General features: G+C 35.7%; 26 protein-coding genes, 4 long non-coding RNA genes, 2 other non-coding genes and 8 pseudogenes across 48 annotated transcripts; 17 read left to right on the forward strand and 23 right to left on the reverse strand.

The window, feature by feature from the left end:
- Positions 1-1,929: 1,929 nt before the first annotated feature.
- LOC104757228 (sodium/calcium exchanger NCL2-like) lies at positions 1,930-4,751 on the reverse strand. Its single transcript, XM_087497113.1, has 8 exons — positions 4,154-4,751; positions 3,898-4,070; positions 3,756-3,813; positions 3,292-3,473; positions 3,070-3,209; positions 2,706-2,964; positions 2,338-2,631; positions 1,930-2,252 (listed from the first exon to the last, which is right to left on the reverse strand). The coding sequence occupies exons 1-8, from the start codon at positions 4,539-4,541 to the stop codon at positions 2,013-2,015; spliced, it is 1,734 nt and encodes a 577-aa protein (XP_087353239.1). The 5' UTR covers positions 4,542-4,751; the 3' UTR covers positions 1,930-2,012.
- An 834-nt stretch (positions 4,752-5,585) lies between these two features.
- On the reverse strand, positions 5,586-8,214 carry LOC104757229 (sodium/calcium exchanger NCL-like; annotated as a pseudogene). Its single transcript, XR_015587538.1, has 8 exons — positions 7,778-8,214; positions 7,501-7,682; positions 7,354-7,411; positions 7,075-7,256; positions 6,869-7,008; positions 6,515-6,770; positions 6,136-6,426; positions 5,586-6,028 (listed from the first exon to the last, which is right to left on the reverse strand). The product of XR_015587538.1 is annotated as a sodium/calcium exchanger NCL-like (transcript).
- An 11,699-nt stretch (positions 8,215-19,913) lies between these two features.
- Positions 19,914-23,263, forward strand: LOC104759488 (uncharacterized; annotated as a pseudogene).
- A 3,041-nt stretch (positions 23,264-26,304) lies between these two features.
- On the reverse strand, positions 26,305-31,513 carry LOC104757231 (apoptosis inhibitor 5-like protein API5). Of its 2 annotated transcripts, none has more exons than XR_015587775.1 (17): positions 31,325-31,471; positions 31,053-31,167; positions 30,676-30,837; positions 30,292-30,391; positions 30,137-30,202; positions 29,754-29,845; positions 29,273-29,347; positions 29,026-29,175; positions 28,340-28,405; positions 28,174-28,239; positions 27,780-27,883; positions 27,531-27,620; positions 27,345-27,451; positions 27,142-27,256; positions 26,994-27,059; positions 26,780-26,877; positions 26,305-26,663 (listed from the first exon to the last, which is right to left on the reverse strand). XR_015587775.1 is itself a non-coding variant. In XM_087497339.1 (17 exons), exons 2-17 carry the CDS (start codon positions 31,140-31,142, stop codon positions 26,471-26,473), a joined length of 1,647 nt encoding a protein of 548 aa, XP_087353465.1. In that variant the 5' UTR covers positions 31,143-31,167; positions 31,325-31,513; the 3' UTR covers positions 26,305-26,470. The 2 variants fall into 2 exon arrangements, 1 of the variants encoding a protein (XP_087353465.1); XM_087497339.1 differs by having other exon boundaries at positions 27,780-27,890; positions 31,325-31,513.
- Positions 31,514-31,613: 100 nt separating this feature from the next.
- LOC104757232 (uncharacterized) lies at positions 31,614-32,901 on the forward strand. The gene is made up of 4 exons (XM_010479958.3): positions 31,614-31,888; positions 31,985-32,061; positions 32,154-32,265; positions 32,605-32,901. The coding sequence occupies exons 1-4, from the start codon at positions 31,614-31,616 to the stop codon at positions 32,732-32,734; spliced, it is 594 nt and encodes a 197-aa protein (XP_010478260.1). The 3' UTR covers positions 32,735-32,901.
- Positions 32,902-33,066: 165 nt separating this feature from the next.
- Positions 33,067-33,720, forward strand: LOC104757233 (uncharacterized). Its single transcript, XM_010479961.3, has one exon. The coding sequence runs from the start codon at positions 33,067-33,069 to the stop codon at positions 33,568-33,570; it is 504 nt and encodes a 167-aa protein (XP_010478263.1). The 3' UTR covers positions 33,571-33,720.
- Positions 33,691-37,258, reverse strand: LOC104759489 (protein trichome birefringence-like 38). The gene is made up of 5 exons (XM_010482408.3): positions 36,617-37,258; positions 35,988-36,159; positions 34,647-34,825; positions 34,386-34,544; positions 33,691-34,279 (listed from the first exon to the last, which is right to left on the reverse strand). Exons 1-5 carry the CDS (start codon positions 36,970-36,972, stop codon positions 33,991-33,993), a joined length of 1,155 nt encoding a protein of 384 aa, XP_010480710.2. The 5' UTR covers positions 36,973-37,258; the 3' UTR covers positions 33,691-33,990.
- An 11,005-nt stretch (positions 37,259-48,263) lies between these two features.
- On the reverse strand, positions 48,264-51,254 carry LOC104757234 (factor of DNA methylation 2-like). Its single transcript, XM_019238919.2, has 10 exons — positions 51,167-51,254; positions 50,931-51,015; positions 50,679-50,808; positions 50,465-50,575; positions 50,133-50,305; positions 49,962-50,051; positions 49,669-49,869; positions 49,425-49,553; positions 48,889-49,098; positions 48,264-48,652 (listed from the first exon to the last, which is right to left on the reverse strand). The coding sequence occupies exons 2-10, from the start codon at positions 50,979-50,981 to the stop codon at positions 48,407-48,409; spliced, it is 1,341 nt and encodes a 446-aa protein (XP_019094464.2). The 5' UTR covers positions 50,982-51,015; positions 51,167-51,254; the 3' UTR covers positions 48,264-48,406.
- Positions 51,255-51,430: 176 nt separating this feature from the next.
- Positions 51,431-53,526, forward strand: LOC104757235 (bet1-like protein At4g14600). The gene is made up of 4 exons (XM_010479963.3): positions 51,431-51,794; positions 51,972-52,095; positions 52,532-52,588; positions 53,177-53,526. The coding sequence occupies exons 1-4, from the start codon at positions 51,724-51,726 to the stop codon at positions 53,336-53,338; spliced, it is 414 nt and encodes a 137-aa protein (XP_010478265.1). The 5' UTR covers positions 51,431-51,723; the 3' UTR covers positions 53,339-53,526.
- Positions 53,503-55,332, forward strand: LOC104757236 (large ribosomal subunit protein bL34c). Its single transcript, XM_010479964.2, has 2 exons — positions 53,503-54,028; positions 54,903-55,332. Exons 1-2 carry the CDS (start codon positions 53,815-53,817, stop codon positions 55,160-55,162), a joined length of 474 nt encoding a protein of 157 aa, XP_010478266.1. The 5' UTR covers positions 53,503-53,814; the 3' UTR covers positions 55,163-55,332.
- Positions 55,333-55,780: 448 nt separating this feature from the next.
- Positions 55,781-55,885, reverse strand: LOC147924007 (small nucleolar RNA Z279/snoR105/snoR108). The gene has a single exon (XR_015587961.1). It is a non-coding gene; the product is annotated as a small nucleolar RNA Z279/snoR105/snoR108 (small nucleolar RNA).
- Positions 55,886-59,077: 3,192 nt separating this feature from the next.
- On the reverse strand, positions 59,078-60,591 carry LOC104757237 (senescence-specific cysteine protease SAG39-like). Its single transcript, XM_010479965.2, has 2 exons — positions 60,005-60,591; positions 59,078-59,798 (listed from the first exon to the last, which is right to left on the reverse strand). Exons 1-2 carry the CDS (start codon positions 60,453-60,455, stop codon positions 59,218-59,220), a joined length of 1,032 nt encoding a protein of 343 aa, XP_010478267.2. The 5' UTR covers positions 60,456-60,591; the 3' UTR covers positions 59,078-59,217.
- Positions 60,592-61,330: 739 nt separating this feature from the next.
- Positions 61,331-62,386, reverse strand: LOC147924008 (uncharacterized). 2 transcript variants are annotated; one of them, XR_015587777.1, is made up of 4 exons: positions 62,214-62,386; positions 61,963-62,117; positions 61,789-61,864; positions 61,331-61,564 (listed from the first exon to the last, which is right to left on the reverse strand). It is a non-coding gene; the product is annotated as an uncharacterized LOC147924008 (long non-coding RNA). The 2 variants fall into 2 exon arrangements; XR_015587776.1 differs by having other exon boundaries at positions 61,963-62,130.
- A 5,417-nt stretch (positions 62,387-67,803) lies between these two features.
- On the reverse strand, positions 67,804-68,872 carry LOC147924009 (uncharacterized). Its single transcript, XR_015587778.1, has 4 exons — positions 68,680-68,872; positions 68,429-68,583; positions 68,254-68,329; positions 67,804-68,036 (listed from the first exon to the last, which is right to left on the reverse strand). It is a non-coding gene; the product is annotated as an uncharacterized LOC147924009 (long non-coding RNA).
- A 22,981-nt stretch (positions 68,873-91,853) lies between these two features.
- Positions 91,854-108,776, reverse strand: LOC104759490 (senescence-specific cysteine protease SAG39-like; annotated as a pseudogene).
- Positions 108,777-110,853: 2,077 nt separating this feature from the next.
- On the reverse strand, positions 110,854-111,504 carry LOC147924010 (pectinesterase inhibitor 1-like). The gene has a single exon (XM_087493606.1). The coding sequence runs from the start codon at positions 111,476-111,478 to the stop codon at positions 110,894-110,896; it is 585 nt and encodes a 194-aa protein (XP_087349732.1). The 5' UTR covers positions 111,479-111,504; the 3' UTR covers positions 110,854-110,893.
- Positions 111,505-112,074: 570 nt separating this feature from the next.
- LOC104757238 (senescence-specific cysteine protease SAG39-like) lies at positions 112,075-113,694 on the reverse strand. The gene is made up of 2 exons (XM_010479966.2): positions 113,148-113,694; positions 112,075-112,915 (listed from the first exon to the last, which is right to left on the reverse strand). Exons 1-2 carry the CDS (start codon positions 113,596-113,598, stop codon positions 112,332-112,334), a joined length of 1,035 nt encoding a protein of 344 aa, XP_010478268.1. The 5' UTR covers positions 113,599-113,694; the 3' UTR covers positions 112,075-112,331.
- Positions 113,695-120,087: 6,393 nt separating this feature from the next.
- On the forward strand, positions 120,088-121,113 carry LOC147924011 (uncharacterized). The gene has a single exon (XM_087496590.1). The coding sequence runs from the start codon at positions 120,088-120,090 to the stop codon at positions 121,111-121,113; it is 1,026 nt and encodes a 341-aa protein (XP_087352716.1).
- A 114-nt stretch (positions 121,114-121,227) lies between these two features.
- LOC104759491 (uncharacterized) lies at positions 121,228-121,803 on the forward strand. Its single transcript, XM_010482410.2, has one exon. The coding sequence runs from the start codon at positions 121,228-121,230 to the stop codon at positions 121,801-121,803; it is 576 nt and encodes a 191-aa protein (XP_010480712.2).
- Positions 121,804-130,346: 8,543 nt separating this feature from the next.
- LOC147924012 (heavy metal-associated isoprenylated plant protein 29-like) lies at positions 130,347-131,209 on the forward strand. Its single transcript, XM_087494073.1, has 3 exons — positions 130,347-130,454; positions 130,529-130,604; positions 130,697-131,209. The coding sequence occupies exons 1-3, from the start codon at positions 130,446-130,448 to the stop codon at positions 131,053-131,055; spliced, it is 444 nt and encodes a 147-aa protein (XP_087350199.1). The 5' UTR covers positions 130,347-130,445; the 3' UTR covers positions 131,056-131,209.
- Positions 131,210-132,726: 1,517 nt separating this feature from the next.
- LOC104759492 (senescence-specific cysteine protease SAG39-like) lies at positions 132,727-134,283 on the forward strand (annotated as a pseudogene).
- Positions 134,284-134,525: 242 nt separating this feature from the next.
- LOC104757241 (putative lipase C4A8.10) lies at positions 134,526-138,466 on the forward strand. Of its 4 annotated transcripts, XM_019238750.2 has the most exons (12): positions 134,526-135,024; positions 135,234-135,387; positions 135,515-135,582; positions 135,939-136,009; positions 136,132-136,371; positions 136,639-136,802; positions 136,885-136,940; positions 137,039-137,091; positions 137,673-137,841; positions 137,931-138,028; positions 138,108-138,216; positions 138,301-138,466. In XM_019238750.2, exons 1-11 carry the CDS (start codon positions 134,841-134,843, stop codon positions 138,210-138,212), a joined length of 1,362 nt encoding a protein of 453 aa, XP_019094295.1. In that variant the 5' UTR covers positions 134,526-134,840; the 3' UTR covers positions 138,213-138,216; positions 138,301-138,466. The 4 variants fall into 4 exon arrangements, 3 of the variants coding, with proteins under 3 accessions (XP_019094295.1, XP_010478271.1, XP_010478272.1); XR_015587252.1 differs by having other exon boundaries at positions 136,628-136,802; positions 138,108-138,466; XM_010479969.3 differs by having other exon boundaries at positions 138,108-138,466.
- Positions 138,467-138,989: 523 nt separating this feature from the next.
- On the forward strand, positions 138,990-140,253 carry LOC104757242 (pollen-specific protein-like At4g18596). The gene is made up of 2 exons (XM_010479971.2): positions 138,990-139,291; positions 139,650-140,253. The coding sequence occupies exons 1-2, from the start codon at positions 139,123-139,125 to the stop codon at positions 139,994-139,996; spliced, it is 516 nt and encodes a 171-aa protein (XP_010478273.1). The 5' UTR covers positions 138,990-139,122; the 3' UTR covers positions 139,997-140,253.
- A 504-nt stretch (positions 140,254-140,757) lies between these two features.
- Positions 140,758-143,069, forward strand: LOC104757243 (26S proteasome non-ATPase regulatory subunit 11 homolog). Of its 2 annotated transcripts, XM_087495240.1 has the most exons (3): positions 140,929-141,025; positions 141,185-141,257; positions 141,570-143,069. In XM_087495240.1, the coding sequence occupies exon 3, from the start codon at positions 141,601-141,603 to the stop codon at positions 142,858-142,860; it is 1,260 nt and encodes a 419-aa protein (XP_087351366.1). In that variant the 5' UTR covers positions 140,929-141,025; positions 141,185-141,257; positions 141,570-141,600; the 3' UTR covers positions 142,861-143,069. The 2 variants fall into 2 exon arrangements, with proteins under 2 accessions (XP_010478275.1, XP_087351366.1); XM_010479973.2 differs by lacking the exon at positions 141,185-141,257 and having other exon boundaries at positions 140,758-141,025.
- Positions 143,070-143,831: 762 nt separating this feature from the next.
- Positions 143,832-144,992, reverse strand: LOC104757244 (dof zinc finger protein DOF1.5). Its single transcript, XM_010479975.3, has one exon. It carries the CDS (start codon positions 144,669-144,671, stop codon positions 144,144-144,146), a length of 528 nt encoding a protein of 175 aa, XP_010478277.1. The 5' UTR covers positions 144,672-144,992; the 3' UTR covers positions 143,832-144,143.
- A 1,396-nt stretch (positions 144,993-146,388) lies between these two features.
- LOC147924013 (uncharacterized) lies at positions 146,389-147,443 on the reverse strand. The gene is made up of 2 exons (XR_015586046.1): positions 146,850-147,443; positions 146,389-146,555 (listed from the first exon to the last, which is right to left on the reverse strand). It is a non-coding gene; the product is annotated as an uncharacterized LOC147924013 (long non-coding RNA).
- A 3,744-nt stretch (positions 147,444-151,187) lies between these two features.
- On the reverse strand, positions 151,188-156,290 carry LOC104757245 (protein SCAR3-like). The gene is made up of 9 exons (XM_010479976.3): positions 155,845-156,290; positions 155,108-155,271; positions 154,597-154,720; positions 154,371-154,500; positions 154,214-154,278; positions 152,012-154,133; positions 151,828-151,920; positions 151,609-151,725; positions 151,188-151,478 (listed from the first exon to the last, which is right to left on the reverse strand). Exons 1-9 carry the CDS (start codon positions 155,985-155,987, stop codon positions 151,428-151,430), a joined length of 3,009 nt encoding a protein of 1,002 aa, XP_010478278.2. The 5' UTR covers positions 155,988-156,290; the 3' UTR covers positions 151,188-151,427.
- A 12,849-nt stretch (positions 156,291-169,139) lies between these two features.
- On the forward strand, positions 169,140-170,725 carry LOC104759493 (uncharacterized; annotated as a pseudogene). The gene is made up of 3 exons (XR_015587638.1): positions 169,140-169,235; positions 169,496-170,223; positions 170,324-170,725. The product of XR_015587638.1 is annotated as an uncharacterized LOC104759493 (transcript).
- Positions 170,726-171,105: 380 nt separating this feature from the next.
- Positions 171,106-172,847, reverse strand: LOC104757246 (uncharacterized). Its single transcript, XM_019238920.2, has 3 exons — positions 172,665-172,847; positions 171,810-172,537; positions 171,106-171,705 (listed from the first exon to the last, which is right to left on the reverse strand). The coding sequence occupies exons 1-3, from the start codon at positions 172,716-172,718 to the stop codon at positions 171,384-171,386; spliced, it is 1,104 nt and encodes a 367-aa protein (XP_019094465.1). The 5' UTR covers positions 172,719-172,847; the 3' UTR covers positions 171,106-171,383.
- Positions 172,848-180,223: 7,376 nt separating this feature from the next.
- Positions 180,224-181,274, reverse strand: LOC104757247 (uncharacterized). The gene has a single exon (XM_010479977.3). The coding sequence runs from the start codon at positions 180,915-180,917 to the stop codon at positions 180,363-180,365; it is 555 nt and encodes a 184-aa protein (XP_010478279.1). The 5' UTR covers positions 180,918-181,274; the 3' UTR covers positions 180,224-180,362.
- Positions 181,275-183,923: 2,649 nt separating this feature from the next.
- On the reverse strand, positions 183,924-185,181 carry LOC104757249 (peroxisomal targeting signal type 2 receptor). The gene has a single exon (XM_010479978.3). The coding sequence runs from the start codon at positions 185,179-185,181 to the stop codon at positions 184,228-184,230; it is 954 nt and encodes a 317-aa protein (XP_010478280.1). The 3' UTR covers positions 183,924-184,227.
- Positions 185,182-185,519: 338 nt separating this feature from the next.
- LOC104757250 (uncharacterized protein At2g34160-like) lies at positions 185,520-186,900 on the forward strand. Its single transcript, XM_010479979.3, has 5 exons — positions 185,520-185,661; positions 185,919-185,967; positions 186,213-186,275; positions 186,382-186,446; positions 186,577-186,900. Exons 1-5 carry the CDS (start codon positions 185,542-185,544, stop codon positions 186,664-186,666), a joined length of 387 nt encoding a protein of 128 aa, XP_010478281.1. The 5' UTR covers positions 185,520-185,541; the 3' UTR covers positions 186,667-186,900.
- Positions 186,901-187,692: 792 nt separating this feature from the next.
- On the reverse strand, positions 187,693-189,335 carry LOC104757251 (uncharacterized). Its single transcript, XR_762391.2, has 3 exons — positions 188,839-189,335; positions 188,255-188,356; positions 187,693-188,144 (listed from the first exon to the last, which is right to left on the reverse strand). It is a non-coding gene; the product is annotated as an uncharacterized LOC104757251 (long non-coding RNA).
- A 953-nt stretch (positions 189,336-190,288) lies between these two features.
- Positions 190,289-193,369, forward strand: LOC104757253 (uncharacterized). 6 transcript variants are annotated; one of them, XM_087493995.1, is made up of 5 exons: positions 190,318-190,603; positions 191,087-191,258; positions 191,349-192,131; positions 192,220-192,960; positions 193,033-193,369. In XM_087493995.1, exons 2-5 carry the CDS (start codon positions 191,184-191,186, stop codon positions 193,075-193,077), a joined length of 1,644 nt encoding a protein of 547 aa, XP_087350121.1. In that variant the 5' UTR covers positions 190,318-190,603; positions 191,087-191,183; the 3' UTR covers positions 193,078-193,369. The 6 variants fall into 6 exon arrangements, with proteins under 6 accessions (XP_010478285.2, XP_087350121.1, XP_010478283.2 ...); XM_087493996.1 differs by having other exon boundaries at positions 190,323-190,432; XM_087493994.1 differs by having other exon boundaries at positions 190,389-190,638.
- Positions 193,370-193,433: 64 nt separating this feature from the next.
- Positions 193,434-195,530, reverse strand: LOC104757252 (CBL-interacting serine/threonine-protein kinase 18 pseudogene; annotated as a pseudogene). Its single transcript, XR_015585876.1, has one exon. The product of XR_015585876.1 is annotated as a CBL-interacting serine/threonine-protein kinase 18 pseudogene (transcript).
- Positions 195,531-200,486: 4,956 nt separating this feature from the next.
- LOC147924014 (protein TIC 214-like) lies at positions 200,487-202,047 on the reverse strand (annotated as a pseudogene). Its single transcript, XR_015585877.1, has 3 exons — positions 201,950-202,047; positions 200,683-201,625; positions 200,487-200,630 (listed from the first exon to the last, which is right to left on the reverse strand). The product of XR_015585877.1 is annotated as a protein TIC 214-like (transcript).
- A 129-nt stretch (positions 202,048-202,176) lies between these two features.
- On the reverse strand, positions 202,177-204,066 carry LOC147924015 (protein TIC 214 pseudogene; annotated as a pseudogene). The gene is made up of 2 exons (XR_015587484.1): positions 204,053-204,066; positions 202,177-203,236 (listed from the first exon to the last, which is right to left on the reverse strand). The product of XR_015587484.1 is annotated as a protein TIC 214 pseudogene (transcript).
- A 1,636-nt stretch (positions 204,067-205,702) lies between these two features.
- LOC104757255 (uncharacterized) lies at positions 205,703-207,862 on the forward strand. Its single transcript, XM_010479986.3, has 6 exons — positions 205,703-206,283; positions 206,499-206,700; positions 206,994-207,125; positions 207,215-207,309; positions 207,408-207,505; positions 207,636-207,862. The coding sequence occupies exons 1-6, from the start codon at positions 205,867-205,869 to the stop codon at positions 207,700-207,702; spliced, it is 1,011 nt and encodes a 336-aa protein (XP_010478288.2). The 5' UTR covers positions 205,703-205,866; the 3' UTR covers positions 207,703-207,862.
- On the reverse strand, positions 207,760-210,670 carry LOC104757254 (O-fucosyltransferase 8). Its single transcript, XM_010479985.3, has 9 exons — positions 210,059-210,670; positions 209,876-209,953; positions 209,630-209,797; positions 209,452-209,540; positions 209,246-209,363; positions 209,014-209,157; positions 208,600-208,925; positions 208,279-208,519; positions 207,760-208,192 (listed from the first exon to the last, which is right to left on the reverse strand). The coding sequence occupies exons 1-9, from the start codon at positions 210,428-210,430 to the stop codon at positions 207,887-207,889; spliced, it is 1,842 nt and encodes a 613-aa protein (XP_010478287.2). The 5' UTR covers positions 210,431-210,670; the 3' UTR covers positions 207,760-207,886.
- A 431-nt stretch (positions 210,671-211,101) lies between these two features.
- Positions 211,102-211,174, forward strand: TRNAE-CUC (transfer RNA glutamic acid (anticodon CUC)). The gene has a single exon. It is a non-coding gene; the product is annotated as a tRNA-Glu (tRNA).
- The last annotated feature ends 8,480 nt before the right edge of the window (positions 211,175-219,654 follow it).

The raw sequence follows: 219,654 nt of genomic DNA on the forward strand, positions 1-219,654 counted from the left end.
GATGCATTTTGAATATAGCGATCATTTTTCTCTTTGCAAAAACTGGAAAAAAAATCTATTATTTAGAGATGTGTTTTGTTGTAGTATCCAATATCTAACAGTAATTAAAGAACTATATTTTTATTCACTTTTTCTATTTTAATCTTATATTCTTCTTCAGGTAAAATATAATATTATTTTGTAATTTTTACAAACTACTTCAAATAGTTCTGCATTTTTTGTGCAAACTCATCACGCTTAAGGTAAATTTGATTTTTGATTTTGGTTTGTTTCGCTTTAATATCTAAAGACATAAGTCATCTTCGAGCTGTCATTACGAGCAAACAAATTTCTCCCGATACATATATTTTCCTAATCAAACCAAATTACTATACTTAATAATCAAAACACACTATATAATGTTTAATAACAAATTAATATGGTAAGTTAGCTATGTTGATTTTAATTGGTTATTCATTTCTGAAAATTAATAATATAATTTCGGTTTTATAATTTAATTAAATTGCATAAATCCATATTTGACATTTTTACCCTCAACGTATATTATTATTTTTTAAAAACCTATTTTTCTAGTGGCATTTTAAAACAATTTATTACCCTTTAATTACTAAGATTGTTTTTATATTGTACTTCCAAATTAATAAAGATGAGATTTAAAAAAACAGGAAAGGTATACTCTCTAATTATTATTAGCATGTTATTATTATATAGGTTTATGATCATAATGTAAAGACCCTCGAGGTTTTTGAACATATAGTATAAAATAATAATAATAATTCAATAAATAAATAAATAATAATAATAATAATAAAGATTGACAATCCAAAGACAGTATAAGTGAGACATACTTAACTTCAAAAAATCAAAATTTAGTTTACAATCTTCAAGTGTTAGGGAACGATTATAATAATTTATTATTGAAGAAAAGATTGGTCGGAGCTTAGAAGATTGAAGATTGGGAGGTTTGAAGATTGAAGAAAAAAAGATATAGCAAAGGATTGAGAGCTTTGAAGATTGAAGAAAAGAAGATATAGTAAAGAAGATATTGGGTCTGGTTTTTTAGTTTTTGTTTCTTTTTAAGCCTTTTTGTATCAAAATCTTTTTGGTGTCACTGTATTCACAAGGTTTTCTGAGGACGCTGTAGAGTTTGGTTTTTAATACAACTAAAGTGAATTAATAATATTGTAGTTTACAATGCTATTGTTAGGGATGTCAAAATGGTTAACTCAACTCATTATCTAATGAGTTAAAAGTTAAATGAGTTTATGAGTTGACTCAACTCATTTAACAATTGAGATATATCAACCCATGAATCCATTTAGTTAAATGAGTTAGATGAATAATCGGGTTGACCCACTACAATATAAATTAATTAATATTTAATATAAAATTATAAGATGATGATGATGACATCATGCTGTTGACTGTGATATATATGTTGATATGATGATGGTGATGTTAATATGATTATGAAAGTATGATAATGATGATGATAGTATGACAATGTTGATGATGATGATAGTTACATGATGGTAGTATGATGATGATGATAATGTGATGATGTTGATATGATGATGGTAGGATGATGATGATGATAGTATAATGATGTTGGTATTATGATGATAATAGTATGATGATGTTGATATGATGATGGTAGAATGATGATGATGATGATAGTATGATGATGTTGGTATTATGATGATGATGTTGATAATATTAGTATTAGGTTGATAATGAAGAATGATGAGTTAGTGATTAACTCATAAACTCATTATAACCAAACTCATTTAACTCATGAACTCATTTAATCATCAACTTATTTAACCCATCAACTCACTAGTGAGTCAAAAATTTAAATTCATTAGAGTTCATGAGTTGAGTTGAGCAGAGTTGGCTCGTTAATCTTGACCTATTTTGACACCCCTAATAATAATAAATTGACTTAGCACATGAACAAGTATCTAAAATTATAAGAGATTAGGGACATGCTTCTTTGTGTTACAAATTCTTGTCTAGAGACTTGAGAAATGAAGATAGATCAAGAGAAGAGAGACAAAGTAAAGAGCAAAGGCCATTAAACATATCCAAAACGGGTAAGTCCTTCTCACGTAAGCCGGTATGCCTATTAGAAATCCAACGATCACAATAATGAGAACTTCAGTAGAATAATCCCAAGTCAATTCTCTCGTGTATACAATCGCCAGTATACATGAAATTCCAAGAAGATTGTTCATTGTAACATCACTATATATCTACAAGGAAAATAAAAGGTGGAGAAAACTCATTAACTGTTAAGTTTTAAGTTTCATTAATTAATGAAGTTTGAACAAAACTAACCTCAGAGAATGTATCTGATGTAATTCTGGCCTTGTCTTTCTTGCGACAGAAGTGAGCAGACAAAGCATTCTTTAGGTTTCTAACCAATGGGATCACAGCAAAGACGACATAGAAGGAAGGAACTCCAGCTGATACCGACAAAATCTCAATGTTCATCATGAAAGGTCTTGCAAGGAACATGACAATCATGATTCCTACAATGACTTCTGTGGAAGCTTTTAATGTTCTCTTTGAGAAAAACTTAGCAAAAAAGCTTTCTTTTGCTTGTTTCACCTTCAAGACCCCAATCTCCTCCTGCAATTGATTACACTAATTAGAAGAAAACCTAAATGGAATCATTCAGACGGAAGATGTTAGTTATTACTTACTGAAGGGTTCTCATCACTTTGACACGCGGGGTTGTCAAAGGTGAATTTGTAATGTTTCAACCAGTTAGCAATTCCTAGTTCGAATTCACTCTCGTCTATTTCACCGTCTTTGTCTCTATCGAAATACTCAAGCAATGTAGTAGCAAGCTCATTTGCGTTACACTTCATTCCCCCCAATTTCTCAAACTCAACCCTCATGTTTTTTAACTCAAGAATCTGTATCTTTCCATCTTTGTTTACATCAAGTTTATCGAACAATCTACAACAAGCGGAATAAATGTTAGGATTTCACATCGGAAGTTAGAAGAGACCTAGAGCTCATAAAACTCAGCAGTAAAAATGAAATTAACAGTTGTTGCTGAACCTTTTCAAGCTCTCTTTACTTAGTTGTCCATTTCTTAAAAGGGTTTTAGGTGAAAAGCTCTGCAAATGCTTATGAACTTCTGACATGAGCTCAAACCTCGCGTGATCTAAGCTCTTCTCTTGGTCCACTTTATCAAAATACTGCGGAAGTTCGACAAACAAGACTAAAAGACTAGGCAAAAATGAATAGGTCAATTTTGGTAGCTCATAATTAAGATCATACCGAATAAGTAAAGTAGACAACAGTAGCAGAAGCAGAGATTATGAGAGTGATCAATCCGATAAGGTCCTTCCAAGACTGTGAATCAAACATCTCTGAAAGTGTTACGATTATGAAGGGCAGTATTGTCAAGAGCATAATCCCTGCTGCTTTTGCGTTCTTTGGATCTGCTTCTACGCTAGCTCCTGTAGACAACAAACCCCATAATTATAAATGGTTAATTTGCTCATCTAAAAGTTTTGTAGTATAAAATTTGTAGGAAAACAAAAAATTTATAGAAAATCTATCCCAAAGGATTTAAGAAAGACAAACAAAGATGACCAAATGTTGTGAGAACTTTTAACAAAAAAAATGTTGTGAAACCAAAACGATATAAATGGTTTGTGTAATTGTTATTGCTTATGGCTAATTATATTCATCAAGGTTCAGTTTTAATTAGCAAAATGGTGTAAGCAATTATAATATACCAAAAAGGCTTTTCCAAATCTTCTTTCTGGAATGTCTTCGACTTGGAGACCTTAGAGTCTGTAAGAAATTGAAAGTCATTAGCGTTTACTAAACGATCGCATGCTTCTACGAAACTAACAAGGAGAAATTAAAAGATCTTACAGGAGTCGTTGGCTCCTCGACTTGTTCATTTTTTCGATCAGAACCAGACAAACCAAAAACAACACAAGCTCCCCATTGAATCGTCAGAGCAAACACAGTATATCCAACTGTAACTCCAAGGGTATTACCAACCATCGAGTTTGCCATTTCTTGTGTTCCCATCAATCCAGTCGCTGAGATCATCATCACAACCTTGTCTAAGAATCATACATTATTGTAGTCAAAATATCCAAAAAAAGATGAGATGATTTCTTACAGAGAATAAGCGCGATTCTCGGGAACATTCTAAGAAGAGGGAAGATGATTCCGCCATAGAAACCGACCTCGAAGATGAGAAAGAGCTTAGACCTTCCTTCAGACAAGAAGTATTCACCGATCATCAAGAGACAACCAAAGGAGAAAACTTGAAATACATATCCTCCAACATTGTCTGCACATGGAAGAAACCCGTAGACATGAATGCACGCATTCTTGGAAACGCGGTTCGGGGGATCAAGACTGAGAAACTCGTAGCTTGATCCGTCTTGGACTCCATCGGAGACCAAGGTTAAGTTTTTCTCAGAGGAAGAACTCAGAACACGACAATTCACACCAGAAGTTAAAGTTAAAGAGAGAAAGGTTAGAAACAGAGCAAGACGTGCCATGGAAGTAAACTTGAAACAGAGTTTCTAATGAGCAGTTTTGTTGTATACGTCTCTTCTTACTTGAACACATATATACACACACACAGAAACTAAACGAAAACTAATCATACTATAACAATTTCTTACTGTTTAGTTTTTAGTTTTTACATAATAGAATAAAGAACGACTCTCTTGGGTTGATCAAGATGACACGATTAACTCTTGCTAATTAAAGAAAGACTTTGTTTTTCAGTAATTAGTTTTAAACTTCAGAACGTGAGTTACACTACACCTTCCAATTATGTTGGCATGGGTATATTATATATAGATTTGCTTAGCACTTTTGACTTTGGGATTTGGTTTAAGTAACTAAGTAGTGCGCTTAGTTTAAGGTGTAAAAGCTCCATTACATCACCTTAATCCCATATATGAGAGAGGAACCATTGTCATTTTTTGGTGCTACTATATTTTAAAGGCGACGCCAACTGGCCAAAGTTATCCAGTTAATTTCCTAAACGGAATAAAATTTGATCATTCACAACCAATATAGGAGTATGTTTTTGACACATACAAATAATTCGATTTAGAAAATACAAAACATTCTAATTTCAAAAAAAAATATGTCAAAATATAACAGAGATATCCCTTCAATTTATGTAGTAGAGCCAATATTTGAAATTGCTTGAACGCCATTTAACATTACCGTTGAAATTTATAAATCAAACATGAAACTAGGGTTTTAAGCTACTATTTGTAATACAGTAATAGTATATATTTGATAAAATGCGAATACAAATCATGGAAAAATACAACAGTACTTGTTTAGAAGTTCACAAGGACAATATCTAAGTTACTTGCGTAGAAAGAAAAGTTTTTGAAACCTTCTCCTTCCTTTGAGCTCTAAGTCTTTTTTCTCTCTCATGCTGTTTGTTTTCTCTTTAGTCCAATTCATAGTCTAAACTCCTCTTTTCTAGGTACACATCCAAAATATCAAAGGAACAAGAATGCATGCAACACTTCTTAGGAAATGTCTAGATGCAATGCTAAAATGATGAAATCAAAGAGTGAAGGAAACAAACTTGAAAAAGCATTCCATATAAACACTTTATATATCTCTCAATTAACGCCAAACAGCTTGTAAACATACAACGCAGACAAAACAGCATGAGAGAGAAAAAAGACTGTGAAATGGGAAAACTATGAAATCGTGAGAGAAGAACTCTTGGAAAGGTTCACTGCTCATTCATTGAAGGTGAAAGTTTCGTTCTTGTCTAGAGATTTGAATGGAGATAGATAAGGACAAGGGAGAAGAAATAGAGAGCAAAAGCCAAGACACATATCCAAAATGGATAAGTTGATCTCACATAAGCTGGTACCCCTATAAGGAGGCCAACAATCACAATAATGAGAACTTCTGTTGAGTAATCCCAAGTCAATCCTCTCAAGTACACAATCGCCAAAATAATTGTAATCCCCAGCAGATTGTTTAATGTAACATCTCTGTATATCTACAAAAGAAAAACACAAAACTCATTTACTATTGAGCTTTGATATCAAAAACCATGCAGATAATATTTGATAAGAGTTAATTAATGTGAGTTTCAATAAAACTAACCTCAGAGAATATATCGGATGTGATTCTCGCTTGGTCTTTCTTGCGACAGAAGTGAGCAGACAAAGCGTTCTTTAGGTTTCTTGCCAAAGGGATCACTGCAAAGACAACATAGAAGGAAGGAACTCCAGCTGATACCGACAAAAGTTCGATATTCATCATGAAAGGCATTGCTAGAAAGCTGACAATTAGAATCCCTATAATGACTTCAATGACAGCTTTGAATGTTCTCTTTGTCAGTAACTTAGTAAAAAGACATTCATTTGTTTGTACCATCTTCAATACCGCCTCATCCTCCAGCAATTAAACACTTTCTCGATTTCTTAATCTGATCATCAAGCAGGTAAAATTGAATCGAGAAGAATCATTTTAGTGTAATTACAGCTTGGTACTCTTTTTGTGAATCGGTGCTATCGACTGTAAATTTGTACTGTCTCAGCCATTTTTCGATCCCTTTCTCGAATTCAGTCTCATCTATCTCACCATCTTTATCACTGTCGAAATCAGCAAGCAATGTAGTGGCAAGCTCATGTATGTCACACTTCATTCTCCCCAACACCCCAAACTCCACCGTCAGATCTTTTAGCTCTGAAACTTGAATCTTTCCGTCTTTGTTGACATCGATTTTTTCAAACAAACTGCACAACACTAACTAGTAAGAATACATAAACATAACAAAAACAAACATTTTGTTGCGTTAAATAGCAATAACAATGGATATAATATATTAATATACCTTTTCAAGCTCTCTTTACTTAGTTGTTTATCTTTTATAAGGCTTTGAGGAGCAAAATTCTGTAAGTGCTTATGAACTTCTGACATGAGCTCAAACCTCGCGTGATCTAAGCTCTTCACTTGGTCCGCTTTATCAAAATACTGTCCGAAAAAAAAGGGTTAAAAAAAAAAAAAGAATCTTAGATCATTTTTGGAGAAGCCTCATACCAAATAAACAAAGAAAAGAACAGTTGCAGAACCAGAGAACAAGAGAGTGATCAAAACGATAGAGTCATCCCAAGATTTTGAGTCAAATGTCTCTGAAAAGGTGACCAAGACGAAGGGAAATAAAGTCAAAAGCATAATCCCAGCCGCTTTCTTGTTCTTAGGATCTGCCCTTACGCTAGCTCCTGCATAGAATAAACCACACAAAAGATCACAAAATATGTAAGATTCTTGAAAAAGAAAGAATGAGAAATTAAATCTGTAAGAGATTTTTAAACTCACCAACAAGTTTCTTAATAAGATTGTTCCTGATACCATTTCGTCTTGGACTCTTTGTGCCCTGTATCAAATTATACAAATCACTTCATGAGATTCTATACACTCAAAAGAGACGATGAAGAAGAAGAAGAGGAAGATTGATGGTCTTACAGAAGCTATACTCTGGACTTCTCCATTTCCTATGGACTGATCTGAGCTCAAACCAGGTAAGCCAAAGACAACACAAGCTCCCCACTGTACTGTCAAAGCAAAGACAGAGTATCCCACAGTAACTGCAACGTTATTACCCACCATCGAGTTTGCCATTTCGCGGCTTCCCATTAGTCCAGTCGCTGTAACCAAAACCCCAAATAAGACATGATGATGGTAAGAACTTTCGTAGTACTCTCAAATATGTCTCCAGAATAGAAGAAGAGAGATGACTTACAGAGTATAAGGGCGATTCTTGGGAACATTACAAGGAGAGGGAAGATGATACCACCAAAGAAACCGACTTCGAAGATGACAAAGAGCTTAGACCTTCCTTTAGAAAAAAAGTATTCACCGATGATCAGTAGACAACCAAAGGAGAAAACTTGGAAGACATAGCCTTCAATATTGTCTGCACAAGGCAGAAACCCGTAGACATGAACACAAGCATTCTCGGAAGTGAGATTTGGTGGATCAAGACTGAGGAACTCGTTGCTGGATCCGTCTTGGATTCCATCGGAGACCAAGATCGAGTTATTATCCTCAGACGTAGAACTTAGAACACGACAGTTCACTCCAGAGATCAAAGCTAATAGAGGGAGAAAAGACAGAAACAGAGCAAGACGTGCCATGGAAGTAAACTTGAAACAGAGTTTTTAATGAGTCGTTTGGTTCGGATCCTTCTCTTCTTACGCGCATATAAATATTTACACACACATGGAACTAAGCGATGAGTAGCTTCGAGACGTTTTTTTTTGTCGTAATACAATAAACAAAGGTTTTAATAAACATATCTTTAAAAATTATTGAGTCAGATTTTCAAAGAACGTGAAATGAATTATTAGCATGTGATTCTTATTTCAGTTTAGTATAATGTAAAGAGCCTCGAGGTTTTCGGAACAATATGATACAAATATAGAATACCGAAAGACTTTTTTTTTCAAGATCTAAGGAAAGACCTTTTTTTAAGATTGAAAATATTGATGAAGCTGAGCTTAATAGTTAATATTTAAAAACTTGACTTCCTAAATTATTTCTAATTAAAGAAACGGGAATGGTACACCTCTCTAACTATTATTAGCATGTTATTATAATTATATAGGCTTTATTATCACAAATGTAAAGACCATTGAGTTGTTTGAGCATATAATAGAAATATAGAATAATATAGACATTTGCTGTAAAAAAAGAATAACAAAGACATTTTATGCCCATGCCTAGTTGACTATTGATGACACTAAGGTTAATAATTGAAAATTTGATTCATCAAAAACTTGAAAAAAACAAAAATAATAATGGACTCAGCAATTATTAAGTCTGATTTAAATATTTATTATTAGGAGGAGGTAACTAATTATATGGGCTTATGATCATAATATAAAGACCCTCAAGTGTTTTTGTAACATATTAATTGAATAAAGAAAGACTTCTAGTGGTGTTATTAAATTGATGAAAGTAGGACTTGACATTCAGGTAACCTATACATAGTGGTGTTATAACAGCTGGAAATATTAGATATAGACTAATAAAGAAATATAACATAATGTTTTGTCTAAATGTTTTAGTTGTTTCGAATGTAGTTTAAGCATTATCTAGTGAAGATAAATACACAAACATTTAGACAATCAATTAGCGCCTAGATTTCTTCTTATCAATGGAAAGGACTTTAAACAAAGACATCATGCATGCTCGACATGAAATTTGAAGAACGACAAATAATAAAGGGTACAAATGGTAGCACTAAATTAATAAAAGAAAAGAATTTTTCTAATTAAGGTATTATTTAAATATATATATATATATATAGTAGTTGGAATTCAGAGACAGAGTCAGTATTGATTCGAACTAATAGTGCACAAATTATAGAACATATATAATTTGATGATTCGTTCGAAAACAAATTATCGTGAAAAGGAAAAAACATATAAATAACCGTATAAAAAACCTTATAAAAATCATTTGCATTCATTTTGTCTTCTTTAAATTTCATGTCGAGCATGCATGATGTTTTTATTTAAAGTTTTTCTGTTGATAAGAAAAAAATCTATGTGCTAATTGATTGTCTAAATTTCTGTGTATTTATCTTCACTAGATAATGCTTAAACTATACATTCGAAACAACTAAAATATTTAGACTATTCCAATATTAGTTTATATCTAATATTTCCTGCAGTTATAATATTTTATAATATGGAACTGTAGCAAGTAAATATATATATAAAGTTGTATGAATTTATCTATTCATGTGGAGAAGTTTACCTTAGGAGATTGGTTTTAGGGGAATGGAAAAATATGGCTAGAAAATGAATGATGTTTAGCAAGGAGTGATATGTAGCTAAGATCAGACTTTTTTAAATATGTAATTAAATTACATATTAATACAGCTAGGAGTGATATTAGAATTGTTTTTTTTAATAGCTTATTAGAGAATAACTTTTTAGAATATTATTGAAATTTAAAATCCCTACAATAGAGTATAATTAGCTTTTAAATTTGGATTAGAAGTTACGTTAAAAAAAAATCAAACTTTCCAATAATTACAACAAATTTCTGTTAACTTAAAAACAAGTCAAATATTAAAAATATGGTCAAGCTCGTGTATCGGGGAACTTGGTCTGCGCGTATCCGATCCGTAGAACAAGTCCGTGCTTTTTATATTGAAAAGATGGTCCTGAGTCCTGACTCAATCCAAGCGTATTAACTTTCAGATTTTATATATACGTAAAAAAGAAAAACAATCCAAGCCTCAGTTCCAGATAATTAAATGAAGTGTTAATTATAGTACAGATATAGTACTATAGTTATAGTACAGATACGTAAATGAAGTGTTAATTATAGTACAGATATAGTACTATAATTATAGTACAGATACGTAAATGAAGTGTTAATTATAGTACAGATACGTAAATGAAGTGTTAATTATAGTACAGATACGTAAATGAAGTGTTAATTATAGTACAGATACGTAAATGAAGTGTTAGTTAAGAAGTGTTAATTATAGTACAGATACGTAAATGAAGTGTTAATTATAGTACGAATCGCGTTTCCAAGAACGCGTGCATTAATCTCTACGGGTTTCTTCCATGTGCAGATAACGTTGGAGGATATATGTCTTCCAAGTTTTCTCCTTTGGTTGTCGCTTGATGATCGGTGAATACTTCTTGTCTGAAGGAAGGTCTAAGATTAGTTTTCGTTAAGTTTCTGTGTGTGTGTATATATGTATTCAAGTAAGAAGAGACACATACAACAAAACTGCTCATTAAAAGCTCTGTTTTAAGTTTACTTCTATGGCACGTATTGCTCTGTTTCTGTCTTCTTTTCTCTCTTTAGCTTAGGCCTCTGGTGTGAATTGTCGTGTTATGAGTGCTTCCTCAGAGAAAAAACTTTAACCTTGGTCTCCGATGGAGTCCAAGACGGATCAAGTTACGACTTACGAGTCTCTCAGTCTTGATCCGCCGAATCGCGTTTCCAAGAACGCGTGCACTAATGTCTACGGGTTTCTTCCATGTGCAGATAACGTTGGAGGATATATGTCTTCCAAGTTTTCTCCTTTGGTTGTCGCTTGATGATCGGTGAATACTTCTTGTCTGAAGGAAGGTCTAAGCTCTTTCTCATCTTCGAGGTCGGTTTCTATGGCGCTTATTTGACTGCAATAATGTATGATTCTAAGACAAGGTTGTGATGATGATCTCAGCGACGTGGAGTTACAGTTGGATATAGTGTGTTTGCTCTGACGATACAATGGGGAGCTTGTGTTGTTTTTGGTTTGTCTGGTTCTGATCGAAAAGTTGATCAGGTCGAGGAGCCAACGACTCCTGTAAGATCTTTAATTTCTCCTTGTTAGTTTCGTAGAAGCATGAGATCGTTCAGTAAAACTCTATTCACTTCAATTTCGTGCAGACTCTAAAAGGTTTCCAAGTGGAAGACATTCCAGAAAGAAGATTTTGAAAAGCCATATTTGGTATATTATAATTTCTTACACCATTTACTTATTTAAACTGAACCTTGAGAGGAATATAATTAGCCATATTTAAGCAATAACAATTACAAAAACCAATTTATATCGTTTTTTGGTTTCAAAACATTTGGTCAACTTTGTCTTTTTATTTCTTAAATCCTTTGGGATAAAATTTTCTACAATATTGAGACATATATAGAAAAATCATCAAAAGTTGACCAATATGAAATCAAAAGAGGTTGGCTTCAAGCCTTGCACCAATAGACATTTCAAACACTTGCGGCCTTTGAAAATGTTAGAAACTTATAAGGACTGAATCACAAACTTGTTGGACTTAAAATATGAATGGAGCCTGCTATGATAACATTGAACGATTTGGTTACACAAGAACGTAAAGATGGAAGTAAGACTAAGATATTAACCTCGTGTAATTGACAATTGGTGTATTATTGTATAAAGTCATTCATACGAAGATTGATAGATCAATATATCTATTTACTGTTATATATCCCATATATGTTAATAGAGAATCTCCCTATATATTAATAGAGAATCACTAGTGTCGTTGCTAGAGCGATTTAAAAATTTAATTGCAGTTAAACTTCTCAAGAAAAACATATTTACAAAAACAAGTCTTTTGATTTATTGAATGTGCCACTAAAATATATAAGTAAATTTATTATTATTTACATAAATATGTCATTATTCACAAACTATTAAAAAATTATTTATCCATTGAACTCTTTGAAATGCAAAACTTATTCTATGATTTACAAAAATCTAATAACAATTCAAGTATATTTAAAAAAATTAATTATCATAATAATTTTAAAATAAATAACATTTCGTAAAAAAAAAAAATAAATTTATACACCAATTTAAATTTTTGAAAACAAAATTATTTGAATAGTGGTAGTTATTTTTGGATAAAATTTTAAATATATTTGAATAGTCATTGAAATTATTAAATAGGAGACAGATTTTTGTTCTTCAAAAATTAAATGCAAATTTGAACAAAACAAAAAAAAAAATTGACTAAACTTATTATTTTGACACCTTAAACCCCAAATAATAATTTTAATTGTATATTATTTAGATGTCGTTTACTTCTAAACATTATCAAATTCCAAAGCGTTTAAAGTAATACCCGAACCTGAATGCCCACCCGAATTAAATGTAAAATTATGCATCTTAGGGGATTTGAACCCATAACCTTGAGCATTTAAAGGTGCATCTTTAATCATTTTGCCATCTTAATTTCTCTGTTCTAAGATGAAATGTTAAATATTTATATATATACAAGTTTTCTAAAATTTATAAAAAAATAAAAATTAGTTTTTTTTTCATGGTTTGATTGAGTTCGGGTATAACCAAATTACCTGAACCCGACCCGAAAGTATAAAAAAACCCAAACAGGTTCTATATGTCTAAACCCGAAAACCTGAAAATCCGATTTGGGAACCCAAATGCCCAAAGCTAATTTAAACCCACCACATGGAAAACATATATATAGTTCAACCAAAGAAGTAGAAAGGCCCATGAATATTTTTTTATATTTTATTTTTAAAAGATTGATTTTCCACATAAGAAGGATGCAAAATTCCCACCACATTGGCTCTTTCCTTTGTTGACCACAAAAAAAAAAAAAAGGTTGCATAATACAATTTCCGTGCATAATAAATATTAATATATTATTAAGGCTATTTCAAACGGTTTCGTCCAAAAAATATGTATATATTCAAACGGCTATATTCTTATCAAACGGCTATATTATTATCAAACGGCTATATTATTATCAAACGGCTACTGTAGAAACGGCTATTTTTTTATTACCCTATTATCGAATCCCTAATTCTAATTCACTAGAAAAAAATCAAATCCCTAATTCTCTCACAATTCTCTCACAATTCTCTCTCAATCCTCTCTCAATCCTCTCTCAATTCTCTCTCAATCCTCTCTCAATTCTCTCTTAATCCTCTCTCAATCCTCTCTCAACACCATGTCGAATCTGCCGAAGAAGAGTGAAAGAGCTTCTTCTTCATCACCGGAGTCTCCTTCGCTGACTTCGTCATCTTCTTCTTCGGCAGATTCGACATGGTGTTGAGAGAGGATTGAGAGAGGATTGAGAGAGAATTGAGAGAGGATTGAGAGAGAATTGAGAGAGGATTGAGAGAGGATTGAGAGAGAATTGTGAGAGAATTGTGAGAGAATTAGGAATTTGATTTTTTCTGGTGAATTAGAATTAGGGATTCGATAATAGGGTAATAAAAAAATAGCCGTTTCTACAGTAGCCGTTTGAGAGAAGATGACGAAGTCAGCGAAGGAGACTCCGGTGATGAAGAAGAAGCTCTTTCACTCTTCTTCGGCAGATTCGACATGGTGTTGAGAGAGGATTGAGAGAGGATTGAGAGAGAATTGAGAGAGGATTGAGAGAGAATTGTGAGAAAATTGTGAGAGAATTAGGGATTTGATTTTTTTCTAGTGAATTAGAATTAGGGATTCGATAATAGGGTAATAAAAAAATAGCTGTTTCTACAGTAGCCGTTTGATAATAATATAGCCGTTTGATAAGAATATAGCCGTTTGAATATATATATTTTTTGGACGAAGCTGTTTGAAATAGCCTTAATAATATATTAATATTTATTATGCACGGAAATTGTATTATGCAACCTTTTTTTTTTTTTGTGGTCAACAAAGGAAAGAGCTAATGTGGTGGGAATTTTGCATCCTTTTTATGTGGAAAATCAATCTTTTAAAAATAAAATATAAAAAAAATATTCATGGGCCTTTCTACTTCTTTGGTTGAACTATATATATGTTTTCCATGTGGTGGGTTTAAATTAGCTCTGGGCATTTGGGTTCCCAAATCGGATTTTCAGGTTTTCGTGTTTAGACATATAGAACCTGTTTGGGTTTTTTATACTTTCGGGTCGGGTTCAGGTAATTCGGTTATACCCGAACTCAATCAAACCATGAAAAAAAAAACTAATTTTTATTTTTTTTATAAATTTTAGAAAACTTGTATATATATAAATATTTAACATTTCATCTTAGAACAGAGAAATTAAGATGGCAAAATGATTAAAGATGCACCTTTAAATGCTCAAGGTTATGGGTTCAAATCCCCTAAGATGCATAATTTTACATTTAATTCGGGTGGGCATTCAGGTTCGGGTATTACTTTAAACGCTTTGGAATTTGATAATGTTTAGAAGTAAACGACATCTAAATAATATACAATTAAAATTATTATTTGGGGTTTAAGGTGTCAAAATAATAAGTTTAGTCAATTTTTTTTTGTTTTGTTCAAATTTGCATTTAATTTTTGAAGAACAAAAATCTGTCTCCTATTTAATAATTTCAATGACTATTCAAATATATTTAAAATTTTATCCAAAAATAATTACCACTATTCAAATAATTTTGTTTTCAAAATTTTAAATTGGTGTATAAATTTAATTTTTTTTTTTACGAAATGTTATTTATTTTAAAATTATTATGATAATTAATTTTTTTTAAATATACTTGAATTGTTATTAGATTTTTGTAAATCATAGAATAAGTTTTGCATTTCAAAGAGTTCAATGGATAAATAATTTTTTAATAGTTTGTGAATAATGACATATTTATGTAAATAATAATGAATTTACTTATATATTTTAGTGGCACATTCAATAAATCAAAAGACTTGTTTTTGTGAATATGTTTTTCTTGAGAAGTTTAACTGCAATTAAATTTTTAAATCGCTCTAGCAACGACACTAGTGATTCTCTATTAATATATATGGGATATATAACAGTAAATAGATATATTGATCTATCAATCTTCGTATGAATGACTTTATACAATAATACACCAATTGTCAATTACACGAGGTTAATATCTTAGTCTTACTTCCATCTTTACGTTCTTGTATAACCAAATCGTTCAATGTTATCATAGCAGGCTCCATTCATATCTTAAGTCCAACAAGTTTGTGATTCAGTCCTTATAAGTTTCTAACATTTTCAAAGGCCGCAAGTGTTTGAAATGTCTATTGGTGCAAGGCTTGAAGCCAACCTCTTTTGATTTCATATTGGTCAACTTTTGATGATTTTTCTATATATGTCTCAATATTGTAGAAAATTTTAGAAAATTTTGCATTCTAACACACTTTTCTATAAAAAAATTGCATTCTAACACACTTTTGAACCACCACACACTTTTTTTATAGTGTTTTACTTTTTTACCCTCTAACTCTCTCTCCAAACCAATTACTTCCCAACACACATCTTTTTATATTTTATATTTTTTATTCTATTTACTTTCATTTATCTTTCTTTCTCACCCTCTCTAACTCTCTCTCCATTTTCAAATATATATATATATTTTTTATCTTACTCCCTTTCTTTGATATATGAGTTTGAATAATCTTGAGTGGTAGATAACAATATATATATATATATATATATATTCCGTAGCCACATTTATATATTTTTTTTTTTAATTTTGCAATTTGATATATTTATCATTTACAAAATCAAATCCAGATGCTTATATGTTTATGATTATTTAGTTTTATGTTCAATATATATAATATCATCCATCAAATCTTTTTCATATGTTATTGACCATCAGTTTTATGTTTTCTAGTAAAAAATCTTCAGATTTTGCTATATTTGCTATGAAATTAAATTTATGGTTATGGTTTATGATAAAAAATTTAGGATTTAGGGTTTAGGTTTTAGAGTTTTAGGGGTTTAGGGCTTAGAGGTTTAGGGTTTAGAGTTTAGTATATGATATAATGAATGGTTTCATGCTTAGGTTTTTAGGGGATATGATGAGGTTAAAATTATTTGGTAGTTAACAATGATTACTTCACCAAAACACAAGTAGTTTTTAGTGGACATGTATAACTTAGCGTCCATGTGGACTTGATTTTATGGACATGAAATATTAAAATCTTTGATAGTTAACCATGACTACTTTACTAAACCACAAGTTTTTTAATTAATTAGGTATTCATATGTTTTTTTCTGGTCATCCAAAAATAATTATCCATCTATGCATGTTAACCATCCACATAATAGCAAACAACATTAATGAATCTGGAAATTTATAAAGAATGTAATGCAAAAAGTCAAAAATTTGGCATAATTCAAGGTTCAAGGTTTACAGGTTGGGGCATGTCAGTTTCATGTTTTATAGTAAAAGATCGTCATATTTGGCTACACTTATTAAAATTTATGATTATGGTTTATTGTCTAAGGTTAAGGTCTAAAGTTTAGGATTTAGGGTTTAGGGTTTAGGGTTTAGGGTTTAGGGTTTAGGGTTTAGGGTTTAGGGTTTAGAGTTTAGGGTATAGGGTATAGGGTTTAGGGTTTAGGGTTTAGGGTTTAGGCTTTAGGCTTTAAGATAAGATATAATGAACGGACTCATGCTTAGTTTTTTATGGGATTTGATGAGGTTAAAATTGTTTGATAGTTAACAACGATTGTTTCACCAAAACACAAGTAGTTTTTATTGGACGTGTATAACTCATCATCCATGTGGATTTGATTTTAGAATAAGTATCCACATAAGTATCCACAAATAAGACATTAGTATCCACAAATACGTATCCACAAATACGTATCCACAAATACGTATCAACAAATACATATCCACAAATACGTATCCACATAATAAGACATTTTTAGCATCCACATAACAATTAACAAATATTCAACTATAATTGGATAATTAGGTATTCATATATTTTTCTCTGATCATCCAAAAGTAAGTATTCATCTAGATATGTTAATCATCCACATAGTAGTGAACAATTATTCAAATATAAATATATAATGTATAATTAATCAGTATCCATAGCACCTCATCCACATGATCCAGAAGTATCCATCTACCTAGTTTGAGTATCCACATAGTATTGAACAAATATTCAGTGATAAATGGATAATGTGTGGTATAATTATTCATCCTAAATATAGTAAAATGGATTTTAAACTGTAGAAAAAATATAATTATAATGCATTATATTAAAAAAGTTGACAATATATGTCTAAATAAGTAAATAAATTGATTACAAAATTAAAAAGAGTTAGGAGAAAAAGAGAGAGAGAATTGAGTAAAGAGAATTGGGGAGAGAGAAAAAGGAGATAAGAGATATGAAATGTTATAGAGGGTAAAGTGGTCTAAAAAATAGAAAATTAAGGTGAAAAGTGTGCTATGGTCAAGAAGTGTGTCAATTGAACAAAGTTTTATAAAAAATGTGTCTTGATGTAAGATTCCCAAAATTTTATCCCAAAGGATTTAAGAAATAAAAAGACAAAGTTGACCAAATGTTTTGAAACCAAAAAACGATATAAATTGGTTTTTGTAATTGTTATTGCTTAAATATGGCTAATTATATTCCTCTCAAGGTTCAGTTTAAATAAGTAAATGGTGTAAGAAATTATAATATACCAAATATGGCTTTTCAAAATCTTCTTTCTGGAATGTCTTCGACTTGGAAACCTTTTAGAGTCTGCACGAAATTGAAGTGAATAGAGTTTTACTGAACGATCTCATGCTTCTACGAAACTAACAAGGAGAAATTAAAGATCTTACAGGAGTCGTTGGCTCCTCGACCTGATCAACTTTTCGATCAGAACCAGACAAACCAAAAACAACACAAGCTCCCCATTGTATCGTCAGAGCAAACACACTATATCCAACTGTAACTCCACGTCGCTGAGATCATCATCACAACCTTGTCTTAGAATCATACATTATTGCAGTCAAATAAGCGCCATAGAAACCGACCTCGAAGATGAGAAAGAGCTTAGACCTTCCTTCAGACAAGAAGTATTCACCGATCATCAAGCGACAACCAAAGGAGAAAACTTGGAAGACATATATCCTCCAACGTTATCTGCACATGGAAGAAACCCGTAGACATTAGTGCACGCGTTCTTGGAAACGCGATTCGGCGGATCAAGACTGAGAGACTCGTAAGTCGTAACTTGATCCGTCTTGGACTCCATCGGAGACCAAGGTTAAAGTTTTTTCTCTGAGGAAGCACTCATAACACGACAATTCACACCAGAGGCCTAAGCTAAAGAGAGAAAAGAAGACAGAAACAGAGCAATACGTGCCATAGAAGTAAACTTAAAACAGAGCTTTTAATGAGCAGTTTTGTTGTATGTGTCTCTTCTTACTTGAATACATATATACACACACACAGAAACTAACGAAAACTAATCTTACTATAAAATTTCTTACTGTTTAGTTTTCAGTTTTTACATAATAGAATAAAGAACGACTCTCTTGAGTTGATCAAGTGATCACGATGACATGATTAGCTCTTGCTAATTCAAAGAAATACTTTGTTTTCCGTAATTAGTTTTAAACTTCTGAACGTGAGTTACACCTTCCAATTATGTTAAAGTGGGTAGATAAGATTATATATAGATTTGCTTAAGGACTATCTGACTTTTGATTTTGGTTTAAGTAACTAAGTAGAGCGCTTAGTTTAAGGTGTAAAATCTCCATTGCATCACCTTAATCCTAAATATGATAGAGGAACCACTGTCATTTTTTGGTTCGACTATATTATTAAGACGAGGCCAACTGGCCAAACTTACCTAGGTTAGGTTGATTACACGGAATAAATTTTTTGAACATTCTGACCCATCATTAACTCGATTTAGAAAATACAAACATTATTCTAACTTCAAAAAAAAATTATGTCAAAATATAACAGAGATATTCAATTTAGGTAGTAGAGCCAACATCTGAAATTGCTTGAACGCCATATATTTAACATTACCGTTGAGATTTTTATATCAAACATAAAGTTAGGGGTTTTAGATACTATTTGTAATACAGTAATAGTAGTATATATTGTATTTTTGTTCAGGAAACTTAAATTTCATTTGATCAATTGCGAGTACAATTTTGGGAAAAATACAACAGTACTTGTTTAGAAGAACAAGGACAGTATCAGAGTTACTTGCGTAGAAAGAAAAGTTTTTAAAACCTTCTCCCTCCTCTGAGATTTAAGTATTTTTTTTTTCTCTCTCTCATGCTGTTTGTCGTCTCTTTAGTCCAATTCATACTCTAAACTCCTCTTTTTTAGGTACACCTCCAAAATATCAATGGAACAAGAATGCACGCTGATAGAATAGGAATACTGTAATATTCCAATTATGTCCTTATGTAACCCTAATACACTTGTATATATATTAAGGAATGAATACAATAGAGGACAAGGGAGTTTTACCAAATTACATGGTATCAGAGCTACCCTAAAAAAAAAAACCCTATTTTTCAAACTTGCCGCCTCCCTGTTCTTCCTCTATTCTTCCTCTGTTTCTGCGGTCTCTTTCTTCTTCTTTTTTCTTCTCCAAGTCTCGTCTCGTCGGTCTTCTTGTGTTCCCTTTCCACGATTTCAATGGCTCAACCGGCAGAGAAAGCTTTTGGTGTGACCCATATCAAGTCTTACATTCCTTTGGTCCTTGATATGCAGAAGATGAACTATGATGCGTGGCGTGAACTTTTCGAGATTCACTGTCTCAGCTTCAGCGTCGCGGGTCATCTCGATGGAACCTCGATTCCTGCAAATCCTCAAGACACTGCGTGGAAGGAGCGTGATGGTCTTGTCAAAATGTGGATCTATGGAACGATCTCTCCTTCCCTCCTCGACACGGTTCTGAAATCGCGTTGCACTGCTCGTGAGCTGTGGATTACTATTGAGAATCTGTTTCGTGATAACAAGGAGGCCAGAGCAATTCAACTGGAGAATAAGTTGAGGTCCTTCACGATTGGTGATCTGTCGGTTCATGACTATTGTCAAAAACTCAAGACTATCTCTGATCTGTTGGCTAATGTCGATTCTCCAGTCACTAAGCGATCGTTGGTGATACATCTGTTGAATGGCCTTTCTGAGAAATTTGACAATATTCACAATGTCATCAAACACAAGACCCCGTTCCCTTCGTTTGATGCTGCTCGGTCTATGTTGATTCTGGAGGAGGATCGTCTCAACAAACCCTCCAAACATGTCGCATCTTCACCGCTTGGAACCTCTACACCTCATCTGCTCTACACCGACGCAGGACCATCCACACCTCCTTCATATCCTGCGACTAACACATGCAGTTCCTCTCAGCCACACTTCTCTCCTCAACCCACTCATGAACATCAAAACAGAGGACGAGGTCATGGTCGTCACAACGGGTATCGTGGTCGTGGCCGAAACAAATCTCACCATAACATCAACAATTCATGGATGCCACAACAACCATCATATTGGCCTGCTCCGCCTCAACAACAACAATAGAATCAACAGCAATGGCGTCCATCCCCCATGGCGTATCATGTCTCCACTACTCTGCCACCAAATACTGGCATTCTCGGGGCATATCCTCCAGCCGTGCAAAGTGGACCTCCGATGCCTACGGTTCTACCACCAAACATTGCTCAGGCTTTTGGCACCATGACCCTGCAGAACCCTGCAGATTCGAATTGGTATATGGATACCGCTGCCACAGCACATATCACGTCGGACTCAGGTAACCTACGTTCTGTTTTTAATTCGAGCACCATTCCGTCTATCACTGTTGGTAATGGATCCTCTCTTCCCACCACTTCCATAGGCTATCGTTTTCTTCCTTCTAAGTCTAGACCTCTCCACCTTAACAATGTCCTTGTTTGCCCTTCCATCATTAAAAATCTTTTGTCTGTTCGTCAGTTTACCACAGATAATTGGATTTCCATTGAATTTGATCGCTTTGGTTTTCTTGTTAAGGATTTGAACACACGGACACCTCTTCTCCGCTATGACAGCTTGGGCTTCCTCTACTCCATCAACAACTTGTCTTCCCCGCAAGCTTTTCTTTCTACTTCCGTTAGCTCCACCGTGTGGCACCGTCGTCTTGGCCACCCGGGAAACTCTATTATGAATTCTCTCATCTCTACTGGTTCAATAAATTGTTCAAAACTAGACTCTTCTCTTTGTAATGCTTGTCAACTTGGGAAACACGTTAGACTTCCTTTTGATGATTCTGTTTCAATTATTTCTGAACCTTTTCAAATAATACATTCCGATGTATGGACCTCTCCGGTTTCCAGCATCAGTGGGATCAAATATTATGTCATTTTTCTTGATCATTTTAGTCATTTTGTTTGGGTATATCCTCTTCGAAAAAATCTGAAGTGTTTTCTTCTTTCTTACACCTCTCGGCCTATGTTAAAAATCAGTTTGATAGAACAATCAAATCACTGCAATGTGATAATGGTGGGAAATAAAACAACAGAGAATTTTTGACTTACCTTGCCTCTCATGGCATCACATCTCGTTTTTCTTGTCCCCACACATCCCAACAAAATGGGAAAGCTGAACGCACTCTAAGAACCTTGAATAACTTCGTTCGTTCTCTTCTCTTCCAAGCAAATCTGCCAACATCATATTGGGTAGAAGCTTTGAACATGGCCACTCATCTCTTCAATATTCTTCCTTCTCAAGATATTCAAAACCAAACACCATTCACCAAACTCTACAACCAACCAGTCTCGTATCACCACCTTCGTGTCTTCGGCTGCCTGTGCTACCCAAACCTTTTCGCCACCACCTCACACAAACTTGCGGCACGTTCCACCGCTTGTGCTTCATAGGTTTAAAAAAGAGATAAGGGTATTTAAGAAAGAAATAATGTTCTGGCATTTAATCTGGCACCTGCAAATTCCCTTGTCTGTTGTCAAAGAAAGTTTTTTGGTCCAAGAACATTGTCTGTTGGAGATGGCTTTGTGATTGTCTATCGGAATTATAATGTCTATCAGCATTAGATTTTTAATCAGAATTCAAATGTCTATCGGCATTATAATGTATATGGACAAGTCTCATTTTAGAGATGACAATGCAGTAGACAAAAAAAAAACTGCATTAGTATTACATTTATATTAAAGATAGACAAAAACAACAAGAATACATGTCCATCGACTAGGATAGAGATAGAAGAAAAGAAAAGGTAGACAAAAACTTTTGCATTCCATGTGGTTGTTCACACACAAACATGATGCCGAGGGGAATCTCACTCGCTACAAGGCTCGATTGATGGTAAGTCTCAAGAGGTCGGTATTGACTGCGATGAAATGTTTAGTCCGGTTGTGAAACCAGCCACGATCAGAATGGTGCTCGACCTTGCTCTCTCGCGCCAATGGTCCATACATCAGCTTGACGTCAAAAATGCCTTCCTCAATGGTGACCTTGAAGAAACCGTGTACATGCACCAACCACCGGGGTTTCGTGATGCATCGAAACCGGACCACGTTTGTCTCCTCCACAAGTCTATTTATGGGCTCAAGCAGGCACCGAGAATGTGGAATCAACGGTTTGCGTCCTATGCACATCGTGTTGGTTTTAAACAGAGCAAATGTGACTCTTCTCTGTTCACATACAACACATCTCAAGGCCGGGCGTATCTCCTTTTATACGTTGACGATATCTTGCTTACTGCATCCTCGACGACTCTCCGTGATTCCATCATTGCTTCCCTTCACCGTGAGTTCTCCATGACAGACCTTGGACCGGCGAAGTACTTTCTAGGCATCTCGATCAAGCGCAACTCCGCAGGTCTCTTCCTCGACCAACGGCAATATGCAACTGAAATCATTCTTCAGGCAAATATGGAGAACTGCAACCCTTGCACAACACCGGCGGATCCTCGCTCAAAGCTTTCGGCTGATGATAGTCCCGCGTTTTCAGATCCTACACTATATCGAAGCTTAGCAGGAGCTCTTTAATACTTAACCTTCACTCGCCCAGACATTGCCTATGCAGTCCAGCAAGTTTGTTTGTATATGCATGATCCTCGCGAATCACACTACATTGCCCTCAAACGCATCATATGTTATGTTCAGGGAACGCTTCAGCAGGGCTTACAGCTCACGGCAACGAAAACATCCACATTAACAGCGTACACTAATGCAGACTGGGCGGGTTGTCCCTCGACACGGCGCTCCACATCCAGCTAGTGCATTTTCCATGGTGACAACCTCATCGCCTGGTCGTCCAAGCGCCAACACACGGTCTTAAGATCAAGTGCCGAGGCCGAATACAGGGGAGTGGCAAATGTGGTTGCTGAAACAATATGGCTCCGCAACTTACTCCTCGAACTACATTGCCCACTCACAACCGCCACTCTGGTATACTGCGACAATGTAAGTGCTGTGTATCTCTTTTCCAACCCGGTCCAACATCAACGTACGAAGCATGTGGAAATTGATATCCATTTTGTCCGTGAACGGATTGCTCTTGGTCACATTCGTGTACTACATATCTTCTCTTCAAGCCAATATGCAGACATATTCACTAAAGGTCTTCACACACCACTCTTCTTGGAATTCAAGTCCAGTCTTGGCGTCATGACAAATCCGGCTTCGACTGCGAGGGAGTGATAGAATAGGAATACTGTAATATTCCAATTATGTCCTTATGTAACCCTAATACACTTGTATATATATTGAGGAATGAATACAATAGAGGACAAGGGAGTTTTACCAAGTTACACACGCAACATTTCTTAGGAAATATCTAGATGCAATGCTAAAATGATGAAATTAAAGAGTGAAGGAAACAAACTTGAAATGGCATTGCATATAAACACTTTATATATCTCTCACTTAGCGCCAAACAGCTTGTAAACATACAACGCAGACAAAACATTTGAAATACATAGTGGATCATCTGGATCGAAATATGAAAAATATGAAATCGTGAGAGAAGAATTCTTGGAACACCGCTCATATTCATTAAAGGTGAAAGTTTCGTTCTTGTCTAGAGAGTTTAATGGAGATAGATAAGGAGGACAAGGGAGAAGAAATAGAGAACAAAAGCCAAGACACATATCCAAAATGGATAAGTTGATCTCGCATAAGCTGGTACCCCTATTATGAGGCCAACAATCACAATAATGAGAACTTCTGTTGAGTAATCACAATAATTAGAGAGATTTTTCTCGTAATAGAATAAACAAAGGTTTTTAAAACTTATCTTTAAAAATTATTGAGTCTGATTTTCAAAGAGCGTGAAATGAATTATTAGCATGTGATTCTTATTTCAGCTTAGTATAATGTAAAGAGCCTCGAGGTTTTTTAAACAATATGATACAAATATAGAATACAGAAAGACTTTTTTAATAATCATACTCAGAACGTTTACTTGCATGGAAAGTAACATATGTGTACTATAATTAACACTTCATTTAATTATCTGGAACTGAGGCTTGGATTGTTTTTTTTTTTTTTACCTATACTAGGTTTTAAACCCACGTGTAGCGTGGGTTTATTAGATATATTTCGACAAAAATTATATATAATTGATTACGGTAATAAAATATTATTTATAAAAAAAAATAGTATTATCATTTTCATTGTCAAAATTTGTGGTAATTTTCATTGTTACTTTTATCGTCTGGTTTTTCGTTATACTTTTTTTCTTCTTCTTACTCGTCAACTTCTTCACATTTTTTCACTGAAAAATTTAGACTTCCACACAACTTGTTAACCCATCAAACTCCAAGAATAAAATTATTTCTTTTCTCATAAAATTTGTGAAATTCATGCATCCAATTATTGATAACACATGTTAACACATGAAACCAATTATAGATAACTTTATCTATATACTTATTTTGTTTAATATCCACACGTTTAGAATCTCTTCCAACCAAAATCCTTACTTGGTTTATAATATTTTAAAAACATAATAAAATATATTAATAATAATTTATTTAATATGAATCATATGATATATAGAAATATGAGTACTCTATAAGAATATATTAGATAATTTATATTTTACATCAATATTTATAGTATTTTAAACTTTTAAAATGTTTCGAAATATAAAATTTGAACCTTTTAAAAAGTTTCAATATTTATAATATTTTAAAATTTTCAAAATTTAAAATTATAATATTTAAAAACTTTTTAAAAGCTAAGAACTTTTAAAAGTTTTAATATTTATAATATTTAAACTTTTAAGAATTTTAAAAATTATAATATTGAAACTTTTTAAAGTTTTAATTTGATCAAACCGAATAATTTTTAAACTTGAACGCTTGATAAATCAAGCTTTCCTGCTCATTCGTTGTTGGAAGCATATTAATCTTATTTATACTGGTTCTGAACCATTATTTAAAACTTTTCTAGCCGATGTGGGATATTGTGCATAGTTCTTTTATTTCCATAAATTTAAAATTTTCTTTTTCTAAAAAATTCTGGAAATTAAAAAAAAAATGTTAATGAATGACATGTCAAATCCTGATAGGTTGTTTTAAAATAACTTTTAGTATAGAAAATTCTGGAATTTTAAAAAAATGTTAATGAGTGACATGTCTTATTACAATTGGAGGTTTTAAATCCTAGGTGGACAGCCTTAGAAGCTTATACTTTTTATTAGTATAGATTACTATATATATATAAAATCTGAAAGTTAATACGCTTGGATTGAGTCAGGACCATCTTTTCAGTATAAAAAGCACGGACTTGTTCTACGGATCGGATACGCGCAGACCAAGTTCTCCGATATGTATGTGTGTTGTGTGTTGACAATGAGAGTCTCATCGTCGAATATACATACATAGATAACATGGAGGGAGGTAAGTTGAATTAAGAATATTATTAGGGAATGAATATAATCTTTTCATATTATAATTTTAACGTGATTTGATATCTAACTTTGTGCCATTAGAATTTAAAATGACCGTTGACTTCTCATATAGGGATACCTTGAGAAGAAGTCATAAAGTAATAGTAATAATGAAACAATGATTAGCCATGTATGAAAAGCGAAAATCAAAGAGATTAAATTTGTTTGTCGAATGTTAGGACCTTTTTTAAAAAGGCAAAATTTCTACGGCCAAAAGGACTAACATACTCTCTTGTTATACAAGAACCGGGGAAGTGAAAAAAAGAGTGTTATAAGAGATTCCATCCTTTAAGAAAATATTACCAGTAGCCTCTTCTTCCACGGCCACGGCCTCCACCACCACCCCGTCTTCCCTGGCCTCGACCTCCGTGACTGCCTCTACCACCACCGTATGACTTTCCCTCCGATGCTTTGTTCACAACCTGATGACTCTGCACACGTGCCTTCTTTGCACCCACGTTGTTAACGGCTCCATTTGCAGGCCGTTTCCCTCTGTGGTATCCAAATGAGACACAAACAACACATTAAGTTTTTCAACATTTGGAACACAAGAAAAGCTGATTTAAGACCCAAAAGAATATTGAAGATTCGGTAGGTTTGGTTTGTACCCAGTTGGTGTCGTTGAGGCTAACGGCTTAGTGGCTTCTTTCCACGAAAGGGTAATACTGGTGTCTCCAATGAAGGAAGGCGCTTTTGCATGTAATACCTGCAACATACCAGGACGGTTAAATTTGCCTAACACGCTTAATCTATTAATCAGACTTATATAGTTACATAGAGAAAAAAGGGACGAGAAAGAAGAAATGGCTCTCTGTTTCTCACCTTTGTCATTGCCAATATGTTATTGCAGGTCCTGAGTCCAGTTGTTATATTTTGCTTCTTTGTTTTCTGAAAACAGCTTCGGTTACATTAAGCCAGGAAAAAACGACGAGATGAAATGGATAAAGGAGTGAAAATTTAATGTTCTCACCACGATTGACTTCTCTTCATCTGTCTTAGCAGCTGACATGGCTTTGTTGTGCTCAGACATTCCTTGAGTCAGTTTCTTCATCGTTGCCTTGGTTAGATCCTCAACACTGGTCAATCTGTAACGTCCATTTTTATTAATATGAAAACAGTACTTTGAAACAAATTACCAAAAACAGAATGTCATACTACTGTTATCCACTATACCTCTCAGTGAATTCCTTGTGAAACTCGGAAAAGTCCTCCCCAAGTCTATCTGATGGCTGTCCGGTCACTATCTTGTACCCGCACAAACTGTTTGTTGCATTTGGAGCCTATATATTTAACAGAACACACATTAGTAAGAAGGACGAAAAAGAGACTTGGCCAAGCAACTAGAGATAGTTAGACTACCTTGTGCGCTAAGTGATGAAGTACGTATAATAGGCACTCCACATATGTGAAGTTCATTTCTTCACCAGTTTTCCTGGCAGTCATATATTTCTGACAGCAAATGTATACGAGTAAATAGTGTTTATATTCAAAATTGGAGACTCTCGTAGAATATACACCAGAAAATTGATTATAAGTAATAATTACTGTGTCTATATATTAGCTACAAAAGATGTGGAGACAACATAAATTATGGTGCTAAAGAGGTACCTTTAAGAGCTGAACTATTGAGGGCAGTATCTGACGTGCTACCTGAGCTGTTGTGTATGGTGACATCTCAGCAAGAGCTCTGAGCAAATTAAGCTTCCTCTCTTCTGGCAGCTAGTATAAAAGAATTTAGTAAATATTATGCTGACAAACAATGCTCATGCCTGGAGTTAATGTAGATTCTACCAAATGAAGGAAAAAGATAGACATGTGAAAAAGACAGACAGGTGACAAATATTCTGTATGAACAAAAAAACAGTTACATGCGAGTTGAGAGAGTAATTCAGATTTGACTTCATGCCATTAACTAGTCTATTCTTATTATGCCCAAGAGAATCCAAGAGATCATGAACAGAAAAAAACTACAATCAAACACATAAAGTAACATGTAACGAACCTTGTCAAAAGCAGGCATGATATTCATGTTCAAGTAGTTAAGAAACTTGGTACCTGGGGCACCTCTCTGTTAGGAAGAGAAGAGGACGAAGTTAGTATTAATCAACGTTAAAGCATCTCAAGTATATAAATCCAAGTGCTCTGCAGCAATAATTCTGATTCCATACCACAAAGAAAGGAAGAGCCGTTTGCAGGCATGATATAAACCTATCAATATGATCTGTATCTGAAACCTGGGAGAATAATATTTGGACATTAGAAGTATTTCTGTGGCACAATAATGAAATCATCTAATAATATTTCAAACGTTTATAATTCCAACCTTTACTATCACCATACTACGGTTAGAAAACTTACTAATGTAAATTATAGTAGATATTCCCAGGGTAATTATAACAGATGCTATCAAATTTTATGACACAGCTAGATATGCATCAAGACAACTGTTGACCCTTCCTTATGTCCATTTCTAGACTGGGCAATATACTGGACTACAAAAAATCCTGACTATATGAAAATCTAGAGGCAACTTGCTCGCATACTACCAATGAGACCTCGCATCAAACATACACGTAAGATATACAACGACGACTAACAAATGTAAGAGTTGCACATGTACAGATTGTATATCATTTATAAGGTTTTCGTCGAGAGAGGGTGAAGTCTATGCTAAGACAAGTATCCTTCTAATCTCACAAACATGCAAACGATTAGCAGACTTTATTCCCCAGCTAACGACGATTACTTGTGTAACTAATAAATTAATAAACTCATAGACGAATAATCATTACTGTCATTATAATAAACTCATAGCTTATGTTCATCCCAGGAGAATGCGACATGAGAAACTCACATTAAACTGTGAATCCAAATCGGCCTGTCCTTCAATAACTTCTACAAGCTCTTGCATTCTTTCTTGAGGAGCTTTCCCTCCAAATATACTCAAGCTTGTCAAGAAATCCATAAACATATTGAATTCTTCTCCAGTTACATCCCCAAGGCTCTGTAAGCATCCAAAAAACGTCATAAAAGGGTAAAAAAGAGAAAGTCGGATAAATAGAACAAAGAAAAACTTCATGTGGCCAAAGATATATTCTAACCTTTTTGATTAAATCAGTTATATGTCTTTCCATTTCCTCTTGAGGCTTTAACAATTCTCCTTTAAGAGGGAAAACCTACATGGAAATACAAAATCAATTAATTGGGATAAGATATACAAAACCTTACCAAGGGATTCCTTGCGTTCCCATTAACTTGCATAATCAGACATATTTCATTTTACATCTTGTTCTATAAGATATATTTCTTGATGACAAACAAACTATCCAAAACTTCCAAAATAAGAACGACTCCACTAAATATGTGCTAACACCCAGTACCTACTCAAGTTGATTTGGCAGTATTTGTACCTGGTCTTAGCAATAGAACCAAAGATTATATGCCATTTATATAAGTCTACTTCATTCTTCAAATTAGCAAGCGGAAAGAGTGCTAACTTGATTGTTATGAATTTCTTTAAGTCGAGCTAAAATATAGCAGAACCTCAGACATGGAAAAAAAAAAGGTAGAAAAGACTCTGACCTTATCTCTGAGAAAGTGTAAGACCTTTTCACGGATTTGCTCATCAGTACTAAGACTGGCCTCGGTATGCTTAAACAATGCAGTCAAAGATGCTACATGAAAAGGTAAAAATAACTAAACATAAGAAACAGCTCGGGAACTACAATAACCATCAGTAACAACGTACAGTACATGTTAAATTTTTGAGCACGCCACAACCCGCATTCTGTAATTTATACACTTAGTTTCGTGCTTTATAAGATGGACAGAGTAACACTACTGAAAACAAAATATCTACCATAAGACTGAAAGACCAATTTCACTAATTTTCTCAATGTAACATCACGGGTGTGTAAGATGAATTGCTCAGACCATGAAGATGAATGCAGAAGAAATCAAATTACCCTTTTTATCCTGCCGAAATAATGACATGAAAGCCTTGTGCACAGCATCACGCTCCACCAATTCCTCTATTTGAATCATATTACTCAGGAGTCAGATGGTGAAAAACAAATTAAGTAAATCATAAGGTCTAAATAACAAAAATCTGAGAAATTACCAGTATTTAGACATTGTACAAGAACATCGATTATCTTAGATATAAACTCAGGTGTATCCTTGCAGAACAATGGAAGCCCGCGGATGGCTTGAACACGTACCTACAAATAAGAAGAAAATGATAACTTTTTCTATAGAAAAGATTCGAGAATAGTTTCTTCTCTCAAAACTAAGAATAATTGTGAGTCCTAACTAACCTCAAATTCGTGTGTCAAATCAAAACAAAGCTATAAAAACCTCACTTATTTATTCAACCTTAACACTAATTGAGCCTTAAAAATTAAACAAAGTTCATCTAAAATGCACTAGCACACCTTCATCTACTTTTGTGCTTCAGGATAAAACCATATATGTGTAAAGAAGAAGAGGACCAGTAGGTACATACCCCAACTTCCACTTCGTCGATAATATCCATGTAGGCATCAAAAGCTTCTGTTGCGAGACTAGTAAAGAACTTAAAGTAGCGTGGAATGAGCTGCGCTCCAAGCTGCTTGATCTTGATGTTCGTCTTAGACAATTCAATAATCCCTTCATAGTCTTGAACATTCTGCAAACCATGAGACAATATATCATAGAAAACGATCAACACACAAGAAACAAAAACCAAGCAAGCCTAAGAAGAGCCAAAAACAAAATCAATCACACCAGTATCCATTTTACAGACCGATTATACACAAAATCCGAAACAAACCAGAGACGATTAGGGAACACAATGAACAACTAAATCAAACATAAAACGATTGATTCCAAATAGAGGAGAACCTGAGACTTGTCCGTAGACTGGCTTAAGCGCTCGTCAAACTCATAAAGCTTCTCGATAAGCTTAGCATCTTCGGGACACAGTTCTGACATTTTTTTCCGAGAGTTCGATGAGAAGCTGCGATGGATAAAAAAAATCGAAGCAGGTGAGTATATAGTATATACACAGTTGGTTTGTAGAAAAAAACAGAACCTACACACATGTATTCACGCCTATGTACATATAATTGTGAATAAAAGATGAAGAAGAAGATGAAGAATGAGTAAGACCGTACATGTCGATTCTGGAAGAGTGTATACAAGGTTGATTGATTGATAGTGTTCTTCGCTCTCGCAGGGAGGTTGTCCAAGGGTTTCTTCTGGGTTTATTGCTGCTCTCTCTCTCTCTCTCCCCCTTTTTTTAGCTTGAAGAAGAAAAGAGCGAGTTTCACCTAAAACGATGTCGTTCTTATTCGAAATTTGAGTTTTGGAAACGACACCTTTTACTTATCGTTTATTTCAAATGTGTGCCAGAATTTTATTATAGAGCAAAACAAACCAATTAAGCACTAGTTTTCAAATTCAATGTCTCTTTCTTTGATTTCTGATTCGATTCATCTTATCTGCGCCGATCTCCGTCTCCTCCGTCAATCTCCGTCGCGGTCATTTTCTCTCTCTTTACGTAGCAAGCAGTTCTCTGTTCACCAGTTATCTCAGATCTCACGCTCGATCAAAGTCACGGCGAGAGACGGCGCTATGGAGACGACAACGACGGCGGAGGAGACAGTTTCAGGCGGTGTTCCTAACAACACGATGAAGTTATTGTTCGTTGAGATGGGTGTAGGTTACGATCAGCACGGGTACGTTCAAAAATTTCTCAGAAAAAAAGAAAAAAAAAAAAAAAAAAACTTGGCGTTCTTTGTGAGGTTATTGAAATCTTGAAATAATCGAAACAGGCAAGACGTGACATCTGCGGCGATGAAGGCTTGTAAAAATGCGATTTCTTCTAATTCGATTCCTGCTTTTAGGAGAGGTATAATACCCCAAAAAAAAAAACACTCTCCTCCTTTTATGAATCTGTTCTGTAACGATCTGTAAAATTGAAAATTGTGTTGTTGATGAAAGGTTCGATTCCTGGAGTTTCATTTGGAGAAATGAAGTTGCAGATTAAGCTTGGAGTGCCTCGTTCTCTTCATCACCAACTTGATCTCGACAAGGTTAAGTCTATCTTCCCATAGTAAGTTCCCCTCCTAAAGTGACCAACCTCTAATACCATAGAGTTCCTAAACAAAGTTGTTGGCTTTCTCAGAACTCTCAGAAGATACTTTGAGTGTTTTTTGTTACAAGTAACTGTTGGGGATAATTGGAGTTGAGAATTTGCTTTGTAGATAGATATGAGTTACTAATATGTTTTGGAAGTTTGAAGTTGGATTGAGATTTCATGTCAAAACATTTCAGATGAAACCACCATCTTATCTTATATGTGTAGTAGTACTGGATAGCATCTATCTTGTGTTACTTAATCTTGGAGAATCGTATTCGTTCTTTTAACGGTTAGTTGCTTTTCTCTATGAAGCGGGAAGATTGTTAATGTGGAAGTGGTGGATGGAGGACTGATTTGCTCCAGCGGCGTCCTAGTCGAAGAAATGGGTGATAAAAACGAAGATTGCTACATTGTGAATGTCGCAGTTTACGTCGGCTACTAGTCTCTTCTTTCTTGTGTGTGTCTGTTTGATCCCGAGCCGAGCTCATCCTCGTCTTAGAACATTGCAGTTATATATTTTTGATGTCCAAACCAATTTGGCTTAACAATATCTCAAATTTTTTCTGTTAAAAACATGGGTGGGTTTATGAGAAAAAATGTTACACACTCTTTCGACTTCTCCTAACTGAATGTAGCGTTTTAGTCTGGTGCGTGTTCATTGTAAAATGAGCGGGAAATTTTTCCCTCCTTAAAACCTAAAAAGTTCTATAGCTTTTTTAAGGTTAAAGCATACATATTGAAACAGTAAAAAACAAGATTTGCAGAGAGAACGAAATGAAAGGGAATAAGAAGATTAATTCGATCTTTGATGTATCTGCGTCTCAGGAGGTTTATCTACAGAGATGTGGCTTTGCCATACCAGGTCAACCTCCTTCAGATTCCGAGCCCTCCGTCGGAGTCTCGCAGCCACCGTTAAACGACGGAACCGCATATCACCCTGCGTCGTCCGATGATTCAGAGACGGATAGTGTAATCGGTTCGGGCTACAATGAGGAGGTTGCAGTGGAGAGTGAAGCGATTCGATTCGTCTCCCCGGAGGAAAGCACGGAGGAGGAAGATGCTACAGATCCGACCGTCGAGGTCGCGGCGGAGAAGCAGAGTGATGTTTCTATAGATGATGAGAGGTTTGGGAAGAAGAAACTTAAGATTCCTTTGAGGGATGTTGTGAAAGCCATAGTTATGAATTCGAAGAACACAGAGGCAGAAGAAGACGAAGACAAAGAGATTGAGAAGATGAGCTGCGTTCAAATCCTCTTGCAAAAAGGATTCAAATTTTAATGGTGATCTCAATGTTTTCCCCCAAATTAGAACTGCTCTTAGTGGAATCAAGTGTTATGTTAATCTAGGGTTCTTCATAGTCATCTCTGTTTGTGGTAGTCTTACAGAACAGCTTTGATCTTATAATGAGAATGTCTCTTTTGTTATTAATCTGTTTCTAATGATTCACACAACAATATAACACTACTAAGACGATTTAAGATTTTTATTGTTTTGTTTCTCCCACACGAAAAATAATAATATTAAGGCGCTTTACAAATCTTCCCATCTTCATTATGCATCTAGTAGTTGTAGTCTTCTTCACTTAAAACTCCTCTCCAAAGGAAAACTGTCAGATTCTTTTTTGCACCTCTAAGAATTGTCATTTACAGAATTAAGGTGTTTTGTTTTTCACTTTCTTTATAATTCTTAAAAACACTTTCACATGGAAAGCGCTGCGTAGAGAAGTTGGTTCCAAGTATCAGGCAACCCGGGGAGGCACCAATGGCTGCAATCTGTTCCTCCATCGCCACCATAAGAAGATGGATGAGCATCTTTTCTCAATTGAGACAAAGTTGTGATGTCAAGCAAGAACACTGGCTTTTTCATTGAACTCAATACTTTGGATACAACTCCTGCAGCTGGTGGCTGACCGCTTGGGTAACTTGATCCACCTAACGGTTGCATTTGCCCACTACAACTCTTCCTTGGCTCGTTCCATTCCCTTCCCCTGTCACCCACAAGAAAACACATTAGTTTTTTGAAAGTTCTTTTCTCAAACCGCAACATCATGTGACATAATTTGATCTAACAATCGCAACTTATAATGGACTTACTCGTAATGAGTGGGAGAAATGCCTTGGAAGAAAACTCGAGTTTTCGTTGTATCAACGTTTTGATCAACCCATCGAGCCCAAGTGCTGAGTCCTTTATAGAAAGCATCAAGACGGTTCATGTCCCTCACCAAAGACGACCCATCTCGAATATAGTCCCACCTACATTCAAATAACAACAAAAGAAAATTAAATAAAGATTTCATCATTGAATTATAATGAAGTACTAAATTTAGACATGTTGTTTATATGTATTGCACGAACCCTTGAGATTGGCCTTTATGAGTCCACCAATGCCAAGAGTTGAAAACAAGAACGTCCGTGTTTTTCCAAACACCCGCACCTCCATCAATGGCACCAAGGTTAAGCACACGCCCAACTTTCTCTTTCGCTATATCCACTATGTACGGCGTTCTGTATAAGTTTAACGTCACTCCATATTCCTGTATTTTTATATGACAATTTAAAAAAAGCAACCAGATTCAAGATTTTATAGAAGACTGTTCAAAATATATAATTTCCATTCTAAAGAAGAGAGTTATTAAATGAAAGAAAAAAGGTTTCACTTAACAAAGAGAACTCCCTCTGTTTCATATTAAGTGTCATTTTAGAGTTTCTCACCCATATTAAGAAAATCATTAAATTTTCTATTTTACCCCTTACTAATATATTAATCAATTTTTTTCTATTGGTGTATACATTAAATTAGTAGGGATAAAATTGGAAAATTTACCAAACATCTACATTGAAAATATAAAGTGACACTTATTTTGTAACAAAATAATCAGTCTAAAATGACACTTAATATGAAACAGATGGAGTAGTATAAAGTAGACAGATGGAACAAGAAAGAACAAGTTGGACTGTTGGAGTTGTTTTGTGTACTTCCTTTACGTATTTTGTTCCTTTTTCATTTGTTTTCATTGTTATTTCTGGTAAAACATTTTTGAATTATTAAAAGTAATACCATGAACAAATAAAAAGAGACAAAATTTCATAGCATAGTGGTAAGAAAATAGTGTACGATTTATATTTTCAATTTATAAATAAATAAATAAAAAGAAAAAGAGTTTGGAGGTCCATATCAAGTGAAGTAGACTAGTCATTTCATATTGTTTTCAGTTTCGTAATGTGATAAAGGACTTTGCACAATTCTGGTAAAGATAAAAAATAGCTTTCGAATGAAGGAAAAATATATCAAAATTTGCAAGAAATAAGAAAAGTTTATAGTGTTCTATCGAATCTTTCTATACTTAATATAATAACACTCCCCCGTATGCGTCACTTTTCTCATAATCAAAATTAGTAGCTGAAGAATCAAATAATTCAATAAAGTTTTCAAAAGATAATAAGCAAGTGGATGTGATCACCAACAACCATATGTTTAATATGCATTATTAGCACTAAAACAGCTTTTTTCAATTCTTTCTTAAATGACGAATTATATTATATAGTCCGTGACTAATACCATTCAATATTAATGACAGCCAGTTCAATTTTACGTTAATGACAACTATTCGTCGTGAGGTTTGATAATTAGATTTTGTTTTTATCCAAAGAACACAGATTATTTATATAACTTTTTTTTTAAGGAAAGAAAGAGACCTGGAAAGTGAGAGAAGAGAGTGGGGTACGCTTGGTAAAAGTGGTCTTGGCGTTTGGTACCGACGCATGGATCATACAGCCCAACGATTCCCACATGTTTAGACTCAGTGAGTCTCCCACGAACATGATTCGCTTCCCTCTGTATTTCCTCAGAAACGCCGCACCGTCGAACCTACAATTACGTAATTAACAATTCATCATCATGCATTTTTTACGTATATATTAATTTAGTTTAACACAAGTTGATGCCTTGATGGTATCTCTCTTTTCACTAATCTTGATATCACAGAATCCACTTAATTACTTTTATTATAATAGTAATATAAACAATCCTTTTCATTTGTAAAAAGAACCCACGTTTCTTTAAACATAAGTACAAATATCATCAACACCAACTTCTAGTTAATTATACAATATATAATGTGTATATATATATAGGAAAAAACACATTTTAAAATAATAATTATTGTGCTAAATCATGCAAAGATTGTGAGATTTTCGAAATATCCTCCAACAAATTCTTGTGGTTATTCTCAATTTTACCGTTTAGTTAAAACATTTTGAGCTATAGAAAACATATAGAGAGAGTGAAGTTTAATAGTAAATTATGTGTATAAAGTAGTAGAAACCTTGGTATGGCGCAAGACTCAGGTTGCCAAGAGTACTTGAGGAACTGTTTGTCTGGTCGGCCGAACTTAAGACAGTCAAACTCGCCGTCGATGAAAGGACACGTGGACGAATCGTAGAAAGGGTAAGAAGCATCGAACACCCATCGGCCTTGGAACAAGTTACATCCTGATGCTCTTCTCTGCTTCTTCCCTCTCAGTGACGACATCCCACCGTCGCCCGAACCCGCGGTGCTGTTGTGGCCGTTCACAAGGAGTACTGTCTTGTCCGAAGCAAAGGCCTGCTCGGCCCCCGACAAGATTGTGACTGTTAGAAGTGGAAGAAAAAGAAGAAAGAGAGAGATGAGTTTGGAACCCATCTTTTTTTTTTTATGAAACAAATAATACTATCTAAGGTTTTGGGTTTTTGTGAGGAAGCTTGTTGATGGGTTCAAGCTTTTATACACATTTGTCTGTATATATATGTATATGCATATACATATAGTATATTATTACGAATAAATATATACTTTACAAAAATATGTATATATATTTAATATATTTTACAAATATGTATATATATTACGAATAATTTACAAATATATATATATATATTTGTAATTTATATATTTATACGAATATTTTTTATATTTTACAAATATGTATACATATTTCTTAATGTGCTTTAGATAAATATATATATATATATTTTTTTGGTTTAATGTGAAGATAAATAAATATTTATATTTTAGTGTACACAATTTGACAATTAAGTCGATATTACTCGGCTCCTAATGCTAAGGACGTAAAGTTGTTATAGTTTTGGGTTCGAGTTTACCGTGTACAAACGTTTGACATGGACTACTCAATCACTTATGTTTCGGTGAAATCGGGATATCTAATTATTAAGGTCTTTAGCCTTATGAGTTATGTTAGAGCTTTAGTAGAATAAAATTATGCAATCTATTTTTGTGATTAAAATTATGCATCAATAATGTAAATTTTGGATATTTCAATCTTTCTATATAAGGCTTGGCGTAAGTTTATAATTTTCTTTCTTTTCTTTTTTTTTGGTGGGAAAAATAGGTTCCTTGAAGAAACTTGCATTATGTAGTTGGTGTCTTGTTAAGCAACAAAATATAATCCTTTGTTTTTGTAGAGAGCGACATTAATAAATTGACATCCGAAAGGTGTTAAGTCCATCTCAGTGATTAGTTTTAGTCTTAAATCAGCGCTATAAGTGTTACTTAATATGAGACGAATGCAGAGTGATTAATATAAGCTAATTAGGTACGTACAATGTATCTAAGTTTGGTAATATTTAATCAAAAGACTAATCATCTAACTATATGTCAAGCTTCTAATACTAATTACCAACTTAAACAAGTGCTAAACTTCTTTTCGCAAGTGATAATGAACAAATTAAAAGATAATCCGGATCTGATAAAAGTCGGTAACGACTGTGCATTTTTATAATCGGCGGTCGGAGACAGTTCATGTCAAAAATTTTGGTTCAATTGTTTAAAAAGACAGAATCACTTTATAGAGTAGAGGACAAATGTGAGTTTTCACCGTCGTGGGTTCACAAGTCACATGAAGAAAACACGTATGTTGGGTAGTGTAGTATGTTGTACATTATGCATAATACATGTGTATGGTATGTCTATGGCAGAGAGAAAGATCATGGAAGGATATGGGAAAGACTCATGAGTGGAAAGTGGTGCAGGCTTTGTCTTCCTAGGGAATCTAAAAAAAAACAAATTCTAGCAACTATCTATATACTGTATCTTTTTAAACAACTTGTTACTGTAAGTTTTTTTTTTTAGGATTACACAGAGAAAATTTCGACAATTTAAAAGATGATTAAGAAAACCCAACAATTTAGCGTTACGTAAATGCCTAGCCAACTTCATGATAACGGTCTGGATTAATAGTCAAATCTAGGCCTGGGCGTTCGGATATCGGATCGGATTCGGTTCGGATTTTTTGGATTTCGGATTTTTTGGATATTAACTTATACATCCATTTGGATATTTATATAATTCGGATCGGTTTTGGTTCGGATAATTCGGATTTTGGATCGGTTCGGATATGATTGTCAATAATTAAAAGTTATTGAACAATATTTTATTCAAATACTTTTTAATCTTATTGTACCCAAATAACTATACTAATGGAGTATTAAAATAAAAAAGGGCTATATTAATCTGTAACCCCAGAAGAAAAAAAAATTAAGTCTGTAGCCCTCTTTATTTCATATTTAGTTATCTCTCCTCTCTTTGTTTTTTTTTCCTTAGTTATCATTTTTTCTTTATGTTAACTACAAAAATGCCATTAGACACAAAATTATTTTATCTCTTTATAAAATCGATGATATGATATCAATAACACTGTTCCGGCCAATAATACTGTTCTGGCCAATAATACTGTTCATCTGAGATTGCCAATTTAATTATATATTCAGTTAACATAATAACAAAATATATATATCAATAATTTTACGTGTTACATCAAATTATATCGCGATATATTTATCAATAATGTGATAAACTTATATTTATCGCAGTAACTCTTTGTTATATCATATACATAAATAACGAGTTACATACAATATAATATTTTTATGATAACTATTTGATTAACATGTTAACAAATAACAATTGTTGTAGCCTAAAAAATCATACATTATTTGTTAAATGTATAATTATAATGTTTTAGTAAGAACATATTATGGTTAGATGATTATTTATTGGATTAACACGATAACAATATATATACATATAAGTTTATATATATCGTGTTAAGTCTTTTTATATCGTGATAAGTTTGACAAAAATGTTCACGAAATACATAAGTAAAAATATAAAATTTAATTATATATTCAGTTAACATGATAACAAAATATATATATATCAGTAAGCTTACATATATATCATGTTACATCAAATTATATTGCGGTATATTTATCAATAATGTGATAAACTTATATTTATCGCAGTAATTCGTTTGTTATATCATATACATAATATAATGAGCTACATACAATATAGTATTTGTGTGATAACTATTTGATTAACATGATAACAAATAACAATTGTTATAGCGTAAAAATCCATATATTATTTGTTAAATGCATAATTATCATGTTAAAACAAGTTATCATATTAAAGTTTAATAATTAAACCATGGATGCACTGGATCCTAACCAACCCGATCAGATATTGAACAGCCAAAAGAAACCCATGAAATCTGGTGATGAATATAGCATCGCAATTATCTCATTCTCAGTTTTTATGAGTAATAATTAAAAAAAAAAAAAGAGTATCACATATCTATGAGGACCACCACCGTCATAATATTCAACCATCACAGCTCCTCCGTCATCATCTCTCTGCACAATTCCAATCGGAATTGGAACCACCACGAGATTTGAACTCGTCACGGCCACCGCTTGGCCTTGATCTTCATGGAATCCAAATTGTACCACCACCCTGTCACCACATCTTTGCTTGATCTTCATGGAATCAAAATCAGAACCATCATATCAACCTTCTCTCCACCACAAATTCAAATTGATGACCAAAATAACATAGATGGCAGGAGATTATGATTTATTTGATGCTGGTGATGTTTTGCCGGAGAAGACAAACACATAAAAAAAAGAAAAATAAATAAAATATGTATAAGGGTGTAGTTGTCTTATATTCATGTATGTATATGTCAAATAGTATGTAGGAAAGAAAACTAATTATTAGATTATCTAGGGGTACAGATTCATATTACTCAATAAAAGAAGATATAAATTAAATAAATGACAAGATTCTCATAAAACCATACAAATACATAAAAGATATGAGGCATATCTATCGGAATATCAAACTATTTCTTATATGTTCGGTTATATTCGGATATCTATTGGATGTCGGTTCGGATCGGATAATATCTGATATCCAAAATAATGAAAGCCAAAAACCGATCGGTTATTTCCTTAATATCGGTTGGGTTTTAATCCAGTTATTTCGGTTTGGATACAGTTCGGATTTTCGGATTCGGATTTTATGCCCAGGCCTAATCAATTCATTATATATACCCTTCAAAAATAATAAAATTTACACAAAAAATTATTATATATACTAATTTTCTAAGACTACGTTCATTGTCGTTCCATCGGAATTAAATAAATTTAAACGAAGTCTTAGTTGTCAAAAGATTAGAATACTTTTTACACCCTGAATTATTTGTTGGTAGATTGTTCATACTTCATATGAGACCTTATATCGCAACATTTTAATGAGTTCATAAAATAAACAAGTTTCATAATCATAGATTATTAATTTATTTTTAGAATTTAAGATATATAGTATTAGATGTAGTAATTGATAGATACCAATCATGTGAAATTGAGGCCTAATCATAGTTATGATGTCAAACTTTACCATTAGACATGTAACTATATTATAGGGTCAGTTCATATTAAGCTGTGTACTTTTAATTAGACTCACTAAATGAATATGTTGTGTATGCAATTCATATATAGTATATAAAATCGGATATCAAGTCTATTTCGCATCATTACTCTTCCATAAATTGTTGAATCAAAGTTTTCTATATTAATCTATAAATCTCTGACGAGAAAACAAAGTACATATTTGACTCAAAAAAGAAAAGAAGAGTAGAGTATTTTTTACTTGGGGGTACGATTCCACGAACGACGAAAAAGGTTTACATGGACCGTGGACATTCCGTTGGTCTGCAGGTCACGGGAACAACTTAATCATTTTTCATCAATCTTCACATGCTTCTACGCCATCTGCTGTGAGATCAGATTACTTTATTTTGTGTCACAAACATTTAAAATTATATACAAGATTTGAGACAGTACAAGACAGGTAATATTAGTTGGCTGTTTCTTCGTTTTTTTTCCTTAAAACACAATGCTTAGTTTTTTTTGTTTCCAGTATGGCGAAAAATAAATAATGTGATGAATTTCGCATATCCAAAAAAGAAAAAATTACCTTTTATATACGGGAAAATAATCTTACTATACTGTTATTACGTGTAGAAATAATCTTAACATGCAATCGATTCTATATACACAAAGAAATGATACTGTCCGATGATACAAATTTAAAATACTTGACTCCATTATTTAAGAGGTGATTGAGTAACTATTAGTTATTAATCAGTCATATGATCTTATGATTGATTTTGTTCTAAAATGACATTCTCTCTTTCCTAAGTTCACTAGCTATATACATTATACAATGTGTTTTCTAGAAAGAAAAAAAGACCAAATAATTTCTTTGCTGTCAAGCAACTATAAAAATTGTACCAATGCAACCAATCATTCCCCTGCTAACAATCATAATATTATATATTGCCGAATCATTTCGACTGTCATCTTCAAGCAATGTTTTCAACTTTGGTATATCCTAGCTATTTTATGATATTTTCGATAGGATTTTGGATTTTTATTTCTTTTCTATATTTGAACGAGAGAATGTGAAGGAACCTTCAAAGAAGTGCTTGCAAAAGTTGACACGTAGGGGAATTTGGATAATTTTATCTATTTTGTCTACGTTATTTGTTGCAAAGTACTTGGAATATTTAGTTCTCGAAAAAGATTTACAAGAATTAAGAGTTCGTACTATTGTTTGTCTCTCTGTGTCACGGACGGCGGCTCTCGTGAGACTTTTCTAGTTTATATAACGGACAAAAATAACTATGTGGTCTTCATAGGCTTTTGTTAAAATCATCGGGGTACATATTGAAAACATGAATTCGAGCTTGTTGCCCTGAACCATAGGGTTTGATAAGTTTTTTTTTCTTTTGAAGGATTAGTGTGGTACTTATTAACTTATTATGATTAAGTTTAAGTGGTGAAAAGATCGCGAAAATGATATCGTATAAAAGCATGATGAATATAAATATCACGTCAATTGATGAAATTATTATCGTCAAATAATTATTTTAACAATATATTGTTTTTCTATTGCTAACTATAATTTAAACCAAGGTAGAATTGGCTGTTATCCCTATATAGCAACTGATTCTAAGAAAATTCAATGTTATTTTGTTATATTTGAATATTTATGTTCTATCGTTTATTAATCGAAAGCTTGTATGAAATATGAATTCGAGAGAAATAAAGTAAGATAAAATTTTACAAACCATAGAAAACTAACATTTTCGTGCACATAGTGATAGAGATCTCGCTCTTCTGATTTTTTTTTATTTTGAAAATTTTTGTTATTCAAATTTAGCTAACCTAACTATTTATTTAATATAATTTAACAAACATGATTATGCATGTTGACAAAAACAAAATCACATACACACACATATCTCCCTCCGAGTGCACCGCACCGCACCATACAGGTCTGAACCATATTGGTCAACTAAAATAGATGGGCCGTTTTGGGGTCCCATGAGGCTCGTTTATTGGGTTCCACACACGTTGCTCCAATGAGTGGAGCTTTTGTTTGGTGGCCAACGTTGCTTCTAGGTAATGCTTACCAAGTTCCGTATCCACTAATACATATATTTTATATATTTTGATAATATACTCGATCGATTAAGTAACATCTTCTTTCTTTTCTTCTTTTTTCTTCTAATATAGAACACAAATAAAAAAATTGGACTTTGCCAGAAACAAAAAACAAAAATTTGGATGAAGTGATTGGTTTTTTCTTATTGTTCTCTATAGCTTTTCTTATGTGGTTTAGAGTTGGAGATTGCAGTGGAGATGTCAAGGTGGTGGATTCAACAAAAGTTTTATTCATGCGCATGAAATGTAGTTGATGGATTTTTTAGGTCATGGATCCGTTGTCATTAGACATACTTTTTCTAAGCCACTACGAATTTTTGATTTGTTTAGCGAATACATACTCTAAAAGTTAGTTTAGATCTCAGCTTCGGATTTTGATCACACAAAAAATGATTAAAAGATTAATGCTAAGTGATATATGCAATTGATACAACAACTGCAAATGGATTTGACAACGAAAATTTCAGTTGTGTTTTAATGTAAATTATATACAAAAAGCACAATCCATATAACACCAAAGAACATAAATAAATCTTATTATTGACGAATAACATAAAATAACTCATAATGATTTCATAAAATAAAAATAAGGAGGTTTGATATATAAATGAATTCTAGACCTTTAACTGAAAGAACCATATAAAAGAATAATAGCCATAAATAACTCAAAATAAATCAAATAGATAGACAAGTTTGAAAGATATATTATAACTAGGAGATATCCCGTGCTTAAAGCACGGATCAACATTTTTTTAAAAAAATATAATATAATAATAAAAGTTATTGTTATATTTTTTTAAAAATATAATTTTGTTTGAAATAATATTTATTTTTAATTGTTCTGTAAATCTATTAGTCTATTTGAATACTAATTATTTTAGAATATTATAGTATTTTATTTTTGACGTATTATTTCAGTTTTCTATTGTTTGTTTGTTGTATTTGTAGCATTATTTTGTGAAATATAAAATAGTAATTTTATTATTATAATTGTGAGCAAATAAAAATTATAATTTATCATCTATATAAATTTAGTTTTACCAACCCGCCAATGTGAAAATTAAAACACACATTTTTCATAGATTGAGTGATATATCTTCGTTTTTAAAAATTCAAATTACAGCATATGCAGAAAAAATTCTGCATTTTATTAATGATAAGTATTATACAAAAATTCCAACAATTTGTAAATAAAATAAAATAAAGATGATAGGAGAATCATAATTTGAAATCTTCAAATTTAGTTATTAAATATAATTATATTTTATACTTGGATATAAAATCTTAGTTTTAAAACTGATTGGTTTATATTTTTTTTAAAAAAATATTTACTAATTTCGTCAATAATTTATTAGAGAGAGAAAATATATATTTTTTTATTTTTTTAGATTTTTTAATATTTGATCTGTGAGTTTTATTTTTTATTTTTAGTTAATTATATTTATTTAAATTGATTAATTAAGCTAATTAAAATTTACTAATAGTAATTGAATGTAATTTTTTACACATTTAAAGTTAGTTTCATATTTGTACTTCCCAATTAATATAGTAGGATAGTACTGGGCATATTAGAAATTTTATTTTTTAATAATTTTATACAACTAGAGAATTGTGCATAACCGAAGTAGATAATATACACGATATTGTTATACAAAAAAAAAAAATATGGCCACTGTTATGCATAATTAATTATACAACTAGGAGGATAGTCACGTTCACGTACGTACGAGAGATTACTTGTCATTCCATATTGGCTGCTGTGCTAAATGTACATACTGGTCATTTAGATAAGATATGTCTTTATTTAGACAATGATTTTATAGTTATCTTTTTATATATTATTAGGTGATACCCCATGCTACAGCACGGATTATATATTTTGTTAGTTTCTTTTTTGTAATTTGTATTTTTGTAATGTAGTTTTTTATTTTGACTTATTTTCTTTGTTTATATAGTGTTTATTTATATATTTGGTGTTATACAGTAAATTGGAAATTCTAATAGAGTAAGTAGTTTGTAGAATGTAGCTTGTCACGGAAACAGACACACCGCAATATTGGATAGTAGTTTTGTAGTAAAATGCATTTGCTTGATAGGTGGCCAGTAATACACAACAAAATCAGCCATAATAGCTCAATAATTTTGATCAAGCTAGGTATGCAATGGTTAATAACCAATTTTCATTGCATAAGTTGTATAAAACTCTAAATTTCAGAAATGTAAACTGATTGTTGCTGGAAAAAACAAAAAATTGATTGTTGCTGAATAAAATAACTCATAGTATATAAGAATATAATTGGATATAGGAGAGTATAGCGTAAATCAATAACTTAATTAATGAAATAAATAATCTTTACAATCACAACATATTTTGAGCGAACGTATTAGAAAGGTTAAAAAAAAAATGATTATAATTAAAATTTTCTGCTTGTGTGTTTCACTTTTTTGGTGTGATGAGCTCTGGTGAATGAGCAGTATTTATAGATTTATAAGGAGATCCTAGGGTTGTATGTGAGTGATTAGCAATATATGGAATATGCGAGTAATATACCAATGATTAAGAATATGCAATATTGGTTTCCATTTGCTATTAATTATATGATTTCCAGTTTCCATATAATCTAAATCGAAGATGTAATTAAGATATTCTAGTTTCTATAATCTTAAAATATTGAATGTTGTTTGATTTGTTTAATTAGCATTGAAGATCGAGATAATTTTGAGAACAAAGATATGGAAAGATTATCTTGATTTATGCTTTATTTAGGATACTATTATGGTTCTTAGAATCACAAAATATTCCTTTTTTAAAGATTATTTGTTAAGATCGAATCTCGGTAATTAAGGAAATATCCGAATTTTTGGTAATTAAAATTTATGGTTTTCATTTAAATACCTTAAAGGAAAATGAAATAAGAGTGTTTGCCTATAACGAATAACTCTGTTTGGGATCTTAAATAACTAATCTTGAATGAAATAATATACTGGATCCGAAATTGATTATTCTAGAGTACAAACAGATCCGTGGGTTTTTTTCCTTCTGTAGTCGGATATTTTAGGATCCGCGTCCCGACCCATATTTTTTTAAATGATCAACCGAGGGTATTTTTGTCATTTAAAGAAATCGAAACTATAGGTTAATTAGATTAAATTTTTTGATTCTCTAATCATTTTTAATGAAAAACCTACCAAAACCAAGTCATGGTCCATTTTAAGTTTAGGGAGTACTTCTGCTTTAATAGTATAGATATAGATAATTATGCTATTCTATAGACTTGTAGAGTCAAGAGTGTATCAATTAACAAATATGGAACAAGGCGCTTGACAGACAGGTTAGAGACACGATCCTAGCAAAGAGTCACAGGAAAAAGTTTAAAACACTCATGAGTGATTGGTTACGATCCCTCTAGCGTTCAAACTCAAGGAGTTTCTTTTCTAAGATAGAACCTGTTTTTTAATTTTGTTTGGGCAAGTTCTATCTTCTTGTATCTTCCGTATTGTCTCATGTACAATCAGTTTTCTCTACTGAAAATTCACAAATTTTCAAAAAAAAAATATGGAACAAGCTTCGCTCCGCAGTTCCTCTTTCCTTCAACTGTCAATTATTTAACTATCCAGTTCACAATCGATAGATGAGAGAGGGTAGTTAAACAATCTTCATCCATCAATTTAATGATATTTCAAGAACGATTATATTGAAGATAAATCTATAGAGTGTTCGATATATTTTTAGAAATTAAACTCGGGGTATTTGGGCTAGTGAAAGCTTTGGTTAACGTAGTACGTACGGTCATATACACATAACAGTTCAAGAATATATATATATATATATATATATATATATATATATATTTTGCACTCCAAATAAAAATAGAAGGATTGAAAAGTATTATAATGTTCGTTTGTACAATTTGATATTTTTGGATTTTATATACCACTACTCATCAGTGGACTAAAGCTTGGGAGATAATAATGATGACAAATCGAATACAGGAAACGAAAAGTCAACCAAGTTGTGATTTGTGAAGTACTGTAGTAGTGGTGGGCTTTATTAACCAACTTACAATACATCAACAATATGCTAATGTACATGTACGTCTCTTTGTTGCTTAGTGGTGACACCATATATGACAATACCTCTCTTTTTCAGTTACATCATCATGGACCTGTCGGTCGATTTTACAAGATATCAACTCTTCTTTTGTTTCTGTTTACTTGAGTACTTCATCTAGTTAATATAATACATTCGTATCACAATGTTCATTTGCTCATAAGCTTATGTTCGAAATAGATGCATATCCGTTATAGACAACTTGGTATGTTTGAAATTACCTGCTTGCGATAGCAAATCAGTTTCTTCTGTTCATAATTTTTGAACGTTTCATTGTTGAACTGTTATTGTTGGTGAATTTTTTCTTCTAACTATTGAACTGTTACTGTTATGGGTACAATAATTCTGCTTTCAGGAAACAAATAAAGACAACGCACGTAAAAAATACGATGGAGGGAGGAACTGGCAGGTCAGACGTTTGAATATGACTAATAATAGATACTTCAACGTAATATGGACCGTCTGAATAAATATAATATACTCAATGTCAGAAGAAATCAAAACACATAGGACAAACACGAGTCTGATGGCACAGGGCACAAACCATTCGTTTAGACTTTAGATAAGTGTATAAGCGAGACATGCTCATTAGTTAGAAAATTCAAACCTTATATTAATAGAAACAACAAATAAAAGTCCAAATCTTAGAAAATGTCTATTTAAGATTATTTGTTTATAAAAATGTACAATTACCTTTACAATAATTCAAGTGATTAAGACCCAAAAGTTTTCGTTTTTGTCTTAGATGTCAAATTCGTTGGACTGGACCGCCTTGATCCTACGTAAAAGCCAAAGCTACAAAGACAACTTAATTACCCCGATCAACCACCTAGGAACAACAAGTTAAGAACACTATAAGTGAGAATTGATGAGTTACCACTACAGTACAAGTGCGGGATTGATCTATCTTTCATGTCAGCATGTAACCGTGTAATGTCAAAACCGAGGGATGTAACTGTGTAAAACCAAAGTAAATGGTTATGGTACCTAGAATATTGATATATAAACGATTATGGTGCCCAGAATATAGATATATAAATGATTAAGGTACCTAGAATATTTGTTCCAATGCCAAAACATGAGTAGAAACTTAAACCCGCAAAGGTTATGTAGCTAGCGTATGTAAATTTAAACCCGCACATTACACAAGTTGGCTCTATATAACTGCCGAAGTTATAGCACACCTTTCAGGTTCTTCTGCGTCATTTGACGTTGTTAGAAAAAATTCAATCACTTCCTGAAGTGTTGCTTTCCTTTCTTCTTTGAAGTTCCAAAGTTCTAGGATTCCACTTGCATTATACTCATTCTTCTCCTCGACTGCTGTTTTAACAGCCTTATGCACCTCTTCTCCCCACTCTCCTTTAAGCTTCTTCAACTGTTCATCCTCTTCGTCAAGCACTTCCTGTAACCAAAACAAAGTACCACCATTACTGCTAACACCCACAAGAAGTTCCACCAGTTTTTTTCCCTCTTATCCAACATATAGATGCAAGTATGAAGTATCACATTCACAGGTTTTTCCTTTGTATTTGATTAACCATTGGTGCATAAGGATAGACAACGAAAGACCAGACACTATCACAATCCATGAGATAAAAGACTTGCAAAGTGGGATAGTGACAGTGGCAAAGAACATACTTTTTCTTTGTCCCCGGTTAATTCCCTTTTGAACGGATGCCATGCTGAATCCTTGAGGTTCTCCTGCCATCTAGAGAAAAGGGTAGCAGCTTTAGCCGTAGCTTCATGTGCAGGATATTTCTTCTTGCAAACATTCAGGAAGGGCTTCTCATCAAGTTTTCCCATCAGTTTTATCCCGATATCGGTTTGGGCATCCAACTCAGGCCAAACCTGAAGAAAAGAGCATTTCAAACCGTAAACAACATATATGAAACAACTTAATCACTAGCAGAATGGTCCACCTTACATTCATTCGTAAAAGAAGCAACGTATTCATAGACAATATAATGGAAGTCTCTGTCAATTTCATCATCGAGTCTTACATCAACAACCAGACATACAACTTGGAGTTTTAATTGCAAATTAAAGATATCCAATAAGATATAGTGTTTGATAAAGTAAATGCCATTTCAGACCCGTAATAAAAAACAATTATTTAGGATTATTTTGTTATAAAAAGAAATAACAATAAATGGAATTGCATGAAAAATCTGTACCTCAATCAATACTTCACGCGCTGCTTGCATATCATTGCTTTGGCGTACTAGGTTTATTTCCTGTACATGTTTGGTCTCTAGCTGCTTCTCAAACTGAATTAACTTCTTCAAAAGCTCTTTTCTTTCCATCTGAAAGTTTAAGGAGAGAGGTTCAAACTCAAGACACAAATGAGGGAAGGCCTTTTTCCTTTTGATTATGGAATTAACTTGTCATACAGTTTGAGTTGTGTACTATGAAACATACCTTTTGCTTTTCTACAAGTTTGAACAGGCGTTCGTCAGGCTTTCCGAGCTCAAGGGCGGCCATCTGGACTGAAATGTTAATATCATCATTCTTTCCGAGCTCATTGCTTTGGCGTACTAGGTTCTCCATTTCCAGTATATGTTTGGTCTCTAGCTGCTTCTCAAACTCACTTAACTTGTTCAAAAGTTCATTTCTTTCCATCTGAAATTCAAGGAGAGAAGTTCAAACTAAAGAGTCAAGACACAAATGAGGGAACTTGTTATATAGTTTGAGTTGTGTACTATGAAACATACCTTATGATTTTCTTCAAGTTTTAGCAGGCTTTCGTCAGCCTTTCCGATCTCAAGGGCGGCCATCTGGACTGAAACGTTCATATCATCATCCTGCCACAGCAAAAAAACATGAAATGGTAATCGAAAAGAATAAATGCACTTAGTGAATGTTTCCTATGTAACAATACTGACCATGAGTAGTAGCTCATTCTCTGCTTCATCATAATTTTTTGCTTCCAACATTCCTTCCAATCGTTTGGCCTTAGCATCCAGCTTCTCCATCTCGGTGCGCAGATCTTTTTCTTGCGCCTTTTTTTCTGCTATGATCCTATCGATAACGAGAAGCAACTGCTGATTCTTTCTTCCTGCACAAAAAAAAAACCCTAACATTTATCCTTCTACCACTTCTTGTCAGTAAACCTAATCGACAAAAGTCTTACATTTTTTTCTCCATAGGACTCAACCACTCTAGACATATTCAGAAGATCAAAAAATTTACTTGAAACAAGATGAAAGATACTGACCTTCAAACGCAAGAGATGTGGCTTGTTCTAGGTTTGTAGTGGAATTGGCATTATCAGACACCACGGTAGATGGTAACTCAAAGGGCAATACACTATCTTGTCTGATCGACTCTGAAATTCCAAGGTAAACAGAATGATAAAACATTGATCGTGAAAGTCCTCGTATTGGCTTACATGGTATCTTAAAAACAAGGTATATGAGAAGGATAGATGCCTTTGACATTCAAATTGGTATGTGTTTCCCCCATGGTAGCATCTCGAATCAAAGGACTTGCTTTTTCACCAACAGGAATTGATGAAAGGGAAGGCTCTGTTACTTGTCCTCCTCTTAAGTTACAATTGTTCTTCTCCCCAGAGACCAACAACAACACAAAACCCATTAACATATCGCAAAAATAAGCAAGTTTTGGACGAAGAACCAAAAAAGTGTAAGAAGTCATAGGAAGGAAGGAAGTTAGAACCAAACCTGAGAATTTGACGACACAACCCCAGAAGAAACCGCTCTCTGTTCCTCCATTGCCACACCAGAAAGATCTCTCTTTTACCCAAAACTGGCGAAACCCCAAGATTTTTGTTATATATATAGGAGGGCCGCGACACCAAGAGGCAAAGTAAGGATCAGTTTCATCTTAAAATCGTATTAAAGCAAAACTAATTTTGTCTAATTAGTCAAGTGTGATTAATACTCCACTAACAACTCACCTTCGACTCTTCGACCCTTCGTGTTCAAGGAAAATGGAAAATTAATTGTCAAGTTTAAATTAGTCAAACTGTGACACTCATTGGTAACAACGATGTAATAATAACAAAAACGTCCCTTTATACTTGTCTTGTGTTATTAAAGCGTAATTAAAAGCCCATTTGTAATTTTAAAAGCCCATTTGTAGTTTTAAAAGCCCATAAGCGAAATGACGTTAGTAAACAGAGAACGGAATATTACAACAAAACTGACATTGTTATAAACTTGAAAAGTATGACGAAGACTGACCAATATGAGAACGCCACGTGTGTACTGACGGTCCTTTTTATCATTGAACCGAAGAGAAACACCATCCCCCCCCCCCCCCCCCCCCCGCCAGCTTCGTTTCATCGATCGTCGGATTTACACTTTTCGTTTCTCGAAATTTCCCTCTGGATTTTGTCTGAAAATTTTGTTCTCTTCTTTCGATTTGCGATTTCTCGATCTTGATTCTTCAAAAACCACAGCAGATTCCGAATTTAGGTTTTTTTAGAAGTTATCTCAATTAGAAATCGCGTAGATGGCGTCAAATCCTCACAGAGGCGGTGCGGGTGGTTCCTTATACGGAGGCGCTGCTCCTTATAGATCCAGGTATTGTTCTATTTTCGGCTCAGTTTTCTCTTTTTGAAATCGTTTCTGATTTATATATATATATATATATATATATTTATATATACAACTCGGATCATCTGGATGAGTGAAAAGCTAGGGATTTTAAGGTCTCTAGATTTGTATATATACTAAATAGGTATTTTTTTGGGTATGCAGAGAAGGGCTTAGCACTAGGAGTGCTGCAGGTTCAGAGGAAATCCAGCTGAGGATTGATCCTATGCACTCTGACCTTGATGATGAGATCCTTGGTCTCCATGGCCAAGTCAGCCAATTGAAAAACGTAATAGAAACACCCTCATTATCCCCAATTTTTGTCATTCATTTTTTCTGTTAGTTATGAATTGTTATGCCCAGTTGATTAGGGATGAGGTGAAAGCTGTGCTAAAGTAATAGCAAACGACTCTATGGCTCTGTTTCTCTTACCGCTTTTTCTGGTCTTGAAAGTGGCTGCAACTTTGGTGATTTCTTTGGATATGTTGTTTTTGGTTCAGGGTACTACAATAATGTATATTTTTTACCCATCAGTGAGTCTGTTTAGATGACTTACCAATGAAACTCCACTTATTTGATGTCTTTTATTGAAAATTTCCTTCCTTACTTGTTTTATACCATACTTTTTGAAAAGGCTCAGTCGACATTCTCAAGAATTCCTTGTGTCTTTACCTTCAATAACTCATGATTTCGGTTATTTCATTTGTCCTTTATTTTGATTGCAGATTGCTCAAGCAATTGGGTCAGAAGCTAAGTTTCAGAGGGACTTCTTAGATGAACTGGTATGTTGTTGGTTGTCGCTTAAGTTCTTTATGTATGTATCATAAACATATTCGAACAGTAGCAACATGCTCTTATTCTTTTACGTTGTAGGCAAATCATTGATTACATAGAATATCCGAATATGTGTCTTCTTTTACTTGCTTTCAAATGGTTGTGCTCTTTATTTGTGAAACTACAGCATCATCAAAACGTATGTTAGATAAATTCCACATTGGCTTACAAATCAATGAATCTTAATAAATGTAGAGTTTAGATTAAGTTCAGACTTATATGAGGAATCTGGTATGAACTCTTGTGGCTTGTGGGTAGGAATAGATATCTTCCATCTCGGCTAATTAGGTGAATGCATCAGGAAATGGTGTCAGCTTATCATTGTGAAGAAGAATATGGTGTTAAACATGTTTAGTTCCTTCTAGTGTTTCTTTTTTTGTTACCTGAATAACATCCGAAAGAAGATAATGACAAACAACTAGATTTGGTTGTGTGAGACTGCAGAAACATGAATTTAGGTGCTTGTTATACATAATACTGTTCTTGTCTGAAACATAAAAGCCTCAATGGTGTTTTTTTTTCTTCTTCTGTGACAGCAAATGACATTGATGAGAGCGCAAGCTGGGGTGAAGAACAACATAAGGAAACTGAACCTGAGCATAATCCGTAGTGGCAACAACCATATCATGCACGTGGTTCTTTTCGCACTCGTCCTTTTCTTTATCCTCTACATGTGGTCCAAGATGTTCAAAAGATAGATGGCATACTACTGTAATGTAACCCCCCCCCAAAAAAAAATGCCCCTTGATGAATGTTGGTGATAAGTTGTAGAAATATCAATCCTTTAGATTACAACAATTTGTGGCTCTTCTAGTTCTCGTTCCCTGTGCTGTTATATAGCGTGCTTGTTTGGAACCTTTACATGAAACAAAATTTGATCACAAAACCGCGTAAAATACTTGTACTCCAATTTTTTTGTATAGACCGATTCAAAATCGGGCTAATCCCATTCCCAGTCAACAGCACCGACCATCGCATTTGTTTCTGACTGACAAAAGAGAACAGTTATTGGGCTTTATGGTATAATGGGCTGAAGTTTACGGTGGTAGCGCCCGTAGAGGATAAAGTCTCAACACCTATGTAAAAAGGTACCGGAGAAAAAAAAAAAAAAAAAAAAAAGGAATTGGGTTAGGAGATAAGGAGAAAGAAGAAGAGTGAGGGGGGAACTTCATCAATGGCTTCCTTATCCACTTCCGTTGTAGCTTCGGCTTCGTCGCGTTTATGGAATCCTTCTTCCAATGGCAAAATCAGCGTTCCTTCAGCTTCGCTCTCTCTGCGTAATGGTTCAATGAGACGGGGTCAGTTTGCTCTTAGCTCTTCCGCTTCTTCGCAGCTTCTCCACTGCTCGTTCCTCTCTTCACCTCTCTCCCTAGCGTCGCCATTTTCTGGTAAAAAATATACTTCAAATTGGTATCAAGTATTGTTTGTGTTTACCTAGTAGTATTGTTCTTTTGGTGATGCAATGTATTCAGTTTTCTCACCCAATTTTGATTTTTTGATTCTCGCTGGGTTTGGCTCTAGCTGCTTACCTTTCGAACTTATTTCTTAAAGATTTGTGTTTTGAATTTGGGAATTGTGTAACTTTTCATGGTAATTTTGATTAGGAAGTGAGGGAAGCTTTGTTTTTTGTTTTTTTTTTTGCCTGAAATTTTTAAGTTTAGCTCATGTAGTTGTAGCCGCAAGTGAATGTTGTTTGCTTTTCAGTATATAAAATCTTTGCATTTAGCTCATTACAGTAGCTGCTGCATCTCATTCTAGAGTTTGCCTTCTTCTGTAGATTTCTTTGAGATCCAACGAAGCAACCTAGTTCTATTTGAATTTCTTTGTTTCTCATCTAACTAGCTCATGTCTGTTGAAAGCAGTGATTATATATGTTCAATGATTATGAATCTTGCTCACAAATTGCTTCAAAGTGTCACATGAACTTGTCCTCTTCCCTTGATCATAACTTTGTTGTAAAAGTTTAGTGCATTGTTACTAGTTTAGGTGTTGAGCAGTGGATTGTAGCTTTGCCAGGTCTAACACAGAATCTTATGGTTAGTTGGGAGCAAGCCTAGGAGAATGCAGTGTGGTCATTTTTTATTTGTCTGAAGTCTTGATTCTGAGCAGTGGTCGAGAGTTTAGGGAATCCCTTTAATTTAATCAAGCCTCTTGTATAGTTTTACTTCTTTGGTGAATTGAATGAACCAAATATTATTTGCTTGATACACTACCATACCTTGTAATGTTACATTTAACAAAATGATGCTGCTGTCTTTTCAGGTTTGTCCATTGCGTTTGATCTCAGCGGTCAAACTGGTGGACTGAATGGACAGAGACGCAGAGGCCTTGTGGTGAGAGCTGGAAAAGCTGCTCTGTGTCAAACAAAGAGAAGCAGATCAAGAAAATCTCTGGCTAGGACTCATGGTTTCCGTAGGAGGATGAGGACCACTAGTGGTAGAGCAACCATTAAGCGCCGACGTGCCAAGGGACGCTGGAACCTCTGTCCCAAGTCCAACCCTAGCAGTGGCAAACGGGCTTGAGTGTTCGTTCTTTCTCTTCTCACTCTATCTGTAATCTTGTTTGATATGTTTTTTTTTTTGTTGCCAGAAGATACAATGAGAAACATGATTTGATGATTCTATGAGCTCTTTTCTTCGTTTAGCTCTTTATGTATCCTTGATTTTGTTATTAAGTCAATGTTCATGGAATCTATCTCAGCGCCAATGTGGTACTTGCGTCAATTAATTTGAACCTCATCGAAGGCTAAACTTGAAAGTCATCATACCTGATACGGACTTCCAAATCCACACATACGTTAAACATCATCTCCTCCTGTATACACAAGTTTCTAACACAATCATTATGCAATATTGGCACTTCCTCATCTCTTTCGTCTCTTGGTGGTGGCATGGGACGATTTGAAATTCCCAGTGACACAATTAGTCTTGTCTGTGAGATGAGTGAAAATAAAGTATATTTTGGGTTCAATTCCTTAGGATTTTACATTTTTATTTTTTTTCATTTCAAATGTTAAGCAACCTAAAAGTTTTAACTAATTTTTTTTAAACCAAATTAATTTTTTTTAAACTTAAAGATTCAGAAAGAAATAAAGAAACAAAAAAAAAAACAAAAAATCCTTATTGGAGGAAAGAAAGGGAGGGATCATATTGTGTAAAAAGTGAGAGCGCCCAATAGTCGTAACAGGCTTTGGGTGGAACGCTCATCTCGCAATTTAAGCGAGTTTTTACCATTCATCATATCCCCTTCAACTTGCCTGAAGGATCATGCTTTTCACCGTTCACAGCTCTTTCTCTTTTATAGGGTTACTTCACCACCATCTTCTCTCTGCCTAACGATGTGGGACAAAAGCTAAACTCTCCTTCTTTTTCCAAAGTGGCCCTATAAAAGGCCTCTGTATCTCTCTCTTTCTCTTTCTCTTTCTCTCATTCAATAGTTTTAAATTTAAAAGCTTTTAAACAAAAAAAGACATAGAACACATTATATAAGCTGTCAAGAAAGATATGAAAAAAAAAACAAAACACATCACATCACATAAATAATATTTAAAAACTAAAGGGATTATTGGATCCTTGATTTTAATGGATTTAGAAATCCAAGTTAAATCATGTGTTATTCAATCATTCATTTTAAAATCTTTATTAAAATTCTGTGTTATTGGATCTATGAATTCTAAATCCTAATTAAAATCACCCCTTATTCATTATTAAAGATTTGAGTATAGATTTGATTTCATATTGGATTTGGATGGATTTGAAAATATGTTTTACTTATAAATATAGAGAATGGAATCCTTGGTCTCCACCTAGTTATTTGGGTGGATTTGGAAAAAAAAGCTATGAACAAAACAGTGTTCATGCACGAACATTCTTAAAGATTGTTCTTAAAAACACAGCAAAACAAAGAATGACATGATAATAATAAAAAACATAACAGTACGTAACATGATAATCATGATAAATATCGGACATGATAAATATCGGACATGTAAATTATTATGAAGCACCTAATAATTATAGTAGAAGACAAAAATCATGAAGCACCTAATAAAAATAATTCAATTTATAAAGAGAAAGCAGAAAGGGTGATCGCCTAATAATAATTAACACTCCATCACGTTATTCTTAATTTGATCCGTTCATCAGGTGGTTTGTTATTATTCTTAATTTTCTTTTTCTGATTATCCTGTTACTGGCCACGTCTTAAGTTTCTTTTATACATGTTTAGCTACACAAAGAAAGAGCACCATCCATAAAGTAATGCGTCTTTTCTTAACTTATTATTTTTCTGTTAATTATTCTTTCAACCTTTTTTTTGTCACAGGTGTACATCAAACATGTATCAAGAAGTCCATGATGAAAGAGAAAAAGATGCATTACATGATAACGAGTTAGATAGTGATATTATTTTCTTGGTGCTTTTGATTTTTATTCAAATGCTATATTTGAGAAAATGCCAACGACCTCGATTGCAATATTCTATTCGACGTGCGATCACAAGAGAAGGTGAAATCTATATAGAAAATATGCAAAAGAAAAAGCCTTCCGATTTTAAACAGTTGTATCGAATGTATCACGAGACTTTTCTAAAGTTATGTGTTCATCTCCGAGAGCATACAAATCTATGTGATACAAAATATATTAGTGTTGAAGAAATGGTTGCAACTTTTCTTCTTATAGTTGGCCAAAATTCAAGGTATTGTCGTACAAAAGACACTTTTAATAGGTCATCGTTTGCAACAAAGTGTGAATTTTCACAAAGTTTTACGGGCTCTAAATCAAATTGCTCCAAGTTTAATGGCTAAGCCTGAGATTACAGTGCCTACAAAAATTAGAGAAAGTACAAGATTTTATCCGTACTTTAAGGTATATTTTTCATATAATTATGTTTTTGCTTTTTTCATTATCTTTCATAGAATATAACTTTATATTTTTTTTTTTTTTAGGATTGTGTTGGAGCTATTGATGGTACACATATCCTTGCAATGGTACCAACAAAAAAAGCGCCTTCTTATCGTAACAGAAAAGGTAATATATCACAAAATGTGTTGGCAGCTTGTAATTTTGATCTTCAATTCATGTATGTGCTTAGTGGATGGGAAGGTTCAGCTCATGACTCAAAAGTATTAAATGATGCTTTGACAAGGAACACTAATCGACTACTAGTTCCAGAAGGTATGTACATGTCTTTCTATTGTAAATATGTTTTCTCAACATGACAAGTGACTGTATATTATTATTGTACTTCAGGAAAGTTTTATGTAGTAGATTGTGGATTTCCAAATCGTCGAAACTTTTTAGCTCCTTATCGTGGTGTCAGATATCATCTACAAGAATTTTCTGGGCAAAATTCACAACCAGCGAATGCAAAAGAGTTGTTTAACCATCGTCATGCATCCCTAAGGAACGTGGTTGAAAGAATATTTGGTATTTTCAAATCTCGATTTGCAATCTTTAAGCACGCACCTCCTTTTCCTTATAAGACACAAACAGAGCTTGTACTTGCATGTGTTGGTTTACATAATTTTCTGCGAAAGTTTTGTCGAACGGATATTTTTCCAGAAGAAATCGAGAGTGCAGAAGAAGTTGTCGAAGAAATTAATGACGATGATAATGCTGAAGTACTTACAACCCAAGAACAACAAAGAGAATATGCCAATGAGTGGAGAGAGACAATAGCATCAAACATGTGGACTGATTCACTTGAAAATGCTACATGAGAGATTATTTTTATAAGTTCTATTTCTTTTATAACTTTTGAATTCTATTCTCTAGGATTTTCAAATCCACTTTCTTTGACTTTAAAATCCACATTATTTGATTTTCAAATCCATATTATTTGATTTTAAAATCCATGGATTCCATGTGGATTTCCAAATCTTATAAAGATTTCAAATCCATTAAAATCAAGGATCCAAATTTGGCATCGTCTGACGTTCATGCTCATCAACCACTGACGTTCATCATCTTGGAATTGGAACGTCAACGTTAAAAAAAAAAAAAAAAAAAAAAACTCAAATTTGTAATGTTTGTGAAGTGCACAGATCCATGTTTAACTGAATGTTTGGAGATTTGTAAATTTGTAATTTACTACAAGGAGCAAACCACACAACGGAATTAAAACTCAGCCAAAAAAATCTAAAACAGAGTTGTGACGTATAACATTTCCATCGAATGAAGAGAAAACCACCAAAAACAGATTTATCTTTTTTTTTTTGGGCAAAAACAGATTTATCTTAAAGTGATAAAGTCCAACAGAATGTTGGAGGTCGCGACATGCCAACAAACTTGTCATCGGGAATCGTATTTTCTGAACAAACAGTTTCTTTTCCATATAACCCGTTTTAGAAGTAGTTTTCACCATATGATTCAATACAAACTATATAATCGATTTCTTAAAGGTGTACATATATATGGAGAATTAAAGGTGTAAAGAGGTATTTCTTTCAAGGTGTACATATATATGGAGAATTAAATGATTGTTACAGGCTACGCTCAAGTTTCGATGTAGATTTAGACAACATCTAAACAATTTTATATGATCACTTCAATATAAATCCTCGAATTAACCGAATCAGTTACGCAACCGGATAAGTAGCATACTGAGCTAAACCACACATGCCTTGAGGCCACTCAACATCTCTACGAAGCCTAATGTAACCATTCTCTCCCCAAGTCTGACCCCAAGAGTTCTTAGCCAACCAGTACTTGATCCCTTCCGGGCTCGTGCCGTACCCAACTAACGTCACTGCATGATTCACGCTAATACCACAGTCGCGCGCATTGTACACTCCCCCTTTGTAATGAAATAAACCAGTCCCGACAATGCCCACTGAGACAGGCTGTCCTGATACCGCTTGGAGTAACGCACGTTCGTTGTTGCTTGGAACGTATCTCAACCCTCTGATTACTGCTGCGGGTCTAGCTTTGGTCTGGCACTGGCCCTCTTTCCCATGGAAAGGATATTCATTTTCTGAAGCAATGCCTCGGTTTTTTATTATGTAATTGTAAGCTTCGACTACTGTTCCGCCCTTGCAACCCTGGTTATGCTCTCTGGCGCAATCTAGAAGTTGCTGTTCGGACAATGATACAAGGTTTCTTTGGGCAATCTTTGTCAGACCTTCCACCGCTGCAATCGATGAGAACGCCCAACAACCTCCTGCCCATGCATATATATATATATATTGGTTACTTAATTTACAAAACAAATCTTGTATTAACTACTCTAAACTTAGATTGATAATCCTAACTTGGGGATCAAGCTTCGCATGTGAAATATGTATAATTGTCACATTAAATGACTACTTGAACCAGCTATATGTGTAGTGACTGTTTATATTATAATCACAATTACGACAAGCTTACCACATCCTCCTTGGGATTTAACCGGTGTCACAGCTCCTTCCTTTCTCCAGTCTTTGCTTGTGCTGACGACATCACTGACGTTCCAATTCCAAGATGACATCGTCTCATCAACCACTTCAGATGGTGAAGTTACATTAACGTCCCTAAGACCGGTGTGGGTGGCAAGGAACTCCTCTTCGGTCCAATCCGTGAACTCATTGACACCAAGCTCGTAGCTTTGATTTCCCATGTTGTTGAAGTTTTCGATGAATTTCAAGTTTTTACTGAACACTTCAAGCCTCCTTTGTTTCTCGAATTCATCATCATAAACTCGAGAAAATTTAAGCATCCATTGCTGGTGGCTATCAACAATGGATGGCTCGTGCAAAGTGATACGAGATGTAGCTTGAGAGATCCTTAGATCCATGGTAAACATGATTAGTACCACGAACTGAAACACTACTAAAACCATTTTCGGGTCTGCTGAATAAAAGAACTAGAGTAATATAAAAAAATTACGTTTACTAGTGAAGTGAAGAAGTGAGAATAAAAAGTAAGGGTATTTTATAGAGTGAGGAATGTGAGTTGCTAGTTGCTATGATGGAAGCAAATGCAAGTTGACTCTATTGTGGTGATGTTATAGAAAGATATCAAGAAGGTCATCAAATTAATAAGAATATATTTATTGTTTAGATTTCTTTTTGTATTTGTTTCCATATAATGTAAGAATATTATCTATATTTATTGTTTAGATTTCTTTTTGTATTTGTTTCCATATAATTTAGGAATCTCTTCTACTACATATATATATGTTGTAATTAAGTAACTATGTAATCTATATAGATTATGATTATGAATTTATGAGAGTGAATATAATTTGGTTAATACAAATTTTTCATCACCTTTAATGCTTCATTGACTAACTTTATGGAAAAAAACTTAAAAATACTTCATCTATTTTTTATTTGGAAGTTAATACCTCATTTTTTTTTTTGAATAAAAATATCTCATTTAAATATAGTTTGACTAAAAGTATTTTATCTTTATATATCTATTATATTAAACAAATAACCCTACTCCATGTGGTATATTACACAAAATTCCACTGTATTTAATTACCAAATATAATAACCTCATCTTAATATTAATTTGTTGTAACCAGAAAACAGATTTTTTATTAATATAGTTATTAAAAGAAAAAATAATTCACGTAAATATTTGAAAAGACCGACCCTTTTTTTTTAATAATAAATAATAATAATAAATAATAAATATATAATATAATATAATAATAAACTACAACTAGTGGTCCCATACCCACTAGCCACCTAACCACAATCACAATCATCAGCGGAAAACATTACCAATATCCAATAAATATAAATAGCCAATATTAATAATATTCAGTATAATTCTAATCATAAACCAATGATCCAAACGACATAACCCAGTGAACCAACAATCCTAAGCAACATTCTAGGACTCAACTCTAGCAACCTAACAGAAGCTAGACAACCAAGCGAACCACTAGAACATCCTCCTCTGCATTGCCTTGATTCCACGGTCACACTTTGCCTTTACCTGCACCACAAACACATATTGCAATGCATGAGTATTTAATAAACACTCAGTAAGGCAATCATCCCATCTACTGGGCTATACACACAAGCAATAGAGACATCTCTAACCATCAACCAACAATTATCAATCAACAATCAACAATCAACAATCAACAAGCCAAACAACACATAAACAAGCAGATTAGAGAAATCTCCAGCTTAGATAAGCCATGGTCATGCACTTACCTTAACAAGTGATTCACAAAACTAAATACAACCAAATGAGAGGCTTTCCAATATCCAAGAACAACCAAACTTGTTCCTACAACCAATCACAACAACAAACAAATATTGAAAACAAACTGCCAGAAAAACAGAAAAGAACAACCTCACAAGTGAAACCACGAAACTAAAACTAACCGTTAACTTTCTAATCCCTCCGGTGAAAAGCAAGGTATAAACGTGCAGAAGCTTCCCACAAAATTTCAGCACGATCAGATTATAGATGAAACCGCAATCGTCCTCGTAACACCCGCTGGTCTTAATCCGCGAATGAGAAGAAACACCCCACGAAACTGCCAATATCTCCTAGAATATTAACTCAAAATCACTTCTGTAAAAAGGAGAGTGTACGAAAATCTCTTAGCTACAACCCTACCAAAAATCAGTACCTTTCGAAATGATTTGACCAGTCGGATCCTCCTTCTCCCAAACCCTGACAGTTCTGTTTCTCTCTTAACTCTAAGGAAAAAGCTTGATCTCCTTCTCTTTCTCCTTTACACCAAAAACCAACACTTAACTCTCTTTCTCTCCCTCTCTCTGATGAAAATGTCGACCAAAGCACAAAAAGGAGGAAGTATCTACAAAAAGAAGGAGAAATAAGAGTTTTTGGTTTTATTAAATTAAACCAGAATTTAATTAAACCAAAAATCAATTCCTTCGGTTTTCCCTACATCCCAATTTTAGAAAGAGGATGTTACAATTCTCCCCACCAATCTAGATTCGTCCTCGAATCTCTAACAACCATCAGCCAAGGACTCCCGCGCAACCGTCTCCACGGCCCGCACTCCTCCGACCGATCTACAGAAGGTCACCTCTAGGCGATAGACTCACGTTCCAGGCGTCATTTGCTCTTGACTTTTTGGACTTTCCTTTACTCCTAGGCCTAAAACTTGAGTTTTTATTGGCTCCTCATCAGACCTAAGTCTGCATGCCAAAATATATAAGGAAAAGTCCAAACTCGTCTCTCGGGTTGCCACCCTACAGCGCGCCCCCAGATCGTCATCCGAAGTCGATATACCAACCATACTCCCGAGCCACAAAGTCTCTGAATATGGCAGTACTAGGAGAACCTAAGTCCCCAAGAGTCGCGAGCAAACGATTCTGAACACGTCTGAGCCCTATCCCCATCCAGGTTTCCTTCCCGTGGCTCGCGTAAAACATCTCAATGTCCTACCAACCACATATCCCCTCACCGGGATACCCCATGACCACACAAGGATCATATTCACGCCACAAAGGCCATATGTCCCAAAGGACCTGTCTGTCCCGAAGGACCATCAGTCCCGAAAGACCATCTGTCCCGAAGGACCATCAGTCCCGAAAGACCATCTGTCCCGAAGGACCATCAGTCCCGAAAGACCGTCTGTCCCGAAGGACCATCAGTCCCGAAAGACCGTCTGTCCCAAAGGACCATCAGTCCCGAAAGACCATCTGTCCCGAAGGACCATCAGTCCCGAAAGACCATCTGTCCCGAAGGACCATCAGTCCCGAAAGACCGTCTGTCCCGAAGGACCGTCTGTCCCGTAGGACCATCAGTCCCAAAAGACCGTCTGTCCCGAAGGACTGCCTTAACAGGCACTCTGGCTAAACAGCCTGCCACAAAGGCCACACAATAACAACAGAATACTGCCACAAAGGCCACACCATAACAAAAGAAATACCGCCACACACTGGCACACTGACTCAAAAGTCCGCCACTAAGGCCACACAAGCCCCTCCAACGCTCTCCACCACTAAAATGGACAAATTCCAACTCCCGGAAAACTTTCCATATTTAGCACTTTCCATTTTTGGAAACTTTCCACTTTTGGAAACTTCTAATTTAGGAAACTTTCTTCCAAAACCCCGCCTCACGGAAACTTTGTACCTCGAACACCACCTCATCTTGTTACTGAGTCGCACAACCAACCATCCCAAGCGACCGAGTAACAAGAGAGATGGGCTGGAATACTCCATTCCCGCTCCAGCCACGGATTACAGATGGGACCCGGCTAAACAAGCTCAAGTCGCGGCTTGCTTCTCATACCACTTCTTGAACCTTGTCTTCATCTTTGCCTCAGGCTCCCAAGTCTGCTCCTCAACACCATCACAGTCCCACAGGACTCTCATCAAAGGAATCTTCTTCTTCCGAAGTTCCTTGATCCTCCTCTCGAGAACCCTCACTGGTCTCGCCTCCAAAGTCATGTTAGGCTGAAGATCCTCAGGAATCTTAGCCAACACCTCCTCTCCCTCACGGAGACACTTCCGCAACATAGACACATGGAAAACCTTATGGAATGCACGCATCACCTCAGGTAACTCCAATCTATATGCCACTGGTCCAACCCGCCCAATCACTCTGAATGGACCCATATACCTCGGACTCAACTTAGTCTCTGACAATGACCTGTTCGGACCCCGCAACATGGCCATCTTGAGGTACACTCTGTCTCCTACCTGAAACTCAAGATCTCTCCTCCTCCTATCTGCATAACTCCTCTGCCTATCCTGAGCCTCCTTCATGTTTAGCTTGAGAACCCGAATCTTCTCTGAGGTCTCCTGAACAAAACTAGCACCAAATATGCTCCTCTCCCCCACCTGAGTCCAGCATAATGGTGTACGACATGGCCTCCCATACAAAGCCTCATAAGGAGCCATCTTAATACTCGCCTGATAGCTGTTGTTGTAAGCAAACTCTACCAGGTTCAGGTGATCTGCCCAATGGCCACCCCAATCCAACACACACATCCTCAGCAAATCCTCCAGCGTCTGGATCGTCCTCTCTGACTGTCCATCAATCTGGGGATGATAAGCTGTACTCATATGCACCTTAGTGCCCATCTCCGCCTGAAATGCCTTCCAGAACACCGAAGTGAACTTAGAATCCCTATCAGACACAATGCTCGCTGGCACCCCATGCAACCTGAATATCTCCCTCACATATTTCTTAGCCAAGACCGCTGCTCCATCAGTCTTCTTGATGGCCAGGAAATGTGCTGACTTAGTCAACCGGTCCACAATGACCCAAATAGCATCAAAGGTCCGCGACACTGGCAATCCTACCACGAAATCCATGGTGATCATATCCCACTTCCACTCAGGAATGGGTAAACTCTTCAGTAACCCACCAGGAACCTGATGCTCAGCCTTCACTAGCTGACACACATCACACCTCGAAACTCAACTAGCCACATCCTTCTTCATTCCGACCCAATGATAGTACCTCTTGAGGTCACGGTACATCTTAGTCGCTCCTGGATGAATGGATAACTTGCTCGCATGAGCCTCTCTCAGAATCTCCTGTCTCAACTCCTCATCCTTGGGCACACACACACGACCGTGCACCAAGATAGTACCATTAGCTGAGACCTGATACTCTGAATCAATATCCTTAGATACATTCACCAGCCCCAAATCCTTCTCCTGAGCCAACCACACCCTGCTCAGAAGATCCGCTCCATAAGCCGCCTCCTAACCCAATGGTTCTCGAGAAACCACACACAAGCTCAACGCACTGATCTCTCCTACCAGAGACTACATCTCATGGTCCTGTAGTAACCTGTCAAACCAAGGAAACTCCTGATCTTAGTGACATTATGTTGTCTAGGCCAATCCCTGATAGCCTGAATCTTCTCCAGATCTACAGAAACTCACTCTGCAGAAACAATGTGACCCAGAGAACCCATCTCATGCTGCCAAAAACTACACTTGCTCAACTTAGCAAACAACTTCTGCTCCCGCAGCTTCTCCAGAACTGCCCTCAAATTCACTGCATGCTCCTCAGGACTCTTAGAAAATACCAGGATATCATCAACGAAAAAGATGATAGACACGTCCTGAAACTCCTGAAACACACTGTTCATCAATCTAAACGCCGTTGGCGCGTTAGTCAACCCAAAAAGGCATCTCCACGAACTCATAATGCCCATACCTCATCCTGAAAGTCGTCTTCCTCACATCTGCCTCATCTATCAGTATCTGATGATAACCCGACGCCAGATATACCTTAGAGAACCAAGTACCACCCCTCAACTGATCCAACAACTCATCAATCTTGGGAAGAGGGTACTTGTTCTTCACAGTAACGGTTCAAACCCCATTAATCTATACACAAGCGGAGACTTCCGTCCTTCTTTTTAACAAACAACACCGGTGCTCTCCACGGTGATACACTAGAGCGTATGAATCCCTTGCTCCATAAATCCTCTAGTTACTTACTCAGCTCAACCAAACAAATACTCAAGTATGCCGACATCAACTCACCGCCACCTGAATATCAACCCTCTTGTTCCTCCAAGAACCTCTAGTTACTTGCCAGTTAGGGAAACTTCCACAAGTTAGCTTATTCCAAAGATAGCTTTCCGCTTGGCAATTCTCCACAGCAAATCATCAATACGAACGTAATAAAACAAACAAGTACCATACGTTCGCATATTCTGATTCACCGCTTCAAATGCTTTGCAGGCCGCTTACTCAAACCACTTGACTTATTCCCTCCAACAAGCTTACCAAAACCTTGAATCTAGCAACCCTGTCCATCACCAATGAACTTCATCCAGTATCGTCGCAACGATTAGTTTATCCTGCCATGAAGGCTTCTCGTGAACTTATGTATCTGGCAAACATGCCTTTCCCGGCTCAAACCTGCTGTAACTCCCCTTCTCGGGACTCCAGCACCACCGGCCTCACAATCCTGGCGCACAGCCAAACATTTATAACCGCTCTGGTCATAAAACCCTGTCCCACCGGCCAACATAATCCTAAAATCCAAGATTAAACCACCATCACTCTCGAGGCCTACATTCCGTCGTTATGTTTACACTCACGTTCTATACATTGCTTGCTCCCAACTCTTCCACTCTTAGGTCGCAACCTTCGAGTTATACCGATCTCACTCTCAGACCAGCGTCTTCGAGTTATACCGTCTCACTCTTGGACCACAATCCTCAAGATCTCGATATCAGGGGAACTACTCATCCCCTCAGGAGAACAACATCCCCTCTGCCACTCTCGGAGCCCTCAACCCCTCGAGCTATCGGTATTCAGGGGAATCACCATCCCCTCAGGAGCAACAATCCTTAACGACTATAAACATCTCTCGACACAAGTACCTCCTGTGGTCCGAGTATAACATTGCAATGTTACACCTGCCCACTAAACTTCTAATATCCAACTGGATTAACCACCAAGCAGAGAAATATCTGCTCCAACTGCATATGTCCACATATCCGCCTCTCTAGGCCCGATACCTCTTGAGAATAATCTCATACCGGTCATCTACAACCGCTCCATCCTCTTAACGTAAGGTGGAAAGTCCTCAACATCCGCAGCCCTCGACTGCACCCCGCCACATGCGGCACAACTAGAGCCTACACTGGTACCCCTCTCGGTAACCGCTCCCACCGCACGCCAACAGATCCGCTAAGCGATCATCTCGACCTTGGGCTCCACCCGCTGCAACCCCAAAACTGGGTTCCCAGCACCCCCGGCACACTCACCGGCTAACACTCTGGTCCTTCCTGATACGCTTGCGACCCTCTGACGTACCTCCTCGTGGAACTCTGGACCACACACTCACTGGCCTCGGGACTTACCCAACCATGACCACGATCACGTCCCCGTCCACGACCAACAACTCAAACACCTTAACCACTGATCTTCCAAGAACAGAGGCTAACAAGCATAAAACAAAACAATACCACACAAAGAAACATAACAATAACTCACCGTGGAATCTCATTGAAGGCTCGAAGAGGATGTTCTAGGACTCCATGCCACACACAATTGACTAACTCACATAATCAATCAAGACATGCAATCCCAAACATTACAATAGAAACCTAGCGAACCCAAACCTAGAACCGTAAGGGCTCTGATACCAAAATGAAAAGACCGACCCTTTTTTTTTTAATAATAAATAATAAATATATAATATAATATAATAATAAACTACAACTAGTGGTCCCATACCCACTAGCCACCTAACCACAATCACAATCATCAGCGGAAAACATTACCAATATCCAATAAATATATATGCCAATATTAATAATATTCAGTATAATTCTAATCATAAACCAATGATCCAAACGACATAACCCAGTGAACCAACAATCCTAAGCAACATTCTAGGACTCAACTCTAGCAACCTAACAGAAGCTAGACAACCAAACGAACCACTAGAACATCCTCCTCTTCATTGCCTTGATTCCACGGTCACACTTTGCCTTTACCTGCACCACAAACACATATTGCAATGCATGAGTATTTAATAAACACTCAGTAAGGCAATCATCCCATCTACTGGGCTATACACACAAGCAATAGAGACATCTCTAACCATCAACCAACAATTATCAATCAACAATCAACAATCAACAAGCCAAACAACACATAAACAAGCAGATTAGAGAAATCTCCAGCTTAGATAAGCCATGGTCATGCACTTACCTTAACAAGTGATTCACAAAACTAAATACAACCAAATGAGAGGCTTTCCAATATCCAAGAACAACCAAACTTGTTCCTACAACCAATCACAACAACAAACAAATATTGAAAACAAACTGCCAGAAAAAACAAAAAAGAACAACCTCACAAGTGAAACCACGAAACCAAAACTAACCGTTAACTTTCTAATCCCTCCGGTGAAAAGCAAGGTATAAACGTGCAGAAGCTTCCCACAAAATTTCAGCACGATCAGATTATAGATGAAACCGCAATCGTCCTCGTAACACCCGCTGGTCTCAATCCGCGAATGAGAAGAAACACCCCACGAAACTGCCAATATCTCCTAGAATATTAACTCAAAATCACTTCTGTAAAAAGGAGAGTGTACGAAAATCTCTTAGCTACAACCCTACCAAAAATCAGTACCTTTCGAAATGATTTGACCAGTCGGATCCTCCTTCTCCCAAACCCTGACAGTTCTGTTTCTCTCTTAACTCTAAGGAAAAAGCTTGATCTCCTTCTCTTTCTCCTTTACACCAAAAACCAACACTTAACTCTCTTTCTCTCCCTCTCTCTGATGACAATGTCGACCAAAGCACAAAAAAGAGGAAGTGTCGACAAAAAGAAGGAGAAATAAGGGTTTTTGGTTTTATTAAATTAAACCAGAATTTAATTAAACCAAAAATCAATTCCTTCGGTTTTCCTTACATCCCAATTTTAGAAAGAGGATGTTACAATATTAATATAGTTATTTCTTTAGTGTTTATTAATTGTTTTCTTTTTATTTTTCAAGTAAAAAATCTTATAAAATCAGAAAAAATCTTGAACAATAAATATTTACGTGAAAATATATTATACATATTTTAACAACAATATTTTAGAAAAATAAAAATATTTAATGATATTATAGCCCAATAATTTTGAAATTATTTATTGAAATTATTCTAACAGATTTCATTTACTATTTCAGAAATCTTAGGAAACAATAATAAACTATTTAGAACAATTATAAAACTTAATTTTATTAATAAAACTAAGATTAAATATATGCATTCCTAATTTTTTTAATAATGACATACATATTTTAAAACTAAGATACAACATTGGTTATATTTTTAAAATATAAAATATTATGTCTGATTTATTAAATTATTTTTGCACCATTCTAAGAAATCACAAATATTATATTTTATTTAATCTAATATATATATAACTAAAAAAGAAATAAAAAAGGTAAATCTAGATTTCTAAACATGATCGCTTTAATACAGATTTTGTTTTATTTTTAGGATTTTACCAAATTTATAAGATAAAACGGATTTGAATATTGTATCATGTAGCCAAAACGGGTTGAAATCAGAGTATGAAACTAAGTAAATAAAATGTAAAAGATTATAAATTGTATAGCAAGAGAACTATCTATACATTTCCATGTGCTAACTATCTAGAATGAAATATTTTTCAGTCAAGATATACTCATTATAGTTGCTTTTTTAATTGTTTTTCTTTTATTTTTCAACATATTACTTAATAATATATTAAGAACTGTTTAACATTTAAATAATGAAGAGGCTTAAATCATGTTATCAACCGATTTTTTCCATTTTTTGATTACAAATTATCAAAATCTTAACAAGGTATCAAAAGTATAGTGTTTCCAATTTACATAAGTTAATGCTTTTTATTTTGAACTTAATCCGTATTAATAGAATTTATAAAAAAAAAATAGTTCATAATACATTTATTCATAAATCATCTCAGAAAATCTCAATTTTATAATAAAGATATTTTAATCAATTAAAAGAAAAAACCTACTTTTGTCAATAGTATTATAAAACAATTATTCTTAACACTAATATTAGATTATAACATATGATATTTGAATAACTAGAAATCCAATCTTTCTTACACATAATGTTAACCTTAATTTTTCAAAAACATCTACACAAATGTTTTTACTAGAAAATCGTAAATAATAATTATGATCAATCATAATATTATTTTTCCTTAAATAATTATTTTGATGATTCGAAATAAAAATAAAAATTATTATCAACGAAAAACTATTAAACATCCACTATCTAAAAAGTGCGGGTTACAATTTTTTTAAGCAAATTTTTTACAATTGATGATCTTATTTTCTAAAATATTTCGCTCATTCACAAATTAATTCAAAATTTTAGAAGATTTGATATATAGAATTTAATATAATGAGATGATTAACAAATTGACAAAATTTTCTATCGTAGGATAGGTAATATATTGTTCTGTCATACTATATATATATATTTTTGACTTAACTTATTTGATACTTATAAATATTCAAATTTTATGATTTTGCACTAAGATCGATGAGTTTTAGTAACAAAAATATTTTGTCATACTCCATTCTACCTCCCACTCATATAATTTTCTTGCACTTTAATTCATTTTTTACGTTGACTCAATACCGCTACAAATTGTAAAGCGGATCACGAATAAATAAAAATTTTCTTGATTCTACCAATTCTAAATAATTAAAGCAATTATACCCAAAACCTAATAATGGTAAGTCATTAATGTTGTGCCCACGAATCGCCATCTCAGGATACAGGTGAAGGGCCTGGACCGGGCACGCCAAACGGGCCAAGAGAGAAACGCCAGTCGGCCCATCAGGCCCAAAGAAGAGAAGAGAGCTCGGGCAGGCGTCCTATTAGTCAGCTCGCAGCTCGGATTTGGTCAAAGATTCCTGCATTCAATTGGATTATTAGGACGCAAAAATCGTGTAAAATTAATTACGCATTGATTGGGTAATTAATTTGTCGGTATAAATATGTAAGGGGGGGGGGAGTCTTTGTAGGGATCGAAACATTTTTTCTCTCAAGAGTATTATACAGTTTTAGCATTCAAACACTCTCTATACAGTTCGGAACTTTTAACGGTGATAAGCTCCTCCACACACAAATCACTTCGGAAGGAGAGAATTGATATTAGTTCTCACATTTGGCGCTAGAAGGAGGGTAGTTATCGCCTATACTCTTACTAGTTCCGACTTCATATCAGAACCCAGTTCATCCAAACACCGCTATGGCTACTGACTCTTCCAATCAGGTAACTCTGGAGGCTATCCAGAAACTTTTGCAGGACTTGTCTGAGAAGTCAGACCATCAGCAAGCAGCCTCAGCTTCTCTTACCGAGCGTTTTGACAGCCTGGAGGGTCAGGTCTCCACCCGTTTGGAGGCAGTCACTACGTCAGTAGCCAACCTCTCAGCCTCTCACCGCGCATACGCCGATCGGGTTGATCTCTTGTCCTCCGATCAAAACCCACGCCGACATGCTTTGGATTTTTCTGGCATTACTCCGCCTCTCACCTCGCAGCCAGCAGCAGCAAATACCACTCCGGGAGATTCTTTCCCACCTCAGCTAAGTACTCAAGCAGCAGCACCACTGGTCGGCGATAGCCACACTCCGGTTCAGCTTGGTGTTGCCGGATCCTCCGAGGTTGATAGGATTTCCCCTAGGATTGAACTCTGATGAAGGCTGACAACCGAGTGATAGGTGATGTGGATGGAAGGTGATGATGAACAGATGATTTTGGGTGATGATGTGTGAAGATCGCAGGACGAAAACAATGGTTTGATGGAGATAGATGTTTAGGTGGTTGTATGGAACGAAACAAGTGAAGAGTTTCTGTATCACAAAGTGTTTAGAAACCCATAATTCAAGAACGCATTCAAGAAATCAAATTGAGGAAGAAAGATCAACAATTCATGTTACAACATCATTCTTCGCTAAGAAACCAAAAGAGGCATAGCTTTGGGTTTTAAACACCCTAGGGCTCGACACTCCAAACAACAAGAAGTGCAAAACCAAAACAACAAGACGTTTTAAGGAAATAAGAAAAAACAGCAAAACGTCTAGGCGACCTGTAGTAGTACAGAAGTCGGCTGAACTAGTACAGAAGTACGATCGGCTGAACTAGTACAGAAGTACATTATTCCCCCTTTGGTAATGATTTCTAGGTAACTCGACGTAGTGATCCATTTGCCTCATTAAAAACCATGCTGAGAAAACCCATTGGGACAAAACTCAGCTATGGGAAAAAGAGTACAAACTTCACACCTAAATTACCTAGTCCTCATTACCGGGTGAAGTCTTCAGGGTGGATATGTTGAAGACTTGGATCCTTGGTAGGTTGAATGACCCGTCAACTATGAGTGAATGAGCTTCCTTGGCCATCTCCTTAGCTCTTGAACGAGTGATCCTTCCCACCACCTCCGGTTGCTCTGCAGCCTCTGGCTCCTTGCTTGCCACGATCATATCATCCTCCCCCTCTTCCAAAGGATTTGTCCTCAAATCGGAATCTGCATAATAAGAGAGCAAGTCAGAAACATTGACTGTTGATGATATGGTATACTTGCCTTGAAGATCAGTCTGATATGCGTTGTCATTGATCCTCCTTATGACTTCCCTGAAAAACAAGTTAGCTACAATAACAGCATCATCCGTCTTGTGACTTGCAATGAAGTGAGCCATCTTGCTAAACCTGTCAACCACAACAAAAATAGAATCTCTACCATTTCTGGTTCGAGGTAAGCAAAGAACAAAATGCATTGAAATTTGAGTCCAAGGTCGAGAAGGACTCAGTAGAGGAGTGTACAAGCCGTGAGGCTGTACCTTACCCTTCGCCATTTTGCAGATATGGCACCTAGAACAAACCTTCTCAACGTCTTTCTGCATTTGAGGCCAATAGAAGTGTTCTTGCAGTCCAAGTAGAGTCTTTGACACTCTGAAATGTCCAGCTAGTCCACCTCCGTGAGCTTCTCTGATCAGCATCTCTCTCATGGATCCTCTTGGTATGCATAATCTATCATTTAAGAACAGATACCCATCCTGCCTATAGTAGTTTTCAAAAGCAAACTTATGGCATTTGCCATAGCTCTCAGCAAAATCGAGGTCAGTCTCATAAAGTCCTACTAGCTTAGAAGATAAAATAGAAATGAGAATGTACCTCCTGGATAATGCATCTGTGACTACATTATCCTTACCTGCACTTGGACTGAGGTTCTCTTGAATGTGTCCCTTGCTCATAAGCTCTTCTTCTTGCTTCTGAAGCTCTTTAGTTTCTACTGGATTTGTGCTGTAAGCTGGTCTGTTTGATAGAGCTGAACCTGGTACCAATTCGATCTGATGCTTTATCCCACGTAGTGGCTGCAAACCTGGAGATATCTCTTCTGGAAACTCATCCTTGTACGCCTCTATAACCTCTATGATCTCGTGTGGAAGCTCTTCTGCTGGCTTAGTGCTGGTGAGTGTCTCTTTATACCCAAACTTGAATGTGGTCATCTCTGGCTCAAATAGCTTGTTGAACTCGCTGTGATTGATGTACAGGCTGTGAGACACTTTCTCTGTATCCTTGCGGTTCATGTGAAGCTGGTCCTTGTAAATTTCGCTGGGTGTAAGTGGTAGAAGAGTGACCTTGCGTCCTTTGAACTCAAATGACTGCTTGTTGGTGTAGCCATCTTGAAACACTCTTCTGTCGAACTGCCATGGTCTTCCCAAAAGGATATGACTTGACTTCATTGGAATGACATCACAAAGCAGCTCATCCTCATACTTCCCAATCGCTAGTTTCACCATCACTTGCTGCGTGACTGTCAAAGCACCTTTGTTGTTCAACCACTGTAGCTGATAAGGTCTTGGATGTGAAGTAGTCTTGAGATTAAGCTTCTGTACCATCTCTTCACTAGCTGCATTAGTACAGCTACCACCATCGACAATCAAAGTGCAGACCTTGTCTTGAACCTTACACCTGGTGTGAAATAGGTTCTCACGCTGACCTCTATCATCTGGATGCATCTGAACACTTAAAGCTCTGCGTGCTACTAACATCTCTCCCATGACTGCGGATTCTCCTTCTTCATCTAGTTCAGGCTCTGGTTCACTCTCTGAACTGTCTACTGGCACAATCTCTCCTCCATCTTGAAGAAGAAACATCTTCTTGTTAGCACAGTCTCTGGAATAATGTCCCATTCCTTGGCATTTAAAACACCTGATATGACTTGTAGAGGTGCTACTCTTGGGCTTGGAGTCAATTTTAACCTCCTCTTTGACTGTGGTTGTCACGGGTTTGCTGTCCTTGGTGAAGGCGGGTTTACTGAACTCTCTCGGCTTGGACATGTCAGGCGTAAATGTAGACCTCACTCCCTTTCTCTTGATCTGCGATTCAATCAGCTCTGCCTTATGTACCATTTCTTGCACATCCTCATAGTCCTGCAACTCTACCTTGTCTTGAATCTCTCTGTTTAAGCCCCCAAGAAACCTCGACATAACCATGTCTTCACTTTCCCTTAGATCAGCCCTGATCATAAGTGTTTCCAGCTCCTGATAGTAGTCTCTAACAGAATTAGTGCCTTGAATGAGACGCCTAAGCTTGTTAAGAATCTCCCTCTGATAATGTGTAGGCACAAACTTCTTCCTCATCTGCGTGACTAACTGTTCCCATGTAGTGATAGCACGCTCTCTCTGTCGATGTCTAGTAAGCCCCAACTGCTCCCACCACAACAAAGCATAGCCATTGAATTCGGATATGGCTATCTTCACCTTGTTCAACTCAAAAGTACCTTGAACCTGAAAGTTGGACTCCATCTTCCTTTCCCAGTCTAGATAAGTTTCTGGATCATTGGTTCCATGGAAAGAAGGATACTGAATTTTAAGGTGCTTCAGCTGCTGCCTCAAAGGATCATAATCCCTACCATGATCTCTGTTTCTGTTTCTCCTCATTGTTTCTTGACTATGATCTGAAACTTCTTCTTCTTCAGAATAATCTCTGTCTGACTCAATGTATATTCGATGCCCAGCTACTTGTTCAGTTCGACGTGGACGAATGTGATCTCTGCTAGCTCTGCGCGGCTCTCTTTCTGTACCTTGAGTGTTTCTCCTCTGATTGAAACAAGTCTCTCTCCCCCCAGTAGGTGACTTAGCTGTTCTGATCCGTGTGTGCTTGGAAGAAGCTCCCACGTGTGCCTTTCCTTTAGCTAAGCGGAGAGCTTCATTCGGACTAGGCGGGTCTGAAGAACTCTGTTCTGAAGCACTAGATGCGTAAGCTATGTCCTTGAACTGTTTCTCAAACTTGTTACTGAGCTGCTCCATCTGTTGCTGAAACTGAGTAGACATTAACTTGTTTGCTTATGCTATTTGCTTAGACATGGCTTGATTCAAAGCTTCCATAGCTTCTGGAGACAGCTCCATTGTACCTGCGAATCAAAGAAGAAACTCGCAGTAACTTGTTCTTTGAATGAGAAACAGAAAAAAATAAACTCTAAGACTCTGAATCTTAAACAAGAAAACACGACTTGCAGACCTAATGTCGAGCAAGACTATAAGAAAATCGAACAATACCAAACCCTAAGTGCAATCTAATTTTGAACAATACCAAACTAAATCCTAAACTCACAAAATTCAATCTAGACACAAAAGAATCTCAAAAATCAAACCCTAAAGCTAAACAAACGAAATTAAGCAAAAACACAAGAGACTAGGGTTCAGAATTCGCTCAGCCTTTGGCACAGAGTTGGCTATGATACCACATGATAGGATTTCCCCTAGGATTGAACTCTGATGAAGGCTGACAACCGAGTGATAGGTGATGTGGATGGAAGGTGATGATGAACAGATGATTTTGGGTGATGATGTGTGAAGATCGCAGGACGAAAACAATGGTTTGATGGAGATAGATGTTTAGGTGGTTGTATGGAACGAAACAAGTGAAGAGTTTCTGTATCACAAAGTGTTTAGAAACCCAGAATTCAAGAACGCATTCAAGAAATCAAATTGAGGAAGAAAGATCAACAATTCATGTTACAACATCATTCTTCGCTAAGAAACCAAAAGAGGCGTAGCTTTGGGTTTTAAACACCCTAGGGCTCGACACTCCAAACAACAAGAAGTGCAAAACCAAAACAACAAGACGTTTTAAGGAAATAAGAAAAAACAGCAAAACGTCTAGGCGACCTGTAGTAGTACAGAAGTCGGCTGAACTAGTACAGAAGTACGATCGGCTGAACTAGTACAGAAGTACATTATTCCCCCTTTGGTAATGATGTCTAGGTAACTCGACGTAGTGATCCATTTGCCTCATTAAAAACCATGCTGAGAAAACCCATTGGGACAAAACTCAGCTATGGGAAAAAGAGTACAAACTTCACACCTAAATTACCTAGTCCTCATTACCGGGTGAAGTCTTCAGGGTGGATATGTTGAAGACTTGGATCCTTGGTAGGTTGAATGACCCGTCAACTATGAGTGAATGAGCTTCCTTGGCCATCTCCTTAGCTCTTGAACGAGTGATCCTTCCCACCACCTCCGGTTGCTCTGCAGCCTCTGGCTCCTTGCTTGCCACGATCATATCAGAGGTCCTAGTTCGTCTTCCACCTCATGTGGGCGGAAGCACTCCAATCCCGAGATCTTCTACATGCAAAGCGAAATCCAAGACATGCGGTCCGTGATGCACAGTGCAACCACTTCAGCTCCAGATATTTTCCGGGTGATCGAGGAGTCTAAGCGAACTCCTTTCTCCGACCAAGTAGCCCGAGTCCGCATCAAAGATACTCGCAAAATTAAGTTCTCGAGCTACGAAGGAAAGGGAGATCCGACCAGTCATCTGAAGACTTTCTTGTTAACAGCTAGCCCGTGGACCTCGAGCCTCATGAAGCAGACGCTGGATACTACAAGTTGTTCGCAGAAACGTTTTCCGGGCCGGCTTTACTTTGGTTCGCATCTCTAGCCTACTATTGATGGACAGACTTTTTCTGTTGAAAAATTTTCTACAACATGAGCATCAGGCTCAGTGTCGATCGATGCCACCAAGAAGGTATCGATCGACACTCCTCCTCGACCGCGACAAAGCTTTTCCAAAACTGATGCTCCAAGTCAGAAACCTGTTCCCAAACAGAAGAGTCATCAGCCCACACTCTAGAGCCCTCAGGTAAGGCCAAGGTATGCATCTTCTTCTCCTAACTTCCTCCTATCATCAACAAGAATTTCAAAGAGAGAAAAACTGTTTTGCAGTTAACCAAGCCACGAGATTATCGTAGAGCGCTTGTTTCTTTTGTTGATGATTTTGCAGGACATAAGAGAAGCAAACCCATCCCTAAATCCCGCCCTGGTCCTAGTCCTAACATCCTTGGCAGACCTCATGCACCTAAAGCTTATACACCACCTTGGATGAAGAGGACTTCAATGCCATGTTCTGATCCACCAGGTTCCTGAGCTCCAACACAGTCAAGCTAATGACTGAAAACAAGCGCTTAGTGGGAGGCAACCCACTGGTAGGTTTTTCTTTTTCTTTTGATTTTGATTTTGATTTATTTTATTTTTATTTTTGCTTTCCTCTTGCTTGATAACAATGGGGACAATGTTGTTTAGGTCTGGGGGAGGTTATCTACTAACTATGTTCTTGTTTTTGAGTTTCAGTTGTGTCAGTCAAAACCATAAAGTTTGAGTCAAATTTTTCAAAATTTTTCTTTTTGTCTTTGGGAATTATGATCTTGATTAATGATTTCTCTTATTTGGCTAACACTCTAATGATTACTTGTTTATGCTTGATCTCAGAACTGAAGCTTAGAAAGACTATGAGCCTTATCAACAATCCTGAAAGCCCTTATTCAATGGATATCTGATTGATCTAACGTTGTCTCAACCTTTATCAGGATTTTAACCGGACTTAATCTCTTACTTTGGGGTTGGACATCAGTGGACTAGACTTCTTCTTCAGGCTATACAAGACAGTGCAATTTTTCAAAGTATGTCTCCCCTCTCTCTTCCCTTCAGTGCTTTAAGAAAACAAAAAAAAGAATAAAAGATGAGATGATTTTGATCAGTTTAGAGAGGTAGGTAAATTACCATTGACCTCATTATTCTACTCTTGAGTCAAATGATCACACAAAGCTTGGAAGCGAGGGGTAGGTAAATTACCGATGACCCTGGTATTCGCTTACACCTTTGATTTAGAAAAAAAAAGAAGAAAAAAAATAATGGAAGTGAGAAAAGGGAGAGGAAAGGAGATGTAAGAAGAATGTCTTGGCCTGAAAAGAGTCCATATGCCACTGTTCGATACACCCAAGGTAAGAACTCACCTGTACTTGCTTTAATTTATATAATGAGTTGACAATGGAGATTTCAGAGATTCCAAGAGATTGTGGGATTTGAGTAAGGAATGTTGATGCTTATCATGGTTGAGTATAAGAAGTAAGTTCTTGAGGTAAATGAAGAGTGTGAATAAGAATAATCTGCAATTGAGTGAGTTCCCTGTTTTCAAACCTCTTTCACAGGTCTAAGTTTCTGTTTGCTTGAGGGCAAGCAAAGGCTAAGTCTGGGGGAGTTGATATATCATGGTTTTTGTGGTTTGTAACCATGATATAAGGAGTCTTTTAGGGGGTGTTATTCAACACTGTATTTTAAAGGAATCTGATGTATTTTGAAAATCAAGCGTTATTCAATTAGGTATTTAAGAAAGTCCATTAAAATCTGGTGTTATTGGATTATGTTTTTATTTGATGGATTTTAGAATACATAAAAAACTCTGTTATTCAATGTCCATTTGATTTGGTGTCATTTTAGATTTTAATGGATTTCACTCAGAAAAGATGAACAAACACAATCAAACATATTTCTTAAGTATTTCAATGTCTTTCTCTCTCTCGTCATAATTGATTCAACATATTTCCTTCCACATGCGTTTCTTCACCGGCTGTTCTGTTCGTGATCGGTTATTGCTTCATAGTCAAAATCTCTCAGATGGCCTCCTCTCCCGGCGTTTTTGCAATTCCGGTGAAGTTCCTCCATCAATTTTTAAGGTCTTGTCTTCCACTCCCGCCATCAGAGCCTCCTTCTCCGCCGGCTCCACCTGACCCTCCTCCTCAAATCCGCTCCCTCTCCGGTTTCTCTCATTCTCCGCTGTCGCCATCCTCTTCCTCTCTTCCAGCGAGCCCAGCTTCTCCCTCATTATTGTTGCAAATCAACGTAACGATTGAGTATTGACAATATTAGTTCAATTTATTTTTGCCTTGATTTTTGGTTAACAACACAATTATGGGTAAATGTATTTTATTTAAGTTAAATAATAAAGTCTAATTAGTAATAACTTTCAAATCCATTAATGTCATTCAAATCCATTGTTAATGACAACAAATCCACGCTTAAATGCTTTAGAAAACCATTGAATTTTAAAATCCACAGGTAACTGAAATCAATTAAAATGCTTCCTCCAATAACACCCCCTTAGAGTCTTTTGATTTGTTTTCTAGGATGTTTTTGAGTCTTTACAGGTTTTTTAGGATTTTGGCATGAAAGGAGCAAAATAGAGCAATTTGGATCATTTTGGAGCATCAATTCGGAGGAAATCAATTTGGAGTCTGAACCTATGAGGAGCATCGACCGACACCACACAAGAGGGCATCGATCGACACCCCTCTATGCCGACTCAAGACCCAAGTTTTGGAAAATTTACAAAAGTTGCCCAAAGTCTTCCAAAATTGCAACATAAGTCCCTGACGTGTTTTAGGACATATATACAGTAAAACCTCTATAAATTAATACTCTTTAAATTAATAAACACTATAAATTAATAAATTTTGCTAGTCCCAAGTTGGGACAGTGTAAAAAATAACAAAATTTGATAAGATAATAAGATAATAATTTTTTTGAAATCCCCATGTAAAATATGGTCCCAATAATATCATAAATTAATAATCATGTAAATTTACACACCCATATATATATATATATGCTTATATAGTAAAGTATGTTTCTATTAAACCTCATATCTATAAAACAATTGTTATGTTGTTTCTTCAAACTATAATGATATAAAATATTCTATAACATTTCATAAAAATAGCTAAAACTTTTGAAATTTTTCAATTTCTAAATATGCATCATTTACATTTTGATAATTTGATAGACTAGTAAAATACGATAATTGATACTCTTATTCATAAATTTGAATATGTATGTCATGTGTATAACTGAATTTGTCTATAATATTTGTAATTTATTCTCAATAATATTTTTTAATTATTTCAAATTCAATTTCAATACCATAAAATTTACAACATCCAAAATTCTAATTTTCTTTTGCAAAAATTGTCTCAATTCATACTTTAAAAAAATTTAAACAATTAAAAATATACCTATAAATTAATAATAATTATTTTATAGTGTAAATTAATATCACTATAAATTAATAAAATGTTTTAGTCCCAACATTATTAATTTATAGAGGTTTTACTGTATACAGTTTTTAGGTTTTTGAAAACCCTTAAGTTTTATTCTAGCAACTTTTATTTTTCCTGCAACCCTGAGAGATTTTTGAGAGCTATTGGAGAGAGATCTGAACTGCTTTGAGAGAAGAATTTCTAAACTCTCTTTTACTCTTTTAATCTCTATTGCTTATTATTCAGAATCATGTTTTGTTCTTCATTGATTATGTCTGAGTAATTTGCTTGTTAGGTTTAGGATTTTTCTGAAACAACCGACCCTTTTTTTTTTTTTGTAAATAAATAATAAATAATAATATAATAAACAACTACAACTAGTGGTCCCATACCCACTAGCCACCTAACCACATTCACAAACCAACAGTGGAACAACATACTAATAAATATCCAATAAAACAATATCCAATAACCAAATAAGTAATATCCAGCATTAATCCCAAACAGCATAAATCAAACAACCAGCAATCCTAACAATGCTCTAAGACTCAATTCTAGCAACCTAACAATGCCAGATAACCATACAATCAAGTCCCTAGAACATCCTCCTCTTCATTGCCTTTGATTCCACGATCACACTTTGCCTTTACCTGCACCACAAACACAAATTGAGATGCATGAGTATTTGATAAACACTCAGTGAGGCAATCCTCCCATCTACTGGGCTATACACACAAGCAATAAGATCTCTACATGCCACAAACAACAATCAATAAAACAAACCAGGCAATATACATAGCATGCAACATCCATCGTAACTGAACAACGGGTGTCGACCGACACCAGATGGTGTCGATCGACACTGACTATCTGGTGTCGACTGACACCAAACTGGTGTCGACCGACACCCTGCCCGACACTCCCGAAAACCCTAGTTTGTGTCGACCGACACCTCCACATGGCATCGATCGACACTCGCCAAAGTCCCGAGCCGTCCTCGTGTTGGTGTCGACCGACACCCCAACTGGTGTCGACCGACACCGATGCCGAGCAGCGATTTCCCTCGATCAGAAACTCCGAATCTCGCCTCCAATCTTCTCCAATCCGCTCCTTGCACTCCCAGAAGCCAAACCCAGCCCAGACAGCAACGAAATATCATAGAGAACTCAAAGAAACAACCATATAAGCACCAAAACACATAGAATCTAGAGATCTTAGCTTAGATAAGCCATGGTCATGCACTCACCTCTTTGCAGGAAGATTCTGACCAACAAGAACGAATTCCCTCACTCCTAGCAAGCTTCTAGCACCTTCCCAGCCTTGGATCTCCCAAGAACAGCAAGGAATCTCTCAATCTCTTCCCAAAAGCTCAAGAACACTCTCTCTTTGTGTTTTCTCTCAAAAACGGCGAATAAGACAAAACAACACGACCCTAGGTCGTTTTCTTCCTTTAAAACTCGATTTAGGGATTCCCTAAACCAACCACGCAAACCGGACAATTAAAATTGAACCGACCAAAACGACCACAATTGGTGTCGATCGATGCCTCACTAGGAGGTGTCGATCGACACCCCCAAAATACCAAAATTTGGTTTGCGGGTGTTACAATTCTCCCCCACCAATCTAGATTCGTCCTCGAATCTCGAACAACCATCAGTCAAGGACTCCCATGCAACCGTCTCCACGGCCCGCACTCCTCCGACCGATCTACAGAAGGTCACCTCTAGGCGATAGACTCACGTTCCAGGCGTCATTTGCTCTTGACTTTTTGGACTTTCCTTTACTCCTAGGCCTAAACCTTGAGTTTTTATTGGCTCCTCATCAGACCTAAGTCTGCATGCCAAAAATATATAAGGAAAAGTCCAAACTCGTCTCTCGGGTTGCCACCCTACAGCGCACCCCCGGATCGTCATCCGAAGTCGATATACCACCCATACTCCCGAGCTACAAAGTCTCTGAATATAGCAGTACTAGGAGAACCTAAGTCCTCCAAGAGTCGCGAGCAAACGATTCTGAACACGTCTGAGCCCTATCCCTATCCAGGTTTCCTTCCCGTGGCTCGCGTAAAACATCTCAATGTCCTACCAACCACATATCCCCTCACCGGGATACCCCATGACCACACAAGGATCATCTTCACGCCACAAAGGCCATCTGTCCCGAAGGACCGTCTGTCCCGAAAGACCATCAGTCCTGAAGGACCGTCTGTCCCGAAGGACCATCAGTCCCGAAAGACCGTCTGTCCCGAAGGACCATCAGTCCCGAAAGACCGTCTGTCCCGAAGGACCATCAGTCCCGAAAGCCCGTCTGTCCCGAAGGACCATCAGTCCCGAAAGACCGTCTGTCCCGAAGGACCATCAGTCCCGAAAGACCGTCTATCCCGAAAGACCATCAGTCCCGAAAGACCGTCTGTCCCGAAGGACCGTCACAAAGACACTCTGGCTAAACAGCCCGCCACAAAGGCCAAACAAACGTCCTAAAAAGGACCGCCACCAAGGCCACACAAATGTCCTAAAGAGAACCGTCACAAAGACACTCTGGCTAAAAAGCCCGTCACAAAGACCACACAAATGTCTAAAAAGACCGCCACACACGGGCACACTGACTTAAAAGTCCGCCACTAAGGCCACACCCAACCCCCTCCAAGGCTCTCCACCGCTAAAATGGACAAATTCCAACTCCCGGAAAACTTTCCATATTTAGCACTTTCCATTTTTGGAAACTTTCCACTTTTGGAAACTACTATTTCAGGAAACTTTCTTCCAAAACCCCGCCTCACGGAAACTTTGTACCCCGAACACCACCTCATCTTGTTACTGAGTCGCACAACCAACCACCCCAAGCGACCGAGTAACAAGAGAGATGGGCTGGAATACTCCATTCCCGCTCCAGCCACGGATTACAGATGGGACCAGGCTAAACAAGCTCAAGTCGCGGCTTGCTTCTCATACCACTTCTTGAACCTTGCCTTCATCTTTGCCTCAGGCTCCCAAGTCTGCTCCTCAACACCATCACAGTCCCACAGGACTCTCATCAAAGGAATCTTCTTCTTCCGAAGTTCCTTGATCCTCCTCTCGAGAACCCTCACTGGTCTCGCCTCCAAAGTCATGTTAGGCTGAAGATCCTCAGGAATCTTAGCCAACACCTCCTCTCCCTCACGGAGACACTTCCGCAACATAGACACATGGAAAACATTATGGAATGCACGCATCACCTCAGGTAACTCCAATCTATATGCCACTGGTCCAACCCGCTCAATCACTCTGAAAGGACCCATATACCTCGGACTCAACTTAGTCTCTGACAATGACCTGTTCGGACCCCGCAACATGGCCATCTTGAGGTACACTCTGTCTCCTACCTGAAACTCAAGATCTCTCCTCCTCCTATCTGCATAACTCCTCTGCCTATCCTGAGCCTCCTTCATGTTCAGCTTGAGAACCCAAATCTTCTCTGAGGTCTCCTGAACAAAACTAGCACCAAACATGCTCCTCTTCCCCACCTGAGTCCAGCATAATGGTGTACGACATGGCCACCCATACAAAGCCTCATAAGGAGCCATCTTAATACTCGCCTGATAGCTGTTGTTATAAGCAAACTCTACCAGGTTCAGGTGATCTGCCCAATGGCCACCCCAATCTAACACACACATCCTCAGCAAATCCTCCAGTGTCTGGATCGTCCTCTCTGACTGTCCATCAGTCTGGGGATGATAAGCTGTACTCATATGCACCTTAGTGCCCATCTCTGCCTGAAATGCCTTCCAGAACACCGAAGTGAACATGGAATCCCTATCAGACACAATGCTCGCTGGCACCCCATGCAACCTGACTATCTCCCTCACATACTTCTTAGCCAAGACCGCTGCTCCATCAGTCTTCTTAATGGCCAGAAAATGTGCTGACTTAGTCAACCGGTCCACAATGACCCAAATAGCATCAAAGGTCCATGACACTGGCAGTCCTACCACAAAATCCATAGTGGTCATATCCCACTTCCACTCAGGAATGGGTAAACTCTTCAGTAACCCGCCAGGAACCTGATGCTCAGCCTTCACTAGCTGACACACATCACACCTCGAAACCCAACTAGCTACATCCTTCTTCATCCCGACCCAATGATAGTACCTCTTGAGATCACGGTACATCTTAGTCGCTCCTGGATGAATGGACAACTTGCTCGCATGAGCCTCTCTCAGAATCTCCTGTCTCAACTCCTCATCCTTGGGCACACAAATCCGACCGTGCACCAAGATAGTACCATTATCTGAGACCTGATACTCTGAATCCACATCCTTAGAGGCATTCACCAACCCCAAATCCTTCTCCTGAGCCAACCACACCCTGCTCAGAAGATCCGCTCCATAAGCCGCCTCCTAACCCAATGGTTCTCGAGAAACCACACACAAGCTCAACGCACTGATCTCTCCTACCAGAGACTTCATCTCATGGTCCTGTAGTAACCTGTCAAACCAAGGAAAATCCTGATCTTAGTGACATTATGTTGTCTAGGCCAATCCCTGATAGCCTGAATCTTCTCCAGATCTACAGAAACTCACTCTGCAGAAACAATGTGACCCAGAGAACCCATCTCACGCTGCCAAAAACTACACTTGCTCAACTTAGCAAACAACCTCTGCTCCCGCAGCTTCTCCAGAACTGCCCTCAAATTCACTGCATGCTCCTCAGGACTCTTAGAAAATACCAGGATATCATCAACGAAAAAGATGACAGACACGTCCTGAAACTCTTGATACACACTGTTCATCAATCTAAACGCCGTTGGCGCGTTAGTCAACCCAAAAAGGCATCTCCACGAACTCATAATGCCCATACCTCATCCTGAAAGTCGTCTTCCTCACATCTGCCTCATCTATCAGTATCTGATGATAACCCGACGCCAGATATACCTTAGAGAACCAAGTACCACCCCTCAACTGATCCAACAACTCATCAATCCTGGGAAGAGGGTACTTGTTCTTCACAGTAACGGTTCAAACCCCATTAATCTATACACAAGCGGAGACTTCTGTCCTTCTTTTTAACAAACAACACCGGTGCTCTCCACGGTGATACACTAGAGAGTATGAATCCCTTTCTCCATAAATCCTCTAGTTACTTACTCAGCTCAACCAAACAAATACTCAAGTATGCCGACATCAACTCGCTGCCACCTGAATATCAACCCTCTTGTTCCTCCAAGAACCTCTAGTTACTTGCCAGTTAGGGAAACTTCCACAAGTTAGCTTATTCCAAAGATAGCTTTCCGCTTGGCAATTCTCCACAGCAAATCATCAATACGAACGTAATAAAACAAACAAGTACCATACGTTCGCATATTCTGATTCACCGCTTCAAATGCTTTGCAGGCCTCTTACTCAAACCACTTGACTTATTCCCTCCAACAAGCTTACCAAAACCTTGAATCTAGCAACCCTGTCCATCACCAATGAACTTCATCCAGTATCGTCGCAACGATTAGTTTATCCTGCCATGAAGGCTTTTCGTGAACTTATGTATCTGGCAAACATGCCTTTCCCGGCTCAAACCTGCTGTAACTCCCCTTCTCGGGACTCCAGCACCACCGGCCTCACAATCCTGGCGCACAGCCAAACATTTATAACCGCTCTGGTCATAAAACCCTGTCCCACCGGCCAACATAATCCTAAAATCCAAGATTAAACCACCATCACTCTCGAGGCCTACATTCCGTCGTTATGTTTACACTCACGTTCTATACATTGCTTGCTCCCAACTCTTCCACTCTTAGGTCGCAACCTTCGAGTTATACCGATCTCACTCTCAGACCAGCGTCTTCGAGTTATACCGTCTCAATCTTGGACCACAATCCTCAAGATCTCGATATCAGGAGAACTACTCATCCCCTCAGGAGAACAACATCCCCTCTGCCACTCTCGGAGCCCTCAACCCCTCGAGCTATCGGTATTCAGGGGAATCACCATCCCCTCAGGAGCAACAATCCTTAACGACTATAAACATCTCTCGACACAAGTACCTCCTGTGGTCCGAGTATAACATTGTAATGTTACACCTGCCCACTAAACTTCTAATATCCAACTGGATTAACCACCAAGCAGAGAAATATCTGGTCCAACTGCATATGTCCACATATCCGCCTCTCCAGGCCCGATACCTCTTGAGAATAATCTCATACCGGTCATCTACAACCGCTCCATCCTCTTAACGTAAGGTGGAAAGTCCTCAACATCCGCAGCCCTCGACTGCACCCCGCCACAAGCGACACAACTAGAGCCTACACTGGTACCCCTCTCGGTAACCGCTCCCACCGCACGCCAACAGATCCGCCAAGCGATCATCTCGACCTTGGGCTCCACCCGCTGCAACCCCAAAACTGGGTTCCCAGCACCCCCGGCACACTCACCGGCTAACACTCTGGTCCTTCCTGATACGCTTGCGACCCTGTGACGTACCTCCCCGTGGAACTCTGGACCACACACTCACTGGCCTCGGGACTCACCCAACCATGACCACGATCACGTCCCCGTCCACGACCAACAACTCGAACACCTTAACCACTGATCTTCCAAGAACAGAGGCTAACAAGCATAAAACAAAACAATACCACACAAAGAAACATAATAATAACTCACCGTGGAATCTCATTGAAGGCTCGAAGAGGATGTTCTAGGACTCCATGCCACACACAATTGACTAACTCACATAATCAATCAAGACATGCAATCCCAAACATCTACAACAGAAACCTAGTGAACCCAAACCTAGAACCGTAAGGGCTCTGATACCAAAATGAAACAACCGACCCTTTTTTTTTTTTGTAAATAAATAATAAATAATAATATAATAAACAACTACAACTAGTGGTCCCATACCCACTAGCCACCTAACCACATTCACAAACCAACAGCGGAACAACATACTAATAAATATCCAATAAAACAATATCCAATAACCAAATAAGTAATATCCAGCATTAATCCCAAACAGCATAAATCAAACAACCAGCAATCCTAACAATGCTCTAAGACTCAATTCTAGCAACCTAACAATGCCAGATAACCATACAATCAAGTCCCTAGAACATCCTCCTCTTCATTGCCTTTGATTCCACGATCACACTTTGCCTTTACCTGCACCACAAACACAAATTGAGATGCATGAGTATTTGATAAACACTCAGTGAGGCAATCCTCCCATCTACTGGGCTATACACACAAGCAATAAGATCTCTACATGCCACAAACAACAATCAATAAAACAAACCAGGCAATATACATAGCATGCAACATCCATCGTAACTGAACAAGGGGTGTCGACCGACACCAGTGGCTCGATCTGCATCCGGTTAGCCCTGATCTCAGTGGCTCGATCTGCATCCGGTTAGCCCTGATCTCAGTGGCTCGAATCTTGGCTGGAGCTAGTTTTTCCCTCTCCTCGAAAGTGACCTTCACCTCCTCGACCAAAGGGCGGAGAGTTTGCCTCATTGCCTGCCTCTCCTCCCTCCGCACCCTCTCAATCTCGCAGCTGTTGCCAGCTTCTAGTAGCTGGTTACGGAGTTCGATTTCGTGCAACCTGTTCTTTGCCGCCTTCGCGTCGTCTGCTGCCTCGAAGTAAAGGTCCCCCGCCTTCTTCAGTTTGTCTCGGAGGTCCTCATTAGCAACCCCAAGGTCAAGCACCTCTATCTCAGCCTTCTTTATCCGAGCTCGGATCTGTTTAGCCATCGCCACAGTGCTGGCATTTTCGGCTTCCAGCCGGGAGTATTCTGCTACCTGTACCTCCAGATCAGCGATTCTCTCTTTGAGAAGGTTTACCTTAGAAAGCGAGGGGAATGCGAACAGTTGATCCTCATAGGATGCCACCAAGGTGTTAAACTCAATCATTAGATGGGAAAGCTAGCTTGTTAAAAGCGGCAAAGGTAATAAAGTTCAAAAAACTGATGAAAAAACGAAAGGACATATACCTCGCCAATTTTGTCCGCGAAGCGGAAGAAGTTCGCAAGGTTGACCTCGGACATGTCAGGGAACGCCGGAATCCGAACTCCAGGCCGAGTATAGCTCCTCATCAGATCAGCTGGGGACGCAGGGGGGGCTGAAAGATTCGAGCAAAGTCATTTCACTCGTTGACCATCAGGAACAGCGAAAACATAAAATTAAAGCGCCTCGGAAAACCATTACCTCAGGGGGAAGGACGCTGTTCCTTCAGAGGTAGTCTTCCGGAGGAGCCTGCGGACTCTTTAGAAGGAGGGACTTCCTTAGATCTCCTCTCCGAGGAGAGACCCCTATCTTTCGAGCTAGACTTACTCCGCTCGTCTCCTGACGAGCCAGTCCGGGCTCAGCTCTTCTCGCGAGAAGAGGAAGAAGTCACGGGTTCCTTTCTCTTCTTGGATAAGTCAACCCGCTGGGAACTGACCTCAGTGGAGGTTTTCTTCATCGACGGGGGAGAAACCACGACCTCCCGCCGCCCGTCGCTAGAATCAGCGATGACAATCATGGTAAAATCAGCACGGAGCTCGGAAGGGCCAGCCGGGGATGCGGAAATTACGCTTACCTCAGGAACAGAAGAGCCAGAGGAGTTCTTGACAGGGATGCGAGCCTTTCCTTCGGCAAGGGCCGTTGCCATCTGCTTCTTCGCTTCCTTTTCGGCAGCCCGGCACGCCCTTTCTTCTCTGTAGTTCATCTCCGAAGTGCTGATAGGGTCAGAACAACCGAGAGAACATCCTCTGAGTCAGACTGCGGACTCTCTAATCCTTTCACACAAAAAGGAATCCTAAGCGATCTGACCCTGGCTGCAGAACCTCGAGAAAGCAATCCGCGTTCAAAGTGATATGAGAAAGAAACAGTTAAAGGGTGAGGCGAAAGAAAAGTCAAAACGACACTTAGCCTGGACCTAATAAGGAACACTGTTCTACCAATTTTCAAAGTCCACTTTGAAACGTGCGATCCTGTGAGATGCCCGAAAGTGAGCTCGTTAACCAGGAAGAAGAAATAAGACTTTCACCATTTCTCGTCCTCCTCGGGAAGATCATCGAAGACTTTTAGCCCGGAGAGCGGACTCACAGAAAGGGTACCCTTGGTACGACCTGTCTTCACCGTGTAGATTTGAAGAAAGTCGGCCAAAAATAGTTTGTAGTCGAACTCCTCTCCCAGAGTCTGAAGACACATCACGGTCCGAACAAAGTTCAGACACATATGGGGAAGTGCAAAGCCCTACTCGAACATCATCCTTACGATGAGTTCGAGAAGAGGGAACGACAGACCGCACGCAGAGAAAAAGATCTCGAATGCGCAACAGTAACCGGTTGGTGGATTTTCCGGGGATTCATGAGCTTCGGGAAATTTTATCTCGATCTCCGGCGGAATCCCGGTGGACCCCCTGATCTCGGCCATATTCTCCGCCGAGAGTATCGATGGCTGATGAGGACTGTAAACACCTGTAATCAGGGGTTTTGCTACTTTCCCCTGTGTAGATTTCGGAGGAGACATGTTTTCCGGGTAGAAGTGGGGAGGATTGAACTAAACGAGAAAAAGCTGAAGAAACTTTCGGCGAATAACGAAGAACAGAAGAAAAGAGAGGGAGAAGTCGGGTGAGTTTACCTCTTTATACGCGGAACCAGGGAGTAATGATTACATGGGGAAGCGAAAGGTCTCGGACCGCTTCTCTCCTCTCTTATAGCATGTACGCCGCCCAGTGGGTCCCATGACTTGTTCGGGAAGGCAAATCTCATCATTACCACGATCAAATCATGGGATATGGGGAATATTCAGTTTCCCGAAATTGATCGTTCGGAGATCAAAAGTCCCCCGAACTGCTCAGCTCGGGAGACTTGGGGGGGGGCAACTGTTGTACCCACGATTCGCCATCTCGGGATACAGGTGAAGGGCCTGAACCGGGCACGCCAAACGAGCCAAGAGAGAAACGCCAGTCGGCCCATCAGGCCCAGAGAGGAGAAGAGAGCTCGGGCAGGCGTCCTATTAGTCAGCTCGCAGCTCGGGTTTGGTCAAAGATTCCTGCATTCAATTGAACTAATTAGGACGCAAAAATCGTGTAAAATTAATTACGCATTGATTGGGTAATTAATTTGTCGGTATAAATATGTAAGGGGGGGGGGAGTCTTTGTAGGGATCGAAACATTTTTTCTCTCAAGAGTATTATACAGTTTTAGCATTCAAACACTCTCTATTCAGTTCGGAACTTTTAACGGTGATAAGCTCCTGCACACACAAATCACTTCGGAAGGAGAGAATTGATCTCAGTTCTCACAGTTAAGTTTATTGTAGCTCCTATAGTCGAAACCGGAGTATGAATCTAAGTAAATTAAAATTATAAATTATAAAATACATAGAATAAATCAAATAAAGATAATACTATTGTTTTATACCTAATAAATCAAAATTTACATAAACAGTGTGGGTTTTCATCTAGTTATTAGTAAATTCATATCTACAATTTAACATTCGATAACAGGCGTTACAGAACTACTTGACGGTGTTAGTTTTGTAATTCACGTTTTTAATAGATAAATAAGATTTATTTACAATATGTTGAATCAGGTTGGTGTGCTCTAGTGGTAATTGGTAGGATTTGTTCAGACATCAGCTTCGGGGGTTGATACCCAAAAGTTGCAGTTCTTTTTCCCTTTTTTTCTTTCTTTGCACGCTCCGAAAGAACCTTTGAGATGTCTGATGCGAGCTCGAACTAGGTTCGGAACGGAGCCTTCCTAGAGTGGAATTAAGGAACAGCCAGCGGAGGCACACCACTCCGATGTCTCGTCGCTGTCGTTGATGGTTGAATCTCCGCTGGTATTTTTGTTATCTTTCATCTGTTTAGTTCTGGCGGTTCAGTTTTCTACCCAGAAGAAGAGAACGAAGATCGAATGTTCGGTTTAAAATGGGTAGATAAAGAAGATGATGAACATCCACAGGACTTCGGAGAAGTTTCACTAAATAGATGAAGTGACGGCTGGATTCGAGACAATATCCTGCGAATGGTTGAAGTGACGGCTGGATTCGAGACAGTTCAGGGTTTCGAGGTTCCCAGCATCTGAGACGTTCTGCTGGGAGAGGGTTGCTCACTTTCCTAACAAATTGAAAAATTAGGAAAGTTTCCTTTATTTGCCAGGTCGGTCATGAGGCGATTTGGGAAATCGGCTACTTGCTCTTGAACTGGGCCTTTCGATCTTGTTGGACCTTCATTCGTAGGTTGAATTCAACATTGGACCGAATTCCTGGGTTGGTTAACCGGTTTGTTCTCTAGTTTAGACCGGTATGTTGGGGGTGCCAATTCCCGCACCAACAGTACATAAATATGATTGTTACAGGCTGAGCTCAAGTTTCGATGTAGATTTAGGTAACATCTAAACAATATTATATGGTCACTTCAATATAAATCCTCCAGTTAACCGAATCAGTTACGCAACCGGATAAGTAGCCCACTGAGCTACACCACACATGCCCTGAGGCCACTCAACATCTCTACGAAACCTAATGTAACCATTCCCCCCCCCCAAGTCTTACCCCAAGAGTTCTTAGCCAACCAGTACTTGATCCCCTCCGGACTCTTGCCATACCCAACTAACGTCAATGCATGATTCACGTTGATACCACAGTCGCGCGGATTGTACACTCCCTCTTTGTAATGAATGAAATCGGCCCCAGTCCCGACAATGCCCACTGAGACAGGCTGTCCTGATACGGCTTGGAGTAACGCACGTTCGTTGTTGCTTGGAACGTATCTCAACCCTCTGATTACTGCGGCGGGTCTAGCTTTGGTCTGGCACTGGCCCTCTTTCCCATGGAAAGGGTATTCATTTTCTGAAGCAATGCCTCGGTTTTTACTATGTAATTGAAAGCTTCGACTATTGTTCCGCCCTTGCAACCTCTGTTATGCTCTCTAGCGCAATCTAGAAGCTGCTGGTCGGACAGTGATACAAGGTTTCTTTGGGCAATCTTTGTCAGACCTTCCACCGCTGCAATCGCTGCGAACGCCCAACAACCTCCTGCCCAAGCATATATATATATATCTTATATAATAAGAGAAGGTTTTTTTCTAACTTTGCCTAACAATGTGACATTTGGCACTCTACTTTTGTGACACATGTTATTTTCATTAATTTAAATTTAACATTCTAATTTTTTAATTTGACTTTATTTTATTTGTATCTGGTATATAGTTTGCTAACAACAAAAATTGTTGTATAGTGTGTTTTTTGATTTTTTCCATCATTGTAACAAAAATATCTTTCTTACATTTTTAACTTTTAACATCTAATATATTTCATAATGAAATCATACAACATAGAACCTTATAAAAATACTGATCAACCCAACTAAAAAATATAAACAAATTCAAACTAAATAAAAATAGAAAATGGTTTCATACTTTTAAAGTAAAAACTGAAACAAAAATAATTTATGATAGAATAATTTAATAATATATAAGATTTTCTAATATGTGTATTCAATAATCATATATAATGTATTAAAGACATAACTCAACTTTATATTTAATAGTATCCTATAAGTTACAGTTTGACTGTCTTTAAAACATATGTACTAAAAAAAAAATTGGTATCATAACATAATTGTTTTATCTTCCCATGAAATGACAGAAACTAATAGTTTCAAAATATAATTTATAGTTAATTGTAATATTTATTTTTAAATGATTAGAAATAGAGACAATTTATATAAGAAACAAATATTTACATTAAACAAAATAAAAATAGAAAATGGTTTCATACTTTTAAAGTAAAAACTGAAACCAAATTAATTTATGATAGACTAATTTAAAAATATATAAGATTTTCTAATATATGTATTCAATAATCATATATAATATATTAAAACACAACTCAACTTTGTATTTAATAGTATCCTATAAGTTACAGTTTGACTATGTTTAAAACATATGTACTAAAAAAAAATTGGTATCATAACATAATTGTTTTATCTCCCCATGAAATAACAGAAAACAATAGTTTCAAAATATAATTTATAGTTAATTGTAATATCTATTTTTAAATGATTAGAAATAGAGAAAATTTCTATAAAAAACAAATATTTACATTAAATTTGACACACTTTTATTTTCATGAATTTTAATAAACAATTAGTCAGATTTAGAGTATAAGATATTTGTTTTGTGATATCGTTTTTATAAATTATTTTAAAATTGACTTATCACTCTATAAAATTATTTGTTGTTAACTATTACTCTTAGATATGCAAATAAAATTAATATATAGGACAATACAATTTATATATCAAAGTAATTAAGTAAGATCTTACACTTTTTTCTTAGGCCATCTTTATAGGCATAACACCAAGGGTGTTCTTAGCCCAAAAAAATTAGAAAAATAATGAATAGTGGCATAAGAACACCAAGATCAGTTCTTAATGTAGAACTGTTCTGGGCTCAGTTCTAAGCTGATGTAGCAAGCTGTGAATGGATATTATTTTTTGTAAATAATTTTTCACAAATTAAAAGAGGATTTGATTGAGAATATATAGAATAAATTTGGACATTAAACTATATATTAATTAAATAAAATATTTGTGTGCTTTAATTAAGTAATATGTTTTTTTTTCTTTTTTTAATGTTTTTTTGTTTCATAAAACGATATCACAAAACATATATCTTATACTCTAAGTAACTAATTTTTTATAATAATTCATGAAAATAAAAGTGTCTCAAATTTAATATACATATTTTTTTCTTCTATAAATTGTCTCTATTTTCTTATCATTTTAAAATAAATAGTATAATTAACAATAAATTTTGAAACTATTGTTTTCTATTATTTTTTGGGGGAGATAAAACAATTATGTTATGATACCAATTTTTTTTTAGTACATATGTTTTAAAGACAATCAAACTGTAACATATATAATACTATTAAATACACAATTTGTGAAGGTACATCGGAGGTGGTAGCTGCTGAAAACGATGATTGTGAGAAAGTGAGTATAGGTGAATTTGACATCGTTTGGTTCATATCCTCCTGAACAACCTCCTGCCCAAGCATATATATATATATATATCTTATATAATAAGAGAAGGTTTTTTTCTAACTTTGCCTAACAATGTGACATTTGGCACTCTACTTTTGTGACACATGTTATTTTCATTAATTTAAATTTAACATTCTAATTTTTTAATTTGACTTTATTTTATTTGTATCTGGTATATAGTTTGCTAACAACAAAAATTGTTGTATAGTGTGTTTTTTGATTTTTTCCATCATTGTAACAAAAATATCTTTCTTACATTTTTAACTTTTAACATCTAATATATTTCATAATGAAATCATACAACATAGAACCTTATAAAAATACTGATCAACCCAACTAAAAAATATAAACAAATTCAAACTAAATAAAAATAGAAAATGGTTTCATACTTTTAAAGTAAAAACTGAAACAAAAATAATTTATGATAGAATAATTTAATAATATATAAGATTTTCTAATATGTGTATTCAATAATCATATATAATGTATTAAAGACATAACTCAACTTTATATTTAATAGTATCCTATAAGTTACAGTTTGACTGTCTTTAAAACATATGTACTAAAAAAAAAATTGGTATCATAACATAATTGTTTTATCTTCCCATGAAATGACAGAAACTAATAGTTTCAAAATATAATTTATAGTTAATTGTAATATTTATTTTTAAATGATTAGAAATAGAGACAATTTATATAAGAAACAAATATTTACATTAAACAAAATAAAAATAGAAAATGGTTTCATACTTTTAAAGTAAAAACTGAAACCAAATTAATTTATGATAGACTAATTTAAAAATATATAAGATTTTCTAATATATGTATTCAATAATCATATATAATATATTAAAACACAACTCAACTTTGTATTTAATAGTATCCTATAAGTTACAGTTTGACTATGTTTAAAACATATGTACTAAAAAAAAATTGGTATCATAACATAATTGTTTTATCTCCCCATGAAATAACAGAAAACAATAGTTTCAAAATATAATTTATAGTTAATTGTAATATCTATTTTTAAATGATTAGAAATAGAGAAAATTTCTATAAAAAACAAATATTTACATTAAATTTGACACACTTTTATTTTCATGAATTTTAATAAACAATTAGTCAGATTTAGAGTATAAGATATTTGTTTTGTGATATCGTTTTTATAAATTATTTTAAAATTGACTTATCACTCTATAAAATTATTTGTTGTTAACTATTACTCTTAGATATGCAAATAAAATTAATATATAGGACAATACAATTTATATATCAAAGTAATTAAGTAAGATCTTACACTTTTTTCTTAGGCCATCTTTATAGGCATAACACCAAGGGTGTTCTTAGCCCAAAAAAATTAGAAAAATAATGAATAGTGGCATAAGAACACCAAGATCAGTTCTTAATGTAGAACTGTTCTGGGCTCAGTTCTAAGCTGATGTAGCAAGCTGTGAATGGATATTATTTTTTGTAAATAATTTTTCACAAATTAAAAGAGGATTTGATTGAGAATATATAGAATAAATTTGGACATTAAACTATATATTAATTAAATAAAATATTTGTGTGCTTTAATTAAGTAATATGTTTTTTTTTCTTTTTTTAATGTTTTTTTGTTTCATAAAACGATATCACAAAACATATATCTTATACTCTAAGTAACTAATTTTTTATAATAATTCATGAAAATAAAAGTGTCTCAAATTTAATATACATATTTTTTTCTTCTATAAATTGTCTCTATTTTCTTATCATTTTAAAATAAATAGTATAATTAACAATAAATTTTGAAACTATTGTTTTCTATTATTTTTTGGGGGAGATAAAACAATTATGTTATGATACCAATTTTTTTTTAGTACATATGTTTTAAAGACAATCAAACTGTAACATATATAATACTATTAAATACACAATTTGTGAAGGTACATCGGAGGTGGTAGCTGCTGAAAACGATGATTGTGAGAAAGTGAGTATAGGTGAATTTGACATCGTTTGGTTCATATCCTCCTGAACAACCTCCTGCCCAAGCATATATATATATATCTTATATAATAAGAGAAGGTTTTTTTCTAACTTTGCCTAACAATGTGACATTTGGCACTCTACTTTTGTGACACATGTTATTTTCATTAATTTAAATTTAACATTCTAATTTTTTAATTTGACTTTATTTTATTTGTATCTGGTATATAGTTTGCTAACAACAAAAATTGTTGTATAGTGTGTTTTTTGATTTTTTCCATCATTGTAACAAAAATATCTTTCTTACATTTTTAACTTTTAACATCTAATATATTTCATAATGAAATCATACAACATAGAACCTTATAAAAATACTGATCAACCCAACTAAAAAATATAAACAAATTCAAACTAAATAAAAATAGAAAATGGTTTCATACTTTTAAAGTAAAAACTGAAACAAAAATAATTTATGATAGAATAATTTAATAATATATAAGATTTTCTAATATGTGTATTCAATAATCATATATAATGTATTAAAGACATAACTCAACTTTATATTTAATAGTATCCTATAAGTTACAGTTTGACTGTCTTTAAAACATATGTACTAAAAAAAAAATTGGTATCATAACATAATTGTTTTATCTTCCCATGAAATGACAGAAACTAATAGTTTCAAAATATAATTTATAGTTAATTGTAATATTTATTTTTAAATGATTAGAAATAGAGACAATTTATATAAGAAACAAATATTTACATTAAACAAAATAAAAATAGAAAATGGTTTCATACTTTTAAAGTAAAAACTGAAACCAAATTAATTTATGATAGACTAATTTAAAAATATATAAGATTTTCTAATATATGTATTCAATAATCATATATAATATATTAAAACACAACTCAACTTTGTATTTAATAGTATCCTATAAGTTACAGTTTGACTATGTTTAAAACATATGTACTAAAAAAAAATTGGTATCATAACATAATTGTTTTATCTCCCCATGAAATAACAGAAAACAATAGTTTCAAAATATAATTTATAGTTAATTGTAATATCTATTTTTAAATGATTAGAAATAGAGAAAATTTCTATAAAAAACAAATATTTACATTAAATTTGACACACTTTTATTTTCATGAATTTTAATAAACAATTAGTCAGATTTAGAGTATAAGATATTTGTTTTGTGATATCGTTTTTATAAATTATTTTAAAATTGACTTATCACTCTATAAAATTATTTGTTGTTAACTATTACTCTTAGATATGCAAATAAAATTAATATATAGGACAATACAATTTATATATCAAAGTAATTAAGTAAGATCTTACACTTTTTTCTTAGGCCATCTTTATAGGCATAACACCAAGGGTGTTCTTAGCCCAAAAAAATTAGAAAAATAATGAATAGTGGCATAAGAACACCAAGATCAGTTCTTAATGTAGAACTGTTCTGGGCTCAGTTCTAAGCTGATGTAGCAAGCTGTGAATGGATATTATTTTTTGTAAACAATTTTTCACAAATTAAAAGAGGATTTGATTGAGAATATATAGAATAAATTTGGACATTAAACTATATATTAATTAAATAAAATATTTGTGTGCTTTAATTAAGTAATATGTTTTTTTTTCTTTTTTTAATGTTTTTTTGTTTCATAAAATTTTGATATTGTATTCTGAATTTTAGTAAAAGTTTTATAAGTTTGCAATTTAAATGTTATTTTATAAGTTTTTATAATTGTAATATGTTTAACATTATTATATTACTAAATCTTATGATCTTAAACATGTTCCCCAATAACTAACTTTTTAACAAAAGATCTTAACTACTGATCTTACATTATTTTCATAATATATTTACTCTAAGAACACCCAAAATAGTTCCCCCTATAAAGATGCCCTTAGAATACTTATCAGTTTTTTTTTTCATAAAAAACAAACTATAAATAAATTAACTTATTTTAATTATTTAACAAACAGACCAAATTTAATTAACTTTGCTGTAACAAATTGTCCTATTATTATATGTTAGACTAATTAAAAAACTCACATTATATTCAATAAGCGTATATAAAAAACTCACATTGTATTCAATAATCATATATAAAAAACTCACATTATATTAAATAGTTATATATATATATTGTATTAGAGATGAACTAAAATTTGTATTTAATAGTAATTTATAAGTTACAGTTTAATTGTCTTTAAAACGTATATATGTACTAAAAAAACATAATGGTATCATAACATAATTGCTTTATCCCCCTATGATATAACATAAAACAATAATTTCAAAACTTAATTTATTGGTAATTATACTATATATTTTTAAATGATTAGAAATAGAGACAATATATAAAAAATAAAAAATATTTTAAATTTGACACACTTTTCTTTTCAATAATTTTTATAAAAACTGGTTAAACTTATAGTATAAGATATTTGTTGTAACATCCGTGGACCGGAATCCCGGTTTGGGAGTTGCATCGGACGATGCAGATGGTGCATTGGTCGATGCATGTTCAATTCTGTGCGTTTTGACTTAAGTCAAACGCTGCGTTTTGGGTTAAGGAAAACCCTTAGATGCGAGTTTTGTCTCATTCGTGGTTGTGTGGCCGTTTTTGAGAAAAGAGAAAGAGAGAAAAACTGTTCTTGAGTGTTCTTGAGAATTCTGGGAGATTGGAGGCGTTCCTGTAGAGATCTGTAGCTGGGATCGTTGTAAGAGCTTCCTGGGAGCGTGTTCTTGGTTGTTTGAGGTTTAGTTTCTTCTGTGGCAAAGGTAAGTGCATGACCATGGCTTATCTAAGCTAGAGAACTCTTTAATCTGCTTGTTTTGTGTTGTTAGATGTGTTAGAGTGTTGTTATGGACGTTAGGAAGCTTTCTTGTCTTGGGATCGAGTTTTGTGTTTACAGGAACGAAGATCCGGCGAGAAGCTTCGGGGAAAACACGATGTTCGGCATTGCATCGGTCGATGCATAGCTTGCGTCGTTCGATGCAAGTGCGAGGACGGCGCGTAAAACTCTAGGGTTTTCGTGTGATGTCGAGCATGCGTCGGTCGATGCAGATTGGGTATCGGTCGATGAAAGTTACACTTGCATCGGTCGATGCAGCTTCTGTGTCGGTCGATGTAATCACTTGGTGGGTCGATCGATGCATGTATGCGTCGGTCGATGCACTGTCCTGTTTTGTCGATCGTTGTTTATTGCTTGTTGTTTGATGGTTAAAGATACTCTATTGCTTGTGTGTATAGCCCAGTAGATGGGAGGATTGCCTTACTGAGTGTTTATAAAATACTCATGCATTGCAATATGTGTTTGTGGTGCAGGTAAAGGTAAAGTATGATAGTGGAATCAAGGCAATGAAGAGGAGGATGTTCTAGGGACTCGGTTTTATGTTGTCTGGCATTGCTAGGTTGCTAGAGTTGGGTCATTAGAACATTGCTAGGTTGCTGGTTCTATGATTCCTGTTGTTTTGGATATTGATTATGTTGGAATATGGTTTTATTTTATTATTGGATTATTATTGAATATTGGTTGGTTATTTCTGCTGTTGAATGTATTTGTGGTTAGGTGGCTAGTGGGTATGAGACCACTAGTTGTAGTTTATTTATTATTTATTTATTTATTTTTTTTTTTAAAGGGTCGGTTGTTTCATTTTGGTATCAGAGCCCTTACGGTTCTAGGTTTGGGTTCACTAGGTTTCTGTTGTAGATGTTTGGGATTGCATGTCTTGATTGATTATGTGAGTTAGTTAATTGTGTGTGGCATGGAGTCCTAGAACATCCTCTTCGAGCCGACTGTGTGATTCCACGGTGAGTTTATGTTTCTGTGTTATAATAGAAATTGTTTGCTTAGCCTTCTGTTCATGGTAGTGCAGATGGTTAGAGAGGATGCTGTGGCTGGTCGAAGTCGTGGACGCGGACGTGGTCGTGGACGCGGACGTGGTCGTGGTAGGGGCAGAGTCCCAGTGGTTAGTGAGACCGAGGACCAGAGTGTGACAGTTGAGGGTGTGGGCGAGTCGCAGGGTGTTCCGAGGGATTCCGTGAGTGTGGCAGGAGGGGGCGGCAGCCATTGGTTGCGGCTGTGGGAGCACATAGACGTTATTTGTCTATGCTCAAGGAGATGAAGGATCTGTTCACTGAGAGGTTTTCGGGTGGTACAGATCCTACTGTTGTGGATGCTTGGAGGACGAGTGTGGAACGTAACTTCCATACTCTGAGATGTCCTGAGGAGTTTTGGGTAGACATAGGGGTCTACTATTTGAGTGGTGATGCTGAGTTGTGGTGGAGATCAGTGGCTGCTAGGAGAGTGCAGCGAGAGATGACTTAGGCTGACTTCGTCCTGGAGTTCAACCGCAAGTATTTTCCTAGAGAGGCATTGGATCAGTTGGAGGTGCAGTTCCTTCAGTTGTCTCAGGGGACACGGTCAGTGCGGGAGCTGAACTTGGAGTTCAGTCGACTTCTTTGTTATGGGGGTCGGGCTATGGAGCCTGAGGAGGCTCAGATCAGGAGGTTCTTGAGGGCTCTTCGTGATGACTTGAGAGTTCACTGTAGAGGGAGGAGTTATGCTACGCGTGCAGAGCTGGTTGAGACTGCAGCAGAGATTGAGGAGGATATCCGGGCACAGTCAGTGGCGGTAGCTCCAGCAGTTCAGCCTAGTAAGGCTTAGCAGCAGGGTGGTTCTAGCAGGAGCGGTAGGCATGCTCAGGGAACCAAGAGGAAGTGGGAGGCTACGCAGAAGCCGAGTGGTGCGGGTTGCTTCGGTTGTGGGAGCAAGGATCACAGGGTTGCTAGTTGTCCCAAGAGGAGTGTTCCGACGACGGGGCTTCGGGTATGTTATCATTGTAGGGAGACAGGGCACATCAGGCCTTTTTGTCTCAAGTTGCAGCCGGCAGCAGTGGCAGCGTTGCAGCAGGTGCAGCCTGGAGGTCAGCAGGTGGCACGGATTGAGCAGGGGCCACAGGTTTACACGACGGTAGAGACTGGTGGAACCAGTGCCGGGCGATCACAGGTATAATTTCTGGTACTTAATCTTTGTGAATTTTTAGTAGGGTCAGATTTTATGTTTTCCTGTGAGAAAGTGTTAGGTTCTCAACACATGAGGTTTGTGTAGGGACCTTGTTGGTGGGCGGGTTTAAGTCCCATGTTATGTTTGATTCTGGAGCTTCGCATAGCTTCATTACTCCAGAGTGTGCATAGTGTGCGGGGATCAGCGAGGATCCTACAGAGCGTGCATGAGTTGTCAAAATTGCGGGAGGCGAGTTCCTAAGAGTGATTGGTCGGGCTAGAGGAATTGATATTCAGATCGCAGGAGAGTCGTGGCCAGCGGATTTGCTTATCAGTCCAGTGGAGTTGTATGATGTTATTCTCGGGATGGATTGGTTGCATCGGCATAGGGTGCATTAGGATTGCCATCGGGGTAGACTGGAGTTTGAGCGTTCAGGAGGGAAGTTGGTGTTTCAGGGTATTAGACCGACTTCGGGGAGTCTCGTGATCTCAGCCATTCAGGCTGGGAAGATGATCGAGAAGGGCCGTGAGGCTTATTTGGTTACTATATCTATGCCAGAGTCAGTGGGGAAGTCTATGGTTAGCGGTATTCCAGTAGTGGAAGAGTTTGAGGATGTGTTTCAGTCTTTGCAGGGATCACCACCATCTCGGTCGGATCCTTTTACCATTGAACTGGAACCGGGGACGACACCGTTATCCAAGGCTCCTTACAGAATGGCTCCAGCAGAGATGGCAGAGCTGAAGAAGCAGCTAGAGGATTTGCTGAGTAAGGGATTCATCCGTCCTAGTGTATCACCGTGGGGAGCGCCGGTGTTGTTTGTGAAGAAGAAGGATGGGAGTTTCAAGTTGTGCATTGATTATCGGGGTTTGAACCGGGTCACTGTGAAGAACAAGTATCCTCTTCCTAGGATCGATGAGTTGTTGGATCAGTTGAGGGGTGCTACTTGGTTCTCTAAGGTAAATCTGGCGTCGGGTTATCATCAGATACCGATAGATGAGGCAGATGTGAGGAAGACTACTCTCAGGACGAGGTATGGGCACTATGAGTTTGTGGTGATGCCTTTCGGGTTGACTAATGCACTAGCAGCGTTTATGAGATTGATGAACAACGTGTTTCAGGAGTTTCTGGATGTATCTGTCATCATTTTCATCGACGATATCCTAGTTTACTCTAAGAGTCCTGAAGAGCATGCAGTGCATTTGAGGGCGGTTATGGAGAAGCTGCGGGAGCAGAAGTTGTTTGCTAAGTTGAGCAACTGCAGTTTTTGGCAGCGTGAGATGGGCTTTCTGGGTCGCATTGTTTCTGCTGAGGGAGTTTCAGTAGATCCAGAGAAGATTCAGGCTATCAGGGATTGGCCTAGACCGCAGAATGCCACAGAGATCATAAGTTTCCTTGGATTGGCAGGTTACTATAGGAGATTTGTGCAGGGGTTTGCAAGCATAGCACGTCCTATGACTAAGTTGACAGGGAAGGATGTTCCTTTTGTCTGGTCAGAAGAGTGTGAGGAAGGCTTTGCAAGCCTGAAGGAGATGTTGACTACTACGCCAGTGTTGGCTTTGCCTGAGCAGGGAGAACCCTATGTGGTTTATACAGATGCATCTAGAGTTGGTTTGGGGTGTGTTCTGATGCAGCATGGGAAGGTGATTGCCTATGCTTCGCGGCAGTTGCGGGTGCATGAAGGCAATTATCCTACTCATGATTTGGAGATGGGTGCTGTAGTTTTTGCCCTGAAGATTTGGAGATCTTATCTTTATGGTGCAAAGGTACAGGTGTTTACAGATCATAAGAGCCTAAAGTATATATTCACTCAGCCTGAGCTGAATTTAAGACAGAGGCGGTGGATGGAGCTTGTGGCGGATTATGATTTGGAGATAGCCTATCATCCTGGTAAGGCTTACACGGTTGCAGATGCTCTGAGTCGGAAGAGGGTAGCTTCGTCTCAGGAGCATGAGATGGAGTCTCTGGTAGGGGAGATCAGTGCTTTGAGCTTATGTGCTGTTTCACAGGAACCGTTGGGTTTGGAAGCAGTAGATAGAGCAGATCTTCTGAGTAGGGTGCGGTTGGCTCAAGAGAAGGATTTGGGGCTGGTGAATGCCTCTAAGGATGTGGATTCAGAGTATCAGGTAACAGATAATGGTACTATCTTGGTGCACGGTCGGGTTTGTGTGCCCAAGGATGAGGAGTTAAGACAGGAGATTCTGAGAGAGGCTCATGCGAGCAAGTTGTCCATTCATCCAGGAGCGACTAAGATGTACCGTGATCTCAAGAGGTACTAGCATTGGGTCGGGATGAAAAAGGATGTAGCGGGTTGGGTTTCGAGGTGTGATGTGTGTCAGCTAGTGAAGGCTGAGCATCAGATTCCTGGCGGGTTATTGAAGAGTCTACCCATTCCTGAGTGGAAGTGGGATATGATCACCATGGATTTTGTGGTAGGATTGCCAGTGTCACGGACCTTTGATGCTATTTGGGTCATTGTGGACCGGTTGACTAAGTCAACACATTTTCTGGCCATAAAAAGACTGATGGAGCAGCGGTCTTGGCTAAGAAGTATGTGAGAGAGATAGTCAGATTGCATGGGGTGCTAGCGAGCATTGTGTCTGACAGAGATTCTAAGTTCACTTCAGTGTTCTGGAAGGCATTTCAGGCAGAGATGGGCAATAAGGTGCATATGAGTACAGCTTATCATCCCCAGACAGATGGACAGTCTGAGAGGACGATCCAGACGCTGGAGGATTTGCTGAGGATGTGTGTGTTGGATTGGGGTGGCCATTGGGCAGATCACCTGAACCTGGTAGAGTTTGCTTACAACAACAGTTATCAGGCGAGTATTAAGATGGCTCCTTATGAGGCTTTGTATGGGAGACCATGTCGTACACCATTATGCTGGACTCAGGTGGGGGAGAGGAGCATGTTTGGTGCTAGTTTTGTTCAGGAGACCTCAGAGAAGATTCGGGTTCTCAAGCTGAACATGAAGGAGGCTCAGGATAGACAGAGGAGTTATGCTGATAGGAGGAGGAGAGATCTTGAGTTTCAGGTGGGAGACAGAGTGTACCTCAAGATGGTCATGTTGCGGGGTCCAAACAGGTCATTGTCAGAGACTAAGTTGAGTCCGAGTTATATGGGTCCATTTAGAGTGATTGAGCGGGTTGTACCAGTGGCATACAGATTGGAGTTACCTGAGGTTATGCGTGCATTCCATAAGGTTTTCCATGTGTCTATGTTGCGGAAGTGTCTCCGTGAGGGTGAGAGAGTGTTGGCTAAGATTCCTGAGGACCTTCAGGCTAACATGACTCTGGAGGCGAGACCAGTTCTCGAGAGGAGGATCAAGGAACTTCGGAAGAAGAAGATTCCTTTGATGAGAGTCCTGTGGGACAGTGATGGTGTTGAGGAGCAGACTTGGGAACCTGAGGCGAAGATGAAGGCAAGGTTTAAGAAGTGGTATGAGAAGTAAGCCGCGACTTAAACTTGTCTAGCTTGGTTCCATCTGTAATCCGTGGCTGGAGCGGGAATGGAGTATTCCAGCCCATCTCTCTTGTTACTCGGTTGCTTGGGATGGTTGGTTGTGCGACTCAGTAACAAGATGAGGTGGTGTTCGGGGTACAAAGTTTCCGTGAGGCGGGGTTTTGGAGGAATGATTCCTGAAATGGAGGTTTCCAAAAATGGAAAGTGCTAAATATGGAAAGTTTTGCGGGAGTCAGAATTTGTCCATTTTAGCGGTGGAAAGCCTTGAAGGGGCTTGTGTGTGGCCTTAGTGGCGGACTTTTGAGTCAGTGTGCCCGTGTGTGGCGGTCTTTTTAGACATTGTGTGGTCTTGGTGACGGGCTTTTTAGCCAGAGTGTCTTTGTGACGGTCCTCTTTAGGACATTTGTGTGGCCTTGGTGGCGGTCCTCTTTAGGACATTTGTTTGGCCTTTGTGGCAGGCTGTTTAGCCAGAGTGTCTTTGTGACGGTCCTTCGGGACAGATGGTCTTTGTGACGGTCCTTCGGGACAGATGGTCTTTGTGACAGGCTTTTTAGCCAGAGTGTCTTTGTGACGGTCCTCTTTAGGACATTTGTTTGGCCTTGGTGGCGGTCCTCTTTAGGACATTTGTTTGGTCTTGGTGGCGGTCCTCTTTAGGACATTTGTTTGGCCTTGGTGGCGGTCCTCTTTAGGACATTTGTTTGCCTTGGTGGCGGTCCTCTTTAGGACATTTTGTTTGGCCTTTGTGGCGGCCCTTGTGGCATGTATATGATCCTTGTGTGGTCATGAGGTATTCCAGTGAGGGGATATGTGGTTGGTAGGACATTGAGATGTTTTACGCGAGCCACGGGAAGGAAACCTGGATAGGGATAGGACTCAGACGTGTTCAGAATCGTTTGCTCGTGACTCTTGGAGGACTTAGGTTCTCCTAGTACTGCCATATTCAGAGACTTTGTGGCTTGGGAATATGGTTGGTATATCGACTTCGGATGACTATCCGGAGGCGCACTGTAGGGTGGCAACCCGAGAGACGAGTTGGATTTTTCCTTATATAATATGGCATGTGGGTCTAGGCCCGATGAGGAGCCAACGTTATGGCATGCAGATTTAGGTATGATAAGGAGCCAATAAAAACTCAAGGTTTAGGCCTATGAGTAAAGGAAAGTCCAAAAGTCGAGAGCAAATGACGCCTGGAGCGTGAGTCTATCGCCTAGAGGTGACCTTCTGTAGATCGGTCGGAGGAGTGCGGGCCGTGGAGACGGATGCACGGGAGTCCTTGGCTGATGGTTGTTCGAGATTTGAGGACGAATCTAGTTTGGTGGGGGAGAATTGTAACATCCGTGGACCGGAATCCCGGTTTGGGAGTTGCATCGGACGATGCAGATGGTGCATCGGTCGATGCATGTTCAATTCTGTGCGTTTTGACTTAAGTCAAACGCTGCGTTTTGGGTTAAGGAAAACCCTTAGATGTGAGTTTTGTCTCATTCGTGGTTGTGTGGCCGTTTTTGAGAAAAGAGAAAGAGAGAAAAACTGTTCTTGAGTGTTCTTGAGAATTCTGGGAGATTGGAGGCGTTCCTGTACAGATCTGTAGCAGGGATCGTTGTAGGAGCTTCCTGGGAGCGTGTTCTTGGTTGTTTGAGGTTTAGTTTTTTCTGTGGCAAAGGTAAGTGCATGACCATGGCTTATCTAAGCTAGAGAACTCTTTAATCTGCTTGTTTTATGTTGTTAGACGTGTTAGAGTGTTGTTATGGACGTTAGGAAGCTTTCTTGTGGCTTGGGATCGAGTTTTGTGTTTACAGGAACAAAGATCCGGCGAGAAGCTTCAGGGAAACACGATGCTCGGCATTGCATCGGTCGATGCATAGCTTGCGTCGGTCGATGCAAGTGCGAGGACGGCGCGTAAAACTCTAGGGTTTTCGTGTGATGTCGAGCATGCGTCGGTCGATGCAGATTGGGTATCGGTCGATGCAGCTTCTGTGTCGGTCGATGCAATCCCTTGGTGTGTCGATCGATGCATGTATGCGTCGGTCGATGCACTGTCCTGTTTTGTCGATCGTTGTTTATTGCTTGTTGTTTGATGGTTAAAGATACTCTATTGCTTGTGTGTATAGCCCAGTAGATGGGAGGATTGCCTTACTGAGTGTTTATAAAATACTCATGCATTGCAATATGTGTTTGTGGTGCAGGTAAAGGCAAAGTGTGATCATGGAATCAAGGCAATGAAGAGGAGGATGTTTTAGGGACTCGGTTTTATGTTGTCTAGCATTGCTAGATTGCTAGAGTTGGGTCATTAGAACATTGCTAGGTTGCTGGTTCTATGATTCCTGTTGTTTTGGATATTGATTATGTTGGAATATGGTTATATTTTATTATTGGATTATTATTGAATATTGGTTGGTTATTTCCGCTGTTGAATGTGTTTGTGGTTAGGTGGCTAGTGGGTATGGGACCACTAGTTGTAGTTTATTTATTATTTATTATTTTTTTAAAAAAAAAAAAGGTCGGTCGTTTCATTTGTTTTGTGATATCTTTTTAATAAATTATTTTAAAATTGACTCATCATATATAAAATTATTTTATTTTAACTATTACTTTTAGATGATGACAATAAAATTAATATATAGGACAACATAAAATAATCTATCAAAATAATTAAGTAAGATCTTACGCTTACCTTTCTAGACTACTTATCAGTTTTTTATTTTCGAAAAAAAAAAAAAATAGAAAATAGTAAAAAATATAATTTATCTTAATTATTTAAAGAAAATAACATATTTAATTAGCTTTGCTATAAGTAATGGTCTTATTACTATAGTAAGTTAGTAACATACTGTTTAGAAAATTTCAACAATACATTGTAATCAAAAATATTTAGTAATATACTTTAACTTTCTTTTTTTTCATCACTCTTCTATGAAATACTATATAACATATATAAATTATAAAATTGAAGTTGAACTGTATTATTATGAATATTATTTTTAAAAACATATATTAACAATTACATATGTACTTTTCATATATAACTGAATAACTACTTCATTTTATATTTCAAGTTAATAATGCATACATAAACCACGCATCGCGTGGGCTACTTTCTAGTATATATATATATATATATATATATATATATATATTGGTTACTTAATTTACAAAACAAATCTTGTATTAATTACTCTAAACTTAGATTGATAATCATAACTTGGGGATCAAGCTTCGCATGTGAAATGTGTATAATTGTCACATTAAATGACTACTTGAACCAGCTATATGTGTAGTGACTGTTTATATTATAATCACAATTACGACAAGCTTACCACATCCTCCTTGGGATTTAACCGGTGTCACAGCTCCTTCCTTTCTCCAGTCTTTGCTTGTGCTGATGACATCACTGACGTTCCAATTCCAAGATGACATCGTCTCATCAACCACTTCAGATGGTGAAGTTACATTAACGTCCCTAAGACCGGTGTGGGTGGCAAGGAACTCCTCTTCGGTCCAATCCGTGAACTCATTGACACCAAGCTCGTAGCTTTGATTTCCCATGTTGTTGAAGTTTTCGATGAATTTCAAGTTTTTACTGAACACTTCAAGCCTCCTTTGTTTCTCGAATTCATTATCATAAACTCGAGAAAATTTAAGCATCCATTGCTGGTGGCTATCAACAATGGATGGCTCGTGCAAAGTGATACGAGCTTGAGAGATCCTTAGATCCATGGTAAACATGATTAGTACCACGAACTTAAACACTACTAAAACCATTTTCGGGTCTGCTGAATAAAAGAACTAGAGTAATATGAAAAAATTACGTTTACTAGTAAAGTGAAGAAGTGAGAATAAAAAGTAAGGGTATTTTATAGAGTGAGGAATGTGAGTTGCTAGTTGCTATGATGGAAACAAATGCAAATTGACTCTATTGTGGTGATGTTATATAAAGATATCAAGAAGGTCATCAAATTAATTAATAAGAATATTATCTATATTTATTGTTTAGATTTCTTTTTGTATTTGTTTCCATATAATGTAGGAATCTCTTCTACTACATATATATGTTGTAATTATATAACTATGTAATCTATAGAGATTATGATTATGAATTTATGAGAGTGAATATAATTCGGTCAATACAAATTTCTCATCACCTTTAATACTTCATTGACTAACTTTATGGAAAAAAACTTTAAAATATTACATCTATTTTTTATTTGGACGTTTAATACCTTATATTTTTTTATTTAAATAAAAATATCTCATTTAAATATGGTTTGACTAAAAATATTTTATCTTTATATTATTGGTAAATTCATATCCACGATTTAACATCCAATAACAGGCGTTACAGAACCACTTGACGGTGTTAGTTTTGAAATTCACGTTTTTAATAGATAAATAAGATTTATTTACAATATGTTGAATCAGGTTGGCATGGTCTAGTGGTAATTGGTAGGATCCGTTCAGACATCACCTTCGGGGTTTGATACCCAAAACTTGCAGTTTTTTTCTCTTTTTTTGATTTCTTTACACGCTCCAAAAGAACCTTTGAGATGTCTGATGTGAGCTCAAATTAGGTTTGGAACGGAGCCTTCCTGGATTGGATTTAAGGAACAGCCAGCAGAGGCACGCCACTCCGATGTCTCGTCGCTGTCATTGATGGTCGAATCTCCGCTGATATTTTTCGTTATCTTCATCTGTTTAATTATGGCGGTTCAGTTTTCTACCCAGAAGAAGAGAATGAAGATCGAATGTTCGGTTTAAATGGGTAGATAAAGAAGATGATGAACATCAAAAGGACTTCGGAGAAGTTTCACTTCCAGCGGTTTCATGGTGGACGGCGTCTAAGGTTTGATAGATAGACTTTAAAAAAACCTAAGAAATCTAAAAAAAAATATCAGGAAATCAAGTGTTGATGAGGGTTGAACCTTTTCAATGTGGTTGTTAAATCAAATCTGATACCACCATTCCACACTAATATATTCATAAGTAGCTGTAAACAAATAGAATATATCTATTTAATTAAACTTAAGACCGTTAAATGATTCTGTAACGTCTGTTAACGGATGTTAAATCATAGGTGTGAATTTACCAATAATACAAAGATAAAGTATTTTTAGTCTAACAATATTTACATGAGGTATTCTTATTCCAATAAAAAAAGATGAGATATTAAACTTCCAAAGTTTTTTTCCCCTAACTTTATCCATTCTTTGTTTTTAATTTTCATTCTTTACATCCATATGCTCCTTTTGTTCCATTATATCAAGAACCAATGAATGTTTGACTGGTGATGGATTTTAACTTTTAAGGAAATAGTCCGTAAATAAATTGATGACTCAAAAGGTTTAATCAGATTTACTGAATTTATACCAGTCAATTGGAAAAGCATATAATTATGTTCACATAATTAGTAGGAGAGTGTTTTTTACACCAATTAGGATAAGGAAAAAAGAAATCAAATATATTAGAAACCGAAGTTATGCCATCTCTGTATATACTTGATTTTTTTTCTTTGGTCGTCAGTGTATGTGTATAAATATATACATTTGAGTTTGGAGTCAAGCTCATAAAATTATGCCATCGATCACCAGTCACACTCTTCGCTATTGATCTTGCTATGTTATTCGCTGAGACTGCCAACGTTAGTATATGTGAACTGAGAATATTCAATAACGTTCTGCTATGTCATGGTTTAGCCGTTTAGGCTTCCACCAACGTTGGTGAGAAGAAGCATCGTTGGCTTCAAACGTGATGTATATAACATTATTCCTCCACCAGGATGATAATTAGCTCTCACAACTTTGATCACTTCAATATTTGTTCCTTGTATTCCACAAAGCACACTAGTGTAAGGTCATCATTTACATTTGTAAAATGCTAATAAAAAATTATAACATAGTAAAGAACATTCAAAAGCAATCAAATATCGGCGTGAATCGGTAATGACAACACCGTACCAAACAACAATATTATTATTATAGCTTTGGGTATTGATTAATAACATAACTTTTTGTCTGTTCTTAGAAAACATTCCAAAAGCACAAGAACAATGGAAGATACATTTTCGACAATAGAAACTCCTTCTAAAATCTGTGGATTAGGCTTGATGACACTTGACAGCTCCCATCCACAATCCTGCGCAATTTTAATTGTACTACTAACGTCGTTCGTTAAAAAAGCATTGTTATAGTCCTTGGTTGCCAGAAATTTGAGAGCGGAATCAAAACGACCAATAGCAAGGTCAAAAATTTCTGAGCATTCCTCATAGGAACCTTTAGAACTGCGATTGCTTGTGTTATTTATGAGTGACTGGAATTGCTTCAGCATGTCTGAGGTTTTTCGAGAATTATAGTTGATCAAAAAAGTGGTGAGGCCAGGATGATCTAATGTTGCAATTGGAGTGGATGATTTTAAGAATTCAAAGCAAAATGATGCATTAGTTCCTTTATGTGTGCAGATGTTGCTGATTTCACTTTCTGTAACCTTCGTACTAAATCTTGCAGCAGATGATGAGACAACAAAAAAATGTAAAATTAGTATGGGAACCAATAAAAAGTTGTTTTTGATGTATAAAACCATTTTTTGTTTGTTCCAAAATCAAAATGTTTGAGAACTTTATATGAGATTCATACATGCTCAAATAAAATTTCAAATTTATACGCCAACAAATTATATTGAATATATTTTCCTTAAATGCAAATATTATGTACCATCTACTGTAAAATATACATGGTAGCTTTGAATAACTTTACAAAATCTACCATTTTGAAAAAGATTACGGTAACTTTGAAAATGACAGATTTAGTAAAGTATATATTGCAGTAATTTGGGTCAGACAGCACAATTAATTCATTTTAGGTAGTAAAATCTCATTTTTCGGGTGAATATCGCAAAAATAACACAAATATCTAGGGAGTGTGTATTGAATTATTTTCGAAGAGTTTGAAATTTATATCATATTCATCATATCGAATATGCATCTATGATCTACGAACATAACTCTAGAAGCAACGTAACGTACTCAATTAGTGATAGTGTCTAAAACGCGTAATTGAACGCCTTCTCATTCTAGTGTGTTTACCGCTGCCACCGTTTCCAAATTACAAAAATAAAAAGTTTTTAGGCTTCTTTTAAATGGTGAATTAAAAATAAATAAAAATGCTGTAACAATTCAAAAGAGAAGAAATATTAATACCCCATTACATTTCTTACAAGTTACAACAACTATATTATATATATATATGTAATATTATGAACAATATACACTTATATACAGTGTACGTATTGGTCAAGCTTTGCGATGCAAACCACATCTAAGCAAATTCGTAAGCCATATATATATATATATATATATAGTAAGATCACCATTTGTTTGTTTAAAATTTAAATAATAATATCACTTTGATATATTAATAAATCATAAGCTGCTTAGTTAAGCAACTGGATAAAAAGCATACTGAGCCACACCGCACATGCCTTGAGGCCACGCCACATCTCTACGGATCCTAATGTAACCATTCTCTCCCCAAGTCTCACCCCAAGAGTTCTTAGCCAGCCAGTACTTGATCCCCTCCGGGCTCGTTCCGTATCCAACGAAAGTCACTGCATGGTTCACACTGGTCCCACAGTATGGCTCGTCGTACACTCCTCCTGAGTAATGCATGAAACCGGGACCATCCGCGTCAATAGACACTGAGACAGGCTGTCTCGATACGGCCTCTAGCAATGCACGTTCGTTGTTGCTTGGAACAGTCTGGAACCCTCTGATCCATGCGGAGGGTTTTGCATTGAGCCGGCATGTCCCTTCTGTCGCTTGGTAAGGGTATGATGCCTCGGAGGCAATGCCTCGGTTTTTAATTATATAGCTGAAAGCGTCTGACATTATTCCACCGTTGCAACCGTTGTCACCCTTGTCGCAATCTAGAAGTTGTTGTTCAGACAATGATACTAGGTTGCCTCCGACAATCTTTGTCAAACCTTCCACCGCTGCGACGGATGAAAACGCCCAACAGCATCCTGCACAAAAATTTATCAATTATATTTTGATTAGTTATTTTCTCGATAATTAACGAATCTCTTTAGTACCCTAAACATAACAGTAACCTACCTTGGGGTTTAAGTTTTTTTTTACTATGTGGAATGATGAAATTATGAACATACTGACTATTTCAGCGGTTTATTGTAATTTGGTCTGCGTGTAGAATTAATATGTGAAATATAATCATATAATTCTGGCAAGCTTACGTACCACATTGTCCTTGGTACTTAACAGGTGTTACAGCTCCTTCGTATCTCCAATCTTTGGTCTCACGGGCGACATCACTTACATTCCAATTCCAAGAAGGTATCATTTCATCGAGAAATTCAGAGGTCGGAATCCCGTTAACGCCTTTGAGACCGGTGTGGGTAGAAATAAACTCCTCTTTGGTCCAATCCGCAAACTCGTTGACACCAAGCTTGTAGGTTCTATCACCTTTCTTATTAAATTTCTCAATGAATTTCAAGTTTTTCTTGAACACGTCGAATCTCATCTGTTTCTCGAGCTCGTTGCTATACACTCGAGAGAACTGAGTCATCCATTGCTGGTGGTGGTCAGCAACGATTGGCTCGTGGAAGGTGACACGAGATGTGGCTTGAGAGACTTTTAGACTCATGAAAAGAATGGTCAGAGTCACGAACATGAATAATATCGATGCCATTAATTTTGTTGTTGATATATGAATGACTCACGTTTGCACACTAAGAAGTATGAAGTTGTATTTGTTTTATGTAAAGGGTTTGTGTTGTATTGTGATGAAGAAGTGAGGATGGGGAGAAAGGGTATTTATAAAGAAAAGTTTCGGAGTTAGTTATGACTAACTGAAAAATGAGAGCAAATTGCAAGTTGACTCCTATTATGGTGATGCTATAGTTTACATTACTTGCGCCGTGATACTTGGAAGAACAACTTTCCCATCTTTGTATGCACATATATTGCAACTAATGTTTATATTATCACGATTTCATTAAAAATAAAGAGATAAGATGTAGCTATATTTACTAGTAACCCTAGGGTTTAGGGTAGTATTAGCATTTGCGTTTGAATGCAATCATGGTCCAATCAAATGTATTTTGAAAGTTTCTCGGTCGTGGTGAGTTTTAAGATATTAACTTAATTCGGACCCAATGGGTTCGTTTCATACAAACAGTTTTTATAATTATGTTTTAATTAATTTGTCTTAAAACAAACAAGACCAAGCAATGCCTCAGGTCCTTTTTGTCTTGTAATTTAGAGATCTAACTTCTCTCTGTCCAACAATGCTATCCCAGTGGAGATCGATGGCCACTACACCTTTTAAATTTTATGAATTATTTCTGCATGCAAATTGTCTCCTGAGGATAATACTTGATGTGATGAGATGCAAAATATATAACTTCACGTTACATATCAGTATTATATATACAATTTTCTAATGTAAATATATATATATATATATATCTTCACGTTAATAAATACTATATGGAATGGTAATAAAATTGAAACGTAAGAAACAATACAATACAATTGTAGGTTAATTAGACAGAGAAAATAATTCATACTATTACAATAACATACAGAAATATATATATATATATATATATATATATATATATATATATATATATCTTATACAATAAAGAATGATGTGCTGTGTATGTAATAATTAAAAGCTCCACTTAAGAAGAGATAATATAATTGATGATCATTTCCACTTTCTAACTGAATTGGGAAAAACCTTTACATTCCACTTGTTGAAGTATTTTGTTTCATCCATTAGTATGAACAGATCAAACGGAAACTCCAAAATACGAGATTTTGTTCAGTAATCAACATCCTATCCAACAATATATTAACTTCTTAAAGCTAGAATATTCATTTTCTCAATGGATAAATCGTTTTTTTTTCTTGTACTACAAAAAAATGATCTAATATTTAGTTACTACTATTTGTATTTAACTTTCTTTTTTTTAATAATGGAGAGAATTCGGATCAGACTAATCTCCAAAATTTGTGGAGAAGTAGGATATTCTTTATGTTTAAAGTCTCCATGTTGATCGATTATAAAGGAAAAAATTCTCGTCCTAGCTAGAACAATTTCTAAAAATAATTTTCGACTGTCTACTAAATAATATTTATGTTCATATATCTCCCAAAAAAAATTTGAACAGAAAAAAAAATTTCCAAACACAGTTGTATTATTATTTTTAAAAAGTTATATCAAGCATATTCCCCAAATTAATGGATTTATGTTCTCACAAAAAACTAATATTAAAAACGATCACCTTGTGTGAACTAAAAAAAGGAAAAGAAAGAAAAAACGATAATTGCAAACGATTTTGGACGAAAAAGCTGATCTCTCTCTACCTTGGTAGTTAATTTTCATCACTTTTTATTTCTTATTATTTTATTTTTTCATTGTTGGACTTTGGCTATAGTACAAAGACGGTTGGATACTATAATACTTTATTCTAATATGTCATATATTTTCAAATTATATACATTTGGAAAAGTTAGTTTATTGTATTAAATTTTCTATGTGTAACAGTGCGACAAAAAAAAAATATTTGTGATTATCGGAACGAAGGGGCAATGAAGCATGGGTTCATCCAAATATGGTATCATATTTTATCCCATATCCTTTTGTATGCGTCTGATCTTGAGTTACAAGAATCAAACATCTTTACGTATTTCAGGAAAAATAGACAATAATACTGCACTTGTCTTTTTATTATTTTTATTTAGTTATTTTCTCTGACAGCAAATTATAAAGTTAACCATCGATGAAAATTTATGTTTTTATTTCAGATAAAACTGTATAAAAAAAAAAGATGAATACTCTATTGGGGCTTTAAGGGGTTATTAGTAATTTCTTGTTTTTGCAAACGCCACGTTTAAGAGAAGAAGGAGGTGATTGGTCGAATATGTAATTGTAGATTTATGCATATAAGTTTACTGTAAAAGTTGTAGTTACGAAAAATCTGACTGTGACTAAAAAAGTTTGAAAAGTCAATTTTTTGTTTGGCTTATCAGAACAACAAACAAGACAAACTTTTCTAAATCTGGATTGTGGAATGAATGATTCTAAGGACTTTGAGAAATTTTAAGAAAGTTAAAGTGTGATTGGTGAAATTGTTAGCTTTTAGAAAAGGGAAACTCAATTTTATGAAAAAATAAGATAAAATCTCTACCGCCCTAACAATTGTTTTGACTTTTAACCAATCTCAACCGGCCTTAAAAAAAACTAAGAGTGTTTCAGCCCAAGTTGCTCACTTAAAGTGCTTCATTCCTTTGGTAAGTTGCACTCTTAATGAAATGTCTTTGGGGCAATGATCTTGTTTATTTTAAGTGTGCTTCATCCATCCAATGATCCAAAGTTGACGGTTCTCCATTTCTGATTGAACTTTAAAAGTTATTAATTGCTTCCAACTTTACAATTAATCTAGAATGAACAAACTACGTAATTCAGCAACAACAACAAAATCTAAACACTGAGAAAATTAATATTGTATTAGTTAAAGTAGCACAAAATTACTTTAATAGTTGAAATTAAATCGATTCTATAAATTAATAGTCTTAAACAAATATGTAGTAGTTTATGTAGTCTTAGACTCCTAGTATTTTAGTTCCAAGTTTAGTTGTCAATCGATATATCAATCGATGGTCTTTGTCAAGACATTTTAGTTTGGGCTTCTAAATTTCATAATGTTAAATTTGTTTTCAAGAAAATATCATGTAATTGTAATTTTCAAGAAAATATCATGTAAGACAATATCATCTTTTGGCCAAATTTGGTTGTAGTAATTGTAAATTTTATTCAGATTGTTTTCAACCGCGTACTTGGCTATATGAACAAATGTGTATTGATTTTCAGCATTCATAAATAAAATTCCATTTTGATGAAAAAAAAAGTTCAGTTGTTTTGTTAATAATTTTGGCTGATTAGTATAAGTTATGTTGTAGCTAAATTATAAACTTGGAAAAAATAGGTTTCCGCTAACTTAGAACGTAAGATAATTTTATACTTAAATATTAGATACTAGGATTGAACCCGCGGTACACCGCGGGACGAATTGTAATTATGTTTTAAAAATTTGGGTACTAATTAAGTAGAATTTGTATGTATAAAACTGTAAAAATATATATTTATACATATAGTTTGACTAAGGAGCTAAAATGGTATAGCAGTATATTTTTTAAAAGATTTTAAAGTATGTAGAGTGTAATATATAAACATTAGTACTTTTTATTATCATATGTATAAATTATGTAATATATTGTTGTAGTTTTGTAATTATAAATTAGTAGTGTGATATGAAATTTTTATTTTTTTATTCCGCTATTCCCGCAATGGATATAAAAATTTTAAACCCGCAAAAACCATCTTATAGAACCTGAGTAAATAATATGCATCTATCTGCCTCGCTTGAGTTCGCAGGACACACATATATTTTACTTAATCGGTTTTTTTTCTAATATTGGTTTTCCAGTATGTCTTGTGAAATAGTATATATTTAAAGTAATCAATACATATATTCTAAAAAACAGCGGAATTTTCTTATAAAACTTGATGCTTTATAAAACCCATATTTCTAAATCTATTTTCCGAATTGATTTTTTTAAGCCCGTACTCACATTCACCCGCAAGCTTTGGTTATACTTTTTTTTTTTGTTAACCATTGGGCCACAACTGGTCGGTCTATTAGCCAAATCCCTATATTCGTAGGGAGCGGAACTCAATCCCGAGTGTGATGGTGTCTTGTGCATTAAGGACTTACCATTGGCCACTGCACTAAGATCACTTCACAAGCTTTGGTTATACTAAAAGACTTAAAAGTGAATAATAATTAACAATGCTATGCAACATTTGTTCTAAAAATGGGGTAAAAATAATATATCCCAACAAAATGTTTTTCAATTTTCATTACATCCCCAATTTTTTTTAATTATGAAGGGAAAGTTTTCTAAAATAATAAAATTCATCTGCCATTGATGTTCTATGTCAAGTTTAATTTTTTTTATTCAAATCATTACCAAATTTGTTTTAGTATGATATACGAAGCGATATAGACCCACATATATAACCATTTAATTTAATGTGCCGCCCATTAAGATTACATTCTTTTAGAATTCTAATTTCGCAGAAATTCATTTTCCTTTCAATTTCACTCGTTCACTCCGCTGACGGCTAATTCGATGTCTTTTACCTCCAACTGTCGTCGCTCTGGAAACTCGCGATCTATTTGTCTTTCACTGCCAATAGTCTGCCATCTATAAACTTTGGCTTAATTGATGACAACCAGCGATGTATTAAAAGAGTTGGCTATGCTCCGAATATCTGGAAGAGAGTCCTTTGTAGGTCTTGACTCTTGATTTTAGCGACTAAACATATCACCATCTTACCAGCAGCATTTTCACATGCATCATTCTGCTCGGCAAAGGATCCCCACAAAGTACATGGTAACGGTGGCCTCTCATTCCTTTATGAAAGATAAGATGTCTTTAAAACTAAATGATAAAATAATAATTTACATGGTTTTGAATAGTGGTATTTAACTTACAATTCATCTCGTAGTTGGAAGTCAATCTTGGCTTATTATTGACGTCGATTGTTTCTATCTCACTAATATCGACAACTTGTCCCACAATGTCTACACGGTAGAATTTTGAATAAGTTAATAAACAATTATTAAAAAAAGCAAATAAGATGTATAAGAAGATTCTTTACCGATTAACGTGTTTGCATTAAGTAAGAACCCCAGTTGTTGGTGTTGGGTTTCACTGGTTAAAATCCCACTCGATAGGCCCACTAAAGAGTAAAACCTCGACGACGAAAATGGGCCTGGCAAAGGCCCAGGAGGGGAGCTCGAGCTCTGGGACGAGGTCAATCCGGAGAGGAAGTCGGGATTTTACGGTTGAGATCATGGGCAAGAATAAAGGAGGAGATTCAGGAGGAGTTTGGCTGAGGGTTTTAGTTTAAATATCCAGTTTTGTAAAACGACGAGGGGTAGTTTTTGATCCAGCAGAAATACACGAAATCAATACTTAAAATTCAGTTCGTTGTTCTTCATAGTTCTAAGTCGATTTATACTGAAAGTCTGCCCAGATCTTATCTTTCAAACTTTTTCCTTCAATTGTTGTTTCTAACCCCAACAATTTGGCGCCGCCTGTGGGGACTTAGGTCTTTCTACTCTCAAAAATCGACTACTTTGAACTCCGGGGAAATGGACCCATCCACCTCTAGCACGATCATCCCGGACACTGCTCCACCAGCAACACTCCACGCATCCACCCTCACCAGTGCACCTTCCCAAGGTGCACCCGTTTCAGCCCAATCCGACAACGAGGTCACAGATCTAGTCAGACCCGTGATAGGCTCATCACTTGATGACAACCAAACACCGAACCAAAATGTCTCGAGCGGTTCGGGTCTCACACATCACGGACCTGTCCAAGCTCGGGATCTCGGTAGTACGAACCCAGGGGCTACCGTCGGGGTTATTCCCACGGCCCCCGCGATTTCGATAGGAAACAGGAATCAGTCCCGGGTGTGGACTCGTTCAGAGTACAACGGAGCGCACCGACCCGGGCAACACCAACCATCGTTGGCCTCCACCGGGGCCCTCGGCGGAAATGATCTCTCCGAGATTCAAGAAATGCTCCCCGTTCTAATCGATAAGACCCAAAGTCAAGATGCGACAAACCGGGCCCTCATGAATAGAATCGAACGACATGAGCAAGAGCTCGCGTCTCACGCGAATCTCGACCTCTATCGAGGCACTACGCATTCTTCGGAGACAGTTTTAACTGATCCCGCGGAAAGAGTGCTTCCCCGAACGCGTCTCGACTTTGAGGCGGTCCATGTCACACCGCCTGGGATTAGAATGCTACCCGTGTTCACACCATCGGGGAGCAACGGAGCTCCGAGCTCGTCGGTCCAAAACGGTAACGCGAGCTCACGACCTGACGAGCATCCCTCGTCTGGATATGTCGGACCAGCAGGGCAGGTCCTCCGCACTTCGGGAGCACCAGAAGACTCTTTGGCGAGACTAGATCCGGTTCCAACCGGAGAGCTCATAAATGGGGAGCCACGGGCGGCGTCGGTCGGAGATCCCGGTCTCCCGGACCTCCGAGGTACGGTGCATTCAGTGCACAGTTCCTCATCGAATACATGAATAAAGCAAGCGCTGAAATGGCTCAAATCCACTCTAAGGTACACCTGGCTACGAGCGCAGCCCCAGACATCAATCGCGTGATCGCCGAAACAAGGTGCACCCCGTTCACAGACCGAATCGCGAAAGTTCGCCTTCGCGACGTGGGCAAGCTCCACCTTCCTGAATACGCGGGCACAACAGATCCAGGAGCGCACCTTCGTGCCTTCAGACTAGCAATAACTAAAGCTTACCTCACCGATGACGAGTGCGAGGCCGGCTACTGCCGTTACTTCGCCGAGAACCTGGTGGGACCGGCGTTGGAATGGTTCGCCTCTCTGGAATCTAACTCTATTGACAGCTTCGACCAGCTCGCCTCAGCATTCTTGAAACAGTATTCGGTCTTCTTCCAAGCTAAGGTGACCGAATCTGACCTTTGGTTTCTAGTCCAAGAAAAGGACGAACCGCTCCGTGATTACATCAATCACTTTAAGTCAACCAAAGCCAGGATAACCAACTTAAATTACGAGGTTTCCCTGGCGGCTCTTCGGCATGGCTTATGGTATACCTCGAAATTCCGAGAGGAGCTCACCGTCCGACAACCGCCGTCGCTCGATGATGCGCTCCACAGGTCAATTAATTTTGCCCGAGCAGAAGAGGAGCGAGCCGCTATGGCCGAAATCCATAAGTCAGCAAAAACATCGTTCAACCCTTCCAAAAAGACTTTCCGGAAGGAGTCGCTTGAATCCGGTTTGAATGCGTTCGCGGTTGATTCCGCACCAAAAACAAAAAATCCAAACTTTGAGCCCGAGAAGTTCTGCAAATATCACAAAATTCGTGGACACTCAACTGAAGAGTGCAGAACAGTGGGACACCTCCTCGTGCGAAAACACGAAGCAGGAGAGCTCGGCGAAATCGACCTCGAAAAAGAGGGAGAGAAGGTAAAAGAAGCCAACGCCACCACCAAAGAAGTCGCATCGAAGCGTGAAAGGGCCGATGAGGCCGAGGGGTCTTCCCCCCCCCCCAGCCCCAAAGAAACGTATTGACCTGGTTTTCAAAGGACTTTCCCTTTGTCGTACTTCCCCCGGGTCGGTGTTTACTCCACGTCCGGCTCCCCGGAAGCTCGCGAACCTCCGTCCGATCATAGGGTCGATTTCATCATGGGAGGATCTTCCTTATGTCGTAACTCAGTCAATTCGATCAAAGCCTACCAACGTATGGTCGATAGTTACCATCGAGAAAGGAAACCCCGCTCAGACACGGACTACGAGATCACTTTCGGGGAAAGCGAGACCACTGACCTGGATAAACCCCACGACGACGCTCTAATAGTAAGATTAGACGTCGGGGGATGCGAGCTCTCCAGAATAATGATTGATATTGGGAGCTCAGTCGATCTCTTATTCTACGACGCTTTTAAACGAATGGGCTATCCTGACTCCGAGCTAAAAGGGGCCAAAACCCCGCTCACCGGATTTGCCAGCGACACGACCTTAGCCAAAGGCACCATTTCACTTATAGTGGAAGCCCGTGGGGTACGGCGTCTCGTCGACTTCGTGGTCGTCGATCGCCCCGCCTCTTTCAACGCCATCCTCGGCAGGCCATCGCTGTATGGGATGAAGGCGGTTCCGTCAACGTACCACCAATGTGTTAAGTTCCCATCTCGGGGCGGGATTGCCACCATCTACGGTAGTCAACGAACCTCAAGACAATGTTACAGAGGCGGCTACACCTGATCAAAAAATCCGCTCAATAGCAATTAATGATTGCTGACGAGCTGGAATCCAGACAGCTTGTAAAGCGCATAGATCCCACCTCGCGTGGACCCGTAATGACCAAGGTTAATCAAGTTCCAATCATGGAAGGACACCCGGAACGATGCGTTGGGATCGGGGCCGATCTCAACACTAGTACGAGGGATGACTTGATCTGATTCTTGGGTCAAAACCACGACACCTTCGCTTGGTCCTCCTCGGACATGAAAGGAATCGACGCGTTACTAACCTATTGGTTGTGACCGATTATTTCACTAAATGGATTGAGGCCGAATCCTACCAATCCATCAAGGGGGAACACGTAAAGGATTTCCTCTGGAAAAATGTGGTACACCGACACGGAATCCCCTACAAAATCGTAACCGATAATGGAACGAACTTGATGTCCTCCGCGGTTCAAAATTTTTGCGACGACTGGGGTATACGACTAACCCCGTCTACCCCCCGATATCCCCAAGGAAACGGGCAGGCCGAAGCAGCTAACAAATTGATCCTGCACAGCCTCAAACGCCGTCTGACCGCCGCAAAATCCGGCTGGGACGCTCAGCTCCCCGGAGTACTTTGGGCTACCCGAACTACGCCACGTGGTAGCACATGCGAGACCGCTTTCTCCTTAGCCTACGGGATCGAAGCCGTAATACGGTAGAAGTTTCCGTTGGCAGTATTCGCCAAGCTGTTTCCCCCGAGAACGAGGATGTAAACAACAAAGCGCTACGCGACAACCTCGCCGTTATCGACGAGAAAAGGGAACAAGCTTACGTGCGAGTTCAAAATTACCAGAATGCCATCACCCGCTTTTATAACTCGAAATCCGACCTCGGCGTTTTGCCGTTAGAGGCCGAGTGCTCCGTCGAATGTTTGATCACAGAAAAGAGAAAAATGCCGGCAAAATGAGAACCAAATGGGAAGGACCCTTCCGCATCACCGAGGTCGTTCGCAATGGCGTATGTCGCCTCGAAGACGAGAGCAACGGTAAAGCCAAGCTCCGACCTTGGAACGTCATGAACCTCAAGAAGTACTTCTAAGAAGTATCGATAATAACCGAACTACGATCTGGCTTGATCCCTTTACGGGGTACGTAGGCAGCTCGACTTCCGGAGCGCAGCCACCTTCCCAACTTGATTCATTCCGCAAAACCATTCCAATAGAACGCGAACTTTTCACCGCGACCTGATTCACTACTAACGAGTACATTGCATCAACTTTCAATAACTCTCACCGATCGCACGGCTAAGCGAAATTGCCTAAAAACAAACATACATACAACAAGAACGTCCCTGGACATCACATGCGAATTTCGTGCAGCCTTGCTACCCAACTCAGAACACCTTGAACTTTTTCGAACACCTCATCAAAACAAGGTCAATATAGCTCTAATAAACAGCCCACGCTTCACGACCTCACGCGGGAATAGATATGATCTCGCTACTCAACTCACCTCAAAGGACTCCGCGCCCAAACAACAAACTTATAATAAACTCTTCGGAGTTAACAGAACGAGCATCTTAAAAAAAAAAGAAGGGTTTAAACGCCTCCCCAGGCAATTAACTCCAAAAAGTTTTGGGTTAAAGCCCCCCGGGCAAATCAAAGCAAAAGATTTAAAAGCCCTCTCGGGCAAACGATGCAAAGTCAAAAACTAAAACAAAATGAAAACGCCAAAAAGAAGAACAAATCAAGCGTCTTCCTCCCCTGCCCCGGCTTCTGGATCTTTGGCGGCACTCGCATTGCTCCCGTGCTCATCCAGGACGCGGGGGACTCCCGTCCCGGCATCGACCTCCATAGGTGCCACCGAGTCTTCAAAAACCTGCGGGAGATCAAGCTTACTCACCGAAAAGTCCGAGACCGCTATTGAGTTGGACCTAACCGCAAGGACTGCTCGCTGAGTCTCGAGGACCTGCACTTCCTCCTCGATCGACGTCCTCCCCTCGTCGATCTGCTTGATCCGCTCCTTGACCTCACGAACCGCCTGACGAGTCGCCTCCACGTGCCGCTGATCAACTCCTGCCGTTTTCTCCTTCAGCCATCGGTTCTCTTTTCTCAGGAGATTCCGGTCTCTTGCCGTCGTCGCATGAGCATCCTTGGCGGAAGCGAGGTCATCTTCAATGGAAAGGAGCTTGTCCTGAATGCTCCTCAAGGACGTGATCTCGTCCTCCAAGCTCGCAACCTTGCCGTTTGCAGTTCCCTCCCTCTCCTGCGCAGCCTTGAGAGCCGTTGTCAGTTCGTGAACCACCCTTGTCGTGTTCTCAAGCTCAGCAGCCTGCGGGGTATCCTTTAGCCTCCGCTCATAAAGCACGATTAGCTTGTTGTCAGCAGCAACGGACTGCAAACCCACCAAAAGAAAACTGGAATAAACATACTACGCCCGGCAAAAAGAAAAAAAAAATATATATATATAATAATAATAATAAATACGGTACCGTCGCATGGGCCGCCATCGCTTCGATGTAAGCTTCCTTCTCGGCAAGGTCCTTCACCAGCGGGACCTAGCAGTTAGCCGTCTTCAGGTGACGGAAAAGGGTCGCCATCCCTAGGTGGTCCTCTACCGCCGGGGAGTCCCGGGAGTGCGCAAACCTCCAGTGAAACGGGCGGCTCGATGATGACCCGTTTCCGGAGACAACCGGCTCCCCAGCTGGAACTACAGGGTTACCTCCCGCGGGATAGCCTCCACGGCTCTCACGGCTTCTCGTCTCAGGGGCTCAGTTGTTGTCCGTGCGAGCCCTTTTCGGCATCGGAGACGGCTCGCCATGAGTTGACTGCGAGCTGACAAGCATAACCTCCTTGGCTGGACCAGAAGGACCGGCCGGGATCACAGGAGCTGGTTCACCTCTTCACTGCCTACCCGAGATGGTGCAGGCTGAACAGCGCGAAGGGCGGAGGCCAGGGCAGCATCAACATCCCTGGCCCGAACTCTCCAAGGTTGCTGCGATTGCTCCCTGAGCTCACGAAGAGTTGGTTTCCTGACCATGGCGCGTAGAGGGGGTGACGTTCAGAACCGTACTCTACTCCTAGTAGTTAGTAGTTATGGGAACACTACTGACTAGAAAGAGGTCGTTACCTCGACGGACAGGAGAGTAGTCTGCACCTTTGCTCCTAGCTTGTTCGGCAAGAACCGCTGGAACCTGACGTACAACGGGAGCAGCCGGGACCGGAGCAAGAACGTCTCGGGCAAGTGGGGCATTGAGAGCTGCTATGATGCGAGCGCGTATGATGAGAGCTTTCGTTGTTACTAATGCTCGGGACGCCGAAGTTTGCGAGGGTTCTGCGGAATCTGCAAAAATGAAAAAGGGCAGGAAGCGTTAGCACGGAGATGAAAAATACGATGATTGTGACAACAACCAGGGACTACAAATGACCAAGAGGTCAATCTGACCGACGCAAACGGCCCATTGGGTCGGGAGGCGAGCGAAATTGAAGTCTCCCACCGTCGCCGGAGTAACGCGAAAGTAGAAATACTTCTCCCTCCACCGTTCATCCTTCCCGGGGAGTGCCTAGATTATCTCCGGACCACGACGGCATGTATAAAATTTCCCCATAAAACCGGAGTTTTGCTTGATAAGGTATAAATGGAGGACATCGTCCACTCCGAGTTCGAGCCCGAGTTCTCGGCCTCTAACGTAAATCCCCATGACGTGACGTACGAAATTCGGGCACATCTGGGGAAACGTCATCCGGAGGCGTTGAAGGATCCTTAGGAGAATCGCCGGGATGGGAAACACAAGTCCGCACCGCTCAAAGTACGTGGTGTACGCGCAGCAGAATCCTGGGGGAACAGTCTCCGGGGAAAATGTATCGTTGGGACGAAGCATCACCTCCACATTCGGAGGAACCCTGTGCTTCTGACGAAGGTTGGCCAAGTGTTTGTCCGACATAATCGGTGGGATGTGATTTTCCCAGAGTTCAAGCGGAGCCATAACAGTGTAAATAAAGAAAAGAAAAAACGACTGCGAAATCAACTAGCCTAAACGGACAAAGGCGAACTTAGCAAAGAAACAAGAACTAACGAGGCAGAGATTAGGTCTCGGGAAATTATTAAGCAAGGGAGAGAAGAAGAAGAAATTTACCTTGAAGTAGTGGACGAGTGCGCGGTTGTGATGAGACGTGTGACTAATGACTTATAAGTCATAATGGCATCAGTTTACGTAATCCCACGAATTTCTCTCCCTCGATCTGGACCGTTCAAACCCTTCACCTCTACCGTCAGATTAGAGGAGAGAGAGGGTAATCATTACGGAGATCTCGGAAGCCGAGATTCATTATGTCTTCCCCGAGGAGGATCGTGAAACCAAAGCGACGAGCGAGATTCCTTGATATCCGCCTTTCAACTTCTCGAGATTAGGTTAAAAGGCTGGAGGGCAATTGTTGGTGTTGGGTTTCTCTGGTTAAAAGCCCACTTGATAGGCCCACTAAGGAGTAAAACCTCGACAACGAAAATGGGCCTGGCAAAGGCCCAGGAGGGGAGCTCGAGCTCTGGGACGAGGTCAATCCGGAGAGGAAGTCGGGATTTTACGGCTGAGATCATTGGCGAGAATAAAGGAGGAGATTCAGGAGGAGTTTGGCTGAGGGTTTTAGTTTAAATATCCAGTTTTGTAAAACGTTGAGGGGTAGTTTTTGATCCAGCAGAAATACACGAAATCAATACTAAAAATCCAGTTCGTTGTTCTTCATAGTTCTAAGTCGATTTATACTGAAAGTCTGCCCAGATCTTATCTTTCAAACTTGTTCCTTCAATTGTTGTTTCTCACCCCAACACCAGTCAAAACATGTTTGTAAGTAGTAAGAGTTAGGTGAGGGTCATCATACAGAGGATCGATCTTCGTTACAATGGTTTGAGTCAAGAAACCCATTTTGTTAACATGAGCAACTGGTCTGAATTGATGCCAGTCCAAAGTTTTGAACGCTTCTCCATTCTCCTGGATCCATATGCCTTTGAAAACGAATAATATAATCCTTCTTGATAGAATTATATATCTTTGTTCCCTACGAAAGCATGAAGTTATTAGCGAGGTTAGTTACGATATCAAATCATATGTTTGTTGTTGGATAAATTAGACTGTAACTTACTTTTTTATCAGCGAGGATCACGTCAAAAGTCTCACCAAACCTGGTTGTGTTGTGGATGTTTTCCATGTGTGCAGGACTCAGAACTTGCACTCGCCAAGACGTCTTGTACGGCTTGACATCATTGAGAAAAGTAACTGCTTGCGCCATTGATCTTGAAGGAATGAAGATGGTGTTTGGTTGAGTAGTGAGGTATAGTAGTAGTCTATTTATAATATATTAGCTAAACCTAGAGTATCAAATGGCTTGTTTGGTGCAAATCTTGGATGGCAATTATTTATCGAATATTTTGAAAATTTGATCATAAGAATACAGTTATGATTGCTAATAGTTGAAGTTTTTTTTGGTAATAATCGTGAAAGATGCTTATATTTAGGGATAATTATTGAGTAAATATGGTTATTAGTTATAATTTTGCAATTTTATATTTATGCTGTTTTAAAAACTATTATGTGATATTAGTGACGATTTAAGGAGTAATTTTTTGGTATGTATGTTAGCTATTGGTAGCTAACTTTATGGCATTTAATTCACAAATTACGTGATATTAGAAAAATTACAATCTCTAATTTTTAGGTGATTTGATTGTTATGTTTCGCAGGAGCCCAATATGGATCAAAAACAGAGTCCAATAAATAATTAAAGGCCAACAAACGATTGAAACATAAAACAGAGTCCAATAAACTGAGATCCGAGACAATTGGGTCGGGTTTAGTAAAAACGCGCGGACCCTTAATTGGATCTGCGATTATATTTTATTATTTTTATTTAGACTAAATTACCCTGGCGAATTTTAATTAAGGTTCTCCTTAATGCTTACTTCAGTGGCAATTTTAGTAAATAGGCTAAACATTTTGGACATTTTTTATTTGTACTTCTCTTTTAATTATAAGAAGATGACTTGATCTGATTAATATGTAAATCTGGCGCTATATAGAACCTACGTCTATAGCAGGAGTCTATTTAGAGCATCTCCAATGGTCCTCTATTTTTACCTCTATAATAGAGGTGAGTTTTACTCCAATGGTCCTCTATTCTCATCTCTAAAATAGAGATTGCTATTTTTTCCTCTATTTATAGAGGAACCCTATTTTTTTTTACAAAGGTTCTTCTATAAATAGAGAAATACATATTTTAGAGGTGAGAATAGAATACCATTGGAGTAAGACTCACCTCTATAATAGAGAAAAAAAATAGGAAAAACCATTGGAGATGGTCTTACTTTATTTATATAGTGGAGACTCGAATTTATAAACATTGAACTTGTAATTGGCGGCGTACCTTTCCCATTTGCAAGTTGGGACGTCTCTCATGCGCGCCGCAACATACGCAGAGATTGGATTATTATATTATCATTGAAACGTGGGGTTCTGAAAATGCTGACCACGGGGGAAGAACCAATAAACCACTGGAAGGATGTGGTGTGGATATAGCTTAGTAGTTTTTGATGAAATTTTGCAAAGTGATATTCAAGTAGTCGGATATACTGGTCGGATGAAATTGTTAAATAACACGAGTCCGAATAGAACTAAAACCCGAATTTGAGTTAACCGGTTCAAAACTGCTAAAACTGGTGACTCTAGTCAATTTGAAAACCCGGTTTACTAAATTCAACCCATACCACTAGCCCTTTGTTAAAAATGCAGTCGTTGGTCGGAGTTCTCATTAAAATCAGACCACATCTGGGGATGTGAATCATGTCACATGTGACTCATCTCGGCAAAGCGTAGGAACGGTTGCATGAGCGTCAACTTTATGCAAAGTTTAGCAAGTTCAAATTCTGGAAGCATGCAAGAGACTTGATTCATTGGTCAAGTGTTGTCAGCTCAGGGTGTAACTGCATACCCATATAATTTCGCAACCATTTAGGACTGGCCTTGAGGCCCTTGACTATTGAATATCTTGGAAATTCAAAAATTTCTAGCTAGGTCTTCCAGATTGTAGGCGATGGCCTGAGGAGTTTTGTAAGAGATTTGGTTTCACTAGTTAAACCATTAGACCTATTTATCAGCAAGAATGTGCCCTTTTTTTAGAAGAGCAAAATGTGAGAGGACGCTTTCTCGAAACTTAAAGTAGCTTTGACTTCATCACGTTCATGAACCTGATCAACCTTATATCATTTATATGAACGATTTACGTGTGGCAAAGATGCATATTGATGCAAAAAGGGAAGACATGAAACCACATAAACATCAAGACATGTTTGGAAGCATGAGCAGAATGACCTTATGTATGATCTGAGATGGCAGGTTTGCGCTTGGAATATGGAGATCATACTTATATGGAAAAAAATGCAAGTGTCACCATTAGAGTTGAAAAATAAAATATATTCACTCAGCCTTAATATATATTCATGATGGATGGAGTTCATAGCGGGCTACGTATGTACTATACACAAATGTAATGTCACCCTAGTAAATCTAATGTAGTAACAGATAAATTAATTAGGTGAAGAAAGACAGAAGTCGGTTTGGAGAAGGATTTCCTAAAGCTTGAATTAATTAAAATTAGTTGGGTCAATGACCCCAATGATTAAATTATTTCGAAAATTAAACTTTTAGTTTTCAATATTTATTGAGTTCTTTACATTGTTGAAAAGTATTATAGTGGAATTATATTGATCTAGTTTTTACTGAGAAATTTACTATAAATATATCAGCAATCAATTTCTACAAATTGCTTCTTTTAGCTTAGGTTACTCTAATAGTCAAGGTATTTAACTATTTTATAAAGATCTTCTACGTGTAACTTTTCCATTATATTTGTAATATTACTTCATTGATAGGCTTACCAGATAGATTTTTTTTTTAATAACCAGATATTGGTTTAGTCAAAAGTCAAGATTATAAAAGTAAATATTTAAAGCTTTGTACGTAGCTCATTGGTTGCTCTATCATTATCCAGCCTAGATTTTATACTAATTAACTAGTAAAATTTTGTTTGGAAGAAAATACAAAATTGAATAAACATAATGAGACATGGCAACAAGTTATATTAAACCAGTCCAGAATATAATCCATGGATTCATCTAGTTTTAGAGAATTATTAGTAATACGATTGTATAATACCAGTTTTATCGTAATAATTACTACAGTTTCAAACTAAACAAGCTATATCAATATGTATCGTTTATAACTATTTTCTATAGTATTTGTGTAGTTTTATAAATCAGTTTGGGGATAAAACAAACACAAATTCCTCATATCATGATGTAGGCAGATAAATAAATGGATGTCAAATCATGATTATCCTTTTCAAGTTTTGTCATACAAATATTTATGTAGATAATAGATCTATAGCTTGCTAGTAGTGTGAAACCGGTAGTCACATAAGCTATTGACTTCAAGGTAGTTTCCATGTATTTTCACAAGATATATCTGTAGAAGCAACAATACAAAACTATTATTTTATGGACCTTTAAAGATCTTCTCACTTAAGTTCTCTATTGGTGTAATGCATATATATGCATGTGAGTTTGTGCTTGTCATCCATCGACCAAACTGTTAAGTCTAATTTATAAGGTCTCTTCGCGCTACAACATAAAGATGACGACGGTAAGTAACTTCCTCTACTCAGTTTTCATGAAAACTCGTATATTCGTTTATTGAACATGAGTATGTTTATCCAGGTAGTGGAAATGGAAGTACCAATGGATTGTCCTGGTTGTGAGAACAAAGTTAGGAAAGCTCTTGAGAAGATTACGGGTGATTAAATTAGTAAATATGGGTTAAAGATCCTAAAGTACTAGTTTTCTTGTTACCCAAGAAACCTGATAATTAAGTCTTGGATTGAACAGGAGTCCGCGATGTTCATATAGACATGAAGCAACAGAGAGTAACAGTGACTGGTTCGGCGGATGAAAAGAAAGTTCTGAAAGTTGCAAGGAATGTTACAGGGAGAGATGTATGCTTGTGGTCGTGCCCTTACCACCCCGAATCCAATGCATATCACGACAGGTACTTGAAGAAGAAGTTTCGCAATAGAATCAACATGTCCGAGAACGGTGAGAAAGTGAGTTCCTACAACTACCACAAGCATGGCTACCACGGACACGACCACGGATACCATCAGGAACGGCCTTATTCGGGTCTTATCGACGAGAACGCTAGTTCAATGTTCAGTGAGGAAAACCCTCATTTCTGCAGCATTATGTGATCGATCTTCATATTTCAAAAACTAGTGTATGTGGGTGGAAACATTTTGTTCGGTTTTTGTTATGCACCATTGTATATAAACAAGGCCGTTTCTGTACTGTTGGATAAAAGGCAACTTATTGAATAAACGGGATTTTATTTCCTTAGTTGTTAAATTTTGGTCTTTTTGAATATATAATCTTTTTTTCAACACCCTGTAGGAAATTAGTTCAGAGTAAAATTATTATCTAAGATTTAAGATTCTTTGTGTAAACAAAATATGTAAGTAAAGTTTATTTTTTGTTTATTCAAATTTGCGTTTATTTTTTATAAAATAAGTTTCACCCATGAAATATTTGAACTTGAAAAAGAATTTAAGTTGGTTTAGAAAGTTTTGATATATTTTTGTGTTTCTAAAAAGCAAATTCACATATTTTATGTTTCACATTATTATCTACATCACTATACCATTAAATAGATAAAACAATATTTTTTAGACTAATCGGTTTAATTTAAACTAATCCTAAGTTTAAAAAATGCAATGTGATAAATGTATAAAAGTGGTAAATAAATGAATAATTTTTTTTATTATTTGTGAAATGTAATTTACTTCTAATAATTAAATATGTTATGAAATTGATAATTAAATATATTTCTGGATTTTAATTACTGATTAAATCTTTGATTTTTTAAAACTAATAGAAAAAACATTGCCTTATATTTTTAATGACATATTTATGTAAATAATAATGAGATGTAAGAGTATTTATTAAAAAAAAGACACAAGAGCTATATAAGCGCGACACATCAACTTTTTGTGAAAGTGCTTCTCTATTAATATATAGGAGAAATGTTATGAAATTGATAATTAAATACATTTCTGGGTTTTAATTCCTGATTAAATCTTTGATTTTTTAAAACTAATCGAAAAGAACATCCCCTATATATTAATAGGAAAACATTTTGGCTAAAAAGCTGATGTGTCTGTATTATAGAGCTCCAGAGCCAGTTTGAGTTTTAATTCTTACCTTCCACATTATTTACATTAATTTACCATCAAGATGATTTAATTACCATAATTTATATTAAATTGTGCAAATCACAAAATCAACTTAATATTAATAACATCTTCATCAGTAAGATTAATATATATATATATCAAAAATTAATATATAAATGATTCAATTGGTTATTGTTATCACACATATTTTTTTATTATCCAAATCATTACATTTGTAATTCAATATTTTATATTTAAATATTTATTTTGAAAATAGTAAAAAATCACTTGGGCTTTTTAGTTGATCAAATATTGAAGACTTTTTTAAAAAGGACATGATATTCACTTAAATGATTTTAAAATATTATCCTTAAGATAATCATAAAAATAACAAAAATAAAATAACAATTAATTCTGCATAAAGCGTGGGCCTACTACCTAGTTGCCTTATATTTGTTAATGACATATTTATGTAAACGATAATGAGATGAAGGTATTATTTAAAAAAAGACACAAAAGCTATGTGGGCGCGACACATCAGATTTTTGTGAGAGTGCTTCTCTATTAATATATAGAAGATATATATATATGTATATATATATATGATTAACATATATAGGGGATAGATAGAGTTGTTCCTCCTAAGATCATGCATGATAGAATAGGAATATTCAATTAACATATATGCCAAGATATCATCAATCAATATGTTAACTGAATATTTCTATTCTATCAAGCACTTCATCTATGCATGTAAAGAATGGCAAGTTATCTTGCATGCTAGCTACTAAAAGGAATATTAGATAGAGTTGTTCCTCAGAAGATCATGTATATATGAAATTCATCAATTTGCTTTGCAACATATATGTGAACTCTCTCATCCCTATAAATTATTCCTTCTCCCCATTTTCACTTCTATAACACCCCACAACACAAGCGCCCATTACACATTATTCACCAATACCAAAATGGTCTCGGTATTGTCTGTGTTCGTGGGTCTTATAGTTTGTTCTATGGATCTATTAATGATCTCTCAAGCTACATCTCGTATCACTTTGCACGAACCATCCACTGTTAGTTACCACCAGCAATGGATGATTCAATTCTCTCGAGTTTACAAGGATGGATCCGAGAGAGAAATGAGGCTTAACGTGTTCTAGGAAAATTTGAAATTCATTGAGAACTTCAATAATATGGGGAACCAAAGCTACAAACCTGGTGTCAACGAGTTCACAGATTTGACAGACGAAGAGTTTCTTGCCACCCACACCGGCCTCGGAGGCATGAACGTAGCTTCACTATCCAAACAGCTGGTTAATGAAACGAAGACATCTAGGAATTTGAACGATACAGTCGATAGTTATGTGGAAAACAAGAGCAAAGAAAAAAGAAAAAAAGAAAAAGAAAACAAGAGCAAAGACTGGAGAACCGAAGGAGCTGTAACACCTGTTAAAAGTCAAGGACCATGTGGTAAGCTTAGCGTGATTATATATTATAAACAAACACTAGGCCAATATACCCGCACATAGTTTGTTAATTAGGGTTATGATCATTCCACATACAAATCTCCTCTAAGTTAGGGTTATCATTCTAGGTTTGTGGTTACTGTATAACTTGTTTCGTAATCAAACGATAATTATATGGGCATGCAGGAAGTTGTTGGGCGTTCGGAACGATTGCAGCGATGGAAGGTTTATTAAAGATTTCCGGCAAGGAACTCGTATCATTGTCCGAACAGCAACTTATAGATTGTAACGAACGTAACCATGCTTGCAAGGGGGGACAAGCGATGTATGCTTTCGACTACATATACAAGAACCAAGGAATATCATCAAATGCGGACTACCCTTACAAAGCGGAAACGGGGAGCTGCCGTACCCGGCACACAGATCAAAGGGTACAAAGAGGTTCACAGTAAGAACGAGCGTGCGTTGCTGAAGGCTGTAGCAAGACAGCCCGTCTCGGTGTACGTTGACGTAGATAGTCCCAGTTTCATAAATTACAAAGAGGGAGTGTACAGTGATTTGGAGTGCGGGAACGTGGATAATCATATAATGACGATCGTCGGGTACGGGACTAGCAATGATGGGATGAAGTACTGGGTGGTGAAGAACTCTTGGGGTGAGAGTTGGGGAGAAAAGGGTTACATAAGGATTCGTAGAGATAATGTTGGGAAGCCGGAAGGAATCTGTGGTATAGCTCGACATGCTTTTTATCCGGTTATTCAGTAAGATGATTTTATATTGAAGTATAAAGTGATCCATACACATCGCAACATAAACTGTAGTGATAATTCATTTGTAATAACTATCTGGGAAATTAATATAACTATCTTTTGTAATAAACTTGACCAAAAATCAAAGTAACAATAATAAATTAATAATATATATATATATATATATATATATATATATTCCCAGTACCACTTGTAAATATTTTTGTTTTCTTCTGAATATAAAAAAATATTCTACGTGCTTGAGTCGCTTAAAAACACCCGAAATAATATATTTATAAAAAAAAAAGTAAAAAGTGAAATAAAATTTAAAAAATTATAATTTCGCAGGAAAAATAAAATAAAGAAAGAAATTGGCTAAGGTCGATGATGATGATGATTGAATTGAATCGAAGAAGATTAGAGAGGGGAGCATGGGTCTCTGTGAAGAAGATAACGTAGTGAGCCATGTTTGATTCTGGAGCTGACGTCACTCTCCCTCTCTCTCTCTTTGAGGAAACCGTGATTCAAGGATCTTTCTTCTCTGACTTTCTCTCTCTTAGTATATATATATAAGCTCAAGCTCTCTTCAGTTATGTCTACGGCTTCTTGGATTCAACCTCCTTGTAGACACTTACCGGATCGTGGCCGTGGTTTCTCTAACCGAGGACGGCAGTATTCCGGCGTCGTTTCAGCTGCTTCTTCTTCATCGCCGTCGTCATCCTCATCCTCCTCCTCGTGCTCCTGTGGTTATTCTGATATTTTGAATTTCGATTTCGGTAATTGGCTTTTTTTTTATATAATTTCTCGATTCAAAGATGTAGTTTTAGGATCTATCTATCTATAAATTTGAGATGGTCGACGATTGTGAAAAAAGCCAAGTTGAAAATGGTGTGATTGTATGATTTTATTTGGTCAAAAGAATGTGTTCTGTTCTGCTTTTCGTATTTGTATTCTGTTGTTTGATTTTCTCTGTTTTCACAAGCAGCAGGGTTAAGCAGAAGCTGGAACCAACAACAGGGCCTCAGAATTCAAGCAATGAGTGCCACAGCTCAACGGAATTTTTCGTTATCGAAAGGCGACAATGATGACAAGAATGAACCTGATCATCTTCTTGTTCTTGTTCACGGTATTTTGGCTAGGTATGAAGTTCATGGTTCTGGGGATAGATTACTTGAATTTTTCCTATATCATTTCTGTTACATGGTTTCCGGATTTTATATTCTATAGACTCCAATTTTTTTTGTACTGAGACATTGTTACTTGCAGTCCCAGTGACTGGCTCTACGTAGAAGCTGAGATGAAAAGACGCCTTGGCAGAAGATTCTTGATTTATGGTATGCTCTCATCTGGTTTCAGCTTTGTTATATCCTCTGTTAGTTGTGCAGTTGTTGGTATATATAAGGATGAGTTTTTTTTTGCGAATGGAATGGTAACTTAGCTTTGAATGCATGTGTGGGCACCCAATAGAAAATACTTCAAAATCTTACATCGTCTTTAGCAGCAATGTGCCATAAATAAAAATTTCGTAATTTTTTCATTATCTCTTCGTCTAAGACCAGAACACGTTTTTCTCTTACTAGTCTTTAGTATAGTATTTGTTATTCTACTCAATGCTCTTTTATGCCATGCGTGGATCACACATAATGTTTTTTTTTTTTTAATTTACTCTTCAGTCCCTGAACATGTACAGCAAGTTCTTCCAATACCTTCACTAAAACATTTGGCGGGGTCGATGGAGCTGGAAAACGACTAGCAGAAGAGGTGAGATTTTTGTACTCCTACAATGTCATTTCCACTTCTTATATATAGGTGTGGGGACTTTAGTCCTTAACTTCAGTATATCAGCTGATATCTCTTCCTTTCTGGATGTGAGGGAGGAATAGGTTAGACAAGTTGTCCAAAAGAGCAACAGCTTAAAAAAGATTTCCTTTTTGGCCCACTCCCTCGGTGGCTTATTCGCTAGACATGCTGTTGCTGTTCTTCACTCTGCAGCAATTTCACAACCCATTGATGGTACTGTCTCTAAATCTGGAAATCTTCTGCGAGGCAGGATTGCTGGGCTCGAACCGATTAATTTCATCACCTTGGCAACACCTCATCTAGGAGTGAGAGGCAGAAAGCAGGTTCTTCTTCTTCTCATATCATAACTGGAATCAGAGAGTTCTATGTATATCTCGCTGTAGATGTGGCGTGCACTTAGTTAAGAAAGAAGTTGGTGTCTATATTTTATATACTTCCTGCTTGTGTTCATACGGATATCATACTTTTCAACAAAATTGTCTGGCGCTTGTTGGTTTTTGGTTCCTAGAGCTAGACTGCTGAATATTAACTGATAGTTCCTGGAAATTCCATCTCATTTTCTCTTCTTTTTCTGTGGAGTTGCTTGTCAGCTGCCTTTCCTGTTGGGAGTTCCTATTCTAGAAAAACTTGCTGCACCGATAGCTCCGTTCTTTGTTGGTCGGACTGGTAGCCAGTTGTTCCTCACCGATGGTAAAGCTGATAAACCACCTCTTCTTTTGAGGATGGCATCTGATACTCATGATCTGAAATTTTTGTGAGTAATGCTCGTAGCTGTTTAAATCATTATACCCCTTAACTACTTATTTGAAATCTTAATGGATTTGTTTGTCTGGCAGATCGTCTTTGGGGGCGTTTCGAAGCCGCATCATATATGCAAATGTATCTTATGACCGTATCCTCTGCATTTCTGTTAATGCTTAACGTTTTGAGTCATGATCCCTAGTTTTGTTTACATTTGTTTGCCCATATGTTTCCTTTGACTCCGACTAGACATGGTTGGTTGGCGTACATCTTCCATAAGGAGAGAAACTGAACTTTTCAAGGTACATTTACTTTGACCTGAAGCAATAAAACCTTTTGGTATAATATTATCCTCTTTTTTTTCTAGTTCCTTCTACATACCTTCATCTCAACTCTGGAACTTATAGTACAGTAACTAGAAAATGGGACACATCAATATTAATAGTCTGCTCGCTTTGAAATGTTAATGATGGTGAATTGATCCTGTGTTTTGGTGTAATGAGTTACTTAGTGAGACCCTTGTACTGTGTCCACTCTAGCTCAATAGCATATGGATTCCTGAGGAAAACAAATTCTCCCTGAGTTGAAGTTCTATGGCAGGACCACAACAGTGATAATCTTGGCATTTGCAGGCTGATCTACAGCTGACATATTGTACTGTAAAGAATCTAAGAAATGAAACAATTGTCCGTATATAGATTCACCAAAATATTTTTGGCTGTTCATTTATCTCAAATAGCTTAGAGAAGATTGGTAGGTATTCTCTTTGTGCAAGAAGCTCTTGTGGCTTACTGCCAAATGCTAGTTTGAGAACTACTTAGCTGACAAGACTGAGATCTGATACTAATAGATATGATTTCCCCTGTTTTCATATTACACGCAGCCTCCACGCCGGTCTCTGGATGGATACAAGCATGTTGTCGATGTAGAATACTGTCCACCTGTTTCATCAGACGGGGCTCATTTCCCTCCAGAAGCTGCTAAAGCCAAGGAGGCCGCACAAAGCTCACCTAGCCCTCAGAACACACTCGAGTATCATGAAATCGTGGAAGGTGAGGAAAAAGCTATCTTTTTAAATCCCGAACATTTGACTGATTCTTCTAAATCAGCAAGAATCAACAATTTATACAAATTTTGGCAGAGGAAATGATCCGCGGTCTGCAGACTTTAGGGTGGAAGAAAGTTGATGTCAGCTTCCACTCCACATTCTGGCCTTACTTAGCACATAACAACATTCACGTAAACTTCCAGCATCTTCACTTTGGAGCTTTTGTTCGTTCAGACATGGACTATAAGAGAGATTTTGGTCTTGTTTCAGGTGAAAAGTGAAAGACTATACAAAGCAGGAGCTGGAGTTGTTGCGCATGTTGCTGATAGCATAAAACAGCAAGAGTCGTCCACGTTTATAACCGCCAGCTTATAAAATCGTGAGCTGTCGTGTGTTTAACCGGTTAAATGTTGAGTGTGCCGAAACATTTGAACCATACATGTGTTTTTCTTTTACTATACAGTTCGGGGAGATCAGCGCAGATCAAGAAAACGTTCTTGATCATATTTTTGGCTGGCCAAATCAAAGACAACTACAATTCAAATTTATCTGTACATGATTTTTCTTGTATTAGCTTTCGAATGATTCAACACTTCAAAGATATTATTATAGATATTATCCGTCGTGAATCCTCAACTGTTCAAGTCTTGTAAAATTTTTGTTTCCAAATTCAAAATTACAGATTCAGTTGAAGACTCTTTCCTCTACTCAAATTTCTTTTAGAAATTTATTCTCGCTCCATCTACATGTTTTCTTGTTTCATTCTTTTATGCAAAAATCTTCCATGTGTGGCCTCAAATTAAACATTATACTACGTTAACTTTCATTTGGGTCTAGTGTATTTTCCACCACAACTGAATTTTTAATGAATGTATAACCATAAACAATATTTAGAATTTGACATTTGAGGAAACGTCCTCATTCCAAAAACAAAAGACTTAAAAAGATCCATTGAGAAGAAATTAGTCGCAGAGAAAAAATAGATGGTAATGAGAAAAGATCGGGTTCAAGGAATACACACAGCCGTACAAAACTAAAGAACACAAACACCAAAAATAAACAACTAAGTTCCAGAAATAGAAATAGAATCACATGTTTTTCCGTTTGTTGTTTTGTCTATTTGTTCTCTATAAAAGGAAATATTTGGTTGGATCTATCATAGCGTCTCCTCTCAACCGAAACTTGCAATTTTTTTCGCACCACAAACTAATTTTATAAATAAACTCCCAACACCAAGAGAGGAGAAGACAGAAAGTAAAAACAAAAGAAAACGAATTAAGGCATAATGGCCAAATTCTTCATCGTCTTCCTCGCCTCTGCCATTTGTTTCACCACCCTCGTTCACTTCGCCGCGGCTGATGCTGACGACTTTGACCGATTCCACATCAAGGGATCCGTCTACTGCGACACATGCCGTGTCCAATTCATGACCCGTCTCAGCAAATTCCTTGAAGGTAATTAAGGACATTCTCTAATCAAGTTCATTTTATGGATCATATGAGAGAGTACAACCAACAGGAAAATAAAAATGTAAATTGGTTATACAAAATTAATTAATCCCACTACGATATATGTAAAAAAATCTAGTTGTATAACTTTTTCGAACAAAACAAACATTTTAATCACGGTTTTGCATTTTTTTTAATCTACTTTTCATTTTAACTACAAAGACATTGTTTGTTTTGCGTTATTGCAATCTATCTTATTATTTGTATAGCCAAAATACACACAAAACATATGACATGTGTTACGGTTAATTAGTGTCCTGTTTAAGATTAAAAAAACTGACGTACGTTATCGTGTGTATTTCAGGGGCAAAGGTAAAGCTTGAGTGCAAGGGTCGTGAGAACCAGACAGTGACACTAACCAAAGAAGCTGTGACCGACAGTGCCGGAAACTACGAGATGGAAGTAATGGGAGACCACGAGGAAGAGTTGTGCGAGATTGTCCTCGTCCAATCACCTGACCCAGAGTGTGGCGAAGTGAACAACCAAGAGTTCCTAAGAAACGCAGCCAGGATCAGTCTCACGGCCAATGATGGCATTGTCTCAAACGAGACTAGAACCATTAACCCACTTGGGTTCATGAGGAAGACTCCTCTCGCTGATTGTCCTCAAGCTTTCAAGGAGCTTGGAATCGTCCCTGACGTCACCTTCTAAGCTTAACGTATACACACTAGTGCGTATACATGCATTACCCCATATTTTATAATACACATCTCTCAACAATTTTAATTTTTGGATAACTCCTTTTGTTATTATTATATAAAAGATTTAACGGTGTTTTTTTTTAATATTCTATATTTTTGTGTTCCAACATTCTTTTTTGTTTGTTGTTATATTTTTGGGAGTTCCTTGTTTTACGAATGATTTGATTACCTTCAAGTATTAACCTTTTACCTTTTTTTTTGGTAAAATTCTTTTTTTAGTACTTCTCTACATAACACATTCCATGATGAAGAAAGAAGAAAAAAATACAATCAAATAACTTTCGTAGTTCGTGTTGGAAAAAAAAAAAAAACCTTTCGTAATTCGCAGTGTGTATAAATTTCTGAAAAAAGGTAAAAATAGACATCTACATTGAAGGAATTATTGAAGACATTAGATGGTGGGAAACGCAGTTTAATTTCGTTCAATATGCTTTTTGTAAAAGAAATTGTAATACTGTTGCACATCTTTTGGCAAAATTTGGATATCTTCACTATATTTTCTATTTTGAATGTTTTAGACCACCTTTGGCTAATCTAACAAATGTATTCAGACTATATATTATTTCATCGATATAAATCACTTTTTCGACGAAAAAAAAAAAGTAAAAAATAGAACCCGAGGCGGCATCAGAGTTTTGTATGTATTGGGCTTTTACTTTGGCCCAACCAGGCCTGAATCATAAAACAAGCGTTTTCACGACATGCGTTTCAGCGTTTGCGCCGCTAAGATCTTTTGCAGCTTTGGGAGTTTGGTTTCAAACGCTGCATCCAAAACGCTAGATTTTAAGACGCCAAATTCGAAAATCCGTGATTGACAATGACAAAAATACCCTTCATAAAATTGAGAAATAACGAAAAAGCTGTTCATTTATCTTTTCTTTCAAGCCAAAGATCGTAGTATATCTTTTTTTATTTTTTTTGTTCTACCGTCGTCCCGTCAAAAGCTTTACCAAAAATCTCACGCCCCGACGATTCATCGGTAAACTCTTGTTCTTGCGAAATTTATTTAATCTTTTCTTCTGGGTTTGCTTATCAGATCTAGTTACTTCTGGGTTTTTTGGTATGCGTATTGTTTCGATTTCTTATAAAATCAAATCTGGTTCCTTCTCTCTCTCTCTCTCTCTCTCTCTCTCGATAGTTCTAGGGTTTAGTGGAGATCAATCAGATTCGTGGATTAGCTCGACTATGTTCTAAGAGAGCGGAGCTAGTAGGTAATTGAATGGATCTTTAAACGTAGTATATGATTCGAACTGAATAGTTAGTAAATTACTGAACTATGTCTCTGTGATTCATCTTACTGAAACTAAGCTTCGTAATTCAGTTCTTGTGTTAGATCTCTAGGTTTGTCTTGATCATTAGATGATACTGAGGACAGTGATACTCTGATTATCTTGTTATTGTATCAATACTTTGTTCGTTTTTTTTTTTGTAATGATGTGAATCTAAAGAGTAGGAATACGTCTCTGAACATATATATTTATTTAAACATTTGTATAAACACATCTATGGCTTTGATGTTGCAGGGATTTGAGTTTGCACAAATACCTACCAACAATGGTTACGTATCCTGCTACCACAGAGACGATTTCTCTGGCTCAAGAAGCCAACAGCTCTGAGGCTATTTCCATACTGTACCAAGTTTTAGAAGACCCTTCTTCATCTCCTGAGGCTATAAGGATCAAGGAGCAAGCGATTACAAACCTCTGTGATCGACTGACTGAGGAGAAGAGAGGTGAGGATCTCCGGAAACTCTTGACCAAGTTGAGGCCTTTCTTTTCGCTAATCCCCAAGGCGAAAACCGCCAAAATCGTCAGAGGAATCATTGATGCTGTGGCAAAGATACCCGGAACAACTGATCTCCAGATCACTCTTTGCAAAGAAATGGTGGAATGGACCCGTGCTGAGAAGCGTACTTTCCTCAGGCAGCGAGTAGAGGCTAGGCTTGCGGCTCTTTTGATGGAGAACAAGGAGTACGTTGAAGCTTTGGCGCTGTTGAGTACTTTGGTTAAAGAGGTTAGGAGATTAGATGATAAGCTCCTTCTCGTCGACATTGACTTGCTGGAGAGCAAACTTCACTTCTCATTGAGAAACTTACCCAAGGCAAAAGCTGCACTCACCGCAGCTAGGACAGCTGCCAACGCTATATATGTCCCACCGGCCCAACAAGGTACCATTGATCTGCAGAGTGGGATTCTTCACGCTGAAGAGAAGGACTACAAAACCGGATACAGCTACTTCTTTGAAGCCTTTGAGTCCTTCAACGCTCTCGGAGATCCAAGAGCGGTTTTCAGTCTGAAGTACATGTTATTGTGCAAGATCATGGTTAGCCAAGCTGATGATGTTGCAGGAATAATCTCCTCAAAGGCTGGACTCCAGTACGTTGGCCCTGACCTGGATGCCATGAAAGCAGTCGCTGATGCTCACTCAAAGAGGTCCTTGAAATTGTTTGAGAATGCTCTCCGTGACTACAAAGCACAGCTTGAAGATGACCCAATTGTCCACAGGCATCTCTCTTCGCTCTATGACACGCTTCTGGAGCAAAATCTTTGTCGTTTGATCGAGCCTTTCTCAAGAGTTGAGATTGCTCACATTGCTGAGCTGATTGGATTGCCACTCGACCATGTGGAGAAGAAGCTATCTCAGATGATTCTTGACAAGAAATTTGCAGGTACATTGGATCAAGGAGCTGGATGCCTCATCATATTCGAAGATCCAAAAGCAGATGCGATCTACTCGGCTACTCTCGACACCATTGCAAACATGGGGAAGGTCGTTGACAGCCTTTATGTCCGGTCAGCCAAAATCATGTCCTGAGTGAGTGAGTTTGTCGTCGGTCTTTTCTTTCTCCCTCTTTTTTTTCTTTTCGGTTTTAGATATCGTTTGGACACAAAGAAACTGATGCTTCTCAATGGAGAAAGTTAAACTGTATGGATTGTTGCCCATTTCTCGTTTCGATTATGAGCTTATTATGTCATGGTTTCTTACTTTTTCCTTTAGTGCTTAAAATGTAGGATTTATTTTCATTTGGTTGTTTGCAGTTTCTTTCTCTATAAGCTTCACAAGTCAACTTTGTGTTCTCGTTTTCCAAAACCTTTACCTCTTACTCATTGATTATTATGAGCTTCGTCCAGCATTTATAAATTCTGACCAACCCAGAACTCAATTCACAGGACCCACAATTTCTTTTCCCAACTCAGGACATGATTTGCACACAAGTCTTGATTTTGTTGTCTCTTCTGTCGTATTCTTTTATGTGATTGCATGATCACAGTAGCTTTTCTGTAGCATTCACCTGATTCTACTCAAGTCAGTTTCTCGAAAATTAAGTTCTTAATTCATTAAACAAATTCTGTTTACAAATACTACAATAATACATCCACGAACGTGATCTTAGTATTATCCGACGGATTAGTGGGATTCTATTGGAAATATCTTTATTTGTTTGTCCCTAACTTGGAAAACAGCATTTTAGATTGTCCCAATATATGTTCAATTTTTTTTCTTCATTAACACAGTAAAAACCTTATTTCTAGATTTGTAGGTGTCCTCATTATTGTGTGATTGTCAGTTTATAGCTGAAAAGTGAAAACTTAAGTGTCCAATTGAATGAGGTTTCTTGGTTTAAAGTTATACTCCGATCCATAATCATTTAACTAACTTTACGTACACTTTAACGATGCAACGCTACAAACATCAGCGCAAGTAAATTGTTACAGGTTAATGAGATTGAGCAATAATACTAACTAAAAAAGTATTAAGCGTATTTAATGGTCAATGTCACCGTCTTTGTTTTTAGAAGAAAAATATGAAATCCCACGAGCTTCAATTTATACAGCTAGAAATATTCAAACAAGAGAACTTATTTGAAATAAAATAAAAAAAGCGACAGCTGTTTAGTAGAGAAGCAAGTATTAAAAAAACCTACTAATTAATTTAATTAAGAAAGTTAATTTTAATTGCTAGCCTGTACGTATCCAGTAATCAAAAGCAAAGCAAATTTAACCACGTTCTTTCTTTTTACGGGTTAAATGTAGAAAAAACCACCCAAACCCAAACCCGAACCCGAAAACAAGACAAATAAAAATGTAAAAAAATAGTTAACAAGATTGACCATCCGTGTAGCAACGGAGTCTCTTCACCGGATAATCATGCCGGAAACCACCGTGCGACGCCGTGGCGGCTCTCCACTCTTCCACAAGCAAAGCGTCTAGCTCGACCTGATCAACAGCTCCAGTCGCAGCTCCTAGCAACTCGGCGAACCCACCGACACGTCCGGGAGGTTTGGATTTCCGACGACCGGCTCCGACGGGAACATTCCGTAGAGCTCCACCGGCGGTCCAGTAACGCTGACAGCCTTTGCAGAAGTGTCTTGGTTGGTTAACGTTGTAGTTATTGAAGTAACAGAACTTAGTCTCCATGCTCTTACATCTAGGACATGGTATGATCTTGTCTGGACGCTTCTCAGCCGTCAGATCCGACGACGATGATTTAATGGAGGTTGTAGGTTGTGTCTCTGGCTGTACTTGTTGCTGCTGCTCTTCTTTTTTAATTGTCTGCGTGATGTTGGCGCTGAATGTTATGGTTTTGCCGAAGAGTTTTATCCCTTGAGAGTCTTGGGTCGCCATTAAAATGAGAGAGAGAGTAAGGGAGAGAGAAGAGAGAGTTGTGATTTAAGTTTCTTGCAGTGATGAAAGAGAGAAGAAGAGACGTTTATTATAGGAAGAAGATTTCAATCTTTTTTGTAAAAAAGATTTGTATGAAAATGAAAACATTATTATATCTTTTTCGTAGGAAAGGAGAGAAAAGCAATAGTGTTAGTAGGGAGAATATAAAAATATTATGAAAGAATATGTTAGGCGCATTTACTGCTTATTGCATTCAAGGAAATATCGATCCATATATCAGCTGACAAAATGTGTTGTATTCTTTTGCTTTTTCACCATAATATAATGTGTGTATCTTCAAACTTTTTGAGTACAGTCTTCATAGTCTTTCCGTATATTTTATAAAAGGTATTTTGGAATAGTGATGTTTTAACACTTTTATTTATCAGAATTTATGTGAATTATATTTGGTTTTGAATTGACTCCCTTTGGTAATACTATTTCTAAGTCACTACTAATAATTGATGTTGTTTTTAGTTGTTATCTAAACTTGCAAAAGTTCAAAACATTATTTCATATGCAGAGAATGAGCTTTATTTCGTTGCATCAAACGAGTTAAAGCTTTGGTACAATAGCAGCGAACAAGCAATTTAGAAATACAAAACAATAACTAAACACTGCCAAAAACTATACTATAATTAATATTCACAAGCTACCTAAATATTTATTTATATAACTAACTAATTCACAAAATGTATGGTTTGATATTAATTATTGAATATATTTAAATCGATACTTTTGTGCGACAACGTGATTTGGAAGGGGTACGTACGTTCTTAATATTTTCTGAATTGGGGTTGTGTCACAGAAACAAAACAAATATCACATTCAAAACCTAATTATGTTATCTATATGATATACTATTTATCCTTTTAAAATTCGCAACAGCATCATCTATTTGTTCTTATTTTCATCGTTGACTAATTATATTATCTATATAATATTTGGAAGTATGAGTCGAGAGAGCAACTTGAGTGGTGACTTCTCACTTCTGCTTTACCGCTCGGGTGTAAGGGGTTCGACCTCAATTCTTCAATATGAGATTAGAGTGTAAGGTTTAGATCATAGACCAAGAAAATTATATTAAAATCTTAACAAAGTATAACTAATTTAAGAAATTAGGAAAAAAACTTTATGCGATTGCAAAGATTATGTAAGTGAGATTTGGACAAAGCCGCCAAAGAGAAAGAACGTTTGGTGTGTTGGCGTAGAAAAGGAGAAGAGATAAATAAGCAGCCTGAATGACTAGAGGGGATCAGCTTTCAATTCAAGGCACACATCATCTTTTTTGGCCTCCCTTGTTTTTCCAAGTCATCCTTCCATTTTCTTCATTTATTTCTTTCTTTCTTTCATTGTGTATTGTATAGAAAAATAAATTTCGTTAGGAAAATTTTAGTTTCTTCTTTTTCTTAGAATTATAAGAGTTTCTTTGGATAAAATAATAAAACTGAAATTTAATCGAGAATTTCTCTTTTTTTTTTTTTTTTTTTATTGTGAACTTGTGAATAAATGGAATTGGGTTTTCAATCCGGAAGAGTTGAACTTATAATAATAATTAGCCCTGGATTTTCGGAAATTTCGGTTTGTTCGGAACGGCTTATTCGGTTTACGGGTTTAATCGGTAATCTGAAAACTGATCCGAATGATTCCGAACAAAGTTTTGGGTCGGGTTAAACGGTAGTCGGGGTAATCGGTTCGGTTTTCTGAATAAAATGTCAATCCGAATTAAACCGAGATACAATATATTTCGGTTTTTCTAAACCGAACTAACCAAAAAAATTGAGACTTTGCTCATCAGCATCCAGCTTCCTCCTCCATGTTAGCCTCGTGACCATCAGCATCCATCTACAAAACATCACAAGTTAACCATTAAAGAAGTTCAAAACAAATAACCCATCTCTGACTAAAGCAAAACAAAACAAGCGTTTAACAGAAACCCTAGTTTGTTGTTAATTTCATCTTTCAAATCCAAAACTAACAACCCAGAAGACGAAACTAGAAGAAATTTAGGAAAATAAATCGGTTTCAAAAAAATTGGGGTTAAACTACTCGACGATTTGGAGTTAAACTACTCGAAGAAATGAACACAAATCCAAGTTAAATACATAAACAAGAAAGATTAGAAGAAGAAGAGGTTACCTTTTCGAATTTTCGAAATTAGGGTTAACCAACAGATGATTTCTCAACCACGATTCGATGTAAGACGATGAAGATGAAGGAGAACAACAGAATAAGAACTTTTGATGTTACAAGACGGAGAAGAACAGAAGAAGAAGATAAACGTGAGATCGAGTTTTGGTTGCTCGATGAATCGCCTTCGAGAGAGAACCAAGGGAGCAGCCGCGTGAGAGAGACAAATGATTAGGGTTAATGAGTTTAGGTATTTATACTTCGGTTTAGTAAAACCGATCGGAAATCAGGCACCGAACCGAATTGCCCCGAAACCGAATTGTCAATTTTAATTCCCCCGATCGATTATCTCCCTCTACACTCCCGGTTTCCGAACACCGAAACAATCGGTTTACTTGGTTCGTTTCGAACAAACCGAACCGAAAACCCAGGGCTAATAATAATAGTATATGCAAATATAGTTCTAGCGGCACTAACAAGACTATGTTAAACTAAAATGGAACATCTATCCCTTCTTGCATGTCATGGTCCGTGGATAGTGGTGAAATTTGACTAATAATTTGTGCAATTCTGCTTGATCAACTAGTAGAACGGTTGAGTGGATATTGCCTTGGAAAAAAAATCAAATAAAGTTAAGCAAAGCATGTTTCTTTATATATTTTATTTAAATTAACATAATTCACGTACGTTATTAAACTCTAAAGCATGTTAAAGATGAGAGAAAGAGAGAAAAAAAAAAAGAAGAGGAAAAGAAAAAGGAAAAGGAAAGCACTAATCGATGTTCATGTTTCTCTTTATTTTTTTATACTATATGTTTTTTCTCATTGGTAACTTTATACTATATAGTCGCAAAAGAACAACTTTTAAGTACTTTTAAAAGAGATCGACTTTTTAGTTAAAATATATAGATGAAAGATAAATTTAATTGACATTGCAAAAAGGGAATATAAATGTGCGTATATATTTTACGTCGAAGAAGAATTTCATCCATTGAACTATTTTTGCAAAGTATGCATATAAAGATAATATTCTGATTTTAAACAATTGTATTCATATTCCTCTAAAGGTGATTGGATTTAGTTTATAGCCAAATCAAAATATTAAAGACAATCAATAAAGTATGTTTTCGATTTACATATCATACATTTTTTACTAGTAATACAACTGTTTTAATTTGATCATTTTTTTCTCTAATCATGTTGTACACGTATAAATATTATACGGTTTGTTTGTGTAGTGGCAATGTGTTATTATTTATTAACTTATTATAGAATATAGATACTTCCTCGTTCTCGAATTGGGATCACATGTTCGAATATGGAGTACTAATACATATTTACATTGCGTGATAGATTTGCTAAACAATGCATTATACAAATCAAAGGAAGTTTATATATATATATATATATATATATATATACACATGTAATTAGTTGTACCTTGTAAAGGTGGATTATCTTGTCTTAGGACTTAGGCCATTTTTTTCTTTCTTCTTTCTATAGGGTTTCAATGGATTTGGTGACTAACTTTTGTTGGTTGCCCATTTTTTTTCTTTTCTCCTTTTCAAATCTTAAACTTTTCAGTATGTGCTTCTTTTGGGTTAGCAAAATTCACTTTATATAAAAAGCACTCTTTACAAAGAAAAGCAAAATCTTTTATATGGGGTTTCTTCTTTAATCCTATCTTTAATAAAGTGATTTTAAATTAATTAGACGAATAAAGGAAATAAATTAGATTAATATTTTTTCTCTTTAATGTCTATTATAGAGATATGACTCGTACTTTATTGATCTTATATAGAATAAATTATCGATTTGTATATGAACTTGTCGGATTATGCTCTATAACTAGCTCATACATATTTCAAAATAATTAGAGAGCATCGACTAGGACATATAGTCTAGTAGTTTATAATAACATCGTAGGTGTATCACTATCTAATTTCGAACTCGTATAACGTATTTCAGATCAAATACAAAGATAAAGGATAAAATTCAATTTAGTTTGTTTTCATGGTTGTGCATAAAATGTAAAAATTTTAGCTCTATAAACGTATGCGTTAGCTTTAAGAGGAAAACACATTTGATATTAACAACAAGGTTCTTTCCGAGGGTTACAACTTCCAATACTAATGGTTATAGACAGTAAAAAGGAGACATATCCATAAAATTAATAAAGCCAATGATGTTTGGTTATTGCTAGATAAAGTGGGATGAATTTATAAATAAACTTTATACGTGTTTAATGTCGTCGTTGGGAAAAAGGGGCACTTTCCTTGAGGGTACATGCTTTGGAAATCTTTACTTTCGATTTTAGAATTACAACTTAAAGAGGAAAAGGAAAAGAATTGAGGATAATTAATTAAAATTGTTGAACAAATGAACACAGTCCAAAGTAGGAATTGGCATGTGAAAGGTTATTGTTGAATTTTGAAATACACATATTTAACTTTTATGGATTTTAGAATTTTAGTATTTGTTAGCCAAACATATATTGGTTGTCATTCTGTTATCTCTATATCCAATGGAAGAAAAAAAGTAATTATTTTAGTTAATCATCATGTATTGTTTAAAACCTTGGTGTGCTGCATTGTTTTAGGATTGAACTCAAGAGCTAATGTAGCTATGTAGGATACTAAATTCTTGATCAATCATTAAACATGCACTTTCAACAACAAGAAAAAAGATGTGTAGACACAATTATGTTGTATGTTTTATCATCCAGTTGACAATTATAATTTTGTCATCCATACTTGTATAGTCCAAGAAACAACCCCAGATGAAGCAATAATTTTTTATTTACCACAACAAAACTGTTAGTTCAATTTCCCATCACATGTCCACAAGTAAATTTCTAAGATTTAATATTCCATATTAATTAATGCGAGAGCGAGACAGACATTAAGAAATACTAATACAGTTCACAGACGAACATAATCTTCTACTCCCTCTGTATCAAAATACTTGATGTTCTAGGATTTTTTCTTGTATCAGAATACTTGATTTTCTAGAGTATTTAATGCATTCTTATTTTCAAAATCAACTAACTATTTAATGATTTTGCTTTTACTATAAATAAACTATTAAATCAATCCATTTGTTCTAAGCATAAAAAAAAAAGCACACGGTTATATACATTATTTATTGTTTTGGGTTAATCATTTGTATTATTTGGATGACATTAATTATTTTCTTAATCCTAGTGAAAATCTTAAAAAATCAAGTATTCTGATACAGAGGGAGTATTATTTTAATGTTTTGATTCAAGTGGCAAAATATAAGAAAACAATTAAAGACCACAACATAAGCGAACTTCACGGCTTAGATGTTTTGAGATCTCTCTTTATCTTCTCCGAAGTCTCTTTTACTTGCCAACTCACTTTTTAATGTTTCTTTATAACCATTAATTTAAAAAAAAAATCTTTTAGTATTTTCTCCCTCAACCTTTTTAAACTGCGATTGCTTCAAGAATCGATAGCACAGCTGACACAAAACTGATCCTCTTCCATATAGTTCAGAGACGAATAAAAAATATATGTTTTCTAATGCATTTCAAACAAAAATTATCTATTAACTTTCCACTACGTAAAAAATCGTAGCATATTAGCTTCTTTTGTTTTTTCGTTTCGTGAAGATATATATCACGTACGACAAAATCTACTTATCAACTTACACAATACACACATGAGAGATTCGACAAAATAAGAATTGCTTGTAGATAAAGATTAAACTCTTTTCTAGGTTTGTCCCTCCGCAAGCTAAGGTGTCGTGCATTGAGTAATTAAGAGAAAAGAACTAGAATCTTAATTAAGCAAATATCAGATTTTTGGATAGAATTAGGAGATTGTTAGAAGATGCACCTAGCGTATCCAAGTATCGAGTTGATCTTAGTTTTTATGGTAGGGTCGTCATTGTGGGAACCACGTGTGTCAAGTTGAATCGATGTTGTGCTATGGAAGAAACCAAGAATGCAATGAAAGATGATATAACACATCAAGAATCCAATTATACGTGCTTTTATTTCATGAGAAGAATCGATTATCACTGACTTGTGTTCGCATTTGATGCAAGAAGTCTCCAGTTTTGGTCTCCTTTCTCCATTAGTCCTTTGTCTATCCTCCCTGACAATATTCTTTAGATGGACCTGTGAGAACATATGCTTCTTATTCGTGATTGAAATATATCGAATAGCCGGAAACGTGAATCGCTATGTTGTTTAGTCATTAGATGTTGCTATTGTGTCGACTTGCTTTGATGGTAATATCAAATCCACTTCTTCTTTCTTGATTACATAGCTACCTTGATCTTTACAGACAATTCTAGGCTACTCTCTATCGTAAGTTAAATGTGAATTTAATGAGCATATTAGCTTTTAATCTTATTAATATTTCGTGAACTACTTTATTTTTTGAAGATACAGATCAGTAGATCACACACGACAAAATTTACGTATCATGTACACACCACACATTAGATATGATACAATAAAAAAAATGCCTGCAGGACTAGCTTAAACCCTTTTCTGTATCTATGGCGTTAAGAGAGTAGATAACAAAGATGAATTGGAATCTTTGATCAAAAGGTTTTTTTAGGTATCGCTCCATGTATCGCTTTCATCTCCATCTTTGCTAGCTACAGCCTGACAAGAAGAAAAGATAGTGAGTGATAGATAATGTTGTGTTGGATTTAGGACAGAAAGTACTTTAGATTCTGACATCAAGATTAGATTTGCTTTGGATATATATAGATGCAGATATGAGAGGATGGACCTGGCGTATTGAGTTTGCTTTCTCCAAAATCGCGCTGATCTTAGTGTTTATGATAGGCTCAGTTGTTGTGGGCGCCGATGACGTCGTTGTCATGACCACTGGTCTCAGGTTGAATTGCTGTTTATGATTCGAAAGAAATGAAGAATGAAGCAAAAGATGATACAACAAATCAAGAATCAGAACATAACTTTTTTCAGATAAAGAATCATTTGCACTCACCTGTGTTCTGATTTGTTGCAAGAAGTCTCCAGTTTCTGTCTCCTTTGCGTTGTCACTTTGTTTCCCCTCCCTGACATTATTCTTCAGATGGACCTATGAGAACCTATGCTTGTTAGGATTCGTAATTTGAACTGACCCACACTGCACAAATGTAGGAAAAAAAGAGTGCAAATCATCTCCGTACCTTAATTTCTGGTTTAGGAGCAGAAGTCACCATGCTAGGCTGTTCTTTGTTGACTGTAGACAACGAAATATGCTTCTCAAAGGCGAACCTTAGAGCGTCTTGTAATTGTAGGGACTGTGTTTTGTCTTCAGTTTTCTCGGAAGGTGTCTTTGAAACCATCCATTGCACAGGTGGAAATGGCGGTGGTAAGGGCTCAGCAGGATTTTGGAGGTATGATAGGTTTAGGTCATTAGTACCACTTTCTGATTTCATCTCTAGAGGAGAAACTTCAGTATTGTTGTCAACTTTGCTAATCTCATGGAAAGAATCATATAGCTCTTGCTCTTTTCTTTCATGGCTGTCACTAGATTCTTCCCACTGCTCAGAATTCGATAAGGAGTGATTATCGCTACGATAATCATCCGTATCTGACATGTAAGGAGAGGATCTACAAAACGTGTCATCGTCTGAATAAGAATCAGGAAGGAAAGTAGCAGCCTCTGGAAGCAACTGAAACGAAGAGAAAGTATTATAGTTGCTGTCCCCATCTGAAAATTTCAGCTTCAGTCTGGAAGCCTGAAGGGTGTCAGCGGGACTGAGAGATATTTTCATGTGTTGAAGAGGCGGAGACGAAGTACTCCAATCAATAGGAGCTTCGTCTCTGAACGCATCCATTAAGGTTTCCTCATTATAGTCATGGTCACAAAACTTCCTCTTCTCTGTATTCACTTCATCGTTCTCTGGAATCGTTGCTGGCACAGTCTTTCTATCAAGGGCAAATGAATCCTTTCTGCGGAAACTATTGGTGAGTAACTTGTGGCTGAGTCCAAAAACTCCGGAAAAAATCTCATCGCACTCTCTTTGGTCTACAACACTCGTGGCTTTGCCATCTGAACAAATTTGGTCTTGAGTTCCTGGCGTTGCTAAGCTTGATTTATTCAGAACATGTCTATGTGAAGCATTTTCAACTAGATCATCTGATTTATCTTTTTCAGCTTCCTTGGTATTGCAATCTGGACTGACAGAACTTGACACAGCCAAGACTGAAGGTTTCGATGGCTTCAGTCCCAATAAACCCCCATTAGTCCATATTCTAATGGCTTCGACATCACTAGAAGTTTCAGCTTCTGATTCTTGGTTTTCCTGTAGGCCATGATGAATCAAGGGTTTCGATGAACCAGCTAAGCTGTTCTCGAGACCTGGCACAAATGTAAATGTGATCCTATCTTCACCACCAGAATTGTTACGCTTATCTGACCACACCTGTGGGTCTTGGCGATTCGTTTTATCAGATGCATTTGCCAATGAAGCATTCTCTTCATTTTTCAAACCGTAGTCCATAAACCCATCCGTTCTACAAGAAATTTCGACACTGTTTGAATTCTGTTCTATTTCTTGCTCACACACTAACTTTTCCAACCTCTCATCTACAACACCACATGAACTGCTCACTACTTCTTGACTAGTTTGGAGCCTTAGATCATTTTCAGGTTCCGATTCGATAGTATTAGGAGCATCAACAAAACAGTCCCCCTCGCTTTCAGTCTCATGTTCGGTATCCCTCAGTTCCCCCACAATAACCTGAGCAGTTTTTATCTCTCTTACCTCATCCATCCCAGTACGATTTTGTAGTCCTGATTCTGATTTATCATTTCCAAGGTCCCTAGAATGGAAATCTACTCTACCAGTCTCTTCTCTGCAGCTTGTTTTTTCTTCTGGTGCATCTACAACAGAGCTCGTCTCCATCTTTTCAGAAACTTCATCTGTCTGTAAACCAAGAGATTCCACTATCTCCGCTTTCTCATCCCAACTAACGCAAGAAGAGCCATAAGCAGCTTGCCCTTGCGAAGGACTAAACTGGGAATTATCATATGCATCTTCGGTTTCACATTCAGAAATAACTGACGCGATAGTGCAAGATCTCGGTGTCAAGCTGGATGAAACAAATACCCCTTTAGATCTTTCTCCAGTCTTCAATGAAGAGGTTGCGGTTGAAAGGCATTCAATGTAGCCAGAACCAGTTCTGGACTCAAAAGAGCGAGAATGATGATCTTGAAAATCAGATCTTTTTTCCATGTCACTGGTTGAGGTGGTTTTAGAAGAAGAGGTTTGTCCACTGAAGCTAAATGAAGTAAATGTCTTCCTGGAGTAAATTCCATGTCTTAGTTTATAATTCTTCAGATGCACAAAAACTTAAACATGCCAATTAAATTTATATTTTACCTGGCATTCTGGTTAGCAATGGAAGCCAAACGTGACATATCTCGACTCCTTGACGAAGTCTTTTTCTGCGGTCCATGAAAGAAAGCAGATAATTAATTGACAATCAAAGGAGAATTCTTAAGAAGGAGGTTTACCGATTCAATATGAGAAACCACACCTTAAGTTTACAATGCTTTTTCTCTTTTTGTAACTTCTTGTTTCCTTGAATCAGGTTGCTTGATGCTCTTCTGAAGTAAGTAGGATCGGAGTATCGCTTCAAGCAAGATCCAGGACCATTTATATCAAATCTGAGGAAATAAAGCAAGGAATCAGTGTAACATGATGTATTATATATAGTACATAGTACATACATATCAGACATGATATTGTAGCCTGAAGCATACTTATCAAGCCAGTGCAATCGTGGAGGATCCTTGCACTCTTCATAGGAATCCATAATAATGTGAGGCAAGTCGTCGTAAATGAAGTGATTTTGCGTAATTGGGATACGAGGATGCCACTCCAGACCTGAAAACACCATTAAACTCAATCAGTTCACAAGAAAAAAAGGTAAAACCAAACACTGACCACTTCCCTCACCAACCATTACTTACAAAATTTAAAAAATTGCTAACAAGAAACAAACAACTAATAGTGACATTTATAATTTTCAGTTAATCTATTCTAAAGTCTTGCAGGAATTTATAGCTAAGTCAATCATTCCAGATCCTAAACTAGCCTTCACGAGGGGAAATTTAGTATAAGGGTAAGTGAAAAAGCATATGAACTGGGCCTACAATGAACTAAGTGGATGACAATTTTAGTTAACATAATAAATGTGGAAACCTAACAAGTATCAGACACGCTGGGTCAAGACAATAAGAAGATTGACAAGAGAGAAGAAGACAAAAACACCTCCTGTGTAAGCAAAATGTATATGAGTTGTCTGTGCAAGCATCGCCTTTTCTAGTGGAGGCACTGTAGCTTCAATATGCTGCAATCTGATCTTCAATTGATTGCTTCTTGAAGCTGTAGCCATAACTTCCTCCTGTATCCCATGAAATATCTCTGCAGCAAACCTGAATCAAGAGAAAGAACAAATCCTTAAGAAAGCTTCTAGCTTATGGTTTTTAACTAATTCTAAGATAAAACCTATTGAACCAAAGACCAATCAAAACCCAAACTAAGCAACAGTTTTTTAATCAGCAAGACTCTATCTAGCAATTGGCTACACAACAGCTTGATACCAGAGCCGACATAAAGAGTCACCACATCAGAATCACAAACTAAGCAAATGGACAATGACAAAACACACCAAAGATGGAGGAGAAGGATTGATAAACAATGAAGAAAGCTTCTTCCTTTAAGCTAAACCCTAACTCAACAACTTCACTGAGAACACTTGGAAAAACAAAAATCATGCAATTTGTAATTATCTCAAACAAAGAGTTCCCGTTTCCCAATTTGTAACCTAGAAAGCCAATTGGGTAACCAACCTTAAACCAGTGAAAAAAACAATACTTTCATGCAAAGTAATGATTTTCTTCATCTCTAACTTCACCATTAGCTCAAAGAATCATTCAACAGTAAGACCCACATTTTTTTAAAAGGAAGGAAATAGAGAGATTTGAAGGCTCGAATCAAATACTTACTCAGCAAGATCACCAAGCTGACGCAAGATCCCAACAAGTCCAGTAATTGCAACACCATTGAGAATTGCTTTTGGGTCTTCACGATCGACATTTCTATACACCTCGGTTTGGCTCATACCGTATACATTCCTAGAAAATGGCATCTTTTTTTCTCTACAAATCAAAGTACAAAACCGTCACACATTGAGATAAACAGATTTGGAGAAAAGAATCAAAAGGAGTCTGTCTGGTGAGGAAGAAATAGAGAAATGGGGGTTTTGATGAAAACAAGAAAAGGTTAATGATTGTTTATTAGTTTCGGGTGAGTGAGATTGATGAGGAGGCAGCTTAACTGCTCAAAACAGAGAGGGAAATTTTTGGAGGCAGAGACAGAGACTGTGAGAGAGAGAGAGACATTGACATTGCCAATATCACAAGCCATTCCTTTTCCAATTTCATTTAACAGTGAGGTTTACACAGAAGAACGAAAAGACGTAAATACCCTTGGGTTTGTGTGTTATTACGTGATGGGATTTTGTTTAAAAGAAGAATTTTATCTTGTTTTGTGACTTTAAAGAAATCTTATTGGTTGGCACGATTTATATCAAACATGAATTGCCATTTGGCTTGGGAGCATTAAATTTTCCAAATTTGATTACAGAATAAAAGTATACTAAAAAGTGTTTTCGGAAAAGAAAAAAGAAAGTGTTATAGGCTTGTTTTGTTATATAAAAAAGTGAGAGAATGTCAATGTCAAACAAATGTTGGGTCAAGATTTGTAGTTATTTGAGTAGGAATTTGTTCTTTTGTCAATTAATAAAAATACCAGTAGTTGAGTTGGTTACATGTTGAATACAAACATCCAATGAGTGAGATACAGATATACAAATAGTACGCTTTAGTGTATGATATAGTAATAAATGTACATTTTTTGTTTTTTTTTTGAGTTTTGTGGAAATCCACATTTATAATTCTTGGAACTATACAGATTTAGTTAGCATATCCGGTGCATAGTGGTTTCTTTCAAGATTAGTATACAAGAATTTATCTCAAAAAAAAACAAGAATTGTATATCTATCTAAAACGAATTATATAATTATAATGCAGTGTTTTGTATTTTTACTTAATTTTATTTCATGCGTAATGAGTTTCAAAATATAAAGAAAAGCATTTATGAAAATCTAAGAAACACTTGGTATTTTGATTTTATTTAAAATTAAATTTTAAAGGATAAAAGTGACAAATAAGGGTAATTAGTTTCGAACTCATGTTATGAGGGTGACAATAGGGCACGTTAACCACTTGATCTCAAGTATCTTTTAACCATATAAAGCTTTTCCTAATATTTAACTATTCTGCTTTTGCTGACAGTGCAATATTCAATTAAATTTGTGAGACGAAAATCTTAGCTGGTGTATTAATCTAAAAGTCCAAATAGTTTATGTATTTTAAAAGTAATTGAATATACTTGGTATACTTTTTGGTATTTTATTTTTATTTTGATGGTTTTTTTGACAGTTTGAAATTATATTAAATTATAAGATATATATATATATATATTTAAAAAAAAAATATTAACATATTTTTAATACAGATGTTTACAGTTCAATAATAATATATTACAAAATATCACTCTATATGAAAACATTATACACTCCTATTTAATCATTAATATCCATTTTTAATTCTATTTACTATTAACTATATTAGAAAGAAAATAGTAATATATTCAATTATATCTCTATACATCTATGTTACACTAAATAACTAAAATTTTATTTTCACCAGTAACAGTTAAACAACGACAATAATATGATTTGGGAGAGATAAATATCCAATAAAACACACAATATATATATATATATATATATATATATACAAAAATAAATAATTATTAGAAAAACTAAAAGTTGACGATATGATAATTTTTGAAATACAAAATGCTAAATCACGCAACAAATAACTTAAATATCTCTTTTGATGTTGATATTTTCAGAGATGATAATGTGTATATGATGCCAACAACAAATATTATGGTTTTGGAGGTTTAAGAGATGAGAAATTCCAGTACAAAAAATATAACTCATCAAAAACAAAGGAAATATGAGGATGCAAAAGAAAAAAATAACAAGAGCATCACATATATACGAAAAACCTAAACAACAAAAATAAGTTACCATATATGAAGTCTACTTTTATAAAATTTCTCATTTGGCATTTAAAATTATATTGAAAAACTTATATAAAATGAGAAAGAGTAATTTTGGTTAAGGCATATGTGGAAAATATAATTGAGGACATCATTTTGCTTTAAATCCCTTTTATAATAAAATGGAAGTACAAAACACTGTTTTATAGACTATATAATATTAATAAAATGGTTATAAATAGGTTATAGATTAATTGATAGATTAGTTGGTTACAAGTTAAATAGTGGGTGCAAATTTAATTGTTTCCGAAAATCTTAAAGAGAATATTCCATATTTATAGATTAACTAGACTAAGGACCCGCCTGATATTAAATTTCTCTTCCTCAACGATATGAAGAAAACAATTCCAGAGATTGTTAAGATTGTTAAAGATGCCGTCGTTTGCTGCTCAGTTCCTGAAAAGACTGGAAAGACCTACAAGCATCACCTTGCCACGATTGTTGTCAATGCATCCAGAGGCAAGGAGAAACTGAAAGACGTTAAGTGCGGGGTTGATTTCAAAAATTAAGTTTACTAACATATTTGTAAACAATTTTTTTAAAATGTTATTAATATTCAAGATCTAAACTCTACATTTGGTTTAGACAAAAAAAATGATCAAATTTGTTTTTGTTATCAATAAAGACAATACATTAAAATTAAGTAGTAAGAAAAACCTGTATATTTTAAGATTTTTCATCGCATAACTAAGGTTTTAATAATAAATTAACTATTTGAGATCTTATATTCTATCGTATAACTAAGGTTTTAATAATAATTTAAATATTTGAGATCTTATATTCTAGTCCAACAAATAAGAAAATATGTAAGAGATCCGGAACTGCATGTATGTACGACATTTTATTGGTAGATATATTTATTTGATATGACATTTACTCTAATACTAAAAGTAAAGGATGACTAGTTCAATGGCTGGCTGATGTTGTTTGTGGGTTGTGCAGGTACGCACATGGTTACTTCTCGTCGGCTCATGGCAAAATTGAGTACTCGACCATGCGGTTCATGGTATTTAGAGAGGTGGAGACGACACAAGGAAGATACATGTGTTACACTGAGGACATTGGAGATATTTGCATCTTCCTTTCAAAGAGTGAGACTTTCTGCGTCGAGGCCAGCTCTTTTCCCGGTCTCAAGCCGAACTCCATCTATTATATAGGTAAGGGATTTGGTACTTACAACATCGCTGACAACACATCCCATCGTTTTGAAGCTCCTAAAGGAGATGTATCTACTTCTTTCGACCCTTACTGGCTTCCTCCATCTTTTGTAGTTCTCTGCTTAGTTCTCTCCTGTAGTTTTATCTCCAAAAACTTGTGTCGTCAGATTTTTGACTGATTCATGATTCTGTTTTGAATTCTGTGGTTTTAAACAATGTAATCCACTTAAGAGTCATAAGCCATCTTCTATCTAAGAACAAAAGAACTTGAAGATATAAGAACACCTCTCTTATATTATTGATTTAGAAAACTCTCTCAAAAACTAAATCTCTCTCTCAAGTCTTATGGAACACCTCTCCTTAGACTCTTATATTTATAGGTTTCTTATTTTCCTAAACCTATTAGAATTAACATATTACAATTTATTAATCTTAGGAACTTTTCCTTTTCCTATTCTATCTCTTTTGGCAACTTCCTAGGAGATAGCTTCTTCCACAAGTTGGAATTATCCAACATTCTCCCCCTTAATTCCAACTTGAACTTCGGGTGCTTCAATCACTTGTACTCCGATCAGGTTCCTCATTTCTCTGAATTTGATTCTTGCTAGTGGCTTAGTAAGGATGTCCGCCTTCTGTTCTTCACCAGGAACATGCTCCACTTCAATCTGATCATTCTCCACACTCTCACGAATGAAATGGTACTTTGTGAGTATGTGCTTACTCCTTCCATGAAACACTGGATTCTTACTTAGAGATATGGCTGACTTGTTGTCAATCCTTAGTAAGATCTTCTTATCTAGACTAAGTATCTCTCTTAGCAGCTCCTTCAACCATATGGCTTGCTTTGCTGCTTCTGTAGCTGCCATAAACTCTGCTTCACATGATGACATCGCCACTGTATGTTGTTTCTGTGAGGTCCAAGTGATTAATGATGAACCAAGATAAAACACATGACCTCCAGTACATCTTCCATCATCGATATCAGCCTAGTAACTACTGTCGCTGTATCCAACAACCTTACTCAACCCATCTCGCTTTTAGAACAAGCCTAAGTTGGTAGTTCCTTTCACATACCTTAACAAATGTTTGAGAGCTTGTCCGTGTACCACTCTCGGACTCTGCATATACCGGCTTAAGACTCCTACAGCAAAAGCCAAATCGGGTCGTGTATGAAGCAGATACCTCAAACACCCGATTGTTCTTCTATATCTTGTGGCATCAATCTCAGGTTGTTTCTCAGCCTTTGATATCTCCATACCAGGCTCCATTGGTATGTGCGCTGAGTTGCACAAATCCATCTTAGTATCGACAAGAATACCTCGAGCATAACCTTCTTGTTTTATTCTTATCCCATCTGCTCCTTGTATTACTTCAATACCGAGATAATATGTCAACTTGCCGAGATCTGACATCTCAAACTCTCTTGACATATCCTTTTTGAACTGATCAATGACTCTTTGCGAAGTTCCTGTCACAAACAAGTCATCAACGTAGATTGCCACCACCAGTCTTTCATTCTTGTCGCTCTTAAGATACACAGTAGGTTCCTTGATGCATCTCTTAAAACTCATCTTCTTCAGAACATGATCAAGCTTCACGTTCCAAGCTCTTGGAGCTTGACGTAGACCATACAACGCCTTATGTAGTCTGTACACTCGATCCTCTTGTCCTCTCTTAACAAAGCCTTCGGGTTGGCACACATAAACCAGCTCGTTTAAGTCACCATTCAAGAATGCGGTTTTCACATCAAGGTGATGAATCTCCCATCCCTTCGAAGCTGCGATAGCAATGAGTAGTCGAATAGTTTCAATTCGTGCTACAGGTGCAAATGCTTCTTCAAAGTCTACTCCTTGTTGTTGTACATAACCTTTTGCTACAAGTCTTGCCTTGAACTTGTTCAATGATCCATCCGCTTTCTTCTTGATTTTATACACCCACTTCAACCCTATTGGTTTAACACCATCCGGCTTCTCAACTAGCTCCCACGTTTTATTTCTAGCGATTGACTCCAGCTCAGCCTTCATCGCTTTAACCCATTCTTGCAAACTTAAAGCTTCAGAAACAGACTCTGGTTCACCATCTATGGTAAGCAGAAGTTGTTCACTCTCTAGTTCAGCTAGTAGTACATAATCATTGAGGTATCGAGGTTTGTTGATAACACGTCTGTATCTGGTGACAACTTGCTGAGTTTCACCTACTTGATCCACGTTTTGTTCATCTTCTATCTCTTCTTCTTGGTTTGCAGGTTCTTGTTCTGGTTCATGATGCTCGACATTGTCATCGTGATTGTTCTCCTCTTCGTTTCCTTCTTCTACAAACCCACCACGAGATAGTTTAAACCTTCCTGGTTCTCCATTGGTTTGGTTTTCTGCAGTCGACCAATCCCAAACTTTTGTCTCGTCGAACACGACATCTCTGCTTACAAACACTTTCCTTGTAACTGGATCATACAGCCTATAAGCTTTCGAACCTGGTTCTGTCCCTAGATTGATCAAAGTTCTCGACCTGTCATCTAACTTCTTAAGATGTGGTCCAATGATCTTAGCATAAGCAACACAGCCAAACACTCGTAGATGCTCGATGTTAGGTTTTCTCGTCGTGAAACTTTCATATGGAGTCTGACCCGCTAAAGCTTTGGTAGGAACTCGATTAATCAGATATGTTGAATGACGTACGGCCTCTCCCCATAGTTCATTCGGCAGATTCATAGCCTTAAGCAAGCTTCTTGTCATCTCCATTAATGTGCGGTTTCTTCTTTCAACTACACCATTTTGTTGAGGAGTATATGGTGCAGTTAAATGTCTAGAGACTCCATTTCCTTCATTGAACCGGTTGAACTCAAGCGAGGTGAACTCTCCTCCCCTATCGGTGCGAAAGGTTTTGATAGACAAACCTGTCTGCTTCTCAATTCCTTCCTTAAACCTTTTAAACCGATCGAAAGCCTCGCTTTTCTCCTTCAATAGCATTGTCCACATGTATCTCGAAAAATCATCAATAAGGACGAAGACATACCGGTTGTTAGCTGGTGTCGGTGGAGAGATTGGTCCACACAAATCACCATGAATCAGCTCCAAAGCTTGAGCTGCTCGAAAGGATGTTGCAGTAGGAAACACAGCTCTGGTCTGTTTTCCGACTAAACACGCAGTGCACACATTCTTCTCATGAACAGATTGTGGCATTCCAACAACCATTCCCTGTCTCACCATATTGTTCATCACTCCAACATTTACATGTCCCAGCCGTGCATGCCATGTTAGAGTAGTGTCATTATCTTGGATATAAAGACACTTAGGATACTCAACCTCCATTGACGTCTTGTACAAGCGGTTTGAAGATCTCGTGACTCTTACCAACAACCGCCCAGCAGGATCGCTTAAAGTTAACATGTCTCCCTTCATGTTCACTTCACATCCAAATTCAGTCGCTTGTCCTAGACTGATAATGTTGTGCTTCAAGTCGGGAATATAGTAAATCTCCTTGAGTGATCGCCTCTCACCCGTTTTTCCCACAAATACAATCGATCCCTTTCCAACAATGTTGACAAACGAACCATCACCAAACTTAACCTTCCCTGTGATGTTCATATCTAAGCTCGAAAAAAATTCTTTCTTTCCCGTCATGTGGTTGCTAGCACCGTTGTCAAGATACCATATACTCTCATTGTTAGTGTCATAGTTCTTGGGAAACACCTTATCCTCTTTCAAGAACACCACCTCATGAACGTAAAGTGCATCAGCTTCATGAGTTTCATTCAAATTTGTCTCTTGATGTGCAACTTCTTTCGCTTGACATGAAGATGCGTAGTGACCCGGTTTATCGCATCTCCAACAAATTATTTTGGATAGATCTTTCTTCTGGTTTTGATTCTGGTTTTGGTTCTGGTTCTGTACTTGCTCTGTAGTTTCTCCTCCACGATTCTGGCCATTGAACCTTCCTCGTCCTCTGCCTCTGCCAGAATTATCTCCACTGTAGTTACCACGACCAAAACCACCTCGACCATATCCACCACGACCATATCCTCCTCGACTGCCTCCTCTTCGACCATAACCTCCTCTGTTATAGCCTCCTCTGTTTCCTTGATATCCACCGTAGTTTCCTTGATTGTTTGAATTAGAGAACATAAGTTTTGCTTGGTCTTCACTTCGGGTCTCCTCCCCTACACGCTCTTCATAAGCTTTTATGCGACCAACTATGTCTCCAAAACCGGTTTTCTTCAAGTCTAAGACTTGTTCCAACGATGCAACGATATGAATATATTTGTGTCTTGGGAGTCCTTGTAAGAACTTCTTTACCAACTTTGATTCGTCAATGATCTCTCCCAAAGAAGCTGACTGCGATGCTAGGCCTGAGATCTTGCCAGCAAAGTCATCAACGGAGTCGGTATCATTCATCGTTACTCGATCAAGATCTGCAAGTAGGGTTTGAAGCCTTGCTTCCTTCACACGTTCCGCACCTTGGTGACGTGCTCGTATGGCTTCCCATAGGGATTTAGCCAAACCTTGATCTCCAACTTGCAGGATGAGTGACTCGGGGATGGATTGGAACAGTAGAGCAGTTGCAACGTCGTTCATCTTCTGATCGGTGGATCCAGGATCAATAGTCTCCCACACCTCGCTAACTCGAAGCGTGATTCTCATACGCATCGACCAAACGGTATAGTTTGTCGATGTTAACATCGGACATTGGATGGATGTGATCCAAGGTCCTTGGTTCGCGGCAACGAAATTGAGTCGTCCCCCATACTTGGTTATGAACAGCTTCTCCTTCACAACCTTGATCTGAGCTACAACCTTAGCTCTGATACCAAATCTAAGAACAAAAGAACTTGAAGATATAAGAACACCTCTCTTATATTATTGATTTAGAAAACTCTCTCAAAAACTAAATCTCTCTCTCAAGTCTTATGGAACACCTCTCCTTAGACTCTTATATTTATAAGTTTCTTATTTTCCTAAACCTATTAGAATTAACATATTACAATTTATTAATCTTAGGAACTTTTCCTTTTCCTATTCTATCTCTTTTGGCAACTTCCTAGGAGATAGCTTCTTCCACAAGTTGGAATTATCCAACATTCTACATGAGAGTATTATCACAATTTTGAGATTTTAACAAGATAAATGCAACACAAGACAGAAATATAAGAAGCGATCGTGTACATGTGATTGCCATTATTTCAGTCACACCACTGATATCACACTTTTATCTGATCGTATATACACATGATCGTGTACATGACTAGAAGCAGTTCTTTCAATAACATTAAGAATAAACATCTACAACAGAAATAACAAGACTCTTGCAACTCCAACAAGACATATATATGCAATAGAATGCAGAACTGGTGAATCTTGCAACTTTTATTTTTGCCATTACAATCACACCCATTGATAACAACTTTCTCTAATCGTCATAATACTAATGTTCAATCTACATCAGAAGATGATAAAGCAAGTTGCTTAGGATGCTAAGAAGAACCTAGGAGGCGGTTTAAGCTATAATAAATAAGAGTTGACATAGACAGTCTTTTTGATCAATACATAGCGAGGTCAAGCCTCCATCGATACCACTACTAGTTTCTGATTCTGAGATGCACCTAAGGAGAAGAATGATAACTCTGAGCTTGATTTGGTTCCACGAAAAGAATATTTCTGTCATGCTACTTCACGACACGCTCTTGCAGATTTGACAGCTGCAGTCTTGAAGAACAATCAATTTCTCTCACATATTGCGCCCGTTGATGCTTGGAATGGTTCAGAAAGGGGAGTTGTTACATGTTTTGGATGTCTCTGGTGTGGATGCTTTGTTTCAGAATTCAACAGGTTCTACTGACATTCACAATGCAAACCAACGGTTTGTTCTTATGTCTGTAAGACTAAGAATAACAAGTAAGAAGAAACAAATGCAGTATGCTAAGTCTTGGAGAATTAAGTTTAAATGGGGAGTCTAAGCAAATTAGACAGTCATCATCAATGGGATCAACAGATTGCAGCAACACCATTTCACCCACCATTGGCTTCTAACGTGGATAAACAGACATGATCTACCTTTGGATCTTGGCACTGATAATTCACAATCAGGATTTGCCACTGAAAGGATGAGAGGTGCAGTGGCAGGTTTCCTTAATCAAAACAGTGATGGAAATTTGTGGGAACGTTGACATAGACAGTCTTTTTGATCAATACATGGCGAAGAATGTTGATTCAAAAAGAGTTTACACTGTGTGGAGTCAGTCACAGAAGATACATAATGAAGTTTCAGAGCTTTGCAATTTGGTGGGAATTTAGAAAAGCTTTCTTTTCTCTGTGTCACCGATGGCGATGCAAGGGCAGCCACAATTGTGTCTTTGGCAAAGTTACACGTTGTTGCAGGTTTAGAAGAGTTTATGCACATAAGTTGCAGGTTGTTGCATCAAGATCTTCTTATCCGATGAAGCTGCTGGCAGAGGCGACACCATTTCACAATCTACAACTTCTGATATCTTAAATTTTGGACGGTACGTCTATTTCACAAATAAAGAACTAAACACATATACACAAATGCAGTCTTCAATCCAGACAAAATGTCTCTTTCAATCAGAGGGTTTGGTGTTTGAAGAAAAACCAATTCATCAAGTCTGCAATATATGAAGCAGATCAATAAGTCTCGTTTTAGGTGGCGGGTAAAAGTTCTGCATTCTATTGCATTTTCTTGTTAAAGTTGCGAGTGTGTTGATATTCTGATGTTGATGTTATCAGTGGTGTGATTGAAATATGGCAATCAAAAGACGATCAGACATGTGTTTGACCCTTAAAAAAAGGAAATAAAAACAGGTTTATTTCGGTGCACAAAAAAAGAAAAAAGAAACAGCTTTATTTCTTTCTTGTGACCAACGACTATATATGACAAGAATCCTAATTTTCCCTCTTTCACTTCGACCGCAGATTCCAATTCATCAACATAATTTTAGAGTGTCTTTTGTGAAGTTTCTCTAAAATGTCTCAGCTTCTCTCTCGACGACTCTCCAACCTCTTTCCCCGGTGCCATTCACTCGTAAGCTTCTTCTCCCATGATTCAAGATTTGAATTGTCAAGTATTAATTGGTTGGGGGTTTATAACTAAAGAATATTGAACTTTTCGATGTAAATAATGACATCACGAGACGCTTTGTTCATTAAGAATCATTATTAGAGAAAAAGGTTATTTGCTTTTGGTTACAACAAGATTTTGACTTCACAGATGCAAAGGAGCATTCGTTTGTTTTCATTCATTTTGACTATTAATATGAGAATTTAATTAACTAGCTAGTACAAACTGTGATTTTTAATTAAGTAGTAATTAAGTAGTAATTAACTAGTAAAATTAGCAATAAGAGGATTTAACTAGTAATATATATGATACTAATTTTTGTTTCACTCAATCTAATATATTGATGGCGTTAAAATAGTAATATGAGAAATTAACCTTTTACTAGATAATAACCCATGTTGGTAGAGCGGAGAATTTTTTTTATTTTGTTATTTGTTAATATTATGTTTATGTTGTATCGTTCATTTATATGTTATATAATATAGTACTATATGGTGAATTTTGATTCATATTAAACTACTAATAGGTAGGTCTGGAAACTACTACCGATATCCGTATTGAATCCGTTTTTTGGTTTGTATCCGTCCCGAAGGTATCCGCAGCTTTAGGGTCGAGAGAAGGGTATAATAATTATATTATCCATGAATAATGATCGAGTATCGGATATTAATTTAATTTTTGAGCGTCTCGTTACCCGTCTCATTACCTGTTTTATTACCCGACTCATAAATACATGTTAATATTTTGTAGAATAATGTTACCAGCATGAGAAAATATTTATGTAAATTTGGATTTGTTGTTACAAAATAATAGTAAAAAATTTATTAATTCTATACATTTTATAAAATCATATATTTAATTTACTTAAGGTCATACTCTGATTTCGACCCGTAGTTGGTACTACTATTTTGGTTTGGTGCAATATCAAATTTGTTAATTATACATTCGGTAAAGCCAAAAAAATCCAACAAAACATGTATTGACCCGTGATTTGGTATTACAAATTGATGTGATCGTGTTTAGAGATCTTAATATACCAAATTTACAAATTGAAGTTATTGGTATAACATGTTGTATATTAATTTTATAGGCGAAAAATACAATTAGGTTATGTATATTATCAATATTATACACTTAGTATTGTTTATATAGTGAATATTGTGTATAAACAATTAAGTTTTAGCCAATTAAATAGTTTGTTATTATTTCTTAAGATTTATGAAACAATAAATAGAGTTTTATTATTTTGTAAACAAATCTAAACTTTTCTTTTGTTAGTTATTAGAATAATTAAAATATAATAGCATTTTCGTAATATGTCACATCAGAACTAGTTGAATTTTTAACAACATAGCTTAAATAAGTATATAGATATATTTTAAAAATATAAACAATGTTGTATCCTAATTTTAATATATATTTGTTATTATTAAATGATTTAGATATGTAAATATTTAATCTTAGTTTTATAAATAAATTTAAGTTTTATAATTTTCTAAATAGTTTGTTATTTTTTCCTAAGATTTCTGAAACAATAAATAGAATCTGTTTAATTATTTTATTACATAATTTCGAAATAATTTTATTAATATTATATTAAATAATTTCGAAATTATTTTATTAATGATTTCTTGTAATCTAATAAATTAATAATTACTATTTTTTTGGATAATCATTTTCAGGTTACAACAAATTAATATTAAGATTCTGTTATTATATTTTGTATTAAAATACAGTGGCATTTTATGTAATATTTTACATGGAGTAAAGTTATTTGTTTAAAAGGTTGCTTAAATAAGTATATAGATTCAAACGTCATATTGATGATAATTTAAATTTTTATTAATACCATTTCAAAATCATTAAGCCATATAACATCTTTTTGTTATTTTAAACTTTTAATTAATATGTCTAAATATTCATTATCTACTTGGATTTTTTCTAATTCTTTCATATTATGGTAATATATTATGACCGTGCTATAGCAAATCAAAATAGTGTATTTTTAATTTTTAACTTTTTGATCTATTAAACTAATTTTATAATTCTTTAAAAATATAAAATTAAACTATTTTTAAATGTTCCAGATTAAAATTTATAAAAAAATTATTATAGTATATCAAATTATACATTTCAAATGAAAATAATGTATGAAACTGAATATAATTTTTCAAATTATGATCTGTTACTCAGTCAAATTTGTTTTTGTATATATTTTTGTTTAAAAGAATTATATTACTAAAGTTTGAATTTTGATCCATTACAATTTGTTCTTCATAGATTGAACAATTTATATTTATTTTCTAATTTCAAATTGTGGCATATGCGAAAAAAATATATTTGTTATTATCAAAATGGATAATATGATAATTTATTTGTTTCACAAAATAAAATGATTGGTAAAGTATAATGATTAATAAGAAAATTAATATGGTAACTTAAATATCAAATCTTATGTGTTCATTTTGACTGGTTATTCATTTTTTTTTGGAGGATAGTAATATATTTTCGTTTTTAAATTTAAAATAAATAATATAAAATAGAATTCAACATTTTTAACTTTAATGATTAATTTGTTATTTGAAACCAATATATGTAATGACATTTGACTGTAAATACATCGTAAGTTTTTTAGAAAAAAAAAAAGGGAAAAAAAAAATACATCATAAGTTATTTGTATAATGTACTTCTGAAATATTAAAGAGTAGATAAAATGAATTTTTGACAGACAGTATTTGAAGCTGTTTAATACCGTAATTCATTATCCTACATCATAAAGAATAAAAGCTAAATAACAAAATGTTATTATGGGGTAACAAATCTTACATACAAGGAAGATTATACTTTTTTAGAATCCTAATTTCCCCATTATTACTTCAACTGGAAATTCCAATTCATCAATCCTTTTGTGAAATCTCTCAAAAATGTCTCAGCTTCTCTCTCGACTCTCCAGCCTCTTTCCAAGGAGCCGTTCAATCGTAAGCTTCTTCTCCCATCATCGATATTTTGATGTAAACAATGATATCATGAGATGCTTTATACTGCTTAATTAATTAATTAGACCAGAAAGGTTTTATTCGCTTTTTAGTTACGACAAGTATGTATGTATATATTTTGACTTCACAGATGCACAAGAGTGTTACTTTATTTTCATCGTTTTCGACCAGCCCGTGTATGCCGCTTTGCTTTTGGTTACATTACATACTCCGTATTGTTTTGTTTGACTTCACAAATGCAGAGGAGCATTCGTTTGTTTTCATCTTCTTCTTCGACCAGCCCCTGTATGCCGTTTAGGGTTACTGAGAAGGACTATGCGGACGGTGTCTCAATCGGAGACGTCCTCTTGTTAGATGCGGCCAAGGAAGAGTTACTCACTGTCCCTGACAAAACAGTACCCACAGAGCTCGCTAACTCCGGTATGGTGGGAGCTTCCCATGGATGAGGATTTTTCTGCAACCGGCAGGATCGTTCCGTACGTATCAGCGACCTATTCAGCCCATTTGCTTCCAAATCAAACCCCACTATGATTCCTCTGCCTCCGTTTACTGCTCTGCACGCTTGCCAAACTGAAAACGTCTGGAATGTGGCAATGTCTTCTTCCCCTCCTGATCAGGATGATGGTGAAGAGTGGGTAGTTGGTATCCAGTTCTTGGGGAACCAGCTGAGTATATGCTGCCCCCGTCGTGACCTGCGTTGGACTAACATCGAAATCCCTTTTGGGAGCTTGCAAAACTCTAATCTGATGTATTCCAAGAGAGATCAAACGTTCAACTTGCCTGCTCCTGGAGGCAACTACATGTTCTCATGGGATCTCCTATTCCGCCAGGAAAACTACCCAAAGGTTTATGAGTTGCTGTTTCACAGCCTTCCCGAGTTGCCTCAGTCCAAATGGGAGCTCTTGGATTCGTGTCTCAAGGAGGATCACTGGGTGGAGTCACCCTCGGGTGAATCTTTCCTCGTCAAATGGTATGTATAACTAGATTGCTCTCCTCTTACCATGCAACATGTAAAAACATTTATACTGAAACACCTAATTTGGCTCGTTTGTGTGTGTCCGTCCATGCAGGTACTCCCCTGTCTCGTCTCCGTTATCGATATTTATGGTGTTTAGAGAGGAAGAAACTAACGAGGGAAGAAGAAACATGTGTTACACCGAGGACATTGGAGATATGTGCATCTTCCTTTCAAAGAGTGAGGCTTTCTGCGTCCAGGCTAGCTCTTTCCCTGGTCTCAAGCCTAACTCCATCTACCATATAGGCCGTGGCGTTGCTGTTTACGATCTCACCGCCAAAAGCGCCCGTCATTTTGAACTCATCAAAGGTGCACCGAAAGAGATTCCGCCGTCCATTCCTTACTGGCTTCCACCGTTTTCAATCTAGTTTACATGGTTATTGTGTTTGTTTCACTTGTGTTTATGTTGTGGTCTGTTCAATCATGTTTACATTTTCTAGCTTCTCTCACTTAGTAAGCTTGGAATACTAATAAATGCCCATTATCTATCAAAAATATATTTTTCTGATTGATCATCTTTTACAAACCCCCAATAGCAAAAGTATTATACTGGTGTTTATGGACTTATGCATGGTGTGTCTGATACTGTGATGGAAATTACTGATTTAAATAACTTTGGTTCATGAAAAGAGTTACGTTGCCTTCTAAGTTAATTGTAGAAAGGATGTTCAACACAAGCACACAATCTTAGTACAAAAAAATTGAATTGTCATATGCTTCCTTTATCATATAGCCGCCTTCCATTTGATGCTACCAAGATGTTCTGTTGTTGATTTTTACCAGAGAGCCGCCTAAAGTAACGAAACTATTTCATGTTTACATTACATAAGTGCCAGATCGTTTAACATTGGTTATATTATTTAGCAAAGTAAAAGTGAAGTCTTTAAACCTCCAAAACATCACTCTTGAAGAGTCTAAACTGTGCGATATTGAAATCAAACAAAAAAAAAATAGTCATGAGAGACTCATTGACATGAGTTTAACTTAAAACTCATTTGTAGTAAAAACAAAAAAAAAAACTCATTTCCCCAAAGGCCCAAACATTTCAATATCTGAAGATGTATGGTTCCGGAGGAACTAGAAAATATGAAAACAGGATTGACCAGACATAGCCACTAGATAGAAAATGGGGGAAGCCAGAAAAGGGTCGCGAGACTGGCTGGTGCACTCGGGAAAGGTCGAAAAGAACGGGAGGTTCCGGTGGTAAGATCGTAAATACCAAAATCCTTACCTGTATAATAGATGGAGTTAGGCTGGAGACCGGGGCAAGAGCTGGCCTCGACGCAGAAAGTCTCGCTCTTTGAAAGGAAGATGCAAATATCTCCAATGTCCTCTGTGTAACACATGTATCTTCCTTGTGTCGTCTCCACCTCTCTAAATACCATGAACCGCTTCGTTCTGTAGCCCAGCCTGCCGTTAGTATAGCTCTGGCCGTACCTGCACGCAACGCAAGCAAGAAAAGCCAAGGATGTTTTCAGCCAATGTAACAATTCAATGTGTAAAAATGCATACTAGTAGAGTAGAGATATAAAATAAAATACCATTTGACGAGAAAATGTTCACCAGTGGAGACCGACTCCACAAGATATTCCGTCCTACAACACAAATTCAACAGTTCCCACTCGGATTGAGGCAACTCCGGAAGGTCGCGAAACTGCAAATTATGGAAGTTAGGAGCCATGTCTTTTTTAAAGTTGAGATCATAGGAGAACAAGTGGTGGCCTCCAGGAGCAGGCAAGTAGAACCTTTGGTCTCTCTTAGAATACATCAGGGTTGAGTTTTCCGTGAAGTCCAAAGGGGTTAAGATATTAGTCCACCGAAGGTCACGACGGGGACTGCATAGACTAAGCTGTCTACCCAAGAACTTGATGGCAACAACCCAACGTTGATCTTCTTGATCATCAGGAGGAGGAGAAGAAGACATTGCCACATTCCAAAAGACTTGGTTTTGGCAAGTCTTAAGAGCAGTAAGGGGAGGCATAGGAACCATTTTCGGGTCTGATTTAGAAGCCAAGGGGTTGAAAATTTCGCTGATACATACAGAACGATCATGGTGGTCACAGTAAAATACCCATCCATGAGAAGCTCCGAATCCATACCCATCAAGGAGCTCTTGGGGTACTGTTTTCCCCTTTACGGTGAGCATATCTTCCTTAGCGGCGTCGAACAAGAGAACGTCTCCAATGTATTCACCGCTTGCCGTGACTTCCGCATTCCATGCAAGTAACAAATACGGGTTGGTGGTGCGTGACGATGAAAACAGACGAATCTGCCCAAATTAATTAGTTACCAACAGAGTTCAAGAAACCAAATGTTCAATTCTTTTCTCTATACGTAGGGCAACTTGTTCCGTAATTATATATAAGACAGAGAGAGAAGAGAAGGGAGAAGCTTACGAGCGAATGGTTCCGGTGAGAGAGGTTGGAGAGTCGGGAGAGAAGCTGAGCCATTTTTGATAGATTACTTTCACAGAGCTCTAAATTACGTTTTGATGAATTGGATCCTTCTGCGGTCTGCTGTCTTAGAAAAAAAAAATAAGTTTATTTTCTTTTGCATTATAGTAGTATATTTTGTTTTCCTTGTATGTCATATTTGTTACCTTATATTTTCATATTTTCATCACACCGTTGACCCCACTTGTAAAAGTTGTAATATTTATGCTCACAAATAAAAAACTTAATGGCACAAATCTAGAATCATCTATAACAATATGATGATACATACATACATATTATATAGGTTTAATTTGTATAATTACATTGATGAGCAATACTTCCTCTTAACGTCCCGTTCCCTCGCACCAACGTATGAACTGGTACGTGCAGGGTCCCTAACACAAAATCTCGGCGAATAGAAGAATAGTAAATGTTATAATAGTAAATTTAATTTTGGGTGTTACTCAAATCGGAGAAAACCAATTTTGAAAACTTTTTGAAAACTTTTTTTTAATAATGTACTAAATGACAAAAGCCCTCCCGAATGAAAATGAGATATCCCCTATATATTAATAAAGGAATATTTTGACAAAAAAAGCTGAGGTGTCAGCATTACAGAGCTCAGGACACTCTTTCCTTTATTTGTCATCAGCTTTTAAAAATATTTACATTTATTTACCATTGTATTTTTCCAAAAATACAATTAACACCCAAAATTAAATTTTTATATTATCTTTCTAACTTAATTATAACCTTTAATTATATTTTCATAAAATCTTTAAAATAAATTTTAAGAACCCTTTGTTCATATGATATAATAATATAAAATTGATTTCCCCTATATGTTAATAGAGGAACATTTTGGCAAAAAAGCTGAATTGTCAGCATTACATAGTTCAGGACACTTTTTCCTGTATTTGTCATCAGCTTTTAAAAATATTTACATTTATTTACCATTGTATTTTTCCAAAAATACAATTAACACCCAAAATTAAATTTTTATATTATCTTTCTAACTTAATTATAACCTTTAATTATATTTTCATAAAATCTTTAAAATAAATTTTAAGAACCCTTTGTTCATATGATATAATAATATAAAATTGATTTCCCCTATATGTTAATAGAGGAACATTTTGGCAAAAAAGCTGAGTTGTCAGCATTACATAGTTCAGGACACTTTTTCCTGTATTTGTCATCAGCTTTTAAAAATATTTACATTTATTTACCATTGTATTTTTCCAAAAATACAATTAACACCCAAAATTAAATTTTTATATTATATTTCTAATTTAATTATATCCTTTAATTATATTTTCATAAAATCTTTAAAATGAATTATAAGAACCCTTTGTTCATATGATATAATAATATAAAATTAATATCCCCTATATATTAATAGAGGAACATTTTGGCAAAAAAACTGAGGTGTCAGCATTACAGAGCTCAGGACACTCTTTTCTTTATTTGTCATCAGCTTTTAAAAATATTTACATTTATTTACCATTATATTTTTCCAAAATTATATTTTCATAAAATCTTTAAAATGAATTTTAAGAACCCTTTGTTCATATGATGTAATAATATAAAATTGATATTACAATAACTCTCACATGTTAAATTTACAAATTTTTTTATACATATATACTACACAATCGAATTTTAAATATTTCAATTACCCATAAATATAATAGATTTTATAAATAAAAATTACAGTAAGAAAATTAAATAAATATTTTATACCGCACTATGTGCGGGTTGTTACCTAGTTTAAATTGTATTAACAAAAACGACTTTTTAGTTGGAAATTTTATTATATAAACCTCAGTTTTCAAAGTTAGTAATTCATAAAATCGCGACACGTGTCAAGTATATCGATAATATTTGATATGTGTGAAAAAAAAAATTTTATTTAATAATTATAAGAAAATTAAAAATCCTAAAACTAAAAGGATTACAATTAATATAATTTATTATATCAATATTTCTAACTGGAAAGTTATCTATTAAATTACTAATTTCAATAGGAAAATATGTGCAATTAATAAGGAAATATTTGCAATTAAATTAAAATTATTACTTATTATAATCATATAGTAAAAATAAATTTCTACAGAAAAGTGATTAAAGTATAAAAAAATTTAATGTGTTATAATTAGTGATTAACATAATATAAGAAAAATAAGAAATTAATGTAATTAATGTGTTATAAATCTTAGTTTTCAAAGTTAGTAACTAATGTGATTGCGCAACATGTCAATTTTAACAATTAAAATTTTTGTCATGTATTATACCAAAACTTTGTTTTAACATATTTGTAAATTATAAGAAATTAAAAATTTAAACAATTTAATAAATATAAAAAGATAGTTCATCGGGATTAAGCTCAACCGATGTCACAACCAGTAAATATGAAAGACAATACCCAGGGGCCTCGTTCGTGTACAATGGCATGCGTTACTCGTTCGTAATGAAGAGTGCGAGGTTCCTGTTGATTGCCCAAAATATTCCCGCTGGAGCTGAAAGACAGACGACCACTCTTCTCATGGACGAGAAGATGCCGGCTAAGGACGTCGACGAGAGCGCCTCCACCAGCGCCACCACCAAGAAGACCAAGTGAGAAACAACGGACTACATCGAAGAATAAATGAATAATATTGTTGGTCTTCTAGCTTTAAGATATGTTGGTTTTAATTATCTTCTTTTTGGATTTAATAATCTATCCAATAAATACTGCTGTTGTTTCCTTAAAACCAGCGACCTTTGCGTATGAAAAAACTGATTTATGGTTGATGTTTAATACTAGAGTTATTAAAATGTTCTTATGATAAGCTTTTGTATTAGGAGATCTCGGAGATTACGAGATCGAGTTAAATAGAAAGTTAATATTTGTGTAATATTCTCCTATTGTTAAATAAGTATATTTACCATTATTAAATATGTAAAGAACTTGTTAGACAAGTTATATCTCTTGTATAAATATAAGCCTAAAGGCTAATGAATAAAATGAGAGAAACTATTTCACTTCTAAGGTTTCTCCAAATTTATCATGGTATCAGAGTCTTGATCCTATGCCTATGGATTAGGGTTTTCTTTTGCTTCCGCAGTTTTTTTTTTTTAAAAAGACAAAAAAAAAAAAATTTAATTTTGTTTCTTTGTTCGTACTTGTTTTCTTTGTTTCGGGGAATCAAACATACTTCCTTGATTTCCTTTTCTATATTCGTTTTTTTCTAAAAAAAAAAAAAAGTCTTCAATAATATAGTTCTTTTCGTTCTTTTGTTTTTTGAAAAACTAAAAAAAAAAAAAGTTTTGTTCAACTGTTTAAAAAAAAAAAAAAAAAAAAGAAGAAGAAGATGTGTTCGTCTCTTTCATGAGAGATATGAGCACAATAGCACATGATTGTGTTTTCCGTATGAGTCTTCATGTGGTATCACCTTTTACTACGAAAGAAGATGGGCCATGAAGATAACTGGCAAGTGACGAATCCGACGGATACGATGCTGATCCAAGGATGACAAATCTGAATCTGACCATGACCACTACACAAGTTTCTTCATGAACAAGAAGTTCGAAGAACGATTTAAACTTGTGATTTTAAAATCAATGGAGATACACAATCTCCACCAAATCGATGACCATATGGCGAGGTATAACGCCATTGATGACTCTATAGTGAGTATGAAGACCGTGAATGATGTGATGATGATCGTCCAATCTCATACGTGTTAGCACGTATGAGCTTGCGGGAGGGTATTAGGAGATCTCGGAGATTACGAGATCGAGTTAAATAGAAAGTTAATATTTGTGTAATATTCTCCTATTGTTAAATAAGTATATTTACCATTATTAAATATGTAAAGAACTTGTTAGACAAGTTATATCTCTTGTATAAATATAAGCCTAAAGGCTAATGAATAAAAGGAGAGAAACTATTATACTTCTAAGGTTTCCTTCAAATCTCTCATTCTATTTCTGGTTACATATACATGGCTCCAGTGTATATCATGTATTATATAAGGCAAATGATAAGATAGATTTCATGCATTCGGTGTTGTATCCTTGAACTACTATAATGAGTAACCGATTATCAGCGATGTCCCAAGGGACAGGAGAGTTTAGTCATGTGGTGGGTATGTATTGCTATATATAGAAGGATCTAGAAGATCCTTATGATCAAAGAAGATATTATAAATATATTATAGAGATTTGTGTTTATCTTATGTGATTCTATTAGTTAGATAATTATGTTAATTCATTCCTTATATAAATGTGTATCTCTATGTACAATCATTCTCATGAGAGTTAATATACTATTTCCTAAACACTAAGGTGTTTTTCTCTCGTCAATATCTTACATGGTATCAGAGAAAGTTTGCTCCCAGAGTTTTGATCTAATGATCAAACTCGTTCTTTTTATTTTCTGTTAAGCCAAGTGCTTCCTCAATTCAAGTTCATCATGAACCTCTGAATCTAAGCTATCAAGCATCTTTTTATTCAAGTCTATCATCACAGACCTCTGAATCAAGCCATAGTGCTTCCACATTCAAGTTCATCATGAACCTTTGAATCTAAGCTTTCGAGCTTCTCTTTATTCCAGATCTCTCATCATAGATCTCTGAATCTAATCTAAGCCAAGTGCTTTTTTTTTACTTTGTTTAAAAAAAAAAACGTTTTCATTATTCAAACTTTTTATGAATCACTTAATCAAGCCATAGTGCTTCTTTAAATTATTTTTTTAAAAAAAAGAAAAAAAAACATCTTATTTTCCCGTTTTCAGCCATCTATGCTTCTTCAAAAAACTGTTTTCAGCCATCTATAATACTTCTTTCTATTTATTTAAAAAAAAATCTCTCAATTTATATTTTCGTTCACTTTATATAAAAAAAAAAAGGAAAACAAAAAAATAGAAAAAAAGGAAAAAGAAAAAAATCAGATCTCCTTCTCTAACCATCGTTGATGCCAGCCACCTCAACATCACCAGACCGGGTCAACACTTCGACTTGTCAATCTCAAGCCGTTATTTCCGCTTCGCTTCATCACCCCTTGAGCTTGAGGGGGCGTATAGAAGGATCTAGAAGATCCTTATGATCAAAAAAGATATTATAAATATATTATAGAGATTTGTGTATATCTTATGTGATTCTATTAGTTATATAATTATGTTAATTCATTCCCTATATAAATGTGTATCTCTATGTACAATCATTTTCATGAGAGTCAATATACTATTTCCTAAACACTAAGGTGTTCTTCTCTCATCAATATCTTACACTATATACCGATTAAGTCCCAATTTTTTCTATACTCTTATTGAGAACAAGTATGTATTGATGTTCATGTACAGCTCAATCCGATTTTAGGAGACAAGTTATTAGACCCGAGTTTGCCGGATTACAACTAACAAAATTACTATTTTACACATGTTATGGAGAAACATATGATTATAAAACGTAAGAGTTCCGTAGATAAATGTTTCGTTCGGTTGCTTATTGAGGAATAGTTAAACAAAAAGTTACAACTATCGTTAATAAACGTTCATCATGGTCTTGACCGACTCACAACCTTTGATGAATTGTACCGACGATGAATTATGGTCGAACCACGAGTGTCACTAGTTTGAAAATGTGTTTACGCTTTTTATTTTAAAAATCTATGATATTTTGTTTGTCATTAATTATTCTGATTTCATATTTCTTAATCTTTTATTTACATTAATAGAATATTATATTATTTATTTAATTAATATTTGAAAGTAAAATGAAAAAACATATGAAAATTGAGAATTTGTTTTAAAATTTTATACGAAATATATTTTTAATTAACTTACAAAAATACTAATGTGTAATAACACATAAAATAGACTCTTAAGTATCATACCATCTATTTTTTATTGTCACATTAGAATTTTGTTAGTGTAGTTGCAAATTTTCAAATTTCATGTGGTTTTTCAATTTATTTTCAAACATCTAATAGTACATTATAAAACACATACATAAATATATTATACTTATGTTTAGCTTATATTTTGCATATGTTTTGCTTATTTTTTTTTATTATCTACTCAACACTTCAAAGAACCAAAAAATGACTAATTTGCTGCCATATATAAACAATCACACCTACAATTTATATTTATATAAAATTTAATTTAAACTATACTCAATGTATCAAACAATCAAATAATTTATATATATAGATGATTTTATCATAGTCACGAAATAATATAAATATATAAATAATTAAAAATACATATATACTTCATCTTTTAGCTTTTTCTGTTCATACGTTAATTCTACATAAGCAGAACACAAGTTACACGTATTTTAGCTTTTAGGATCCAAAAATTACTAAAATCGGCTAGGACTAGATATAATCTTACATTCTTACTAATGTACAAGGGAAATAGTTAGATACAATAAACAATGAATAGTTTCAAAATCCAATAAATACATGAGTTATTTTACAACTATACGTCAGCGTACAAAAGTTATATTATGCACTACAGCACTAATCCATTTACTTTCTATTGATAAGGTGTCGTACGTTTAACAATAAGAGTACACATTTTTTTTTTTTTTTGTCATCTAGATATTATATTAATCCATCAATGGTATGAACCAAGTAATTACATCAATAAGACTATAAGGACATGTTTATAGAGAAATCAGTTTAGGGTGTTCTTAGAGTATAAATATTGTAAAAATAATGTAAGATCAGTAGTTAAGAACTTTTGTTAAAAAGTTAGTTATTGGGAGAACATGTGTAAGATCTTAAGATTTAATAATATAATATTCTTATAGAAATTTAAGAATGTTTAATAAATACATAGATTAATGTTTAATAAATAATTTAAGAATGTTTAATACTATTTAATAATATAATGTTTATTAATATTCTTAAACATATTACAATTATAAAAAATTTATAAAATAACATTTTAATTGCAAACTTATAAAACTTTTACTAAAATTCAAAATACAATACCATATTTTTATGAAACAAAAAAAAAACATTGTAAATAAATCTTTTTTTTTTTAAAAACAAACATATTACTTACTTAATTAAACAAGACAAACATTTTATTTAATTAATTCTTTCCAATCCGAGAGAGACACGTCACACAAGATCAGCCCCAAGAACAGTTCTAGAATAAGACCAATGAGCCTGATCTTAAGTCCACTATTCAATTATTTTCATTTTTAAAATACCTAAGAATACCACATCTCATCTCCCTATAAACATGGCCTAAGAATACACATCTAAAAGATAGGGCTTGTTCGTTTGGCTGCCGCAGGTACCTGCGGCTGCGGCAGACGCAGGTATGGTTGTTCGTTTGCTTGTCGCAGGTATCTGCGTCATGACATTGCGGTAAACGCTGTGACATGCGTCTAACATTTTTAAACGTTGTTTAAATTCAGCGGTAGAAAACGTAAACGCAGCCGCTGCCGCTGCCACTGCCGCTGCCGCCAGCGTCAACCAAACGAACAAACCCTTAATCAATTAAAGAAATTGATGCCAAGTAAAAAAACTTTTTTCTCTTCAATATTTTCATTGAAATGCACAACTGAACTGACAATATCTTTAAAATAAAAATGATGGTGAAAAAAAAAAGCTACGTATTTTTACTATCAAGTAATCCTCAAAAACGATGCCGTTTCATCAATCTTCAGTTATGATCTCCGATATGCTTTCTAAGTGCGGTCTCCACACGCCGACGCGTCCCTTCCTCCGATCTTTTTGCGTCGCTACTTTCTCCGATAATATCTCCGTCAAGTACCGATCAGATATCAACAAATCCTTCTCGGAACTTTTATCTTTATTCTCGTCATTACATGTCTCACTACCGCGGTGATGCTGTGACCGCTTCTTGACGGCGTTGTTTGCGTTACTTTTATTATCCCGGCGGATCTTTCCTCCGGCGCATTTATCAGATTTAGCTGCAGGCATGAGGAAATAAATCTTGCCACGTTGGAGCTCAGCTTCCGGAGGGACGACGACGATCTTTGTGGCTGAGATGACATCACGCTCGTCGTGGTCGGACGGTGGAGGAGATGGTTTCTTGAGTACGTGCTTCGGGTGAGCCTTCATGACTTCGCTGGCCGTGATCGTCCCACTGATCTCCTCAACGTGTCCGTTTGAGTGAACGATTCTGATCACGTCAAGAGCTCCGCACGGTAGAATGCAAGCGATGCAACACCTTATTGTCTCCTTCATTATCTTCTTTGTTCTGTGTTTTTTTAGTGAAGAAGAACAAACAACTTAAAGATTTTGGTTCTTGCTTATAAAAAAAAAGTTATATGAGAAGATTGAGATGAAATTGAGAGAGAGAGAGACGTAAGGTAGTGATCTTGAAGAGAGAAGCTTCAAGAAGAACACTAAATTTAAATTGTAATATCTTTTTTTTTTTTTTTGAGAAATTTAGACCATGTGTGTTTATTATTTATTTATAGTCTTTTGGTGCGTTTTTATATTTAGATTTTGATGTCGTCTTGTAAACTTTTATTATTGTGTAATGTATATTATGTGTGAGTGTGTATTATATATAGTTTTATGGTTTCTGTTAGTTGCTCTTTTTCTGCTCTTTTTCAGCAGCTGAGTTTTAGGAATATATGTTGGACTTTTCTTATACTTTATTTTGGTATTGCTCGATTTTGAAATATTCATTGAGGTATCATTTTACCTAAAGCTTATATGTGGAAGATTTTTAAAATTTTCATATTATCTGCCTTGTTCATTTTTTTATTTGAATACATACATTGCACCAACTACAGTATAGGGAACTACAAATTGTGATCCGTATAAAATAATCATTATGAGATAACTAAGTGGGGTTGTCCTTTTGATTGTGATAGGAGCCTTATTACGATATACTGTATATGTCTATAAAGTCTAAAACTATATCACCAAAAATAAAATGTAAAAGCTTGGTATATATTCCTTGAAGAAAAACATTCCTTTGAACACAAACCATACGAATATGTAAGAATCATTTGAATAATACCTTAATATAAACAAACAAATGGAGTAAGGAGAAAAAAGAAGCCAAATAACATATATATAAATTGCATACAAAAATATAAATATTTAGAACTTTTTTATATAAAAGAAAAAAAAATTAAAAATTGGTAGGGGAGAGGGAACAAAAGAGGGGTTGAGATAGATGGAATGAATAATTGCACCCAACGATGTGTAATGTAAAATGTACTTTACCTTTTGGATCCATCGTCTATTAGCATTTGAGGGGACCCCTCTTCCTCGCTATAAAGCTTTCAATTATTTTTCTTCTTCTTCTCTTCTTCTTTATTTCTTTCATTATCTTATAATTAATTTGAGTTTTTAATTAATGTATAATGCACAATGTTGTTCATCTAGCTAGGCTGGGTGCTTATGGGTAGACACATGTTGTAGCATCATTGGGTCTTCTATTATATCATCACCACACATTACACATCACTTTCCCACAATTCACCAAGTTAAGCCTAGATTTAAAACATTAGTAAGACTGTCAAAATATTTTGTATATTATACAAATTTTTTTAGTAATTTAAATGAAACTTATTAATGAAAAAACCTTGTTACAAATATTATATTGTAATAATCAATTGAGAGCCAATATTCAATTAAGATTTTCATAAGCTAGTACGGTTCCAAACCCACATAACAACTATTAGAACCAACTTATATCATCCTAGCAATTTGTGTGTGTGTTTTCCTATTGTCTTTTTCGGTGTTAACTTTTTGTTATTCGTTTTGTTGTCGTTAAGTGTCATCAAAAGTCAATCCAATAAGAAAAGATCGAGCTTTGGATGACATTTAGTTTGGATCCTTTTTCACTGAATCATGATATACACGCATCTTGTTGGGATTTCAGATCCTACTGTCTTAGTCGTCTTTTCTCGTATTCATTACTTTTCCAAAATATATCTACAAAAAAATCAATATAGTTACTTGTCGTCGGATCGTCTTTATAGCTTCGAACTCTCATTTACAAAGAAGACTACAAACCTTTTTAAAATTATGGATTATTTTCAGAAAACCTATTTGATTAAAATGAGAGACTATAGACACGTACACAGTACACTATGCATATTGTGTATAAATGTATATGATCTATTTATAATAAAGAAGAAAGAAAAGAGGATAATAATAAGAGAAGTGTGTTTTCAATATATCCGCATCCGGAACAAGATCATGTGGGTTTGCTTTCCTTTTGAAAGTGATTGACTTCATGGACCCCTCTCTCTCACTCTCTTCTTTCTTTCTTTTACATTTTGGTGTTTGGTGAACACTTCTTTTCACTTCCTTTTGAGCTGATGATAGAATGTTTACAGATGGATCTTACAAAAATTTAGATAACTTGATGGATAAGGACATATGTTACTTACTTAAAAACTTTTTTGCCATCTTGTAATACGGTCGCGTTATTCAGAAAGAAAAATACTTTTGATACAAAAGTCAGATGACCTTAAGACAATATATAATACAAAGGTCAGAACTCTTCATTCTACACATGTATCATTAGATAAAATCCAATCAATGTTGAACCATGTGCAAGTGTGCAACCCCCTCTCAACTGATTCTTCATTCTTGCATCCATTGTACTTTTTTTTCTTCACCGTCCATAGTGAAGCGACATTCTCGGCATTTGATCTAGCTAGATAAAATCAGTAGTTCAAGAACAACTTGTTCTTGATAGAATCCAACTCGATAAAATTATTTCATTCAATTCACCCCATTGAGAGGGTTTGATTAATTAACGAGATAATCTCTACTCTTGAACCAAATCTAAAACCAAAATACATATAGAAACAAGTAACGTTGATGATGAGGATTGAACCCAAATGGACCAATGGTATGCATAATGCAGTATATACAAAATGGTATCTTCTAGACAGCTTAGATGTTCATGACACCCAGGAGACACTCAAAATCAGTTCAAATTACACAGGAGCTCAAAGAAACATGTTAAACTTGTTGCCTTAAGAGATAGTAGATACAAGTTGAATCCTAATGCAGATGCAAAGTTACATATTCCAAACCCAAAGCATACGTCATCACCATGTAAGGAAGACAGTTACAGACAGTAATAACCCCAATTGTCTTACTCACACATTGTAAAGACAACAACACACGGTAATAAAGCAGCAATGATTTAGAAGTTTCACAATATCTATTAACCATGTGCTATGCTTGTTGAACTTAAGTAGAAGAGACTCAAGATTTGTATAGTAAATACACATTTCTTCACTTGCAATAACACATTGGTTTTGTAACATGCTAACAATTACATTGCTCTGATCAATATCACCATACCGTAAAAACGCCCGCAAAAGAAGTGATTAGATCAGCTCATACTGTAACAACAAGCTAATGTATACACTACAGAGAAGCTTTTTTCATATGTGAAGTTCCAATACATTGCATTTTTAAGCAAGATCCCAACTTTATTCCGACTACATCCGTTGAACAAAACCAAACCAATTCCACAACAAATAAAGAGTAAAACAAAACTTACTTATGATGATCAACTAGCTCTAGGATCCATCCCTTGCTGCCAAACGTAAACAAGCTCATCCCAACCAGTGCTCGCCATTAAACCTTCAACAAGAACACTCATATCGATCCCAACAGCAAACTCTGTATGATGATCATACCTACCAACCAAAGCATCTTCCACCATGTAATCCCAAAGACAAACAGTCATATCATATGAGCAAGACGCTATCAGACTCCTCCTGTGCGGCGAGAATTTCACCTTCTTCACGGCATATCCATGGCCATTAAGCACAGCCAAAGGAACTCTATAACTCCTAACATCCCAAACCTTAATCGTCTTATCAACTGACGAGGTAGCTAAAATACAATCATCATACTTGTTCCAATCACAGGACAACAACTCAAAATCATGAGCAGGGATGATCATAGTTGAACCAGGCTCTCTAACATCCCAAATCCTCAAAGTACAATCTCCTGAAGCAGAAGCAAACACATCACCATGTTTAGGGTTCCAAGTCGCTTGGTAAACGCAATAAGCATGTTCCTTAAATGTTCTAATACTCGCGGGACGATCCATAGCCCAAAGCTTCACCGTATCGTCCCACGACGAAGTGAGAAACGAGTCACGCCGCGTCGGATTGTAATCCACGGAGTGAACCTCACGCGCGTGCTCTTGGAACGATCGAATCGGATTAGACGGAGGAGGTAGAGCTGTGTCGTAAATCTTCACTGAGCCGTCACCGATCGCGGCGACGAGTACAGAGTCATGAGATTCCGACCAGCATACGTCGTATACGGCGTCTGCTGTATCGTACGCGACGGATTCGGTTACTCCGGGAGCTCCAGGAGCGAGCTCGAGCACATGGATACGGCCGTTTCCGAGGATTCCGAAGTTCTGAGCTGTAGCGACGGCGAGGCGTGACTCGTAGAATGGACTGAATTTCACAGAGTAGCCGTTGAACGGAGCTTTGAACATCGGCATAGCTTCTTCTTCTTCTCCGGCGAGTTTGAGTCTCTCCTCTCGATGATTCAATTCAACGATCTGATCGGATAACGCCGATACGGCTCATCGCAGAATTAAAAATTTTCCAGAAATAAATAAAAATATTAATTTTCACTCACACTCTGAATTGGGCCTTCTGGGCCAGAGCCTAGCCCATTTGTTTAGGTTGTGTCGAAACGGTGTCGGTTTTTGGGATATCGAGTTAGGGTTTTTTGGGGGTTTGGTTCTTACAGAGTCGTCGTCTCTTTCTCTTTCAATTTCATCGTTTCGTAGACAGAGTTGAGAGAGAGAAATCTAAATTCGAGAAGAGAAGTTTTTTTATTTAAGAGTTAGTTATCAATGGAAGAGATCACGGAAGGAGTGAACAACATGAACTTGGCTGTTGATACCCAGAAGAAGAATCGGATTCAGGTTTCCAACACTAAGAAACCTTTGTTCTTCTACGTCAATCTCGCCAAGGTATACCGATAAAACTTTTGAAATCGACTGTTGATTGATTTGTATTTAGGTTGAAATCTATAGATTCGAGCTGTACCTGTTATCCTGTTATGAGTACTCTTATCTCTTTAAAAATCTGTAACGTGCTGTGTTTGTTAATGTTGTTTATTGTGCTGGTGCTCTGTGTTGTTAGGTTTATGAACTTTGTTTTGCTTCTGGAGATGGAGTAAAACAGGTTTATGGTATTGACTTTGTTTGGTGTTTTTGAATTTGAACAGAGGTACATGCAGCAGTACACTGATGTTGAATTGTCTGCACTAGGAATGGGTAATGTTCTCTTTATGAGCTTGTTGTATATTTAATGTATGGTTTTAAGCTAATCTCTCTAATTAATTGAGATATATGTAACTGACAGTAGTGTTGAGTTCATTCAATTCAAAGCTTTTCCAGAAAAGCTATTTCCTTATATTGTCATTGAGATGAAATCTTTTATCTTGTTGTTAGCTTTCTTTATTAAAAGAGGTTTGTGCTTGGTTTTACTCATAAAACATTGATTTGTGTGCATTGTGCAGCCATTGCTACTGTGGTTACGGTTGCTGAGATATTGAAGAACAATGGCTTTGCTGTTGAAAAGAGTAAGATCTTCTTAACATCTTGAATGAGCTTAATGTTAACAACAATGAGATTTGAAAGATTCAGTGGCTATGTTTTGCTAATTTGGAAAATTGCTTCTTCTTACAGAGATCATGACCTCCACTGTGGATATCAAGGATGATTCAAGGGGTCGTCCTGTCCAGAAAGCTAAGGTAATATGAATTACTTAGGCTGTGTGGGATTTGAAGCTTCATTTTGTGGGTTTTTTTTGCTTGTTCTGTGAAATTGAGATTGGCTATAATATTGTTAGCTAAAATCTGTGGCTTTATATGACTTTTGTAGATCGAGATCACACTTGGAAAGTCTGAGAACTTTGATGAACTAATGGCTGAAGCAGAGAAGGAGGCTGCAGAAGCTCAAGAGCAGAACTAAATTGTTTTTTAAGCTTTTTTGGTTCAACGATCTTATAATCTTCGTTTTCCCATCTCTCTGCTTAATTAAGAAGACACTTTATTTGTTTTTTTATTTCGTTAATTTTTGGTTCACTTCTTAAAATGTTATCGTGGATTTTGTTCTCTGTACCTGTGAACATTTATTTTTATATGAGTATCGTAGGAAGTAAAAAAAAAAAGATGCCTTCGTTCCGTAACATATTCGAAACCTTAATCAAAGGGGCAAGTCCATGGGAAATGTTAGTGATACATTTACAAACAATGTGGGATACGGCTTTATTATACACGACAAATTAGAAATCTATTGGGATGACAATACAAATGTAAACCACATGATCAAAAATATCTGGATCTTTATGTGACATCACTTGTTGTGTGGCTATGATTTCTAATTACTTGCTAAAGTAATCACTCTGGTTCAAATGCTAAGCACCAATAAAACTATAACATGATATTCAAGTTTCAATAAGACTTGACCAAACAAAAGTTGTCAATTTTTTTTGTTTTGGTCACTAAAAGCTGTCAATTCAAAAACAAAAATAAGTATATGATCAACAAATTTGGATCCTTATGTGATAGGGCTATAATTTGTTATTACTTGCTAACTGATCACTTTAATTCAAACTTCAAATTCTAAGCACCTACAAACTATAATAATATATTATAGTTCAATAGGATTAACCAATTAAAAGTTGTTAATTCAAAAACAAAAATAAGTTGCAAAAAGTTTTTAATCTCCTAAATTTCCATATGTTAATTGCAGTATGGGATGGGATTCCATTGCATGATGATAATAGCTTTCGACTTTTACTGTGTTTAATTATTAGAGTTTATTATCAAAACAGGCACTTCGAGAAATGAAACTTCGGATTTAGGCATCGGACAGCGAGAGGGATTAATAAAAGTGAAAAAGTCACTGTAGCAGACTTATTTACCCCCAAACGAGAAAGACCGTGTAATTAGAATCTAACTAAATGACGTCAACTCTGTTAGCAACAAATACCAATATCATGACAATAAATTTTAATAAAATTAAAAAATTACATCATATGAACTCAAACCATTAATGTAAGGTGAACCTAATATAAAAAAGATTAAAAAAGGGAATACTAAACCCTAATAGATAGTAAATAGAGAATCCTAATCAAAGACGTATAAACCCAAACCGATCAATATACAGTAGATTATACATTAAAAAAATTGAAAGAAAAAAAAACTAAACCCTTATCGATCGTAAATAAGGAACCCAAACATGGGTTTCAAGTACTTAGCAATCTCACCATCTCTTTCAAAACACTAATCAGCTTCCTCTCTATTTCTTCATTGTCAAGTTCCTAAGCAAGCACCTTCCCACGGCCTCTGCCATAGTTAACATCATGCGAATGGCTCCTTCCTTAGGACAAGCTCTGAATCGTAGATGTTTCCTCTGTATCCAAACACATCTTAACCGCATCTAAGCTATAAAAATAAAAGAATATGTCATCTTAGTACTTGAGACTTTTATAATAAAACAAGGAAACGACCTAACAGACTTAAATAGCTGTACAATTGCTAAAAAAAAACCTCACATTGGCTAGAGTCTGAAGAAACAAGCCTCATCTTTCTTTGATTTGATAAGTACAAACCTCAGTGGATTCTGCATTAGAGTCATCATCCTCATCTTCTACAACCTTCAATCATTAAAATAAATCCATAAACTTAAAAAGAAAAGCAAATTAACAAACATAAATTAGAAAATACAGAGCATGAAAAAAAAACTTTAATAACACATCTCAAATCCAAGCAAAACATGTCTCAAATCCAAGCAAAACATGTCTCAAATCCAAGCAATAAGCACTTGCAACATATCACAAGCACTGACAATCATCAAACTATCTTGTATTTTGTTTTGCCTATGAACTAATCACAATAAAAAAAAACGACATAATTCCCCTTTTAGCTAGCAATTCTAGCAAAACCTAAAAAAAGTTAAACTATCCAAAATCTAAGTATATATATACAAGGAGATAGATATAACTACTGTAGGAAAACCGGAACAGGTTGATCTATGGAGGCGTGGCAAAACCCTAGCTAATTACGAACAAGATCTTCGAGATTTTTGAGAAGCCTTTCCGTCAAATTACCAAAAAAAATCAGAGCATCCATATCAAACCTCTTTCGAGCGGTTTATTGACTTAATCTCTAGTCTTCATAACCCATATCGCAATTCCTGAATCGCTACCAATCGTGTGTCGATGTGGCTTGGACGCTGGTTTATCAAACCGCTAAAGCTGCTATATATATTCTCCAAGTCGATGACTCCTACGCCGTTGGTGTTGGTCACCGGAATTTTTGGTTTGTAACTATTGAGAAAGTTGAAGAGGATGGGGGAAAAGAGAAAGAGAGATATCGAAACCCAAAAAAAAGAGTAGGAAGGATGACATCAGCGAGTGGAGGGCAAAAGCGACTTTTTGCAGTGTGTCGAGTGCCTAAATCCGAAGTTGAGTACCCACAGTACCTAAATCCGAAGATTAGTTTGTTGTCGGTGCTCTTTTCGTAAATAACTCTAATTATTATGTCTAGTGGTAAGAAATTTTTGAGTGATTGGATTGTATGATAGAGGGAGAGAAGAGTGACAACAGGGGTATCTAAACAAATGAATTCCAAATCACTCTTAATTTCATTTTTGTCCATTATTATCATATACAATCCAATTATCCAAAAATCCATTTTTCTAGATTAAAAAAATCAGTCCATGTCCTCTACCGTCTCAATCAATTTTACCAAATTCCTAAGCGAAATTTCATCTACTTTTATCTTGTCTAGTGTAATCTAACTAATTATCTTTGGTTTTTTAAGAATTAGTAATAGAAATTAAAAAAGATCAGCAGTTGGCAAAAAAGATTGGCATTTGGCGCTTAGCATGCAATAATACGTTTATGAGGGGGCAACGCTGCAACGGTGTTCGAAAGCGGCCTGCTGACTAAGAGTGTTAGTTAGCCAATCTTTTTATCCCTTTACTAAACACACACACAAACATCTCTTTTAAAGTTCACTGATTTGATGGGGGTTCTATAGTAAAGTTGATTATTATGGTATTGTGTATATGTATTAAATATTTTATAAAATATCAGAAAAAAATCATACAAACGTTGCATCATGTAAGCATACTATATAGCATATGTCATCACTTGTATAAACAATATCCAAAACTCCCCGAAGTTATGATGACAAGTGTACACACTTTTATCAGAAAAACAAAAAAAAAACTCAAATATATGTATTTCTTAACTGATTCAATTTAACCGATCTATTATAAAACTAAATGATTGAAAATAATTTGAGTTGTTGTTGGTTACGCCAAAAATTCTTTGCTTCCATCATTCTCTCTAATGTGTCGGTACACACCTTAAATAATTCCCCGAAAGTGCAAAAGTAACAAGTGAAAAAGGCCTCATAATTACTAGTAAGGAACTAATGATTATTAAATTATCTTTTCTACGGTACGTTACTTACTCACTGCTCAATTTATATAAGGTCGGTCTCGGTCCCAAGAAATGACTGAATCTGGTTTGATTTGGTTCGTTTACGGTTAAATCTGGTTAAATACTGCCACCTCTATTAATGTGCATAGAGGCAAAACAAGATCTTTGACCAATAGTGTGAATGAGAAAGTGAAGTAAATACAAGTAAAGGCAGGAAGAAGAAGAGTCCAAATGCACCAATCATCTCGTGACTAAACTTCACCTTCCCTTTTTCTTCTCCAGGTCCCTATCTTCCTCTCTCCGTCATCTTCACGGCACAACATACTCACGATAAAAGAAAGAGAGAAAAGCTTACCCTTCTCTCTCTGTTATACGTTTACTCAAGTCTTCTTCAGTCTCCTTTTTAAACTCTCAAAGCTTCTTCCTCTCCTTTCTCTCAAGCCTCTCCTTACGGTTCTCTTTCGATCTGTGCTTTTCTTTGAGATAACGTTATTCTCAATCCTTCTTCTAGCTTTAAGGGCTATCTTTTTTTTTTTTTTGGAAACTTTGATTCTCCCGTAAACGAGTTTTATTAATTAATTAGTTGATTATCGATTATAATTTTCCTGATCATTAATTTGATTATCTCAATTCTGCTTAATTACATCGATTATGAGATCGTCACAATCTTCTTTCTAGTTGTGTCTAGTACTCAATTGTGCGTGCATATCCTTATAATGATTGATGTCACGGGTCTGTATTTGATATTATTGCTTGCTAGATTTCAAATTTATTTAGCGGTGTTGCGTTTGCGTTAGCATTATTATATTAAATTTGAAGTTTCTAGTAGTACTAGAAAAAATCTTTTTTTGTTTGTTTCCACCAACTTCACATTATGTGGATAAAATTCAAGATTACTGAACCACTGTTATGTTTGGTTTTTTTTGTTTGTTTCAGATCTGTTCTAGAGAACTTGGTATATATACCAATGAGTTTCATTGGTCTGTGAGCCATATCCTAAGAACGAAAACTGAACACTGCTCTTTGCTTACTAATGGCGGAGAGGAAACTGAACTACAACGTACCTCTTCTTTCAACAAGACGGATGCAGAACACATCAGCTGTCTCTGTACGTAGAAACAAGAGTAATAACTTCACTGATTATGACTCTACTAAGACAAGTGAATGTCATCCAGTTCTTGTCCCTGGTTTGGATCAGGTTACTGAACCTGCCTCTGTTCCTTTCACTTGGGAGCAAGCTCCTGGGAGACTAAAGGGTAACGATTTCAGACCACAAGTCTGTGACTTGACGCAAGAAGAAGAACAAGTCTTTAAACCATGTCGTCCACCGGGTAAAGCCATTGACGGAAACATGACAAAATTTCAGAGTTCAAAAGGTAAACAAGTTGAAGAAACAGAGGATGATGAAGATGATGTGTTTTCTGATGCTCGTGATACACTCTCTCCAAAGGATTCGTTTTCTTTTAACAACAGCATTAGTGGTGTAAGTGGATATGGTGTTGTTGAGACCAAGAAACCACTAAAAAGTTCTGAGGATACTCAATCTCGGGAGTTTATGTTGAACCGGTTTTTACCAGCTGCCAAAGCCATGACTGTGGAGCAGCCTCACTATGCTTCTAATCGCAAACCATCGAGTTTTATGCCTGAACCAACGATACAGATAAGAGAGTTAGTACCGGGAGAGAAGCAGCAAACTCCTAATAGGTATGATGAGTCTATAGTCCCATCTTATTATCACCACCAAGACTTAGATGATGAAGCAAGTGAGAACAATGATGATGGAGGTTCTGAGTATGCCTACCTTTCAAAGAGAGGTTGTGGGATGTTGCCACAATTGTGTTTTAAAGACTCTCTAACCATGCTGAATACAGTACCTGGTTTTAAAGCCAAACCCAACTCTCCAGTAACATCTCCAAGCCATGATCTAGTGAAGTCAAGCAAGGTTGCTCAACTCAAATCTAGATTCCAATCTGTAAAAAAGGTTCCACTCCTGTCCTTTGAACTCCTATTAGTCCCTCATAGACATTATTAGACACTCACTGACTATAAGCTCTTGTACATTTTTCCAGCTGGCTCTTGATTCAGTTTCTAAGCACAAGCTGAGTGGTAAAGTTCAATCACCGGTTCATTCAAGCATTGGGAAGAAGTTCAACTCTGAATCAAACTTGGTTTCTGCTGCAAGTAGGTCTTCATCTCCTTACAGACACACTCGCTGTATGTCACCATTTCGCAGTACAGGTTCTCCTTTTCACCCTGTTGGTTTCCCTGAGACTCGAAAAGAAACTGAGAACCTGAGAGCTAACAGGTTGAGTAAGCATACTAGAAACATAAGTTTGTCTCAGGAGTTACTCCACCGAAAAGGCTATGGTTCGATAAGCTCACTCTTGGAGAAGACAGTATATGTCGACACCGAGATTGATCCCATGACTGAGGAGGATCAGCATAACTCAAGAGTCATGATCTTTCCAGAGGAAGCAGACATGGGAAAGAAACCAGAGGCTAATCATGACCTTGAAGCTTTTGAAAATATAAGTATTAGAAGTGGTGGTGAAATGGTGAAGGGTGATGAGTTGGAAAAGATTAATAGTGGTTCAGATTGGTCACTTCTTGCACCACCATCGCCCAAAAAGCCTTCTGAATCTTGGCTTTGTCATAATCTGCCTTCAGTAGCCGCCTCTCAGATCCATTCACGTAGATATTCATTCAACATCCAAAAGCAGGATCTTACAGAAAACTACAGAAATGTTACTAAGTGGGAAACTATTGTTAAGACTTCCTACATGCACAGAGATCATAGCCGATATTCCGAAGTAAGCATCTCTCATTTTCACATATAGAATATGCTTAAGCAAGAAGACACTAATTACTTCATTCTTTTGCAGGAACTGGTTGCTCATACATCTCATCAATCCAAAACTTGCGCTTGAAGCTTCTCAAGATCTGACCTCCCCCGGATCACCAGGTTAATACATGCATATCAGCTTGATTAGCAGTAGTCCATAATCCATATAGCCAATTCATTCACCGGTGTGATTGTTGTATGAACCTTATAAAATCTATACCCACAAATCTCTCGAGTGATTTACATGTGCAGCTTCAATATTTGTGAGTTTACCTAATAGATGAACCTTATGTTCACACTCTGAATTTTCACTTTATTAACTATCTTTGTTCTTTTTTTTTTATATTGAGGTGTTTTAATTATTATTTGATGAAAAATGTCACAAAGAGTACTACAGAACTCTAACTAAGCAAGTAGTAAAGCTTAGGATGAACATAACAGTTAAACTAAAGGGAAGGCTGAGATAGTATTCTCATTAAGCTCATCTCTTGCTTTACATATACTGTATATACAATATTTTTGAGGCAATCCACCAACAAACTGGCTCTATGACCAGCAAAAATCGACTAAATTGCTTCTCTCATCTTCCTATCACTCACATTACATTAGCACTTATATATACAAACACACTCACTAAGAGATTACGGAGATCACAAAATCAACGTCAATCTTGAAGATCTTTGTAATCTCCTAGTTTACACCATCATAAACATAAACATATAACATAAACATATAAATAATCAGTAGTAATCTCCCAGTTCTCAGCCTTCCTCGTTGTTACTATTCAATATCGGATGGCAAATTCAATGCTTCGTCTACTACAACTTCTTGGTGGATTAGTTTCTCCAACTCCGGTCTGAGTTCCTTGTTGCAAAACTCTTCATACTCTTCTCTGTCTCCTCCTTTCTTCTTCACCTCCACCACCACTAGAGATGGAGTCAGCTCAAATATCTCAGCTCCAATCGTCAAAGGCCCTTTGGCTCCTTCTCTACAACCTTCTAGTCTCAAACTCCATTCTTTCTTCCTCACCGTGAAGCTCACGACTTTCGCAATCTCTTCCAACTTCGATATGATCTTCGAAACAGGAGCACCTGATATAAACCTCGTCCCTTCTCCTCCTTCTTCTTCCTCAAACAAACCAGACAGATCAAACCCTGAAGAGAATGATATAATGTCAAACGCGTTTAAGCTCGCTGGTCTTGGCATTGACCCTACCCCCATCCTTTTCATAACGAACTCCGCATCGCTCTCTGAAACAGTCGAAGACCGGCCTGATGATGAAGCCTCTTCCTCCTCATCCTCATCCTCATCTTCCCTACACAGTTTATCATCTTCGATATAGAATTTGACATTTTTGAAACCTTTCTTGAACCATCTGTTCTTCATGATCTCCGGTATAGTAATCCGAGTATCCGGATTCGTATCAAGAAGCCGAGTCAATAACCGAACAAGATCCGATGAAAACCAACGAGGACACCGGAACTCGCCTTTGTAAATCTTCTTGTACATAACCATTATGTTCTTGTCGTAGAACGGAACGTGACCAGCCATTAACACGAACAAGATCACTCCACAAGACCAAACGTCAGCTTTCGCTGCGTCGTACCCTTTACGAGTCAAAACCTCGGGTGCAATGTAGGCTGGAGTCCCGCAAAACGTGTGGCAGAGCCCGTCCTGTCGAAGCTGCTCTGCCACCGCGCTGAGACCAAAGTCAGAGACTTTAAGATTCCCTTTGTCGTCTAAAAGAAGATTCTCCGGTTTGAGGTCACGGTGGTAAACACCGCGCCCGTGGCAGAACGAAACAGAGGAGACCAGCTGTTGGAAATATCTACGAGCCGTTTCTTCCGGCAATCTACCTTTAGCCACCGCGTTGAATAACTCACCGCCACGAACGTACTCCATCACGAAGTAAATCTTTGTCTTCGTAGCCATAACTTCGAATAGGTGAACGATGTAAGGGTGACGAACACGGCGGAGGATCGAGATTTCCCGTTTAATGTGAGCAACCAAACCGCTCTTCATGATCTTCTCCTTGTCGATGACTTTAATGGCGACTTTGTCTCCAGACTTTATGTTTTGAGCTAAATAAACCTTAGCGAAGCTTCCGTGACCAAGAAGCTTCCCTAGCTCGTACTTTCCCATGAGAATGTTGTTTCTTGGGCTCCTAGGACTCCTCGGACTCTGTGGGCTGACGTTACCATCTTTGTCTGTGTCCTTTATACCAATCCGGCCAAGAAGATCCGCCATGTATCGTAGAACATACGGTTGCGTTGGTGGTGGTGGCGGCGGATCTGGGACGACGGTGGTGACCACCGGTGGTGGTTTAGGCAAGGCTTGATCCATCCGTGACCAAAGCAAGAAGTTTTTTTTATTGGTATGGGTTTTTTTTGTATTTGGGGTTTTGGTTGGTTAGTTTGTTTGTTTGTTCCGTTTGAGTCTCCTTTGTGTTGGTTGGTTGGCCGAACGTGAAAACGACCAAAAATGAAACTGCACGACGAAAATATAAAATAGGGGTTAGGTTGTTTTGGCCGGTTGTTAATGTTTGGCCTACCTAATTTTGTCTTGTTTTATAACGGTTTTGGTTTGAATTAGTATATGCTTTCTACAATTTGATATGGTCTGAGTTTATCAGTAATCCGTCTTTATTTTTGCCAGCATATTTACACGTGCTTTTAATGAATTATTGTACTCTAATAAAGCATCAAGAATTGCAAATAAAGACTTAACTAGCACGCTATACACCAAGACAACAATTTTTTTTAAAATAAAAATGATTTGCTATAATATTAAATTTCTTTAGCTAAAAAAATCTATAGTTATTGACATAAGATATTGGAATGTTCGCAAATCAAGTTGATGATGATTTGAAACCTATTGTTTCGAGCATGACGTAGGGTATTATCAGTCGTGTTGATGAGAGCTGAAACGATTCTGATAATACATAATTATCGAACAACAGCCTTGGAAGATTAAGCTTATACTATAAATTAGTTGAACAACAACCTTTGATTTTTTTATTTTTATTTTACAAATCAAAACATCAATGTTGCAGTGAGCCAGTGACCAATGGTTTTTGTGATTTTGTCACTATAAGACTTTTGGTAATGATAACAGAAAGAACTTATCAGATTCAAAAGGACGGACTTATCAGATCATAGATTCATAATTTCAGATAGATCATTGCCGTAGAAAGGATTATGCACTTTTTGAAAAAAAAAATTAGAGGATTAGGCATTTTTTGTTCTTTATTAGAGAAGTAGATCACTTTTTCTATTATAACCATCATATTACTTGTTGATTTGATATATCTGGATATTGATTTAGTGTTAAAATGACTTAGAAAAGGATGTTATATCAACAAAAGAAAATGTTTGTGATATTGACATGTGATTTCGACTAACAAACGAGAGGATTACCGAGTAAAAATAAAACTACGTCCTGTTGATTAGCTTATTATATGAGGTTGCTATCATTTGAATATCTCAAAGTGCTTGTGTTTCCTACGGAAAAGAAAATACACTCGTTGAAGTGTCATTTATATAACCATATCCATAAGCTTAAGGAAGAACACATCAGCAACAGCCACTGCTAACTTTAACCGACTCTTTACAAATTACAATTTATCAGACACGAAGAATAGTTTTCTAGGTGCGTGTGACAATATATATATTTATTGACTATAGTTTAAAATTTTAATTCAACTTGTGGCTTTTCATAGAAGCGACGGAGCTTACTTAGGCCACACGACTGTTCATATTTTTGTTTACTAGTCTTTGATCTTTTTTCCGTCAAATAAATCTCAAATGCTTTGCCATTTTTTTTCTTCAAAACAGCAAAATTTTCAAATTACCACGTATACAGAGAAGAGTTATATTACATATCACTTTTGAAATTACAGTATTGACTTGCATTTATTTGAGGTGGATGGTTTTTTTTTTTGCAAAAAACAATTACTTGGAGGGTTTTTTTTCTGCAAAAAACCCATAATTATATATTAATTATGTAAATCATTACACATCAATTGTTCTAGTCTTATGGGCAGATTAACAGTATCGAAATAGAAATCATCAACTGAATACAAATCTTTAGCGAGATAGTCCCCAACACGATTACAAAAATGATTCACATAATTAAGGGAAATTAAATTATTATTTTTTGCCCAAAGATGAATGTCTTGCACCATATGTTCGATCTCGCTCCCATGAGATATTCCATTTATCACTTTAATTGACACATCATATTATAGTACTGTATTATTGAATACAAACCCCAACTCAAAACCTAGAGAAATTTACCAAAACTTACAATATATATATATAGCAGTTTTGCATGAACACTAAACAAAATGTAAAATATATATTGATAAAAAAAAATATGAATAGGAGTCTAAGAAACACATTTTTTTTTGTAAGTTTAAGTTCCCCAAAAACGAATAAACACATAATTTTATATAAATATATCACCTATATCATTTAAGACATATTTTACGTATATCTTTTAAGAATCTAGTTTAGAATTGAGAGATCTGTACTTTTTTTGGATATCTCTATCATGCATTCTACCAAACAACTTGCATACATTTTTTAAGAGTTTGTCTCAACGCTTTTGTTGATCCATCTTGGAAAAATAGTGGTTTAAGGGGCAAAATATAATATTGGAGTGGAAACGTGGGTGAACACTTATTGAAGATAGTCTAATATTTTCTTTTGCTCAATAAAATCTAGATCTGTATTTCATTCATATGAAATAACATCAGTGTTAATGATTTCATTCATATGATTCTCCGTTAATTTTGAAGTTGAGTCAATGTCATAAAATAATATGAAGACTTACAAAGTAAGAACCCAATGCGAGGACGAGGCCACTAAGAAACAGAGAGAGTACATTGGTTCCAAGCCACTAAAATAAGAGTAAACGGATCTTTAAGAGTTGATCAAAAGCAATTAGAAACAAATATCAAAATTGTGGCTGTATGTATACCAGACAAGACAGTAAACACAGAGATGAAAGAAATGGATTGAGCGTGAGAAAATGGCGCTCCAGGATCATAACGCAGTGTAGCAACGGGTCTCTCTTGGTTAAGTAAACGTTTCACAGCTACGGAAAGCGCAGAATTTGAAACTGATCCAACCACAACCCACAAAGCTGCACCATCATGCCGTAGAAGCAGAACCGATCCAAATAGAGCAGCTACAATCCATTTGCTCTGCCATTTTTACAAAGGTGAAAGCTTTTCATTAGTAACCAAAACGCATAAGAGAAAAGGAACAAGCAATGTTACTTTTATATTTTAAAACAAATCTGTCATTAATATGATCAGATTTATAAGTAAGCATCACTTGTAAGATATGAGCAACACCAAACCTTCTAGAGCAATGTTTTAATTTGGGTTTGAAATCAGTAGTATTTCAATTAAATTGAACTTAAATTGAACGTAAAATTAAGTTGTAGTGGATTTTATTAGTGTTTCAATGTATAAATATTAATTAGCATAAAGGTTGATTATTTAGAAACAAAATTGGGCGAAAATGAAATCATAATAATTAATGGGGACATTTTTAAGAATATACTAAATTTTAAAAGAAATTTGAAAATTACACTTAATCTTATAGTTATTTGAAAACTACACATTTTGAAATGAAAATAGACAGAAATACTCTTATTATTAAACAATTTTAACAATTAGAGAAAAATAATAAAACTTAATTTATATTTAAATAATTCAACTTTACAAAAAAATTACTTTTAAAAATTGTTAAATTTGGAATAAATTATTTAATAAATAAAAATTATAATGAAAACATATTTATTGTACTTTAAATAATGATTACATGAATAAATTTTTTATCTTAAAATTTTGAATAAAAAGAATTTAAATATTTTTGTTGGTATTATTTAGATTTAAATTTATTTAAAAATAAATAATTCAAGATTATACAATTTATAATATATATATATATATATATATATATATATATATCAATATTTTAGGATCAAAAGTTATGAAGGATGTGAGTTTAGAAAACAAAAGTTTGAAAAACATCATTAATACTTGTAGATTTTAATATCTTAATAGTGATATATAAGTCTTAGTTAAAATTAGTTTTTATTTCAAATTCACATTATTATTTATGAGCAAAGATTAACTGCTCTGTTAACCTAATCAGTTTGCACATTATATTTATAGGTTTATATATAAAAAAGAAAGTAAAAAATTTATAACATTGATTATTTATCATAAAAATTTGTAATTTTGTAAATTTAAAGTAGAGTTGGTTGCCATTTTCAAATTATTTTTATGACATACCAAAACAAGAATTTTCATTTTTAATGATTCAGATGTCGTTTTAATAAAAAAACGACGGATTTTTAAGCGACGTCGTTTTACAGTTATTTCCAATCAATAAAACGACGTTGTTTGAAAATATATAACATCCCAACTGGGGGTTTCCGAATCAGTGGATCGTAAACTTCGGGTCGCAATTTGGAAGAACCCTAAAGTTCTCTTCTTCCCCCTTCCTCACCATCTAGAGTAACAATTAAGCGAAGAACACCATGCATGGATGGGTGGTGAGGTCCCATATTGACTATCATAAGATCTTTTCCTGTAACTGCTCTCTTCATAAGTTTTTCCTTGATTCGTTCTGGCATGAATTAGATTGCTGAATAAAGAAGTTTTTCTAAAAATTGAAGATCTAAAAAATTCACTAATTCACAATTTTGGAATTTAACGAGTTTTTAATTCCCGAATATTCAACTGATTAATTAATTCTTTATAATGTACTCTATTTTTTTTTTTACAAATAAGCCAGCAGTCGTTGACGTTTTCCCAGAATTTTTCGTAGACCCCTCTGAGATAAATAATCTTTTCTTTGCAATTCCAAATGTTCAGTAAGTCTTCGTATCTTATTAGTGAAACTAAATACTTGAAATTCAACAGATCCCATGCTTTCTTCTTTTTGTTCTTCAAATGAAATGAATGTATTTTTATCATAAAAAGAAATCCCCTTTTAATATGAATTGAAAGATATGAATTTTACTGATCAGTAATAATAATGGTAGTTTTTTTGTACAAAGATCTGAATTTAATTATCAACTTCTTAATTCTTTATTTTATATTATAATTATAAAAAAATCTAAATTTAGATCTCAAAAAGGAGGATTCTATTAATTTTTTATGGATCAGCTCTAATTGATTAATTAAATTAATCTCATGTATAAAGATGGAATTTAAAAGAATCCCTCCTATTTGTGCATATAGTTGTTTTTAGATACCATAACTTATTATATATAGTAAAAAGTCTCTATCATTAATGAATCGGAAATCGCGTATACATGCGTATTCTTATCGTACTGAAACGATTTCCGTTAGTAGTATTAAACCAATAGCGATTCATACAAGCTAAATCTTCTAATCTAAAATTGGGCTAAAGAAAGGATTTTAAATTAATTAGTTTTTTTATCCTTATCAAGATCTTTCTTGTTATGCAAAACTGTGGTCAAGTTTTGAATATTCTTATTAAATCTTGAATTTCTATCCCTCGCAGTATTTTTTTTAAGTTGAAACAAATTAGAATTCGAAATTCTCTACGTCGTTTAGGGGATAGAATATTTTCAGGGACAAAGAAATCATAATTAGTTTTTTTCTATTTACAGTTTTGTTTTGATATTTTGTAATGGATTTTTCAATTTTTTTTTATCAATATAGCTTTTTTTTTTGTATCTTTTACTTATTTTTTGTTTTTTTTTATGAACCAATGAAATACCTATGGTTATGTATATAATAAGTTGTCTGTCGTTTTGTACAGACAAACGGACAGGTTCAATAATCAATATTCCTTTTTTCATTAATTTTGCAAAAGTGAAATTTTTCTCCATCATTAGAATGTCTAGGCGCATCTCTCCTCTTTCAATAGACGATATCGCTATTTCGTTTGGATTGTTTAGTCTAACCAAGAGACAGTATACTTTTACATTATTGAGAATTTTTTGATTAAAAAAACCATTCCATCGCAATTGAAAACGCGAATCTCTTGTGAGAAATAAATCAAATTCCGCTTTTGTATTGCTTTTATATTGTTTTTTATTTTTACGTTTTTTTATCGTTGATTCTGCAAATTTTTCTTCAATATTTTTTTCTTGGTTTAATAGAGCTGATTCGGGATTTCTTTTTTTTTCTTTATCTGATTCAAGCTCTAATTCACCGGCCGATTCTTTTTCTTCCTTATTCAGATTATAAACTCGCGGGGATTTTTTTCATTTGATGGTATAAAGCCTTTTTTCTTTCGAGTGATCTTTTTATTAACATTTAAGTCTTCATTAAAATTTAAAAGAAGTAATTTGATTGGTATGACCCACGGTTTCATTTTATAAGTACTAGAAAATAAGAAAAATTCCGGAAAGAAAAAAATTTCAAAATTTGTTATATGACGATTTAATATTTCTTCATTCATTCCCATCCAATCAAAAAAGTTTCTTTTTTGATTAGAAAGATCCGTCTTATTTTTTTTATCTTGGATAATTCTGAACTTTAGTATTAATATTTTTTTTTTACTCTTAGTATCAACCCAGGGCGCAATATTTACTTTTTTTTTGTAAACCCGAAGTTAAGAATTCTCCAATCCAAATATTTTCTCGAGAATTTGTTAGAAATGCCCTCTTTGGCATACCCCTTTCCAAAATGCCTCTTTTTGGAACATTTTTATTTTTGCCATCTTTTACACAATTACTCTATGTTAAATTAATTTTTAGAATTTGTTTTTTAAGTTTAGGTTCCCAATTTACATTTAGGGTATAGTTTTTAAGGGATAGAGTTTAATATTTAGGGTTTAGGGTTTATTATTTTGTCATTTTATATATTAAAAGGGGTATTTTTGAAAATGGACACCATCAAAGGGTATTTTTAAAAAGTGACGTAGAAAAATGGGTATTTTTGAAAATCTCCATATTTTCTATACCGAATTTTCCCCATACCCCGAATATTATATTTTCCTAAACAAGAAGAGACTAAACAATTATCTAAGGCAATCCCTATAGACATGTCAAAAAAAATTTCTGTAGAATGAGTAGATTTATAGCAAAAAAGATTATATATATAATATTTTTTTAGATTATGTTTTGGATTTAAAATGAGTCGGCCTCAAAAAAATTTTGTTTTTTGTAATTATCAAATTTCTTTTTTTTTCATATGAATCCTCTTTGGTTAAACTTGGGTTTAGAACTAGAGAATCTTTTTTTTTTCTTTTTCCAATTTTGGGTTACTAATCTAGACCATGCAATCTGGGGTAAATTGTATTGATAATGACTTCGTAACCAGTTTTTCTATTGATTTACTTTGGAATTAAAAATGGTTTTATTTTTCAATTCATAATGAAAGATTCCTTGTTCTTGAAAAAAATCTTTATTTTATTCTTAACAAAAAAGGATGTTATGCATATGTTATATTCAAGAACAGCCTTTAATTTAGAAAAGTTACTAACTTTTATTTGTGATAATTTGTAAAATACATATGCTTGTGATAAAGAGCATAGGTCATAACTCATCTTTTGTTTATTGGATATTAATTTTTTTATAGTCGAAATAAAATAAATAGTATTTTTTTATTTTCTCCATTTTCTTTATTCTTGTAAATATATTTATCAAGAATTGTTTTTGTTGATTCAAAAAAATGTTGTGTGGTAATTCTTGGAATATTAATGATACCTAGAAAATAGCTATAGATAGTTGTTCGATGCAAATTTTTTTTTTTTTTAAATGGATTTACGAATTAATCGGGTATTTTTCTTTTGAATGTCTGCCAAATTTTTTTTGATGACTCAATTATTTAAGAATCATAACGCAGTTTGGTACAACTATTAGTTAAGTTTTGTTTTTCTTTGGAAATTTCTTCTATTTGATTTCTGATTGTCTTTATTCTATCAATCAAATTTTTTATTTTGTTTTCGCTAAGTGAAGCATTTGTCCACCCCGTGGATTTATTTTGAACAGATAGTTCATGAATCATCTGATTACATATTATTGAATCTTTTTTAGTTTCATTTAGTTCATATATTTCTCTCGGGCCAAATAATGAAATTAGATTTCGTTTTGAAAGGTCTTTTATCTTTCCTTTTATAAAAATAAAATTTTTGAGAATCCAATTTTTAATTTCTTTTGCGACTTTTAGAAAAATTGTTGCTCTTTCTTTGAAAATCCTTAAAACAACCAAAGACTTCGTTTTGAATTTTTTGATTCTTTTTTTAATTCTTTAGAAATAGGTTAAAAAAAAGAAGGCTTTCTTTGGGCAAAAATTAACTGCTCTGTTATTATTATTTATGAGCAAAGATTAACTGCTGTGTTAACCTAATCAGTTTGCACATTATATTTATAGGTTTATATATAAAAAAGAAAGTAAAAAATTTATAACATTGATTATTTATCTTAAAAATTTGTAATTTTGTAAATTTAAAGTAGAGTTGGTTGCCATTTTCAAGTTATTTTTATGACATACCAAAACAAGAATTTTCCTTTTTAATGATTCAGATGTCGTTTTAATAAAAAAAAAACGATGGATTTTTAAGCGACATCGTTTTACAGTTATTTCCAATCAATAAAACACGTTGTTTTAAAATATATAACATCCCAACTGGAGTTTCTGAATCGGTGGATTTAGTCGCAATTTGGAAGAACCCTAAAGTTCTCTTCTTTACTTTTTTTTTGTAAACCCGAAGTTAAGAATTCTCCAATCCAAATATTTTCTAGAGAATTTGTTAGAAATGCCCTCTTTGGCATACCCCTTTCCAAAATGCCTCTTTTTGGAACATTTTTATTTTTGCCATCTTTTACACAATTACTCTATGTTAAATTAATTTTTAGAATTTGTTTTTTAAGTTTAGGTTCCCAATTTACATTTAGGGTATAGTTTTTAAGGGATAGGGTTTAATATTTGGGGTTTAGGGTTTATTATTTTGTCATTTTATATATTAAAAGGGGTATTTTTGAAAATGGACACCATCAAAGGGTATTTTTAAAAAGTGACGTAGAAAAATGGGTATTTTTGAAAATCCCCATATTTTCTATACCGAATTTTCCCCATACCCCGAATATTATATTTTCCTAAACAAGAAGAGACTAAACAATTATCTAAGGCAATCCCTATAGACATGTCAAAAAAAATTTCTGTAGAATGAGTAGATTTATAGCAAAAAAGATTATATATATAATATTTTTTTAGATTATGTTTTGGATTTAAAATGAGTCGGCCTCAAAAAAATTTTGTTTTTTGTAATTATCAAATTTCTTTTTTTTCATATGAATCCTCTTTGGTTAAACTTGGGTTTAGAACTAGAGAATCTTTTTTTTTTCTTTTTCCAATTTTGGGTTACTAATCTAGACCATGCAATCTGGGGTAAATTGTATTGATAATGACTTCGTAACCAGTTTTTCTATTGATTTACTTTGGAATTAAAAATGGTTTTATTTTTCAATTCATAATGAAAGATTCCTTGTTCTTGAAAAAAAATCTTTATTTTATTCTTAACAAAAAAGGATGTTATGCATATGTTATATTCAAGAACAGCCTTTAATTTAGAAAAGTTACTAACTTTTATTTGTGATAATTTGTAAAATACATATGCTTGTGATAAAGAGCATAGGTCATAACTCATCTTTTGTTTATTGGATATTAATTTTTTTATAGTCGAAATAAAATAAATAGTATTTTTTTATTTTCTCCATTTTCTTTATTCTTGTAAATATATTTATCAAGAATTGTTTTTGTTGATTCAAAAAAATGTTGTGTAGTAATTCTTGGAATATTAATGATACCTAGAAAATAGCTATAGATAGTTGTTCGATGCAAATTTTTTTTTTTTAAAAATGGATTTACGAATTAATCGGGTATTTTTTCTTTTGAATGTCTGCCAAAATTTTTTTGATGACTCAATTATTTAAGAATCATAACGCAGTTTGGTACAACTATTAGTTAAGTTTTGTTTTTCTTTGGAAATTTCTTCTATTTGATTTCTGATTGTCTTTATTCTATCAATCAAATTTTTTATTTTGTTTTCGCTAAGTGAAGCATTTGTCCACCCCGTGAATTTATTTTGAACAGATAGTTCATGAATCATCTGATTACTTATTATTGAATCTTTTTTAGTTTCATTTAGTTCATATATTTCTCTCGGGCCAAATAATGAAATTAGATTTCGTTTTGAAAGGTCTTTTATCTTTCCTTTTATAAAAATAAAATTTTTGAGAATCCAATTTTTAATTTCTTTTGCGACTTTTAGGAAAATTGTTGCTCTTTCTTTGAAAATCCTTAAAACAACCAAAGACTTCGTTTTGAATTTTTTGATTCTTTTTTTTAATTCTTTAGAAATAGGTTAAAAAAAAGAAGGCTTTCTTTGGGCAAAGATTAACTGCTCTGTTATTATTATTTATGAGCAAAGATTAACTGCTATGTTAACCTAATCAGTTTGTACATTATATTTATAGGTTTATATATAAAAAAGAAAGTAAAAAATTTATAACATTGATTATTTATCTTAAAAATTTGTAATTTTGTAAATTTAAAGTAGAGTTGGTTGCCATTTTCAAGTTATTTTTATGACATACCAAAACAAGAATTTTCCTTTTTAATGATTCAAATAAAAAAAAACGACAGATTTTTAAGCGACGTCGTTTTACAGTTTTTTTCAATCAATAAAACACGTTGTTTTAAAATATATAACATCCCAACTGGGGTTTCTGAATCGGTGGATTTAAACTTCGGTCACAATTTGGAAGAACCCTAAAGGTCCCCCCCCCCCCCCCCCAATTTATAATCCCTAATCCCTTCTGGATTCGAATTCCTCCGTCAATCCTAATCTCGAATTGATCTCTTAAACAGCTTCTTATGGCTCCTAAAAAGTCTGAAGGAATCGCTTTACTATCTGTTTACAGTGATGAGGATGACGAAGAGATGGAAGACGCCGAGGAAGAAGAAGAAGAAGAGCAGAGAAATCAAGAAGAGAGTGAAAAACGAATCGAAGAAGATCAGGTAGAAGAATCGAATTATATGGATGAAGAGAGAGGTAGAGGAGGAGGAGGAGAAGATTCTAGAACGCCGAGGTTGTTAGATGGTGGTGGAGCTTCGAGTGCTCATGCGACGCCTCGTTCACTTGATAACAACGATGAATCACCGAAAGCTGATTGGAGTAATCGAATTGCAGATGGTGAGAGAGCTGATGATGCTTCCGGGGAAAGTAGTGATGCGTTATTGGATCAGTTTCTTCCGCCTCCTCCGAGAGAGAAGTGCTCTGAGGAGCTGCAAGTAAGTTTTCAACTTCTCGTTTTGGAAGTTTTAGGTTTTTGGGTCGATGTGCTATTTATTCTCAATCATTGCTTGAATAGGTTTGTATACATGAATGTATTCAAGAAGTAGAACTCTTTAGTTTAGTTTATTCTTTTGAGGTGTCCTCTAAGCTGGTTAGTTTGTGATTCAGTTACAAGTTGGTTTGATACATAATTTTTTGGATGTGTTTGCAGAGGAAAATAGATAAGTTTCTGAGCTTGAAAAAGATGGGTAAAAGTTTCAATGCAGAAGTGCGGAATAGAAAAGAGTACAGGAATCCAGACTTCCTATTACATGCCGTAAGTTACCAAGACATTGATCAGACAGGTTCCTGTTTCAGTAAAGATGTATTCGACCCCAATGGATATGATCCAAGTGACTTCTGCGATGCATTAGGTAACTCCACATTCTAGTAGCTTCTTCGTTTTTGTTTTCTTTTATAGCAAGATTAAGGAGAGCAATCTCAATCTATTTCTTCTATTGTTCCTCTACTTCAAGACTCTTGTCTCAGTAAGAAGCATCTTTGATATATTTGGCCATAATTTCGATACTCTGTTCAGTATTATGCACTCATTAGAAATTAGTATTTCACCATGTAAGATATGGATGCTGGTCGCTAGTTATTACCATATTCTGTGTTCTGCGTATTTTATGCTTTATAACGATCATTATTCATGTGTTAATTGCAGAAGTTGACATGAAGCATGAGAGGGAAAGGAAGGAGCAAGAAAGCAAGAAGAACCAAAAGCTTGACTTTGTTTCTGTTGGTACTCAACCGGGGGCAGTTTTTGCTGCTCAGAAGCCTAACATCCCCATTCCAGGTGTGTAAAAAATGAGTAGGTGTCAGTTTGGTTCGTTATATCATCTCTGAAAATTTGATGGATTTCTGGAATTTTAACTTTTGGTTCAGGTATTCCAGCTTTAGTTCCTAGTGGATTGCCTTCCGTACCAACCGAAATCGCTGCTCGTGATGGTAGACCGAACAAGAAATCCAAATGGGATAAGGTTTGTTATCAGATCCAAGTATCTAGAATGAGACTATATGATGATTCCAGCGTACTTAGTTCTTTGCTTATTCATTCATGTGTTTATGGTTAAATCAGGTTGATGGGGACGGGACTCAGGATTCCCTATCCTCAATCCGGCCTAATGTAGCTCTTGTATCTGCTACCAGTGCTGGTTCTGGATACTCAGCTTTTGCGTAAGTTGTACTATCTATAGTTTAATTCATCAAATTATAGAATCTTTAGCCACTCCTCTCAGTAGATAAGTCCGAGATGATCATTTGATAGTTACTCAAATTTATGTGTTTATATATCTGAATTATACAGGCAACAACGGAGACGAGAGGTGGAAGGACGGAGATCTTCCGAGGGGAAATTGGAGAGAAGAAGTTGAGACATAGCCAGGACGATTCTGTTATATGTTGTGATTCTTGTAGCGAGAAATTCTAAAGAGGTTCTAAGTCCAATGTTTAATAGCGAGTACAAACTTAGAATCAATGATATACGGTGTGCCTTCATTCTTTTTTGTACTAAAAGGAAATTTTCAGAACAAACACTATTTGTTTTAGTTTCAAGGATCAAAATTTACACATACACTCAGGACATCTCGGCTGTCTGTAAATGCTGCGTCCGTAAGGTCTAAAACGAAGCTTTTGACCTTCCTCTACCATTTTTCTCACACGTTCTTCGAAGATCTTCCACTTAATTGTTTCACTGTCTGATAAGATTGCAGCAAGCCTCTTCTTGTTAGGCCTCAATGTAGGCGCCTGACCATTCCCGTAGTATGTTCTAAATCCAGACACTAGGGAAGATAATTGACTCCCAGAATCAGTCATTGCAAACACATCTGATGCTGCACAAGCGATGAAATCCAGTGCTGCTAGCTGCAAAACAGAACCCGAAACATTGAATGAAGTCTAGACAAGAACAGAGAAAGTTGGGAAAAAGTAAGTTTAAGATTGTTTAAAACCTGAGAAGAGAAGTTCTTGAATGGCGCGAGCTCTTGAGGTGTAAGGAGAGTTTCTTTAGTCACGATATTCGGGTATAGCCTTGTTAAAGGAAGCATACGAGAAGAGCCTCCATAGATTTGAGAACCAGCCAAGTATATATATGTTCCTCTCTTAAATCCAAGACCAGCAAGAACTAAAGTTGCTTCCTCTGGTGTTAATGGACACTTACCCGTTTTTCTCAACTCTTCTGGAGAAACAGACCTATAAAGATAACAAGATTCAAACATTGAAGAGGGAAAAAGGAAGAGTTGTTGCTTTTATATCTTTGAATTGTTTCTTACTTTGATTTCTTCAAACGTTCAAGTAGAAGAGGGAAATGCTCTTCTCGGTATGCTTGAAGCTCTTTACGTTCCGTTTCTCCTCCTCCAAACTCGCAAAGAGAGTAAGCAACCATGTCTTCCTCAAACCTTAAATGTAAAGCGAGATACTTCAATGGTTGTTCTTCTCCTTTAACAGTATTTTTTCCCATTGGTTCATTAAGCAATGCTTCTTCCAATCTGCTATGTGATATCTTGAATCTTCTTATCCGCTTCACCAACAGAGATCCAGCTTCTTGAATCTTGGGCGCAAATTTCAGCGCGTGAAAGTTGCATTTACATCGTAATCTCTAAGAACCAAAGAAAGAAAACATATCATTTCTAAGAACCAAATTGAATACTCTAATTATATATGTGCATCATCTTATATATATGTACCTGAACATCAAAAGGCAATGGATCAAATCCTAGGCGATTCCCGTATCCAAAAAGATGAACCATTCCATACTTCTTTAACAAAGGAAGGACGTGCTCGATGTAATCGACTGGCTTTGCCTCTTTTACAAGCTCTGTATCAGTAACCTAAGAAGAAAGAAACAAACATTATGATTTTGAAACTCCAATACATTGAACCGGAGAAAAGAAAAAAAGAGAGAATGCAAGAATATACCAAACTAAGATTCTTGTTATCAGTAGATTTTAGATGTTGTGGAAGATCCTTTACTATATTCACATCATCTTTCAAATACTCGATGAAATGATCTTCGTGGTATATATCACCAAATTGGCTGCAATTAATATACGAAAAATCAAGTAAGCAACAAAAAATAGAAACTCTTTATATGAGTTTTGAAGTCTTTGATGAGTTTAAGATACCTAGGATCTTTCCACACGTTACTGTAAAGAAACCGAGGAAGAACTAGCGTCGCGTTGAGCAGAGCTGCAACTGCAACAGCGTTACAGATCTGCAAGAAAACTAACACAATCACTATACATACATACTTTCTTGATGAATCAAATAATCTAATTAATTATTAGTGTGGTATATACTTACAGCTACACGCTGTTGATTAAGGCCACCATTTGCACTAACCATGATGTAACCATTGCTTGACCTCTCTAATGCCACAGCTGCTTTGCTATTATCAGCACAAGGCTTCCACTGTGATGACTTTGAAGATCTTTCTTCTCGGAAACTTGGTGAATCGGGTTTGAATTCATTCTTGTAATACAAATGGTAACATGATTATTAATATGATCCAAACACATAACAAATATATTATTTTACATTTTCACTAACCTTTGCAAGAGAATCCGAAGCTAAGTTTAGAAGACGGCTATACATTTGCACTGGTAAAGCATCTTGGGTTCCATCATTCTTATTTTACATAGAAAGAGGAATAAAGCCGATAAGAAGCAATAACAATGGAGGTTATTCTAGAAAGAATTATAAAGAAGATAGAGTCTGTATATATTTTCAAACCTTATGCAGAGTCACATTGCTCAACCTTGAAATGTTCTGCACCGCAGCGACACTACTATCTGAATGAAAGATCGAAACCATGATTGAATCGATACAGAAAATGAAACCGGTGACTGAGATCATCAGAAGTATAGACTTGAAGTTCCTACGAAGCCATGAATGTTGCTTCTTCCAAGAGTAACTAAACTTGTTGCTACTTCCACAGCTTTGATCATGTTTAGATCCTTGCGCCTTGGAAACTTCACTTCCATATACTCTTCTACCGAGTAAGAGATCATTTCCAGATAAAGAATCCAAACTTCTCCTCCCAAATTTCTCTTCTTTATCTATCGTTCCAGGTCGAGGACTTCTTGGTGAATCTTGTTTCCCCATTAATCTACTCTCTCTTCCTTTCACCTCATAGACTAATTAGGAAATGCAAAATTAATCAAGAACTCTCTCGATGTAAGGGAACCAATTAAAGAATTGATTGAACCAAAATTTTCAACAATAAAATATGACAATTGGTGAAAAAAGTGTGGAGAAATCCAGACAGAACAAATTAATTCTAAGTGAAGCTAACATAGTTGTTGAGGAATCTCAGTTTTTTTTTTAATGGGAAGAGTAAAACGCAAGGCAAAAAAAAAGAAAAGGTTGAATAAATAAGAGAAGAGCCACGAGATAAACCTTAAAGAAGAAGATTGGGTATAGAGAGAGCTACTTGTCAACAAATTACACCAGAACAGATAGCTTCTGTTCTTCTGCTTTCTCGTTCGTCGATCGTTGCCGATCCCCATTACCGAACCGATCGAATCTTCTATCCTTTATTTATGCGTGTGTATTGAAACTGTGTTAAACAAAAATACCTAGATCATAGAAATATGTCAGGAATCTCAAGAAATTATTACTCCTGTATTTTTATATTCTCTTTTTTTTTTTTTTAAATTTTTTACCCTTCATGGTTTTTTTCTTTTAGCATTGGACCCTATAGAAATGACTTGTGACGCAAACTTGTTCTTTTACTTTTGATATTCAAAAAGATTAAAGTGAATGATTGTCAACAATCCGTTGTAGTCTAGCTGGTCAGGATACTCGGCTCTCACCCGAGAGACCCGGGTTCGAGTCCCGGCAACGGAGATCATTTTTTGTTTTTTATCCAAACTTCTCACTCGAACACTAGTTTCCTTTTTTTTTTGTTGATGGTCTCTTTCACCGGCATATTTTCATTTTAGCTTAGATTGCGTAATTTTTCATTTTAGCTTAGAAGTTAGGTATGTTATTATGTCTACTACAGTGTTGGAAACTATTTTAACAGTAAACTTAATGAGGGATTTTTTTTTTTTTTCTGTGAGTTAGAAATAAAATGAAATGGTGATGATGTATAGACTATAGAGTCGTAAGTTCAGTACTGCTACACTACTTTGTTCAGGCTCATTCATTTTAGATTCTTACCATTCGATATATATACGTACTTATGGTATAAGCTTTTACAAATTACAATCACACAATAATATCTCAAAATTTCTACATACGTAAGAAAAGACTATAGTAATATAGATATCACCAGAGATTAATCTTAAAAAATATTAAGCAAGATTGGTTCTCATTTAATTTTAGAAGCTACAGAACGAGCCCACCATTTTATGCTCTCCTTTATGTTGTTCTCACCACATGACTTAGCCATATTAAAATCTATAACCATTGAATCTTCATCTGTATTACCACACCATTTATCACTGTAAAGTCCCACGTCTCCGACAAATATGGTCTCGGAACCGACATGTCTATTCTTCTCTGTTCTTCCCGGCAGAGAAATGTTCGTAACCCGGGAAGAATCTCCGGCAGCTCCGAGTTCAAGTCTTCTTTTGTGAAACAAAACCTAAATCCATAAACCCTTTTGTCTCCTCAACTTCTAAAGCATACACGCTCTCTCTTTTCTTACTTCCTCTTCTTCTTCCTGTGCTCTTCCGTGATCCTCCTCTGGTTCTCGAGGTTAGGTCATCAGAGCTTATCGATGTTTCATCCACCCGTTCCCGTGGCTTCCACCGATTGCCTTCAATTTTGGCATCTGGCTTTTGTTCAAAATTTTTTATTGAGGTCTCGACTATTTCCATCTATCGAGCCCCCAGGTATCAACAACAAGCTCTAGAAACTTAGTGGGTGATGATATGATTGTATGTGTGTTGTTTCTTGTCTGTGAGAGAGAGAGAGAGATATAGTATGTAACTTTTTATAATTAGGTACTGACGTATGGTTACGACTTACGTGTGGCTTGTTATCACGTTTTTCATTTGGGTATCAAACTATTTTATATGAATATCGTAACTCAAGGTCATGTTCACATTACACATTTATTTTACACGTAGAGGAAAGCTCCTACTGGTAACCATTGACGAATAAAAAAAATGAGGAGGAACAGGAACAAAATAGAACAAATAAGAAAAGAAAAAAAAATAAAAAAGGAATGAAGAGGAATGGGTGCCGAAGAAAAACAGAACAAATGGTATGGTAAATGGTAACAAAATAAACAGAACAAGCAATAACATATAAAAAAATATTAAAAGAAAAATAAATTATTTTCAAAATCTTGGGAAAGATGGTGAGATGCGATGTCATCTGTGATATGAGGAGACATACTAAATCCAACTGCTCGTTCTCTTATCTTCTCCACAGAAACATTTGCAGCTAATTGCTGGCTGTTTTCCATAAAATTAGTTGCCACTTGCAGATTGACGTTGTTGCATGGATACCTGTGTCTATCGATTCCAACTAAAGTCTCCATGTACTTGATCTTAGTTTCTACACTTTCCAGTTTTATAAATGCTTCACGAATGTCAGCATCCTTTTTTAATAACTTGTTCGCCTCCCACCAAAATGTTCCAAGTTGTTCAATAAGTAATTTTTCTAGAACCACCGTAGCGTCGCCATATGATAGCTTTTGAATCTTTCGTGAACGTAGTTCTTGTAATAAATCTTGACGAGTATCTATTACCCGTTGAAAGCCAGTCTCAACATGCGTTTCAAAATGAGTTCTTCTTCAAGGTGGACGAAGACCAGACTTCTTCTGGGTTGCTGTTGTTTCACATACTTGATTAGTAGTAGGAACCAAATTAGTGACATCTAAAGATGGTTTTGTACTTTGATCCTCTTGTGTTTCTGGATCTGGTATTAGTATATCATCCGTGTTTGCTAAAGCAGATTGTGTCTCCTGGAGATGTGCCCCAAAAGTAAATGGAGTAACGTTCATGTTGATCGACATCATATTGACCATATATATGGTCCAACAAATCTTTGAAGGGCAAAGGCTTGTTCTTCAAAACCCGAACAAATTTTCCTTTATTTCCAAATTTTTGTCAATGATTCAAAACATATTAGAATAAATTTTTCAATTCATATAAAAATATTATAAATGATAACAAACAGACAGCAATTCGATCATTCCACCAAGATGTTGACATAATTATTTCTCCAGTAGACGGATCAACAGCAACACCCGTGCGTTACATCAGTTGCCTATTAATTTGCCAAAGCTTATGCAATTACTCGATTTTGCTCTTTCAAGAAACAAAGGCAAATGGACCACTACATCAAGGATCGACACCAAAGGAAAGGTATATATGTTTTGTATATAATTATTTATTGAATTTCAATACATATAGGATGAATTGTATTTAAACGAAACATGATTACTGAGTATGTATATATTATAGTATGCATGGAAGGAAATGCATTGTCAAATTATGCTTGAACTCGTTAATAGTATCATGGAGCTAAAATCAAATGACCACTCTAGTAGAATGCCGAATGTTCCACCAAGATGTTGACATAATTATTTGTCCAGTAGACGGATCAACAGCAACACCCGTGCGTTCCATCAGTTGCCTACGTACTCGATTTGCTCTTTATCTCACTATACCAAACACGCTTCTCTCCAGTCAACTCAAATAATTTGTTCTTAACTCTTTTTCTACCAGAAACATTCCGCACTCTAATAGAGTTCATTTGATTTTAGCTCCGTAATAACGAGTTCAGCATAATTTGACAATGTCTTTACTTCCACACATACTATAATATATATACATACTCAGTAATCATGTTTCGTTTAAATACAGATCATCCTATATGCATTGAAATTCAATAAATAATTATATACAAAACATATATACCTTTCCTTCAGTGTCGATCCCTGATGCAGTGGTCAATTTGCCATTGTTTCTTGAAATACTTCCACGCTGTGATGATCCACTAGTCACTCGGGAACTTGCCATAATCCAAGTATTTTCAAAAGATCAAAATTAAATACATAAATTAATAAAACCAAACACAAGGCTGTAAGCGAAACATAAAAAAAGAATTCATGCTATAAAATACTGTATGAATTTTTTTTCACCTTTACATCATAGGGATTTTTTTTTTCTATGGTCGATGGCTTCTTGTGCTGAAGACTATTTAATATAGTTGTATTTTTTAAAACTTAAATTATTAAACAATTCATGAGATAATTATGAGATAGATCAAGATGAGTTTGAATTTGATATTGGATATGTACAAATTGTTAAATATATAAGTTGTGGAACTAGTTGAATAAAAAAAAGATAGAATTGTTTAAAAGAGTTTTGACGTTATCATGTATCTTTTATAGTTAGGTTGAATTTGAACGTTATCATCAACGTTTTTTAACAATTTATTAGACTTTTGCATGAATTATTTTTTATAAATAATAATTAATTTATTTTCTTATTTGTTCTACATTAAAATCCGAGAGTAACAAATTTCTTCTGTGATTCCTAAAAAAAGAACACATAAAAATAACGTAGGATTCATGTTTCAGAATTTGGAAAATATGTTACTTGTAAATGGTAACAAAAATGTGAAATAAGGAGGAACCATACATTCATTTCCATTCTTTTACTAAGAACTGATCACTAGTTGGAGCCGAAGTCAAATTTTAGGTGGAATAGTATACGGTAACCCTCCTAAACCCTGATTGATTAATAATTAATAAATAATATTCGAAGGTCGAAGCTGGAACTACAGGCTAACACGTGAGTCATGACGCGTTACCCACGCGCTCTCAGGAGATACGCTGTGTTAGTCAAAGAGTCTTCTGATACGTCTTATTCGACAATGCTACTCAATCGACCATGGATTTATTAAGTTTGATGGTAGATAACTTATCCTCCAAGGAGCATGCTGTTGTTTATAGTCTTATGCTATGATAATCTAGACCTTCTACTAATTAAAACCATAATTTTCCATTAACAATATTTAAACTTAATGTTCCTAAGAAAGGCTACATTGGACAGAACATCTATGATCAATGCGTATATGCAAAAGTAATCAAATGTCATTTTCCCCTCAAAAATATCCTTACCTTTAAAATTTGTCTTGTGATCGTGCAAGATTGATGTTGTATTTGCATGGAATGAATTGCGGGGCAAATCTCCTTTGGCAGTAGAGAATTTTTCCATACATAGATTCACACACATTATACAAATGATATAGATGTAGTGAAAACTATCTGCCAATGGAGTATTCGCCCTGTAATCCAACCATGCATCATCTTTTATATTTTTACAACCATCGAACTTCTGTACTTTCATTTCATTTTATTATTTTATTTTGAGTAATAATTAAACTTTGACCATAAGCAAAGCTATATATAGAGGTGGTGTGTGGTTTGATTTTGTATATATTTGTAATATATTAGCATATTCGGAGGCACATCCTATGTTTCATAGAGATAGAGCATATATGTAATGTAAGCAGTATCCAAAACGCAACGTCAACTGGGCCAGATCCTTGTATTCCAACTCCGAAACTCAGAACTTTCACTTTGGAGCTTAATTTCATTTAATATAATTCTTATTGGAATAACTACAAAAAAAAGTATTAAAAAAAAAGATGGTAGCAATACGTCACACTATTTTCTTTGGTACGATTTTTTGTTAATGTTTTACCTATAGCCATACGTCACACATGACACACCAGCTGCAACCACGAGTATTTTGAGTTTGGAGTTTAAAGTTTAACAATAGTTTAAAATTTATCATTTCGTGTTAAAAATTGATATTTTTATAATTTAAAATATAATTTATGAGATAGATCAGGTATAAGGTTTTGGATTTAATTACGGGGTTTAGAATTTAGAATTTTAACTTATATCTTTTGTTCTTTTTATTTCTCGACATCACTTAAGAGTTTTTGTTAATTTATGAAAATACAAAGATTTTATAATTACTATGAAATAGTGACTTTTGTGTTTAAAAAAATTCATACCAATCGAGTATACGTGTCATGGAAGTCCGCATATTTGACAAATGTCCACAAAATTATGAGTGACGTACTGTAATAGTTGATGCTTACTAACATGTAAGTACTGATCTTTTTTCCCCGTAAACTTCGTCTATCTCTTGCAGTGCCGTGTTCAAGTTTATCGGAACTTAAAGCGAGTTTAACATTAAAGGTCATTTTAATATATTTTATGAAAATAAATAAATATTAAAATTTAAAATTAAAATAAAATAAATATCAAAAATTCAAAACTACAGAAATTTTTTAAAAATAAAATAAAAATTCTAAAAACCCTTAAACATAATCGTTCTTCTTTCTATTTCAATAAACTCGTTCATCAACTTTTCTTAATTTTTCTAACTTCGGTTTTACGCCCTTACTCTGTCTTTCACAATTTAAGGTTTTGTTTTCCTTTTTGTATATTTTTATAAATAAATATATTCAGAGGAGTCATATATGGATTGTCTTTCACAATTTAAGGTTTTGTTTTCCTTTTTGTATATTTTTATAAATAAATATATTCAGTGGAGTCATATATGGGTTGTTTAGGAAATAAAAAAAGTCTCAAAACTATGATGATACACCATATTTTCCATAATTGAGAGTAAAAAAACACACAAAAAAACTATATACTTTGGGGACCTGAGGCAAATGCCTTTTTCCTAACCCATAGGCACGGCCCTGATCTCTTGCGTCAAACTCAAACACCAGTGGGAAAATAGAGATGTACAGTGTCAATAAGTGCCATGCGACAAAATCTCAAGAAAATTTATATCGTTCAGATTATTTATAAAATTGGGTCGACAAAATTCAGTTCTGTTCGGTTTGATTTTTTCCCACCCCTAAGGCTAAAACAACTAATGTAAGTTCATGATATTCTGTTTTCTAAAAAATCATGATATTTGACCGCAGTCATACGATCACCACAAGTATTTACAATATATGCCAAGGATTTCGTTACCGTTCATGCTTAATTATATTCACTAACGTAATGAACCATTTTTACAAATGGTAAATGTACGTATGAGTGTATATGATCGTTGGTGTAGTTGGATATACTTAAGGATATGCTAGCTGCACGTATCTGCCGCTAAAAACTTTACGTCTTGTGTCATTGTAAAATCTCAAATCTTAGAAAATGATACAAGAATAGGATACAAAGCATGTCAATGTAATATAAGTTACTTTTTCTTTATTCTTTTTAACAAAAAAAAAAAAGCAAATAAATGAAAGGATCTTTAAAGTAATGACTCTATAGTCTATATTAAAAAGTACTTTGATGTACTTTGTATAAATTGAATAAGATTCGAAATTTGGTCCTTTTCAAAGTTGATTGACTTTATTGAGTGGCATCATATATACTATAAATGAGTATAATATCGCAAATTTGTAGACTAAATTGCAGTTTCGAGCTTCTACATTTTGTGCGTCTTCGGGTGGAAGCCCTTAATAAACTACAAGAACATTCCCACGGATCTTCCATTTCAAGAATCACTTTCTATTTTCTATAATCATTATTTACCACCCATTTCTTTGTATTCCACATTAAGCATTCTTTTATTTTCCTATCATTTCTTTATATACAACTCTGAAACAAGTGGTCTGATCAAATGCATTTTAATTTGAAAAGTCACAACCATTTCAATTAGTCTTTCAAATCATGAAGAAAAATAATTAGGTTAAGAGATTTTAATTGCACAACAGGCTTTGAGAATTTGTAGTAGCATATATACATATTTTAATTAATAATAACTTTATTGAACTTAAATGTCTCTAACTCCATAGTTTATCAGTTGGTAAAATTAACAATGGTTTCACACACAAGTACTAGCACATGCTATGTAATACACATTGGTATCGACTACTTAGTTAGGTTTAAAACTAAATATTGAGTATGATCAAATAAAATGACACACGTACGATGTTTTATTTCAATGTGTGCGTACAAAAGATATGGCCAAGAATTCGAATACCTTAAGGAAAAAGTGGTAGGACGCTTTTACTTTAGAGATGTCTGACTACAAATCTTGTGGCATGGAAAATGATTCTTTAATAATTATACGGACAAGAGATCATTCGCGGACTAAAACTTCAGTCTTATTTACGATACAGTAGCATTGTACCGTGGAATATGCTTGTTTCTAGGATTGTACAAATACAACATCAAATTTTCAGGTTACAATTGTGGAGAGATGAGATGTATATCAAAGGTGATAATGCATTACCGGGTAAGATCTCTATTGGCACGAAACCATTACTTGACCTTTGCATATCTTTATGCATTGCTTTGTAGTGAGTTCTTGCCAAAGGAGATTTGCCCGGTAATTCTTCCGCACCAATATTTAAAATAATTACTGTTACATGTGAATGATCTAACTGAAACAAAAAAAAAGATCAACATATAATTAAGGAAACTCCATTTTCTTGTTTTCTGGCAGGCATTGGTTGATGTTTATGCATGGAGGTGTAAAGATCATTTCTCATGACGGTGAGACACATTTTATAAAGTAACTTTTGGCTAAAGATATATTTACGTCCAGTCCTTGTTCTTAACATCTTGGGGATTGTTGCTCATCCCTATTCCCTTGGTTGATTTACTCTGTATGCTAATTAGCTACCAATAAAGGATAATAGTCTTAAACTTTGAATCTATGGTATACATCCAAATGGTGATTAAAGATATCTGTATCGTAATAAAATGGAGATGATCATATTTGTAACTTGTAAGGTCACTAACTGTTGGGCCAATTTTTATACCTTGCGGTTAAGCTTTGTAATAAATGTTTAAACTTTTGGTTTTCATGTTTTTTTTTGGTAACATGGTTTTCATGTTTTCCTAACAACGACAGTGTTTTGTGAAATAAAAAGGTAAGATTATATTGCAACACAAGAAAAATGAGTTCCTATTTCAGATTAATGTGAACTATTCCATACACAAAGAGACATTAAATAAGATAAGATCTCATTTGAGACTCGAAGCTACAAAATGAGCCCACAATTTAAGGCTATCTTTCATGTTCGTCTCACCATGTAACTTAGCCGTTCTAAAATCTACAACCATTGATTTTTCTTCTGTTCGTCCACTCCATTTATCACTGTAAAAGTCCCATGCCTCCGACAAATATGGTCTCGGCACGACGGCACCACCGACGAGTACTCTTTCTCACTGTGTTCTTCCGGGCAGAGAAATGTCTGCAATCCAGGAAGAATCTTTGGTAAATCCGAATTTAAGTCTTCTTCGGTAAAAACAAAACCTAAATCCATAAACCCTTTTGTCTCCTCAGCTTCTAAATCAGACACACTCTCTCTTTTCTCACTTCTTC

This window comes from Camelina sativa, chromosome 17, assembly GCF_030686135.1.
Source record: "Camelina sativa cultivar CO46 ecotype springtype chromosome 17, ASM3068613v1".
NCBI classification, from domain to species: Eukaryota; Viridiplantae; Streptophyta; class Magnoliopsida; order Brassicales; family Brassicaceae; genus Camelina; species Camelina sativa.

Bases quoted from the DNA above. Each gene is read 5' to 3' on its own strand.
- LOC104757228 (XM_087497113.1), bottom strand. From the start codon at position 4,541: ATGGCACGTCTTGCTCTGTTTCTAACCTTTCTCTCTTTAACTTTAACT. The intron at 3,210-3,291 runs GTATGATCTTAA...GAACTTCCGCAG, and splicing joins TTGTCTACTTTACTTATTCG to TATTTTGATAAAGTGGACCA. The intron at 2,632-2,705 runs GTAAGTAATAAC...AATCAATTGCAG, and splicing joins AAAGTGATGAGAACCCTTCA to GAGGAGATTGGGGTCTTGAA.
- LOC104757231 (XM_087497339.1), bottom strand. From the start codon at position 31,142: ATGTCAGAACTGTGTCCCGAAGATGCTAAGCTTATCGAGAAGCTTTAT. The intron at 30,838-31,052 runs GTTCTCCTCTAT...CATGGTTTGCAG, and splicing joins AGTCTACGGACAAGTCTCAG to AATGTTCAAGACTATGAAGG. The intron at 29,176-29,272 runs GTTAGAATATAT...GGATGCTTACAG, and splicing joins TAACTGATTTAATCAAAAAG to AGCCTTGGGGATGTAACTGG.
- LOC104757232 (XM_010479958.3), top strand. From the start codon at position 31,614: ATGTCTCTTTCTTTGATTTCTGATTCGATTCATCTTATCTGCGCCGAT. The intron at 31,889-31,984 runs GTACGTTCAAAA...TAATCGAAACAG, and splicing joins GTAGGTTACGATCAGCACGG to GCAAGACGTGACATCTGCGG. The intron at 32,266-32,604 runs GTAAGTTCCCCT...TTCTCTATGAAG, and splicing joins GTTAAGTCTATCTTCCCATA to CGGGAAGATTGTTAATGTGG.
- LOC104757233 (XM_010479961.3), top strand. From the start codon at position 33,067: ATGAAAGGGAATAAGAAGATTAATTCGATCTTTGATGTATCTGCGTCT.
- LOC104759489 (XM_010482408.3), bottom strand. From the start codon at position 36,972: ATGGGTTCCAAACTCATCTCTCTCTTTCTTCTTTTTCTTCCACTTCTA. The intron at 36,160-36,616 runs GTTTCTACTACT...ACGTAATTGTAG, and splicing joins GAGTCTTGCGCCATACCAAG to GTTCGACGGTGCGGCGTTTC. The intron at 34,545-34,646 runs GTTCGTGCAATA...ATTTGAATGTAG, and splicing joins CATAAAGGCCAATCTCAAGG to GTGGGACTATATTCGAGATG.
- LOC104757234 (XM_019238919.2), bottom strand. From the start codon at position 50,981: ATGGAGGAACAGAGAGCGGTTTCTTCTGGGGTTGTGTCGTCAAATTCT. The intron at 49,870-49,961 runs GTATGTTTCATA...CTTGAATTTCAG, and splicing joins AACTTGAAGAAAATCATAAG to ATGGAAAGAAATGAACTTTT. The intron at 49,099-49,424 runs GTACAGATTTTT...TCTTTTCTTCAG, and splicing joins CGCGTGAAGTATTGATTGAG to GTTTGGCCTGAGTTGGATGC.
- LOC104757235 (XM_010479963.3), top strand. From the start codon at position 51,724: ATGGCGTCAAATCCTCACAGAGGCGGTGCGGGTGGTTCCTTATACGGA. The intron at 51,795-51,971 runs GTATTGTTCTAT...TTGGGTATGCAG, and splicing joins GCTGCTCCTTATAGATCCAG to AGAAGGGCTTAGCACTAGGA. The intron at 52,589-53,176 runs GTATGTTGTTGG...CTTCTGTGACAG, and splicing joins GGGACTTCTTAGATGAACTG to CAAATGACATTGATGAGAGC.
- LOC104757236 (XM_010479964.2), top strand. From the start codon at position 53,815: ATGGCTTCCTTATCCACTTCCGTTGTAGCTTCGGCTTCGTCGCGTTTA. The intron at 54,029-54,902 runs GTAAAAAATATA...CTGTCTTTTCAG, and splicing joins CCTAGCGTCGCCATTTTCTG to GTTTGTCCATTGCGTTTGAT.
- LOC104757237 (XM_010479965.2), bottom strand. From the start codon at position 60,455: ATGGTTTTAGTAGTGTTTCAGTTCGTGGTACTAATCATGTTTACCATG. The intron at 59,799-60,004 runs GTAAGCTTGTCG...ATGCATGGGCAG, and splicing joins TAAATCCCAAGGAGGATGTG to GAGGTTGTTGGGCGTTCTCA.
- LOC147924010 (XM_087493606.1), bottom strand. From the start codon at position 111,478: ATGGTTTTATACATCAAAAACAACTTTTTATTGGTTCCCATACTAATT.
- LOC104757238 (XM_010479966.2), bottom strand. From the start codon at position 113,598: ATGGCATCGATATTATTCATGTTCGTGACTCTGACCATTCTTTTCATG. The intron at 112,916-113,147 runs GTACGTAAGCTT...ATTTTTGTGCAG, and splicing joins TAAGTACCAAGGACAATGTG to GATGCTGTTGGGCGTTTTCA.
- LOC147924011 (XM_087496590.1), top strand. From the start codon at position 120,088: ATGAATAAAGCAAGCGCTGAAATGGCTCAAATCCACTCTAAGGTACAC.
- LOC104759491 (XM_010482410.2), top strand. From the start codon at position 121,228: ATGGGAGGATCTTCCTTATGTCGTAACTCAGTCAATTCGATCAAAGCC.
- LOC147924012 (XM_087494073.1), top strand. The intron at 130,605-130,696 runs GTGATTAAATTA...TGGATTGAACAG, and splicing joins AGCTCTTGAGAAGATTACGG to GAGTCCGCGATGTTCATATA.
- LOC104757241 (XM_010479969.3), top strand. From the start codon at position 134,841: ATGTCTACGGCTTCTTGGATTCAACCTCCTTGTAGACACTTACCGGAT. The intron at 136,010-136,131 runs GTGAGATTTTTG...AGGGAGGAATAG, and splicing joins GAAAACGACTAGCAGAAGAG to GTTAGACAAGTTGTCCAAAA. The intron at 136,803-136,884 runs GTGAGTAATGCT...TTTGTCTGGCAG, and splicing joins ACTCATGATCTGAAATTTTT to ATCGTCTTTGGGGGCGTTTC.
- LOC104757242 (XM_010479971.2), top strand. From the start codon at position 139,123: ATGGCCAAATTCTTCATCGTCTTCCTCGCCTCTGCCATTTGTTTCACC. The intron at 139,292-139,649 runs GTAATTAAGGAC...TGTGTATTTCAG, and splicing joins TCTCAGCAAATTCCTTGAAG to GGGCAAAGGTAAAGCTTGAG.
- LOC104757243 (XM_010479973.2), top strand. From the start codon at position 141,601: ATGGTTACGTATCCTGCTACCACAGAGACGATTTCTCTGGCTCAAGAA.
- LOC104757244 (XM_010479975.3), bottom strand. From the start codon at position 144,671: ATGGCGACCCAAGACTCTCAAGGGATAAAACTCTTCGGCAAAACCATA.
- LOC104757245 (XM_010479976.3), bottom strand. From the start codon at position 155,987: ATGCCATTTTCTAGGAATGTATACGGTATGAGCCAAACCGAGGTGTAT. The intron at 155,272-155,844 runs GTAAGTATTTGA...CTCTTGATTCAG, and splicing joins CAGCTTGGTGATCTTGCTGA to GTTTGCTGCAGAGATATTTC. The intron at 154,501-154,596 runs GTATGCTTCAGG...TTATTTCCTCAG, and splicing joins CGATTGCACTGGCTTGATAA to ATTTGATATAAATGGTCCTG.
- LOC104757246 (XM_019238920.2), bottom strand. From the start codon at position 172,718: ATGGCTCAGCTTCTCTCCCGACTCTCCAACCTCTCTCACCGGAACCAT. The intron at 172,538-172,664 runs GTAAGCTTCTCC...TAATTTGGGCAG, and splicing joins CTCACCGGAACCATTCGCTC to ATTCGTCTGTTTTCATCGTC. The intron at 171,706-171,809 runs GTATTTTATTTT...CGTTGCGTGCAG, and splicing joins GAACATTTTCTCGTCAAATG to GTACGGCCAGAGCTATACTA.
- LOC104757247 (XM_010479977.3), bottom strand. From the start codon at position 180,917: ATGAAGGAGACAATAAGGTGTTGCATCGCTTGCATTCTACCGTGCGGA.
- LOC104757249 (XM_010479978.3), bottom strand. From the start codon at position 185,181: ATGCCGATGTTCAAAGCTCCGTTCAACGGCTACTCTGTGAAATTCAGT.
- LOC104757250 (XM_010479979.3), top strand. From the start codon at position 185,542: ATGGAAGAGATCACGGAAGGAGTGAACAACATGAACTTGGCTGTTGAT. The intron at 185,662-185,918 runs GTATACCGATAA...GAATTTGAACAG, and splicing joins TCTACGTCAATCTCGCCAAG to AGGTACATGCAGCAGTACAC. The intron at 186,276-186,381 runs GTAAGATCTTCT...TTCTTCTTACAG, and splicing joins TGGCTTTGCTGTTGAAAAGA to AGATCATGACCTCCACTGTG.
- LOC104757253 (XM_010479983.3), top strand. From the start codon at position 191,184: ATGGCGGAGAGGAAACTGAACTACAACGTACCTCTTCTTTCAACAAGA. The intron at 192,132-192,219 runs GTTCCACTCCTG...ACATTTTTCCAG, and splicing joins GATTCCAATCTGTAAAAAAG to CTGGCTCTTGATTCAGTTTC. The intron at 192,961-193,032 runs GTAAGCATCTCT...ATTCTTTTGCAG, and splicing joins ATCATAGCCGATATTCCGAA to GAACTGGTTGCTCATACATC.
- LOC104757255 (XM_010479986.3), top strand. From the start codon at position 205,867: ATGGCTCCTAAAAAGTCTGAAGGAATCGCTTTACTATCTGTTTACAGT. The intron at 206,284-206,498 runs GTAAGTTTTCAA...ATGTGTTTGCAG, and splicing joins AGTGCTCTGAGGAGCTGCAA to AGGAAAATAGATAAGTTTCT. The intron at 207,126-207,214 runs GTGTGTAAAAAA...CTTTTGGTTCAG, and splicing joins GCCTAACATCCCCATTCCAG to GTATTCCAGCTTTAGTTCCT.
- LOC104757254 (XM_010479985.3), bottom strand. From the start codon at position 210,430: ATGGGGAAACAAGATTCACCAAGAAGTCCTCGACCTGGAACGATAGAT. The intron at 209,541-209,629 runs GTAAGTATATAC...GTTTTCTTGCAG, and splicing joins TTAATCAACAGCGTGTAGCT to ATCTGTAACGCTGTTGCAGT. The intron at 209,158-209,245 runs GTATATTCTTGC...CTTTCTTCTTAG, and splicing joins ATAACAAGAATCTTAGTTTG to GTTACTGATACAGAGCTTGT.